The sequence below is a fragment of the Heptranchias perlo genome, unplaced genomic scaffold (assembly GCF_035084215.1).
Source record: "Heptranchias perlo isolate sHepPer1 unplaced genomic scaffold, sHepPer1.hap1 HAP1_SCAFFOLD_134, whole genome shotgun sequence".
NCBI classification, from domain to species: Eukaryota; Metazoa; Chordata; class Chondrichthyes; order Hexanchiformes; family Hexanchidae; genus Heptranchias; species Heptranchias perlo.
In genome coordinates, this window is record NW_027138580.1 from 1,074,840 (window position 1) to 1,363,197 (window position 288,358).

Below are 288,358 nucleotides of genomic sequence, written 5' to 3' on the forward strand. Positions count from 1 at the left end.
TGGCCGTGGCGTTCGTGGGGGCCTTCTCGGGACGCTGGCTGGTGGGGGTTTTCTGGCTGGTGAGTCTTTAACTCGAGCCACTGTCCCCTCTTGTGCGGTCTGTGGAATCTCCACTGCCGCTGGCTGGGGATTTCTATCCTCAGGCTGTACCTCTTCTAAACCTATGTCAGGGGCAGGTAACTCTCTGCCCTCAGGTCCCACCTCGTCTGAGTCCCAGATAAGCGGGGGAGTGTCCCAAACGGTGGGTGGGATGGCCCTTCCCTTAAAACAAGCCACTGCACCCGCTTGTGCAGTCTGGGAGTTTGCTCCTGCTGCAGGCTGAGGATTTTTATCCTCAGACCTTGCCCCAACTGGCTGTTCCCTTCTCTCGGATTTAAACAACTTCCATTGGTTAATGTGGAACCATTTGGTGCGCCTCGGCAGCTTTATGGCGTATCCCATGGGGCTTGCCTTATCTGCAATGCTGTCGGGCCCCATGTTTCATGGTTCTTGACTGCCGACCCGAGCAAAATTCCTAACCATAACCTGATCCCCTATCTCCCACTCGTGGTGCGTCCGGGGTTCTAGCAGCAGTCGGTTACTCCGATGCTGTTTTCCCATGTTGCTAGCAGCCTGCCAGTGAACCTGTTTAAGGTGTTCAAACAGATTCCTGACGAAGCTGTCCCGGTTCACCTCTCTGAGCTGACCCTCCGTGAGCACCGGGGCTAGCACATGGGTGGGGGTCCGCATAACCCTACCAGTCATGAGCTCGTGTGGGGAATACCCCGTGCTTTTTGACTGGCTGGCTCGGATCCCCATTAGGACCAACGGTGAGACTTCTACCCACTTTCTAGGTGAGTCTACCGTCTCTTTCCTCAGCCTTTCTTTCAAGGTTCTGTTCATCCTCTCTACAATCCCTGAGGACTGTGGGTTGTGTGCAACGTGCCATTTCCCCTCTATGCCAAGTACCATAAGGGTATTCTGCATGACCTGCCCAGTAAAGTGGCTCCCTTGGTCGGACTCCACGTACTGTGGTAGCCCCCATCGTGAAAACACCTCCCTGACCAGGATCCTGGCTGTGCTCATAGCCGTGGCTGTTCGACAGGGGAAGGCTTCTACCCACTTTGTGAACACATCCACCAGGACTAGGCAGTACTTATAGCCTCCCTGGGCGGTGGGTAGGGGCCCGATGTAGTCGACCTGGATCGACTGCCATGGTCCCTCTACCCTCCTGATGTGTCCCATAGGTACTTTCCTTTTGTGGGGGTTAGGGTTGTTAGCAGCACACACCAGACAGCTGGCACAGAACTCGCGGACATCTTCCCTGAGTCCTGGCCACCATCCTGCCTGTTCCACCCGCTGCCAGGTGGTCTCAGGCCCGGGATGCCCCGCTCCTGGACCCTCATGGGCCAGTTGAAGGAATTCCCTCCTGTGCTGCTGCGGTACTACCCATTGCTCTCCCTTAAACAGCATGCCCTCCTTTACAGAGAGGGCTGCTGTGCTGTAAGGGCCCTCCACCCTTTTCCCTTCTGCCACTGCACTGAGGACTGCCTTGAGGACGGGGTCTTGGGTTTGGACCGTCTTAAGGTCCGGGGTTAAAGCTACCCCTGCACTCCCCTGTGTCCCATTCCGACCCGTGACTGCTGCGATAGGACGGGACCCAAATGGGTCCCAGAAAGTGCCTGTGCGGGCACCCTCCTTAGCTAGCACGTCGGCCTGCCGGTTGCCCTCACTCCGGGGTTCTGCGGAGGAATGGGCTTTCACCTTATGGATGAAAACCTCCCCTTCCTCCCCCACTGCTGCTAAGATTTTCTCCAGCAAGGGTTTCACTGTGAGGGGTCTCCCGTCAGCGGAGGTGTATCCGCGGTGGGACCAGATGGCCAGGTACTCCGTACACGAATTGCATGTGAACATGCTGTCCGAGCAAATCGTGAATGGGGTGGGGAAGATCTCGGGGTGTGTAACCACGTACACTGCCGCGGACAGTTCAGCCTGCTGGGCGCTCATGGTGCTGGGGAGCTTAATTGCCAGGGCAAGGTCTGCCGCTGGGTCATAAACTCCACACCCCGTGGGTCGCTCACCAGCAGATACTGTGCTGGAGCCATCCACATAGATTTCACGGCCTGTGGGGTGTATCCCGGCCCGTAAACCCATGTTTACTTCCCAAACCCCTTCTATGGAACACCGGTGGGCTGTTCCAGGATATACCAGGTTAGCTGCGAGCTTTGGCTCGCAGAGTCCTTTTACTTTCAGGTCCATCTGTGAGAGAAGCAGGGTCCAGCGAGCAATGCGGGCACTGCTCACTGTCCCATCCTTGATTCTCCCGTCCAGGAGCATCTGAGTGGGCGTGTGATGGGTGAGGAGGGTGATGGGAGAGGTGCCTGTGAAGATCAGCGATCTTTTCACAGCCCAATATGTGGCCAAGAGGTGCCTTTCACAATTGGAGTAGCTCTTCTCCACATCTGTGAGTATCCTGGAGGAGTAGACCACCGGTCTCAGCTTGCCATGCCGCTCTTGGAGCAGCACAGCACTCAGGCTGTCCCCGCTGGCTGCTCCCTCCAGGAAGAACTCTTTCCCTCCATCTCTGGCCCCTCGAGCTGGTGCGGTCTGCAGATCTTTCTTGAGCCTGACAAATGCTGCCTGGCAACCCTCATCCCAAACCCACTCCACTCCCTTATGCAGGAGTCGGAGCAGAGGGGCTGCTGTGGCCGCATAGTCCTCAATGAAGTCTCTGCAGTACCCGGTTAGCCCGAGAAACGATCTCACTCCCATGACTGTGTTGGGGACTGGTAACTCCTGTACTGCTTCCCTTCTAGCTTTATCTCTGGCCCTTTCCCCAGCGCGTATTGTCAGGCCCAGGAATTTCACCTCCTGCTGGCCAATCTGTGCTTTCTTTGGGTTCACTTCAAAACCTTCCTGCCCGAGCAGTTCCAGCAGTTCGGCCAGAAGTGGGCCATGCTCCTCTCTCGAATCGGTGAATAGGAGCAGGTCATCCACGTATTGTACCAGCTGCCTGGGCTGGCTGAAGCCCTTTAAACTGTTTGCCATGCATTGGTGGAAAATGCTGGGGCTATTGTGGAAGCCCTGAGGCAGACAGTTCCAGGTGTACTGTTGCCCTTTAAAGGTAAAGGCAAACTTGTATTGATCCTCTCTCCTTAAAGGGATGGACCAAAACCCGTTGGAGATACCCAGCACCGTGAAAGTGGTCGCGGATGCTGGGATACTTCCTATCAGGTCGGCAACTGCTGCTACCGTGGGTGCACAGGCTGGGATGTTACTGTTGAGCACCCGATAGTCCACTGTGGCCCTCCAGGAGTTGTCCGGTTTTCTAACCGGCCACAGTGGAGAGTTCACGTGGGTGGCTATCGGTCTCAGGACGCCCTGTTGCACTAAAGAGGACATGGCTGCTTCCATGTCTGGCTCCGCTTCCCTGGGGAAGTTATATTGCTTTTGTGGTCGGGCCATAGGGTCCCCATCTGCACTGACCTCGAACCCGTTGACCCTCCCACAGTCGTGTTTGTGTGTGGCAAATGTGGCGAGGTGGGCTCGCACAAATGCCTGGAACTCCCTTGGGGTATTGCTGACCATGAGTTTGAGGTTATAACCCTCTTTAGGATTCATGGTGCACAGGGTCCCCTTCCCCTGTTTCCCTGGGATGACGACTACTCCGCCTTCCTTTCCTGTATTTGCCCCCCACAGGCAGTGATTCCTCAAATCCACTAGGATCCCGTGGCCTACAATAAAGTCGGCTCCCAGGATCCCTTTTCCACCCTCCACTTCCCACTTCATTAGGACACAGGTCCACTTACAGCGGAGTGTTCCTAAACGAATGTTCAGCGGGATGGAAAATGAGCCAGCCTGTTCTTTACCTGTGAATCCCGACAGACTGTATGGGACCCCGTTAGATAGAGGTGAGGTGGTGGGGTGAGCTGAATGGATCACGGTACATGATGCTCCCGTGTCCAACAGATAGGTCCCCTTTACCTCTTCTACCTCCATCTCAACGAGGGGTCTCTTCCATAAGTCGTAGGTAAGGGAACACAGGTAAACAGGCTGTGCTGGCTCCAGTCAGGGTTGTGGGTTCGATGGGGCTGATGGGGTCAGAGTGCCGGTGGTGGCTGCTACCTTCCCTGGGCCAGTCAATAGGGTTCTCACGGCGTCCAAAAATGACTCGACCGTGGCGGGAGGGATTCCTGTCTCTGCCTTTTGGGCTGGGGTTGAGGAATTCTTTCCCTTGTTATCTTTCCAAGGATTCTTACACTCCTTCCTCCAGTGTCCATCCTTCCCACACCCATAACAGTTGAGCTTTGTGCTGGAAGGGTTATTCCCTTCCTGATGCCACTCCTTCCTACCCTGGCCGGGTTTCATTTCATGCACTTTCCCTTTTGGTGGGTGTGCATCGGTTCCTTTACCATTACGGTAAGCTATGGTCAATTGTCTGACCACTGTGAGTTCGGTAGTCAGGGGATTCTTTGGGTCAAACCACATTCCTGCCGCGGCCCTGACCTGTGGCAAGCTGTTTGCCACCAGGCAACGGAGCCAGTGGGCCCGCTGATCCTGGTCCAGGTTAGCTCGGTTAGGCGTCCCACTGCATGCGCTCCTATACATCGGCCACAACCTGTCTGCAAAAGCCTGCAGGGTTTCTCCTACGAGCTGCACTGTTTTTTCCACCCGGGAGAAAGGACTTCCCTCATTCATCCCCATGGCCTCAAGAACTTCCTCCTTGAGCTCCCCATAATCACACTGTCCCATCTTACATTGGTCAGAGAGGGACTGGAAGAGTTTACTCTCCAGGGAGAATAGCAGCATTTTGGCCTGTTCAGCATCATTGCACTCGTTGATGCTTGCTGCTTGTTCCACTTCCCTGAAGTGGACCGAGGGGTCCCCATTTGCAGCAAGTTTAGTTAAATGGCTTACCATGGCCCTAAGCTGTTGGGTGCCGTGGGGAACTACGAACTGGTTTTGGAGGGGTCCCTCATCCCCGTTATCAGCGGGCGGGCCGAACCTTTGCTGCCGGGCCGGGCACATCGGCCCCGGTCCCAGCCTCTCTTGCTGGGGGTTTTCCTCCTCAGCTTCTGCCCCTAATTCCACCTCCCTCTCCTGCCAGATTTTGCTAAAGCTTGGCGCTACGGGTGGTGGTCGTGGGCCCTCCTGCTCCTCAACCGGGTCGTCCCTTGGCACTACCTGTGGTGTCTGAACCGTTCTCCCCAGGTTCCCTGTGAAGTCGACCTGGGCTGCACTCGGGCTTATGAGGCATACCATGCCTTTTGCCGTCCTTCGAGCAAGGTTCAGACTCTCTTTCTGCTTCTGGCAGGGGCCATGGCCTGCATCCTCAAACCTCTGTGCGCTCACTATCTTATAGGCTGCCTGTAAGCCTTTTACTTTCTCCTCCTGCTCTCTTACTTGACTTGCCAGGCGGGCATTCTTTTCCCGCAACCTCAGCTCGTTGTTCTTGGCCTCGGTGACCTGACACTGTAAATATTCCTGTTGGGTCTTATGCTCCCCCACTAACTGCACCCTTTCCTGGTTCAGAGTCTGCAATGCTAACAGTAACTTCTCCCCTGCTCGGGCCTTTGTTTGGACTTCAAGGGCTGACTGCCGAATCTCAGCTGCCTGTGCTTCAACGAGCCTGTCCAAAAGCTGGATCTGTTTCTTGAAGCACATCAGCCAGACTGCCTTTTCGATGGATTTCTTATGATCCTTCCCTTCTGTCCATTTAGCTGCAGCATCTACCGGGCGCCCAGCCTTTAACAGATCAGTGACCCATTTTTTTTCCATATTCACCTTACTGAACACAAAATCTGAGATCCTCTCTTCCATTACAGTTCTCTCTTCCAAATCAGTGTCCACTGTGTCACATCCCTTTTGCCAAGGTCCCTTCTGGGTCGCCATTTTGTAGGGGGTGGTGGTGTGTGTCAGCTTCACCTCTGACTACTGAGCGGTCTGAATCGCTCCCACTCCCTGGGTTCGAGACCTTGGACTTATTTGGGGGTTGTGACAAAAAATACAGCAGACAACTGGTTTTGGTACAAGAAAAGAAACTGGGTTTATTGAAGTCACAAATGAACTTATAACGTTCGGATAACACTGAGATACAAAGTACACTTAGTTAAGAATGGGGAACACACGGCATAACGAGGGAAAATCACCCTACTAATCCCCTTACCCTTGTCCCACCCCCAAAACCGAACTCAATTGAACTAGGAGAGGTCAGGAATCATGCTCACCAAACCAGGGTTCCTTGACAGTTCGAAATCCAGCCAGATAAGCCAGTTGCAGTTTTGGGGTACGCTCTTTGTGTCCTCTGGGCCCTGCCGTCCCCACGTGGTCCTGGGTCTGTGGAATCTGCGAAGGTTCTTCAGTTGGATAGAGTCTGTTGGTGCGGTAAGGCGCAGTTGTGGGTGGGCGATCTTCGTGGAGGACTGCGGTTGCCTTGTTGCTGCTCCAAAACTGCTGTTTAAAGCTGAACTGCTTAGAACCTGCTCCAAAACCAATATCCTGTGCTTCGTAACTGGTCGCCCAGTTATACTGTTTTTCGAATTTCTTATCTGATTCCAAAACAAGGTTAGTTCTTTGTCTGATTATGGTGGGCTTCTTCCGGTGATTGTTGGTTTCCTGTCCCCAGAACGAGGCTTGAACTGAAAGCCATTGTATTGATGGGTTTGCATAATTGCATTGATTGCTAAGCGATAATTTATGCAAGGTTTTGATGGGCTTTCGTTTCGTGTAAGCTGAAGTCTTTCTCTGGGTTGATTGTTTGAAAGGGAAGAATGCGGATTCTGTCTCCTCTCATTGTCTGGTTTTCAGGAACAATCCACACTGTCCCAACAAGCCCGGGCATGTCCAGTCTCATGGGCCGAATCTCCTGTCTGCAAGGATCCATATTTAACCCAGCAGTCGGGTCCTCTGCCATAAAGGTCCAAAAGTCATATCCTCGTTGGTGATATGAAAAATGTGGGAATTTTGAGAACCCTTCAAAGGAGAAACACTATTTACTATCCAGGAACCAGTAAAAACACGGACCTCACCGTCTCTCACTTTGCCAATTATTTCCGTGGAAATGTTCACTCCGACCCTCAAAGAGCGTCACCTCACCGCAAGCAAAGTCGTGAGACCCGCCAGTCAGCAGAAACAAAGCACCTGGAAGGAAACCTCTTCAACTCAATTAAATGATTCCCTGTGGGTCAGGATCGAGCGTATTGTCCCAATGCAACTTTATTACACCGACACCAATAGTACAAGAACTATTGCGGTGAGACAATAAACTCACACACACTGGTTTCCTGCAGGCCCAAGGTGATCCGGCCTGGCTTCTGTAGATTGGACTTCTGACCGTCCTGTCAGTTTAACAAACCAAAAGCCTTGCTGTTTGTTCTTAAATCATCCCCTTTAATGTGAGTCATCTCACATGATGCCCAGAATATATATTGAAGTGAGATTCCTCCAGACCTCGACATAATGGCCGTGTTAATAGTTTAATTGCTTAAAGTTTAACTTGATGTCTCCTGCCTGGCAATACAAAGGGACAGTCCATGTCCTGGGCATCCCAGATAGGTAATGTGATGACTGGCGGGCCTCTGTTGTTCTTGCGAGCCTCTGATATTAACACATATCGAGATGTGATTAACTTTGATTGAGAACAAAGCAAATTCTAACATTGTAAATTCTAACAACTGCCAGAATGAACATGGTTCAGTCCTGGATGTGATTAACAGCAGCAATAACAGCAGAATCCAACCGCCTGCAGTCACTGGTGAACTCGCTGGTGTGTCAACAGGTTGGACGACCGAGGGAATCCCTTCCCGCACACGGAGCAGGTGAACGGCCTCTCCCCGGTGTGAACTCGCTGGTGTGTCAGCAGGTGGGAGTGCTGAGCGAATCCCTTCCCGCACACGGAGCAGGTGAACGGCCTCTCCCCGGTGTGAACTCGCTGGTGTCCCAGCAGGGTGGAGCCCAGAGTGAATCTCTCCCCACACACAGAGCAGGTGAACGGCCTCTCCCCAGTGTGAACTCGCTGGTGTCTCAGCAGGTGGGATGAACAGGTGAATCCCTGCCCGCACACGGAGCAGGTGAACGGCCTCTCCCCGGTGTGAACTCGCTGGTGTGCCAGCAGGTGGGACGACCGAGTGAATCCCTTCCCGCACACGGAGCAGGTGAACGGCCTCTCCCCGGTGTGAACTCGCTGGTGTGTCAGCAGGGTGGAGCGCTGAGTGAATCCCTTCCCACACACTGAGCAGGTGAACGGCCTCTCCCCGGTGTGACTGCGTCGGTGAGTTTCCAGCTGGGATGGGGAATTGCATCCCATCCCACAGTCCCCACATTTCCACGGTTTCTCCATGGTCCGGGTGTCCTTGTGTCTCTCCAGGTTCGACGATCAGTTGAAGCCTCGTCCACACACAGAACACGTGGACGGTTTCTCCCCGCTGTGAACGGTGCGATGTTTTTTTCAGGCTGTGTAACTGGTTAAAGCTCTTTCCACACTCAGTGCACTGGAACACTCTCACTCGGGTGTGTGTGTCTCGGTGATTATCCACTCGCACTGATGTTTGAAATCTTTTCCCACAGACACAACAGACAAACATTTCTCCTTCCACATTCAAAAAAATGAAGCCTTGAATCTGTGTTGGGAAATACAATGACACAAACATGATTCAATTTGTAAATTAAACCATTTAAAATCAAATAAAATGAATTTTATTCCTTTCTCTCTGTGATGTCTGGGCTGAGAATGAATGTTTGCGCCCGGTTACGCAGTGTGTCACTGGTTCTCCGCTCCAAATGCACCTCTTTCGGCTCACGGTATCATTTACACCTTGCGTTTCCAAACCCCATCTCAGAAATATCAGCAATTGGTGATTACAATGGCGGGCAATCATACCCAGGATGCTCCACACACTAGAATATGGCCTATGTCAGCTGTGGCTCAGTGGGTATCACTCTCGCCTGAGTCAGAAGCACAAAATCTGGGCTGACACTTCAGTGCAGTACTGAGGGAGGGTCACACTGTCGGAGGGTCAGTACTGAGGGAGGGTCACACTGTCGGAGGGTCAGTACTGAGGGAGGGTCACACTGTCGGAGGGTCAGTACTGAGGGAGGGTCACACTTTCGGAGGGTCAGTACTGAGGGAGGGTCACACTGTCGGAGGGTCAGTACTGAGGGAGGGTCAGTACTGAGGGAGGGTCAGTACTGAGGGAGGGTCAGTACTGAGGGAGGGTCAGTACTGAGGGAGGGTCAGTACTGAGGGAGGGTCAGTACTGAGGGAGGGTCAGTACTGAGGGAGGGTCAGTACTGAGGGAGGGTCAGTACTGAGGGAGGGTCAGTACTGAGGGAGGGTCAGTACTGAGGGAGGGTCAGTACTGAGGGAGGGTCAGTACTGAGGGAGGGTCAGTACTGAGGGAGGGTCAGTACTGAGGGAGGGTCAGTACTGAGGGAGGGTCAGTACTGAGGGAGGGTCAGTACTGAGGGAGGGTCAGTACTGAGGGAGGGTCAGTACTGAGGGAGGGTCAGTACTGAGGGAGGGTCAGTACTGAGGGAGGGTCAGTACTGAGGGAGGGTCAGTACTGAGGGAGGGTCAGTACTGAGGGAGGGTCACACTGTCGGAGGGTCAGTACTGAGGGAGGGTCACACTTTCGGAGGGTCAGTACTGAGGGAGGGTCACACTGTCGGAGGGTCAGTACTGAGGGAGGGTCACACTGTCGGAGGGTCAGTACTGAGGGAGGGTCACACTGTCGGAGGGTCAGTACTGAGGGAGGGTCACACTGTCGGAGGGTCAGTACTGAGGGAGCGTCGCACTGTCGGAGGGTCGGTACTGAGGGAGCGTCACACTGTCGGAGGGTCGGTACTGAGGGAGGGTCGGTACTGAGGGAGGGTCAAACTGTCGGAGGGTCAGCACTGAGGGAGCGTCACACTGTCGGAGGGTCAGCACTGAGGGAGCGTCACACTGTCGGAGGGTCAGCACTGAGGGAGCGTCACACTGTCGGAGGGTCAGTACTGAGGGAGCGTCGCACTGTCGGAGGGGCGGTACTGAGGGAGCGCCGCACTGTCGGAGGGTCAGTACTGAGGGAGCGTCGCACTGTCGGAGGGTCAGTACTGAGGGAGCGTCGCACTGTCGGAGGGTCGGTACTGAGGGAGCGTCGCACTGTCGGAGGGTCGGTACTGAGGGAGCGTCCCACTGTCGGAGGGTCGGTACTGAGGGAGCGTCACACTGTCGGAGGGTCGGTACTGAGGGAGCGTCGCACTGTCGGAGGGTCGGTACTGAGGGAGCGCCGCACTGTCGGAGGGTCGGTACTGAGGGAGCGCCGCACTGTCGGAGGGTCGGTACCGAGGGAGCGTCGCACTGTCGGAGGGTCGGTACCGAGGGAGCGTCGCACTGTCAGAGGGTCGGTACCGAGGGAGCGCCGCACTGTCGGAGGGTCGGTACCGAGGGAGCGCCGCACTGTCGGAGGGTCGGTCCCGAGGGAGCGTCGCGCTGTCGGAGGGTCGGTACTGAGGGAGCGCCGCGCTGTCGGAGGGTCGGTACTGAGGGAGCGCCGCGCTGTCGGAGGGTCAGTACTGAGGGAGCGTCGCGCTGTCGGAGGGTCGGTACTGAGGGAGCGTCGCACTGTCGGAGGGTCGGTACTGAGGGAGCGTCGCACTGTCGGAGGGTCGGTACTGAGGGAGCGTCGCACTGTCGGAGGGTCGGTACTGAGGGAGCGTCGCACTGTCGGAGGGTCGGTACTGAGGGAGCGTCACACTGTCGGAGGGTCGGTACTGAGGGAGGGTCGGTACTGAGGGAGGGTCAGTACTGAGGGAGGGTCAGTACTGAGGGAGGGTCAGTACTGAGGGAGGGTCGGTACTGAGGGAGGGTCAGTACTGAGGGAGGGTCAGTACTGAGGGAGGGTCAGTACTGAGGGAGGGTCAGTACTGTGGGAGGGTCAGTACTGTGGGAGGGTCAGTACTGAGGGAGGGTCAGTACTGAGGGAGGGTCAGTACTGAGGGAGGGTCAGTACTGAGGGAGGGTCAGTACTGAGGGAGGGTCAGTACTGAGGGAGGGTCAGTACTGTCGGAGGGTCGGTACTGAGGGAGGGTCGGTACTGAGGGAGGGTCAAACTGTCGGAGGGTCAGCACTGAGGGAGCGTCACACTGTCGGAGGGTCAGCACTGAGGGAGCGTCACACTGTCGGAGGGTCAGTACTGAGGGAGCGTCGCACTGTCGGAGGGGCGGTACTGAGGGAGCGCCGCACTGTCGGAGGGTCAGTACTGAGGGAGCGTCGCACTGTCGGAGGGTCAGTACTGAGGGAGCGTCGCACTGTCGGAGGGTCAGTACTGAGGGAGCGTCGCACTGTCGGAGGGTCAGTACTGAGGGAGCGTCGCACTGTCGGAGGGTCAGTACTGAGGGAGCGTCGCACTGTCGGAGGGTCGGTACTGAGGGAGCGTCGCACTGTCGGAGGGTCGGTACTGAGGGAGCGTCGCACTGTCGGAGGGTCGGTACTGAGGGAGCGTCGCACTGTCGGAGGGTCGGTACTGAGGGAGCGTCGCACTGTCGGAGGGTCGGTACTGAGGGAGCGCCGCACTGTCGGAGGGTCGGTACTGAGGGAGCGCCGCACTGTCGGAGGGTCGGTACCGAGGGAGCGTCGCACTGTCGGAGGGTCGGTACCGAGGGAGCGTCGCACTGTCAGAGGGTCGGTACCGAGGGAGCGCCGCACTGTCGGAGGGTCAGTACCGAGGGAGCGTCGCACTGTCGGAGGGTCGGTCCCGAGGGAGCGTCGCGCTGTCGGAGGGTCGGTACTGAGGGAGCGCCGCGCTGTCGGAGGGTCGGTACTGAGGGAGTGCCGCGCTGTCGGAGGGTCAGTACTGAGGGAGCGTCGCGCTGTCGGAGGGTCGGTACTGAGGGAGCGTCGCACTGTCGGAGGGTCGGTACTGAGGGAGCGTCGCACTGTCGGAGGGTCGGTACTGAGGGAGCGTCGCACTGTCGGAGGGTCGGTACTGAGGGAGCGTCGCACTGTCGGAGGGTCGGTACTGAGGGAGCGTCACACTGTCGGAGGGTCGGTACTGAGGGAGGGTCGGTACTGAGGGAGGGTCAGTACTGAGGGAGGGTCAGTACTGAGGGAGGGTCGGTACTGAGGGAGGGTCAGTACTGAGGGAGGGTCAGTACTGAGGGAGGGTCAGTACTGAGGGAGGGTCAGTACTGTGGGAGGGTCAGTACTGTGGGAGGGTCAGTACTGAGGGAGGGTCAGTACTGAGGGAGGGTCAGTACTGAGGGAGGGTCAGTACTGAGGGAGGGTCAGTACTGTCGGAGGGTCGGTACTGAGGGAGGGTCGGTACTGAGGGAGGGTCAAACTGTCGGAGGGTCAGCACTGAGGGAGCGTCACACTGTCGGAGGGTCAGCACTGAGGGAGCGTCACACTGTCGGAGGGTCAGTACTGAGGGAGCGTCGCACTGTCGGAGGGGCGGTACTGAGGGAGCGCCGCACTGTCGGAGGGTCAGTACTGAGGGAGCGTCGCACTGTCGGAGGGTCAGTACTGAGGGAGCGTCGCACTGTCGGAGGGTCAGTACTGAGGGAGCGTCGCACTGTCGGAGGGTCAGTACTGAGGGAGCGTCGCACTGTCGGAGGGTCGGTACTGAGGGAGCGTCGCACTGTCGGAGGGTCGGTACTGAGGGAGCGTCGCACTGTCGGAGGGTCGGTACTGAGGGAGCGTCGCACTGTCGGAGGGTCGGTACTGAGGGAGCGTCGCACTGTCGGAGGGTCGGTACTGAGGGAGCGTCGCACTGTCGGAGGGTCGGTACTGAGGGAGCGTCGCACTGTCGGAGGGTCGGTACTGAGGGAGCGTCGCACTGTCGGAGGGTCGGTACTGAGGGAGCGTCGCACTGTCGGAGGGTCGGTACTGAGGGAGCGTCGCACTGTCGGAGGGACGGTACTGAGGGAGCGCCGCACTGTCGGAGGGTCGGTACTGAGGGAGCGTCACACTGTCGGAGGGTCAGCACTGAGGGAGCGTCACACTGTCGGAGGGTCGGTACTGAGGGAGCGCCACACTGTCGGAGGGTCGGTACTGAGGGAGCGTCACACTGTCGGAGGGTCGGTACTGAGGGAGCGTCACACTGTCGGAGGGTCGGTACTGAGGGAGCGTCGCACTGTCGGAGGGTCGGTACCGAGGGAGCGCCGCACTGTCAGAGGGTCAGTACCGAGGGAGCGTCGCACTCTCGGAGGGTCGGTCCTGAGGGAGCGCCGCGCTGTCGGAGGGTCGGTACTGAGGGAGTGCTGCGCTGTCGGAGGCTCGGTACTGAGGGAGCGTCGCACTGTCGGAGGGTCGGTACTGAGGGAGCGCCGCACTGTCGGAGGGTCGGTACTGAGGGAGCGCCGCACTGTCGGAGGGTCGGTACTGAGGGAGCGTCACACTGTCGGAGGGTCAGCACTGAGGGAGCGTCACACTGTCGGAGGGTCAGTACTGAGGGAGCGCCACACTGTCGGAGGGTCGGTACTGAGGGAGCGTCGCACTGTCGGAGGGTCGGTACTGAGGGAGCGTCACACTGTCGGAGGGTCGGTACTGAGGGAGCGTCGCACTGTCAGAGGGTCGGTACCGAGGGAGCGCCGCACTGTCGGAGGGTCAGTACCGAGGGAGCGTCGCACTGTCGGAGGGTCGGTCCTGAGGGAGCGTCGCGCTGTCGGAGGGTCGGTACTGAGGGAGTGCTGCGCTGTCGGAGGGTCGGTACTGAGGGAGCGTCGCGCTGTCGGAGGGTCGGTACTGAGGGAGCGTCGCACTGTCGGAGGGTCGGTACTGAGGGAGCGTCGCACTGTCGGAGGGTCGGTACTGAGGGAGCGTCACACTGTCGGAGGGTCGGTACTGAGGGAGCGCCACACTGTCGGAGGGTCGGTACTGAGGGAGCGTCACACTGTCGGAGGGTCAGCACTGAGGGAGCGTCACACTGTCGGAGGGTCAGTACCGAGGGAGCGTCGCACTGTCGGAGGGTCGGTCCTGAGGGAGCGCTGCGCTGTCGGAGGGTCGGTCCTGAGGGAGCGCTGCGCTGTCGGAGGGTCGGTACTGAGGGAGTGCTGCGCTGTCGGAGGGTCGGTCCTGAGGGAGCGCCGCGCTGTCGGAGGGTCGGTCCTGAGGGAGCACCGCGCTGTCGGAGGGTCGGTCCTGAGGGAGCGTCGCGCTGTCGGAGGGTCGGTACTGAGGGTGCGTCGCGCTGTCGGAGGGTCGGTACTGAGGGAGTGCTGCGCTGTCGGAGGGTCGATACTGAGGGAGCGCGGCGCTGTCGGAGGGTCGATACTGAGGGAGCGCGGCGCTGTCGGAGGGTCGATACTGAGGGAGCGCGGCGCTGTCGGAGGGTCGATACTGAGGGAGCGCTGCCCTGTCGGTGGGGCGGTATCGAGGGAGCGCCGCGCTGTCGGAGGAGCCGTCCATCAGATGAGACGTTAAACCGAAGCCCCTGCCTGCCCCTCTCGGGGTGGACGCAAAAGATCCCGCGGCCACCACCGCAAAGGAGAGCAGGAGAGTTTCTCCCTCAACCGACCACCTCAAAAAACCAGATCACCTGCTCGGTGCAGCTTGTGGAATCATTATCCCAACTAAAAGTCCTTGCAACACTCCTATTTTGCCTGTTCAAAAGAGGCATACAGGCAAATGGCGGCTCGTACAAGATTTACGGGAAGTGAATGCCTCTGTTCTCCCTGTTTCCCCTGTTGTGCCCAACCCTGCTGTAATTCTCACCAGTGTACCTTGCGGCTCCACCCATTACACAGTGATTGACTTATGTTCAGCGTTTTTCAGTCTCCCAATTCATCACCACTCCCAATTTCTTTTCACTTTCACGTTTAAGGGAAGACAATATCCATGGACACGATTGCCTCAAGGCTGCACTGAAAGCCCAACCATATTTTCACAGTGTTTAAAGGCAGACTTGCAGGACATTGTCTTAGAAGCAGGTTCCACTCTGGTCCAGTATGTAGACGATCTGTTAAGAGCCTCACCTCATTCTCCTGCCTGTCAGGCTGACTCTATTACCATGTTATGTGTCCTCACTAAAAAAGGGACACAAGCGGCTCGATGTTACCAGGGCTGCGGGTTCGCGGCGAGGGGGCTATTGGGCGCGTGGGTAACACGCCCGGTGAAATCAGTCTGCCCCCCGCGCGATCGCAGCCTAATTGGATCCACTTACCTGGTCTTCCGGGTTCCCCACTGCTGATCTGCGCGTCAGGCGGACTGCGCATGCACAGGAAGCTCTGTCAGCTGGAGGAGCTCTATTTAAAGGGGCAGTCCTCCACTGACAGATGCTGCAAGAAATAGGAAAAATTACAGCATGGAGCAGCCCAGGGGGAAGGCTGCTCCCAGTTTAATGATGCCTCACTCCAGGTATCATTAGATGGGGTGAGGAGGAGGGGGAGGACAGAGATCTTCCCCCCGGCGGGCGGGAGGAAGCGGCCTGCCTCTGCCACCAGGAAGGCCTGGCTCGAGGTGGCAGAGGAGGTCACCTGCACCACCAACATATCGCCCACCTGCATACAGTGCAGGAGGAGCTGCAATGACCTCAGTCGGTCAGCCAAAGTGAGTACACTTCCTCGTTCCCCTACACTCCATCTGCCACATCACCGCCCCCACCCCACATCTCCTTCTGCACTGCCAACACTACTCTGTCACATCACCCCTCACACCCACTCAAACCTCATCCTCATCTTACCTGCACTTACTCACCTCGCCAGTACTCATCCCACCACTACCACTCAACCCAATCCTCATACAATCTCATGGCTCTATCTCATACTCACCCTCTGATGCATCTCTTTCACGGTGAGCCTCACTCAACCTGCCACTACCTGTGCTGCAGCCACAGGGCATGCATCACATATGTGCAGTAGGAAGCGTAAGGCAAACGTGTTGTGAGCATGAAGGGGATGCACAAGGGTGTTTGAGGGTTTGTCATGGTTTTTACTGCTATTTAATTTCTGACCAACTCACATCACATATTATATTGGCACCACTACTGCCACGTCTTTGCGAATCTTGTCTGGTTTGTGCAATAATGCCCTTTCCTGAGGATCACAATGAAGACCCACACCTGATGCCACCCATTGTGTCACTGCAGAGTGGGTGTGGGTGTATTTGCGGGGCTCTTTTGTGCAGACGACTGAGAGACGTCGGCGATGTCCCCGGTGGCACCCTGGAAGGATGCGGAGGAGAAGTTGTTGAGGGCAGTGGTGATGTTGACAGCGACAGGTAAGAAGATGGTGCTCGGGCCAGCCGGGAGCAGCTCGGCATGAAGGAGGCTGCAGATGTCCACGACTACATGTCGAGTGACTCTGAGCCTCCGTGTGCACTGCTGCTCAGAGAGGTCCAGGAAGCTGAGCATCGGTCTGTGGACCCTGTGGCGAGGGTAGTGCCCCCTGCGACGCATCTCTCTCTGCGGTTGCCCTCCCTCCTGCTGTGCAGGGGGATGTGTCACAGCACTGTGTTGTGGAGCTCCACGTATCAGAGGTGGACGGCAAGGCCGGTGATGGTGTTCGCCCTCCGAGTAGGTCATGACTGCAGCTACGGCGGCCCCCATCTGGAAGATGTACATCTGAGGGGGTCCGCAAGGTTGGTACATGTCTCTGGACCCCGGGGTTAAGTGTGCAAGTTGGTGAATTTGATTGTCAGGAGGAGGGTGGTGGAGGCCAAACTTTGTCCCAAGTGACAGAGTGGCCTCCTGCAATGAGTGAGGGTCTCCCCCCGCCACCTGACAAATGGACCTTTCCAGCTGAGACAGGCTGATGGCTGCAACACGTCCATTTCAACTGGGAGTGTTTCCCCCAGTATGGGAAACAGTCCCAGTTGTTTCTAAAATCCCACCCCTCCTGACATATTCCCTTAATCAGGTCTGTTAATGACCTGAAATACCTCGGTAAATACTCTCAAGTGGCCCCCCGCTGGCTTTAATTGCCTGCGGGAGTCCCACATGCGGGGGCTGCGCGCGCACGTCGGCGCGTCTGTGGGGAACCCGGAAGTGGGCGGGTTGGAGCCGGGCTCCCGACCCGCTCCGGGATTCCCCGATTTTCGGAGCCCCCCCACCAGGAACGCACCCGATAGCGGGTGCTAAAATGGAGGCCGACAGGTCACAGGAGCACCACTTGCTCCGCCCTCCAACTACTTTTCCCTATACCGATTGGTCCATTGCATCCGTCAATCAAGTCACGCCTGCCATTAGGTTGATCAGTACAAAAGAGGAGGGTCTCCAACTGAAACGTTAACTGTTCTCTCCACAGATGCTGAATGTTTCCAGCAGGATCTGTCTTTGTTTCACTAAAAGACACGTGATGAATGTATACCTCAGAATCACAGGCCTCAATCTGCTTGGGAAAGAATTAGAAAATAGGAACAGAGGAATTGATGGACCAAAAAGGACCAAGGTTCATCGAGTTCGTCTTCTACCATCCTGGTAGTCGCAAGATACAAAGCAGCCCGCTTGATTGGCACCCTATCCACCACCCTAAAACATTCACTCCCTTCACCACCGGCGCACTGTGGCTGCAGTGTGGACCATCCACAGGATGCACTGCAGCAACTTGCCAAGGCTTCTTCGACAGCACCTCCCAAAACCACGACCTCGACAACCAAGAAGTACAAGTGCAGCAGGTACATGGGAACAACACCATCTGCACGTTCCCCTCCAAGTCACACACCATCCCGACTTGGAAATATATCGGCCGTTCCTTCATCGTCGCTGGGTCAAAATCCTGGAACTCCCTTCCTAACAGCACTGTGGGAGAACCTTCACCACACGGACTGCAGCGGTTCAAGAAGGCGACTCAACACCACCTTCTCAAGGGGCAATTAGGGATGGGCAATAAATGCCGGCCTCACCAGCAACGCCCACACCCCATGAATGAATAAAAAAGAATTGATAATGGAGTTGTTGACTAATCATAACAATCAATCTCTTATCAATTTGTCTCCAACAGACCCAGACATGAGGTGAGGAAAACCCCCAGTGGTGGAGAGCATTGGGAACCACAGGCCCAAAGTCACCAGTTCCTCAGAAGCAATGCTGCACTCACCACAGGTCAAGTCTTAAATTACTCACACACTGTATCCTAAGTTATTTTTTTTTATTCGTCCATGGGAAGTGGGCGTCGCTGGCAAGGCCGGCATTTGTTGCCCATCCCTAATTGTCCTTTACTGAAAGAAATTTTATCTAATTTGATTTGAATGCTTTATATACTAACTGCTCCCACCGTCTCCCTCGGCAGCCTGTGCCCATAGATTGAGCACTCGCTCCCTGAAATATAATCAGAATATGAAAGTACAACCAGTACCTGCTTCAATTCAATAACCTGTATTGGAGATTTCCCGCTGCGACGGTGAAAAAGGACAGACTTTGCTCCCATCCCGGGCGTGCGGCGCTTCAATTCGTTTCCATGGCGGTCATCCTTACCCAGAAACCCCCGCGCCGTAGAAAACGCCCTATCGGTCTGACGGGAGGCGAGTGCGCAGGCGCAGTCTGGAGGAGGGGTCTCCGTCCCGAGCATGCGCGGTGCGGGCCGTGGGAAGAGAAGCTTCGAGAGGTCGGAGCGGCGCGGCGGCCGAGTGCGGGCCTAAGGCCCGGAATGGCCGTGCCCGGGAATGGGGAGAGAGCGCGGATCGGTGCAGGCTTCATAAACAACTGAGGGCCGGAACACATCAAACAGTCTCGGGCCCTCGCTCCTCCTCCGCCCGCACCCCGGGGCCCCGGTGATTCTCCTCACTCGCTCCGGCCGCCGGACTCTCCACAAGCGGCTGGAGCCCAGCCCAGGATGCACTGCGGGTCCCCGCCCACGTGGTATGTGTGGTGGGGGAGGGGGAATAGGCGCATGCGCGCTGAAACTATCGCGGCGGATAGAGCGGTTTCTGGCGCGCTGGGCATTGTGGGTACTGAGGCAGCCATTGATGCGGACCGCGGTCAGCGGAATATTTTTTTTCTCGCACCGGTCGGCTGGAAACGCAGGCGGACGGATTGGGAGCCGGCGGGCGATCCAGACGGGTATCCAAATCAAACCGGGTGGGGCTGGAGAGAAGGGATTGGGTTAAATACATAGCAACCTATCCTGGGCGACGTGGGGCTATCTGAGTCCTGTGGGGTCCAATAGTTTTCATCTGAAGCTATCTTATGATTGATACGAATTATTCAGGGTGTATTTGAACTGGTTCGGCCACAGCTGGAGTACTGTGTGCAGTTCTGGTCGCCACACGACAGGAAGGATGTGATCGCTTTGGAGAGGGTGCAGAGGAGATTCACCAGGATGTTACCAAGGCTGGAGCGCTTCAGCTGTGAAGAGAGACTGGGAAGATTGGGTTTGTTTTCCTTGGAGCAGAGGAGGCTGAGGGGGGACGTGATTGAGGTGTACAAAATTATGAGGGGCACAGATAGGATGGATACGAAGGAGCTTTTTCCCTTCGTTGAGGTTTCTATAACAAGGGGGCATAGATTCAAGGTAAAAGGCGGGAGATTTAGAGGGGATTTGAGAAAGAACTTTTTCACCCAGAGGGTGGTTGGAGTCTGGAACTCACTGCCTGAAAGGGTTGTGGAGGCAGGAACCCTCACAACATTCAAGAAGCATTTGGATGAGCACTTGAAATGCCATAGCAAACAAGGCTACGGACCAAATGCTGGAATATGGGATTAGATTCGACAGGGCTTGATGGCCGGCGCGGACACGATGGGCCGAAGGGCCTCTTTCCGTGCTGTATAACTCTATGATGGCTAGTTACCATCACCGTGTATATCGGTATAACCTCCTTCAGTGCAACAGCCAGCCTCAAGAGATTCCTGCACCTCTGACTCCCGCTTCTTTTTCATCCCCTTTCGTCCAAGCTATTGGCTGCCATGCTTGCAGTCACCTGCTCTCACTCTCTGGAACAGCCCCCAAACCCCTCCTTTAAGACCCTCTTTATAATTCCAACATCACTAATTATCTGGTCATTATCACATTGCTGTTTACGTACAATTTCCTGCAACATTGATTACGGATTTACAGCTCAGAAGGGACAAGAAAGCAAAGAATGTTCCACGGGAATTGTATGTTTTTGAATTTCTATCCTGTACTTACAGCGCTGACTTTTGTAAACTCCTTTTGACAGGGTATTAGAAGGGGAGGGTTTGCAGACGGGAAACTCACCTCGGGATCCGACAGAGCCGCTCGATTCATCGGGACCTGTCGTGGAAGAACAAGGCGCCGATCACAGCAGCGACAGACCGTACCCGTGCTCTGTGTGCGGACGAGCCTTCAGCCGATCGTCCAACCTGGCGAGACACGAGCGCAGCCACGCCGAGGGGCAACCGTGTGACTGTGCCGACGCCGAGCAGGGATTTCCGTGCCAATCCCGGCCGGGAAAACGTTGCCACAGCCGCGCCGGGGAGAGGCCCTACATCTGCTCCGTGTGTGGGAAGGGATTCAATTCTTCCTTTCACCTGCTGAGACACCAACTGGTTCACACTGACGAGAGACCTTTCGGATGCTCTGACTGCGGGAGCAGCTTTAAAAGCCGCGAGTTTTTGTCGCAGCACCAGCGCATTCATAGCGAGGAGAGACCGTTCGGTTGCTTGCGATGCACCAAGAGGTTCAGACGACCGTCCAGCCAGCTGACGCACCGGTGCACTCACGCTGGAGACAGGCTGTTGACCTGCTCCGTGTGTGGGAAGGGATTCACTCGTTCATCCAACCTGCTCAGACACCAGCGGTTCCATACCGGGGAGAGGCCGTTCACCTGCTCCGTGTGCGGGAAGGGATTCACTCAGTCCTCCAACCTGCTGAGACACGAGTGGGTCCACACCGGGGAGAGGCCGTTCACCTGCTCCGTGTGTGGGAAGGGATTCACTCGTTCATCCCACCTGCTGATGCACCAGCGTACTCACGTTTGACTGCAGGGGTTGGATTCTGCTGTTATTGCTGCTGTTAATCACATCCAGGACTGAACCATGTTCATTCTGGTAGATTCTGCTGATGTTAATTCCCCCTATCACTGGATTTTATCCTTCTCAATATGTGGCAAATCAGTCAGCTTTCTTTCAGACTCTGTGTCGAGTCCTTGATGTCTCTAAGAGCTGACTGGTGACTTGTTCTGGACATTCCCAGTCCCTCTGTCGCTGTGACTGGGTGAGAAGATAGTGGGTTTATCTCACCTTTTGGGTGAATGGATGTCAGTGCTGGGGAATGGGACATTTTATCATTCAGAGCGCCGAGTCTCAGTGTGATGAAAACAGGTCTTTTTTCTGTCTGTGATGAATTTTTTAAACTTATATTTTGTGTTGCTAGAATCAGCACATAAGGTATTTCTCCAAGGAAAACCCATCAGTTCAGTTCCAGACAAGCTGCCTGCGGTGTCCTTCATCAATGCAAATTGAGAAAGCGAAGGACTTTAGTAAGTTCCCCGTATCGATTGGCTGCTGTTCACGTCTTCAATGACCCCAGTCGAAGATTGAGGAATGACTGTTTGTTCCAATGTGTTCCCTCGAGTATAGAAGATCAAGGGGTGATCTGATCGAGGTGTTTAAGATGATTAAAGGATTTGACCGGGTCGATAGAGAGAAACTATTTCCTCTGGTTGGGGGGAGTCCAGAACAAGGTGGGCAGAACCTTAAAATTCGAGCCAGGCCGTTGAGGGGGTGATGTCGGGAATCACTTCTTCACACAAAGGGGAGTGGGAATCTGGAACTCTCTCCCCCAGAAAAGCTGTTGAGGCCGGGGGACAACTGGAAATTTCAAAACTAAGATTGTTGATTTTTGTGAGGCGAGGGTATTAAGGGTTATGGTACCAAGGCGGGGAGATGGAGTTAAGATACAGGTCAGCCATGATCTAAGTGAATGGCGGAACAGGCTCGAGGGGCCGAATGGCCTCCTCCTGTTCATGGGAGATGGAGTCACCTCTTGCTTTTCTTTCAGGGTCAACCTGGGCCCGTTTACAAGCTGCCTGGTCACAGAGCAAAGCCTCAGCCTGGGCAGTGCCTTTGACTGACCCGCTGTGTCTCAGAGGTCAGGGACACTGATCGGCTGGAGCCCTCTGTGATGGACAGATGATTGGGTGGGGAATTTGCTCTTGCAGGAATTGAATTGGCAGTCCAATGTCGGTCTTTTCAGTCACAGTCAGGGCGTCAGTCTCGCAGCCAGGGGGCTGAATGTGTTTCACAGTACGTGTCGTCCTGGCAAAGGTAAACGGATCAAGAGTGTGGCTGGAGCAAGTGAACGGTTGTCTTTGGAGAGAACAACCCTTTGTTATTGTCGTGTGGAGGAACGGAGGGAAATCCATGTGTTACACTGCACACTGTTCGTTACTGCCCACATAATACAAATAAACCTACTGGTTGGTTCAAAGCTTGTGCCTCTAGTTAGTATCAGTGTGAGATATATTCCAGGAACCAGTACACAGAGTATGGGCTTCCTGTTATGATCACTAGAAATGGGTGCACACCAGATCCAAGGGGCCGTGAGGTGCACATATAAAGTGACCAGTGATGCTGTATCTGATAAAATATCATAGGTAGTAACCCAACAACAATGACAGTTAGCATCAAACACTCCCAGGGCAGGTACAGCATGGGTTAGATACAGAGTAAAGCTCCCTCTACACCGTCCCATCAAACACTCCCAGGGCAGGTACAGCACGGGTTAGATACAGAGTAAAGCTCCCTCTACACCGTCCCATCAAACACTCCCAGGGCAGGTACAGCACGGGTTAGATACAGAGTAAAGCTCCCTCTACACCGTCCCATCAAACACTCCCAGGGCAGGTACAGCACGGGTTAGATACAGAGTAAAGCTCCCTCTACACCGTCCCATCAAACACTCCCAGGGCAGGTACAGCACGGGTTAGATACAGAGTAAAGCTCCCTCTACACCGTCCCATCAAACACTCCCAGGGCAGGTACAGCACGGGTTAGATACAGAGTAAAGCTCCCTCTACACCGTCCCATCAAACACTCCCAGGGCAGGTACAGCACGGGTTAGATACAGAGTAAAGCTCCCTCTACACCGTCCCATCAAACACTCCCAGGGCAGGTACAGCACGGGTTAGATACAGAGTAAAGCTCCCTCTACACCGTCCCATCAAACACTCCCAGGGCAGGTACAGCACGGGTTAGATACAGAGTAAATCTCCCTCTACACCGTCCCATCAAACACTCCCAGGGCAGGTACAGGGTTAGATACAGAGTAAAGCTCCCTCTACGAAGGGTGCTCATTACCACAGGTCTGTGACTTTACTGTTTCCGCTCCAGTCCTCCTCGCAGCCTCTCTGAAACCGATCAGTTTCCTGCGAGTTATTATCAATTGATTTGCTGTTGTGTCAGGCCGAGCAGGAGAAGAGAGGTCGGCCACCTTGTCGAGTCTTTGTTCGTGTCCCTCCCCCCTCCTCCTCCCTCTTTTCTCCCCCCCCCATTGGGGTTCAGCCGTCTCCGAGCCTCGATGACACACTGTAGAATCCGGGGTTTGGGCCACGCCCTCACTGACATTGGTGATGTCATGGCATCGTGATGACAACACGTTAGGGGTGTGGCCACCACGTCAGCTCCCATTCCCGTCACCGGTAAATAACCCGGGACTCGCGGTAACCTGACTAAAAGAAGCTCATGGGAGGAAAAGGAGATCCAGACATCGACTGGTGGATATTTTGAAGATGGGCGGTGGAAGCAGATTCAATCGTGGCTTTCAAAAAGGAATTGGATAAATACTCGAAGGGAAAAGATTTGCAGGGCGACGGGGAAAGAGCGCGGGAGTGGGACTGATTGGATTGCTCTGACAAAGAGCTGGCACGGGCTCGATGGGCTGAATGGCCTCCTCCTGTGCTGTAACCATTCAAAGAGCAAGAGAGTTCTCCCTGCTGTCCTGGCCCAATATTTATCCCTCAACCAACATCAGATAGGCTTCAGGAGCTGGGTCTACTCACAGTGTCAGCCGTGGCTCAGTCGGTCTCACTCTCCCCTCTGAGTCTGAAGGCCGTGGGTCCAAGTCCCCACTCCAGAGACTTGAGCCCCGTAATCCAGGGCCGACACTCCCCAGTACCAGTACTGAGGGAGCGCTGCACTGTCGGAGGGTCAGTACTGAGGGAGCGCTGCACTGTCGGAGGGTCAGTACTGAGGGAGCGCTGCACTGTCTGAGGGGCAGTACTGAGGGAACGCTGCACTGTCTGAGGGGCAGTACTGAGGGAACGCTGCACTGTCTGAGGGGCAGTACTGAGGGAGCGCTGCACTGTCGGAGGGTCAGTACTGAGGGAGCGCTGCACTGTCGAAGGGTCAGTACTGAGGGAGCGCTGCACTGTCGGAGGGTCAGAACTGAGGGAGCGCTGCACTGTCGGAGGGTCAGTACTGAAGGAGCGCTGCACTGTCCGAGGGTCAGTACTGAGGGAGCGCTACACTGTCTGAGGGTCAGTCCTGAGGGAGCGCTGCACTGTCGGAGGGTCAGTACTGAGGGAGCGCTACACTGTCTGAGGGTCAGTCCTGAGGGAGCGCTGCACTGTCGGAGGGTCAGTACTGAGGGAGTGCTGCACTGTCTGAGGGTCGGTACTGAGGGAGCACTGCACTGTCGGAGGGTCAGTACTGAGGGAGCGCTGCACTGTCAGAGCGTCAGTGCTGAGGGAGCGCTGCACTGTGGGATGGTCAGTACTGAGGGAGCGCTGCACTGTCGGAGGGTCAGTACTGAGGGAGCGCTGCACTGTCTGAGGGTCAGTACTGAGGGAGCGCTGCACTGTCGGAGGGTCGGTACTGAGGGAGCACCGTACTGTCGGAGGGTCGGTACTGAGGGAGCGCTGCACTGTCGGAGGGTCAGTACTGAGGGAGCGCCGCACTGTCGGAGGGTCAGTACTGAGGGAGCGCCGCACTGTCGGAGGGTCAGTACTGAGGGAGCGCCGCACTGTCGGAGGGTCAGCACTGAGGGAGCGCCGCACTGTCGGAGGGTCAGTACTGAGGGAGCGCCGCACTGTCGGAGGGTCAGTTCTGAGGGAGCGCCGCACTGTCGGAGGGTCAGTACTGAGGGAGCGTCGCACTGTCGGAGGGTCGGTACAGAGGGAGCATCGCACTGTCGGAGGGTCGGTACTGAGGGAGCGCCGCACTGTCGGAGGGTCGGTACTGAGGGAGCGCCGCACTGTCGGAGGGGCAGTACTGAGGGAGCGCCGCACTGTCGGAGGGTCAGGACTGAGGGAGCGCCGCACTGTCGCAGGGTCAGGACTGAGGGAGCGCCGCACTGTCGCAGGGTCAGTACTGAGGGAGCGCCGCACTGTCGGAGGGGCAGGACTGAGGGAGCGCCGCACTGTCGGAGGGTCAGTACTGAGGGAGCGCCGCACTGTCGGAGGGTCAGTACTGAGGGAGCGCTGCACTGTCGCAGGGTCAGTCCTGAGGGAATGCTGCACTGTCGGAGGGTCAGTGCTGAGGGAGCGCTGCACTGTGGAAGGTGCCGTCTTTCGGATGAGATTTTAAACCGAGGCCCCGTCTGCCCCTCTTAGGTGGATGTCAAAGATCCCACGGCCACTATTTCGAAGAAGAGCAGGGGGGAGTTCTCCCCGGTGTCCTGGGGCCAATATTTATCCCTCAACTAACATCACTAAAAAAATGATGTGGTCATTTGTCACTTTGCTGTTTGTGGGATCTTGCTGTGCGCAAATTGGCTGCTGTGTTTCCGACATTACAACAGTGACTACACTTCAAGAGCGCCTCATTGGCTGTAAAGCACTTTCTGACGTCCTGAGGTTGTGAAAGGCTCGATATAAACGAGAGTTCTTTCTTTCGTTAACAGCTGGTTTCATCTCAATTAAATCTCCCCTCAGCCTCCTCTGTTCCAAAGAGAACAACCCCAGCCGATCCAATCTTTCCTCATAGCTAAAATTCTCCACTCCTGGCAACATCCTCGTAGATCTCCTCTGTCCCCTCTCCAGTGCAATCATATCTCTCCTGTAATGTGGTGACCAGAACTGTACGCAGTACTCAAGCTGTGGCCTAACGAGTGTTTTATACAGTTCTGGCATGACCTCCCTGCTCTTATATTCTATGCCTCAGCTAATAAAGGAAAGTATCCCGTATGCCTTTTTAACCACCTTATCTACCTGTCCTGCTACCTTCAGGGATCTGTGGACATGCACTCCAAGGTCCCACTGCTCCTCTCCATCTCTCAGTATCCTCCCATTTATTGTGTACTCTCTTGCCTTGTTTGCCCTCTCCAAATGCATTACCTCACACTTCTCCGGATTGAATTCCATTTGCCCCTTTTCTGCCCACCTGACCAGTCAATTGATATCTTCCTGCAGTCTCCAGCTTTCCTCTTCACTATCAACCACACGGCCAATTTTTGTACCATTTGCAAACTTTTCAATCTTGGCCCCTACTTTTAAGTCTAACTCATTGATATTTACCACAAAAAGCAAGGGACCGAGTACTGAGCCTTGCAGAACCCCACTACAAACAGCCTTCCAGTCACAAAAACACCGGTGAACCATGACACTTTGCTTCCTGCCACTGAGCCAATTCTGGATCCAACTTGCCACTTTCCCTTGAATCCAATGGGCTTTTACTTTTCTGACCAGTCTGCCATGTGGGACCTTGTCAAAAGCCTTGTTAAAATCCATGTAGACTACATCAATCGCACTACCCTCATCGACCCTCCTTGTTTCCTCTTCAAGAAATTCAATCAGGTTAGTCAGACATGACCTTCCCTTAACAAATCCATGCTGACTGTCCTTGATTAATCCGTGTCTTTCTAAATGACGATTTATGCTGTCCCTCAGAATTAATTCCAATAATTTGCCCACCATCAAGGTGAGGCTGACTGGCCTGTAATTACTCGGTCTGTCCCTTTCTCCCTTTTTAAACAACGGTACAATGTTAGCAGTCCTCCAGTCCTCAGGCACCACGCCTGTAGCCAGGGAGGATTGGAAAATGATGGTCAGAGCCTCTGCTATTTCCTCCCTTGCTTCTCTGAACAGCCTGGGATACATTTCATCCGGGCCTGGCGATTTATCCACTTTCAAAGATGCTAAGCCCGTAATACTTCCTCTCTCACTATGTTTATCCCATCCAATATTTCACACTCCTCCTCCTTAACTACAATCTCTGCATCGTCCCCCTCTTTTGTGAAGACAGACGCAAAGTATTCATTAAGAACCATACCCACATCTTCCGCCTCCACACACAGGTTACCTTTTTGGTCTCTAATAGGCCCTACTCTTTCCTTAGTTATCCTCTTGCTCTTTATGTATTTATAAAACATTTGGAGTTTTCCTTAATTTTACTTGCCAGTATTTTTTCATGCCCTCTCTTTGCTTTCCTAATTTCCTTTTTAATTTCACCCCTGCACTTTCTATACTCCTCTGGGCTTTCTGCAGTATTGAGCTCTCAGTATCTGACATAAGATTCCCTTTTTCTGCCTTATCTTACCCTGTGTGCTCCTTGTCATCCAGGGGACTCGAGATTTGGCAGTCCCACCCTTTTTCTTTGTGGGAACATGTTTATTCTGAACCCCTTGAATGCCTCTCACTGCTCTGACACTGATTTACCTTCAAGTAGCTGTTTCCAGTCCACTTTTGCTAAATCACTTCTCAGCTCAGTGAAATTGGCCTTTCCCCAATTGAGAACTTTTACTCCTGTTCTATCTTTGTCCTTTTCCACAACTACACTAAATCTAATTGAATTATGATCACGACCACAAAATGCTCTCCCACTGATACTCCTTCCACCCGCCCAGCCTCATTCCCTAAAACTAAATCCAGAACTGCCCCCTCTCCCACCTCTTGTTGGGCTTGCTACGTACTGGCTAAAAATGTTCTCCTGAATGCATTTTAAGAATTCTGCCCCCTCTCTCCCCTTCACACTGTTTCTATCCCAGTTAATATTCGGGGAGTTGAAATCCCCGATTATTACTGCCCTACTGTTTTTGCACTTTTCAGAAATTTGCCGACATATTTGCTCTTCTATCTCCCTCTGACTGTTTGGGGGTCTATAGTACACTCCCAGCAGTGGGACTGCCCCTTTTTTGTTCTTCAGTTCAACCCATATGGCTTCATTTGATGATCCTTCTAACATATCATCCATCCTCACAGCTGTAATTGTTTCTTTAACCAATATTCCACCTCCCCCTTCTCTTTTATTCCCCCTCCCCCTTCTTTTTTATTCCCCCTCCCCCTTCTTTTTTATTCCCCTATCTTATCTGAAAACCCTGTAATCAGGAACGTTGAGCTGCCAGTCCTGCCCCTGTTTAAGCCATGTTTCAGTAATAGCTAAGATATCGTACTGCCATGTGTCCATCTGTGCCCTTAACTCATCTGCCTTATTCACGATACTCCTTGCCTTGAGGTATATACCATTAAGCACTGCCAAACTCCTTTATTGTTTATTTTCTAATCTTTGTTTCCTCTGCCTTCAAAACTCACTTACTAATTTTCTGCCTTCCATTTCCAGCTCTGATTCTCTCCCTTCTGAATCTACGCTCTGGTTCCCATCCCCCTGCCAAGTTAGTTTAAACCTTCCCCAACAGCACGAGCGAACCTCCCCGCGAGGATATTGGTCCCGGCCCTGTTGAGGTGCAACCCGTCCGGCTTGTCCAGGTCCCACCTCCCCCAGAACCGGTCCCAATGCCCCAGGAATCTAAAGCCCTCCCTCCTGCACCATCTCTCCAGCCACGCGTTCATCTTCTCTATCCTCCTATTTCTATACTCACTCGTGCGTGACACCGGGAGTAAGCCGGAGATTACTACCTTTTGAGGTTCTGTTTATTAATCTCCTTCCGAGCTCCTTCAAATCTACCTGCAGGACCTCATTCCTCATTCCACCTCTGTCATTGGTACCAATGTGGACCACGACCTCTGGCTGTTCACCCTCCCCCCTCAGAGCATTCTACAGCCGCTCAGTGGCATCCTGGACCCTGGCACCAGGGAGGCAACATACCATCCTGGAATCTCGTCTGTGGCCGCAGAAACACCTGTCTGTTCCCCTAACTATAGAATCCCCGATCACCATTGCTCTCCTGACCTTTCTCCACCCCCGCCCCCCGTACAGCTGAGTCCCCCGAGGTGCCGTGGACTTAGCTCTGGCCGTACTCCCCAGAGGAACCATCCCCCTCACCAGTATTCACCGGTTAGAGAGCGAGATGTAATCAGGGGAATCCTGCACTACCTGCCTGGTCCTCCATGTCCGTCTGGCGGTCACCCATTCCCTCGCTGCCTGCACTCTCTAAAGCTGCGGGGTGACCACCTCCTGGAACGTGCTATCCACGTAGCTCTCGGCCTCGCGGATACACTGCAGTGACACCAGCCGCTGCTCATGCTCCGAAACCCGGAGCTCGAGCTCCCCCAGCTGACGACACTTCCTGCACATGTGGCCGTCCAGGACACGGGAAGCGTCCTGGAGTTCCCACATGGCGTAGGATGTGCATTCGATGGGACTGAGGAGACCTGCATGCCTTGCTTTATTAGACTACTAACTAAACTTACCATCAGTAAACTTAAGACTGGTCCCTGATCTGGGCAAAAAAATCCCACTCACCAATCAGCTCCTTCCCTTGTGCAGACCTCACTTTGGGTGTTTTTTCTCCCTCGCTCCCTTTCCCCCTCCGCTGGTCTCGGGCGTCCGACTCCCGCCTCTTATAGGCCGCTCCCTAACCTCCACTGCCGCTGGTGGTGGACGGTTTCTCCCCGCTGTGAACGGTGCGATGTTTTTTCAGGCTGTGTAACTGGTTAAAGCTCTTTCCACACTCAGTGCACTGGAACACTCTCACTCGGGTGTGTGTGTCTCAGTGATTTTCCACTCACACTGATGTTTGATCTTTTCCCACAGACACAACAGACAAACATTTCTCCTTCCACATGCAAAGGCCGATGATATTCAGGTCCTGATGAATCGAGGGACTCTGTCAGATCTTGACGTGAGGTTTGGTTTGAGTTTCCCGTCTGCAAATCCTCCCCTTCTAATACCCTGTAAAAGGAGTTTACAAAAGTCATCGCTGTCAATACAGGATAGAAATTCAGAACAGACAATTCTAGTTTCTGTGGAACATTCTTTCCCCTCTCGTTCCCCTCAAGCTGTAAATCCCCGTCCCACACTCTCTCCCTCCTCCCTCACTCTGCTGCACCTCATGTTCACTCTCCCGATTTTCGCTGCTCTGCAGATCCACACTTACTGGTTCCTGTTCAGGACACAGACACCTGCGATTCCTCATGCAGGCTGCTCGGCCGAATATATATGGACTATGTTACTGGACTAAAAACAGCATGGACTTTACTGTATTACTGGACAAAAAATATATAATGTATGTACAATACTATATTATGGGATGAAAATATATATAGTGTTTGTAAAATACTATATTACTGGACCAAGATGTATAATGTATGTACTGTACTGTATTACTGGAATAAAAATAATATATGTACAGTACTATATTACTGGACTAAAATATATAATGTGGAGCACAAGACTAAATAGATATATTATACACAGGATTGTATCACTAGACTAATAATATATAATGTGCACTGTATTACTAGACTAATATATAATGTGTACAGTACTGTATTAGACTAATATATAATGTGTACAATACTGTATTACTACACTAATGTGTGTACAGTGCTGTATTACTAGACTAATAATATATAATGGGTACAGTACTGTATTGCTAGACTAATAATATATAATGTGTACAGTACTGTATTACTAGACTAATAATATATAATGTGTCCAATACTGTATTACTAGATTAATATAATGTGTACAGTACTGTATTACGAGACTAATAATGTGTACAGTACTATATTATTGGACTAATAATATATAATGTATACAGTACTGTATTACTACACTAATGTGTACAGTACTGTATTACTAGACTAATAATATATAATGTGTACAGTACTGTATTACTAGACTAATAATATATAATGTGTACAGTACTGTATTACTGGACTAATAATGTGTACAGAACTGTATTACTACACTAATAATATATAATGTCTACAGTACTGTATTACTAGACTAATATATAATGTGTCCAGTACTGTATTACTGGACTAATATATAATGTGTACAGTACCGTATTACTTGATTAATGTGTACAGTACTGTATTACTGGATTAATAATGTGTACAGTACTGTATTACTGGACTAATAATGTGTACAGTACTGTATTACTAGACTAATAATATATGTGTACAGTACTGTATTACTAGACTAATATATAATGTGTACAGTACTGTATTACTAGACTAATATATAATGTGTACAGTACTGTATTACTAGACTAATATATAATGTGTACAGTACTGTATTACTGGACTAATATATAATGTGTACAGTACTGTATTACTGGACTAATATATAATGTGTACAGTACTGTATTACTAGACTAATAATATATAATATGTACAGTACTGTATTACTAAACTAATATATAATGTGTACAGTACTGTATTACTAAACTAATATATAATGTGTACAGTACTGTACTAAACTAATATATAATGTGTACAGTACTGTATTACTAGACTAATAATATATAATGTGTACAGTACTGTATTACTAAACTAATATATAATGTGTACAGTACTGTACTAAACTAATATATATTGTGCACAGTACTGTATTACTCGACTAATATATGTGTGCATTACTATATTACTGGACTAATATGTACAGTACTGTATTATGAGACTAAAATATACTGTGTACAGTAATGTATTACTAGACTAATGTACTGTGTACAGTAATGTATTACTAGACTAATATATAATGTGTACAGTGTTGTTTTACTGGACTAATATAATGTGTACAGTACTGTATTACTTGACTAATATATAATGTGTAACGTACTGTATTACTAGACTAATATATAATGTGTACAGTATTGTATTACTAGACTAATATATAATGTGTACAGTACTGTATTACTAGACTAATATATAATGTGTACAGTACTGTATTACTGGACTAATATATAATGTGTACAGTACTGTATTACTGGACTAATATATAATGTGTACAGTACTGTATTACTAGACTAATAATATATAATATGTACAGTACTGTATTACTAAACTAATATATAATGTGTACAGTACTGTATTACTAAACTAATATATAATGTGTACAGTACTGTACTAAACTAATATATAATGTGTACAGTACTGTATTACTAGACTAATAATATATAATGTGTACAGTACTGTATTACTAAACTAATATATAATGTGTACAGTACTGTACTAAACTAATATATATTGTGCACAGTACTGTATTACTCGACTAATATATGTGTGCATTACTATATTACTGGACTAATATGTACAGTACTGTATTATGAGACTAAAATATACTGTGTACAGTAATGTATTACTAGACTAATGTACTGTGTACAGTAATGTATTACTAGACTAATATATAATGTGTACAGTGTTGTTTTACTGGACTAATATAATGTGCACAGTAATGTATTACTTGACTAATAATGTGTGCAGTACTGTATTACCAGACTAATATATAATGTGTACAGTGCTGTTTTACTGGACTAATATAATGTGTACAGTAATGTATTACTGGACTAATATATAATGTGTACAGTACTGTATTACTGGACTAATATACTGTGCACAGTACTGTATTACTGGACTAATATACTGTGCACAGTAATGTATTACTGGACTAATATATAATGTGCACAGGACTGTATTACACGACTAATAATTTATTGTGTAGAGTACTGTATTACTCGACTAATATGTGTACAGTACTATATTAGACTAATATATGTACAGTACTGTATTACTAGATTAATATATAATGTGTACAGTAATGTATTACTCGACTAATATGTGTACTGTACTATTATTAGACTAATCTATGTGTATAGTACTTTATTTCTAAACTAATATATAATGTGTACAGTACCATATTACTAGACTAATATATACTGTGTACAGTTATGTATTACTAGACTAATATACTGTGTGCAGTGATGTATTACGAGACTAATACATAATGTGTACAGTGCTGTATTACTAGACTAATATAATGTGTACAGTACTGTTACTAGACTAATCTGTGTATAGTACTTTATTTCTAAACTAATAATATTTAACGTGTTCAGTACTTTATTTCTGGGCTAATTACATTACTGTACACAGTATATATTTTATTAGACTAATAATATAATGTGCACAGTGCTGTATTACCAGATTAATTATATACTGTGTACTGTAATGTATTACTAGACCAATATGTGTACAGAACTGTATTACGAGACTGATATATGTACAGTAATGTATTACCAGACTAATAATATATAATGTGTACAGTATTTTATTTCTAGACTAATATATACTGTATGCAGTAATGTATTACTAGACTAATATATAATGTGCATAGTACTGTATTACTAGACTAATATACTGTGTACAGTAATGTATTACGAGATTAATAATTTGTATCGCACTTATTACGAGACTAATAATATACTGTGCACAGTAATGTATTACGAGATATTAAAATATATACAGTACTGTATGACTAAACATGTGTACAGTACTGTATTACTACACTAATAATATATCATGTGTACAGTACTGTATTAATGGAGTAATAATATCATGTGTACAGTACTGTATTACTGGAGTAACGTGTACAGTACTGTATTACCAGACCAATAATATGTAATCTGTACAGTACTGTATTACTAGACTAATATATAATGTGTACAGTACTGTATATATTTTTGTAAATCTGCAGATGTAAAATGGATTAAAAGCCTCCACGGAAATACTCGTTCCTAAAACAAGACTCTTTTACATTGTACAGTACGGACAGGGTCAGATTAGCAGCCGAATGTCCCCGAGAATCGACCTCCCCTGACAGACCCACATCTGGGCCCGACTGGGCTCAGACAGGCTGTCGCGGCTGGAATGAAGTCCTCGGGGTGAAACCCAGCAGCTTCTCCTCCGGCTCGAACTGATGCCACAAAATGGACCGACACAGGAGGCGAGGGGCCGACTTCCGCATCCAGCGCCCACCCTGATGGATCCCGGCTCTGAATTCCTCAGTCTGCAATTTCTGGACTCGGTTCCGTGCGCGGAAAAAAAACGCGAGTAATGGCGGCGGTGGGCCCCCACAATCCCCCGCGCCCCAGAAACCCCTCTATCTCTTCCCTCTGCTCAGACTGCGCATGCTCCCCCAGGCCGCGCCCTGCATTCTGGGAGCAGCCTCGGGCCTGTCGTTTTGTCGCTCAGTCGGACTCGGTGGAAACGGGAGAAGAAAACCGGGAATAAAAAGGCGGCGGGTAGGACCGGGGGCGGGGCGGGGGGACGGGAGCCGCCGGACCATCGAGTGCGCGCCTCACCTCCCCGGCGGGCGGGCGGTCAGTCGCGGCCGCCATTAAAATCGATCCGCTCGGTGAGGCTCCGGGACCCGCACCGCGCATGCTCCGCCCGCCAGACCCGCGCCTGCGCACTGCGCCCCATTCCCCAGAGCTGCCAAAGCAAGAGTTGCATTCGAGCAGCGCCTGTCCCATCCTCAGGGCCCCTCCCCCTCCCACACACAGCCCAGCAGCTGCTGGTGAAGTTGCAGCCACTGTTGCAATGCAGCCAGTGCATGAGAACATAATGCACAGCAGGATCCCACAAGCAGCACCGAGCAGGTGATCTGGTTTTTTGAGGTGGTCGGTTGAGGGAGAAACTCTCCTGCTCTCCTTTGCGGTGGTGGCCGCGGGATCTTTTGCGTCCACCCCGAGAGGGGCAGGCAGGGGCTTCGGTTTAACGTCTCATCCGATGGACGGCTCCTCCGACAGCGCGGAGCTCCCTCGGTACTGACCCTCTGACAGTGCGGCGCTCCCTCGGTACCGACCCTCCGACAGTGCGGCGCTCCCTCAGTACTGACCCTCCGACAGTGCGGCGCTCCCTCAGTACTGACCCTCCGACAGTGCGACGCTCCCTCAGTACTGACCCTCCGACAGTGTGACCCTCCCTCAGTACTGACCCTCCGAAAGTGTGACCCTCCCTCAGTACTGACCCTCCGACAGTGTGACCCTCCCTCAGTACTGACCCTCCGACAGTGTGACCCTCCCTCAGTACTGACCCTCCGACAGTGCGACGCTCCCTCAGTACTGACCCTCCGACAGTGTGACCCTCCCTCAGTACTGACCCTCCGAAAGTGTGACCCTCCCTCAGTACTGACCCTCCGACAGTGTGACCCTCCCTCAGTACTGACCCTCCGACAGTGTGACCCTCCCTCAGTACTGCACTGAAGTGTCAGCCCAGATTTTGTGCTTCTGACTCAGGCGAGAGTGATACCCACTGAGCCACAGCTGACATAGGCCATATTCTAGTGTGTGGAGCATTCTGGGTATGATTGCCCGCCATTGTTCGCACCAATTGCTGATATTTCTGAGATGGGGTTTAGAAACGCAAGGTGCAAATGAGACCGTGAGCCGAAAGAGGTGCATTTGGAGCGGAGAACCAGTGACACACTGCGTAACCGGGCGCAAACATTCATTCTCAGCCCAGACATCACTGAGAGAAAGGAATAAAATTCATTTTATTTGATTTTAAATGGTTTAATTTACAAATTGTATCATGTTTGTGTCATTGTATTTCCCAACACAGATTCAAGGCTTCATTTTTTTGAACGTGGAAGGAGAAATGTTTGTCTGTTGTGTCTGTGGGAAAAGATTTCAAACATCAGTGTGAGTGGAAAATCACCGAGACACACACACCCGAGTGAGAGTGTTCCAGTGCACTGAGTGTGGAAAGAGCTTTAACCAGTTACACAGCCTGAAAAAACATCGCACCGTTCACAGCTGGGAGAAACCGTCCACGTGTTCTGTGTGTGGACGAGGCTTCAACTGATCGTCCAACCTGGAGAGACACAAGGACACCCGGACCATGGAGAAACCGTGGAAATGTGGGGACTGTGGGAAGGGATTCAATTACCCATCCAGGCTGGAAACTCATCGACGCAGTCACACTGGGGAGAGGCCGTTCACCTGCTCCGTGTGTGGGAAGGGATTCACTGAGTCATTCCGCCTGCTGGTACACCATCGAGTTCACACCGGGGAGAGGCCGTTCACCTGCTCCGTGTGTGAGGAGGGATTCACTGAGTCATTCCGCCTGCTGACACACCAGCGAGTTCACACCGGGGAGAGGCCGTTCACCTGCTCCGTGTGTGGGAAGGGATTCACTCAGTCATTCCGCCTGCTGGCACACCAGCGAGTTCACACCGGGGAGAGGCCCTTCACCTGCTCCGTGTGTGGGGAGGGATTCACTCGTTCATCCACCCTGCTGGTACACCAGCGAGTTCACACCGGGGAGAGGCCATTCACCTGCTCCGTGTGCGGGAAGGGATTTGCTCGGTCGTCCCGCCTGCTGCAACACCAGCGAGTTCACACCGGGGAGAGGCCGTTCACCTGCTCCGTGTGCGGGAAGGGATTCACTCGGTCGTCCTACCTGTTGACACACCAGCGAGTTCACCAGTGACTGCAGGCGGTTGGATTCTGCTGTTATTGCTGCTGTTAATCACATCCAGGACTGAACCATGTTCATTCTGGCAGTTGTTAGAATTTACAATGTGAGAATTTGCTTTGTTCTCAATCAAAGTTCATTACATCTCGATATGCGTGAATATCAGAGGCTCGCAAGAACAACAGAGGCCCGCCAGTCATCACATTATCTATCTGGGATGCCCAGGACATAGACTGTCCCTTTGTATTGCCAGGCAGGAGACATCAAGTTAAACTTGAAGCAATTAAACTATTAACACGGCCATTATGTCGAGGTCTGGAGGAATCTCACTTCAATATATATTCTGGGCATCATGTGAGATGACTCACATTCAAGGGGATGATTTAAGAACAAACAGCAAGGCTTTTGGTTTGTTAAGCTGACAGGACGGTCAGAAGTCCAATCGACAGAAGCCAGGCCGGATCACCTTGGGCCTGCAGGAAACCAGTGTGTTTGAGTTTATTGTCTCACCGTAATAGTTCTTATACTATTGGTGTCGGTGTAATAAAGTTGCATTCGGACAATACGCTCGATCCTGACCCACGGGGAATCATTGAATTGAGTTTAAGAGGTTTCCTTCCAGGTGCTTTGTTTCTGCTGACTGGCGGGTCTCACGACTTTGCTTGCGGTGAGGTGACGCTCTTTGAGGGTCGGAGTGAACATTTCCACGGAAATAATTGGCAAAGGAGTTTGTGAGAGACGGTGAGGTCCGTGTTTTTACTGGTTCCTGGATAGTAAATAGTGTTTCTCCTTCCCACTACAGGCAGATGGAAAATAAATAAATTTGTTCCTGTTACATATTACATCGAATGTACAGCACAGAAACAGGCCATTCGGCCCACCTGGTCCATGCCGGTGTTTATGCTCCACACGAGCCTCCTCCCTTCATCTCACCCTATCAGCATATCTTTCTATTCCTTTCTCCCTCATGTGTTTATCGAGCTTCCCCTTAACAAGTGGAAACATCTTCTCTCCGTCTACCCTTTCGAATCCCTTCATAATTTTAAAGACCTCGATCAGGTCTCTGTTCTGGAGAAAAGAGCCCCAGCCTGTTCAATCTTTCCTGATAGGTATAACCTCTCAGTTCTGGTGTCATCCTTGTGAATCTTTTTTGCACCTTCTCCAGAGCCTCTATATCCTTTTTGTAATATGGAGACCAGAACTGTGCCCCGTACTCCAAGTGTGGTCTAACCAAGGTTCTATACAAGTTTAACATAACTTCTCTGCTGTTCAATTCTCTCCCTCCTGAAATGAGCCCCAGCGCTCGGTTTGCCCTTTTTTTCCGGCCTTATTAACCTGTGTCGCTACTTTTAGTGATTTGTGTGTCTGAACCCTCTTCTGCCCCATTTTGAACCCCTCCCCTCCCCTCCCCCGATCCACAGGGCGGTCCCGGCCGGGGAACCCGCTCAGAGACTTCGCTCAAAATCAACCCCCGCCCCCGAATCCCGGACAGTGACCGGGGGAATCCCCGCCCCCTGGACCAATGGGACACCGAGACATCCACTGTGACGTGTACAAGGGGGAATCCCCGCCCCCTGGACCAATGGGACACCGAGACATCCACTGTGACGTCTACAAGGGGGAATCCCCGCCCCCTGGACCAATGGGACACCGAGACATCCACTGTGACGTGAACAAGGGTCGGTCCCTGACGCCTGGACCAATGGGACACCGAGACATCCACTGTGACGTGTACAAAGGGCGGTCCCTGACGCCTGGACCAATGAGCCTGTCAATGGGAAACCGCGCGGCCTGGGGAGCATGCGCAGTCTGAGCAGAGGGAAGAGATAGAGGGGTTTCTGGGGCGCGGGGGATTGTGGGGGCCCGCGGCCGCCATTACTCACCGGGTGCGGCTCAGTGTCACTCGGTTCACCGGGACCTGAACATCATCGGCCTTTGAACAGGGCAGCAGTGAGAGACCGCGCACGTGTTGTGTGTGTGGAGGAGGCTTCAGCCGATCATCAGGTCTGTCGAGAGACAATCGCAGTCACACCGGGGAGAAACCGTGGAAATGTGGGGACTGTGGGAAGGGATTCAGTTCCCCGTCAGAGCTGGAAACTCATCGACGCGCTCACACCGGGGAGAGGCCGTTCACCTGCTCCGTGTGTGGGAAGGGATTCACTCAGTCATCCCACCTTCTGACTCACCAGCGAGTTCACCTGTGACTGCAGGGCTTGGATTCTGCTGTTAATCACATCCAGGACTGAACGACGTTCATTCTGACAGTTGGCGTTTGTTTCTGATGTTAATAATCCCTATAACTGGGCTGGAGTTTAATATTCTGGATAAAAGCCAAAGAAATCAGCTTTGCGTTAAACACACAGTGTGCTGCCTCTTTTTAATGTCGCTAAAGATAAGACAAGTCCTTTTGAAGTGCAGTCCCTGTTGTTACGGGGCAGCCAGCTTGATCCCACAAACAGCAATGAGACGAGTGGCCGTTCAATCAAGTGTTTTTTTTGCTGGTGTTGTTTGAAGCACGAATGTTGGTCCCAGGGCACCGGGAGAACTCCCCTGTGGACAGTATGTTGAGTGGTTGAGATCTCCTGAGATGAGATTGGAGCTAATTGATCTGTCGAAAGCAGTCCAGCAGATCACACGGACCAAGTGTTATCCAGAAAGACACTGACCTTCTATATGATGGACCAGTCAGGAACCGGTCCAGCTCCCTCTTGAAGGCAGAGAGCCAGCACCCACCCCACCAGCTGGGAACGTATTCTAGAGGCTCGGTACTCTCTGGGAAAAGAGGAACCGCCTCACATCCAGTCTATTCCTACTCTTCCATCGTTTAAACTCGTGTTCCCTGGTCCTCCCCAATCTGTTAAACTGGAATAATCGGATGCTATCCAGCCCTGTAATTATTTTATCGGCCTCTATCCGGTCACCTCTCAGTCTACGCTGCTCGAAAGTAAAGAACAAAGGAAGAAAGACTTGCATTTATATAGCCTCAGGACGGCCCAAAGCCCTTTACAGCCAATGAAGTACTTTTTTGAAGTGTCGACACTGTTGTAATGTTGGAAACGCAGAACTCAATTTGCGCACAGCAAGATCCCACAAACAGCAATGTGATGAATGACCAGATCATCTGTTTTTTTTAGTGATGATGTGGAGATGCCGGTGATGGACTGGGGTGGACAAATGTATGAAGTCTTCCAACACCGGGTTATAGTCCAACAGCTTTATTTGGAATCACAAGCTTTCGGAGCTTTCCTCCTTCGTCAGGTGAGTGTGGGATTCCGTAAATGCACAGCATAAATAGTCAGAGAACAATGCCTGGTGATCACAGATAATCTTTCTCTGTAAGGTTTCTCTGTCTGAACCCCATCCACTCCTTTGATTGCTTTGATTATCTCTGGCCTGAGATTATTTTATAATAAAATATTACACTGTTTACTCCAATCCCAAATGAATCTTTGGTGCAAAATCAATCTTTCCCTGTCTCAAAGGTTCCACTTTTTAAAATCTCCAATTAAAAAACGCCGACAATTCCGACTGACCTGCATTTCACACAGAGTGGGACGCCCACAATCCACCAGAAAAAAACAGAGTCTGGTGGGCAATGTGGAATGTTGCCTGTCCCTGAAACAAGGGGAGAGAGAGAGAGAGACACCAGTCAGTGTACTGACAGTAACAAGGGGAGAGTGAGAGACACCAGTCAGTGTACTGACAGTAACAAGGGGAGAGAGAGAGAGAGAGAGACACCAGTCAGTGTACTGACAGTAACAAGGGGAGAGAGAGAGAGAGAGAGACACCAGTCAGTGTACTGACAGTAACAAGGGGTGAGAGAGAGAGAGAGAGACACCATTCAGTGTACTGACAGGAACAAGGGCAGAGTGAGAGACACCAGTCAGTGTACTGACAGAAACAAGGGAAGAGTGAGAGACACCAGTCAGTGCACTGACAGTAACAAGGGTAGAGTGAGACACCAGTCAGTGTACGAACAGTAACAAGGGGAGAGAGAGACACCAGTCAGTGTACTAAGAGCAACAGGGTGACGGGAGAGCAGGGCAGTTGGATGAGTTTGGGATTGATACAGGGCTATGGGGAGAGAGTGGGGCAGTGGGATTAGTTTGGGGATTGATACAGGGCTATGGGGAGAGAGCGGGGCAGTGGGATTAGTTTGGGATTGATACAGGGCTATGGGGAGAGTGTGGGGCAGTGGGATTAGTTTGGGGATTGATACAGGGCTATGGGGAGAGAGTGGGGTATTGGGATTAGTTTGTGGATTGATTCAGGTTTATGGGGAGAGAGTGGGGCAGTGGGATTTGTTTGGGGATTGATACAGGGCTTCGGGGAGAGAGTGCGGCATTGGGATTAATTTGGGGATTGATACAGGGCTATGGGGAGAGAGCGGGGCAGTGGGATTAGTTTGCGATTGATGCAGGGCTATGGGGAGAGAGTGGGGCAGTGGGATTAGTTTGGGGATTGATACAGGGCTGTGGGGGGAGTTGTCAGGTTTATGTCGGTGAACCTGCCACCAATTGGTTACAGTGATGATCTTTTATTTGAACAAAAGCAAGGACCAATACATTCAAGTATTTAAGGAATAATAACCGGAAAACAAGGCATTAATTTACTCCGCTATCCTCTGGGCGGAGATCGTAACTTTTGGTCCTGTCTGTTTATCCTCTTTTCCCTCTCCACCTTGTCTTCTCTGTAACTCCTTCTCTCCCTCTTTTCACTCCCTGACTCTCGAAAGGGGGGTCTCTCTCCTTCCTGTTCCTTTTGGGGGATGGCCCCGGGGCTGTCACTCACACAGTGGGATCTCCCCTGTCGGGCTCACTCTCAAGGGCGCGGTGGCCAACGAGGCCTCGTGTATCTCTCCAGACAAAGGAAGAGCGGTCAGCCCAATTCTCATCTCCACGTTTCACGGGCTGATTGAGTGGCCCTCAAAATGTCGTTGCCTCTGGTTGGCCAATCTTGGGCCTCCAACACTCGAGGGGCCTGCCCCTCAAACCTCCCTTCACTTCAAGGCCGAGGCTGGCGGCCTGGACTTGTTCTCTTCCTCCCTGCCTGTTCCCAGGCCATTAACCCTGAGGCCTCCTTGTTATGTGAGAGACTTCGAGAGCTGTCTCCTCCTGTGGCTGCAACTGTTTCCGTTCGCAGTCTCCACCAGTCGGGCAACTCCCTGAGATGCAAAAGGCCCTGATAAAACTGACAGAAACTCATCAGCTCCCATATATTCCATGTCCTGTTTGATTAATACAGACAGCTGATCATAGAAAGACAGGAAAAGTTACACATCAAAAGTGAGATGTGGACTCAGAGATGGTTCCCTTATCAGTACGAGAGGCCCAGCTATCGTCCTTCCTTGGTTCTGGAATGTGGTTGCCTCGCGACGTGTTCGAACCTACAGGCCCATTTCACTGATCTTGCCTCAGGAAGTGTGTTTTTAACCAGGAGTACTGAATTTGTGTGGAAACTATATTCCCTCACAGAGTGGGGCAGTGGGATTAGTTTGGGATTGATACAGGGATATGGGGAGAGAGTGGGGCAGTGGGTTTCGTTTGGGATTGATACAGGGCTATGGGGAGAGACCGGGACAGTGGGATTAGTTTGGGATTGATACAGGGCTATGGGGAGAGAATGGGGCAGTGGGATTAGTTTGGGAATGATACACGGCTATGGGGAGAGAATGGGGCAGTGGGATTAGTTTGGGATTGATACAGGGCGATGGGCAGAGAGCGGGGCAGTGGGATTAGTTTGGGATTGATACAGGGCGATGGGGAGAGAATGGGGCAGTGGGATTAGTTTGGGATTGATACAGAGCTGTGGGGAGAGACCGGGGCAGTGGGATTAGTTTGGGATTGATCCAGGGCGATGGGCAGAAAGCGGGGCAGTGGGCTTAGTTTGGGATTGATACAGGGCGATGGGGAGAGAATGGGGCAGTGGGATTAATTTGGGATTGATACAGAGCTGTGGGGAGAGACCGGGGCAGTGGGATTAGTTTGGGATTGATCCAGGGCTGTGGGGAGACAGCGGGGCAGTGGGATTAGTTTGGGATTGATACAGGGCTATGGGGAGAGAGCGGGGCAGTGGGATTAGTTTGGGATTGATACAGAGCTATGGGGAGAGACCTGGGCAGTGGGATTAGTTTGGGATTGATCCAGGGCTGTGGGGAGAGAGTGGGGCAGTGGGATTAGTTTGGGATTGATACAGGGCTATGGGGAGATTTGTTTGGGATTGATACATGGCTATGGGGAGAGAATGGGGCAGTGGGATTAGTTTGGGATTGATCCAGGGCGATGGGCAGAGAGCGGGGCAGTGGGATTAGTTTGGGATTGATACAGGGCTATGGGGAGAGAATGGAGCAGTGGGATTAGTTTGGGATTGATACAGGGCTATGGGGAGAGAATGGGGCAGTGGGATTAGTTTGGGATTGATCCAGGGCTGTGGGGAGAGAGTGGGGCAGTGGGATTAGTTTGGGATTGATCCAGGGCTGTGGGGAGACAGCGGGGCAGTGGGATTAGTTTGGGATTGATACAGGGCTATGGGGAGACAGCGGGGCAGTGGGATTAGTTTGGGATTGATACAGAGCTATGGGGAGAGACCTGGGCAGTGGGATTAGTTTGGGATTGATCCAGGGCTGTGGGGAGAGAGTGGGGCACTGGGATTAGTTTGGAATTGATACAGGGCTATGGGGAGATTTGTTTGGGATTGATACATGGCTATGGGGAGAGAATGGGGCAGTGGGATTAGTTTGGGATTGATCCAGGGCGATGGGCAGAGAGCGGGGCAGTGGGATTAGTTTGGGATTGATACAGGGCTATGGGGAGAGAATGGGGCAGTGGGATTAGTTTGGGATTGATACAGGGCTATGGGGAGATTAGTTTGGGATTGATACAGGGCTGTGGGGAGAGACTGGGGCAGTGGGATTAGTTTGGGATTGATACAGGGCTATGGGGAGATTAGTTTGGGATTGATACAGGGCTGTGGGGAGAGACTGGGGCAGTGGGATTAGTTTGGGATTGATACATGGCTATGGGGAGAGAACGGGGCAGTGGGATTAGTTTGGGATTGATACAGGGCAATGGGGAGATTTGTTTGGGATTGATACAGGGCTCTGGGGAGAGAGTGGGGCAGTGGGATTAGTTTGGGAATGATACACGGCTTTGGGGAGAGAATGGGGCAGTGGGATTAGTTTGGGATTGATACAGGGCGATGGGCAGAGAGCGGGGCAGTGGGATTAGTTTGGGATTGATGCAGGGCTATGGGGAGAGAATGGGGCAGTGGGATTAGTTTGGGGAGAGACCGGGGCAGTGGGATTAGTTTGGGATTGATACAGGGCTATGGGGAGAGAGCGGGGCAGTGGGATTAGTTTGGGATTGATACAGGGCTATGGGGAGAGAATGGGGCAGTGGGATTAGTTTGGGATTGATACAGAGCTGTGGGGAGAGACCGGGGCAGTGGGATTAGTTTGGGATTGATACAGGGCTGTGGGGAGACAGCGGGGCAGTGTGATTAGTTTGGGATTGATTCAGAGCTGTGGGGAGAGACCTGGGCAGTGGGATTAGTTTTGGATTGATACAGGGCTATGGGGAGAGAATGGGGCAGTGGGATTAGTTTGGGATTGATACATGGCTATGGGGAGAGAATGGGGCAGTGGGATTAGTTTGGGATTGATACATGGCTATGGGGAGAGAGCGGGGCAGTGGGATTAGTTTGGGTTTGATGCAGGGCTATGGGGAGATTAGTTTGGGATTGATACATGGCTGTGGGGAGAGAACGGGGCATTGGGATTAGTTTGGGATTGATACAGGGCTATGGGGAGAGAGTGGGGCAGTGGGATTAGTTTGGGATTGATACATGGCTCTGGGGAGAGAGCGGGGCAGTGGGATTAGTTTGGGATTGATACATGGCTGTGGGGAGAGAACGGGGCATTGGGATTAGTTTGGGATTGATACAGGGCTATGGGGAGAGAGTGGGGCAGTGGGATTAGTTTGGGATTGATACTGGGCTATGGGGGGAGAGTGGGGCAGACCCCTGGGGAACACCACTGTACACCTTCCTCCAGTCCGAAAAACAACCGTTCACCACTACTCTCTGTTTCCTGTCACTTCGCCAATTTCCTATCCATGCTGCCACTGCCCCTTTTATTCCATGGGCTTCAACTTTGCTGACACTTTATCAAAGGCCTTTTGGAAGTCCATATCCACATGGACCGCATTGCCCTCATCAACCCTCTCTGTTACCTCAACAAAAAACTCAATCAGGTTAGTTAAACATGACTTTCCTTTGTTAATCCACAATTGTCCAAGTGACTACTAATTCTGTCCCGGATTATCGTTTCTAAAAGTTTCCCCACCACCGAGGTTAAACTGACTGGCCTGTAGTTGCTGGGTTTATCCTTACACCCATTTTTGAACAAGGGTGTAACATTTGCAATTCTCCAGTCCTCTGGCACCATCCCCATATCTGAAGATGATTGGAGGATTATGGCCAGCACCTCCGCAATTTCCACCCTTACTTCCCTCAGCAACCTCGGATGCATCCCATCCGGACTGAGTGACTGATCTACTTTAAGTGCAGTCAGCCTTTCTGGTACCTCCTCTTTATCAATTTTTAGCCCACCCAGTATCTCAACTACATCCTCTTTTACTGTGACTTTGGCAGCATCTTGCTGCAATTGTACAGGGCTTTGGTGAGACCACACCTGGAGTACTGTGTACAGTTTTGGTCTCCTTATCTCAGGAAGGATACACTTGCCTTAGAGGCGGTGCAGTGAAGGTTCACTGGATTGATTCCTGGGATGAGAGGGTTATCCTCTGAGGAGATGTTGAGTAGAATGGGCCGATACTCTCTGGAGTTTAGAAGAATGAGAGGTGATCTCATTGAAACATTAGATTCTGAGGGGGCTTCACAGGGTAGATGCTGAGAGGCTGTTTCCCCTGGCTGGAGAGTCTAGAACGAGGGGACATCGTCTCAGGGTGAGGGGTTGGACCTCTCTTCATGAATAGATCTCCTTATGGTCTCTAATCACCCCCACCCCTCCTCTTACTACCTGTTTACTATTTATATGCCGATAGAAGAGTTTTGGATTCCCTTTTATTTTGGCCACCAGTCGATTCTCATACTCTCCATTTGCCCCTCTTATTTCCTTTCTCACTTCCCCTCCGAATTTTCTATATTCAGCCTGGTTCTCACTTGTATTATCAACCTGACATCTGTCATACGCCCCCTTTTTCTGTTTCATCTTACTCTCTATCTCTTTTGTCATCTAGTGAGCCCTGGCTTTGGTTGCCCTACCTTTCCCCCTCGTGGGAATGTACCTGGACTGTACCTGAACCATCTCCTCCTTAAAGGCCCACCGTTGTTCGATTACAGTTTTGCCTGACAATCTTTGATTCCAATTTACCCGGGCCAGATCCGTTCTCAACCCACTGAAATTGGCCCTCCTCCAATCAAATATTTTTACTCCAGATTGCTCCTTGACCTTTTCCATAACTAATCTAAACCTTATGATATTATGATCACTGTTCCCTAAATGTTCCCTCACTCACACTTGCTCCTCTTGACCCACCTCATTCCCCAGGATTAGATCCAGCAATGCCTCCTTCCTCATTGGGCCAGAAACATACTGATCAAGAAAGTTCTCCTGAACACACTTCAGAAATTCCTCCCCCTCTTTGCCCTTTACACTATTACAATCCCAGTCTGTATTAGGATAGTTGAAGTCCACCATTATCACTGCTCTATAGTTCTTGCACCTCTCTGTAATTTCCATGCAAATTTGCTCCTCTATCTCCTTCCCACTAGTTGGTGGCCTATAGAATACACCCAGTAGTGTAACGGCACCTCTATTGTTTCTTAACTTTAACCAAATAGATTCTGTCCTTGACCCCTCCAGGACACCCTCTCTCTCCAACACTGCAATATTCTCCTTTATCAATACTGCCACCCCCCACCCCCTTCATTTCTTCCCGATCTTTCCTGAACACCTTGTCTCCAGGAATATTTAGTTGCCAATCCTGCCCTTTTCTCAGCCAGGTCTCCGTTATTGCCACTACGTCATATTCCCACGTGGCTATTCGCGCCTGCAGCTCACCAACCTCATTTACCAGGCTTCGTGGGTGGTTGCGGCAGATTTATTGAATCTGTTTCCTCCTCCCTTTCAGGCAGTGCAGTTTAGTTTGTGGAGGGTCGGTAAGGAGAGTGTTACAGAAATCCAGCCCCAGGGCTATGAAGGCCTGGGTTAGGGTTTAGATGCACAGGGGTCAGAGGTGACCCAAAGTAGGGTCACCAACAGGTCAGATGTGGAAGTCGGGGGAGGAGCTGAGCTGAACAATGGGCCCATTGTGACGTTTCAGGGACCAATCAGCAGTCCTGGAGGCGGGTGGAAGAGATGGAGACCCGGGAACGGGGGGGGGGGTTTGCAGGGGGGACATTGGGCCCCCGAGCTTTGGGCACCCCCTTTTTGCTGGGGTTGCTTTTGCTTCTCCAGTAATATTTTTTTTAAACCATGTTCTGTTTCTCCCATCAGTTGTTTAATTGTCCACCGCCATTCAAGGCTGGATGTGGCAGGACTGCAGAGCTTTGATCTTTAATTTGCCTTTTGTTAAAGGCAAATCATGTTGAACTAACTTGGAGTTTTTTGATGAGGTAACAGAGAGGGTCGATGAGGGCAATGCGGTGGCTGTGGTGTATATGGACTCCCAAAAGGCGTTTGATAAAGGGCCGCAGAATAGTCTTGTCAGCAAAGTTGAAGCCCATGGAATAAAAGGGGCAGTGGCAGCATGGATAGGAAATTGTCTAAGTGACAGGAAACAGAGAGTAGTGGTGAACGGTTGTTTTTCGGACTGGAGGAAGGTGTACAGTGGTGTTCCCCAGGGGTCGGTACTAGGACCACTGCTTTTTAAAAAAATATATTAATGACTTGGACTTGGGTGTACAGGGCACCATTTCAAAATCTGCAGATGACACAAAAAGTGGAAATGTGGTAAACAGTGAGGAGGATAGTGATAGACTACAAGAGGATATAGGCAGGCTGGTGGAATGGGCGGACACGTGGCAGATGAAATTTAACGCAGAGAAGTGCAAAGTGATACATTTTGGTAGGCAGAACGAGGAGAGGCAATATATAAACTAGAGGGCACAATTCTAAAGGTAGTGCAGGAACAGAGAGATCTGGGGGTATTTGTGCACAAATTGTTGAAGGTGGCAGGGAAGGTTGAGAAAGTGGTTAAAAAAGCATACGGGATCCTGGGCTTAAAAAATAGAGGCATAGAGTACAAAAGTATGGAAGTTATGATGAACCTTTATAAAACACTGGTTCGGCCACAACTGGAGTATTGTGTCCAATTCTGGGCACCGCACTTTAGGAAGGATGTGAAGGCCTTAGAGAGGGTGCAGAAGAGATTTACTGGAATGATTCCAGGGATGAGGGACTTCAGTTATGTGGATAGACTGGAGAAGCTGGGGTTGTTCTCCTGAGAGCAGAGAAGGTTGAGAGGAGATTTGATCGAGGTATTCAAAATCATGAAGGGTTCAGATAAAGTAAATAAAGAGAAACTGTTCCCATTGGTGGAAGGGTCAAGAACCAGAGGACACAGATTTACGGTGATTGGCTAAAGAACCAAAGGTGACATGAGGAAAAACTTTTTCACACAGCGAGTGGTTATGATCTGGAATGCACTGCCCGAGGGGGTGGTGGAGGCAGATTCAATCATGGCCTTCAAAGGAGAACTGGATAAATACTTGAAGGGGAAAGCGTGAGGGAATGGGACTAACTGGATTGTTCTTGCAAAGAGCCGACAGGGGCTTGATGGGCCGAATGGCCGCCTTCTGTGCTGTAACCTTTCTACGTCTCTATATTAAAAAGACTTGATGCACTGTGTGTTTAACACAAAGCCGAATTATTTGACATTTATCCAGAATATTAAACTCCAGCCCAGTTCTTGGGGTTATTAACGTCAGCAGAAACAAACCTCAACTGTCAGAATGAACATGGTTCAGTCGTGGATGTGATTAACAGCAGAATCCAAGCCCTGCAGTAATTTGTGAACTCGCTGGTGAGTCAGTAGGTTGGATGACTGAGTGAATCCCTTCCCGGACTCTGAGCAGGTGAACGGCCTCTCCCCGGTGTGAGCGCGTCGATGAGTTTCCAGCTCCGACGGGGAACTGAATCCCTTCCCACAGTCCCCACATTTCCACGGTTTCTCCCCGGTGTGACTGCGATTGTCTCTCGACAGACCTGATGATCGGCTGAAGCCTCCTCCACACACACAACACGTGCGCGGTCTCTCACTGCTGCCCTGTTCAAAGGCCGATGATGTTCAGGTCCCGGTGAACCGAGTGACACTGAGCCGCACCCGGTGAGTAATGGCGACCGCGGGCCCCCACAAGCCCCCGCGCCCCAGAAATCCCTCTATCTCTTCCCTCTGCTCAGACTGCGCATGCTCCCCAGGCCGCGCGGTTTCCCATTGACAGTCTCATTGGTCCAGGCGTCAGGGACCGCCCCTTGTACACGTCACAGTGGATGTCTCGGTGTCCCATTGGTCCAGGGATTACCCCTTGTACACGTCACAGTGGATGTCTCGGTGTCCCATTGGTCTTGGGGGTGGGGATTCCCCCTTGTACACGTCACAGTGGATGTCTCGGTGTCCCATTGGTCCTGGGGGTGGGGATTCCCCCTTGTACACGTCACAGTGGATGTCCCGGTGTCCCATTGGTCCAGGGGGCGGGGATTCCCCCCCCGTCACTGTCCGGGATTCGGGGGCGGGGGTGATTTTGAGCGAAGTCTCTGAGCGGGTTCCCCGGCCGGGACCGCCCTGTGGATCGGGGGAGGGGAGGGGTTCAAAATGGGGCAGAAGAGGGTTCAGACACACAAATCACTAAAAGTAGCGACACAGGTTAATAAGGCCGGAAAAAAAGGGCAAACCGAGCGCTGGGGCTCATTTCAGGAGGGAGAGAATTGAACAGCAGAGAAGTTATGTTAAACTTGTACAGAACCTTGGTCAGACCACACTTGGAGTACGGGGCACAGTTCTGGTCTCCATATTACAAAAAGGATCTCGAGGCTCTGGAGAAGGTGCAAAAAAGATTCACAAGGATGACACCAGAACTGAGAGGTTATACCTATCAGGAAAGATTGAACAGGCTGGGGCTCTTTTCTCCAGAACAGAGACCTGATCGAGGTCTTTAAAATTATGAAGGGATTCGAAAGGGGAGACGGAGAGAACATGTTTCCACTTGTTAAGGGGAAGCTCGATAAACACATGAGGAAGAAAGGAACAGAAAGATATGCTGATAGGGTGAGATGAAGGGAGGAGGCTCGTGTGGAGCATAAACACCGGCATGGACCAGGTGGGCCGAATGGCCTGTTTCTGTGCTGTACATTCTATGTAATATGTAACAGGAACAAATGTATTAATTTTCCATCTACCTGTAGCGGGAAGGAGAAACACTATTTACTATCCAGGAACCAGTAAAAACACGGACCTCACCGTCTCTCACAAACTCCTTTGCCAATTATTTCTGTGGAAATGTTCACTCCAACCCTCAAAGAGCGTCACCTCACCGCAAGCAAAGTCGTGAGACCCGCCAGTCAGCAGAAACAAAGCACCTGGAAGGAAACCTCTTGAACTCAATTAAATGATTCCCCGTGGGTCAGGATCGAGCGTATTGTCCGAATGCAACTTTATTACACCGACACCAATCGTATAAGAACTATTACGGTGAGACAATAAACTCATACACACTGGTTTCCTGCAGGCCCAAGGTGATCCGGCCTGGCTTCTGGAGATTGGACTTCTGACCGTCCTGTCAGCTTAACAAACCAAAAGCCTTGCTGTTTGTTCTTAAATCATCCCCTTTAATGTGAGTCATCTCACATGATGCCCAGAATATATATTGAAGTGAGATTCCTCCAGACCTCGACATAATGGCCGTGTTAATAGTTTAATTGTTTAAAGTTTAACTTGATGTCTCCTGCCTGGCAATACAAAGGGACAGTCTATGTCCTGGGCATCCCAGATAGATAATGTGATGACTGGCGGGCCTCTGTTGTTCTTGCGAGCCTCTGATATTAACACATATCGAGATGTGATTAACTTTGATTGAGAACAAAGCAAATTCTAACATTGTAAATTCTAACAACTGCCAGAATGAACACGGTTCAGTCCTGGATGTGATTAACAGCAGCAATAACAGCAGAATCCAACCGCCTGCAGTCACTGGTGAACTCGCTGGTGTGTCAACAGGTAGGACGACCGAGTGAATCCCTTCCCACACACGGAGCAGGTGAACGGCCTCTCCCCGGTGTGAACTCGCTGGTGTGTCAACAGGTGGGAGCGCTGAGTGAATCCCTTCCCGCACACGGTGCAGGTGAACGGCCTCTCCCCGGTGTGAACTCGCTGGTGTCTCACCAGGTAAGACGACCGAGTGAATCCCTTCCCACACACGGAGCAGGTGAACGGCCTCTCCCCGGTGTGAACTCGCTGGTGTGTCAGCAGGTGGGATGAACAAGTGAATCCCTCTCCACACACGGAGCAGATGAACGGCCTCTCCCCGGTGTGAACTCGCTGGTGTCTCAGCAGGATGGATAACTGAGTGAATCCCTTCCCACACACGGAGCAGGTGAATGGCCTCTCCCCGGTGTGAACTCGCTGGTGTGCCAGCAGGCGGGACGACCGATTGAATCCTTTCCCGCACACGGAGCAGGTGAACGGCCTCTCCCCAGAGTGAACTCGCTCGTGTGTCAGCAGGATGCAGCGCAGAGTGAATCTCTCCCCACACACGGAGCAGGTGAACGGCCTCTCCCCGGTGTGAACTCGCTGGTGTGTCAGCAGGTGGGATGAACGAGTGAATCCCTTCCCACACACGGAGCAGGTGAACGGCCTCTCCCCGGTGTGAACTCGCTGGTGCGTCAGCAGGTTGGATGAAGAAGTGAATCCCTTCCCACACACGGAGCAGGTGAACGGCCTCTCCCCGGTGTGACTGCGTCGATGAGTTTCCAGCTGGGATGGGGAAATGAATCCATTCCCACAGTCCCCACATTTCCACGGTTTCTCCGTGGTCCGGGTGTCCTTGTGTCTCTCCAGGTTGGATGATCAGTTGAAGCCTCGTTCACACACAGAACACGTGGACGGTTTCTCCCCGCTGTGAACGGTGCGATGTTTTTTCAGGCTGTGTGACTGGTTAAAGCTCTTTCCACACTCAGTGCACTGGAACACTCTCACTCGGGTGTGTGTGTCTCGGTGATTTTCCACTCACACTGATGTTTGAAATCTTTTCCCACAGACACAACAGACAAACATTTCTCCTTCCACATTCAAAAAAATGAAGCCTTGAATCTGTGTTGGGAAACAGAATGACACAAACATGATTCAATTTGGAAATTAAACCATTTAAAATCAAATAAAATGAAGTTTATTCCTTTCTCTCAGTGATGTCTGGGCTGAGAATGAATGTTTGCGCCCGGTTACGCAGTGTGTCACTGGTTCTCCACTCCAAATGCACCTCTTTCGGCTCACGGTATCATTTACACCTTGCGTTTCTAAACCCCATCTCAGAAATATCAGCAATTGGTGATTACAATGGCGGGCAATCATACCCAGAATGCTCCACACACTCGAATATGGCCTATGTCAGTTGTGGCTCAGTGGGTATCACTCTCGCCTGAGTCAGAAGCACAAAATCAAGGCTGACACTTCAGTGCAGCACTGAGGGAGCGTCACACTGTCGGAGGGTCAGTACCGAGGGAGCGCCGTGCTGCCGGAGGGTCAGTACCGAGGGAGCTCCGTGCCGTCGGAGGGTCGGTACTGAGGGAGCGCCGCGCCGTCGGAGGGTCGGTACTGAGGGAGCGCCGCACCGTCGGAGGGTCGGTACTGAGGGAGCGTCGCACTGTCGGAGGGTCGGTACTGAGGGACCGCCGCACTGTCGGAGGGTCGGTACTGAGGGAGCGTCGCACTGTCGGAGGGTCGGTACTGAGGGACCGCCGCACTGTCGGAGGGTCAGTACTGAGGGAGCTCCGCGCCGTCGGAGGGTCGGTACTGAGGGAGGGTCACACTGTCGGAGGGTCAGTACTGAGGGAGCGTCACACTGTCGGAGGGTCGGTACCGAGGGAGGGTCACACTGTCGGAGGGTCAGTACTGAGGGAGCGCCGCACTGTCGGAGGAGCCGTCCATCGGATGAGACGTTAAACCGAAGCCCCTGCCTGCCCCTCTCGGGGTGGACGCAAAAGATCCCGCGGCCACCACCGCAAAGGAGAGCAGGAGAGTTTCTCCCTCAACCGACCACCTCAAAAAACCAGATCACCTGCTCGGTGCTGCTTGTGGGATCCTGCTGTGCATTATGTTCTCATGCACTGGCTGCATTGCAACAGTGGCTGCAACTTCACCAGCAGCTGCTGGGCTGTGTGGGGGAGGGGGAGGGGGAGGGGCCCTGAGGATGGGACAGGCGCTGCTCGAATGCAACTCTTGCTTTGGCAGCTCTGGGGAATGGGGCGCAGTGCGCAGGCGCGGGGCTGGCGGGCGGAGCATGCGCGGTGCGGGTCCCGGAGCCTCACCGAGCGGATCGATTTTAATGGCGGCCGCGACCGACCGACCGCCCGCCGGGGAGGTGAGGCGCGCACTCGATGGTCCGGCGGCTCCCGTCCCCCCGCCCCGCCCCCCGGTCCTACCCGCCGCCTTTTTATTCCCGGTTTTCTTCTCCCGTTTCCACCGAGTCCGACTGAGCGACAAAACGACAGGCCCGAGGCTGCTCCCAGAATGCAGGGCGCGGCCTGGGGGAGCATGCGCAGTCTGAGCAGAGGGAAGAGATAGAGGGGTTTCTGGGGCGCGGGGGATTGTGGGGGCCCACCGCCGCCATTACTCGCGTTTTTTTTTCATGTGTCGGCCCAGACCCCATGGCAGGTTCGCTTCTCTGAAGGACATCAGTGAACCAGTTGGGTTTTTACCACAATCGGCAGTTTCATGGTCACTTTTCTCTGGTGCCGGCCCCACAAGTTACCAGGTTAATGAGGCTCAATTTCACAACCTGCCTTTGTTTATTTGTGGGTTCTCTCTCACACTCCCCTTTTCCTGTTTTAAATTCATTTTACAGGGTATTAGAAGGGGAGGATTTGCAGACGGGAAACTCAAACCAAACCTCACGTCAAGATCTGACCGAGTCCCTCGATTCATCTGGACCTGAATATCATCGGCCTTTGAATGTGGAAAGAAAAAGCACCAATCCCAGCAGTGAGAGACCGCACACGTGTTGTGTGTGTGGAGGAGGCTTCAGCCGATCATCAGGTCTGTCGAGAGACAATCGCAGTCACACCGGGGAGAAACCGTGGAAATGTGGGGACTGTGGGAAGGGATTCAGTTCCCCGTCAGAGCTGGAAACTCATCGACGCGCTCACACCGGGGAGAGGCCGTTCACCTGCTCCGTGTGTGGGAAGGGATTCACTCAGTCATCCCACCTTCTGACTCACCAGCGAGTTCACCTGTGACTGCAGGGCTTGGATTCTTCTGTTAATCACATCCAGGACTGAACCATGTTCATTCTGACAGTTGGCGTTTGTTTCTGATGTTAATAATCCCTATAACTGGCCTGGAGTTTAATATTCTGGATAAAAGCCAAAGAAATCAGCTTTGCGTTAAACACACAGTGTGCTGCCTCTTTTTAATGTCGCTTAAGATAAGACAAGTCCTTTTGAAGTGCAGTCCCTGTTGTGACGGGGCAGCCAGCTTGATCCCACAAACAGCAATGAGACGAGTGGCTGTTCAATCAAGTGTTTTTTTGCTGGTGTTGTTTGAAGCACGAATGTTGGTCCCAGGGCACCGGGAGAACTCCCCTGTGGACAGTATGTTGAGTGGTTGAGATCTCCTGAGATGAGATTGGAGCTAATTGATCTGTCGAAAGCAGTCCAGCAGATCACACGGACCAAGTGTTATCCAGAAAGACACTGACCTTCTATATGATGGACCAGTCAGGAACCAGTCCAGCTCCCTCTTGAAGGCAGAGAGCCAGCACCCACCCCACCAGCTGGTAACGTATTCCAGAGGCTCGGTACTCTCTGGGAAAAGAGGAACCGCCTCACATCCAGTCTATTCCTACTCTTCCATAGTTTAAACTCGTGTTCCCTGGTCCTCCCCAATCTGTTAAACTGGAATAATCGGATGCTATCCAGCCCTGTAATTATTTTCTCGGCCTCTATCCGGTCACCTCTCAGTCTACGCTGCTCGAAAGTAAAGAACAAAGGAAGAAAGACTTGCATTTATATAGCCTCAGGACGGCCCAAAGCCCTTTACAGCCAATGAAGTACTTTTTTGAAGTGTCGACACTGTTGTAATGTTGGAAACGCAGAAGTCAATTTGCGCACAGCAAGATCCCACAAACAGCAATGTGATAATGACCAGATCATCTGTTTTTTTAGTGATGATGTGGAGATGCCGGTGATGGACTGGGGTGGACAAATGTATGAAGTCTTCCAACACCAGGTTATAGTCCAACAGCTTTATTTGGAATCACAAGCTTTCGGAGCTTTCCTCCTTCGTCAGGTGAGTGTGGGATTCCGTAAATGCACAGCATAAATAGTCAGAGAACAATGCCTGGTGATTACAGATAATCTTTCTCTGTAAGGTTTCTCTGTCTGAACCCCATCCACTCCTTTGATTGCTTTGATTATCTCTGGCCTGAGATTATTTTATAATCAAATATTACACTGTTTACTCCAATCCCAAATGAATCTTTGGTGCAAAATCAATCTTTCCGTGTCTCAAAGGTTCCACTTTTTAAAATCTCCAATTAAAAAACGCTGACAATTCCGACTGACCTGCATTTCACACAGAGTGGGACGCCCACAATCCACCAGAAAAAAACAGAGTCTGGTGGGCAATGTGGAATGTTGCCTGTCCCTGAAACAAGGGGAGAGAGAGAGAGAGACACCAGTCAGTGTACTGACATTAACAAGGGGAGAGAGAGAGAGACACCAGTCAGTGTACTGACAGTAACAAGGGGTGAGAGAGAGAGAGAGAGAGTGAGAGACACCAGTCAGTGTACTGACAGTAACAAGGGGTGAGAGAGAGACACCAGTCAGTGTGCTGACAGTAACAAGGGGAGAGAGAGAGAGAGAGAGAGACACCAGTCTGTCCTGACAGTAACAAGGGGAGAGTGAGAGACACCAGTCAGTGTACTGACAGTAACAAGGGGAGAGAGAGAGAGAGACACCAGTCAGTGTACTGACAGTAACAAGGGGAGAGAGAGAGAGAGACACCAGTCAGTGTACTGACAGTAACAAGGGGAGAGTGAGAGACACCAGTCAGTGTACTGACAGTAACAAGGGGAGAGAGAGAGAGAGACACCAGTCAGTGTACTGACAGTAACAAGGGGAGAGAGAGAGAGACACCAGTCAGTGTACTGACAGTAACAAGGGGAGAGAGAGAGTGAGAAACACCAGTCAGTGCACTGACTGTAACAAGGGGAGAGAGAGAGAGTGAGAGACACCAGTCAGTGTACTGTCAGTAACAAGGGGAGAGAGAGAGAGTGAGAGACACCAGTCAGTGTACTGACAGTAACAAGGGGAGAGTGAGAGATACACCAGTCAGTGTACTGACAGTAACAAGGGGAGAGAGAGAGAGAGACACCAGTCAGCTATGGGGAGAGAGTGGGGCAGTGGGATTAGTTTGGGGATTGATCCAGGGCTATGGGGAGAGAGTGGGGCAGTGGGATTAGTTTGGGGATTGATACAGGGTTATGGGGAGAGTGCGGGGCAGTGGGATTAATTTGGGATTGATACAGGGTGATGGGGAGAGAGCGGGGCAGTGGGATTAATTTGGGATTGATACAGGGCTATGAGGAGAGAGCGGGGCAGTGGGATTAAATTGGGATTGATACAGGGCTATGGGGAGAGAGCGGGGCAGTGGGATTAAATTGGGATTGATACACGGCTATGGGGAGAGAGCGGGGCAGTGGGATTAGTTTGGGGATTGATACAGGGCTATGGTGAGAAAGCGGGGCAGTGGGATTAGTTTGGGATTGAGACAGGGCTATGGGGGGAGAATGGGGCAGTGGGATTAGTTTGGGATTGATACAGGGCTATGGGTCGAGAGCGGGGTAGTGGGATTAATTTGGGATTGATACAGGGCTATGGGTCGAGAGCGGGGTAGTGGGATTAATTTGGGATTGATACAGGGCTATGGGGAGAGAATGGGGCAGTGGGATTAGTTTGGGATTGATACAGGGCTGTGGGGGGAGAGCAGGGCAGTGGCATAAGTTTGGGATTGAGAGAGGGCTGTGGGGAGAGAGCAGGGCAGTGGGATTAATTTGGGATTGATGCAGGGCTATGGGGAGAGAATGGGGCAGTGGGATTAGTTTGGGATTGATACAGGGCTATGGGGAAATTAGTTTGGGATTGATACAGGGCTATGGGGAGAGAGTGGGGCAGTGGGATTAGTTTGGGATTGATACAGGGCTATGGGGAGAGAGTGGGGCAGAGGGATTAGTTTGGGATTGATACAGGGCTGTGGGGGGAGAGTGGGGCAGACCCCTGGGGAACACCACTGTACACCTTCCTCCAGTCCAAAAAACAACCGTTCACCACTACTCTCTGTTTCCTGTCACTTCGCCAATTTCCTATCCATGCTGCCACTGCCCCTTTTATTCCATGGGCTTCAACTTTGCTGACACTTTATCAAAGGCCTTGTGGAAGTCCATATCCACATGGACCGAATTGCCCTCATCAACCCTCTCTGTTACCTCAACAAAAAACTCAATCAGGGTAGTTAAACATGACTTTCCTTTATTAATCCACACTTGTCCAAGTGACTATTAATTCTGTCCCGGATTGTGGTTTCTAAAAGTTTCCCCACCACCGAGGTTAAACTGACTGGCCTGTAGTTGCTGGGTTTATCCTTGCACCCATTTTTGAACAAGGGTGTAACATTTGCAATTCTCCAGTCCTCTGGCACCATCCCCATATCTGAAGATGATTGGAGGATTATGGCCAGCACCTCCGCAATTTCCACCCTTACTTCCCTCAGCAACCTCGGATGCATCCCATCCGGACTGAGTGACTGATCTACTTCAAGTACAGTCAGCCTTTCTGGTACCTCCTCTTTATCAATTTTTAGCCCATCCAGTATCTCAACGACATCCTCTTTTACTGTGACTTTGGCAGCATCTTGCTGCAATTGTACAGGGCTTTGGTGAGACCACACCTGGAGTACTGTCTAATAAAATGGGGAACACTTCAGTACACGCGAGGGAAATTACAGTCGGAAGGATACCTCACCCCTCCCAATCCCACTGTACGAGCTAGGTTGGACTCTAAAGGACCAGAGATAATGCTCACCAAACGAAACCTTGACAGTAATTCACCCAGAGGTAAGTCAGAAATAGATTGTAGAGTGGAAACTTTGCGGATCTTCGGTTTTCTCCCGAGTTGGTTTTCTTTGGTCGCGGTGGCTCAATATTACCCGGTTGGTTGGTGGTAATATTCGGTTGGTTGTTTCGTAAGGCCCTTGTTGCCGCGAGGTGTCTGACGGTCACTGGGACTGTTGCTCTGGTTTCTTGTGTGTCGGCCTGCTTCTAGAGCTGCTGACCTTCCCTGTCCAACTGCTTTCCTTGTTGTCTGCTGGAAACTGCTTTCCTTTCAGAGCAGGCAGAACAAAAACAAGCAGCCCACCAGAGCCAGCAAGACAGAGAGAGAGGGAGAGAGAGAGAGAGCTTTCGCCTTGTGGATGTCTCTCTGACAATGGTCTGTTTAAAACAGTTCTTACAAAGTTCTTTGATGGTTTTTTGATGGTCCCAATCAGATTGCAAATTGCTTCTCCCAATGGGTCATTGTTTTAATTCTGATTTAGAGCTGGTCACATGAGGCTTCTTTTTGTATCCAACGTCCGAGGTGTTGATGGTTTTGCTTTAAAACAAAAGCATGGCCCCACCATGTCTGGAAAAGTTGCCTCTTTCAATGGGAGTGATTGTCGACCCCCTGCTGTCCGTTTTGCATTAATGATGTGGAGATGCCGGTGATGGACTGGGGTTGACAATTGTAAACAATTTTACAACACCAAGTTATAGTCCAGCAATTTTATTTTAAATTCACAAGCTTTCAGAGGCTACCTCCTTCACATCGTTCACCTGAGGAAGGAGGCAGCCTCCGAAAGCTTGTGAATTTAAAATAAAATTGCTGGACTATAACTTGGCGTTGTAAAATTGTTTACAGTTTTGCATTAAAACAGAGACATGTCTGAAGCAGTAATTCTCCCACCTTCCACGTGTGGGTTGTGGATTCGTCTGGTGACCTCTCACCTATCCTTCCATCTTAGGATTTTAGTCAGGGGCCAAAGTTTTCCATACTCAGGGAAAAGGTGAATTTCTTTAGGGTTTTTCTCTGAGTTTTTTGGGGGATCTGTGAATTTTGAGAATCTTACACTCCCCCCTGTGATACTTTAACCTTGCTTCAAATATCATACTGGTAAAAGGTGAGCAAAATTCTCGATCCTCGAGAGCCAACCTTCCCCTGTAGTTTACCTATCTCAGACCCAAAACATACATTCCCCTTTAGGTGTAGTGTTCAGATGCAGACACAGGTAAGAATTCAGTTACATTCATATCCAAGCACGGAGGGGGTCCAACACCCCTGCACCACTTGGAAAATACGGTCCATACATAGAAAAATAATACACGGTAAACAATAATACTTAAACTACCAACCACCTGATATAAAATTTAACTAAAACACCCAAACTTAACAATCTCAAAATTAAATGACAGAAGCTATGCACATCCGCCGCCCGTCCCCGGGCGGCCAGGCTAATCCCTGTTCGGGCTACAGTACACTACTCCCTTCGGTGTGGCCGCCCTGTCCTGGACCTTTGGTCCCTCGCAGCCTGCGGCTGCTGGCTGGGGACCTCTGTCCTCAGATCGATCCCTGACTTGAGGGGCTGCCCTTTTAAACTGGGGAGCCGGTGACCACGGTTTCTTTGGCCGTGGCGTTCGTGGGGGCCTTCTCGGGACGCTGGCTGGTGGGGGTTTTCTGGCTGGTGAGTCTTTAACTCGAGCCACTGTCCCCTCTTGTGCGGTCTGTGGAATCTCCACTGCCGCTGGCTGGGGATTTCTGCCCTCAGGCTGTACCTCTTCTAAACCTATGTCAGGGGCAGGTAACTCTCTGCCCTCAGGTCCCACCTCGTCTGAGTCCCAGATGAGCGGGGGAGTGTCCCAAACGGTGGGTGGGATGGCCCTTCCCTTAAAACAAGCCACTGCACCTGCTTGTGCAGTCTGGGAGTTTGCTCCTGCTGCAGGCTGAGGATTTTTATCCTCAGACCTTGCCCCAACTGGCTGTTCCCTTCTCTCGGATTTAAACAACTTCCATTGGTTAATGTGGAACCATTTGGTGCGCCTCGGCAGCTTTATGGCGTATCCCATGGGGCTTGCCTTATCTACAATGCTGTAGGGCCCCATGTATAATGGTTCTAGACTGCCGACCCGAGCAAAATTCCTAACCATAACCTGATCCCCTATCTCCCACTCGTGGTGCGTACGGGGTTCTAGCAGCAGTCGGTTACTCCGATGCTGTTTTCCCATGTTGCTAGCAGCCTGCCAGTGAACCTGTTTAAGGTGTTCAAACAGATTCCTGACGAAGCTGTCCCGGTTCACCTCTCTGAGCTGACCCTCCGTGAGCACCGGGGCTAGCACATGGGTGGGGGTCCGCATAACCCTACCAGTCATGAGCTCGTGTGGGGAATACCCCGTGCTTTTTGACTGGCTGGCTCGGATCCCCATTAGGACCAACGGTGAGACTTCTACCCACTTTCGAGGTGAGTCTACCGTCTCTTTCCTCAGCCTTTCTTTCAAGGTTCTGTTCATCCTCTCTACAATCCCTGAGGACTGTGGGTTGTGTGCAACGTGCCATTTCCCCTCTATGCCAAGTACCATAAGGGTATTCTGCATGACCTGCCCAGTAAAGTGGCTCCCTTGGTCGGACTCCACGTACTGTGGTAGCCCCCATCGTGAAAACACCTCCCTGACCAGGATCCTGGCTGTGCTCATAGCCGTGGCTGTTCGACAGGGGAAGGCTTCGACCCACTTTGTGAACACATCCACCAGGACCAGGCAGTACTTATAGCCTCCCTGGGCGGTGGGTAGGGGCCCGATGTCGTCGACCTGGATCGACTGCCATGGTCCCTCTACCCTCCTGATGTGTCCCATAGGTACTTTCCTTTTGTGGGGGTCAGGGTTGTTAGCAGCACACACCAGACAGCTGGCACAGAACTCGCGGACATCTTCCCTGAGTCCTGGCCACCATCCTGCCTGTTCCACCCGCTGCCAGGTGGTCTCAGGCCCGGGATGCCCCGCTCCTGGACCCTCATGGGCCAGTTGAAGGAATTCCCTCCTGTGCTGCTGCGGTACTACCCATTGCTCTCCCTTAAACAGCATGCCCTCCTTTACAGAGAGGGCTGCTGTGCTGTAAGGGCCCTCCACCCTTTTCCCTTCTGCCACTGCACTGAGGACTGCCTTGAGGACGGGGTCTTGGGTTTGGACCGTCTTAAGGTCTGGGGTTAAAGCTACCCCTGCACTCCCCTGTGTCCCATTCCTACCCGTGACTGCTGCGATAGGACGGGACCCAAATGGGTCCCAGAAAGTGCCTGTGCGGGCACCCTCCTTAGCTCGCACGTCGGCCTGCCGGTTGCCCTCACTCCGGGGTTCTGCGGAGGAATGGGCTTTCACCTTATGGATGAAAACCTCCCCTTCCTCCCCCACTGCTGCTAAGATTTTCTCCATGTTATAGTCCAGCAATTTTATTTTAAATTCACAAGCTTTCGGAGATTTTCTCCTTCCTCAGGCAAATGTTTCAAGATCTCCTTGAAGCCTACGCATTTATACATATTGAACAATAAAACATGGTGTTTACAGACTGCCCCTGCAACTGCCCGTTGCCAAGGCAATCACCGTGTTCAGACAGAGAGGTGTTACCTGCAGAACCTCCGAATACACATTCAACAAAAAAACAAACAGGGAAAAAAAACAGAGAAAAAAAAACACAGAGAGAGGCAGAAACATCCGGAAGGCAGAGAGAGCCAGCAAATGACCCGTGGCATTTACCGTTACCAGACAAACACCTCGCTATGGCCATCCCCACACCTCCACTACTCGCCTTTAAACAGCCACCCAACCTCAAACAGACCATCGTTCGCAGCAAACTACCTAGCTTTCAAGAGAACAGCGTCCACGACGCCACACAACCCTGCCACGGTAACCTCTGCAAGACATGCCAGATCATCGACACAGATACCACCATCACACGAGATGACACCACCCACCAGGTGCATGGTTCATACTCCTGTGACTCAGCCAACGTTGTCTACCTCATACGTTGCAGGAAAGGATGCCCCAGAGCATGGTACATTGGCGAGACCATGCAGACGCTGCGACAACGGATGAACGGACACCGCGCAACAATCGCCAAACAGGAGGGTTCCCTCCCAGTCGGGGAACACTTCAGCAGTCATGGACATTCATCCACCGACCTTCGGGTAAGCGTACTCCAAGGCGGCCTTCGAGACACACGACAACGCAAAATTATCGAGCAGAAATTGATAGCCAAGTTCCGCACCCATGAGGACGGCCTCAACCGGGATCTTGGGTTCATGTCACGCTACACGTTACCCCACCAGCGAACAAATGTTATCTGTTTTTAATATAATGGGTCATTTGCTGGCTCTCTCTGCCTTCCGGATGTTTCTGCCTCTCTCTGTGTTTTTTTTTCTCTGTTTTTTTTCCCTGTTTGTTTTTTTGTTGAATGTGTATTCGGAGGTTCTGCAGGTAACACCTCTCTGTCTGAACACGGTGATTGCCTTGGCAACGGGCAGTTGCAGGGGCAGTCTGTAAACACCATGTTTTATTGTTCAATATGTATAAATGCGTAGGCTTCAAGGAGATCTTGAAACATTTGCCTGAGGAAGGAGAAAATCTCCGAAAGCTTGTGAATTTAAAATAAAATTGCTGGACTATAACTTGGTGTTGTAAAATTGTTTACAATTGTGAACCCCAGTCCATCACCGGCATCTCCACATCATGACTACCATCGACACCACAAACTGCCGGCTCACAGTGGAAAGGATATCCAAGAAGATCGCGCATTTAGACACAGACATCAAGTTTTTACAGAGCTGCAAGAAAGCAGACAAGATCCCGAAAGGACTCCAGATCACGAACCCACTCAAGTCCACATACAACTCGGATTACGCTGAGAGACTCTGCCGCCGTACCTCTCGCACACTCCGCAACCATCTCATACACCAACTCTACAGCAGACGCCACAACCTCGAAACCAAGATAGAGTCCATACTCTCAACCTGTACTCAGGACACAGCAGACCAGCTACGTTATACCGCCAAACAGACGAGGCAACGGAACTACGCTGCCTACATGAAAACCAAGAGCAGGAAGCTTGAGAAACTCGGCATCACCACCAGCAACGACCAAGCTTCCCCTGGTACCACGGTTGCAACCACAGGGAAGTCTATTGTCAATTTATCCGACCACACCCTTCAACCAGACGAAATCGAAGTTCTCAGCCGAGGGCTCAATTTCTGCCCCACTACCAAAATGGACCCCACTAGTCTCGCGGCGGACACAGAGGAATTCATCAGGAGAATGAGGCTCCGGGAATTCTACCACAAACCCCAAGATTTCAGCAGCGAACCCAATGAGACAATCGACGATCCGGAACAGCAGACAGAGGGATCCGCGGTACAGCAACCGAAGAGGAAAGAGTCAAACTGGACTCCTCCGGAGGGTCGCTGCCCTCAGCTGGACATGTATGCTCAAGCTGTCAGGAAATGCGTCAATGCCAGATTCATCAGCCGCACTCAGAAGACAGTCCAGAATGTCACCCGAGCACAACGCAACGCCATCAACGCTCTCAAGACCAACCGCAACATCGTCATCAAACCAGCGGACAAAGGAGGAGCCATAGTCATACAGAACAGAACAGACTATTGCAAAGAAGCATACCGACAACTGGACAACCAGGAACACTACAGACGGTTACCCGCAGATCCGACCAAAGAACACACCCACCAGCTCAACAAACTGATCAAGACCTTCGATCCAGACCTTCAAAGCATCCTACGCATTCTCATCCCACGTAATCCCCGCGTGGGAGACTTCTACTGCCTCCCAAAGATACACAAAGCCAACACACCCGGACGTCCCATCGTATCAGGCAACGGAACCCTGTGTGAGAACCTCTCTGGATACATCGAGGGCATCCTGAAACCCATCGTACAGGGAACCCCCAGCTTCTGTCGTGACACTACAGACTTCCTACAAAAACTCAGTACCCACGGACCAGTTGAACCAGGAACACTTCTCACCACGATGGACGTCTCGGCACTATACACCAGTATCCCCCACGATGACGGCATCGCTGCGACAGCATCAATACTCAACACCAACAACAGCCAATCTCCGGAAGCCATCCTACAACTCATCCGCTTCATCCTGGATCACAATGTCTTCACCTTCGATAACCAGTTCTTTACCCAAACACACGGAACAGCCATGGGGACCAAATTCGCACCCCAATACGCCAACATTTTCATGCACAAGTTCGAGCAGGACTTCTTCACTGCACAAGACCTCCAACCAACACTATACACCAGATACATCGACGACATTTTCTTTCTATGGACCCACGGTGAGGAATCACTAAAGAGACTACACGATAACATCAACAAGTTCCATCCCACCATCAAGCTCACCATGGACTACTCCTCAGAATCAGTTTCTTTCTTGGACACACGAATCTCCATCAAAGACGGGCACCTCAGCACCTCACTCTACCGCAAGCCCACGGACAACCTCACGATGCTCCACTTTTCCAGCTTCCACCCTAACCACGTCAAAGAGGCCATCCCCTATGGACAGGCCCTGCGAATACACAGGGTCTGCTCAGACGAGGAGGAATGCGATGGACACCTACAGACGCTGAAAGACGCCCTAGTAAGAACGGGATATGACGCTCGACTCATCGATCGACAGTTCCGACGGGCCACAGCAAAAAATCGCATAGACCTCCTCAGGAGACTAACACGGGACGCAACCAACAGAGTACCCTTTGTCGTCCAGTACTTCCCCGGAGCGGAGAAACTACGCCATGTTCTCCGCAGCCTTCAACATGTCATCAATGAGGACAAACACCTCGCTATGGCCATCCCCACACCTCCACTACTCGCCTTTAAACAGCCACCCAACCTCAAACAGACCATCGTTCGCAGCAAACTACCTAGCTTTCAAGAGAACAGCGTCCACGACGCCACACAACCCTGCCACGGTAACCTCTGCAAGACATGCCAGATCATCGACACAGATACCACCATCACACGAGATGACACCACCCACCAGGTGCATGGTTCATACTCCTGTGACTCAGCCAACGTTGTCTACCTCATACGTTGCAGGAAAGGATGCCCCAGAGCATGGTACATTGGCGAGACCATGCAGACGCTGCGACAACGGATGAACGGACACCGCGCAACAATCGCCAAACAGGAGGGTTCCCTCCCAGTCGGGGAACACTTCAGCAGTCATGGACATTCATCCACCGACCTTCGGGTAAGCGTACTCCAAGGCGGCCTTCGAGACACACGACAACGCAAAATCGTCGAGCAGAAATTGATAGCCAAGTTCCGCACCCATGAGGACGGCCTCAACTGGGATCTTGGGTTCATGTCACGCTACACGTTACCCCACCAGCGAACAAATGTTATCTGTTTTTAATATAATGGGTCATTTGCTGGCTCTCTCTGCCTTCCGGATGTTTCTGCCTCTCTCTGTGTTTTTTTTTTCTCTGTTTTTTTTCCCTGTTTGTTTTTTTGTTGAATGTGTATTCGGAGGTTCTGCTGGTAACACCTCTCTGTCTGAACACGGTGATTGCCTTGGCAACGGGCAGTTGCAGGGGCAGTCTGTAAACACCATGTATTATTGTTCAATATGTATAAATGCGTAGGCTTCAAGGAGATCTTGAAACATTTGCCTGAGGAAGGAGAAAATCTCCGAAAGCTTGTGAATTTAAAATAAAATTGCTGGACTATAACTTGGTGTTGTAAAATTGTTTACAATTGTTTTAAACAGACCATTGTAAGAGAGACATCACAAGGCGAAAGCTCTCTCTCTCTCTCTCTCTCTCTCTGTCTTGCTGGCTCTGGTGGGCTGCTTGTCTTTGTTCTGCCTGCTCTGAAAGGAAAGCAGTTTCCAGCAGACAACAAGGAAAGCAGTTGGACAGGGAAGGTCAGCAGCTCTAGAAGCAGGCCGACACACAAGAAGAAACCAGAGCAACAGTCCCAGTGACCGTCAGACACCTCGCGGCAACAAGGGCCTTACGAAACAACCAACCGAATATTACCACCAACCAACCGGGTAATATTGAGCCACCGCGACCAAAGAAAACCAACTCGGGAGAAAACCGAAGATCCGCAAAGTTTCCACTCTACAATCTATTTCTGACTTACCTCTGGGTGAATTACTGTCAAGGTTTCGTTTGGTGAGCATTATCTCTGGCCCTTCAGAGTCCAACCTAGCTCGTACAGTGGGATTGGGAGGGGTGAGGTATCCTTCCGACTGTAATTTCCCTCGCGTGCACTGAAGTGTTCCCCATTTTATTAGAGCGTTAAGATTGTTGTGTTGTATTTCCTCTCTTGAATAAAGGTCAAAGTTTCTTGCACCAAAACCAGTTGTCTGCTGCACTTTGTCACAACCCCCAAATAAGTCCAAGGTCTAGAACCCAGGGAGTGGGAGCGATTCAGACCGCTCAGTAGTCAGGTGAAGCTGACACACACCACCACCCCCTACAGCCTCCAACAACCACTACCATCTTCCTTTGTGCTCGGTATGATTTGAGGCCCCTGGAGAGTTTTCCCCCTGATTCCCATTGACTTCAATTTTACTGGGGCTCCTTGGTGCCACACTCGGTCAAATGCTGCCTCAATGTCAAGGGCAGTCACTCTCACCTCACCTCTGGAATTCAGCTCTTTTGTCCATGTTTGGACCGAGGCTGTAATGAGGTCTGGAGCCGAGTGGTCCTGGCGGAACCCAAACTGAGCATCGGTGAGCAGGTTATTGGTGAGTAAGTGCCGCTTGATAGCACTGTCGACGACACCTTCCATCACTTTGCTGATGATTGAGAGTAGACTGATGGGGCGGTAATTGGCCGATTGGATTTGTCCTGCTTTTTGTGGACAGGACATACCTGAGCAATTTTCCACCTCTCATTCCTCTGAACTCCAGAGAATATAGGCCCATTCTACTCAATCTCTCCTCATAGGACAACCCTCTCATCCCAGGAATCAATCCAGTGAACCTTCACTGCACCGCCTCCAAGGCAAGTGTATCCTTCCTTAGGTAAGGAGACCAAAACTGCACACAGTACTCCAGGTGTGGTCTCACCAAAGCCCTGTACAATTGCAGCAAGATGCTGCCAAAGTCACAGTAAAAGAGGATGTCGTTGAGATACTGGATGGGCTAAAAATTGATAAAGAGGAGGTACCAGAAAGGCTGACTGTACTTGAAGTAGATCAGTCACTCAGTCCGGATGGGATGCATCCGAGGTTGCTGAGGGAAGTAAGGGTGGAAATTGCGGAGGTGCTGGCCATAATCCTCCAATCATCTTCAGATATGGGGATGGTGCCAGAGGACTGGAGAATTGCAAATGTTACACCCTTGTTCAAAAATGGGTGTAAGGATAAACCCAGCAACGACAGGCCAGTCAGTTTAACCTCGGTGGTGGGGAAACTTTTAGAAACGATAATCCGGGACAGAATTAATAGTCACTTGGACAAGTGTGGGTTAACAAAGGAAAGTCATGTTTAACTAACCTGATTGAGTTTTTTGTTGAGGTAACAGAGAGGGTTGATGAGGGCAATGCGGTCCATGTGGATATGGACTTCCAAAAGGCCTTTGATAAAGTGTCAGCAAAGTTGAAGCCCATGGAATAAAAGGGGCAGTGGCAGCATGGATAGGAAATTGGCCAAGTGACAGGAAACAGAGAGCAGTGGTGAACGGTTGTTTTTCGGACTGCAGGAAGGTGTACAGTGGTGTTCCCCAGGGGTCTGCCCCACTCTCTCCCCATAGCCCTGTATCAATCCCAAACTAATCCCACTGCCCCACTCTCTCCCCATAGTCCTGTATCAATCCCAAACTAATCCCACTGCCCCACTCTCCCCCCACAGCCCTGTCTCAATCCCAAACTAATCCCACTGCCCCATTCTCCCCCCATAGCCCTGTCTCAATCCCAAACTAATCCCACTGCCCCGCTTTCTCACCATAGCCCTGTATCAATCCCCAAACTAATCCCACTGCCCCTCTCTCTCCCCATAGCCGTGTATCAATCCCAAATTAATCCCACTGCCCCGCTCTCTCCTCATAGCCCTGTATCAATCCCAAATTAATCCCACTGCCCCGCTCTCTCCCCATTGCCCTGTATCAATCCCAAATTAATCCCACTGCCTCACTCTCTCCCCATAACCCTGTATCAATCCCCAAACGAATCCCACTGCCCCGCTCTCTCCCCAAAGCCCTGTATCAATCCCCAAACTAATCCCACTGCCCCACTCTCCCCATAGCCCTGTATCAATCCCCAAACTAATCCCACTGCCCCACTCTCTCCCCATAGCCCTGGATCAATTCCCAAACTAATCCCACTGCCACACTCTCTCCCCAGAGCTGACTGGTGTCTCTCTCTCTCTCTCCCCTTGATACTGTCAGTACACTGACTGGTGTCTCTCTCACTCTCCCCTTGTTACTGTCAGTACACTGACTGGTGTCTCTCACTCTCCCCTTGTTACTGTCAGCACACTGACTGGTGTCTCTCGCTCTCTCTCCCCTTGTTACTGTCAGTGCACTGACTGTTGTTTCTCACTCTCTCTCTCCCCTTGTTGCTGTCAGTACACTGACTGGTGTCTCTCTCTCTCTCTCTCCCCTTGTTGCTGTCAGGACACTGACTGGTGTCTCTCTCACTCTCCCCTTGTTACTGTCAGTGCAGACTGGTGTCTCTCTCTCTCTCCCCTTGTTACTGTCAGTACACTGACTGGTGTCTCTCACTCTCCCCTTGTTCCTGTCAGTGCACTGACTGGTGTCTCTCACTCTCCCCTTGTTACTGTCAGTACAGACTGGTGTCTCTCTCTCTCTCCCCTTGTTACTGTCAGTGCACTGACTGGTGTCTCTCTCTCACCCCTTGTTACTGTCAGTACACTGACTGGTGTCTCTCTCTCACCCCTTGTTACTGTCATTGCACTGACTGGTGTCTCTCTCGCTCTCTCCCCTTGTTTCAGGGACAGGCAACATTCCACATTGCCCACCAGACTCTGTTTTTTTCTGGTGGATTGTGGGCGTCCCACTCTGTGTGAAATGCAGGTCAGTCGGAATTGTCAGCGTTTTTTAATTGGAGATTTTAAAAAGTGGAACCTTTGAGACACGGAAAGATTGATTTTGCACCAAAGATTCATTTGGGATTGGAGTAAACAGTGTAATATTTTATTGCAAAATAATCTCAGGCCAGAGAAAATCAAAGGAGTGGATGAGGTTCAGACAGAGAAACCTTACAGAGAAAGATTATCTGGAATCACCAGGCATTGTTCACTCACCTGACGAAGGAGGAAAGCTCCGAAAGCTTGTGATTCCAAATAAAGCTGTTGGACTATAACCTGGTGTTGGAAGACTTCATACATTTGTCCACCCCAGTCCATCACCGGCATCTCCACATCATCACTAAAGAAACAGATGATCTGGTCATTTATCACATTGCTGTTTGTGGGATCTTGCTGTGCACAAATTGACTTCTGCGTTTCCAACATTACAACAGTGTCCACACTTCAAAAAAGTACTTCATTGGCTGTAAAGGGCTTTGGGCCGTCCTGAGGCAATATAAATGCAAGTCTTTCTTCCTTTGTTCTTCACTTTCGAGCAGCGTAGACTGAGAGGTGACCGGATAGAGGCCGAGAAAATAATTACAGGGCTGGATAGCATCCGATTATTCCAGTTTAACAGATTGGGGAGGACCAGGGAACACGAGTTTAAACTATGGAAGAGTAGGAATAGACTGGATGTGAGGCGGTTCCTCTTTTCCCAGAGAGTACCGAGCCTCGAGAATACGTTACCAGCTGGTGGGGTGGGTGTTGGCTCTCTGCCTTCAAGAGGGAGCTGGACCAGTTCCTGACTGGTCCATCATACAGAAGGTCAGTGTCTTTCTGGATAACACTTGGTCCGTGTGATCTGCTGGACTGCTTTCGACAGATCAATTAGCTCCAATCTCATCTCAGGAGATCTCAACCACTCAACATACTGTCCACAGGGGAGTTCTCCCGGTGCCCTGGGACCAACATTCGTGCTTCAAACAACACCAGCAAAAAAACACTTGATTGAACGGCCACTCGTCTCATTGCTGTTTGTGGGATCAAGCTGGCTGCCCCGTAACAACAGGGACTGCACTTCAAAAGGACTTGTGGTATCTTAAGCGACATTAAAAAGAGGCAGCACACTGTGTGTTCAACGCAAAGCTGATTTCTTTGCCTTTTATCCAGAATATGAAACTCCAGCCCAGTTATAGGGATTATTAACATCAGAAACAAACCCCAACTGTCAGAATGAACATGGTTCAGTCCTGGATGTGATTAACAGCAGAATCCAACCCCTGCATCACAGGTGAACTCGCTGGTGAGTCAGAAGGTGGGATGACTGAGTGAATCCCTTCCCACACACGGAGCAGGTGAACGGCCTCTCCCCGGTGTGAGCGCGTCGATGAATTTCCAGCTCCGACGGGGAACTGAATCCCTTCCCACAGTCCCCACATTTCCACGGTTTCTCCCCGGTGTGACTGCGATTGTCTCTCGACAGACCTGATGATCGGCTGAAGCCTCCTCCACACACACAACACGTGTGCGGTCTCTCACTGCTGGGATTGGTGCTTTTTCTTTCCACATTCAATGGCCGATGATATTCAGGTCCTGATGAATCGAGGGACTCGGTCAGATCTTGACGTGAGGTTTGGTTTGAGTTTCCCGTCTGCAAATCCTCCCCTTCTAATACCCTGTAAAATGAATTTAAAACAGGAAAAGGGGAGTGTGAGAGAGAACCCACAAATAAACAAAGGCAGGTTGTGAAATTGAGCCTCATTAACCTGGTAACTTGTGGGGCCGGCACCAGAGAAAAGTGACCATGAAACTGCCGATTGTCGAAAAAACCCAACTGGTTCACTGATGTCCTTCAGAGAAGCGAACCTGCCATGGGGTCTGGGCCGACGCATGAAAAAAAACGCGAGTAATGGCGGCGGTGGGCCCCACAATCCCCCGCGCCCCAGAAACCCCTCTATCTCTTCCCTCTGCTCAGACTGCGCATGCTCCCCCAGGCCGCGCCCTGCATTCTGGGAGCAGCCTCGGGCCTGTCGTTTTGTCGCTCAGTCGGACGCGCTGGAAACGGGAGAAGAAAACCGGGAATAAAAAGGCGGCGGGTAGGACCGGGGGGCGGGGCGGGGGGACGGGAGCCGCCGGACCATCGAGTGCGCGCCTCACCTCCCCGGCGGGCGGGCGGTCGGTCGCGGCCGCCATTAAAATCGATCCGCTCGGTGAGGCTCCGGCACCCGCACCGCGCATGCTCCGGCCGCCAGCCCCGCGCCTGCGCACTGCGCCCCATTCCCCAGAGCTGCCAAAGCAAGAGTTGCATTCGAGCAGCGCCTGTCCCATCCTCAGGGCCCCTCCCCCTCCCCCTCCCCCTCCCCCTCCCACACACAGCCCAGCAGCTGCTGGTGAAGTTGCAGCCACTGTTGCAATGCAGCCAGTGCATGAGAACATAATGCACAGCAGGATCCCACAAGCAGCACCGAGCAGGTGATCTGGTTTTTTGAGGTGGTCGGTTGAGGGAGAAACTCTCCTGCTCTCCTTTGCGGTGGTGGCCGCGGGATCTTTTGCGTCCACCCCGAGAGGGGCAGGCAGGGGCTTCGGTTTAACGTCTCATCCGATGGACGGCTCCTCCGACAGCGCGGACCTCCCTCAGTACTGACCCTCCGACAGTGCGACGCTCCCTCAGTACTGACCCTCCGACAGCGCGGACCTCCCTCAGTACTGACCCTCCGACGGCTCGGAGCTCCCTCGGTACCGACCCTCCGATGGCGCGGAGCTCCCTCAGTACTGACCCTCCGACGGCGAGGAGCTCCCTCGGTACTGACCCTCCGACAGTGTGACCCTCCCTCCGTACCGACCCTCCGACAGTGCGGCGCTCCCTCAGTACCGACCCTTCGACGGCGCGGCGCTCCCTCAGTACCGACCCTCCGACGGCACGGAGCTCCCTCAGTACCGACCCTCCGACAGTGCGGTGCTCCCTCAGTACTGACCCTCCGACAGTGTGACCCTCCCTCAGTACTGCACTGAAGTGTCAGCCCAGATTTTGTGCTTCTGACTCAGGCCAGAGTGATACCCACTGAGCCACAGCTGACATAGGCCATATTCTAGTGTGTGGAGCATTCTGGGTATGATTGCCCGCCATTGTTCGCACCAATTGCTGATATTTCTGAGATGGGGTTCAGAAACGCAAGGTGTAAATGATACCGTGAGCCGAAAGAGGTGCATTTGGAGCGGAGAACCAGTGACACACTGCGTAACCGGGCGCAAACATTCATTCTCAGCCCAGACATCACTGAGAGAAAGGAATTAAATTCATTTTATTTGATTTTAAATGGTTGAATTTACAAATTGAATCATGTTTGTGTCATTGTATTTCCAAACACAGATTCAAGGCTTCATTTTTTTGAATGTGGAAGGAGAAATGTTTGTCTGTTGTGTCTGTGGGAAAAGATTTCAAACATCAGTGTGAGTGGAAAATCACCGAGACACACACACCCGAGTGAGAGTGTTCCAGTGCACTGAGTGTGGAAAGAGCTTTAACCAGTTACACAGCCTGAAAAAAACATCGCACCGTTCACAACGGGGAGAAACCATCCACGTGTTCTGTGTGTGGACGAGGCTTCAACTGATCGTCCAACCTGGAGAGACACAAGGACACCCGGACCATGGAGAAACCGTGGAAATGTGGGGACTGTGGGAAGAGATTCAATTACCCATCCCAGCTGGAAACTCATCGACGCAGTCACACCGGGGAGAGGCCGTTCACCTGCTCCGTGTGCGGGGAGGGATTCACTCAGTCATTCCGCCTGCTGGTACACCAGCGAGTTCACACCGGGGAGAGGCCGTTCACCTGCTCCGTGTGCGGGAAGGGATTCACTCGGTCGTCCCACCTGCTGAGACACCAGCGAGTTCACCAGTGACTGCAGGCGGTTGGATTCTGCTGTTATTGCTGCTGTTAATCACATCCAGGACTGAACCATGTTCATTCTGGCAGTTGTTAGAATTTACAATGTTAGAATTTGCTTTGTTCTCAATCAAAGTTAATCACATCTCGATATGTGTTAATATCAGAGGCTCGCGAGAACAACAGAGGCCCGCCAGTCATCACATTATCTGTCTGGGATGCCCAGGACATGGACTGACCCTTTGTATTGCCAGGCAGGAGACATCAAGTTAAACTTTAAGCAATTAAACTATTAACACGGCCATTATGTCGAGGTCTGGAGGAATCTCACTTCAATATACATTCTGGGCATCATGTGAGATGACTCACATTAAAGGGGATGATTTAAGAACAAGCAGCAAGGCTTTTGGTTTGTTAAGCTGACAGGACGGTCAGAAGTCCAATCTCCAGAAGCCAGGCCGGATCACCTTGGGCCTGCAGGAAACCAGTGTGTATGAGTTTATTGTCTCACCGTAATAGTTCTTATACGATTGGTGTCGGTGTAATAAAGTTGCATTCGGACAATACGCTCGATCCTGACCCACGGGGAATCATTTAATTGAGTTCAAGAGGTTTCCTTCCAGGTGCTTTGTTTCTGCTGACTGGCGGGTCTCACGACTTTGCTTGCGGTGAGGTGACGCTCTTTGAGGGTTGGAGTGAACATTTCCACGGAAATAATTGGCAAAGGAGTTTGTGAGAGACGGTGAGGTCCGTGTTTTTACTGGTTCCTGGATAGTAAATAGTGTTTCTCCTTCCCGCTGCAGGTAGATGGAAAATTAATACATTTGTTCCTGTTACATATTACATAGAATGTACAGCACAGAAACAGGCCATTCGGCCCACCTGGTCCATGCCGGTGTTTATGCTCCACACGAGCCTCCTCCCTTCATCTCACCCTATCAGCATATCTTTCTATTCCTTTCTTCCTCATGTGTTTATCGAGCTTCCCCTTAACAAGTGGAAACATCTTCTCTCCGTCTCCCCTTTCGAATCCCTTCAGAATTTTAAAGACCTCGATCAGGTCTCTTCTCGAGAGAAAAGAGCCCCAGCCTGTTCAATCTTTCCTGATAGGTTTAACCTCTCAGTTCTGGTGTCATCCTTGTGAATCTTTTTTGCACCTTCTCCAGAGCCTCTATATCCTTTTTGTAATATGGAGACCAGAACTGTGCCCCGTACTCCAAGTGTGGTCTGACCAAGGTTCTATACAAGTTTAACATAACTTCTCTGCTTTTCAATTCTATCCCTCCAGAAATGAACCCAATATATGGGAGCCAGACTTTAGGAAAGATGTCACGGCCTTGGCGAGGGTGCAGAGGAGATTTACTAGAATGGTGCCAGGGATGAGGGACTTCAGTTATGTGGAGAGACTGGAGAAGCTGGGGTTGTTGTCTTTAGAGCAGGGAAGGTTAAGGGGAGATTTAAGTGTTTAACTCAACATGAAGAGGAGGGGGCACTGCTTTCCTTAATACGTCACCCGCAACTGAAGAGCAACCTGTCCCTTTAACTACCTGTCCCTTTAAATACACGTGTACTGAAGGGGCTGAAACTGTGCCTGTCCCTTTAAGCGTAACCCACACAAAAACAGGAACCTCATGGAATCGGAGGCCATTCGGCCCATCGTGCCTGTGCCGGCTCTTTGAAAGAACGATCCAATTAATCCCACTGCCCTGCTCTTTCCCTGTTGCCTTGCAAATGGTTTCGTTTGGAAGCACCACTGTTAACACCTGTGATGTTTTTGTATATTTGTAATATTTAATGTAAGATGTTTGAATCTGCTCCCACCGCCCTTTCAGGCAGCGCGTTCCAGATCATCACAACTCGCTGCGTAAAAAAAAATCCTCCTCCTCTCCCCCCTCTGGCTCCTTTGTCAATTATCTTAAAGGGCCCCACTGTCCCTCTAATGCCTCAATCGAACAATCAAAACCCCCAGCATTTTACTGCCAAAGCTTAAAATGCCGGTCCAGAACCACAAGTTCCAGCTTCCTCCAGGAACCTCAAGGGTTTATCAATGAAACAGAAGATGGTTTAAAACAAAATATTACTGGAGGTGCAAAAGCAGCCCCAGGATAAAGGGGGGGGCCCAATGTCCCCCCTGCAACTTCCCGATTCCCGCGGCTCTGGCTCCTCCCCCCCCCCCATCTGACCTGTCGGCGACCCTACTTTTGGTCACCTCTGGCCCCTGTGCATCTAAACCCGAACCCAGGCCTTCATAGTGTGGAAGTGCATGAAGGGATACTTGACCATATTAACTCTCTATTAATTCACTTCACTCACATCATGGACAAGTACACATAGAAGCACAATTGTGTAATTTTGAGTTTCTCACGTTGATAATTAATTTAGAAAGAGCAAGTCGCCTCGCACAGACGATACAGCCTGTCCTCCCCCCGAGATAAGGGATGGAGCGAGCTTCAGGAATAAATGACCATATGGCCTTGAGACTAACTACATCCCACTGATAATGAGAGACAGGAATGTGGGAAGAAAGCAGATGACTGATACTTTCTCATGCCTCCGTGGAAGGTAACAAGCTGGCTCTGGATGCTCGAGGGCGGGCTCACTATTTGATTGACCAACTACCTGATCCAATGGAGAGTGTCCGTGTACGTCCATATTCTGTAACAGGTGGGCGTTGTTTACCAAATTGTATAAACGTGAGCTGTTTCTTTAACTCGGCGAAGTTGTCCCCTCAACCATTGTCTTGAGGTGCTCTTCCACTTGTGTACAAGTCGGGGTTCAATAAAGTTTCTCTTTGTACTGCTTGTTTGGGTGTTAATGCATTGTATATTGATAAGTAATATTAAGTTTCTACAGGGTTCAGGTACACAGATCATTGAAGTGTCATGAACAGGTGCAGAAAATAATCAAGAAGGCGAATGGAATGCTGGCCTTTATATCGAGAGAACTGGAGTACAAGTGGGCAGAAGTTATGCTGCAGCGACACAAAACCCTGGTCAGACCGCACCTGGAGTACTGTGAGCAGTTCTGGGCACCGCACCTTCGGAAGGACATGTTGGCCATGGAGCAAGTGCAGCGTAGGTTTACTGGAATGATACCCGGATTTCAAGGGTTAAGTTATCAGGAGAGATTACACAAATTGGCGTTGTATTCTCTGGAGTTTAGAAGGTTAAGGGGTGATCTGATCGAAGTTTATAAGATATTAAGGGGAACAGATAGGGTGGATAGAGAGAAACTATTTCTGTTGGTTGGGGATTCTAGGAGTCGGGGGCACAGTCTAAAAATTAGAGCCAGACCTTTCAGGAGTGAGATTAGAAAACATTTCTACACACAAACGGTGGTGGAAGTTTGGAACTCTCTTCCGCAAATGGCAATTGATACTAGCTCAATTGCTAAATTTAAATCTGAGATAGATAGCTTTTTGGCAATCAAAGGTATTAAGGGATATGGGCCAAAGGCAGGTTTTGGAGTTCGATCACAGATCAGCCATGATCTTAACAAATGGTGGAGCAGGCTCGAGGGGCTGAATGGCCTCCTCCTGTTCCTGTGTTCCTAAAAATGGAAAATTAGAAGCCTCCACGGAAATACTCGTTCCGAAAACAAGACTCTTTTACATTGTACAGTACGGACAGGGTCAGATTAGCAGCCGAATGTCCCCGAGAATCGACCTCCCCTGACAGACCCACATCTGGGCCCGACTGGGCTCAGACAGGCTGTCGCGGCTGGAATGAAGTCCTCGGGGTGAAACCCAGCAGCTTCTCCTCCGGCTCGAACTGATGCCACAAAATGGACCGACACAGGAGGCGAGGGGCCGACTTCCGCATCCAGCGCCCACCCTGATGGATCCCGGCTCTGAATTCCTCAGTCTGTAATTTCTGGACTCCGTTCCGCGCGCGATAAAAAAAACGCGAGTAATGGCGGCGGTGGGCCCCCACAATCCCCCGCGCCCCAGAAACCCCTCTATCTCTTCCCACTGCTCAGACTGCGCATGCTCCCCCAGGCCGCGCCCTGCATTCTGGGAGCAGCCTCGGGCCTGTCGTTTTGTCGCTCAGTCGGACTCGGTGGAAACGGGAGAAGAAAACCGGGAATAAAAAGGCGGCGGGTAGGACCGGGGGGCGGGGCGGGGGGACGGGAGCCGCCGGACCATCGAGTGCGCGCCTCACCTCCCCGGCGGGCGGGCGGTCGGTCGCGGCCGCCATTAAAATCGATCCGCTCGGTGAGGCTCCGGGACCCGCACCGCGCATGCTCCGGCCGCCAGCCCCGCGCCTGCGCACTGCGCCCCATTCCCCAGAGCTGCCAAAGCAAGAGTTGCATTCGAGCAGCGCCTGTCCCATCCTCAGGGCCCCTCCCCCTCCCCCTCCCACACACAGCCCAGCAGCTCCTGGTGAAGTTGCAGCCACTGTTGCAATGCAGCCAGTGCATGAGAACATAATGCACAGCAGGATCCCACAAGCAGCACCGAGCAGGTGATCTGGTTTTTTGAGGTGGTCGGTTGAGGGAGAAACTCTCCTGCTCTCCTTTGCGGTGGTGGCCGCGGGATCTTTTGCGTCCACCCCGAGAGGGGAAGGCAGGGGCTTCGGTTTAACGTCTCATCCGATGGACGGCTCATCCGATGGACGGCTCCTCCGACAGTGCGACGCTCCCTCAGTACTGAACCTCCGACAGTGCGACGCTCCCTCAGCACTGACCCTCCGACAGTGTGACCCTCCCTCAGTACTGACCCTCCGACAGTGTGACCCTCCCTCAGTACTGACCCTCCGACAGTGTGACCCTCCCTCAGTACTGACCCTCCGACAGTGTGACCCTCCCTCAGTACTGACCCTCCGACAGTGTGACCCTCCCTCAGTACTGACCCTCTGACAGTGTGACCCTCCCTCAGTACTGACCCTCCGACAGTGTGACCCTCCCTCAGTACTGACCCTCCGACAGTGTGACCCTCCCTCAGTACTGCACTGAAGTGTCAGCCCAGATTTTGTGCTTCTGACTCAGGCGAGAGTGATACCCACTGAGGCACAGCTGACATCGGCCATATTCTAGTGTGTGGAGCATTCTGGGTATGATTGCCCACCATTGGAAGCACCAATTGCTGATATTTCTGAGATGGGGTTTAGAAACGCAAGGTGTAAATGATACCGTGAGCCGAAAGAGGTGCATTTGGAGCGGAGAACCAGTGACACACTGCGTAACCGGGCGCAAACATTCATTCTCAGCCCAGACATCACTTCGAGAAAGGAATTAAATTCATTTTATTTGATTTTAAATGGTTCAATTTACAAATTGAATCATGTTTGTGTCATTGTATTTCCCAACACAGATTCAAGGCTTCATTTTTTTGAATGTGGAAGGAGAAATGTTTGTCTGTTGTGTCTGTGGGAAAAGATTTCAAACATCAGTGTGAGTGGAAAATCACCGAGACACACACACCCGAGTGAGAGTGTTCCAGTGCACTGAGTGTGGAAAGAGCTTTAACCAGTTACACAGCCTGAAAAAAACATCGCACCGTTCACAGCGGGGAGAAACCGTCCACGTGTTGTGTGTGTGGACGAGGCTTCAACTGATCGTCCAACCTGGAGAGACACAAGGACACCCGGACCATGGAGAAACCGTGGAAATGTGGGGACTGTGGGAAGGGATTCAATTACCCGTCCCAGCTGGAAACTCATCGACGCAGTCACACTGGGGAGAGGCCGTTCACCTGCTCCGTGTGCGGGGAGGGATTCACTCAGTCATTCCGCCTGCTGGTACACCAGCGAGTTCACACTGGGGAGAGGCCGTTCACCTGCTCCGTGTGTGGGAAGGGATTCACTCGTTCATCCACCCTGCTGACACACCAGCGAGTTCACACCGGGGAGAGGCCGTTCACCTGCTCCGTGTGCGGGAAGGGATTCCCTCGGTCGTCCTACCTGTTGACACACCAGCGAGTTCACCAGTGACTGCAGGCGGTTGGATTCTACTGTTATTGCTGCTGTTAATCACATCCAGGACTGAACCATGTTCATTCTGGCAGTTGTTAGAATTTACAATGTTAGAATTTGCTTTGTTCTCAATCAAAGTTAATCACATCTCGATATGTGTTAATATCAGAGGCTCGCGAGAACAACAGAGGCCCGCCAGTCATCACATTATCTATCTGGGATGCCCAGGACATAGACTGACCCTTTGTATTGCCAGGCAGGAGACATCAAGTTAAACTTTAAGCAATTAAACTATTAACACGGCCATTATGTCGAGGTCTGGAGGAATCTCACTTCAATCTATATTCTGGGCATCATGTGAGATGACTCACATTAAAGGGGATGATTTAAGAACAGACAGCAAGGCTTTTGGTTTGTGAAGCTGACAGGACGGTCAGAAGTCCAATCTGCAGAAGCCAGGCCGGATCACATTGGGCCTGCAGGAAACCAGTGTGTGTGAGTTTATTGTCTCACCGTAATAGTTCTTATACTATTGGTGTCGGTGTAATAAAGTTGCATTCGGACAATACGCTCGATCCTGACCCACGGGGAATCATTTAATTGAGTTTAAGAGGTTTCCTTCCAGGTGCTTTGTTTCTGCTGACTGGCGGGTCTCACGACTTTGCTTGCGGTGAGGTGACGCTCTTTGAGGGTCGGAGTGAACATTTCCACGGAAATAACTGGCAAAGGAGTTTGTGAGAGACGGTGAGGTCCGTGTTTTTACTGGTTCCTGGATAGTAAATAGTGTTTCTCCTTCCCACTACAGGCAGATGGAAAATAAATAAATGTGTCCCTGTTCCATATTACATAGAATGTGCAGCACAGAAACAGGCCATTCGGCCCACCTGGTCCATGCCGGTGTTGGGTGAAAATAAATTCACATCTAATCTGTGGGAAAGTAAAAGGTGCAGTTTATTAAAACCGAGCTGTGGGAGAAGGGTCTCTGACCCCACGGTCTGTGCGATCACCTTCTCCCCGATCAACAAAATTCACAAGCTTGTATACAGTCCAAGACTGGAGCACACCGATCGCAGTTACTGCATTACTTGTTCCTCAGCCAATCCGGCTCTGTGACAACATTCAAAAACAATCTAATTATAACTTTCCATCGTTCGCTCAGCCCCTTCTTTTAGTTCGGTCTTTTATCTCAGTTTGTCCAGTTATCTGGACAGGAGGGTCCATTTCTGCTGTCTCGGGGCTCTTGGCCGATCTGAGTCAGTGACTCGTGATTGGACACGGCTCAAAGGTTAATCAAATATCCCCTGCACACACCCACCGGACAGTTGCTGCTTCGTAACCCGATTGTGCTGCAAATTTTAACCTTCTCTCCACAGGCTCAATCACTTTGTCCATTTGTGTTTTGAAAACTAGTCTCAACTGAAACTCGGTTGTCATGCTGTGTCGCCTGACTGCAACACTCAGCTGCTTCAAATCCCAACCCTTCAGTCCCTCCTGTTGGTCCCGGTACAAGTTTAGGATTTGCCCCGGGATCAACTTCCGTCCGATGCCGTTTCTGGCCCTCCCCCGGGGAGTCACCCTGTGTTGAGGGTCGGGCTCAATTGTCCTGAGCTCGTCCTTCGTTGATCATCATGTGACTCTTTCCATGTGAGACTCGTCCTCTTCTCCCGTTGCCTGTCGTTCGTCTGTCGTTGATCGCAGGGGTTTTATCGGAACTCCAGATGCTGCTGGAATGCCAGCGAGCGCCAATTTACAACATCCTTTCAAAACTGTTATCATAACACAACATGTTGTCATCACTCCAACAATTATAAATCCAGGCATCAAATACGATCCCCATGATCCTCCAAAGAGCCAGTCCAACCAACCTTCCCCTGAGGTTTGGTGTCATTTCTTTCCCTCCTTCTGTATATGTTCGGCCAAATTGGTTCTATTCTCTGAGCTCTCCGGTATGTCGGTGCAGCACTCAGCACCGATCATTGTGCATGTGCCACCTTCTTTAGCTGGGAGATTATCAAGGGCCATCCTATTCTGGAGAGCTGTTGTTCTCATCGCCACCATTTCTGCACTGATTTCAGACAGGGCTTCAGCTGTGTCATGAGCTACTTTCTCCAATACCGATGCTCCGAGTCGAATTTCTTTTATTGCCCATACCCGGGGAATTAAATAGCGAAGAACCGCCCTGTTGCTGTGATTGCCCTTTTGCATCGATAATGGTGATGATCTGCTCGGGAGGGCAAGTGATGGGTGTCTGACACCACATATCCCAAATAGCAGGACCCAGTCCAATTTCCTGGAAGCCAGGGGTCTGCCTTATGTCCACAAATAAAATAGGTCCCGCTGTAGGCAGTTAGGTTTGGGAATGTGGAAAGGCCGGACTCACCGTTCCTCCCTGTGATTCCGTTCCATTTCCCCCCACTAGTGAGGTTTGTTAAACCAGTTGTGTTAAACCACCAAACTTCTCAGGGTGAACCTTGTTTGAGTGTTGTCCAATTATGTTCACATCTACTGTTTCCTGCTTCCAGATTCCTCTCTTCCCCTCTGCTTCCATTCCTTCTCCAACATCTCGCCCCATCGGGTCTTCCTCCCCCAGTTGTGTTTGTGAGGATGAGATACGGTGGCTTTTCGCTTCTGTTATCCACGGGTTTGGACCATCCTTTGAACATGTTTCAGGGATATCCTGCACTCCTGAACTGTGCTCTTTGTTCCTCCCGTTCTCTGCTCTGGGTGTCATTCCCATCAGTACGACTGCTCGGATTGTTTCTACTGACTAACCATTCAGCCCTTTGAATGACGTTCAATGGGATTGGTCTAAAGGGGATTGGGATATGACGATATACCCAACACGCACTGTCTCCCTTGTCCCTCACATACACATAACTCAGATACAAAAAAAGGATTAACAGGGAACTCTCGCTTTTCCCATGCCGGCCGGCGTGTCACTCCGGTCAACGCCACACACATTCCACAAAACAATCCGAGAGTCAAATACATTTTAAAGACGGATTAACAACTTTCCAAAGGATTATTGAGATTGATTGCAGGGATCACCTGTTAAATAGACAAAGATGCATTTTAGTCCTTGTGGACCTTCAGTTGAGTTCAGTGTTCCCACCGCCCCATCCCCTTTATATCGAAACATGCGCAAGTATCTCCACTAACAAGGACTTGATGCGGTCCTCACCATTTTGGGGCAAAGCCTGGTTTTTCTGGTCATTCTTTAACCATTACCTTAGTTCCCGCTGGAGGAACAGGCGGAACTGCAGTCAATCCCAAATCTTTATCTCTTTCCTCCTGTCTCTCCCTCGTTTGTTGTCTCATTCCCTTTAACTGGTTACTTCGTTCCAAGACGTACCTCCGGACTCTATCTCTCAGAGGGCCCTGTATCCTCTCCTCCTGTTATTATTCCATGGGGGAGTTACATGGCTCTCCCCGTCATTAATCCGGAAGGGGACAAACCCATGGTTCGGTTTGGGCTCGCCCTTAACTTCATTCCCTTACCCCACCAGCGAACAAATGTTATCCGTTTTTAATATAACGTGTCAGTTGCTGTCTTTTCTATGTTTCTACCTCTCTATCTCTGTTTTTTTTTGTTTTTTTTTGGTGATTTGTATATTCGGAGACCTTGCAGGTAACACCTGTCTGTCTGCACACTGATTGCCTTGGCAACGGGCAGTTGAAAAAACTGTCTGTAATCACCAAGCATTGTTCTGTGAATTATAAATGCGACTTCATTTCGAGGATTTCATTTCCACATCGTTCACCTGAGGAAGGAGGAAGCCTCCGAAAGCTTGTGAATTTAAAATAAAATTGCTGGACTGTAACTTGGTGTTGTAAAATTGTTTACAATTATCTTTTCCCAAGGACCTCTAGGTCTCGGCCGGTGGGCCATTCGTATTTTTACTGGCCGTCCTGGGTTATGCTGGGCGCATGTCAGACAATTTAGACAATACTTTGCTCCATCCCTTCCTCCACCTGGCCACCACCATTCTTGTCCTACCTGATGGGTCATCGCCCCTCTGCCCGCATGATCTCTGCCATGGTGTAACTCCAAGAGCGTTTGTCGAATACAAGCGGGGGTGGGGGGGCTATTACCTTCCCGTTCTTTCACCAAACCCCCCTGATCATCTGCTCCACCTCCTGCCCGATACCATTCCTGCTTTTCTCCCGGCGCGGTATCCCAGTGTGACCTTCCGATGTCTATCTGGTCTACCTGTGCACTTGCTACCGGTAGTTCCTGTTCTAATGCCCGATGCGCTGCCAAATCCGCGGCCCGATTGCCCTCCTGCTGGCGGGTTTCTACCTTCTGATGGGCTTTAATTTTTACTACTGCTGCCTGCTTTGGTGCTTTTGCAGCTTCCAGGAGGGCCCCTATTCGCTGTTGATGCCTGATGAGATCTCCTCCTGCGGTGACACATCCCCTTCTTCCCCAAGCTATCATATAATCGTGGAGCTCTCCAAACGCATATCTACTATCTGTGTCAATATTTACTGATTATCCTTCTGCCAGGGTCAGGGCCTCAGTGAGTGCTACTAATTCTGTCACTTGGGCTGATAATGCCCCGTCCGATCTGCCGGTCAATACTGTTTCTAACTTTTCATTTACGACTGCCCGCCCAGTTCGGGGAGAGCCGTCAACATATTTTCTGGAGCCGTCCACACATCGGGTAATGTGTGGGTCTCCCAGAGGATCTTCCTCCAAAGGGTCTGCGTCAACTTCCTCATCGACTTCTGCACATCCCTGGGGATCCCCTGATCCCAGGATCCCTTCAGCGGGATTCTCCCCCCCCCCCCCCGTATCCCGAACAATTCCCACTGATTGGTCCTTAGGTATTAGGACCGTCTCCCAAGGTGCCCTCCGCATGTTCGCTCCTGACCGGAGCTTGTTATTATTGATCATTTCTCCGATCGTCTGTCTGGTATGGAGGATAATGTCCCCTGGTCATTACTGTGGGCTCGCTAACCTTTACCGCCCACGCTGCTCAGTCCAGTGCTGCTCCACATTGTGATAATCCAGCGGCTCCGGATGACTGTTTAGTGGGGTGATATGGTACTGGCCGTCGCCTGTCCCCATGGTGTTGGGTTATCACGGCGGTGTAGAACCCCCCTTCATTCTCACAATGAATGTGGACTGGTTTCCTCATGTCGGGCAGACCGAGGCCAGGGGCTGATATCAGCGCTTGTTTTAAACTCCCATCTGCCTGCTCCTGTTCTAGTCTCCACTCTACCCGGGGTATTACCGGGAATTCCCCCTTTCACCAATTTCTGGACCGGTTCCGCTGTCGCTGCAAAGTTCGGTCTAAAATTCCTCCGATAATTAAAGAGACCTAAAACCTTCCTGATTCCTCGTACTGAGACCGGTCGGGGCATCTCTTGTATGGCCTTCCGTCGGTCACCTGGCATGGCTCGGGTCCCCTGGGACAATTGTTGTCCCGGGTAAATAACTGTGCTCTGCCCGATTTGAGCTTTTTTAGGGTTTATCTTGAACCCTCCTGTTTCCAGGGCTTGTAGGACTTCAATTAAAGCAGCTGCATGTCCATGCTCATCTCCCGAGGCGATGAACAGATCGTCCACGGATTGCAACGCAGTTCTGCGATACGGGTTGAGGCTCAGTGTTTCTAACAGTGAGCTCATTGCCCGGTGGAACACCCCCGGGCTGTTATTGAACCCCTGAGGTAGCCTAGTCCATGGATACTGTCTTTTCCCAACCGTAAAGGCAAACTTATTCTGGGATTCCTGGTCTCAGGGTAAAGACCAGAATCCACGAGCGAGATCCAAAACTGTAAAAATCTTGTGCTCCGAGTTCAAGACATTTCAGATTGTGGATGGGCTGGCCGCTATTGGGTGCAATTTGGGCGTGACCTTGTTTAATTCAGTAGAATCAATAGTCAGTCGGAATGATTTCTCCGGTTTGGTGACTGGCCATACGGGCGAGTTGGTCGTGCTTTCGGTAATCCTAATTATGTCCCTTTCTTCCAGATCACCCACTATTTCTTGTCCCGCTTCCCGTGCTTCTGGTTTAATAGGGTGTTGCTTATGGGGCTTGTGTTCCGGACCTGGGACCCTGATTGGCTCCGTCTTTACCCGTCCGGTATCCTGTTTTTGTCTCAGCCCAAACCCCTCTCATCATTTGGCGTCTGGTTTTCGTTCTAGTTCCCAATCCCTGCTCGAGGATGCTGTACTCCCTCCCCGAGCCAAATTGGTGCATGGTTTATCTATACTGACCTTGGACCATCTCCTTTGGACCAAACAATTTTATTTTGCGCTGAGTCCACCAAGATATTAAATTCCTTTAGCAGCTCTATTCCTGATATGGTCCCTTCGTTATTTGGACACACATAAAATTGGGCGGGGAGGAGTTTTCCTGTTATCTCTAAAACTTGTACTTCACTTTTATAAGCCTTAATTTTTATACCCCCTAATCCTACTGTATATATAAATATTCCCTGGTTGTCGGAAGGGGAAAATCAGTCAAGGATACCGATGCTCCTGTGTCAACGAACATTCCACCCGGTTGGCCCCCTAATAATGCTGCTCCATAGACTCGGTTATCCGAGCCTCCTTTTACGGGGGCCGCCTCCCCTCATTGACTCTTCCCTTTCGACTTGAGGTGCTCCAGAAAGTCCCTTCTATCCTCCGGACTGAGATAAGTGCCCTGTGTCCGGTCCACCTTTCCTTTCTTCTGCCAACAGCTGCGACTCTGGTGTCCTGGCTCACCGCAACAGTCACATCTCCCTTTCTCTCCACTCCTGCAATCCCTTGCCATGTGTCCCATCTTCCCACAATTACAACAGTTCCCCTGAATCCTCTTGTTTGATTGCGATGCCTCTCCCTGCTGCTACCCTTTCCTGTTTCATTTTTACACCTCCCTTTTCGGTGTGTTCAGATTCCCTCGCATCTATCTGAGGTGCCCATTGAACTGCGAGATCATACGGAGGGGCGGCTACTCCCCCCATTTTTCGGATGGCCTGGTGTGCCGATGAGAGTCCATCCTTAAACATCTGGATGAAGGGCTGGTCCTGTCCGTTGTGGGTTTGCTTGCCCTGACGATTCGCAATAGGCGTCAAACAATCGTTCTCCGTAATCACGACTAGATTCTGCCTTTCTTTGCTTTACTGATTGGATTTCCCCCCCAGTTTATAGTCGGGCCCCAAGTGCTGTTTCTCCTGCGATCTTAAAGGGCCCGTAGGCCGCCCGCTGTGTCCCCCAGTGAAGCACCCGCAGGTATTGCACCCGCCCACGCTCAGTCTTGCATGCCCGCAGCGGGGTTTACATTTCTCCATTTGCCGGCTGGGCGTTTCGCCCCAAACTAACTGGTGGACGTGTCGAGGATGGAAATCATGGACTCCCCACATTCCCTGCAGATTCCTCCAGAACTCCGAGTTCTGACCACGGGGTTTCAGGGTTCCGAAATCTTTAAGGATGGCTTGTTTTTCAAGAGGTGAGAAAGCCCGAGATCGACTTTGAGCTGGCACTGGGTGTCGTATTACGGGGGCCATCGGCACGGCCGGAATATTATTCTCCTCTCTCGGTGGAGCCGAGGCAGACAGCGGGGGGTTTCTTTATCCCATTTGTCTCCTCTTCCCTCGCCTCTCAATTCCATCCTTTCGATTAAAGTCTCGAATTCTGCTCTTATTTTCTGTTCTTCCATCTCACTGGTTCGTGTATTAACCCCTTTTTGTTAACGTTACTAACTGATGGATTAAAATTACTCCTGCTTTCTTAGTTGTCTTTTGTTTCTGCTTTTCCCTCCACTCCCGTTGTGTTGTTGGTTTTTTGAGGGGGTCCCAACCATCTCTCCTCATTTTATCCATCAAGCCCTTTTGGTCGTCAGCATGGAGCCGACTCATTGATCCAGGCCGACCCCAGTCTGGGCCTCCGCCTTCCGCCAGAATGTATTCAATGTTATCAGTTTACCGCGTTCCGGTCCCCCCTAATCTTTTCCCAAAGGTAGGGGAGTCTATAACGAGGGGGCATAGATTTAAGGTGAGAGGGGAGAGATACAAAAGGGTCCAGAGGGGCAATTTTTTCACTCAAAGGGTGGTGAGTGTCTGGAACGAGCTGCCAGAGGCAGTAGTAGAGGCGGGTACAATTTTGTCTTTTAAAAAGCATTTGGACAGTGACATGGGTAAGATGGGTATAGAGGGATATGGGCCAAGTGCAGGCAATTGGGACTCGCTTAGTGGTATAAACTGGGCGACATGGACATGTTGGGCCGAAGGGCCTGTTTCCATGATGACGGTCCTGACTTGTAACTATCGCTGTCAGAGGTGATTATTTCACCTGCAGCTGTTAATACACAACATCACGGAATGCAACACAACAGATCCCGCAACGCAACACAGCAGAGAGACTTTCAGTCTGTCTCGGATTCCCAACTGACTCTGCCCTTCACATGGGGCCCAGTCGCCCTCTTAATTCCGGCTCAGGATGGGTCCTCCAGACACGTACATTCCGAAATAACACATCAGGTTTCAATCAGCTGAACCACTATTTAAACTGCATCTCTCACCCCTCACAGATACCAGGTTCTTTGGACACTGCCTCGCTCTCACACCGCCCTTCCGACTGATCCAGTTTCTGGACGGTCAAAAATCTGACTGCTCGCCCCGCTCCCTGGTGCGGGCGGTCTTCCAGCTCCGAAGTATCCCGCCGACTCCGCCAATTTGTTGGGTGAGAATAAATTCACATCTAATCTGTGGGAAAGTAAAAGGTGCAGTTTATTAAAACCGAGCTGTGGGAGAAGGGTCTCTGACCCCACGGTCTGTGCGATCACCTTCTCCCCGATCAACAAAATTCACAAGCTTATATACAGTCCAAGACTGGAGCACACCGATCGCAGTTACTGCATTACTTATTCCTCAGCCAATCCGGCTCTGTGACAACATTCAAAAACAATCTAATTATAACTTTCCATCGTTCGCTCAGCCCCTTCTTTTAGTTCGGTCTTTTATCTCAGTTTGTCCAGTTATCTGGACAGGAGGGTCCATTTCTGCTGTCTCGGGGCTCTTGGCCGATCTGAGTCAGTGACTCGTGATTGGACACGGCTCAAAGGTTAATCAAATATCCCCTGCACACACCCACCGGACAGTTGCTGCTTCGTAACCCGATTGTGCTGCAAATTTTAACCTTCTCTCCACAGGCTTAATCACTTTGTCCATTTGTGTTTTTAAAACTAGTCTCAACTGAAACGAGGTTGTCATGCTGTGTCGCCTGACTGCAACACTCAGCTGCTTCAAATCCCAACCCTTCAGCTTTAACCAGTTACACAGCCTGAAAAAACATCGCACCGTTCACAACGGGGAGAAACCGTCCACGTGTTCTGTGTGTGGACGAGGCTTCAACTGATCGTCCAACCTGGAGAGACACAAGGATACCCGGACCATGGAGAAACCGTGGAAATGTGGGGACTGTGGGAAGGGATTCAATTTCCCCATCCAGGCTGGAAACTCATCGACGCAGTCACACCGGGGAGAGGCCGTTCACCTGCTCCGTGTGTGGGAAGGGATTCACTCGGTCGTCCCACCTGTTGACACACCAGCGAGTTCACCAGTGACTGCAGGCGGTTGGATTCTGCTGTTATTGCTGCTGTTAATCACATCCAGGACTGAACCGTGTTCATTCTGGCAGTTGTTCGAATTTACAATGTTAGAATTTGCTTTGTTCTCGATCAAAGTTAATCACATCTCGATCTGTGTTAATATCGGAGGCTCGCAAGAACAACAGAGGCCCGCCAGTCATCACATTATCTATCTGGGATGCCCAGGACATAGACTGTCCCTTTGTATTGCCAGGCAGGAGACATCAAGTTAAACTTCAAGCAATTAAACTATTAACACGGCCCAATGTCCCCCCTGCAACTTCCCGATTCCCGCGGCTCTGGCTCCTCCCCCCCCCCCATCTGACCTGTCGGCGACCCTACTTTTGATCACCTCTGGACCCTGTGCATCTAAACCCTAACCCAGGCCTTTATAGCCCTGGGGCTGGATTTCTGCAACACTCTCCTGACCGACCCTCCACAAACTAAACTGCACTGCCCGAAAGGGAGGTGGAAACAGATTCAATAAATCTGCCAGCACCATATTAAAAAGACTTGATGCACTGTGTGCTTAACGCAAGGCTGATTTATTCGACATTTATCCAGAATATTAAACTCCAGCCCAGTTCTAGGGGTTATTAACATCAGCAGAAACAAACCCCAATTGTCAGAATGAACATGGTTCAGTCGTGGATGTGATTAACAGCAGAATCCAAGCCCTGCAGTTATTTGTGAACTCGCTGGTGTGTCAGCAGGGCAGAGACTGAGTGAATCCCTTCCCGCACACGGAGCAGGTGAACGGCCTCTCCCCGGTGTGACTGCGTCGATGAGTTTCCAGCCGGGATGGGGAATTGAATCCCTTCCCACAGTCCCCACATTTCCACGGTTTCTCCCCGGTGTGACTGCGATTGTCTCTCGACAGACCTGACGATCGGCTGAAGCCTCCTCCACACACACAACACGTGTGCGGTCTCTCACTGCTGCCCTGTTCAAAGGCCGATGATGTTCAGGTCCCGGTGAACCGAGTGATTCTGAGCCGCACCCGGCGAGTAATGGCGGCGGTGGGCCCCCACAATCCCCCGCGCCCCAGAAACCCCTCTATCTCTTCCCTCTGCTCAGACTGCGCATGCTCCCCAGGCCCCGCGCCCTGCATTCTGGGAGCAGCCTCGGGCCTGTCGTTTTGTCGCTCCCGTCGGACTCGCTGGAAACGGGAGAAGAAAACCGGGAATAAAAAGGCGGCGGGTAGGCGCTGGGTGATGGGTTTAATGGAGCCCCGGGGTTCCCCTCCGCCCGCCGCTCCCCCACCCCCCGGGGCTCTGATTCGGGGCCTGAGCCGCACTCGGTGTCGCCGAGACTCCGCTCGGCCCCGCTCCGTCTCCGGGACCCGCACCGCGCATGCTCCGCCCGCCAGCCCTGCCCGCGCCTGCGCGCTGCGCCTCCTGCTGATGGAGATAGACCGTATTCCACCGCGCGGGGCATTCTGGGTGGATGCGCCTCAGCGGGAACTCCTGGAATCACAGACTGGGGACAGAGAGAGGCCGTTCGGCCCATCGTGGCAGTGCCAGCTCTCTGAAAGAGCGATCCAATTCATACAGTACTCGACATACTTCATATATTTTTAGTCCAGTAATATAGTACTGAACACAGATTAGATATTTTAGCCCAGTAATATAGTGCTGTACATACATTATACATATATTCAGCTTAGCTGCCTGCATGAGAAATCAAAGGTGTCTGTGTCCTGAACAGGAACCAGCAAGTGTGGATCTGCAGAGCAGCGAGAATTGGGAGAGTGAACATGAGGTGGAGCAGAGGGAGGGAAGAGGGAGAGATTGTGGGACGGGGATTTACAGCTTGAGGGGAACGAGAGGGGAAAGAATGTTCCACAGAAACTAGAATTGTCTGTTCAAAATGACTTTTGTAAACTCCTTTTACAGGGGATTAGAAGGGGAGGATTTGCAGACGGGAAACTCAAACCAAACCTCACGTCAAGATCTGACAGAGTCACTCGATTCATCAGGACCTGAATATCATCGGCCTTTGAATGTGGAAGGAGAAATGTTTGTCTGTTGTGTCTGTGGGAAAAGATCAAACATCAGTGTGAGTGGAAAATCACCGAGACACACACACCCGAGTGAGAGTGTTCCAGTGCACTGAGTGTGGAAAGAGCTTTAACCAGTTACACAGCCTGAAAAAAGATCGCACCATTCACAGCGGGGAGAAACCGTCCACGTGTTCTGTGTGTGGACGAGGCTTCATCTGATCGTCCAACCTGGAGAGGCACAAGGACACCCGGACCACGGAGAAACCGTGGAAATGTGGGGACTGTGGGAAGGGATTCAATTCCCCATCCCGGCTGGAAACTCATCGACGCAGTCACACCGGGGAGAGGCCGTTCACCTGCTCCGTGTGTGGGAAGGGATTCACTCAGTCATGCAACCTCCAGAAACACCAGCGAGTTCACAATGGGGACAGACCGTTCACCTGCTCCGTGTGTGGGAAGGGGTTTACTGCTTCAACCAGCCTACTGACACACCAGCACATTCACACCGGGGAGAGGCCGTTCACCTGCTCCGTGTGCGGGAAGGGGTTCGCTCAGTTCTCTGTTCTACAGAATCACCAGCGAGTCCACACTGATCAGAGACCGTTTCAATGTTCTGACTGCACTGGGACTTTTAAAACCTCGTGGGAGCTACTAATGCACCAATCTGTTCACTCCGAGGAGAGGCCGTTCAGTTGCTCTCACTGTGGGAGGAGGTTCAGGCGCTCGTCCAACCTGCTGACACACCAGAGTGTTCACACCGGGGAGAGGCCGTTCACCTGCTCTGTGTGCGGGAAGGGATTCACTCAGTCATCCCACCTGCTGACACATCAGCGAGTTCACACTGGGGAGAGGCCGTTCACCTGCTCCGTCTGCGGGAAGGGATTCACTCAGTCATCCGACCTGCTGAAACACCAGCGAGTTCACACTGGGGAGAGGCCGTTCACTTGCTCGGTGTGTGGGAAGGGATTCACTCGGTCGTCCCACCTGCTGAGACACCAGAGCGTTCACACCGGGGAGAGGCCGTTCACCTGCTCCGAGTGTGGGAAGGGATTCACTCAGTCATCCGACCTGCCGACACACCAGCGAGTTCACACCGGGGAGAGGCCGTTCACCTGCTCCGAGTGTGGGAAGGGATTCACTCAGCGCACCACCCTGCTGAGACACCAGCGAGTTCACAAGTAACTGCAGGGGTTTGGATTCTGCTGTTAACCACATCCAGGACTGCACCATGTTCCTTCGGGCAGTTGTGGGGGGGTTTGTTTCTGCTGACTGGCGGGTCTCACGACTTTGCCTGCGGTGAGGTGACGCTCTTTGAGGGTCGGAGTGAACATTTCCACAGAAATAATTGGCAAAGGAGTTTGTGAGAGACGGTGAGGTCCGTGTTTTTCCTGGTTCCTGGATAGTAAATAGTGTTTCTCCTTCCCACTACAGGGAGATGGAAAATAAATACATTTGTTCCTGTTCCATATTACATAGAATTCTATGACATAGAATAGGGGGGAGTGGGACTAATTGGATGGTTTTCAAAGAGCCAGCAAAGGCACAATGGGCCGAATGGCCTCCCGTCTGTGCTGTAAGATTGTACGATCACAGATAAGTAAATATGTGCATGCAATGTGTGTCGTTACATCAATAAATAAATAATGCCTTCAATAGCTTAAAAAAAGTTCAAACATTCGTGCTTTTCCTTCCTATTTGGTTTTAGACACAAAATAAAATCACAGCAAATGTCTGTCAATCTGTTCCCATTGCTGTCCATTCTAAGCCATCAATGCACAAGGGGAAAAGGGGAGGATTCTCAAACAGCAAGTTCAGGCACATTCTTTGAATGGCCAGTCTTGCGAATGCGTCAACAAGACTCCAGTTCCAAAATGGGGTTGCATTCACTAATCAGTAGGAATTTTCAGGGCTTTTTAATTAGAGAGTTTAAAAAGTGCAACCTGCTACCTGAGTGAACACTGACTGGTGTCTCTCTCTCTCTCTCTCACCCCTTATTAACTGAGAGAGACACCAGTCAGTGTACTGACAGTAACAAGGGGAGAGTGAGAGACACCAGTCAGTGTACTGACAGTAACAAGGGGAGAGTGAGAGAGACACCAGTCAGTGTACTGACAGTAACAAGGGGTGAGAGAGAGACACCAGTCAGTGTACTGACAGTAACAAGGGGTGAGAGAGAGACACCAGTCAGCGTACTGACAGTAACAAGGGGTGAGAGAGAGACACCAGTCAGTGCACTCACAGTAACAAGGGGAGAGTGAGAGACGATATTCTGGGACAGAATGAACAGTCATTTGGACGAGGATGGATTGATTAGGGAAAGCCAGCACAGATTTGTTAAAGGCAAATCGTGTTTAACTAACCTGATAGAGTTTTTTGATGAGGTAACAGAGAGGGTCGATGAGGGCAATGCAGCTGATGTGTGTATGGATTTTCAAAAGGGTTTGATAAAGTACCACTTGGTCGGCTTATCATCAAGATTGTGGCCCGCGGAATAAAGGGGGCAGCAGCAAAACCCGTGGTCCGGATGGATTACATCTGTGAATATTAAAAGAGGTTAGGGAGGAGATAGCAGAGACACTATTACATATGTATATGCATGGTGTATAAGGAATAAATTAAATGAACTACAGGTTCAAATTCAAATTGGAGGGTATGACATGATAGCTATTACTGAGACATGGCTGCAGGATGGTCAGGATTGGGAACTAAATATACCGGGTTATCAGGTCTACAGGAGAGATAGGGAAAATGGAAGAGGGGGAGGAGTAGCCTTAATGATTAGAGATGAAATCACTTCAATGATAAAGGGGGATAGAACGAGAGGTAAGCAGCTAACAGAGACCTTATGGGTTGAATTGAGAAATGGGAAAGGATCTAAGACTATAGTGGGAGTTGTATATAGGAGCCCTGGCAGCAGCTCTGAAGTGCTAGATTGTATAAATGCAGAGATTAGACAAGCGTGTCAGAAAGGCATAGTGGTCTTAATGGGGGTCTTTAACCTTCACATAGATTGGGAAAAGCAGACTAGCAACTGTCAGAAAGGTAGTGAATTTCTTGAATGTGTCCGGGATAGTTTTCTACAGCAGTATGTCCTGGAGGCAACAAGGGGGAAAGCCATACTAGATTTAGTAATGAGTAATGAACCAGATTTAGTTAACGGCTTAACTGTGCATGAACATCTATCCAATAGCGATCATAACATGATCGAGTTCAAGGTAATGTTTGAAAGGGAAAAAAGTGAATCAGCTGCTAAGATTCTAGACTTGGGCAAGGCCGACTTCAATGGGATGAGACAGAGACTGTCCACAGTAAACTGGGCAAATCTGTTAATGGGTAAAACGACTGATGATCAGTGGGAAATGTTTAAAGAAACATTTAACGTGATACAGAATCGGTTTATACCCCTGAGGGGCAAGAACTCTACTTGCCAAAAAAAACAGCCATGGACAACTAAAGAGGTAAGGGACAGTATAAGACAGAAGGAAAGGGCAAACAAAAAGGCAAAAAATGGCACAGATCCTGGCGAATGGGAAAGATACAAAGATCAACAAAGGGTCACAAAACAGATAGTAAGGGCTACAAAAAGAGAGTATGAAAAGAAACTTGCAAGGGATATCAAAACCAATACAAAGAACTTTGATAGTTATATTAGGAAAAAGAGGGTGGTCAGGAGCAGTGTTGGCCCCTTAAAAACTGAAAGTGGGGATATTGTCATTGACAATGGGGAAATGGCGGACATGTTGAACAATTACTTTGCGTCAGTATTTACAGTAGAAAAAGAGGATAGCATGCCGGAAATCCCAAGAAAACTAATATTGAATCGGGGACAGGGACTCGATAAAATTAACATAAGTAAAGCAACAGTAATGAAGAAAATAATAGCACTAAAGAGTGACAAATCCCCAGGACCAGATAGTTTCCATCCCAGGGTTTTAAAGGAAGGAGGTGAGCACATTGCGGATGCCCTAACTATAATCTTTCAAAGTTCTCCAGATTCAGGAACTGTCCCTCTAGATTGGAAAATTGCACATGTCACTCCGCTTTTTAAGAAAGGAGAGAGAAGGAAACCGGGGAATTATAGACCAGTTAGCCTAACATCTGTTGTGGGGAAAATGCTGGAGTCTATAATTAAGGATAGGGTGACTGAACACCTCGAGAATTTTCAGTTAATCAGAGACAGCCAGCATGGATTTGTGAAAGGTAGGTCGTGCCTGACAAACCTGATTGAATTTTTTGAAGAGGTGACTAAAGTAGTGGAAAGGGGACTGTCAATGGATGTTATTTATATGGACTTCCAGAAGGCATTTGATAAGGTTCCACATAAGAGACTGTTAGCTAAGATAGAAGCCCATGGAATCGAGGGAAAAGTACGGACTTGGTTAGGAAGTTGGCTGAGCGAAAGACAACAGAGAGTAGGGATAATGGGTCGGTACTCATATTGGCAGGATGTGACTAGTGGAGTCCGGTAGGGATCTGTCTTGGGGCCTCAATTATTCACAATATTTATTAATGACTTCGATGAAGGCATAGAAAGTCTCATACCTAAGTTTGCCGATGACACAAAGATTGGTGGCATTGTAAGCAGTGTAGATGAAAACATAAAATTACAAAGCGACATTGATAGATTAGGTGAATGGGCAAAACTGTGGCAAATGGAATTCAATGTAGACAAATTTGAGGTCATCCACTTTGGATCAAAAAAGGATAGAACAGGGTACTTTCTAAATGGTAAAAAGTTAAAAACAGTGGATGTCCAAAGGGACTTAGGGGTACAGGTACATAGATCATTGAAGTGTCATGAACAGGTGCAGAAAATAATCAAGAAGGCAAAAGGAATGCTGGCCTTTATATCGAGAGGACTGGAGTACAAGGGAGCAGAAGTTATGCTGCAGCTATACAAAACCCTGGTTAGACCGCACCTGGAGTACTGTGAGCAGTTCTGGGCACCGCACCTTCGGAAGGACATATTGGCCTTGGAGGGAGTGCAGCGTAGATCATAATATCATAAGGTTTAGATTAGTTATGGAAAAGGTCAAGGAGCAATCTAGAGTAAAAATACTTGATTGGAGGTGGGCCAATTTCAGTGGGTTGAGAACGGATCTGGCCCGGGTAAATTGGAATCAAAGATTGTCAGGCAAAACTGTAATCGAACAACGAGCGGCCTTTAACGAGGAGATGGTTCAGGTACAGTCCAGGTACATTCCCACGAGGGGGAAAGGTAGGGCAACCAAAGCCAGGGCTCACTGGATGACAAAAGAGATAGAGAGTAAGATGAACCAGAAAAAGGGGGCGTATGACAGATGTCAGGTTGATAATACAAGTGAGAACCAGGCTGAATATAGAAAGTTCGGAGGGGAAGTGAAAAAGGAAATAAGAGGGGCAAAGAGAGAGAATGAGAATAGACTGGTGGCCAAAATAAAAGGGAATCCAAAACTCTTCTATCGGCATATAAATAGTAAACAGGTAGTAAGAGGAGGGGTGGGGCCGATTAGAGACCAGAAGGAGATCTAATCATGAAGAGAGGTCCAACCCCTCACCCTGAGACTATGCCCCCTCGTTCTAGACTCTCCAGCCAGGGGAAACAGCCTCTCAGCATCTACCCTGTGAAGCCCCCTCAGAATCTAATGTTTCAATGAGATCACCTCTCATTCTTCTAAACTCCAGAGAGTATCGGCCCATTCCACTCAACATCTCCTCATAGGATAACCCTCTCATCCCAAGAATCAATCTCGTGAACCTTCACTGCACCGCCTCTAAGGCAAGTATATCCTTCCTGAGATAAGGAGACCAAAACTGCACACAGTACTCCAGGTGTGGTCTCACCAAAGCCCTGTACAATTGCAGCAAGATGCTGCCAAAGTCACAGTAAAAGAGGATGTCGTTGAGATACTGGATGGGCTAAAAATTGATAAAGAGGAGGTACCAGAAAGGCTGACTGTACTTGAAGTAGATCAGTCACTCAGTCCGGATGGGATGCATCCGAGGTTGCTGAGGGAAGTAAGGGTGGAAATTGCGGAGGTGCTGGCCATAATCCTCCAATCATCTTCAGATATGGGGATGGTGCCAGAGGACTGGAGAATTGCAAATGTTACACCCTTGTTCAAAAATGGGTGTAAGGATAAACCCAGCAACTACAGGCCAGTCAGTTTAACCTCGGTGGTGGGGAAACTTTTAGAAACCATAATCCGGGACAGAATTAATAGTCACTTGGACAAGTGTGGATGAACAAAGGAAAGTCATGTTTAACTAACCTGATTGAGTTTTTTGTTGAGGTAACAGAGAGGGTTGATGAGGGCAATGCGGTCCATGTGGATATGGACTTCCAAAAGGCGTTTGATAAAGTGTCAGCAAAGTTGAAGCCCATGGAATAAAAGGGGCAGTGGCAGCATGGATAGGAAATTGGCGAAGTGACAGGAAACAGAGAGCAGTGGTAAACGGTTGTTTTCTGGACTGGAGGAAGGTGGACAGTGGTGTTCCCCAGGGGTCTGCCCCACTCTCCCCCCATCGCCCTGTATCAATCCCAAACTTAGCCCACTGCCCCATTCTCTCCACACAGCCCTGTATCAATCCCAAACTAATCCCAGTGCCCCGCTCTCTCCCCATAGCCCTGTATCAATCCCAAACTAATCTCCCCATAGCCCTGTATCAATCCCAAACCAATCTCCCCATAGCCCTGTATCAATCCCAAACTAATCCCACTGCCCCGCTCTCTCCCCATAGCCCTGTATCAATCCCAAACTAATCCCACTGCCCCGGTCTCTCCCCATAGCTCTGTATCAATCCCAAACAAATCCCACTGCCCCATTCTCTCCCCATAGCTGTGTATCATTCCCAACTAATCCCACTGCCCCATTCTCTCCCCATAGCCCTGCATCAATCCCAAACTGATCCCACTGCCCCGCTCTCTCCCCATAGCCCTGTATCAATCCCAAATTAATCCCACTGCCCTGCTCTCTCCCCATAGCCCTCTCTCAATCCCAAACTAATCCCACTGCCCCACTCTCCCCCCACAGCCCTGTCTCAATCCCAAACTAATCCCACTGCCCCGCTTTCTCACCACAGCCCTGCATCAATCCCCAAACTAATCCCCCTTTCCCCGCTCTCTCCCCATTGCCCTGTCTCAATCCCAAACGAATCCCACTGCCCCATTCTCTCCCATTAGCCCTGCATCAATCCCCAAACTAATCCCCCTTTCCCCGCTCTCTCCCCATTGCCCTGTATCAATCCCAAACTAATCCCACTGCCCCGCTCTCTCCCAATAGTCCTGTATCAATCCCAAATTAATCCCACTGCCCCGCTCTCTCCCCATAGCCCTGTATCAATCCCCAAACTAATCCCACTGCCCCATTCTCTCCCCATAGCCCTGTAACAATCCCCAAACTAATCCCACTGCCCCACTCTCTCCCCATAGCCCTGTATCAATCCCAAACTAATCCCACTGCCCCGCTCTCTCCCCATCGCCCTCTCTCAATCCCAAACTAATCCCACTGCCCCACTCTCTCCCCATAGCCCTGTATCAATCCCAAACTAATCCCACTGCCCCACTCTCTCCCCATAGTCCTGTATCAATCCCAAACTAATCCCACTGCCCCGCTCTCTCCCCATCGCCCTCTCTCAATCCCAAACTAATCCCACTGCCCCACTCTCTCCCCACAGCCCTGTATCAATCCCAAACTAATCCCACTGCCCCACTCTGTAAGGGAATATAGTTTCCACACAAATTCAGTCCTCGTGGTTAAAAACACACTTCCTGAGGCAAGATCAGTGAAATGGGCCTGTAGGTTCGAACACGTCGCTAGGCAACCACATTCCAGAACCAAGGAAGGACGATAGCTGGGCCTCTCGTACTGATAAGGGAACCATCTGAGTCCACATCTCACTTTTGATGTGTAACTTTTCCTGTCTTTCTATGATCAGCTGTCTGTATTAATCAAACAGGACATGGAATATATGGGAACTGATGAGTTTCTGTCAGTTTTATCAGGGCCTTTTGCATCTCAGGGAGTTGCCCGACTGGTGGAGACTGCGAACGGAAACAGTTGCAGCCACAGGAGGAGACAGCTCTCGAAGCCTCTCACATAACAAGGAGGCCTCAGGGTTAATGGCCTGGGAACAGGCAGGGAGGAAGAGAACAAGTTCAGGCCGCCAGCCTCGGCCTTGAAGTGAAGGGAGGTTTGAGGGGCAGGCCCCTCGAGTGTTGGAGGCCCAAGATTGGCCAACCAGAGGCAACGACATTTTGAGGGCCACTCAATCAGCCCGTGAAACGTAGAGATGAGAATTGGGCTGACCGCTCTTCCTTTGTCTGGAGAGATACACGAGGCCTCGTTGGCCACCGCGCCCTTGAGAGTGAGCCCGATAGGGGAGATCCCACTGTGTGAGTGACAGCCCCGGGGCCATCCCCCAAAAGGAACAGGAAAGAGAGAGACCCCCCTTTCGAGAGTCAGGGAGTGAAAAGAGGGAGAGAAGGAGTTATAGAGAAGACAAGGTGTAGAGGGAAAAGAGGTTAAACAGACAGGACCAAAAGTTACGATCTCCGCCCAGAGGATAGCGGAGTAAATTAATGCCTTGTTTTCCGGTTATTATTCCTTAAATACTTGAATGTATTGGTCCTTGCTTTTGTTCAAATAAAAGATCATCACTGTAACCAATTGGTGGCAGGTTCACCGACATAAACCTGACAACTCTCCCCACAGCCCTGCATCAATCCCCAAACTAATCCCACTGCCCCACTCTCTCCCCATCGCACTATATCAATCCCAATCGAATCCCACTGCCCCACTCTCTTCCCCCATCGCCCTGTATCAATCCCAAACTAATCCCACTGCCCCACTCTCTCCCCATAGCCCTGTATCAATCCCAAACTAATCCCACTGGCCCACTGTCTCCCCATAGCCCTGTATCAATCCCAAACTAATCCCACTGCCCCAATCTCTCCCCATAGCCCTGTATCAATCCCAAACTAATCCCACTGCCCTGATCTCTCCCCCGAGCCCTGTATCAATCCCAAACTAATCCAACTGCCGTGCTCTCCTGTCACTCTGTTGCTCTTCGTACACTGACTGGTGTCTCTCACTCTCCCCTTATCACTGTCAGGACACTGACTGGTGTCTCTCTCTCTCTCTCTCTCTCTCCCCTTGTTAATGTCAGTACATTGACTGGTGTCTCTCTCTTCCCCCCCTTGTTACTGTCAGTACACTGACTGGTGTCTCTCTCTCACTCCCCTTGTTACTGTGAGTACACCGACTGGTGTCTCTCTCTCTCCCCTTGTTACTGTCAGTACACTGACTGGTGTCTCTCTCTCTCTCTCTCCCCTTGTTACTGTCACGACACTGACTGGTGTCTCTCTCTCTCTCTCCCCTTGTTTCAGGGACAGGCAACATTCCACATTGCCCACCAGACTCTGTTTTTTTCTGGTGGATTGTGGGCGTCCCACTCTGTGTGAAATGCAGGTCAGTCGGAACTGTCAGCGTTTTTTAATTGGAGATTTTAAAAAGTGGAACCTTTGAGACACGGAAATATTGATTTTGTACCAAAGATTCATTTGGGATTGGAGTAAACAGTGTAATATTTTATTGCAAAATAATCTCAGGCCAGAGAAAATCAAAGGAGTGGATGGGGTTCAGACAGAGAAACCTTACAGAGAAAGATTATTTGTGATCACCAGGCATTGTTCTCTGACTATTTATGCTGTGCATTTATGGAATCCGACACTCACCTGACGAAGGAGGAAAGCTCCGAAAGCTTGTGATTCCAAATAAAGCTGTTGGACTATAACCTGGTGTTGGAAGACTTCAAACATTTGTCCACCCCAGTCCATCACCGGCATCTCCACATCATCACTAAAAAAAACAGATGATCTGGTCATTATCACATTGCTGTTTGTGGGATCTTGCTGTGCGCAAATTGACTTCTGCGTTTCCAACATTACAACAGTGTCTACACTTCAAAAAAGTACTTCATTGGCTGTAAAGGGCTTTGGGATGTCCTGAGGCTATATAAATGCAAGTCTTTCTTCCTTTGTTCTAAGAGGTGTCCGGATAGAGGCCTATAAAATAATTACAGGGCTGGATAGCATCCGATTATTCCAGTTTAACAGATTGGGGAGGACCAGGGAACACGAGTTTAAACTATGGAAGAGTAGGAATAGACTGGATGTGAGGCGGTTCCTCTTTTCCCAGAGAGTACCGAGCCTCTAGAATACGTTCCCAGCTGGTGGGGTGGGTGCTGGCTCTCTGCCTTCAAGAGGGAGCTGGACCAGTTCCTGACTGGTCCATCATATAGAAGGTCAGTGTCTTTCTGGACAACACTTGGTCCGTGTGATCTGCTGGACTGCTTTTGACAGATCAATTAGCTCCAATCTCATCTCAGGAGATCTCAACCACTCAACATACTGTCCACGGGGGAGTTCTCCCAGTGCCCTGGGACCAACATTCGTGCTTCAAACAACACCAGCAAAAAAACACTTGATTGAACGGCCACTCGTCTCATTGCTGTTTGTGGGATCAAGCTGGCTGCCCCGTAACAACAGGGACTGCACTTCAAAAGGACTTGTGGTATCTTAAGCGACATTAAAAAGAGGCAGCACACTGTGTGTTTAACGCAAAGCTGATTTCTTTCGCTTTTATCCAGAATATGAAACTCCAGCCCAGTTATAGGGATTATTAACATCAGAAACAAACCCCAACTGTCAGAATGAACATGGTTCAGTCCTGGATGTGATTAACAGCAGAATCCAACCCCTGCATCACAGGTGAACTCGCTGGTGAGTCAGAAGGTGGGATGACTGAGTGAATCCCTTCCCACACACGGAGCAGGTGAACGGCCTCTCCCCGGTGTGAGCACGTCGATGAGTTTCCAGCTCCGACGGGGAACTGAATCCCTTCCCACAGTCCCCACATTTCCACGGTTTCTCCCCGGTGTGACTGCGATTGTCTCTCGACAGACCTGATGATCGGCTGAAGCCTCCTCCACACACAGAACACGTGTGCGGTCTCTCACTGCCGGGATTGGTGCTTTTTCTTTCCACATTCAAAGGCCGATGATATTCAGGTCCTGATGAATCGAGGGACTCGGTCAGATCTTGACGTGAGGTTTGGTTTGAGTTTCCCGTCTGCAAATCCTCCCCTTCTAATACCCTGTAAAATGAATTTAAAACAGGAAAAGGGGAGTGTGAGAGAGAACCCACAAATAAACAAAGGCAGGTTGTGAAATTGAGCCTCATTAACCTGGTAACTTGTGGGGCCGGCACCAGAGAAAAGTGACCATGAAACTGCCGATTGTCGAAAAAACCCAACTGGTTCACTGATGTCCTTCAGAGAAGCGAACCTGCCATGGGGTCTGGGCCGACACATGAAAAAAAACGCGGGTAATGGCGGCGGGGGGCCCCCACAATCCCCCGCGCCCCAGAAACCCCTCTATCTCTTCCCTCTGCTCAGACTGCGCATGCTCCCCCAGGCCACGCCCTGCATTCTGGGAGCAGCCTCGGGCCTGTCGTTTTGTCGCTCAGTCGGACTCGGTGGAAACGGGAGAAGAAAACCGGGAATAAAAAGGCGGCGGGTCGGACCGGGGGGCGGGGCGGGGGGACGGGAGCCGCCGGACCATCGAGTGCGCGCCTCACCTCCCCGGCGGGCGGGCGGTCGGTCGCGGCCGCCATTAAAATCGATCCGCTCGGTGAGGCTCCGGGACCCGCACCGCGCATGCTCCGCCCGCCAGCCCCGCGCCTGCGCACTGCGCCCCATTCCCCAGAGCTGCCAAAGCAAGAGTTGCATTCGAGCAGCGCCTGTCCCATCCTCAGGGCCCCTCCCCCTCCCCCTCACAGCCCAGCAGCTGCTGGTGAAGTTGCAGCTACTGTTGCAATGCAGCCAGTGCATGAGAACATAATGCACAGCAGGATCCCACAAGCTGCACCGAGCAGGTGATCTGGTTTTTTGAGGTGGTCGGTTGAGGGAGAAACTCTCCTGCTCTCCTTTGCGGTGGTGGCCGCGGGATCTTTTGCGTCCACCCCGAGAGGGGCAGGCAGGGGCTTCGGTTTAACGTCTCATCCGATGGACGGCTCCTCCGACAGCGCGGAGCTCCCTCGGTACCGACCCTCCGACAGTGCGGAGCTCCCTCAGTACTGACCCTCCGACAGCGCGGAGCTCCCTCGGTACCGACCCTCCGACAGTGCGACGCTCCCTCAGTACTGACCCTCCGACAGTGTGACCCTCCCTCAGTACTGACCCTCCGACAGCGCGGAGCTCCCTCAGTCCTGACCCTCCGACAACGCGGCGCTCCCTCAGTCCTGACCCTCCGACAGCGCGGCGCTCCCTCCGTACCGACCCTCCGACAGCGCGGCGCTCCCTCAGTCCTGACCCTCCGACAGCGCGGCGCTCCCTCAGTCCTGACCCTCCGACAGTGTGACGCTCCCTCAGTACTGACCCTCCGACAGTGTGACCCTCCCTCAGTACTGACCCTCCGACAGTGTGACGCTCCCTCAGTACTGACCCTCCGACAGTGTGACCCTCCCTCAGTACTGACCCTCCGACAGTGTGACGCTCCCTCAGTACTGACCCTCCGACAGTGTGACCCTCCCTCAGTACTGACCCTCCGACAGTGTGACGCTCCCTCAGTACTGACCCTCCGACAGTGTGACCCTCCCTCAGTACCGACCCTCCGACAGTGCGACGCTCCCTCAGTACCGACCCTCCGACAGTGCGACCCTCCCTCAGTACTGACCCTCCGACAGTGTGACCCTCCCTCAGTACTGACCCTCCGACAGTGTGACCCTCCCTCAGTACTGCACTGAAGTGTCAGCCGAGATTTTGTGCTTCTGACTCAGGCGAGAGTGATACCCACTGAGCCACAGCTGACATAGGCCATATTCTAGTGTGTGGAGCATTCTGGGTATGATTGCCCGCCATTGTTCGCACCAATTGCTGATATTTCTGAGATGGGGTTTAGAAACGCAAGGTGTAAATGATACCGTGAGCCGAAAGAGGTGCATTTGGAGCGGAGAACCAGTGACACACTGCGTAACCGGGCGCAAACATTCATTCTCAGTCCAGACATCACTGAGAGAAAGGAATAAAATTCATTTTATTTGATTTTAAATGGTTTAATTTACAAATTGAATCATGTTTGTGTCATTGTATTTCCCAACACAGATTCAAGGCTTCATTTTTTTGAATGTGGAAGGAGAAATGTTTGTCTGTTGTGTCTGTGGGAAAAGATTTCAAACATCAGTGTGAGTGGAAAATCAACGAGACACACACACCCGAGTGAGAGTGTTCCAGTGCACTGAGTGTGGAAAGAGCTTCAACCAGTTACACAGCCTGAAAAAACATCGCACCGTTCACAGCGGGGAGAAACCGTCCACGTGTTCTGTGTGTGGACGAGGCTTCAACTGATCGACGAACCTGGAGAGACACAAGGACACCCGGACCATGGAGAAACCGTGGAAATGTGGGGACTGTGGGAAGGGATTCAATTCCCCGTCTGAGGTGGAAACTCATCGACGCAGTCACACCGGGGAGAGGCCGTTCACCTGCTCCGTGTGTGGGAAGGGATTCATTCGTTCATCCACCCTGCTGAGACACCAGCGAGTTCACACCGGGGAGAGGCCGTTCACCTGCTCCGTGTGCGGGAAGGGATTCGCTCGGTCGTCCCGCCTGCTGGAACACCAGCATATTCACACTGGGGAGAGGCCGTTCACCTGCTCCTTGTGTGGGAATGGATTCACTCGTTCATTCCACCTGCTGAGACACCAGCGAGTTCACGCCGGGGAGAGGCCGTTCACCTGCTCCGTGTGCGGGAAGGGATTCACTCAGTCATCCAACTTGCTGACACACCAGCGAGTTCACACCGGGGAGAGGCCGTTCACCTGCTCAGTGTGTGGGGAGGGATTCACTCAGCGCTCGACCCTGCTGACACACCAGCGAGTTCACACCAGGGAAAGGCCGTTCACCTGCTCCGTGTGCGGGAAGGCATTCACTTGTTCATCCAACCTGCTGAAACACCAGCGAGCTCACACCGGGGAGAGGCCGTTCACCTGCTCCGTGTGCGGGAAGGGATTCACTCGGTCGTCCCACCTGCTGAGACACCAGCGAGTTCACCAGTGACTGCAGGCGGTTGGATTCTGCTGTTATTGCTGCTGTTAATCACATCCAGGACTGAACCATGTTCATTCTGGCAGTTGTTAGAATTTACAATGTTAGAATTTGCTTTGTTCTCAATCAAAGTTCATCACATCTCGATCTGTGTTAATATCAGAGGCTCGCAAGAACAACAGAGGCCCGCCAGTCATCACATTATCTATCTGGGATGCCCAGGACATAGACTGTTCCTTTGTATTGCCAGGCAGGAGACATCAAGTTAAATTTTAAGCAATTAAACTATTAACACGGCCATTATGTCGAGGTCTGGAGGAATCTCACTTCAATATATATTCTGGGCATCATGTGAGATGACTGACATTAAAGGGGATGATTTAAGAACAAACAGCAAGGCTTTTGGTTTGTGAAGCTGACAGGACGGTCAGAAGTCCAATCTACAGAAGCCAGGCCGGATCACCTTGGGCCTGCAGGAAACCAGTGTGTTTGAGTTTATTGTCTCACCGTAATAGTTCTTATACTGTTGGTGTCGGTGTAATAAAGTTGCATTCGGACAATACGCTCGATCCTGACCCACGGGGAATCATTTAATTGAGTTTAAGAGGTTTCCTTCCAGGTGCTTTGTTTCTGCTGACTGGCGGGTCTCACGACTTTGCTTGCGGTGAGGTGACGCTCTTTGAGGGTTGGAGTGAACATTTCCACGGAAATAATTGGCAAAGTGAGAGACGGTGAGATCCGTGTTTTTACTGGTTCCTGGATAGTAAATAGTGTTTCTCCTTTGAAGGGTTCTCAAAATTCCCACATTTTTCATATCACCAACGAGGATATGACTTTTGGACCTTTATGGCAGAGGACCCGACTGCTGGGTTAAATATGGATCCTTGCAGACAGGAGATTCGGCCCATGAGACTGGACATGCCCGGGCTTGTTGGGACAGTGTGGATTGTTCCTGAAAACCAGACAATGAGAGGAGACAGAATCCGCATTCTTCCCTTTCAAACAATCAACCCAGAGAAAGACTTCAGCTTGCAAGAAAATAAAGCCCATCAAAACCTTCCATAAATTATCGCTCAGCAATCAATGCAATTATGCAAACCCATCAATACAATGGCTTTCAGTTCAAGCCTAGTTCTGGGGACAGGAAACCAACAATCACCGGAAGAAGCCCACCATCATCAGACAAAGAACTAACCTTGTTTTGGAATCAGATAAGAAATTCGAAAAACAGTATAACTGGGCGACCAGTTACGAAGCACAGGAAATTGGTTTTGGAGCAGGTTCTCAGCAGTTCAGCTTTAAACAGCAGTTTTGGAGCAGCAACAAGGCAACCGCAGCCCTACACGAAGATCGCCCACCCACAACTGCGCCTTACCGCACCAACAGACTCGATCCAACTGAAGAACCTTTGCAGATTCCACAGACCCAGGACCACGTGGGGACGGCAGGGCCCAGAGGACACAAAGAGCGTACCCCAAAACTGCAACCGGCTTACCTGGCTGGATTTCGAACTGTCAACGATCCCTGGTTTGGTGAGCATGATCCCTGACCTCTCCTAGTTCAATTGAGTTCGGTTTTGGGGGTGGGACAAGGGTAAGGGGATTAGTAGGGTGATTTTCCCTCGTTATGCCGTGTGTTCCCCATTCTTAACTAAGTGTACTTTGTATCTCAGTGTTATCCTAATGTTATAAGTTCATTTGTGACTTCAATAAACCCAGTTTCTTTTCTTGTACCAAAACCAGTATTTTTTGTCACAACCCCCAAATAAGTCCAAGGTCTCGAACCCAGGGAGTGAGAGCGATTCGGACCGCTCAGTGGTCAGAGGTGAAGCTGACACACACCACCACCCCCTACAAAATGGCGACCCAGAAGGGACCTTGGCAAAAGGGATGTGACACAGTGGACACTGATTTGGAAGAGAGAACTGTAATGGAAGAGAGGATCTCAGATTATGTGTTCAGTAAGGTGAATATGGAAAAAAAATGGGTCACTGATCTGTTAAAAGCTGGGCGCCCGGTAGATGCTGCAGCGAAATGGACAGAAGGGAAGGATCATAAGAAATCCATAGAAAAGGCAGTCTGGCTGATGTGCTTCAAGAAACAGATCCAGCTTTTGGACAGGCTCGTTGAAGCACAGGCAGCTGAGATTCGGCAGTCAGCCCTTGAAGTCCAAACAAAGGCCCGAGCAGGGGAGAAGTTACTGTTAGCATTGCAGACTCTGAACCAGGAAAGGGTGCAGTTAGTGGGGGAGCATAAGACCCAACAGGGATATTTACAGTGTCAGGTCACCGAGGCCAAGAACAACGAGCTGAGGTTGCGGGAAAAGAATGCCCGCCTGGCAAGTCAAGTAAGAGAGCAGGAGGAGAAAGTAAAAGGCTGACAGGCAGCCTATAAAATAGTGAGCACACAGGGGTCTGAGGATGCAGACCATGGCCCCTGCCAGAAGCAGATAGAGAGTCTGAACCTTGCTCTAAGGACGGCAAAAGGCATGGTATACCTCATCAGCCCGAGTGCAGCCCAGGTCGACTTCACAGGGAACCTGGGGAGAACGGTTCAGACACCACAGGTCGTGCCCAGGGACGACCCGGTTGAGGAGCAGGAGGGCCCACGACCACCACCCGTAGCGCCAAGCTTTAGCGAAATCTGGCAGGAGAGGGGGGTGGAATTCGGGGCAGAAGCTGAGGAGGAAAACCCCCAACAAGAGAGGCTGGGACCGGGGCCGATGTGCCCGGCCCGGCAGCAAAGGTTCGGCCCGCCCGCTGATAACGGGGATGAGGGACCCCTCCAAAACCAGTTCGTAGTTCCCCACGGCACCCAACAGCTTCGGGCCATGGTAAGCCATTTAACTAAACTTGCTGCAAATGGGGACCCCTCGGTCCACTTCAGGGAAGTGGAACAAGCAGCAAGCATCAACGAGTGCAATGATGCTGAACAGGCCAAAATGCTGCTATTCTCCCTGGAGAGTAAACTCTTCCAGTCCCTCTCTGACCAATGTAAGATGGGACAGTGTGATTATGGGGAGCTCAAGGAGGAAGTTCTTGAGGCCATGTGGATGAATGAGGGAAGTCCTTTCTCCCGGGTGGAAAAAACAGTGCAGCTCATAGGAGAAACCCCGCAGGCTTTTGCAGACAGGTTGTGGCCGGTGTATAGGAGCGCATGCAGTGGGACGCCTAACCGAGCTCACCTGGACCAGGATCAGCGGGCCCACTGGCTCCGTTGCCTGGTGGCAAACAGCTTGCCACAGGTCAGGGCCGCGGCAGGAATGTGGTTTGACCCAAAGAATCCCCTGACTACCGAACTCACAGTGGTCAGACAATTGACCATAGCTTACCGTAATGGTAAAGGAACCGATGCACACCCACCAAAAGGGAAAGTGCATGAAATGAAACCCGGCCAGGGTAGGAAGGAGTGGCATCAGGAAGGGAATAACCCTTCCAGCACAAAGCTCAACTGTTATGGGTGTGGGATGGATGGACACTGGAGGAAGGAGTGTAAGAATCCTTGGAAAGATAACAAGGGAAAGAATTCCTCAACCCCAGCCCAAAGGGCAGAGACAGGAATCCCTCCCGCCACGGTCGAGTCATTTTTGGACGCCATGAGAACCCTATTGACTGGCCCAGGGAAGGTAGCAGCCACCACCGGCACTCTGACCCCATCAGCCCCATCTAACCCACAACCCTGACTAGAGCCAGCACAGCCTGTTTACCTGTGTTCCCTTACCTACGACTTATGGAAGAGACCCCTCGTTGAGATGGAGGTAGAAGAGGTGAAGGGGACCTATCTGTTGGACACGGGAGCATCATGTACCGTGATCCATTCAGCTAACCCCACCACCTCACCTCTATCTAACGGGGTCCCATACAGTCTGTCAGGATTCACAGGTAAAGAACAGGCTGGCTCATTTTCCATCCCGCTGAACATTCGTTTAGGAACACTCCGCTGTAAGTGGACCTGTGTCCGAATGAAGTGGGAAGTGGAGGGTGGAAAAGGGATCCTGGGAGCCGACTTTATTGTAGGCCACGGGATCCCAGTGGATTTGAGGAATCACTGCCTGTGGGGGGCAAATACAGGAAAGGAAGGCGGAGTAGTCGTCATCCCAGGGAAACAGGGGAAGGGGACCCTGTGCACCATGAAGCCTAAAGAGGGTTATAACCTCGAACTCATGGTCAGCAATAACCCAAGGGAGTTCCAGGCATTTGTGCGAGCCCACCTCGCCACATTTGACACACACAAACACGACTGTGGGAGGGTCAACGGGTTCGAGGTCAGTGTAGATGGGGACCCTATGGCCCGACCACAAAAGCAATATAACTTCCCCAGGGAAGCGGAGCCAGACATGGAAGCAGCCATGTCCTCTTTAGTGCAACAGGGCGTCCTGAGACCGATAGCCACCCACGTGAACTCTCCACTGTGGCCGGTTCGAAAACCGGACAACTCCTGGAGGGCCACAGTGGACTATCGGGTGCTCAACAGTAACATCCCAGCCTGTGCACCCACGGTAGCAGCAGTTGCCGACCTGATAGGAAGTATCCCAGCATCCGCGACCACTTTCACGGTGCTGGATATCTCCAACGGGTTTTGGTCCATCCCTTTAAGGAGAGAGGATCAGTACAAGTTTGCCTTTACCTTTAAAGGGCAACAAGTACACCTGGAACTGTCTGCCTCAGGGCTTCCACAATAGCCCCAGCATTTTCCACCAATGCATGGCAAACAGTTTAAAGGGCTTCAGCCAGCCCAGGCAGCTGGTACAATACGTGGATGACCTGCTCCTATTCACCGATTCGAGAGAGGAGCATGGCCCACTTCTGGCCGAACTGCTGGAACTGCTCGGGCAGGAAGGTTTTAAAGTGAACCCAAAGGAAGCCCAGATTGGCCAGCAGGAGGTGAAATTCCTGGGCCTGACAATACGCGCTGGGGAAAGGGCCATAGATAAAGCTAGAAGGGAAGCAGTACAGGAGTTACCAGTCCCCAACACAGTCATGGGAGTGAGATCGTTTCTCGGGCTAACCGGGTACTGCAGAGACTTCATTGAGGACTATGCGGCCACAGCAGCCCCTCTGCTCCGACTCCTGCATAAGGGAGTGGAGTGGGTTTGGGATGAGGGTTGCCAGGCAGCATTTGTCAGGCTCAAGAAAGATCTGCAGACTGCACCAGCTCCAGGGGCCATAGATGGAGGGAAAGAGTTCTTCCTGGAGGTCGCAGCCAGCGGGGACAGCCTGAGTGCTGTGCTGCTCCAAGAGCGGCATGGCAAGCTGAGACCGGTGGTCTACTCCTCCAGGATACTCACAGATGTGGAGAAGAGCTACTCCAATTGTGAAAGGCACCTCTTGGCCACATATTGGGCTGTGAAAAGATCGCTGATCTTCACAGGCACCTCTCCCATCACCCTCCTCACCCATCACACGCCCACCCAGATGCTCCTGGACGGGAGAATCAAGGATGGGACAGTGAGCAGTGCCCGCATTGCTCGCTGGACCCTGCTTCTCTCACAGATGGACCTGAAAGTAAAAGGGCTCTGCGAGCCAAAGCTCGCAGCTAACCTGGTATATCCTGGAACAGCCCACCGGTGTTCCATAGAAGGGGTTTGGGAAGTAAACATAGGTTTACGGGCCGGGATACACCCCACAGGCCGTGAAATCTATGTGGATGGCTCCAGCACAGTATCTGCTGGTGAGCGACTCACGGGGTGTGGAGTTTATGACCCAGCGGCAAACCTTGCCCTGGCAATTAAGCTCCCCAGCACCATGAGCGCCCAGCAGGCTGAACTGTCCGCGGCAGTGTACGTGGTTACACACCCCGAGATCTTCCCCACCCCATACACGATTTGCTCGGACAGCATGTTCACATGCAATTCGTGTACGGAGTACCTGGCCATCTGGTCCCGCCGCGGATACACCTCCGCTGACGGGAGACCCCTCACAGTGAAGCCCTTGCTGGAGAAAATCTTAGCAGCAGTGGGGGAGGAAGGGGAGGTTTTCATCCATAAGGTGAAAGCCCATTCCTCCGCAGAACCCCGGAGTGAGGGCCGAGCCAGGCCGATGTGCTAGCTCAGGAGTGTGCCCGCACAGGCACTTTCTGGGACCCATTTGGGTCCCGTCCTATCGCAGCAGTCACTGGTAGGAATGGGACACAGGGGAGTGCAGGGGTAGCTTTAACCCCGGACCTTAAGACGGTCCAAACCCAAGACCCCGTCCTCAAGGCAGTCCTCAGTGCAGTGGCAGAAGGGAAAAGGGTAGAGGGCCCTTCCAGCACAGCAGCCCTCTCTGTAAAGGAGGGCATGCTGTTTAAGGGAGAGCAATGGGTCGTACCGCAGCAGCACAGGAGGGAATTCCTTCAACTGGCCCATGAGGGTCCAGGAGCGGGGCATCCCGGGCCTGAGACCACCTGGCAGCGGGTGGAACAGGCAGGATGGTGGCCAGGACTCAGGGAAGATGTCCGCGAGTTCTGTGCCAGCTGTCTGGTGTGTGCTGCTAACAACCCTGACCCCCACAAAAGGAAAGTACCTATGGGACACATCAGGAGGGAAGAGGGACCATGGCAGTCGATCCAGGTCGACTACATCGGGCCCCTACCCACCGCCCAGGGAGGCTATAAGTACTGCCTAGTCCTGGTGGATGTGTTCACAAAGTGGGTAGAAGCCTTCCCCTGTCGAACAGCCACGGCTATGAGTACAGCCAGGATCCTGGTCAGGGAGGTGTTCTCACGATGGGGGCTACCACAGTATGTGGAGTCCGACCAAGGGAGCCACTTTACCGGACAGGTCATGCAGGATACCCTTATGGTACTTGGCATAGAGGGGAAATGGCACGTTGCACACAACCCACAGTCCTCAGGGATTGTAGAGAGGATGAACAGAACCTTGAAAGAAAGGCTGAGGAAAGAGACGGTAGACTCACCTCGAAAGTGGGTAGAAGTCTCACCGTTGGTCCTAATGGGGATCCGAGCCAGCCAGTCAAAAAGCACGGGGTATTCCCCACACGAGCTCATGACTGGTAGGGTTATGCGGACCCCCACCCATGTGCTAGCCCCGGTGCTCACGGAGGGTCAGCTCAGAGAGGTGAACCGGGACAGCTTCGTCAGGAATCTGTTTGAACACCTTAAACAGGTTTACTGTCAGGCTGCTCGCAACATGGGAAAACAGCATCGGAGTAACCGACTGCTGCTAGAACCCCGTACGCACCACGAGTGGGAGATTGGGGATCAGGTTATGGTTAGGAATTTTGCTCGGGTCGGCAGTCTAGAACCATTATACATGGGGCCCTACAGCATTGTAGATAAGGCAAGCCCCATGGGATACGCCATAAAGCTGCCGAGGCGCACCAAATGGTTCCACATTAACCAATGTAAGTTGTTTAAATCCGAGAGAAGGGAACAGCCAGTTGGGGCAAGGTCTGAGGATAAAAATCCTCAGCCTGCAGCAGGAGCAAACTCCCAGACTGCACAAGCGGGTGCAGTGGCTTGTTTTAAGGGAAGGGCCATCCCACCCACCGTTTGGGACACTCCCCCGCTCATCTGGGACTCAGACGAGGTGGGACCTGAGGGCAGAGAGTTACCTGCCCCTGACATAGGTTTAGAAGAGGTGCAGCCTGAGGATAGAAATCCCCAGCCAGCGGCAGTGGAGATTCCACAGACCGCACAAGAGGGGACAGTGGCTCGAGTTAAAGACTCACCAGCCAGAAAACCCCCACCAGCCAGAGTCCCTCGAAGGCCCCCACGAACGCCACGGCCAAAGAAACCGTGGTCACCGGCTCCCCAGTTTAAAAGGGCAGCCCCTCAAGTCAGGGATCGATCTGAGGACAGAGGTCCCCAGCCAGCAGCCGCAGGCTGCGAGGGACCAAAGGTACAGGACAGGGCGGCCACACCGAAGGGAGTAGTGCACTGTAGCCCGAACAGGGATTAGCCTGGCCGCCCGGGGACGGGCGGCGGATGTGCATAGCTTCTGTCATTTAATTTTGAGATTGTTAAGTTTGGGTGTTTTAGTTAAATTTTATATCAGGTGGTTGGTAGTTTAAGTATTATTGTTTACCGTGTATTATTTTTCTATGTATGTACCGTATTTTCCAAGTGGTGCAGGGGTGTTGGACCCCCTCCGTGCTTGGATATGAATGTAACTGAATTCTTACCTGTGTCTGCATCTGAACACTGCACCTAAAGGGGAATGTATGTTTTGGGTCTTAGATAGGTAAACTACAGGGGAAGGTTGGCTCTCGAGGATCGAGAATTTTGCTCACCTTTTACCAGTATGATATTTGAAGCAAGGTTAAAGTATCACAGGGGGGAGTGTAAGATTCTCAAAATTCACAGATCCCCCAAAAAACTCAGAGAAAAACCCTAAAGAAATTCACCTTTTCCCTGAGTGTGGAAAACTTTGGCCCCTGACTAAAATCCTAAGATGGAAGGATAGGTGAGAGGTCACCAGACGAATCCACAACCCACACGTGGAAGGTGGGAGAATTACTGCTTCAGACATGTCTCTGTTTTAATGCAAAACGGACAGCAGGGGGTCGACAATCACTCCCATTGAAAGAGGCAACTTTTCCAGACTTGGTGGGGCCATGCTTTTGTTTTAAAGCAAAACCATCAACACCTCGGACGTTGGATACAAAAGGAAGCCTTATGTGACCAGCTCTAAATCAGAATTAAAACAATGACCCATTGGGAGAAGCAATTTGCAATCTGATTGGGACCATCAAAAACCATCAAAGGACTTTGTAAGAACTGTTTTAAACAGACCATTGTAAGAGAGACATCACAAGGCGAAAGCTCTCTCTCTCTCTCTCTCTCTCTCTGTCTTGCTGGCTCTGGTGGGCTGCTTGTTTTGGTTCTGCCTGCTCTGAAAGGAAAGCAGTTTCCAGCAGACAACAAGGAAAGCAGTTGGACAGGGAAGGTCAGTAGCTCTAGAAGCAGGCCGACACACAAGAAGAAACCAGAGCCACAGTCCCAGTGACCGTCAGACACCTGGCGGCAACAAGGGCCTTACGAAACAACCAACCGAATATTACCACCAACCAACCGGGTAATATTGAGCCACCGCGACCAAAGAAAACCAACTCGGGAGAAAACCGAAGATCCGCAAAGTTTCCACTCGACAATCTATTTCTGACTTACCTCTGGGTGAATTACTGTCAAGGTTTCGTTTGGTGAGCATTATCTCTGGCCCTTTAGAGTCCAACCTAGCTCGTACAGTGGGATTGGGAGGGGTGAGGTATCCTTCCGACTGTAATTTCCCTCGCGTGTACTGAAGTGTTCCCCATTTTATTAGAGCGTTAAGATTGTTGTGTTGTATTTCCTCTCTTGAATAAAGGTCAAAGTTTCTTGCACCAAAACCAGTTGTCTGCTGCACTTTGTCACAACCCCCAAATAAGTCCAAGGTCTGGAACCCAGGGAGTGGGAGCGATTCAGAAGTCAGAGGTGAAGCTGACACACACCACCACCCCCTACATAACGTACAGGGTGGATAAAGGGGAACCAGTGGACGTAGTGTATTTAGACTTCCAGAAGGCATTCGACCAGGTGCCACATAAAAGATTATTGCTCAAGATCAAGAATCACTGGATTGGGGGTAATATTCTGCAATGGGTGGAGGATTGGTTATCGAACAGGAAGCAGAGAGTTGGGATAAATGGTTCATTCTCGGACTGGCAACCAGTAGCCAGTGGTGTTCCGCAGGGGTCGGTGCTGGGTCCCCAACTCTTTACAATCTGTATTAACGATTTGGAGGAGGGGGCCGAGTGCAACATATCAAAGTTTGCAGATGATACAAAGGTGGGAGGGAAAGTAGAGAGTGAGGAGGACATAAAAAACCGACAAGGAGACATTGACAGGCTGGGTGAGTGAGCGGAGATTTGGCAGATGCAATACAATATTGGAAAATGTGAGGTTATGCACTTTGGCAGGAAAAATCAGAGAGCAAGTTATTATCTTAATTGCAAGAAACTGGAAAGTACTGCAGTACAAAGGGATCTGGGGGTCCTAGTGTAAGAAAATCAAAAAGTTAGTATGCAGGTGCAGCAGGTGATCAAGAAGGCCAACGGAATGTTGGCTTTTATTGCTAGGGGGATAGAATATAAAAACAAGGAGGTATTGCTGCAGTTATATGAGGTATCGGTGAGACCGCACCTGGAATACTGCATACAGTTTTGGTGTCCATACTTAAGAAAAGACATACTTGCTCTCGAGGCAGTGCAAAGAAGGTTCACTCGGTTAATCCCGGGGATGAGGGGGTGGACATATGAGGAGAGGTTGAGTGGATTGGGACTCGACTCATTGGAGTTCAGAAGAATGAGAGGCGATCTTATTGAAACATATAAGATTGTGAAGGGGCTTGATCGGGTGGATGCGGTAAGGATGTTCCCAAGGATGGGTGAAACTAGAACTCGGGGGCATAATCTTAGAATAAGGGGCTGCTCTTTCAAAACTGAGATGAGGAGAAACTTCTTCACTCAAAGGGTGGTAGGTCTGTGGAATTTGCTGCCCCAGGAAGCTGTGGAAGCTACATCATTAAATAAATTTAAAACAGAAATAGACAGTTTCCTCGAAGTAAAGGGAATTAGGGGTTACGGGGAGCGGGCAGAAAATTGGACATGAATTTAGATTGAGGTGAGGATCAGATCAGCCATGATCTTATTGAATGGTGGAGCAGGCTCGAGGGGCCGATTGGCCGACTCCTGCTCCTATTTCTTATGTTCTTATGCAGTATTGGTTTTACTGGCTGCCTTACTTTGTTCGTGTCTTGATTCGGCTTCCTTTTTCCAATCTGAGAATGCCGCCCACTTAACTCCTTTGTCACCTCTCTTTCTCGGGTCTCTGTCCTCCAAACATTCCTCTAAACACTTAATTCTGTCCATATTAAATGGACCGTCTTCGGGAAAGGGATATTTCCCAGTCTTGGTCCATTTTGACCAAACTATCAACTCGTCAGTTGTTTCTTTCCCAAAGTTTCTGTCCATGTGAGCAGCAGGTGTTCCCTTTGGAGGGATTTTGCTGGTGCTGGCGCCCATGGCTTATAGTTTATACAATCCTTCACACTGTAATTACACAACAATCAAGGCCGATCTTAACTATCGCAATTCTATACTTGATAATTCAGCTGATCGGACAAGACGTCATGTGTTCTCTACACCTACTTTAGGGTCCTGGTCTTCACGTGGGGTTAAAACCCTCTTAATAACCAGCTCAGGCTCGGTGCGTGAGAGAAACGTCTGCAATTGGTTGGATCAGCTGACTTACACAAGATTCCTGTATACTTTAACTCTACGCGACATTAACACCAGTCTGCGTTTGTCGCCACTACAGACTTGTTCAAATTACAATTTCACTCAGTTCCGAATATTAATTTACTCTAAAAGTCTGTAACTTTGTTCCCTTTTCTCTGGCGCCTCTCCCGTAGTGCCCGTCTGTTGGCTCGATACAGCAGCCTCAACGTCACTCGAGTTACTTTACCGGTTTCACAGATCTACTCCGTTATTTTTCTCTCTCAGCCCGTTACTACAACACCGCAGCTGACAATATCGAGCAATCTGACAAGGTCCTTTTCTTTTCTCCTTATCGACACGAAACACATTTCCAATGATCGCCTTTCGATTCCTAAAGGCAAACAGAAGAATTAGTCACGTCGGTTAATGCATACACTTACTAATCGCAGTGCGACCGCGGCTTGCACAGAACACCGAGTTGCAATAACAACCTGTGTCCGTACTTACCGGGGATCACAAGCGATCTCAGTGGGACCTCCGAGAAACTGTCGAAACTTAATATTACTTATCAATATACAATGCATTAACACCCAAACAAGTAGTACAAAGAGAAACTTTATTGAACCCCGACTTGTATACAAGTGGAAGAGCACCTCAAGACAATGGTTGAGGGGACAACTTCGCCGAGTTAAAGAAACAGCTCACGTTTATACAATTTGGTGAACAACGCCCACCTGTTACAGAATATGGGCGTACACGGACACTCTCCATTGGATCAGGTAGTTGGTCAATCAAATAGTGAGCCCGCCCTCGAGCATCCATAGCCAGCTTGTTACATTCCACGTTGGCATGAGAAAGTATAAGTCATCTGCTTTCTTCCCACATTCCTGTCTCTCATTATCAGTGGGATGTAGTTAGTCTCAAGGCCATATGGCCATTTATTCCTGAAGCTAGCTACATCCCTCATCTCGGGGGAGGACAGGCTGTATAGTCTGTGCTGGGCGACTTGCTCTTTCTAAATTAATTATCAACATGAGAAACTCAAAATTACACAATTGTGCTTCTATGTGTACTTGTCTATGATGTGAGTGAAGTGAATTAATAGAGAGTTAATATGGTCAAGTATCCCTTCATGCACTTCCACACTATGAAGGCCTGGGTTCGGGTTTAGATGCACAGGGGCCAGAGGTGACCAAAAGTAGGGTCGCCGACAGGTCAGATGTGGGGGGGGGGGGGGGGGGAGGAGCCAGAGCCGCGGGAATCGGGAAGTTGCAGGGGGGACATTGGGCCCCCCCCCTTTTTCCTGGGGCTGCTTTTGCACCTCCAGTAATATTTTGTTTTAAACCATCTTCTGTTTCATTGATAAACCCTTGAGGTTCCTGGAGGAAGCTGGAACTTGTGGTTCTGGACCGACATTTTAACCTTTGGCAGTAAAATGCTGGGGGTTTTGATTGTTCGATTCAGGCATTAGAGGGACAGCGGGGCCCTTTAAGATAATTGACAAAGGAGCCAGAGGGGGGAGAGGAGGAGGATTTTTTTTACGCAGCGAGTTGTGATGATCTGGAACGCGCTGCCTGAAAGGGCGGTGGGAGCAGATTCAAACATCTTACATTAAATATTACAAATATACAAAAACATCACAGGTGTTAACAGTAGTGCTTCCAAACAAAACCATTTGCAAGGCAACGGGGAAAGAGCAGGGCAGTGGGATTAATTGGATCGTTCTTTCAAAGAGCCGGCACAGGCACGATGGGCCGAATGGCCTCCGATTCTATGAGGTTCCTGTTTTTGTGTGGGTTACGCTTAAAGGGACAGGCACAGTTTCAGCCCCTTCAGTACACGTGTATTTAAAGGGACAGGTAGTTAAAGGGACAGGTTCCCCTTCAGTTGCGGGTGACGTATTGAGGAAAGCAGTGCCCCCTCCTCTTCATCTTGAGTTAAACACTTAAATCTCCCCTTAACTTTCCCTGCTCTCAAGACAACAACCCCAGCTTCTCCAGTCTCTCCACATAACTGAAGTCCCTCATCCCTGGCACCATTCTAGTAAATCACCTCGCCAAGGCCGTGACATCTTTCCTAAAGTCTGGCTCCCATATATTGGGTTCATTTCTGGAGGGAGAGAATTGAAAAGCAGAGAAGTTATGTTAAACTTGTATAGAACCTTGGTTAGACCACACTTGGAGTACGGGGCACAGTTCTGGTCTCCATATTACAAAAAGGATATAGAGGCTCTGGAGAAGGTGCAAAAAAGATTCACAAGGATGACACCAGAACTGAGAGGTTATACCTATCAGGAAAGATTGAACAGGCTGGGGCTCTTTTCTCCTGAAAAGAGACCTGATCGAGGTCTTTAAAATTATGAAGGGATTCGAAAGGGGAGACGGAGAGAAGATGTTTCCACTTGTTAAGGGGAAGCTCGATAAACACATGAGGGAGAAAGGAATAGAAAGATATGCTGATAGGGTGAGATGAAGGGAGGAGGCTCGTGTGGAGCATAAACACCGGCATGGACCAGGTGGGCCGAATGGCCTGTTTCTGTGCTGTACATTCCATGTAATATGTAACAGGAACAAATTCATTTATTTTCCATCTGCCTGTCGTGGGAAGGAGAAACACTATTAACTATCCAGGAACCAGTAAAAACACAGACCTCACCGTCTCTCACAAACTCCTTTGCCAATTATTTCGGTGGAAATGTTCACTCCAACCCTCAAAGAGCGTCACCTCACCACAAGCAAAGTCGTGAGACCCGCCAGTCAGCAGAAACATAGCACCTGGAAGGAAACCTCTTAAACTCAATTAAATGATTCCCCGTGGGTCAGGATCGAGCGTATTGTCCGAATGCAACTCTATCACACCGACACCAATAGTATAAGAACTATTACGGTGAGACAATAAACTCATACACACTGGTTTCCTGCAGGGCATTACAGAAACATGGCTGCAGGGTGACAACGACTGGGAATTAAATATGCCAGGGTATTTAACAATCAGGAAGGACAGGCAGGAAGGAAGGGGAGGTGGGGTGGCTATGTTAATAAAGGAAGGAATCACTGTAATACAGAGAAATGATTTTGGGACAAAGGATGAGGATAATGAAACAGTTTGGGTAGAGATAAGGAATAATAAGGGGAAAAAACACTAGTGGGCTTAGTATATCGGCCTCCAAATCGTTGCAACTCTGCTGGAAGAAGTATTAATCAGGAAATAGTCGGGCATGTAATAAGAGAACAGCTATAATTATGGGGGATTTTAACTATCATATTAACTGGACAAATCAAATTGGGCAGGGCAGCCTTGAGGAAGAGTTTATTGAGTGTATTAGGGATGGATTTCTTCAGCAGTATGTAACTGATCCGACAAGGGGGCAAGCAACCTTGGACCTGGTCCTGTGTAATGAGCCAGGATTAATTAATAATGTCCTCGTTAAGGATCCCCTTGGAATGAGTGACCATAACATGGTTAAATTCCATATCCAATTAGAGGGTGAGAAGGTTGGTTCTCAAACAAGCGTACTGAGCTTGAATAAAGGAGACTATGATGGTATGAGAGCAGAATTGATTAAAGTGGACTGGGAAAATAGATTAAAGGGTAAGATGGTACATGAGCAGTGGTGTTCATTCAAGGAGTTATTTTACAACTTTCAAAAAAAAAATTCCACTGAGGAAAAAAGGGTGTAAAAGAAATGACAGCCATCCGTGGCCAAGTAAAGAAATTAAGGATAGTATCCGACTAAAAACAAGGACATATAAGGTAGCCAAACTTAGTGGGAGGATAGAAGATTGGGAAGTCTTCAAAAGACAGCAAAAAGATTAAGAGAGGGAAGATAGATTATGAAAATAAATTAGCAAAAAATATAAAAACAGATAGCAAGAGTTTCTACAGTTATATAAAAAGAAAAAGGGTGGCTAAGGCAAACGTAGGTCCTTTAGAGGATGAGACCGGGAAATTAATGGTGGGAAACATGGAGATGGCAAAAATGCTGAACAAATATTTTGTTTGTCTTTGCAGCAGAGGACACTAAGAATATCCTAACACTGGACAAACAGGGGGCGAGGAGCTAAATACGATTATAATCACGAAGGAATTGGTACTCAGTAAAATAATGGGACTCAAGGCGGATAAATCCCCTGGACCTGATGGCTTACATCCTAGGGTCTTGAGGGAAGTGGCAGTAGGGATTGTGGATGCTTTGGTAATAATTTTCCAAAATTCTCTGGACTCAGCAAAGGTCCCGGCAGATTGGAAAACTGCTAATGTAACACCCTTATTTAAAAAGGGTAGTAGGCAGAAGGCTGGAAATTATAGACCAGTTAGCCTAACATCTGTGGTGGGTAAAATTTTGGAGTCTATTATTAAGGAGACAGTAATGGAACATTTAGATAAACATAATTTAATAGGACAAAGTCAGCATGGCTTTATGAAGGAGAAGTCATGTCTGACAAATTTGCTTGAGTTCTTTGAGGACATAACGTACAGGGTGGATAAAGGGGAACCAGTGGACGTAGTGTATTTAGACTTCCAGAAGGCATGCGACAAGGTGCCACATAAAAGATTATTGCTCAAGATAAAGAATCAATGGATTGGGGGTAATATTCTGGCATGGGCGGAGGATTGGTTATCTAACAGGAAGCAGAGAGTTGGGATAAATGGTTCATTCTCGGACTGGCAACCAGTAGCCAGTGGTGTTCCGCAGGGGTCGGTGCTGGGTCCCCAACTCTTTACAATCTATATTAACGATTTGGAGGAGGGGGCCGAGTGCAACATATCAAAGTTTGCAGATGATACAAAGATGGGAGGGAAAGTAGAGAGTGAGGAGGATATAAAAAACCTACAAGGGGATATAGACAGGCTGGGTGAGTGGGCGGAGATTTGGCAGATGCAATACAATAATGGAAAATGTGAGGTTATGCATTTGGCAGGAAAAATCAGAGAGCAAGTTATTATCTTAATGGCAAGAAACTGGAAAGTACTGCAGTACAAAGGGATCTGGGGGTCCTAGTGCAAGAAAATCAAAAAGTTAGTATGTAGGTGCAGCAGGTGATCAAGAAGGCCAACGGAATGTTGGCTTTTATTGCTAGGGGGACAGAATATAAAAACAGGGAGGTATTGCTGCAGTTATATAAGGTATTGGTGAGACCGCACCTGGAATACTGCATACAGTTTTGGTGTCCATACTTAAGAAAAGACATAGTTGCTCTCGAGGCAGTACAAAGAAGGTTCACTCAGTTAATCCCGGGGATAAGGGGGTGGACATATGAGGAGAGGTTGAGGTGATGGGGACTGTACTCATTGGAGTTCAGAAGAATGAGAGGCGATCTTATTGAAACATATAAGATTGTGAAGGGGCTTGATCGGGTGGATGCGGTAAGGATGTTCCCAAGGATGGGTGAAACTGGAACGAGGGGGCATAATCTTAGAATAAGGGGCTGCTCTTTCAAAACTGAGATGAGGAGAAACTTCTTCACTCAAAGGGTGGTAGGTCTGTGGAATTTGCTGCCCCAGGAAGCTGTGGAAGCTACATCATTAAATAAATTTAAAACAGAAATAGACAGTTTCCGAGAAGTAAAGGGAATTCGGGGTTACGGGGAGCGGGCAGGAAATTGGACATGAAGCTGAGTTCGGATCAGTCAAGCTCCAGTGGGTGGCGGAGCAGGCCCAGGGGCTGAGTGGCCGGGTCCTGCTCCGACATCTTGTGTTCTTTAGATTTGAGGTTAGGATCAGATCAGCCATGATCTTATTGAATGGCGGAGCAGGCTCAAGGGGCCGATTGGCCGACTCCTGCTCCTATTTCTTATGTTCTCTTATGTTCTGAAAGGCCCAAGGTGATCCAACCTGGCTTCTGTAGATTGGACTTCTGACCGTCCTGTCAGCTTAACAAACCAAAAGCCTTGCTGTTTGTTCTTAAATCATCCCCTTTAACGTGAGTCATCTCACATGATGCCCAGAATATATATGAAAGTGAGATTCCGCCAGACCTCGACATAATGGCCGTGTTAATAGTTTAATTGCTCAAGGTTTAACTTGATGTCTCCTGCCTGGCAATACAAAGGGACAGTCTATGTCCTGGGCATCCCAGATAGATAATGTGATGACTGGCGGGCCTCTGTTGTTCTTGCGAGCCTCTGATATCAACACATATCGAGATGTGATTAACTTTGATTAAGAACAAAGCAAATTCTAACATTGTAAATTCGAACAACTGCCAGAATGAACATGGTTCAGTCCTGGATGTGATTAACAGCAGCAATAACAGCAGAATCCAACCGCCTGCAGTCACTGGTGAACTCGCTGGTGTGTCAACAGGTTGGACGACCGAGGGAATCCCTTCCCACACACGGAGCAGGTGAACGGCCTCTCCCCGGTGTGAACTCGCTGGTGTGCCAGCAGGGAGGAGCGATGAGCAAATCCCTTCCCACACACGGAGCAGGTGAACGGCCTCTCCCCGGTGTGAACTCGCTGGTGTGCCAGCAGGGTGGAGCGCACAGCGAATCCCTTCGCACACACGGAGCAGGTGAACGGCTTCTCCCCGGTGTGAACTCGCTGGTGTCTCAGCAGGTGGGATGACTGAGTGAATCCCTCCCCACACACGGGGCAGGTGAACGGCCTCTCCCCGGTGTGAACTCGCTGGTGTCTCAGCAGATGGGATGAACGAGTGAATTCCTCCCCGCACACGGAGCAGGTGGACGGCATCTCCCCGGTGTGAACTCGCTGGTGTCTCAGCAGGGTGGATGAAAGAGTGAATCCCTTCCCACACACGGAGCAGGTGAACGGCCTCTCCCCGGTGTGAAGTCGCTGGTGTGTCAGCAGGGTGGAGCGCAGAGTGAATCTCTCACCACACACGGAGCAGGTGAACGGCCTCTCCCCGGTGTGAACTCGCTGGTGTGCCAGCAGGGTGGAACGCACAGCGAATCCCTTCCCACACACGGAGCAGGTGAACGGCCTCTCCCCGGTGTGAACTCGCTGGTGTGTCAGCAGGTTGGATGAACAAGCGAATCCCTTCGCACACACGGAGCAGGTGAACGGCCTCTCCCCGGTGTGAACTCGCTGGTGTGTCAGCAGGTGGGATGAAAAAGTGAATCCCTTCCCGCACACGGAGCAGGTGAACGGCCTCTCCCCGGTGTGAACTCGATGGTGTCTCAGCAGGGTGGATTTACGAGTGAATCCCTTCCCACACATGGAGCAGGTGAACGGCCTCTCCCCAGTGTGAACTCGCTGGTGTGTCAGCAGGGTGGATGAACGAGTGAATCCCTTCCCGCACACGGAGCAGGTGAATGGCCTCTCCCCGGTGTGACTGCGTCGATGAGTTTCCACCTCAGACGGACAATTGAATCCCTTCCCACAGTCCCCACATTTCCACGGTTTCTCCATGGTCCGGGTGTCCTTGTGTCTCTCCAGGTTGGACGATCAGTTGAAGCCTCGTCCACACACAGAACACGTGGACGGTTTTTCCCCGCTGTGAACGGTGCGATGTTTTTTTCAGGCTGTGTAACTGGTTAAAGCTCTTTCCACACTCAGTGCACTGGAACACTCTCACTCGGGTGTGTGTGTCTCGGTGATTTTCCACTCACACTGATGTTTGAAATCTTTTCCCACAGACACAACAGACAAACATTTCTCCTTCCACATTCAAAAAAATGAAGCCTTGAATCTGTGTTGGGAAATACAATGACACAAACATGATTCAATTTGTAAATTAAACCATTTAAAATCAAATAAAATGAATTTTATTCCTTTCTCTCAGTGATGTCTGGGCTGAGAATGAATGTTTGCGCCCGGTTACGCAGTGTGTCACTGGTTCTCCGCTCCAAATGCACCTCTTTCGGCTCACGGTATCATTTACACCTTGCGTTTCTAAACCCCATCTCAGAAATATCAGCAATTGGTGCTTACAATGGTGGGCAATCATACCCAGAATGCTCCACACACTAGAATATGGCCGATGTCAGCTGTGGCTCAGTGGGTATCACTCTCGCCTGAGTCAGAAGCACAAAATCTCGGCTGACACTTCAGTGCAGTACTGAGGGAGGGTCACACTGTCGGAGGGTCAGTACTGAGGGAGCGTCACACTGTCGGAGGGTCAGTACTGAGGGAGCGTCACACTGTCGGAGGGTCAGTACTGAGGGAGCGTCACACTGTCGGAGGGTCGGTACCGAGGGAGGGTCACACTGTCGGAGGGTCAGTACCGAGGGAGGGTCACACTGTCGGAGGGTCGGTACTGAGGGAGCGTCACACTGTCGGAGGGTCGGTACTGAGTGAGGGTCACACTGTTGGAGGGTCAGTACTGAGGGAGCGTCACACTGTCGGAGGGTCAGTACTGAGGGAGCGTCACACTGTCGGAGGGTCAGTACTGAGGGAGCGTCACACTGTCGGAGGGTCAGTACTGAGGGAGCGCCGCACTGTCGGAGGGTCAGTACTGAGGGAGCGTCCCACTGTCGGAGGGTCGGTACTGAGGGAGCGTCGCACTGTCGGAGGGTCGGTACTGAGGGAGCGCCGCACTGTCGGAGGGTCAGGACTGAGGGAGCGTCGCACTGTCGGAGGGTCAGTACTGAGGGAGCGTCGCACTGTCGGAGGGTCAGTCATGAGGGAGCGTCGCACTGTCGGAGGGTCAGTACTGAGGGAGCGTCACACTGTCGGAGGGTCAGTCATGAGGGAGGGTCACACTGTCGGAGGGTCAGTACTGAGGGAGCGTCACACTGTCGGAGGGTCAGTACTGAGGGAGCGTCACACTGTCGGAGGGTCAGTACTGAGGGAGCGTCACACTGTCGGAGGGTCGGTACCGAGGGAGGGTCACACTGTCGGAGGGTCAGTACCGAGGGAGGGTCACACTGTCGGAGGGTCGGTACTGAGGGAGCGTCACACTGTCGGAGGGTCGGTACTGAGTGAGGGTCACACTGTTGGAGGGTCAGTACTGAGGGAGCGTCACACTGTCGGAGGGTCAGTACTGAGGGAGCGTCACACTGTCGGAGGGTCAGTACTGAGGGAGCGTCACACTGTCGGAGGGTCAGTACTGAGGGAGCGCCGCACTGTCGGAGGGTCAGTACTGAGGGAGCGTCCCACTGTCGGAGGGTCGGTACTGAGGGAGCGTCGCACTGTCGGAGGGTCGGTACTGAGGGAGCGCCGCACTGTCGGAGGGTCAGTACTGAGGGAGCGTCGCACTGTCGGAGGGTCAGTACTGAGGGAGCGTCGCACTGTCGGAGGGTCAGTCATGAGGGAGCGTCGCACTGTCGGAGGGTCAGTCATGAGGGAGCGTCGCACTGTCGGAGGGTCAGTACTGAGGGAGCGTCGCACTGTCGGAGGGTCAGTACTGAGGGAGCGTCGCACTGTCGGAGGGTCAGTACTGAGGGAGGGTCGCACTGTCGGAGGGTCGGTACCGAGGGAGCTCCGCGCTGTCGGAGGGTCAGTACTGAGGGAGCGTCGCACTGTCGGAGGGTCAGTACTGAGGGAGCGTCGCACTGTCGGAGGGTCAGTCATGAGGGAGCGTCGCACTGTCGGAGGGTCAGTCATGAGGGAGCGTCGCACTGTCGGAGGGTCGGTACTGAGGGAGCGTCACACTGTCGGAGGGTCAGTACCGAGGGAGCGTCACACTGTCGGAGGGTCGGTACCGAGGGAGGGTCACACTGTCGGAGGGTCGGTACCGAGGGAGGGTCACACTGTCGGAGGGTCGGTACTGAGGGAGCGTCACACTGTCGGAGGGTCGGTACTGAGGGAGCGTCACACTGTCGGAGGGTCGGTACTGAGTGAGGGTCACACTGTTGGAGGGTCAGTACTGAGGGAGCGTCACACTATCGGAGGGTCGGTACTGAGGGAGCGCCGCGCTGTCGGAGGGTCGGTCCTGAGGGAGCGCCGCACTGTCGGAGGGTCGGTCCTGAGGGAGCGTCGCGCTGTCGGAGGGTCAGTACTGAGGGAGGGTCACACTGTCGGAGGGTCAGTACTGAGGGAGCGTCACACTGTCGGTGGGGCGGTATCGAGGGAGCGCCGCGCTGTTGGAGGAGCCGTCCATCGGATGAGACGTTGAACCGAAGCCCCTGCCTGCCCCTCTCGGGGTGGACGCAAAAGATCCCGCGGCCACCACCGCAAAGGAGAGCAGGAGAGTTTCTCCCTCAACCGACCACCTCAAAAAACCAGATCACCTGCTCGGTGCAGCTTGTGGAATCATTATCCCAACTAAAAGTCCTTGCAACACTCCTATTTTGCCTGTTCAAAAGAGGCATACAGGCAAATGGCGGCTCGTACAAGATTTACGGGAAGTGAATGCCTCTGTTCTCCCTGTTTCCCCTGTTGTGCCCAACCCTGCTGTAATTCTCACCAGTGTACCTTGCGGCTCCACCCATTACACAGTGATTGACTTATGTTCAGCGTTTTTCAGTCTCCCAATTCATCACCACTCCCAATTTCTTTTCACTTTCACGTTTAAGGGAAGACAATATCCATGGACACGATTGCCTCAAGGCTGCACTGAAAGCCCAACCATATTTTCACAGTGTTTAAAGGCAGACTTGCAGGACATTGTCTTAGAAGCAGGTTCCACTCTGGTCCAGTATGTAGACGATCTGTTAATAGCCTCACCTCATTCTCCTGCCTGTCAGGCTGACTCTATTACCATGTTATGTGTCCTCGCAAAAAAGGGTCACAAGGGGCTCGATGTTACCAGGGCTGCGGGTTCGCGGCGGGGGGGCTATTGGGCGCGTGGGTAACACGCCCGGTGAAATCAGTCTGACCCCCGCGCGATCGCAGCCTAATTGGATCCACTTACCTGGTCTTCCGGGTTCCCCACTGCTGATCTGCGCGTCAGGCGGACTGCGCATGCACAGGAAGCTCTGTCAGCTGGAGGAGCTCTATTTAAAGGGGCAGTCCTCCACTGACAGATGCTGCAAGAAATAGGAAAAATTACAGCATGGAGCAGCCCAGGGGGAAGGCTGCTCCCAGTTTAATGATGCCTCACTCCAGGTATCATTAGATGGGGTGAGGAGGAGGGAGAGGACAGAGATCTTCCCCCCGGCGGGCGGGAGGAAGCGGCCTGCCTCTGCCACCAGGAAGGCCTGGCTCGAGGTGGCAGAGGAGGTCACCTGCACCACCAACATATCGCCCACCTGCATACAGTGCAGGAGGAGCTGCAATGACCTCAGTCGGTCAGCCAAAGTGAGTACACTTACTCGTTCCCCTACACTCCATCTGCCACATCACCGCCCCCACCCCACATCTCCTTCTGCACTGCCAACACTACTCTGTCACATCACCCCTCACACCCACTCAAACCTCATCCTCATCTTACCTGCACTTACTCACCTCGCCAGTACTCATCCCACCACTACCACTCAACCTAATCCTCATACAATCTCATACTCACCCTCTGATGCATCTCTTTCACGGTCAGCCTCACTCAACCTGCCACTGCCTGTGCTGCAGCCACAGGGCATGCATCATATATGTGCAGTAGGCAGCGTAAGGCAAACGTGTCGTGAGCATGAAGGGGATGCAAAAGGGTGTTTGAGGGTTTGTCATGGTTTTTACTGCTATTTAATTTCTGACCAACTCACATCACATATTATATTGGCACCACTACTGCCACGTCTTTGCGAATCTTGTCTGGTTTGTGCAATAATGCCCTTTCCTGAGGATCACAATGAAGACCCACACCTGATGCCACCCATTGTGTCACTGCAGAGTGGGTGTGGGTGTATTTGCAGGGCTCTTTTGTGCAGACGACTGAGAGACATCGGCGATGTCCCCGGTGGCACCCTGGAAGGATGTGGAGGAGAAGTTGTTGAGGGCAGTGGTGATGTTGACAGCGACAGGTAAGAAGATGGTGCTCGGGCCAGCCGGGAGCAGCTCGGCATGAAGGAGGCTGCAGATGTCCACGACTACATGTCGAGTGACTCTGAGCCTCCGTGTGCACTGTTGCTCAGAGAGGTCCAGGAAGCTGAGCATCGGTCTGTGGACCCTGTGGCGAGGGTAGTGCCCCATGCGACGCATCTCTCTCTGCGGTTGCCCTCCCTCCTGCTGTGCAGGGGGATGTGTCACAGCACTGTGTTGTGGAGCTCCACGTATCAGAGGTGGACGGCAAGGCCGGTGATGGTGTTCGCCCTCCGAGTAGGTCATGACTGCAGCTACGGCGGCCCCCATCTGGAAGATGTACATCTGAGGGGGTCCGCAAGGTTGGTACATGTGTCTGGACCCTGGGGTTAATTGTGCAAGTTGGTGAATTTGATTGTCAGGAGGAGGGTGGTGGAGGCCAAACTTTGTCCCAAGTGACAGAGTGGCCTCCTGCAATGAGTGAGGGTCTCCCCCCGCCACCTGATAAATGGACCTTTCCAGCTGCGACAGGCTGATGGCTGCAACACGTCCATTTCAACTGGGAGTGTTTCCCCCAGTATGGGAAACAGTCCCAGTTGTTTCTAAAATCCCACCCCTCCTGACATATTCCCTTAATCAGGTCTGTTAATGACCTGAAATACCTCGGTAAATACTCTCAAGTGGCCCCCCGCTGGCTTTAATTGCCTGCGGGAGTCCCACATGCGGGGGCTGTGCGCGCACGTCGCCGCGTCTGTGGGGAACCCGGAAGTGGGCGGGTTGGAGCCGGGCTCCCGACCCGCTCCGGGATTCCCTGATTTTCGGAGCCCCCCCCCCCAGGAACGCACCCGATAGCGGGTGCTAAAATGGAGGCCGACAGGTCACAGGAGCACCACTTGCTCCGCCCTCCAACTACTTTTCCCTATACCGATTGGTCCATTGCATCCATCAATCAAGTCACGCCTGCCATTCGGTTGATCAGTACAAAAGAGGAGGGTCTCCAACTGAAACGTCAACTGTTCTCTCCACAGATGCTGAATGTTTCCAGCAGGATCTGTCTTTGTTTCACTAAAAGACACGTGATGAATGTATACCTCAGAATCACAGGCCTCAATCTGCTTGGGAAAGAATTAGAAAATAGGAACAGAGGAATTGATGGACCAAAAAGGACCAAGGTTCATCTAGTTCGTCTTCTACCATCCTGGTAGTCGCAAGATACAAAGCAGCCCGCTTGATTGGCACCCCATCCACCACCCTAAACATTCACTCCCTTCACCACCGGCACACCGTGGCTGCAGTGTGGACCATCCACAGGATGCACTGCAGCAACTCGCCAAGGCTTCTTCGACAGCACCTCCCAAACCCGCCACCTCTACCACCTAGAAGGCCAAGGGCAGCAGGTACATGGGAACACCACCTGCACGTTCCCCTCCAAGTCACACACCATCCCGACTTGGAAATATATCGGCCGTTCCTTCATCGTCGCTGGGTCAAAATCCGGGAACTCCCTTCCTAACAGCACTGTGGGAGAACCTTCATCACACTGACTGCAGCGGTTCAAGAAGGCGGCTCACCACCACCTTCTCAAGGGGCAATTAGGGATGGGCAATAAATGCCGGCCTCACCAGCAATGCCCACACCCCATGAATGAATAAAAAAGAATTGATAATGGAGTTGTTGACTAATCATAACAATCAATCTCTTATCAATTTGTCTCCAACAGACCCAGACATGAGGTGAGGAAAACCCCCAGTGGTGGAGAGCATTGGGAACCACAGGCCCAAAGTCACCTGTTCCTCAGAAGCAATGCTGCACTCACCACAGGTCAAGTCTTAAATTACTCACACACTGTATCCTCAGTTATTTTTTTTTATTCGTTCATGGGAAGTGGGCGTCACTGTCAAGGCCGGCATTTGTTACCCATCCCTAATTGCCCATTACTGAAAGAAATTTTATCTAATTTGATTTGAATGCTTTATATACTAACTGCTCCCACCGTCTCCCTCGGCAGCCTGTGCCCATAGATTGAGCACTCGCTCCCTGAAATATAATCAGAATATGAAAGTACAACCAGTACCTGCTTCAATTCGATAACCTGTAGTGGAGATTTCCCGCTGCGACGGTGAAAAAGGACAGACTTTGCTCCCATCCCGGGCGTGCGGCGCTTCAATTCGTTTCCATGGCGGTCATCCTTACCCAGAAACCCTCGCGCCGTAGAAAGCGCCCTATCGGTCTGACGGGAGGCGAGCGCGCAGGCGCAGGGTTGGGGGGGAGGGTCTCCGTCCCGAGCATGCGCGGTGCGGGCCGTGGGAAGAGAAGCTTCGAGAGGTCGGAGCGGCGCGGCGGCCGAGTGCGGGCCTAAGGCCCGGAATGGCCGTGCCCGGGAATGGGGAGAGAGCGCGGATCGGTGCAGGCTTCATCAACAACCGAGGGCCGGAACACATCAAACAGTCTCGGGCCCTCGCTCCTCCTCCGCCCGCACCCCGGGGCCCCGGTGATTCTCCTCACTCGCTCCGGCCGCCGGACTCTCCACAAGCGGCTGGAGCCCAGCCCAGGATGCACTGCGGGTCCCCGCCCACGTGGTATGTGTGGTGGGGGAATAGGCGCATGCGCGCTGAAACTATCGCGGCGGATAGAGCGGTTTCTGGCGCGCTGGGCATTGTGGGTACTGAGGCAGCCATTGATGCGGACCGCTGTCAGCGGAATATTTTTTTTCTCGCACCGGTCGGCTGGAAACGCAGGCAGGCGGATTGGGAGCCGGCGGGCGATCCAGACGGGTATCCAAATCAAACCGGGTGGGGCTGGAGAGAAGGGATTGGGTTAAATACATAGCAACCAATCCTGGGCGACGTGGGGCCATCTGAGTCCAGTGGGGTCCAATAGTTTTCATCTGAAGCTATCTTATGATTGATACGAATTATTCAGGGTGTATTTGAACTGGTTCGGCCACAGCTGGAGTACTGTGTGCAGTTCTGGTCGCCACACTACAGGAAGGATGTGATCGCTTTGGAGAGGGTGCAGAGGAGATTCACCAGGATGTTACCAAGGCTGGAGTGCTTCAGCTATGATGAGAGACTGGGAAGATTGGGTTTGTTTTCCTTGGAGCAGAGGAGGCTGAGGGGGGACATGATTGAGGTGTACAAAATTATGAGGGGCACAGATAGGATGGATACTAAGGAGCTTTTTCCCTTCGTTGAGGTTTCTATAACAAGGGGGCATAGATTCAAGGTAAAAGGCGGGAGATTTAGAGGGGATTTGAGAAAGAACTTTTTCACCCAGAGGGTGGTTGGAGTCTGGAACTCACTGCCTGAAAGGGTTGTGGAGGCAGGAACCCTCACAACATTCAAGAAGCATTTGGATGAGCACTTGAAATGCCATAGCATACAAGGCTACGGACCAAATGCTGGAATATGGGATTAGATTAGACAGGGCTTGATGGCCGGCGCGGACACGATGGGCCGAAGGGCCTCTATCCGTGCTGTACAACTCTATGATGGCTAGTTACCATCACCATGTATATCGGTATAACCTCCTTCAGTGCAACAGCCAGCCTCAAGAGATTCCTGCACCTCTGACTCCCGCTTCTTTTTCATCCCCTTTCGTCCAAGCTGTTGGCTGCCATGCTTGCAGTCACCTGCTCCCACTCTCTGGAACAGCCCCCAAACCCCTCCTTTAAGACCCTCTTTATAATTCCAACATCACTAATTATCTGGTCATTATCACATTGCTGTTTACGTACAATTTCCTGCAACATTGATTACGGATTTACAGCTCAGAAGGGACAAGAAAGCAAAGAATGTTCCACGGGAATTGTATGTTTTTGAATTTCTATCCTGTACTTACAGCGCTGACTTTTGTAAACTCCTTTTGACAGGGTATTAGAAGGGGAGGGTTTGCAGACGGGAAACTCACCTCGGGATCCGACAGAGCCGCTCGATTCATCGGGACCTGTCATGGAAGAACAAGGCGCCGATCACAGCAGCGACAGACCGTACCCGTGCTCCGTGTGCGGACGAGCCTTCAGCCGATCGTCCAACCTGGCGAGGCACGAGCGCAGCCAGGCCGGGGGGCAACCGTGTGACTGTGCCGACGCCGAGCAGGGATTTCCGTGCCAATCCCGGCCGGGAAAACATTGCCACAGCCGCACCGGGGAGAGGCCCTACATCTGCTCCGTGTGTGGGAAGGGATTCAATTCTTCCTTTCACCTGCTGAGACACCAACTGGTTCACACTGACGAGAGACCTTTCGGATGCTCTGACTGCGGGAGCAGCTTTAAAAGCCCCGAGTTTTTGTCGCAGCACCAGCGCATTCATAGCGAGGAGAGACCGTTCGGTTGCTCGCGATGCACCAAGAGGTTCAGACGACCGTCCAGCCAGCTGACGCACTGGTGCACTCACGCTGGAGACAGGCTGTTGACCTGCCCCGTGTGCGGGAAGGGATTCACCCGTTCATCCAACCTGCTCAGACACCAGCGGTTCCATACCGGGGAGAGGCCGTTCACCTGCCCCGTGTGCGGGAAGGGATTCACTCAGTCCTCCAACCTGCTGAGACATCAGTGGGTCCACACCGGGGAGAGGCCGTTCACCTGCTCCGTGTGTGGGAAGGGATTCACTCGTTCATCCCACCTGCTGATGCACCAGCGTACTCACGTTTGACTGCAGGGGTTGGATTCTGCTGTTATTGCTGCTGTTAATCACATCCAGGACTGAACCATGTTCATTCTGGTAGTTTCTGCTGATGTTAATTCCCCCTATCACTGGATTTTATCTTTCTCAATATGTGGCAAATCAGTCAGCTTTCTTTCAGACTCTGTGTCGAGTCCTTGATGTCTCGAAGAGCTGACTGGTGACTTGTTCTGGACATTCCCAGTCCCTCTGTAGCTGTGACTGGGTGAGAAGATAGTGGGTTTATCTCACCTTTTGGGTGAATGGATGTCAGTGCTGGGGAATGGGACATTTTATCATTCAGAGCGCCGAGTCTCAGTGTGATGAAAACAGGTCTTTTTCTGTCTGTGATGAATTTTTTAAACTTTTATATTTTGTGTTGCTAGAATCAGCACATAAGGTATTTCTCCAAGGAAAACCCATCAGTTCAGTTCCAGACAAGCTGCCTGCGGTGTCCTTCATCAATGCAAATTGAGAAAGCGAAGGACTTTAGTAAGTTCCCCGTATCGATTGGCTGCTGTTCACGTCTTCAATGACCCCAGTCGAAGATTGAGGAATGACTGTTTGTTCCAATGTGTTCCCTCGAGTATAGAAGATCAAGGGGTGATCTGATCGAGGTGTTTAAGATGATTAAAGGATTTGACCGGGTAGACAGAGAGAAACTATTTCCTCTGGTTGGGGGGAGTCCAGAACAAGGTGGGCAGAACCTTAAAATTCGAGCCAGGCCGTTGAGGGGGTGATGTCGGGAATCACTTCTTCACACAAAGGGGAGTGGGAATCTGGAACTCTCTCCCCCAGAAAAGCTGTTGAGGCCGGGGGACAACTGGAAATTTCAAAACTAAGATTGTTGATTTTTGTTAGGCGAGGGTATTAAGGGTTATGGTACCAAGGCGGGGAGATGGAGTTAAGATACAGGTCAGCCATGATCGAAGTGAATGGCGGAACAGGCTCAAGGGGCCGAATGGCCTCCTCCTGTTCATGGGAGATGGAGTCACCTCTTGCTTTTCTTTCAGGGTCAACCTGGGCCCGTTTACAAGCTGCCTGGTCACAGAGCAAAGCCTCAGCCTGGGCAGTGCCTTTGACTGACCCGCTGTGTCTCAGAGGTCAGGGACACTGATCGGCTGGAGCCCTCTGTGATGGACAGTTGATTGGGTGGGGAATTTGCTCTTGCAGGAATTGAATTGGCAGTCCAATGTCGGTCTTTTCAGTCACAGTCAGGGCGTCAGTCTCGCAGCCAGGGGGCTGAATGTGTTTCACAATACGTGTCGTCCTGGCAAAGGTAAACGGATCAAGAGTGTGGCTGGAGCAAGTGAACGGTTGTCTTCAGAGAGAACAACCCTTTGTTATTGTCGTGTGGAGGAACGGAGGGAAATCCATGTGTTACACTGCACACTGTTCGTTACTGCCCACATAATACAAATAAACCTACTGGTTGGTTCAAAGCTTGTGCCTCCAGTTAGTATCAGTGTGAGATATATTCCAGGAACCAGTACACAGAGTATGGGCTTCCTGTTATGATCACTAGAAATGGGTGCACTCCAGATCCTAGGGGCCGTGAGGTGCACTTATAAAGTGACAGTGATGCTGAATCTGAGAAAATATCATGGGTATTAACCCAACAACAATAACAGTTAGCGTCAAACACTGTCCCATCAAACACTCCGGGGGCAGGTACAGGATTAGATACAGAGTAAAGCTCCCTCTGGACTGTCCCATCAAACACTCCCAGGGCAGGTACAGCAGGGGTTAGATACAGAGTAAAGCTCCCTCTACACTGTCCCATCAAACACTCCCGGGGCAGGTACAGCACGGGTTAGATACAGAGTAAAGCTCCCTCTACGAAGGGTGCTCATTACCACAGGTCTGTGACTTTACTGTTTCCGCTCCAGTCCTCCTCGCGGCCTCTCTGAAACCGATCAGTTTCCTACGAGTTATTATCAATTGATTTGTTGTTGTGTCAGGCCGAGCAGGAGAAGAGAGGTCGGCCACCTTGTGGAGTCTTTGTTCGTGTCCCTCCCCCCTCCTCCCTCTTTTCTCCCCCCCCATTGGGGTTCAGCCGTCTCCGAGCCTCGATTACACACTGTAGAATCCGGGGTTTGGGCCACGCCCTCACTGACATTGGTGATGTCATGGCATCGTGATGACAACACGTTAGGGGTGTGGCCACACGTCAGCTCCCATTCCCGTCACCGGTAAATAACCCGGGACTCGCGGTAACCTGACTAAAAGAAGCTCATGGGAGGAAAAGGAGATCCAGACATCGACTGGTGGATATTTTGAAGATGGGCGGTGGAAGCAGATTCAATCGTGGCTTTCAAAAAGGAATTGGATAAATACTCGAAGGGAAAAGATTTGCAGGGCGACGGGGAAAGAGCGGGGGAATGGGACTGATTGGATTGCTCTTACAAAGAGCTGGCACAGGCTCGATGGGCTGAATGGCCTCCTCCTGTGCTGTAACCATTCAAAGAGCAAGAGAGTTCTCCCTGCTGTCCTGGCCCAATATTTATCCCTCAACCAACATCAGATAGGCTTCAGGAGCTGGGTCGACTCAGTGTCAGCCGTGGCTCAGTCGGTCTCACTCTCCCCTCTGAGTCTGAAGGCCGTGGGTCCAAGTCCCCACTCCAGAGACTTGAGCCCCGTAATCCAGGGCCGACACTCCCCAGTACCAGTACTGAGGGTCAGTACTGAGGGAGCGCTGCACTGTCGGAGGGTCAGTACTGAGGGAGCGCCGCACTGTCGGAGGGTCGGTACTGAGGGAGCGCTGCACTGTCGGAGGGTCAGTACTGAGGGAGCGCTGCACTGTCGGAGGGTCAGTACTGAGGGAGCGCTGCACTGTCGGAGGGTCAGTACTGAGGGAGTGCTGCACTGTCGGAGGGTCAGTACTGAAGGAGCGCTGCACTGTCGGAGGGTCAGTACTGAGGGAGCGCTGCACTGTCGCAGGGTCAGTACTGAGGGAGCGCCGCACTGTCGGAGGGTCAGTACTGAGGGAGTGCTGCACTGTCGGAGGGGCAGTACTGAGGGAGCGCCGCACTGTCGGAGGGTCAGTACTGAGGGAGCGCTGCACTGTCGCAGGGTCAGTACTGAGGGAGCGCCGCACTGTCGGAGGGTCAGTACTGAGGGAGTGCTGCACTGTCGGAGGGGCAGTACTGAGGGAGCGCCGCACTGTCGGAGGGTCAGTGCTGAGGGAGCGCTGAACTGTCTGAGGGTCAGCACTGAGGGAGTGGCGCACTGTCGGAGGGTCAGTTCTGAAGGAGCGCTGCACTGTCGCAGGGTCAGTACTGAGGGAGCGCTGCACTGTCGCAGGGTCAGTACTGAGGGAGCGCTGCACTGTCGCAGGGTCAGTACTGAGGGAGCGCTGCACTGTCGCAGGGTCAGTACTGAGGGAGCGCTGCACTGTCGCAGGGTCAGTACTGAGGGAGCGCCGCACTGTCGGAGGGTCAGTACTGAGGGAGCGCCGCACTGTCGGAGGGTCAGGACTGAGGGAGCGCCGCACTGTCGGAGGGGCAGGACTGAGGGAGCGCTGCACTGTCGCAGGGTCAGTACTGAGGGAGCTCCGCACTGTCGGAGGGTCAGTACTGAGGGAGCGCTGCACTGTGGATGTGCCGTCTTTCGGATGAGATTTTAAACCGAGGCCCCGTCTGCCCCTCTTAGGTGGATGTAAAAGATCCCACGGCCACTATTTCGAAGAAGAGCAGGGGGGACTTCTCCCCGGTGTCCTGGGGCCAATATTTATCCCTCAACTAACATCACTAAAAAAATGATGTGGTCATTTATCACTTTGCTGTTTGTGGGATGTTGCTGTGCGCAAATTGGCTGCTGTGTTTCCTACATTACAACAGTGACTACACTTCAAGAGCGCCTCATTGGCTGTAAAGCACTTTGTGACGTCCCGAGGTTGTGAAAGGCTCGATATAAACGAGAGTTCTTTCTTTCGTTAACAGCTGGTTTCATCTCAATTAAATCTCCCCTCAGCCTCCTCTGTTCCAAAGAGAACAACCCCAGCCGATCCAATCTTTCCTCATAGCTAAAATTCTCCAGTCCTGGCAACATCCTCGTAAATCTCCTCTGTACCCTCTCTAGTGCAATCATATCTCTCCTGTAATGTGGTGACCAGAACTGTACGCAGTACTCAAGCTGTGGCCTAACTAGTGTTTTATACAGTTCCAGCATGACCTCCCTGCTCTTATATTCTCTGCCTCAGCTAATAAAGGAAAGTATCCCGTATGCCTTTTTAACCACCTTATCTCCCTGTCCTGCTACCTTCAGGGATCTGTGGACATGCACTCCAAGGTCCCACTGCTCCTCTCCATCTCTCAGTATCCTCCCATTTATTGTGTACTCCCTTGCCTTGTTTGCCCTCTCCAAATGCATTACCTCACACTTCTCCGGATTGAATTCCATTTGCCCCTTTTCTGCCCACCTGACCAGTCAATTGATATCTTCCTGCAGTCTACAGCTTTCCTCCTCACTATCAACCACACGGCCAATTTTTGTACCATTTGCAAACTTTTTAATCTTGGCCCCTACATTTAAGTCTAAATCATTGATATTTACCACAAAAAGCAAGGGACCGAGTACTGAGCCTTGCAGAACCCCACTACAAACAGCCTTCCAGTCACAAAAACACCCGTCAACCATTACCCTTTGCTTCCTGCCACTGAGCCAATTCTGGATCCAACTTGCCACTTTCCCTTGAATCCAATGGGCTTTTACTTTTCTGACCAATCTGCCATGTGGGACCTTGTCAAAAGCCTTGTTAAAATCCATGTAGACTACATCAATCACACTACCCTCATCGACCCTCCTTGTTACCTCTTCAAGAAATTCAATCAGGTTAGTCAGACATGACCTTCCCTTAACAAATCCATGCTGACTGTCCTTGATTAATCCGTGTCTTTCTAAATGACGATTTATGCTGTCCCTCAGAATTAATTCCAATAATTTGCCCACCATCAAGGTTAGGCTGACTGGCCTGTAATTACTCGGTCTGTCCCTTTCTCCCTTTTTAAACAACGGTACAATGTTAGCAGTCCTCCAGTCCTCAGGCACCACGCCTGCAGCCAGGGAGGATTGGAAAATGATGGTCAGAGCCTCTGCTATTTCCTCCCTTGCTTCTCTGAACAGCCTGGGATACATTTCATCCGGGCCTGGCGATTTATCCACTTTCAAAGATGCTAAGCCCGTAATACTTCCTCTCTCACTATGTTTATCCCATCCAATATCTCACACTCCTCCTCCTTAACTACAATCTCTGCATCGTCCCCCTCTTTTGTGAAGACAGACGCAAAGTATTCATTAAGAACCATACCCACATCTTCCGCCTCCACACACAGGTTACCTTTTTGGTCTCTAATAGGCCCTACTCTTTCCTCAGTTATCCTCTTACTCTTTATGTATTTATAAAACATTTGGAGTTTTCCTTAATTTTACTTGCCAGTATTTTTTCATGCCCTCTCTTTGCTTTCCGAATTTCCTTTTTAATTTCACCCCTGCACTTTCTATACTCCTCTGGGCTTTCTGCAGTATTGAGCTCTCAGTATCTGACATAAGATTCCCTTTTTCTGCCTTATCTTACCCTGTGTGCTCCTTGTCATCCAGGGGACTCTAGATTTGGCAGTCCCACCCTTTTTCTTTGTGGGAACATGTTTACTCTGAACCCCTTGAATGCCTCTCACTGCTCTGACACTGATTTATCTTCAAGTAGCTGTTTCCAGTCCACTTTTGCTAAATCACTTCTCAGCTCAGTGAAATTGGCCTTTCCCCAATTGAGAACTTTTACTCCTGTTCTATCTTTATCCTTTTCCATAACTACACTAAATCTAATTGAATTATGATCACGACCACAAAATGCTCTCCCACTGATGCTCCTTCCACCTGCCCAGCCTCATTCCCTAAAACTAAATCCAGAACTGCCCCCTCTCCCACCTCTTGTTGGGCTTGCTACGTACTGGCTAAAAATGTTCTCCTGAATGCATTTTAAGAATTCTGCCCCCTCTCTCCCCTTCACACTGTTTCTATCCCAGTTAATATTCGGGGAGTTGAAATCCCCTATTATTACTGCCCTACTGTTTTTGCACTTTTCAAAAATTTGCCGACATATTTGCTCTTCTATCTCCCTCTGACTGTTTGGGGGTCTATAGTACACTCCCAGCAGTGGGACTGCCCCTTTTTTGTTCTTCAGTTCAACCCATATGGCTTCATTTGATGATCCTTCTAACATATCATCCCTCCTCACAGCTGGAATTGTTTCTTTAACCAATATTCCACCTCCCCCTTCTCTTTTATTCCCCTATCTTGTCTGAAAACCCTGTAACCAGGAACGTTGAGCTGCCAGTCCTGCCCCTGTTTAAGCCATGTTTCAGTAATAGCTAAGATATCGTACTGCCATGTGTCTATCTGTGCCCTTAACTCATCTGCCTTATTCACTATACTCCTTGCCTTGAGGTATATCCCATTAAGCACTGCCAAACTCCTTTATTGTTTATTTTCTAATCTTTGTTTCCTCTGCCTTCAAAACTCACTTACTAATTTTCTGCCTTCCATTTCCAGCTCTGATTCTCTCCCTTCTGAATCTCCGCTCTGGTTCCCATCCCCCTGCCAAGTTAGTTTAAACCTTCCCCAACAGCACGAGCGAACCTCCCCGCGAGGATATTGGTCCCGGCCCTGTTGAGGTGCAACCCGTCCGGCTTGTCCAGGTCCCACCTCCCCCAGAACCGGTCCCAATGCCCCAGGAATCTAAAGCCCTCCCTCCTGCACCATCTCTCCAGCCACGCGTTCATCTTCTCTATCCTCCTATTTCTATACTCACTAGTGCGTGACACCGGGAGTAAGCCGGAGATTACTACCTTTTGAGGTTCTGTTTATTAATCTCCTTCCTAACTCCTTAAAATCTACCTGCAGGACCTCACTCCTCATTCCACCTATGTCATTGGTACCAATGTGGACCACGACCTCTGGCTGTTCACCCTCCCCCCTCAGAGCATTCTACAGCCGCTCAGTGGCATCCTGGACCCTGGCACCAGGGAGGCAACATACCATCCTGGAATCTCGTCTGTGGCCGCAGAAACACCTGTCTGTTCCCCTAACTATCGAGTCCCCGATCACCATTGCTCTCCTGACCTTTCTCCACCCCCGCCCCCCGTACAGCTGAGTCCCCCGTGGTGCCGTGGACTTGGCTCTGGCCGTACTCCCCAGAGGAACCATCCCCCTCACCAGTATTCACCGGTTAGAGAGCGAGATGTAATCAGGGGAATCCTGCACTACCTGCCTGGTCCTCCATGTCCGTCTGGCGGTCACCCATTCCCTCGCTGCCTGCACACTCTAAAGCTGCGGGGTGACCACCTCCTGGAACGTGCTATCCACGTAGCTCTCGGCCTCGCGGATACACTGCAGTGACACCAGCCGCTGCTCATGCTCCGAAACCCGGAGCTCGAGCTCCCCCAGCTGACGACACTTCCTGCACATGTGGCCGTCCAGGACACGGGAAGCGTCCTGGAGTTCCCACATGGCGTAGGATGTGGATTCAACGGGACTGAGGAGACCTGCATGCCTTGCTTTATTAGACTACTAACTAAACTTACCATCAGTAAACTTAAGACTGGTCCCTGATCTGGGCAAAAAAAAACCAATCACCAATCAGCTCCTTCCTTTGTGCAGACCTCACTTTGGGTGTTTTTTCTCCCTCGCTCCCTTTCCCCCTCCGCTGGTCTCGGGCGTCCGACTCCCGCCTCTTATAGGCCGCTCCCTAACCTCCACTGCCGCTGGTGGTGGACGGTTTCTCCCCGCTGTGAACGGTGCGATGTTTTTTCAGGCTGTGTAACTGGTTGAAGCTCTTTCCACACTCAGTGCACTGGAACACTCTCACTCGGGTGTGTGTGTCTCGGTGATTTTCCACTCACACTGATGTTTGATCTTTTCCCACAGACACAACAGACAAACATTTCTCCTTCCACATTCAAAGGCCGATGATATTCAGGTCCTGATGAATCGAGGGACTCTGTCAGATCTTGACGTGAGGTTTGGTTTGAGTTTCCCGTCTGCAAATCCTCCCCTTCTAATACCCTGTAAAAGGAGTTTACAAAAGTCATCGCTGTCAATACAGGATGGAAATTCAGAACAGACAATTCTAGTTTCTGTCGAACATTCTTTCCCCTCTCGTTCCCCTCAAGCTGTAAATCCCCGTCCCACACTCTCTCCCTCCTCCCTCACTCTGCTGCACCTCATGTTCACTCTCCCGATTTTCGCTGCTCTGCAGATCCACACTTACTGGTTCCTGTTCAGGACACAGACACCTGCGATTCCTCATGCAGGCTGCTCGGCCTAATATATATGGACTATGTTACTGGACTAAAAACAGCATGGACTTTACTGTATTACTGGACAAAAAATATATAATGTATGTGCAATACTATATTATGGGATGAAAATATATATAGTGTTTGTAAAATACTATATTACTGGACTAAGATGTATAATGTATGTACTGTACTGTATTACTGGAATAAAAATAATATATGTACAGTACTATATTACTGGACTAAAATATATAATGTGGAGCACGAGACTAAATAGATATATTATACAAAGGATTGTATCACTAGACTAATAATATATAATGTGCACTGTATTACTGGACTAATATATAATGTGTACAGTACTGTATTACGAGACTAATATATAATGTGTACAATACTGTATTATTAGACGAATATATAATGTGTACAATACTGTATTACTACACTAATGTGTGTACAGTGCTGTATTACTAGACTAATAATATATAATGGGTACAGTACTGTATTACTAGAGTAATAATATACAATGTGTACAATACTGTATTACTAGACTAATAATATATAATGTGTACAATACTGTATTACTACACTAATGTGTGTACAGTACTGTATTGCTAGACTTATAATATATAATGTGTGCAGTACCGTATTACGAGACTAATAATATATAATGTGTACAATACTGTATTACTAGATTAATATAATGTGTACAGTACTGTATTACTAGACTAATAATGTGTACAGTACTATATTATTAGACTAATAATATATAATGTATACAGTACTGTATTACTACACTAATGTGTACAGTACTGCATTACTAGACTAATAATATATAATGTGTACAGTACTGTATTACTAGACTAATAATATATAATGTGTACAGTACTGTATTACTGGACTAATAATGTGTACAGAACTGTATTACTAGACTAATAATATATAATGTCTACAGTACTGTATTACGAGACTAATAATATATAATGCGTCCAGTACTGTATTACTGGACTAATATGTAATGTGTACAGTACCGTATTACTAGATTAATGTGTACAGTACTGTATTACTGGATTAATAATGTGTACAGTACTGTATTACTGGACTAATAATGTGTACAGTACTGTATTACTAGACTAATAATATGTGTACAGTACTGTATTACTGGACTAATATATAATGTGTACAGTACTGCATTACAGGACTAATATATAATGTGTACAGTACTGTATTACTAGACTAATAATATATAATGTGTACAGTACTGTATTACTGGACAAATAATGTGTACAGTACTGATTACTAGACTAATGTGTACAGTACAGCACTGTACACGTTATTAGTCAAGTAATACATTACTGTACACAGTATATTAGTCTAGTAATACATTACTGTACACAGTATATTAGTCTAGTAGTACTGTGCACATTATATTAGTCCAATAAAACAACACTGTACATGTTATATATTAGTCTAGTAATACATTACTGTACACAGTATATTTTAGTCTCGTAATACAGTACTGTATATATTGTGCACAGTACTGTATTACTCGACTAATATATGTGTGCATTACTATATTACTGGACTAATATCCGGGATTCGGGGGCGGGGGTTGATTTTGAGCGAAGTCTCTGAGCGGGTTCCCCGGCCGGGACCGCCCTGTGGATCGGGGGAGGGGAGGGGTTCAAAATGGGGCAGAAGAGGGTTCAGACACACAAATCACTAAAAGTAGCGACACAGGTTAATAAGGCCGGAAAAAAAGGGCAAACCGAGCGCTGGGGCTCATTTCAGGAGGGAGAGAATTGAACAGCAGAGAAGTTATGTTAAACTTGTACAGAACCTTGGTTAGACCACACTTGGAGTACGGGGCACAGTTCTGGTCTCCATATTACAAAAAGGATACAGAGGCTCTGGAGAAGGTGCAAAAAAGATTCACAAGGATGACACCAGAACTGAGGGGTTATACCTATCAGGAAAGATTGAACAGGCTGGGGCTCTTTTCTCCAGAACAGAGACCTGATCGAGGTCTTTAAAATTATGAAGGGATTCGAAAGGGGAGACGGAGAGAAGATGTTTCCACTTGTTGAGGGGAAGCTCGATAAACACATGAGGGAGGAAGGAAGAGAAAGATATGCTGATAGGGTGAGATGAAGGGAGGAGACTCGTGTGGAGCATAAACACCAGCATGGACCAGGTGGGCCGAATGGCCTGTTTCTGTGCTGTACATTCTATGTAATATGTAACAGGAACAAATTTATTTATTTTCCATCTGCCTGTAGTGGGAAGGAGAAACACTATTTACTATCCAGGAACCAGTAAAAACACGGACCTCACCGTCTCTCACAAACTCCTTTGCCAATTATTTCCGTGGAAATGTTCACTCCGACCCTCAAAGAGCGTCACCTCACCGCAAGCAAAGTCGTGAGACCCGCCCGTCAGCAGAAACAAAGCACCTGGAAGGAAACCTCTTCAACTCAATTAAATGATTCCCCGTGGGTCAGGATCGAGCGTTTTGTCCGAATGCAACTTTATTACACCGACACCAATAGTATAAGAACTATTACGGTGAGACAATAAACTCAGACACACTGGTTTCCTGCAGGCCCAAGGTGATCCGGCCTGGCTTCTGCAGATTGGACTTCTGACCGTCCTGTCAGCTTAACAAACCAAAAGCCTTGCTGTTTGTTCTTAAATCATCCCCTTTAATGTGAGTCATCTCACATGATGCCCAGAATATATATTGAAGTGAGATTCCTCCAGACCTCAACATAAAGGCCGTGTTAATAGTTTAATTGCTTAAAGTTTAACTTGATGTCTCCTGCCTGGCAATACAAAGGGACAGTCTATGTCCTGGGCATCCCAGATAGATAATGTGATGACTGGCGGGTCTCTGTTGTTCTTGCGAGCCTCTGATATTAACACAGATCGAGATGTGATTAACTTTGATTGAGAACAAAGCAAATTCTAACATTGTAAATTCGAACAACTGCCAGAATGAACATGGTTCAGTCCTGGATGTGATTAACAGCAGCAATAACAGCAGAATCCAACCGCCTGCAGTCACTGGTGAACTCGCTGGTGTGTCAACAGGTAGGACGACCGAGTGAATCCCTTCCCGCACACGGAGCAGATGAACGGCCTCTCCCCGGTGTGAACTCGCTGGTGTGTCAGCAGGGTGGAGCGCTGAGTGAATCCCTTCCCGCACACGGAGCAGGTGAACGGCCTCTCCCCGGTGTGAACTCGCTGGTGTAGCAGCAGGTGGGACGACCGAGCAAATCCCTTCCCGCACACGGAGCAGGTGAACGGCCTCTCCCCGGTGTGAACTCGCTGGTGTACCAGCAGGGTGGATGAACGAGTGAATTCCTCCCCGCACACGGAGCAGGTGAACGGCCTCTCCCCGGTGTGAACTCGCTGGTGTGTCAGCAGGTGGGATGAACGAGTGAATCCCTTCCCACACACGGAGCAGGTGAACGGCCTCTCCCCGGTGTGAACTCGCTGGTGTACCAGCAGGCGGAATGACTGAGTGAATCCCTTCCCACACACGGAGCAGGTGAACGGCCTCTCCCCGGTGTGACTGCGTCGATGAGTTTCCAGCCTGGATGGGTAATTGAATCCCTTCCCACAGTCCCCACATTTCCACGGTTTCTCCATGGTCCGGGTGTCCTTGTGTCTCTCCAGGTTGGATGATCAGTTGAAGCCTCGTCCACACACAGAACACGTGGACGGTTTCTCCCCGCTGTGAACGGTGCGATGTTTTTTTCAGGCTGTGTAACTGGTTAAAGCTCTTTCCACACTCAGTGCACTGGAACACTCTCACTCGGGGTGTGTGTCTCGGTGATTTTCCACTCACACTGAAGTTTGAAATCTTTTCCCACAGACACAACAGACAAACATTTCTCCTTCCACGTTCCAAAAAATGAAGCCTTGAATCTGTGTTGGGAAATACAATGACACAAACATGATTCAATTTGTAAATTAAACCATTCAAAATGAAATAAAATAAATTTTATTCCTTTCTCTAAGTGATGTCTGGGCTGAGAATGAATGTTTGCGCCCGGTTACGCAGTGTGTCACTGGTTCTCCGCTCCAAATGCACCTCTTTCGGCTCACGGTATCATTTACACCTTGCGTTTCTAAACCCCATCTCAGAAATATCAGCAATTGGTGCTTACAATGGCGGGCAATCACACCCAGAATGCTCCACACACTAGAATATGGCCGATGTCAGCTGTGGCTCAGTGGGTATCACTCTCGCCTGAGTCAGAAGCACAAAATCTGGGCTGACACTTCAGTGCAGTACTGAGGGAGGGTCACACTGTCGGAGGGTCAGTACTGAGGGAGCGCCGCACTGTCGGAGGGTCAGTACTGAGGGAGTGTCGCACTGTCGGAGGGTCAGTACTGAGGGAGCGCCGCACTGTCAGAGGGTCAGTAATGAGGGAGCGTCGCACTGTCGGAGGGTCAGTAATGAGGGAGCGTCGCACTGTCAGAGGGTCAGTACTGAGGGAGGGTCACACTGTCAGAGGGTCAGTAATGAGGGAGCGTCGCACTGTCGGAGGGTCGGTACTGAGGGAGCTCCGCACTGTCGGAGGGTCGGTATTGACGGAGCTCCGCACTGTCGGAGGGTCGGTATTGACGGAGCTCCGCGCTGTCGGAGGAGCCGTCCATCGGATGAGACGTTAAACCGAAGCCGCTGCCTGCCCCTCTCGGGGTGGACGCAAAAGATCCCGCGGCCACCACCGCAAAGGAGAGCAGGAGAGTTTCTCCCTCAACCGACCACCTCAAAAAACCAGATCACCTGCTCGGTGCTGCTTGTGGGATCCTGCTGTGCATTATGTTCTCATGCACTGGCTGCATTGCAACAGTGGCTGCAACTTCACCAGCAGCTGCTGGGCTGTGTGTGGGAGGGGGAGGGGCCCTGAGGATGGGACAGGCGCTGCTCGAATGCAACTCTTGCTTTGGCAGCTCTGGGGAATGGGGCGCAGTGCGCAGGCGCGGGGCTGGCGGCCGGAGCATGCGCGGTGCGGGTCCCGGAGCCTCACCGAGCGGATCGATTTTAATGGCGGCCGCGACCGACCGCCCGCCCGCCGGGGAGGTGAGGCGCGCACTCGATGGTCCGGCGGCTCCCGTCCCCCCGCCCCGCCCCCCGGTCCTACCCGCCGCCTTTTTATTCCCGGTTTTCTTCTCCCGTTTCCAGCGCGTCCGACTGAGCGACAAAACGACAGGCCCGAGGCTGCTCCCAGAATGCAGGGCGCGGCCTGGGGGAGCATGCGCAGTCTGAGCAGAGGGAAGAGATAGAGGGGTTTCTGGGGCGCGGGGGATTGTGGGGGCCCACCGCCGCCATTACTCGTGTTTTTTTTTCTTGTGTCGGCCCAGACCCCATGGCAGGTTCGCTTCTCTGAAGGACATCAGTGAACCAGTTGGGTTTTTGCGACAATCAGCAGTTTCATGGTCACTTTTCTCTGGTGCCGGCCCCACAAGTTACCAGGTTAATGAGGCTCATTTTCACAACCTGCCTTTGTTTATTTGTGGGTTCTCTCTCACACTCCCCTTTTCCTGTTTTAAATTCATTTTACAGGGTATTGGAAGGGGAGGATTTGCAGACGGGAAACTCAAACCAAACCTAACGTCAAGATCTGACCGAGTCCCTCGATTCATCAGGACCTGAATATCATCGGCCTTTGAATGTGGAAAGAAAAAGCACCAATCCCAGCAGTGAGAGACCGCACACGTGTTGTGTGTGTGGAGGAGGCTTCAGCCGATCGTCAGGTCTGTCGAGAGACAATCGCAGTCACACCGGGGAGAAACCGTGGAAATGTGGGGACTGTGGGAAGGGATTCAGTTCCCCGTCAGAGCTGGAAACTCATCGACGCGCTCACACCGGGGAGAGGCCGTTCACCTGCTCCGTGTGTGGGAAGGGATTCACTCAGTCATCCCACCTTCTGACTCACCAGCGAGTTCACCTGTGACTGCAGGGGTTGGATTCTGCTGTGAATCACATCCAGGACTGAACCATGTTCATTCTGACAGTTGGGGTTTGTTTTTACTGATGTTAAATGACCTCGACAACTGGGCTGGAGTTTAATATTCTGGATAAATGTCGAGTAAATCGGCTTTGCGTTAAACACGCAGTGCATCAAGTCTTTTTAATATGGAGACGTGGAAAGGTTGCAGCACAGAAGGTGGCCATTCGGCCCATCGAGCTCGTGCCGGCTCTTTATAAGTGTAATCCAGTCAGTCGCATTCCCCCACTCTTTCCCCGTAGCCCTGCAAATTTTTTCCCTTCAAGTATTTATCCAGTTCCCTTTTGAAGGCCATGATTGAATCTGCCTCCACCACCCCCTCGGGCAGTGCATTCCAGATCCTAACCACTCGCTGCGTTAAAAGGTTTTTCCTCATGTCACCTTTGGTTCTTTGGCCAATCACCTTAAATCTGTGTCCTCTGGTTCTCGACCCTTCCGCCAATGGGAACAGTTTCTCTTTATTTACTTTATCCAAACCCTTCAATCAAATCGCCTCTTAACCTTCTCTGCTCGAAGGAGAACAACCCCAGCTTCTCCAGCCTATCCCCACGTAGATAGATGGAGAAGGACTTCATCCCTGGAACCATTCTAGTAAATCTTTTCTGCACCCTCTCAGTTCTGGGATCATCCTTGTGAATCTTTTTTTGCACCTTCTCCAGAGCCTCTCTATCCTTTTTATAATATGGAGACCAGAACTGTGCACCGTACTCCAAGTGTGGTCTCACCAAGGTTCTATACAAGTTTAACATAACTTCTCTGCTTTTCAATTCTTTCCCTCTAGAAATGAACCCCAGAGCTTGGTTTGCTTTTTATGGCCTTATTCACCTGCAATGCGACTTTCAGTGATTTGTGTATCTGTACCCCCAGATCCCTCTGCTTCTCTGCTCTATTCAGACTCTTATTATCCAAGCAGTATGAGGCCTCCTTCTTCTTCCTACCAAATGTACCACCTCACACTTCTCTATATTGAAATTCATTTCCCAATTACACGCCCATTCTGCAGGTTTATTAATGTCTTCCTGTATTTTCTCACATTCCTCATCAGTATTAACTATACCCCCAATTTGGAGTCATCCGCAATTTTTGAAATTGTACTTCTGATTCCCAAGTCCAAATCGTTGATGTAAAAGGTGAACAACAGTGATCCCAGCACCGATCCCTGTGGACAACTAAAGAGGTAAGGGACAGTATAAGACATAAGGAAAGAGCATACAAAAAGGCAAAAAATGGCACAGATCCTGGCGAATGGGAAAGATACAAAGATCAACAAAGGGTCACAAAACAAAAAGTAAGGGCTACAAAAAGAGAGTATGAAAAGAAACTCGCAAGGGATATCAAAACCAATACGAAGAACTTTGATAGTTATATTAGGAAAAAGAGGGTGGTCAGGAGCAGTGTTGGCCCCTTAAAAACTGAAAGTGGGGATATTGTCATTGACAATGGGGAAATGGCGGACATGTTGAACAATTACTTTGCGTCAGTATTTACAGTCGAAAAAGAGGATAGCATGCCGGAAATCCCAAGAAAACTTACATTGAATCGGGGACAGGGACTCGATAAAATTAACATAAGTAAAACAACAGTAATGAAGAAAATAATAGCACTAAAGAGTGACAAATCCCCAGGACCAGATGGTTTCCATCCCAGGGTTTTAAAGGAAGGAGGTGAGCACATTGCAGATGCCCTAACTATAATCTTTCAAAGTTCTCTAGATTCAGGAACTATCCCTCTAGATTGGAAAATTGCACGTCACTCCGCTTTTTAAGAAAGGAGAGAGAAGGAAACCGGGAAATTATAGACCAGTTAGCCTAACATCTGTTGTGGGGAAAATGCTGGAGTCTATAATTAAGGATAGGGTGACTGAACACCTCGAGAATTTTCAGTTAATCAGAGACAGCCAGCATGGATTTGTGAAAGGTAGGTTGTGCCTGACAAACCTGATTGAATTTTTTGAAGAGGTGACTAAAGTAGTGGACAGGGGACTGTCAATGGATGTTATTTATATGGACTTCCAGAAGGCATTTGATAAGGTCCCACATAAGAGACTGTTGGCTAAGATAGAAGCCCATGGAATCGAGGGAAAAGTACGGACTTGGTTAGGAAGTTGGCTGAGCGAAAGACAACAGAGAGTAGGGATAATGGGTAGGTACTCACATTGGCAGGATATGACTAGTGGAGTCCCGCAGGGATCTGTCTTGGGGCCTCAATTATTCACAATATTTATTAATGACTGAGATGAAGGCATAGAAAGTCTCATACCTAAGTTTGCCGATGACACAAAGATTGGTCAAATGTAAGGAATCTTACAACACCAGGTTATAGTCCAACAAATTTATTTTAAAATCACAAGCTTTCGGAGATTATCTCCTTCGTCAGATGAATGAATGAAAAGGTTCTCAAATCGCATATCTTATACGATGTTGGGACAGCATCACACCAATCAAAAGGTGTCGTTGTTATTCAAACAGGCCAGTCACGGAGAACAGCACGTCCCAGTACACTCGATATACATTGTGTCTTTTACACAGGCAGGCAGAAAGAAACTCAAAATGGCAGAGAGAGAGAGAGAGAGAGAATTTTAAAAAACATATAAATTTTTTCCCCCTTTTTGCTGGTGGGGTTACGTGTAGCGTGACATGAACCCAAGATCCCGGTTGAGGCCGTCCTCATGGGTGCGGAACTTGGCTATCAACTTCTGCTCGACGATTTTGCGTTGTCGTGTGTCTCGAAGGCCGCCTTGGAGAACGCTTACCCGAAGATCGGTGGCTGAATGTCCTTGACTGCTAAAGTGTTCCCCGACTGGGAGGAAACCCTCCTGTTTGGCGATTGTTGCGCGGTGTCCGTTCATCCGTTGTCGCAGCGTCTGCATGGTCTCGCCAATGTACCATGCTCCGGGGCATCCTTTCCTGCAACGTATGAGGTAAACAACGTTGGCCGAGTCACAGGAGTATGAACCATGTACCTGGTGGGTGGTGTCCTCTCGTGTGATGGTGGTATCCGTGTCGATGATCTGGCAAGTCTTGCAGAGGTTGCCGTGGCAGGGTTGTGTGGTGTCGTGGACGCTGTTCTCCTGAAAACTGGGTAACTTGCTGCGAACGATGGTCTGTTTGAGGTTGGGTGGCTGTTTAAAGGCGAGCAGTGGAGGCGTGGGGATGGCCCTAGCGAGGTGTTCGTCGTCATCGATGACATGTTGAAGGCTGCGGAGAACATGGTGTAGTTTCTCCGCTCCAGGGAAGTACTGGACGACGAAGGGTACTCTGTTGGTTGCGTCCCGTGTTTGTCTTCTGAGGAGGTCTATGCGATTCTTCGCTGTGGCCCGTCGGAACTGTCGATCGACAGTTCCGACGGGCCACAGAGGACTGGAGAATTGCAAATGTTACACCCTTGTTCAAAAATGGGTGCAAGGAGAAACCGAGAAACTACAGGCCAGTCAGTTTAACCTCGGTGGTGGGGAAACTTTGAGAAACCATAATCCGGGACAGAATTAACAGTCACTTGGACAAGTGTGGATCAATAAAGGAAAGTCACGTTTAACGAACCTGATTGAGTTTTTTGTTGAGGTAACAGAGAGGGTTGATGAGGGCAATGTGGTCCATGTGGATATGGACTTCCAAAAGGCCTTTGATAAAGTGTCAGCAAAGTTGAAGCCCATGGAATAAAAGGGGCAGTGGCAGCATGGATAGGAAATTAGCAAAGTGACAGGAAACAGAGAGTAATGGTGAACGGTTGTTTTTCGGACTGGAGGAAGGTGTACAGTGGTGTTCCCCAGGGGTCTGCCCCACTCTCTCCCCACAGCCCTGAATCAATCCCAAACTAATCCCACTGCCCCGCTCTCTCCCCACAGCCCTGCATCAATCCCAAACTGATCCCACTGCCCCATTCTCTGCCCACAGCCCTGTATCAATCCCAAACTAATCCCACTGCCCGCTCTCTCCCCATAGCCCTGGATCAATCCCAAACTAATCCCACTGCCCGCTCTCTCCCCATAGCCCTGGATCAATCCCAAACTAATCCCACTGCCCGCTCTCTCCCCATAGCCCTGGATCAATCCCAAACTAATCCCACTGCCCCATTCTCCCACCACAGCCCTGTCTCAATCCCAAACTAATCCCACTGCCCCACTCTCTCCCCACAGCCCTGTATCAATCCCAAACTAATCCGACTGCCCTGCTCTCTCCCCATTGCCCTGAATCAATCCCCAAACTAATCACACTGCCCTGCTCTCTCCCCATTGCCCTGCATCAATCCCAAACTAATCCCACTGCCCCACTCTCTCCCCATAGCCCTGGAACAATCCCAAACTAATCCCACTGCCCCACTATCTCCCCGGAGCCCTGTATCAATCTCAAACTAATCCCACTGCCCCATTGTCCCCCCATAGCCCTGTCTCAATCCCAAATTAATCCCACTGCCCCGCTCTCTCCCCATAGCCCTGTATCAATCCCAAACTAATGCCACTGCCCCACTCTCTCCCCATAGCCCTGTATCAATCCCCAAACTAATCCCATTGCCCCGCTCTCCCCATCGCCCTGTATCAATCCAAAACTAATCCCACTGCCCCACTCTCTCCCCATAGCCCTGTATCAATCCCCAAACCAATCCCACTGCCCCACTCACTCCCCATAGCCCTGTATCAATCCCCAAACTAATCCCATTGCCCCGCTCTCCCCATCGCCCTGTATCAATCCGAAACTAATCCCACTGCCCCACTCACTCCCCATAGCCCTGTATCAATCCCCAAACTAATCCCATTGCCCCGCTCTCCCCATCGCCCTGTATCAATCCGAAACGAATCCCACTGCCCCACTCTCTCCCCATAGCCCTGTATCAATCCCCAAACTAATCCCACTGCCCCACTCTCTCCCCAAAGCCCTGCATCAATCCCCAAACTAATCCCACTGCCCCACTCTCTCCCCATTGCCCTGTCTCAATCCCCAAACTAATCCCAATGCCCCGCTCTCTCCCCAGAGCCTTGTATCAATCCCCAAACTAATCTCACTGCCCCACTCTCCCCCCATAGCCCTCTATCAATCCCAAACGAACCCCACTGCCCCATTCTCTCCCCAAAGCCCAGTATCAATCCCCAAACTAATCCCACTGCCCCATTCCCTCCCCATAGCCTTGTATCAATCCCCAAACTAATCCCACTGCCCCACTCTCCCGCATAGCCCTGTATCAATCCCAAACTAACCCCACTGGACCATCCTCTCCCCATGGCCCTGTATCTATCCCAAACTAATCCCACTGCCCCATTCTCTCCCCAGAGCCCTGTATCACTCCCAAACTAACCCCACTGCCCCAATCTCTCCCCACAGCCCTGTCTCAATCCCAAATTAATCCCACTGCCCCATTCTCTCCCCATTGCCCTGTCTCAATCCCAAACTAATCCCACTGCCCCACTCTATCCCCATAGCCCTGTATCAATCCCAAACTAATCCCACTGCCCCATTCTCTCCCCATAGCCCGGTATCAATCCCAAACTAATCCCACTGCCCCACTCTCCCGCATAGCCCTGTATCAATCGCAAACTAATCCCACTGCCCCACTCTCCCCCCATAGCCCTCTATCAATCCCAAACTAATCCCACTGCCCCACTCTCTCCCCACAGCCCTGTATCAATCCCAAACTAATCCCAATGCCCCATTCTCTCCACATTGCCCTGTATCATTTCCAAACTAATCCCACTGCCCCACTCTCTCCCCACAGCCCTGTATCAATCCCAAACTAATCCCACTGCCCCACTCTCCCCCCATAGCCCTGTATCAATCCCAAACTAATCCCACTGCCCCACTCTCTCCCCACAGCCCTGTATCAATCACAAACTAATCCCAATGCCCCATTTTCTCCCCATAGCCCTGCATCGATCCCAAACTAATCCAACACCCCCACTATCCCCCATAGCCCTGTCTCAATGCCAAACTAATCCCAATGCCCCGCTCTCTCGCCATCGCCCTGTATCAATCCCCAAACTAATCCCACTGCCCCGCTCTCTCCCCATAGCCCTGTATCAATCCCCAAACTAATCCCACTGCCCCACTCTCTCCCCATAGCCCTGTATCAATCCCCAAACTAATCCCACTGCCCCACTCTCTCCACATAGCCCTGTATCAATCCCCAAACTAATCCCACTGCCCCACTCTCTCCCCATCGCCCTGTATCAATCCCAATCTAATCCCACTGCCCCGCTCTCTCCCCACAGCCCTGTACCAATCCCAAACGAATCCCACTGCCCTGCTCTCTCCCCATAGCCCTGCATCAATCCCAAACTAATCCCACTGCCCCACTCTATCCACATCGCCCTGTATCAATCTCACACTAATCCCACTGCCCCGCTCTCTCCCCACAACCCTGTGTCAATCCCAAACTAATCCCACCGCCCCACTCTCCCCCCATAGCCCTGTATCAATCCCAAACGAATCCCACTGCCCCAGTCTCTCCCCATAGCCCTGTATCAATCCCCAAACTAATCTCACTGCCCCATTCTCTCCCCATAGCCTTGTATCAATCCCCAAACTAATCCCACTGCCCCACTCTCTCCCCACAGCCCTGTATCAATCCGAAACTAACCCCACTGCCCCATTCTCTCCCCATAGCCCGGTATCAATCCCCAAACTAATCCCACTGCCCCACTCTCCCGCATAGCCCTGTCTCAATCCCAAACTAATCCCACTGCCCCGCTCTCTCCCCACAGCCCTGCATCAATCCCAAACTGATCCCACTGCCCCATTCTCTGCCCACAGCCCTGTATCAATCCCAAACTAATCCCACTGCCCGCTCTCTCCCCATAGCCCTGGATCAATCCCAAACTAATCCCACTGCCCGCTCTCTCCCCATAGCCCTGGATCAATCCCAAACTAATCCCACTGCCCGCTCTCTCCCCATAGCCCTGGATCAATCCCAAACTAATCCCACTGCCCCATTCTCCCACCACAGCCCTGTCTCAATCCCAAACTAATCCCACTGCCCCACTCTCTCCCCACAGCCCTGTATCAATCCCAAACTAATCCGACTGCCCTGCTCTCTCCCCATTGCCCTGAATCAATCCCCAAACTAATCACACTGCCCTGCTCTCTCCCCATTGCCCTGCATCAATCCCAAACTAATCCCACTGCCCCACTCTCTCCCCATAGCCCTGGAACAATCCCAAACTAATCCCACTGCCCCACTATCTCCCCGGAGCCCTGTATCAATCTCAAACTAATCCCACTGCCCCATTGTCCCCCCATAGCCCTGTCTCAATCCCAAATTAATCCCACTGCCCCGCTCTCTCCCCATAGCCCTGTATCAATCCCAAACTAATGCCACTGCCCCACTCTCTCCCCATAGCCCTGTATCAATCCCCAAACTAATCCCATTGCCCCGCTCTCCCCATCGCCCTGTATCAATCCAAAACTAATCCCACTGCCCCACTCTCTCCCCATAGCCCTGTATCAATCCCCAAACCAATCCCACTGCCCCACTCACTCCCCATAGCCCTGTATCAATCCCCAAACGAATCCCATTGCCCCGCTCTTCCCATCGCCCTGTATCAATCCGAAACTAATCCCACTGCCCCACTCACTCCCCATAGCCCTGTATCAATCCCCAAACTAATCCCATTGCCCCGCTCTCCCCATCGCCCTGTATCAATCCGAAACGAATCCCACTGCCCCACTCTCTCCCCATAGCCCTGTATCAATCCCCAAACTAATCCCACTGCCCCACTCTCTCCCCAAAGCCCTGCATCAATCCCCAAACTAATCCCACTGCCCCACTCTCTCCCCATTGCCCTGTCTCAATCCCCAAACTAATCCCAATGCCCCGCTCTCTCCCCAGAGCCTTGTATCAATCCCCAAACTAATCTCACTGCCCCACTCTCCCCCCATAGCCCTCTATCAATCCCAAACTAACCCCACTGCCCCATTCTCTCCCCAAAGCCCAGTATCAATCCCCAAACTAATCCCACTGCCCCATTCCCTCCCCATAGCCTTGTATCAATCCCCAAACTAATCCCACTGCCCCACTCTCCCGCATAGCCCTGTATCAATCCCAAACTAACCCCACTGGACCATTCTCTCCCCATGGCCCTGTATCACTCCCAAACTAACCCCACTGCCCCAATCTCTCCCCACAGCCCTGTCTCAATCCCAAACTAATCCCACTGCCCCATTCTCTCCCCATTGCCCTGTCTCAATCCCAAACTAATCCCACTGCCCCACTCTCTCCCCATAGCCCTGTATCAATCCCAAACTAATCCCACTGCCCCATTCTCTCCCCATAGCCCGGTATCAATCCCAAACTAATCCCACTGCCCCACTCTCCCGCATAGCCCTGTATCAATCGCAAACTAATCCCACTGCCCCACTCTCCCCCCATAGCCCTCTATCAATCCCAAACTAATCCCACTGCCCCACTCTCTCCCCACAGCCCTGTATCAATCCCAAACTAATCCCAATGCCCCATTCTCTCCACATTGCCCTGTATCATTTCCAAACTAATCCCACTGCCCCACTCTCTCCCCACAGCCCTGTATCAATCCCAAACTAATCCCACTGCCCCACTCTCCCCCCATAGCCCTGTATCAATCCCAAACTAATCCCACTGCCCCACTCTCTCCCCACAGCCCTGTATCAATCACAAACTAATCCCAATGCCCCATTTTCTCCCCATAGCCCTGCATCGATCCCAAACTAATCCAACACCCCCACTATCCCCCATAGCCCTGTCTCAATGCCAAACTAATCCCAATGCCCCGCTCTCTCGCCATCGCCCTGTATCAATCCCCAAACTAATCCCACTGCCCCGCTCTCTCCCCATAGCCCTGTATCAATCCCCAAACTAATCCCACTGCCCCACTCTCTCCCCATAGCCCTGTATCAATCCCCAAACTAATCCCACTGCCCCACTCTCTCCCCATCGCCCTGGATCAATCCCAAACTAATCCCACTGCCCGCTCTCTCCCCATAGCCCTGGATCAATCCCAAACTAATCCCACTGCCCGCTCTCTCCCCATAGCCCTGGATCAATCCCAAACTAATCCCACTGCCCCATTCTCCCACCACAGCCCTGTCTCAATCCCAAACTAATCCCACTGCCCCACTCTCTCCCCACAGCCCTGTATCAATCCCAAACTAATCCGACTGCCCTGCTCTCTCCCCATTGCCCTGAATCAATCCCCAAACTAATCACACTGCCCTGCTCTCTCCCCATTGCCCTGCATCAATCCCAAACTAATCCCACTGCCCCACTATCTCCCCGGAGCCCTGTATCAATCTCAAACTAATCCCACTGCCCCATTGTCCCCCCATAGCCCTGTCTCAATCCCAAATTAATCCCACTGCCCCGCTCTCTCCCCATAGCCCTGTATCAATCCCAAACTAATGCCACTGCCCCACTCTCTCCCCATAGCCCTGTATCAATCCCCAAACTAATCCCATTGCCCCGCTCTCCCCATCGCCCTGTATCAATCCAAAACTAATCCCACTGCCCCACTCTCTCCCCATAGCCCTGTATCAATCCCCAAACCAATCCCACTGCCCCACTCACTCCCCATAGCCCTGTATCAATCCCCAAACTAATCCCATTGCCCCGCTCTCCCCATCGCCCTGTATCAATCCGAAACTAATCCCACTGCCCCACTCACTCCCCATAGCCCTGTATCAATCCCCAAACTAATCCCATTGCCCCGCTCTCCCCATCGCCCTGTATCAATCCGAAACGAATCCCACTGCCCCACTCTCTCCCCATAGCCCTGTATCAATCCCCAAACTAATCCCACTGCCCCACTCTCTCCCCAAAGCCCTGCATCAATCCCCAAACTAATCCCACTGCCCCACTCTCTCCCCATTGCCCTGTCTCAATCCCCAAACTAATCCCAATGCCCCGCTCTCTCCCCAGAGCCTTGTATCAATCCCCAAACTAATCTCACTGCCCCACTCTCCCCCCATAGCCCTCTATCAATCCCAAACTAACCCCACTGCCCCATTCTCTCCCCAAAGCCCAGTATCAATCCCCAAACTAATCCCACTGCCCCATTCCCTCCCCATAGCCTTGTATCAATCCCCAAACTAATCCCACTGCCCCACTCTCCCGCATAGCCCTGTATCAATCCCAAACTAACCCCACTGGACCATTCTCTCCCCATGGCCCTGTATCAATCCCAAACTAATCCCACTGCCCCATTCTCTCCCCAGAGCCCTGTATCACTCCCAAACTAACCCCACTGCCCCAATCTCTCCCCACAGCCCTGTCTCAATCCCAAACTAATCCCACTGCCCCATTCTCTCCCCATTGCCCTGTCTCAATCCCAAACTAATCCCACTGCCCCACTCTCTCCCCATAGCCCTGTATCAATCCCAAACTAATCCCACTGCCCCATTCTCTCCCCATAGCCCGGTATCAATCCCAAACTAATCCCACTGCCCCACTCTCCCGCATAGCCCTGTATCAATCGCAAACTAATCCCACTGCCCCACTCTCCCCCCATAGCCCTCTATCAATCCCAAACTAATCCCACTGCCCCACTCTCTCCCCACAGCCCTGTATCAATCCCAAACTAATCCCAATGCCCCATTCTCTCCACATTGCCCTGTATCATTTCCAAACTAATCCCACTGCCCCACTCTCTCCCCACAGCCCTGTATCAATCCCAAACTAATCCCACTGCCCCACTCTCCCCCCATAGCCCTGTATCAATCCCAAACTAATCCCACTGCCCCACTCTCTCCCCACAGCCCTGTATCAATCACAAACTAATCCCAATGCCCCATTTTCTCCCCATAGCCCTGCATCGATCCCAAACTAATCCAACACCCCCACTATCCCCCATAGCCCTGTCTCAATGCCAAACTAATCCCAATGCCCCGCTCTCTCGCCATCGCCCTGTATCAATCCCCAAACTAATCCCACTGCTCCGCTCTCTCCCCATAGCCCTGTATCAATCCCCAAACTAATCCCACTGCCCCACTCTCTCCCCATAGCCCTGTATCAATCCCCAAACTAATCCCACTGCCCCACTCTCTCCCCATCGCCCTGTATCAATCCCAATCTAATCCCACTGCCCCGCTCTCTCCCCACAGCCCTGTACCAATCCCAAACGAATCCCACTGCCCTGCTCTCTCCCCATAGCCCTGCATCAATCCCAAACTAATCCCACTGCCCCACTCTATCCACATCGCCCTGTATCAATCTCACACTAATCCCACTGCCCCGCTCTCTCCCCACAACCCTGTGTCAATCCCAAACTAATCCCACCGCCCCACTCTCCCCCCATAGCCCTGTATCAATCCCAAACGAATCCCACTGCCCCAGTCTCTCCCCATAGCCCTGTATCAATCCCCAAACTAATCTCACTGCCCCATTCTCTCCCCATAGCCTTGTATCAATCCCCAAACTAATCCCACTGCCCCACTCTCTCACCACAGCCCTGTATCAATCCGAAACTAACCCCACTGCCCCATTCTCTCCCCATAGCCCGGTATCAATCCCCAAACTAATCCCACTGCCCCACTCTCCCGCATAGCCCTGTCTCAATCCCAAACTCATCCCACTGCCCCGCTCTCTCCCCACAGCCCTGTATCAATCCCAAACTAATCCCACTGCTCCACTCTCTCCTCACAGCCCTGCATCAATCCCAAACTCATCCCACTGCCCCATTCTCTCCCCATAGCCTTGTATCAATCCCCAAAGTAATCCCACTGCCCCACACTCTCCCCATAGCCCTGTATCAATCCCCAAACTAATCCCACTGCCCCATTCTCTCCCCATAGCCCTGTATCAATCCCAAACGAATCCCACTGCCCCGCTCTCTCCCCATAGCCCTGTATCAATCCCCAAACTAATCCCACTGCCCCACTCTCTCCACCTAGCCCTGTATCAATCCCCAAACTAATCCCACTGCCCCACTCTCTCCCCATCGCCCTGTATCAATCCCAATCTAATCCCACTGCCCCACTCTCTCCACATACCCCTGTATCAATCCCCAAACTAATCCCACTGCCCCACTCTCTCCCCATAGCCCTGTATCAATCCCCAAACTAATCCCACTGCCCCACTCTCTCCCCATAGCCCTGTATCAATCCCAAACTAATCCCACTGCCCCACTCTCTCCCCATAGCCCTGTATCAATCCCCAAACTAATCCCACTGCCCCGCTCTCTCCCCATAGCCCTGTATCAATCCCAAACTAATCCCACTGCCCCACTCTCTCCCCATCGCCCTGCATCAATCCCCAAACTAATCCCACTGCCCCACTCTCTCCCCATAGCCCTGTATCAATCCCAAACGAATCCCACTGCCCCACTCTCTCCCCACAGCCCTGTATCAATCCCAAACTAATCCCACTGCCCCACTCTCTCCCCATAGCCCTGTATCAATCCCAAACTAATCCCACTGCCCCACTCTTCCCCCAGAGCCCTGTATCAATCCCCAAACTAATCCCACTGCCCCACTCTCTCCCCACAGCCCTGTATCAATCCCAAACTAATCCCACTGCCCCACTCTGTAAGGGAATATAGTTTCCACACAAATTCAGTCCTCGTGGTTAAAAACACACTTCCTGAGGCAAGATCAGTGAAATGGGCCTGTGGGTTCGAACACGTCGCGAGGCAACCACATTCCAGAACCAAGGAAGGACGATAGCTGGGCCTCTCGTACTGATAAGGGAACCATCTCTGAGTCCACATCTCACTTTTGATGTGTAACTTTTCCTGTCTTTCTATGATCAGCTGTCTGTATTAATCAAACAGGACATGGAATATATGGGAACTGATGAGTTTCTGTCAGTTTTATCAGGGCCTTTTGCATCTCAGGGAGTTGCCCGACTGGTGGAGACTGCGAACGGAAACAGTTGCAGCCACAGGAGGAGACAGCTCTCGAAGCCTCTCACATAACAAGGAGGCCTCAGGGTTAATGGCCTGGGAACAGGCAGGGAGGAAGAGAACAAGTCCAGGCCGCCAGCCTCGGCCTTGAAGTGAAGGGAGGTTTGAGGGGCAGGCCCCTCGAGTGTTGGAGGCCCAAGATTGGCCAACCAGAGGCAACGACATTTTGAGGGCCACTCAATCAGCCCGTGAAACGTAGAGATGAGAATTGGGCTGACCGCTCTTCCTTTGTCTGGAGAGATACACGAGGCCTCGTTGGCCACCGCGCCCTTGAGAGTGAGCCCGATAGGGGAGATCCCACTGTGTGAGTGACAGCCCCGGGGCCATCCCCCAAAAGGAACAGGAAGGAGAGAGACCCCCCTTTCGAGAGTCAGGGAGTGAAAAGAGGGAGAGAAGGAGTTATAGAGAAGACAAGGTGTAGAGGGAAAAGAGGTTAAACAGACAGGACCAAAAGTTACGATCTCCGCCCAGAGGATAGCGGAGTAAATTAATGCCTTGTTTTCCGGTTATTATTCCTTAAATACTTGAATGTATTGGTCCTTGCTTTTGTTCAAATAAAAGATCATCACTGTAACCAATTGGTGGCAGGTTCACCGACATAAACCTGACAACTCTCCCCACAGCCCTGCATCAATCCCCAAACTAATCCCACTGCCCCACTCTCTCCCCATAGCCCTGTATCAATCCCCAAACTAATCCCACTGCCCCACTCTCTCCCCATAGCCCTGTATCAATCCCAAACTAATCCCACTGCCCCACTCTCTCCCCATCGCACTATATCAATCCCAATCGAATCCCACTGCCCCACTCTCTTCCCCCATCGCCCTGTATCAATCCCAAACTAATCCCACTGCCCCACTCTCTCCCCATAGCCCTGTATCAATTCCAAACTAATCCCACTGGCCCACTGTCTCCCCATAGCCCTGTATCAATCCCAAACTAATCCCACTGCCCTGATCTCTCCCCCGAGCCCTGTATCAATCCCAAACTAATCCAACTGCCGTGCTCTCCTGTCACTCTGTTGCTCTTCGTACACTGACTGGTGTCTCTCACTCTCCCCTTATCACTGTCAGGACACTGACTGGTGTCTCTCTCTCTCTCTCTCCCCTTGTTAATGTCAGTACATTGACTGGTGTCTCTCTCTTCCCCCCCTTGTTACTGTCAGTACACTGACTGGTGTCTCTCTCTCACTCCCCTTGTTACTGTGAGTACACCGACTGGTGTCTCTCTCTCTCCCCTTGTTACTGTCAGTACACTGACTGGTGTGTCTCTCTCTCTCTCTCTCCCCTTGTTACTGTCACGACACTGACTGGTGTCTCTCACTCTCCCCTTGTTACTGTCAGTACACTGACTGGTGTCTCTCTCTCTCTCTCTCCCCTTGTTTCAGGGACAGGCAACATTCCACATTGCCCACCAGACTCTGTTTTTTTCTGGTGGATTGTGGGCGTCCCACTCTGTGTGAAATGCAGGTCAGTCGGAACTGTCAGCGTTTTTTAATTGGAGATTTTAAAAAGTGGAACCTTTGAGACACGGAAATATTGATTTTGTACCAAAGATTCATTTGGGATTGGAGTAAACAGTGTAATATTTTATTGCAAAATAATCTCAGGCCAGAGAAAATCAAAGGAGTGGATGGGGTTCAGACAGAGAAACCTTACAGAGAAAGATTATCTGTGATCACCAGGCATTGTTCTCTGACTATTTATGCTGTGCATTTATGGAATCCGACACTCACCTGACGAAGGAGGAAAGCTCCGAAAGCTTGTGATTCCAAATAAAGCTGTTGGACTATAACCTGGTGTTGGAAGACTTCACACATTTGTCCACCCCAGTCCATCACCGGCATCTCCACATCATCACTAAAAAAACAGATGATCTGGTCATTATCATATTGCTGTTTGTGGGATCTTGCTGTGCGCAAATTGACTTCTGCGTTTCCAACATTACAACAGTGTCTACACTTCAAAAAAGTACTTCATTGGCTGTAAAGGGCTTTGGGCCGTCCTGAGGCTATATAAATGCAAGTCTTTCTTCCTTTGTTCTTTACTTTCGAGCAGCGTAGACTGAGAGGTGACCGGATAGAGGCCGAGAAAATAATTACAGGGCTGGATAGCATCCGATTATTCCAGTTTAACAGATTGGGGAGGACCAGGGAACACGAGTTTAAACGATGGAAGAGTAGGAATAGACTGGATGTGAGGCGGTTCCTCTTTTCCCGGAGAGTACCGAGCCTCTAGAATACGTTCCCAGCTGGTGGGGTGGGTGCTGGCTCTCTGCCTTCAAGAGGGAGCTGGACCGGTTCCTGACTGGTCCATCATATCGAAGGTCAGTGTCTTTCTGGATAACACTTGGTCCGTGTGATCTGCTGGACTGCTTTCGACAGATCAATTAGCTCCAATCTCATCTCAGGAGATCTCAACCACTCAACATACTGTCCACAGGGGAGTTCTCCCGGTGCCCTGGGACCAACATTCGTGTTTCAAACAACACCAGCAAAAAAACACTTGATTGAACGGCCACTCGTCTCATTGCTGTTTGTGGGATCAAGCTGGCTGCCCCGTAACAACAGGGACTGCACTTCAAAAGGACTTGTGGTATCTTAAGCGACATTAAAAAGAGGCAGCACACTGTGTGTTTAACGCAAAGCTGATTTCTTTGGCTTTTATCCAGAATATGAAACTCCAGCCCAGTTATAGGGATTATTAACATCAGAAACAAACCCCAACTGTCAGAATGAACATGGTTCAGTCCTGGATGTGATTAACAGCAGAATCCAACCCCTGCATCACAGGTGAACTCGCTGGTGAGTCAGAAGGTGGGATGACTGAGTGAATCCCTTCCCACACACGAAGCAGGTGAACGGCCTCTCCCCGGTGTGAGCGCGTCGATGAGTTTCGAGCTCCGACGGGGAACTGAATCCCTTCCCACAGTCCCCACATTTCCACGGTTTCTCCCCGGTGTGACTGCGATTGTCTCTCGACAGACCTGATGATCGGCTGAAGCCTCCTCCACACACAGAACACGTGTGCGGTCTCTCACTGCTGGGATTGGTGCTTTTTCTTTCCACATTCAAAGGCCGATGATATTCAGGTCCTGATGAATCGAGGGACTCGGTCAGATCTTGACGTGAGGTTTGGTTTGAGTTTCCCGTCTGCAAATCCTCCCCTTCTAATACCCTGTAAAATGAATTAAAAACAGGAAAAGGGGAGTGTGAGAGAGAACCCACAAATAAACAAAGGCAGGTTGTGAAATTGAGCCTCATTAACCTGGTAACTTGTGGGGCCGGCACCAGAGAAAAGTGACCATGAAACTGCCGATTGTCGAAAAAACCCAACTGGTTCACTGATGTCCTTCAGAGAAGCGAACCTGCCATGGGGTCCGGGCCGACACATGAAAAAAAACGCGAGTAATGGCGGCGGTGGGCCCCCACAATCCCCCGCGCCCCAGAAACCCCTCTATCTAGTCCCTCTGCTCAGACTGCGCATGCTCCACCAGGCCACGCCCTGCATTCTGGGAGCAGCCTCGGGCCTGTCGTTTTGTCGCTCAGTCGGACGCGCTGGAAACGGGAGAAGAAAACCGGGAATAAAAAGGCGGCGGGTAGGACCGGGGGGCGGGGCGGGGGGACGGGAGCCGCCGGACCATCGAGTGCGCGCCTCACTTCCCCGGCGGGCGGGCGGTCGGTCGCGGCCGCCATTAAAATCGATCCGCTCGGTGAGGCTCCGGGACCCGCACCGCGCATGCTCCGGCCGCCAGCCCCGCGCCTGCGCACTGCGCCCCATTCCCCAGAGCTGCCAAAGCAAGAGTTGCATTCGAGCAGCGCCTGTCCCATCCTCAGGGCCCCTCCCCCTCCCCCTCCCCCTCCCCCACACAGCCCAGCAGCTGCTGGTGAAGTTGCAGCCACTGTTGCAATGCAGCCAGTGCATGAGAACATAATGCACAGCAGGATCCCACAAGCAGCACCGAGCAGGTGATCTGGTTTTTTGAGGTGGTCGGTTGAGGGAGAAACTCTCCTGCTCTCCTTTGCGGTGGTGGCCGCGGGATCTTTTGCATCCACCCCGAGAGGGGCAGGCAGGGGCTTCGGTTTAACGTCTCATCCGATGGACGGCCCCTCCGACAGCGCGGAGCTCCCTCGGTACCGCCCCTCCGACAGTGCGACGCTCCCTCAGTACTGACCCTCCGACAGCGCGGCGCTCCCTCAGTACCGACCCTCCGACAGCGCGGCGCTCCCTCAGTACCGACCCTCCGACAGCGCGGCGCTCCCTCAGTACCGACCCTCCGACAGCGCGGCGCTCCCTCAGTACCGACCCTCCTACAGCGCGGCGCTCCCTCAGTACCGACCCTCCGACAGCGCGGCGCTCCCTCAGTACCGACCCTCCGACAGCGCGGCGCTCCCTCAGTACCGACCCTCCGACAGTGTGACGCTCCCTCAGTACTGCACTGAAGTGTCAGCCCAGATTTTGTGCTTCTGACTCAGGCGAGAGTGATACCCACTGAGCCACAGCTGACATAGGCCATATTCTAGTGTGTGGAGCATTCTGGGTGTGATTGCCCACCATTGTAAGCACCAATTGCTGATATTTCTGAGATGGGGTTGAGAAACGCAAGGTGTAAATGATACCGTGAGCCGAAAGAGGTGCATTTGGAGCGGAGAACCAGTGACACACTGCGTAACCGGGCGCAAACATTCATTCTCAGCCCAGACATCACTTCGAGAAAGGAATAAAATTCATTTTATTTGATTTTAAATGGTTTAATTAACAAATTGAGTCATGTTTGTGTCATTGTATTTCCCAACACAGATTCAAGGCTTCATTTTTTTGAATGTGGAAGGAGAAATGTTTGTCTGTTGTGTCTGTGGGAAAAGATTTCAAACATCAGTGTGAGTGGAAAATCACCGAGACACACACACCCGAGTGAGAGTGTTCCAGTGCACTGAGTGTGGAAAGAGCTTGAACCAGTGACACAGCCTGAAAAAACATCGCACCATTCACAGCGGGGAGAAACCGTCCACGTGTTCTGTGTGTGGACGAGGCTTCAACTGATCGTCGAACCTGGAGAGACACAAGGACACCCGGACCATGGAGAAACCGTGGAAATGTGGGGACTGTGGGAAGGGATTCAATTACCCATCCCGGCTGGAAACTCATCGACGCAGTCACACCGGGGAGAGGCCGTTCACCTGCTCCGTGTGCGGGGAGGGATTCACTCAGTCGTTCAGTCTGCTGGTGCACCAGCGAGTTCACACTGGGGAGAGGCCGTTCACCTGCTCCGTGTGTGGGGAGGGATTCACTCAGTCGTTCAGTCTGCTGGTGCACCAGCGAGTTCACACCGGGGAGAGGCCGTTCACCTGCTCCGTGTGCGGGAAGGGATTCACTCGGTCGTCCCACCTGTTGACACACCAGCGAGTTCACCAGTGACTGCAGGCGGTTGGATTCTGCTGTTATTGCTGCTGTTAATCACATCCAGGACTGAACCATGTTCATTCTGGCAGTTGTTCGAATTTACAATGTTAGAATTTGCTTTGTTCTCAATTAAAGTTAATCACATCTCGATATGTGTTAATATCAGAGGCTCGCAAGAACAACAGAGGCCCGCCAGTCATCACATTATCTATCTGGGATGCCCAGGACATAGTCTGTCCCTTTGTATTGCCAGGCAGGAGACATCAAGTTAAACTTTAAGCAATTAAACTATTAACACGGCCATTATGTCGAGGTCTGGAGGAATCTCACTTCAATATATATTCTGGGCATCATGTGAGATGACTCACATTAAAGGGGATGATTTAAGAACAAACAGCAAGGCTTTTGGTTTGTTCACCTGACAGGACGGTCAGAAGTCCAATCTACAGAAGCCAGGCCGGATCACCTTGGGCCTGCAGGAAACCAGTGTGTGTGAGTTTATTGTCTCACCGTAATAGTTCTTATACTATTGGTGTCGGTGTAATAAAGTTGCATTCGGACAAAACGCTCGATCCTGACCCACGGGGAATCATTGAATTGAGTTGAAGAGGTTTCCTTCCAGGTGCTTTGTTTCTGCTGACTGGCGGGTCTCACGACTTTGCTTGCGGTGAGGTGACGCTCTTTGAGGGTCGGAGTGAACATTTCCACGGAAATAATTGGCAAAGGAGTTTGTGAGAGACGGTGAGGTCCGTGTTTTTACTGGTTCCTGGATAGTTAATAGTGTTTCTCCTTCCCACTACAGGGAGATGGAAAATAAATACATTTGTTCCTGTTACATATTACATAGAATGTACAGCACAGAAACAGGCCATTCGGCCCACCTGGTCCATGCCGGTGTTTATGCTCCACACGAGCCTCCTCCCTTCATCTCACCCTATCAGCATATCTTTCTATTCCTTTCTCCCTCATGTGTTTATCGAGCTTCCCCTTAACAAGTGGAAACATCTTCTCTCCGTCTCCCCTTTCGAATCCCTTCATAATTTTAAAGACCTCGATCAGGTCTCTTTTCTGGAGAAAAGAGCCCCAGCCTGTTCAATCTTTCCTGATAGGTATAACCTCTCAGTTCTGGTGTCATCCTTGTGAATCTTTTTTGCACCTTCTCCAGAGCCTCTATATCCTTTTTATAATATGGAGACCAGAACTGTGCCCCGTACTCCAAGTGTGGTCTGACCAAGGTTCTATACAAGTTTAACATAACTTCTCTGCTGTTCAATTCTCTCCCTCCAGAAATGAACCCAATATATGGGAACCAGACTTTAGGAAAGATGTCACGGCCTTGGCGAGGGTGCAGAGGAGATTTACTAGAATGGTGCCAGGGATGAGGGACTTCAGTTATGTGGAGAGACTGGAGAAGCTGGGGTTGTTGTCTTTGGAGCAGGGAAGGTTAAGGGGAGATTTCAGTGTTTAACTCAACATGAAGAGGAGGGGGCACTGCTTTCCTTAATACGTCACCCGCAACTGAACAGGAACCTGTCCCTTTAACTACCTGTCCCTTTAAATACACGTGTACTGAAGGGGCTGAAACTGTGCCTGTCCCTTTAAGCGTAACCCACACAAAAACAGTAACCTCACAGAATCGGAGGCCATTCGGCCCATCGTGCCTGTGCCAGCTCTTTGAAAGAATGATCCAATTAATCCCACTGCCCTGCTCGTTCCCCGTTGCCTTGCAAATGGTTTCATTTGGAAGCTCTACTGTTAACACCTGTGATGTTTTTGTATATTTGTAATATTTAATGTAAGATGTTTGAATCTGCTCCCACCGCCCTTTCAGGCAGCGCGTTCCAGATCATCACAACTCGCTGCGTAAAAAAAATCCTCCTCCTCTCCCCCCTCTGGCTCCTTTGTCAATTATCTTAAAGGGCCCCGCTGTCCCTCTAATGCCTGAATCGAACAATCAAAACCCCCAGCATTTTACTGCCAAAGGTTAAAATGCCGGTCCAGAACCACAAGTTCCAGCTTCCTCCAGGAACCTCAAGGGTTTATCAATGAAACAGAAGATGGTTTCAAACAAAATATTACTGGAGGTGCAAAAGCAGCCCCAGGATAAAGGGGGGGGGGGGCCCAATGTCCCCCCTGCAACTTCCCGATTCCCGGGGCTCTGGCTCCTCCCCCCCCCCCACATCTGACCTGTCGGCGACCCTACTTTTGGTCACCTCTGGCCCCTGTGCATCTAAACCCTAACCCTTGAACTTGAGAAGTCCCATTAGAACTCAGACATGCTTCATCAATACGCCTTTGTACTCTTATCTCTTCTCAGGAACAGACTCCTTCTGAACATTTCTCAAGTAAGCTGGGAATGTCCTTGGTCAGCTAAACCTATTCATGTTGGTTTGAAAAGGGCTAACATTGTCAAATATCCCATTGTGCTTAATATTTTGTTTCCAGCCTAACTAGACTGAATGGTACCTTTCAGACCGTTTTATACCGGTGAATTGGGGCCCTCCCCTTTATATCCCTTAATCCAAATTTTATCCCTACAATATCCCCTTGGCTAAGTCCAAGATAGCCAACCTTTATCCGTCACCCATGGTTGCCCAGAGGTATGCCCTGCTCAGTGTTGCCCTCTTACAAGCACCTAGGCACCCCCTGAATTTTACATATGCAAGATGCTGCACCTAATCTTAACCAGGTTCCCTTCGTGTTGGCCACCAGTCCGGGTGGAAGAGAGGCAGAGCATCTGATAATCCTATCAAACTATGATTGTCTCCCCTTTTACATGCACCTTACCCCAGCGGGTGCTACTCCCGGTACCATTAAGATGTTTTCTTAGTTGAAATCACAGAGACAATGGGGACATTCTCACCCAGGCTCTGTTTTACTATCTTTGCCAAACCCTTCATCCTCTGCTTACATTTATTACATGCCATGAAAATCAAGAAGCACATTACAACAAACTGCACTACGACTAATACATGTGACATTAATCTAATCCAAGGATGGATCTGTATATTCAGTCCCAAATTCCAGAGGTCATCCCACCAAGTGGTGACTTTAATTTGGTCAATGTCATGCTTAATGTTGTTATTGTTCTGCTGTAGGTTATAATAAACCTTCTGGGAGAGGCGTATCTCCATTCGCAATGCTTTCAAGTATTTAGGCAACAGGGGTGTCAGATACCCAAATGTGTCCTGATATTCTTTTAAGTCCTTTTTGACATCCTCAGAAACTTGTAAGGTGGTGAGGTTATGCCGGTGTATCTCTACCAGTTCCTCGGGTCCAATCCGAACCAGGACTTCAGGAATGGAGCAGAATTCTGGACTTAAAATATCACAAGTTAGATTGGCATATTTAAACGTTTTCAAATTAGTTGTAACACAGTATTCACCCTCTCCGGCATATGCCACTTGAGTGGGTTTTAGATCCGCCTCTAGGGCCTCCATGGTACAGTTAATATCCTGATTGGTACCGGTATTGTTAAACCCACACTGTGCTTCTGGGCTGTGTCCAACACTATGTGGACACACAGTGACAGCATGTCTAGTAACACATCCCTTTAATTTTGTTCCAGCCAATCAGCTTAAATCTACGTCCTCTAGTTCTTGAACCCTCTGCTCGGGGAAACAGGTACTTCCTGTCTACTTTATCTGGGCTCCTCATAATTTTATAATTTTGTATCCATCGTGCGGTTATCTTCTAAATATTGTTTCTCTCAATTTTATTGTTAACTGATGGGAACCTAACCCTGAATTTTGGAAATCCAAATTACTGTGTCCCTCTTTACTTTAATTTCAGTCCTTTTGATTGGTACCAGTGTTTCCTGACTGTTGCATTAATTAGTTGGTTTCTCTATGGACCATGTGTCAGTGCCTTGTTTAAAAGGATTTCTCACTCGCCTGGACCACATTAACCATTTCATGTTGTGCTGTTGTCAAGTAACTGAGCCTGTCTGAGACTCATTCTTCAGTGTATCTTCTTCATGTATCTCCGCATACTAGCAGCATCTCATAGGAATGAGCTTAGTGTTCTTGGATATTAACTTTCTGCTGGCCAGTCTCTTCTTCCTCATGGTATTTCCGAACATTTTCCATGGCACACATCATATGTCCAGTAGGATTCAGTCCTGTAAAAGCAACTGGTTTGTTTAAAGAGTGGTTTCACTCGCTCACCAGGCCATAGGCCTTTGTAATCATGTTCTTCATCCTGGTCTCCGTTTCAGATGATGGCAACATACATTTGTATCTTTTATGTCCACTGTAGCCATTCTTAGGTTTTCAGGTTATCTCATCAAAAAGATCAGGGGTGTCTGGAGTGCTTATCTCCCCCTGCATGGTCCCGATGTCAGGGTAGTGGCCAGGCTATTGAGTGTAGCTTTCTCATTGTTCATTATAGGTAAGGACACAAATATCTCCACGAGAAAGCTATCAATTTACTATTCTCAACTACACTTTCCTGACTTTCACTAGATTGTATATTTATGCCAGATTGATTTTTTTAAAATCATGCCCAATTCAATGACCTTAGAGAAATTCCCATTTGGTGTAATTTCTTTGTTTCTTTACTTTAATTCTCAATCACTCCCTCTCATCCAATTTTACATAACCCATTATTTTACCTATCATGAGCCCTGGAGGAACGTTACTGTCCGATACAATATTTACAGTCAGCTCCAATATCCCAAAATTTATTTATTTTACGTAATTTCTTCTTGAACCGCTTTTCATTTCCCAAAATATCCCACTACATTGTGCCCGAGTCCCTTCTATCATTTCACAATTATCCCAACTTGAGAGCAGTATTGTTGGACTGACAGGACTTGTCAATGTAAAATTTTCTTCCCTCTCGAAAAGAATTCTTCCTTGATACACAGCATTCAATAGGAACCATTTTAAAATATCTTCTCGAGTGCTTGAATAGCAACTCATATAAATTTTTCTTATCAATTCCAATTTCAGAAACAAATTATGTCCAGGCTTTGTGGTTTTATAGTAGAGATGAAGTGCTCGTAATTACTTTTGGATGTAACTCCCATATCTTCCCACCTCGTGCACTCTGTCCCGGAAGACAATAAATGGGTTAAAACAAAACAAATCAAAATGTTTTCAAAAGAAAAGAATCAGGTTGATATCACCACGCTGTGACATTTGGTATCTGCTGATGTCTGCAGTTAAAGTCTTAAATTTTTAACACCACTGGATCGTTTCCTGCACCAAATTTCTCCAGCAAAGGTTGCACCGTAACTTTGTGAAGCCATTTTATGTCAAAGAACTACTCTTGGTAATCCTGCACCATCAACACTCACGTGGTCCCAAAAACCAGGGTCACCTGTTTTAAAAGAAACACAGAAAATCCATTGCGGCTCTTCTTGAGAGCACAAGGGGTTAATTTGTCAAATCATCATTTATTATTTATTTTGTCCAAAGGAATAATCCCTTTACCCAAAACAAATCCAGAAAATAAAACAGGAGAGAGAAATTGCCTAGTCCCCCTCTCTCTCTCTCTGGACCACGCAGCCTGTCTGAAATAAACACTGTCTCTCCCACATACAGATGTACGCAGGGCTGCAGACTGGAATTTCTAACTCCAAGTCCTAATCTCTGTGTTTTCAAGATGTCCAAATCAATGGTGTTAACAACTGAGGCACCCGTATTAAAGCCAGTTGCTTTATCATTTATCACAGATCTTTACGTCTCCATATTTGTCCATCTCTTTTACGATGTCCACCTCCATTCCATGTCGTGCTTTGTTTTAACACTTGAGTTAGGAGGTGTTGATCTAATTGTTGAGTTTTCTTAGCATTCTCAATGCGAGTTATATAATTTGTCAGGGAAGGTCTCCCCTCTTTGGTCAGATCTTGTATTGGAGCTATTATTCGTGAATAGTTTCAAATAAAATTGAATAGCCCCAGAACTTGTCGAACTTCCTTATCATTACTGTGGCGGGGTAAAACTGATAGGCGTTTAGTACCCTGTGTCAGTACATAGCTCAAGTAATGGACTTCCAATTGTCCAACCTATGCTTTCTCTTCATACGATTTGTTTTACATTCACCTTTCTTATCAATTTTTTTTCTCACTGTAGCATTGTCTGTGTGGAAACTTATATCTCAGTCAATTGTAGCCTTTGGCATTTCCGAGTAATTGGGTCAATTTTAATTGCATAACCTATACCAATTGTTACCTCATGTTCACCTGTGTTCTGGGCAAGCCCCAGACAGTTCTCAACCGACTGGGTCATTTCTATCTGTTTGAACTGCTCTTGGCATGACAGTCTGGCTTCTTGGGATGGAAGGGGTTAACATTAACTGGCTCTCGTGGTAGCAGTAATGTGATACTTCTCCCTCTGAGATTAAGTTTCCACATACCACCTTGCTAGACCTCAGCAAATTAACTTTTTTGGCGATTTTTGGCTTCAAATTTTCTCCTCACACAGGTTTGACTGATATTTTTTCACTTCTCACATTTGTGGATTGCTTTACACTATATATTTTGCACACTATTTTTGAGATTTATTTTAATCATAGTGTTTTCTCCAATGTTTCTTATTAACCAACTTGTTTGCTTGCAGCTTATTTACTTTCTTTTCAGACTCTGCTTTAGCTTTGCAAACAGCCTGTTCCCTAATCTTATCCTTCAGACGACAATTAAAATCCAATATGATCATTATCACCGTCTTTTTTTTCAATCTATTCGCTCAGGGGAGGAGGGTTCAAGGATCCTCACCATACACCCTGAAGAAAGAGGGTGTCTCCCTTCAAAATTCACAAAAATCATTGTTTTTATCAAGAGACAATAAAACTGTTTAAACAGTACCTGCTCTTTCCACTTTCAGAATGCTGTGACTCCAAAGGTGTCAGACCAACATCTTAAAAAAAACTAGTGCAGTCCAAATACTTAACTTCAGCAATACGGAAATAAGGGTTAGTTATTTCTTGCTTGTAAAAACCTTAAGGGGTGGGGGGAGGAATCAATCACAATAGCGCAAAATGCTTCGAAGATCAAATTAATTTATAACCAGAGATCATCCTGCAACTGTAACTTGTAATTCTTTAAAGCTGCACTTTATCTTTTCCTTTACAATTAAACCTCATTTTGTCAATTATTTTATATAAATGCAAAGGTTGTTGCTCGGTGAATTGAAAACAGATGTCAGTGTCCTTGGAAGGGGTTAACTTTTTTTTTCAGTAACAAAACGACGGAGCCAGATATCAGATTCACGCAGCGTTCTCAGCATACGTCAATGTCATTTTCACATTAATTCTATTTTTAAAAAATTCATACCGGGAAATAACATCTCCCATCGTACATTTTAGTTTATAGTTAGTCTAGTATTTCCAGATTGTTGTGATCAACTTTTGTTTAGGTCCCCTTCAATTTATACTTGCTTCGTAAGTTTTATAATTTGCTGTCCAATTTATTTTTTTTCACATACTTTTAGTGGGTGTGATTATAACCAACTCTCCGAGCTGTTCCAGTTTTCTGACTTTTCCTATCACGGTGATACCAGATAGCTTTTTTTTTTATCTGTCCCGTTATTTATTTTGGCACCTTTTTTTTTTTAACCACAGCCAATCACAAGATAAAAATTTAAAATGCCAATTTTTTTTTTTGAAGATCCCATGTCTGGAATTTGTCATGCTCACATTTTATAAGAACCAGAATTTAATAGGTCACTTAACCTCAATAACTCCAATTTTAATTCAGCAATATCAGAATTAAACACAAGACAAAACAGATACATTACACAAAAGAGGAAAACACGTAAGACGCAGTAAGAAGGGGGCGTGGCCCACAACACCGACAGAAAACACTCACAATAAGGACAGGCTTTTTAAAGAGACGGTACACTGAAAACAAAAGAACCTTTCTTTCTCGGGTCTCTGTCTTTTAAACATTTTTCTAAACACTTAATTCTATCCATATTAAATGTACCGTCTTCGGGAAAAGGATTTTTTTTAGTCCTGGTCCATTTGGACCAAACTATCAACTCGTCCGTTGTTTCTTTCCCAAAGTTTCTGTACATGTGAGCAGCAGGTGTTCCCTTTGGAGGGATTCGATTTACAATCGGTACAAAATACTACACAACGATATCACGGTCTCCTATCCGCACTTGACAACTCAGCTGATCAGACAAGACGTCATGTGTTCTCTACACCTACTGTAGGGTCCTGGCCTTAATAACCAGCTCAGGCTCGGTGCGTGAAAGAAACGTCTGCACTTAGTTGAATCAGCTGACTTATGCAAGATTTTTTTCAAAAGTGCTTCTCCCCTTGAGCAGGGGGAACACTGATTCCTATCAGTGCTTCTCCCCTTGAGCAGGGGGAACACTGTTTCCTATCAGTGCTTCTCCCCTTGAGCAGGGGGAACACTGATTCCTATCAGTGCTTCTCCCCTTGAGCAGGGGGAACACTGTTTCCTTTAAGTGCTTCTCCCCTTGAGCAGGGGGAACACTGATTCCTATCAGTGCTTCTCCCCTTGAGCAGGGGGAACACTGTTTCCTTTAAGTGCTTCTCCCCTTGAGCAGGGGGAACACTGATTCCTATCAGTGCTTCTCCCCTTGAGCAGGGGGAACACTGTTTCCTTTAAGTGCTTCTCCCCTTGAGCAGGGGGAACATTGATTCCTATCAGTGCTTCTCCCCTTGAGCAGGGGGAACACTGATTCCTATCAGTGCTTCTCCCCTTGAGCAGGGGGAACACTGTTTCCTATCAGTGCTTCTCCTTTTGAGAAGGGGGAACACTATTAGTGTTTCTATCCAAACACTTAATTTAGGTAAACCAGAATTTCACACTTTTCCGAATCAGCGACATCCACACCAGTCTGCGTTTGTCGCCACTAGACTTGTAATTTCACACTTTTCCGAATTACGCAACATCTAGTCTGCACTTGTCCAAATTACAACTTCACACTTAAAAATTTTTTTGAAACAAGTCTGGAAACTGGTTACCTTTTCTCTTTTCCTGGCGCCTCTTTTTTTTCCACCAGCAGCTGACCGTCTGTTGGTCCTCACAGCAACCTCAATGTCACTCGAGTAATCACCGGTATCACAGATCGACTCCGTTATTGCTCTCTCTCAGCCCTTTACTACAACACCACAGCTGACAATATCGAGTAATCTGTCGCGCATCTCTCTCTTTTTTTTTCCCTTTTTTTTTCTTTCCTTGTCCATACGAAACACATTTCCTATGATTGCCTTCCAATTCCTAAAGGCAAACAGAAGAATTAGTCACGTCAGCTAATGCATACACTTACTAATCGCTGTGTGTCTGGGCTTGTACAGACAACCTGTATCCGTACTTACCGGGGATCACAAGCGATCTCGGTGGGACCTCCAAGAACTGTCGAAAACTTATTCCCTATTATATCCAATGCATTAACTCCAAACACTTATTTTCAGACAAGTAAGAATTTATTAAAAGAAACTTGTATACAAGGGAAGCTGTGCTCTGAACAATGGTCAGAACAACCTCTTCACTGAACAAAGGAAACAGTTCACATTTAGACAGTTTAATCAATAACGCCTACCTGTGTAGAATATGGGCGTACATGTACATTCTTTATTGGTTCAGGTAGTTAGTCAATTAAATTGGGAACCCACCCTCTGGTTCCTCATGACTGCCTCGTGATGTTACACACAGGCCTGGGAAAGTACTTTTCCTGAATAAACAGTCTTTTTTATCAGTAGGTCCGTACCTAGTCTCAAAGCTATATGGTCATTCATTTCTGTTAGTCAGACAGTTATCAACATAAGCGAACAAGAGCGCTTCGGTATGTCTTTGGTGAGAAACTAAAATATAAGCTTTCTATTATATTCAGCTGGTCAGTTAATATGGTCAACTATCCATCATGCATTTCTTCTTTTTATGGTTTAAGGGTATTCGAAAATTAATCTGCTCAGGTATCTCTTTATGCATTTCCACAATGCCCAGAATATATATTGAAGTGAGATTCCTCCAGACCTCGACATAATGGCCGTGTTAATAGTTTAATTGCTTAAAGTTTAACTTGATGTCTCCTGCCTGGCAATACAAAGGGACAGTCCATGTCCTGGGCATCCCAGATAGATAATGTGATGACTGGCGGGCCTCTGTTGTTCTTGCGAGCCTCTGATATTAACACATATCGAGATGTGATTAACTTTGATTGAGAACAAAGCAAATTCTAACATTGTAAATTCGAACAACTGCCAGAATGAACATGGTTCAGTCCTGGATGTGATTAACAGCAGCAATAACAGCAGAATCCAACCGCCTGCAGTCACTGGTGAACTCGCTGGTGTGTCAACAGGCGTGACGACCGAGTGAATCCCTTCCCGCACACGGAGCAGGTGAACGGCCTCTCCCCGGTGTGAACTCGCTGGTGTGTCAGCAGGGTGGAACGCTGAGTGAATCCCTTCCCACACACGGAGCAGGTGAACGGCTTCTCCCCGGTGTGAACTCGCTGGTGTGTCAGCAGATGAGATGACTGAGTGAATCCCTCCCCGCACACGGAGCAGGTGAATGGCCTCTCCCCGGTGTGAACTCGCTGGTGTGTCAGCAGGTGGGATGGACAAGTGAATCCCTTCCCGCACACGGAGCAGGTGAACGGCCTCTCCCCGGTGTGAACTCGCTGGTGTGCCAGCAGGATGGAGCGCTGAGTGAATCCTTCCCCACACATGGAGCAGGTGAACGGCCTCTCCCCGGTGTGAACTCGCTGGTGTGTCAGCAGGCGGGACGACCGAGGGAATCCCTTCCCACACACGGAGCAGGTGAACGGCCTCTCCCCAGTGTGAACTCGCTGGTGTGTCAGCAGGCGGGACGACCGAGTGAATCCCTTCCCACACACGGAGCAGGTGAACTGCCTCTCCCCGGTGTGAATATGCTGGTGTCTCAGCAGATTGAATGACTGAGTGAATCCCTTCCCACACACGGAGCAGGTGAACGGCCTCTCCCCGGTGTGACTGCGTCGATGAGTTTCCAGCTGGGATGGGGAAGTGAATCCCTTCCCACAGTCCCCACATTTCCACGGTTTCTCCATGGTCCGGGTGTCCTTGTGTCTCTCCAGGTTGGACGATCAGTTGAAGCCTCGTCCACACACAGAACACGTGGACGGTTTCTCCCCGCTGTGAACGGTGCGATGTTTTTTCAGGCTGTGTAACTGGTTAAAGCTCTTTCCACACTCAGTGCACTGGAACACTCTCACTCGGGTGTGTGTGTCTCGGTGATTTTCCACTCACACTGATGTTTGAAATCTTTTCCCACAGACACAACAGACAAACATTTCTCCTTCCACGTTCAAAAAAATGAAGCCTTGAATCTGTGTTGGGAAATACAATGACACAAACATAAGAACATAAGAAATAGGAGCAGGAGTAGGCCAATCGGCCCCTCGAGCCTGCTCCGCCATTCAATAAGATCATGGCTGATCTGATCCTAACCTCAAATCTAAATTCATGTCCAATTTCCTGCCCGCTCCCCGTAACCCCTAATTCCCTTTACTTCTAGGAAACTGTCTATTTCTGTTTTCAATTTATTTAATGATGTAGCTTCCACAGCTTCCTGGGGCAGCAAATTCCACAGACCTACCACCCTCTGAGTGAAGAAGTTTCTCCTCATCTCAGTTTTGAAAGAGCAGCCCCTTATTCTAAGATTATGCCCCCTCGTTCTAGTTTCACCCATCGCTGGGAACATCCTTACCGCATCCACCCGATCAAGCCCCTTCACAATCTTATATGTTTCAATAAGATCGCCTCTCATTCTTCTGAACTCCAATGAGTAGAGTCCCAATCTACTCAACCTCTCCTCATATGTCCACCCCCTCATCCCCCGAGTGAACCTTCTTTGTACTGCCTCGAGAGCAAGTATGTCTTTTCTTAAGTATGGACACCAAAACTGTATGCAGTATTCCAGGTGCGGTCTCACCAATACCTGAGAAAACTGCAGCAATACCTCCCTGTTTTTATATTCTATCCCCCTAGCAATAAACGCCAACATTCCGTTGGCCTTCTTGATCACCTGCTGCACCTGCATACTAACTTCTTGATTTTCTTGCACTAGGACCCCCAGATCCCTTTGTACTGCAGTACTTTCCAGTTTCTCGCAATTAAGATAATAACTTGCTCTCTGATTCTTCCTGCCAAAGTGCATAACCTCACATTTTCCAATATCGTATTGCATCTGCCAAATCTCCACCCACTCACCCAGCCTGTCTATATCCCCCTGTAGGTTTTTTATGTCCTCCTCACTCTCTACTTTCCATCCCATCTTTGTATCATCTGCAAACTTTGATGTATTACACTCGGTCCCCTCCTCCAAATCGTTAATATAGATTGTAAAGAGGTGGGGACCCAGCACCGACCCCTGCGGAACACCACTGGCTACTGGTTGCCAGTCCGAGAATGAACCGTTTATCCCAACTCTCTGCTTCCTGTTCGATAACCAATCCTCCACCCATGCCAGAATATTACCCCCAATCCAGTGATTCTTTATCTTGAGCAATAATCTTTTATGTGGCACCTTGTCGATTCAATTTGTAAATTAAACCATTTAAAATCAAATAAAATGAATTTTATTCCTTTCTCGAAGTGATGTCTGGGCTGAGAATGAATGTTTGCACCCGGTTACGCAGTGTGTCACTGGTTCTCCGCTCCAAATGCACATCTTTCGGCTCACGGTACTGTCGGAGGGTCGGGACTGAGGGAGCGCCGCTCTGTCGGAGGGTCAGTACCGAGGGAGCGCCGCGCTGTCGGAGGGTCGGTACCGAGGGAGCGCCGCGCTGTCGGAGGGTCGGTACCGAGGGACCGCCGCGCTGTCGGAGGGTCGGTACCGAGGGACCGCCGCGCTGTCGGAGGGTCGGTACCGAGGGAGCGCCGCGCTGTCGGAGGGTCGGTACCGAGGGAGCGCCGCGCTGTCGGAGGGTCGGTACCGAGGGAGCGCCGCGCTGTCGGAGGGTCGGTACCGAGGGAGCGCCGCGCTGTCGGAGGGTCGGTACCGAGGGAGCGCCGCGCTGTTGGAGTGTCGGTACCGAGGGAGCTCCGCGCTGTCGGAGGGTCAGTACTGAGGGAGCGTCACACTGTCGGAGGGTCGACACCGAGGGAGCGCCGCGCTGTCGGAGGGTCAGTACTGAGGGAGCGCCGCGCTGTCGGAGGGTCGGTACTGAGGGAGCGCCGCGCTGTCGGAGGGTCAGTACTGAGGGAGCGCCGCGCTGTCGGAGGGTCGGTACCGAGGGAGCGCCGCGCTGTCGGAGGGTCAGTACTGAGGGAGGGTCACACTGTCGGAGGGTCGGTACCGAGGGATCTCCGCGCTGTCGGAGGGTCGGTACCGAGGGAGTGTCGCACGGTCGGAGGGGCCGTCCATCGGATGAGACGTTAAACCGAAGCCCCTGCCTGCCCCTCTCGGGGTGGACGCAAAAGATCCCGCGGCCACCACCGCAAAGGAGAGCAGGAGAGTTTCTCCCTCAACCGACCACCTCAAAAAACCAGATCACCTGCTCGGTGCTGCTTGTGGGATCCTGCTGTGCATTATGTTCTCATGCACTGACTGCATTGCAACAGTGGCTGCAACTTCACCAGCAGCTGCTGGGCTGTGTGTGGGAGGGGGAGGGGGAGGGGGAGGGGCCCTGAGGATGGGACAGGCGCTGCTCGAATGCAACTCTTGCTTTGGCAGCTCTGGGGAATGGGGCGCAGTGCGCAGGCGCGGGGCTAGCGGCCGGAGCATGCGCGGTGCGGGTCCCGGAGCCTCACCGAGCGGATCGATTTTAATGGCGGCCGCGACCGACCGACCGCCCGCCGGGGAGGTGAGGCGCGCACTCGATGGTCCGGCGGCTCCCGTCCCCCCGCCCCGCCCCCCGGTCCTACCCGCCGCCTTTTTATTCCCGGTTTTCTTCTCCCGTTTCCACCGAGTCCGACTGAGCGACAAAACGACAGGCCCGAGGCTGCTCCCAGAATGCAGGGCGCGGCCTGGGGGAGCATGCGCAGTCTGAGCAGGGGAAGAGATAGAGGGGTTTCTGGGGCGCGGGGGATTGTGGGGGCCCACCGCCGCCATTACTCGCCTTTATTTTTCATGTGTTGGCCCAGACGCCATGGCAGGTTCCCTTCTCTGAAGGACGTGATGCGGAGATGCCGGTGATGGACTGGGGTGGACAAATGTGAGGAATCTTCCAACACCAGGTTATAGTCCAACAGTTTTATTTGAAAATCACAAGCTTTCGGAAGCTTCCTCCTTCATCAGGTGAGTGTGGGATTCCATGGAAGGTACCGCATTTATAGTCAGAGAACAATACGTGGTGATTGTGGATTATCTTTCCAACTGCCCGTTGTCAAGGCAATCAAAGTGTCGTGAGAGTAACAAGGGGCGAGAGAGACACACCAGTCAGTGTGCTGACCGCAACAAGGGGAGAGAGAGAGACACCAGTCAGTGTAGTGACAGTAACAAGGGGAGAGTGAGTGACATCAGTCAATGCACGGAGAGTAACAAGGGGAGAGAGAGAGACACCAGTCAGTGCACTGACTGTAACAAGGGGAGAGTGAGAGACACCAGTCAGTGGACTGACAGTAACAAGGGGAGAGTGAGAGACACCAGTCAGTGCACTGACAGCAACAAGGGGAGAGTGAGAGACACCAGTCAGTGCACTGACTGCAACAAGGGGAGAGTGAGAGACACCAGTCAGTGGACTGACAGCAACAAGGGGAGAGTGAGAGACACCAGTCAGTGTGCTGACAGCAACAAGGGGAGAGTGAGAGACACCAGTCAGTGTACTGACTGCAACAAGGGGAGAGTGAGAGACATCAGTCAGTGTACGGAGAGTAACAAGGGGAGAGAGAGAGACACCAGTCAGTGTACTGACAGCAACAAGGGGAGAGTGAGAGACATCAGTCAGTGTACGGAGAGTAACAAGGGGAGAGAGAGAGACACCAGTCAGTGTACTGACAGGAACTAGGAGAGAGTGAGAGACACCAGTCAGTGTACTGACAGTAATAGGGGGAGAGTGAGACACACCAGTCAGTGCACTGACAGGAACAAGGGGAGAGTGAGAGACACCAGTCAGTGCACTGACTGTAACAAGGGGAGAGTGAGAGACACCAGTCAGTGCACTGACAGCAACAAGGGGAGAGTGAGAGACACCAGTCAGTGTGCTGACAGCAACAAGGGGAGAGTGAGAGACACCAGTCAGTGTACTGACAGTAACAAGGGGAGAGAGAGAGACACCAGTCAGTGGACTGACAGCAACAAGGGGAGAGTGAGAGACACCAGTCAGTGTACTGACTGCAACAAGGGGAGAGTGAGAGACATCAGTCAGTGTCCTGAGAGTATCAAGGGGAGAGTGAGAGACACCAGTCAGTGTACTGACAGTAACAAGGGGAGAGTGAGAGACACCAGTCAGTGTACTGACAGTAACAAGGGGAGAGTGAGAGACACCAGTCAGTGCACTGACAGCAACAAGGGGAGAGTGAGAGACACCAGTCAGTGCACTGACAGTAACAAGGGGAGAGTGAGATACACCAGTCAGTGTGCTGACATTAACAAGGGGAGAGTGAGAGACACCAGTCAGTGTACTGACAGGAACTAGGAGAGAGTGAGAGACACCAGTCAGTGAACTGACAGTAACAAGGGGAGAGTGAGAGACACCAGTCAGTGGACTGACAGTAACAAGGGGAGAGTGAGAGACACCAGTCAGTGTACTGACAGCAACAAGGGGAGAGTGAGAGACACCAGTCAGTGTGCTGACTGCAACAAGGGGAGAGTGAGAGACACCAGTCAGTGTACTGTCAGTAACAAGGGGAGAGTGAGAGACACCAGTCAGTGTACTGACTGCAACAAGGGGAGAGTGAGAGACATCAGTCAGTGTCCTGAGAGTATCAAGGGGAGAGTGAGAGACACCAGTCAGTGTACTGACAGTAACAAGGGGAGAGTGAGAGACACCAGTCAGTGTACTGACAGTAACAAGGGGAGAGTGAGAGACACCAGTCAGTGCACTGACAGCAACAAGGGGAGAGTGAGAGACACCAGTCAGTGCACTGACAGTAACAAGGGGAGAGTGAGATACACCAGTCAGTGTGCTGACATTAACAAGGGGAGAGTGAGAGACACCAGTCAGTGCACTGACAGGAACTAGGGGAGAGTGAGAGACATCAGTCAGTGTACGGAGAGCAACAAGGGGAGAGTTAGAGACACCAGTCAGTGCACTGACAGGAACTAGGAGAGAGTGAGAGACACCAGTCAGTGAACTGACAGTAACAAGGGGAGAGTGTGAGACACCAGTCAGTGTACTGACACTAACAAGGGGAAAGAGAGAGACACCAGTCAGTGTACTGACAGTAATAGGGGGAGAGTGAGAGACACCAGTCAGTGGACTGACAGTAACAAGGGGAGAGTGAGAGACACCAGTCAGTGGACTGACAGTAACAAGGGGAGAGTGAGAGACACCAGTCAGTGTACTGACAGCAACAAGGGGAGAGTGAGAGACACCAGTCAGTGTGCTGACTGCAACAAGGGGAGAGTGAGAGACACCAGTCAGTGTACTGTCAGTAACAAGGGGAGAGTGAGAGACACCAGTCAGTGCACTGACTGCAACAAGGGGAGAGTGAGAGATACCAGTCAGTGTACTGACAGTAACAAGGGGAGAGAGAGAGAGACACCAGTCAGTGCACTGACAGCAACAAGGGGAGAGTGAGAGACACCAGTCAGTGAGCTGACAGCAACAAGGGGAGAGTGAGAGACACGAGTCAGTGCACTGACTGCAACAAGGGGAGAGTGAGAGACACCAGTCAGTGCACTGACTGCAACAAGGGGAGAGTGAGAGACACCAGTCTGTGCACTGACAGCAACAAGGGGAGAGTGAGAGACACCAGTCAGTGCACTGACTGCAACAAGGGGAGAGTGAGAGACACCAGTCAGTGTACTGTCAGTAACAAGGGGAGAGTGAGAGACACCAGTCAGTGTGCTGACTGCAACAAGGGGAGAGTGAGAGATACCAGTCAGTGTACTGACAGTAACAAGGGGAGAGAGAGAGACACCAGTCAGTGCACTGACAGCAACAAGGGGAGAGGGAGAGACACCAGTCAGTGTACTGACAGTAACAAGGGGAGAGTGAGAGACACCAGTCAGTGCACTGACAGTAACAAGGGGAGAGTGAGAGACACCAGTCAGTGTACTGACAGCAACAAGGGGAGAGTGAGAGAGACACCAGTCAGTGCACTGACAGCAACAAGGGGAGAGTGAGAGACACCAGTCAGTGCACTTACAATAACAAGGGGTTCGTGAGAGACACCAGTCAGTGTACTGACTGCAACAAGGGGAGAGTGAGAGACATCAGTCAGTGTCCTGAGAGTATCAAGGGGAGAGTGAGAGACACCAGTCAGTGTACTGACAGTAACAAGGGGAGAGTGAGAGACACCAGTCAGTGTACTGACAGTAACAAGGGGAGAGTGAGAGACACCAGTCAGTGCACTGACAGCAACAAGGGGAGAGTGAGAGACACCAGTCAGTGCACTGACAGTAACAAGGGGAGAGTGAGATACACCAGTCAGTGTGCTGACATTAACAAGGGGAGAGTGAGAGACACCAGTCAGTGGACTGACAGTAACAAGGGGAGAGTGAGAGACATCAGTCAGTGTACGGAGAGCAACAAGGGGAGAGTTAGAGACACCAGTCAGTGCACTGACAGGAACTAGGAGAGAGTGAGAGACACCAGTCAGTGAACTGACAGTAACAAGGGGAGAGTGTGAGACACCAGTCAGTGTACTGACACTAACAAGGGGAAAGAGAGAGACACCAGTCAGTGTACTGACAGTAATAGGGGGAGAGTGAGAGACACCAGTCAGTGGACTGACAGTAACAAGGGGAGAGTGAGAGACACCAGTCAGTGGACTGACAGTAACAAGGGGAGAGTGAGAGACACCAGTCAGTGTACTGACAGCAACAAGGGGAGAGTGAGAGACACCAGTCAGTGTGCTGACTGCAACAAGGGGAGAGTGAGAGACACCAGTCAGTGTACTGTCAGTAACAAGGGGAGAGTGAGAGACACCAGTCAGTGCACTGACTGCAACAAGGGGAGAGTGAGAGATACCAGTCAGTGTACTGACAGTAACAAGGGGAGAGAGAGAGAGACACCAGTCAGTGCACTGACAGCAACAAGGGGAGAGTGAGAGACACCAGTCAGTGAGCTGACAGCAACAAGGGGAGAGTGAGAGACACGAGTCAGTGCACTGACTGCAACAAGGGGAGAGTGAGAGACACCAGTCAGTGCACTGACTGCAACAAGGGGAGAGTGAGAGACACCAGTCTGTGCACTGACAGCAACAAGGGGAGAGTGAGAGACACCAGTCAGTGCACTGACTGCAACAAGGGGAGAGTGAGAGACACCAGTCAGTGTACTGTCAGTAACAAGGGGAGAGTGAGAGACACCAGTCAGTGTGCTGACTGCAACAAGGGGAGAGTGAGAGATACCAGTCAGTGTACTGACAGTAACAAGGGGAGAGAGAGAGACACCAGTCAGTGCACTGACAGCAACAAGGGGAGAGGGAGAGACACCAGTCAGTGTACTGACAGTAACAAGGGGAGAGTGAGAGACACCAGTCAGTGCACTGACAGTAACAAGGGGAGAGTGAGAGACACCAGTCAGTGTACTGACAGCAACAAGGGGAGAGTGAGAGAGACACCAGTCAGTGCACTGACAGCAACAAGGGGTTTGTGAGAGACACCAGTCAGTGTACTGACAGTAACAAGGGGAGAGTGAGAGAGACACCAGTCAGTGCACGGAGAGTAACAAGGGGAGCGTGAGAGACACCAGTCAGTGGACTGACAGTAACAAGGGGAGAGTGAGAGACACCAGTCAGTGCACTGACTGCAACAAGGGGAGAGTGAGAGACACCAGTCAGTGGACTGACAGCAACAAGGGGAGAGTGAGAGACACCAGTCAGTGTACTGACTGCAACAAGGGGAGAGTGAGAGACACCAGTCAGTGTACTGACAGTAACAAGGGGAGAGTGAGAGACACCAGTCAGAGTACTGACAGCAACAAGGGGAGAGTGAGATACACGAGTCAGTGTGCTGACAGTAACAAGGGGAGAGTGAGAGACACCAGTCAGTGTACTGACAGCAACAAGGGGAGAGAGGGAGACACCAGTCAGTGTACTGAGAGTAACAAGGGGAGAGTGAGAGACACCAGTCAGTGCACTGAGAGTAACAAGGGGAGAGAAGGAGACACCAGTCAGTGTACTGAGAGTAACAAGGGGAGAGAGGGAGACACCAGTCAGTGTACTGAGAGTAACAAGGAGAGAGAGGGAGACACCAGTCAGTGTACTGACAGTCACAAGGGGAGAGTGAGAGACACCAGTCAGTGTACTGACAGCAAAATGGGGTGAGTGAGAGACACCAGTCAGTGTACTGACAGTAACAAGGGGGAGAGTGAGATGCATGAGTCAGTGCACTTACAGTAAAAAGGGGAGAGAGTGAGACAACAGTCGGTGTGCTGACTGTAACAAGCGGAGAGTGAGACACACCAGTCAGTGTACTGACAGCAACAAGGGGAGAGTGAGAGACACCAGTCAGTGCACTGACAGCAACAAGGGGAGAGTGAGAGACACCAGTCAGTGCACTGACAGTCACAAGGGGAGAGTGAGAGACACCAGTCAGTGTACTGACAGCAACAAGGGGAGAGTGAGAGACATCAGTCAGTGTCCGGAGAGCAACAAGGGGAGAGTGAGAGACACCAGTCAGTGCACTGACAGGAACTAGGAGAGAGTGAGAGACACCAGTCAGTGAACTGACAGTAACAAGGGGAGAGTGTGAGACACCAGTCAGTGTACTGACACTAACAAGGGGAAAGAGAGAGACACCAGTCAGTGTACTGACAGTAATAGGGGGAGAGTGAGAGACACCAGTCAGTGGACTGACAGTAACAAGGGGAGAGTGAGAGACACCAGTCAGTGGACTGACAGTAACAAGGGGAGAGTGAGAGACACCAGTCAGTGCACTGACAGCAACAAGGGGAGAGTGAGAGACACCAGTCAGTGTGCTGACTGCAACAAGGGGAGAGTGAGAGATACCAGTCAGTGCACTGACTGCAACAAGGGGAGAGTGAGAGACACCAGTCAGTGTGCTGACTGCAACAAGGGGAGAGTGAGAGATACCAGTCAGTGCACTGACTGCAACAAGGGGAGAGTGAGAGACACCAGTCAGTGTACTGTCAGTAACAAGGGGAGAGTGAGAGACACCAGTCAGTGCACTGACTGCAACAAGGGGAGAGTGAGAGATACCAGTCAGTGTACTGACAGTAACAAGGGGAGAGAGAGAGACACCAGTCAGTGCACTGACAGCAACAAGGGGAGAGTGAGAGACACCAGTCAGTGTGCTGACTGCATCAAGGGGAGAGTGAGAGACACCAGTCAGTGCACTGACTGCAACAAGGGGAGAGTGAGAGACACCAGTCAGTGTACTGTCAGTAACAAGGGGAGAGTGAGAGACACCAGTCAGTGTGCTGACTGCAACAAGGGGAGAGTGAGAGATACCAGTCAGTGTACTGAGAGAAACAAGGGGAGAGAGAGAGACACCAGTCAGTGTACTGACAGCAACAAGGGGAGAGTGAGAGACACCAGTCAGTGTACTGACAGTAACAAGGGGAGAGTGAGAGACACCAGTCAGTGCACTGACAGTAACAAGGGGAGAGTGAGAGACACCAGTCAGTGTACTGACAGCAACAAGGGGAGAGTGAGAGACACCAGTCAGTGTACTGACAGTATCAAGGGGAGAGAGAGAGACACCAGTCAGTGTACTGACAGCAACAAGGGGAGAGTGAGAGACACCAGTCAGTGCACTGACAGTAACAAGGGGAGAGTGAGAGATACCAGTCAGTGTACAGAGAGTAACAAGGGGAGAGAGAGAGACACCAGTCAGTGTACTGACAGCAACAAGGGGAGAGTGAGAGACACCAGTCAGTGTACTGACAGTAACAAGGGGAGAGTGAGAGACACCAGTCAGTGCACTGACAGTAACAAGGGGAGAGTGAGAGACACCAGTCAGTGTACTGACAGCAACAAGGGGAGAGTGAGAGACACCAGTCAGTGTACTGACAGTAACAAGGGGAGAGAGAGAGACACCAGTCAGTGCACTGACAGTAACAAGGGGAGAGTGAGAGACACCAGTCAGTGCACTGACAGTAACAAGGGGAGAGTGAGAGACACCAGTCAGTGTACTGACAGCAACAAGGGGAGAGTGAGAGACACCAGTCAGTGTACTGACTGCAACAAGGGGAGAGTGAGAGACACCAGTCAGTGTACTGACAGTAACAAGGGGAGAGTGAGAGACACCAGTCAGAGTACTGACAGCAACAAGGGGAGAGTGAGATACACCAGTCAGTGTGCTGACATTAACAAGGGGAGAGTGAGATACACGAGTCAGTGTACTGACAGTAACAAGGGGAGAGTGAGAGACACCAGTCAGTGCACTGACAGTAACAAGGGGAGAGTGAGTGACACCAGTCAGTGTACTGACAGCAACAAGGGGAGAGAGGGAGACACCAGTCAGTGTACTGAGAGTAACAAGGGGAGAGTGAGAGACACCAGTCAGTGTACTGAGAGTAACAAGGGGAGAGAAGGAGACACCAGTCAGTGTACTGAGAGTAACAAGGGGAGAGAGGGAGACACCAGTCAGTGTACTGAGAGTAACAAGGAGAGAGAGGGAGACACCAGTCAGTGTACTGACAGTCACAAGGGGAGAGTGAGAGACACCAGTCAGTGTACTGACAGCAAAATGGGGTGAGTGAGAGACACCAGTCAGTGTCCTGAGAATATCAAGGGGAGAGTGAGAGACACCAGTCAGTGCACTGACAGTAACAAGGGGGAGAGTGAGATGCATGAGTCAGTGCACTTAGAGTAAAAAGGGGAGAGAGTGAGACAACAGTCGGTGTACTGACTGTAACAAGCGGAGAGTGAGAGACACCAGTCAGTGTACTGACAGCAACAAGGGGAGAGTGAGAGACACCAGTCAGTGCACTGACAGCAACAAGGGGTGAGTGAGAGACAACAGTCAGTGCACTGACAGTAACAAGGGGAGAGTGAGATACACCAGTCAGTGTGCTGACTGCAACAAGGGGAGAGTGAGAGACACCAGTCAGTGTACTGACAGCAACAAGGGGAGAGTGAGAGACATCAGTCAGTGTACGGAGAGCAACAAGGGGAGAGTGAGAGACACCAGTCAGTGCACTGACAGGAACGAGGAGAGAGTGAGAGACACCAGTCAGTGAACTGACAGTAACAAGGGGAGAGTGTGAGACACCAGTCAGTGTACTGACAGTAATAGGGGGAGAGTGAGAGACACCAGTCAGTGGACTGACAGTAACAAGGGGAGAGTGAGAGACACCAGTCAGTGGACTGACAGTAACAAGGGGAGAGTGAGAGACACCAGTCAGTGTGCTGACTGCAACAAGGGGAGAGTGAGAGATAACTGTCAGTGCACTGACTGCAACAAGGGGAGAGTGAGAGACACCAGTCAGTGTGCTGACTGCAACAAGGGGAGAGTGAGAGACACCAGTCAGTGTGCTGACTGCAACAAGGGGAGAGTGAGAGACACCAGTCAGTGCACTGACTGCAACAAGGGGAGAGTGAGAGACACCAGTCAGTGTACTGACAGTAACAAGGGGAGAGAGAGAGACACCAGTCAGTGTACTGACAGTAACAAGGGGAGAGTGAGAGACACCAGTCAGTGCACTGACAGTAACAAGGGGAGAGTGAGAGACACCAGTCAGTGTACTGACAGCAACAAGGGGAGAGTGAGAGACACCAGTCAGTGTACTGACTGCAACAAGGGGAGAGTGAGAGACACCAGTCAGTGCACTTACAATAACAAGGGGTTCGTGAGAGACACCAGTCAGTGTACTGACAGTAACAAGGGGAGAGTGAGAGAGACACCAGTCAGTGCACTGACTGCAACAAGGGGAGAGTGAGAGACACCAGTCAGTGGACTGACTGCAACAAGGGGAGAGTGAGAGACATCAGTCAGTGCACGGAGAGTAACAAGGGGAGAGTGAGAGACACCAGTCAGTGGTCTGACAGTAACAAGGGGAGAGTGAGAGACAACAGTCAGTGCACTGACTGCAACAAGGGGAGAGTGAGAGACACCAGTCAGTGGACTGACAGCAACAAGGGGAGAGTGAGAGACACCAGTCAGTGTGCTGACATTAACAAGCGGAGAGTGAGATACACGAGTCAGTGTACTGACAGTAACAAGGGGAGAGTGAGAGACACCAGTCAGTGCACTGACAGTAACAAGGGGAGAGAGGGAGACACCAGTCAGTGTACTGAGAGTAACAAGGAGAGAGAGGGAGACACCAGTCAGTGTACTGAGAGTAACAAGGGGAGAGAGGGAGACACCAGTCAGTGTACTGAGAGTAACAAGGGGAGAGTGAGAGACACCAGTCAGTGTACTGACAGCAACAAGGGGAGAGTGAGAGACACCAGTCAGTGTACTGACAGTAACAAGGGGAGAGTGAGAGACACCAGTCAGTGCACTGACAGTAACAAGGGGAGAGTGAGAGACACCAGTCAGTGCACTGACAGCAACAAGGGGAGAGTGAGAGACACCAGTCAGTGTACTGACAGTAACAAGGGGAGAGAGAGAGACACCAGTCAGTGCACTGACAGTAACAAGGGGAGAGTGAGAGACACCAGTCAGTGCACTGACAGTAACAAGGGGAGAGTGAGAGACACCAGTCAGTGTACTGACAGCAACAAGGGGAGAGTGAGAGACACCAGTCAGTGTACTGACTGCAACAAGGGGAGAGTGAGAGACACCAGTCAGTGTACTGACAGTAACAAGGGGAGAGTGAGAGACACCAGTCAGAGTACTGACAGCAACAAGGGGAGAGTGAGATACACCAGTCAGTGTGCTGACATTAACAAGGGGAGAGTGAGATACACGAGTCAGTGTACTGACAGTAACAAGGGGAGAGTGAGAGACACCAGTCAGTGCACTGACAGTAACAAGGGGAGAGAGGGAGACACCAGTCAGTGTACTGACAGCAACAAGGGGAGAGAGGGAGACACCAGTCAGTGTACTGAGAGTAACAAGGGGAGAGTGAGAGACACCAGTCAGTGTACTGAGAGTAACAAGGGGAGAGAAGGAGACACCAGTCAGTGTACTGAGAGTAACAAGGGGAGAGAGGGAGACACCAGTCAGTGTACTGAGAGTAACAAGGAGAGAAAGGGAGACACCAGTCAGTGTACTGACAGTCACAAGGGGAGAGTGAGAGACACCAGTCAGTGTACTGACAGCAAAATGGGGTGAGTGAGAGACACCAGTCAGTGTCCTGAGAATATCAAGGGGAGAGTGAGAGACACCAGTCAGTGCACTGACAGTAACAAGGGGGAGAGTGAGATGCATGAGTCAGTGCACTTACAGTAAAAAGGGGAGAGAGTGAGACAACAGTCGGTGTACTGACTGGAACAAGCGGAGAGTGAGAGACACCAGTCAGTGTACTGACAGCAACAAGGGGAGAGTGAGAGACACCAGTCAGTGCACTGACAGCAACAAGGGGTGAGTGAGAGACAACAGTCAGTGCACTGACAGTAACAAGGGGAGAGTGAGATACACCAGTCAGTGTGCTGACTGCAACAAGGGGAGAGTGAGAGACACCAGTCAGTGTACTGACAGCAACAAGGGGAGAGTGAGAGACATCAGTCAGTGTACGGAGAGCAACAAGGGGAGAGTGAGAGACACCAGTCAGTGCACTGACAGGAACTAGGAGAGAGTGAGAGACACCAGTCAGTGAACTGACAGTAACAAGGGGAGAGTGTGAGACACCAGTCAGTGTACTGACAGTAATAGGGGGAGAGTGAGAGACACCAGTCAGTGGACTGACAGTAACAAGGGGAGAGTGAGAGACACCAGTCAGTGGACTGACAGTAACAAGGGGAGAGTGAGAGACACCAGTCAGTGTGCTGACTGCAACAAGGGGAGAGTGAGAGACACCAGTCAGTGCACTGACTGCAACAAGGGGAGAGTGAGAGACACCAGTCAGTGTGCTGACTGCAACAAGGGGAGAGTGAGAGACACCAGTCAGTGTGCTGACTGCAACAAGGGGAGAGTGAGAGACACCAGTCAGTGCACTGACTGCAACAAGGGGAGAGTGAGAGACACCAGTCAGTGTACTGACAGTAACAAGGGGAGAGAGAGAGACACCAGTCAGTGTACTGACAGTAACAAGGGGAGAGTGAGAGACACCAGTCAGTGCACTGACAGTAACAAGGGGAGAGTGAGAGACACCAGTCAGTGTACTGACAGCAACAAGGGGAGAGTGAGAGACACCAGTCAGTGTACTGACTGCAACAAGGGGAGAGTGAGAGACACCAGTCAGTGCACTTACAATAACAAGGGGTTCGTGAGAGACACCAGTCAGTGTACTGACAGTAACAAGGGGAGAGTGAGAGACATCAGTCAGTGCACGGAGAGTAACAAGGGGAGAGTGAGAGACACCAGTCAGTGTGCTGACAGTAACAAGGGGAGAGTGAGAGACACCAGTCAGTGCACTGACAGTAACAAGGGGAGAGTGAGAGACACCAGTCAGTGTACTGACAGCAACAAGGGGAGAGTGAGAGACACCAGTCAGTGTACTGACTGCAACAAGGGGAGAGTGAGAGACACCAGTCAGTGCACTTACAATAACAAGGGGTTCGTGAGAGACACCAGTCAGTGTACTGACAGTAACAAGGGGAGAGTGAGAGAGACACCAGTCAGTGCACTGACTGCAACAAGGGGAGAGTGAGAGACACCAGTCAGTGGACTGACTGCAACAAGGGGAGAGTGAGAGACATCAGTCAGTGCACGGAGAGTAACAAGGGGAGAGTGAGAGACACCAGTCAGTGGTCTGACAGTAACAAGGGGAGAGTGAGAGACAACAGTCAGTGCACTGACTGCAACAAGGGGAGAGTGAGAGACACCAGTCAGTGGACTGACAGCAACAAGGGGAGAGTGAGAGACACCAGTCAGTGGACTGACAGTAACAAGGGGAGAGTGAGATACACCAGTCAGTGTGCTGACATTAACAAGCGGAGAGTGAGATACACGAGTCAGTGTACTGACAGTAACAAGGGGAGAGTGAGAGACACCAGTCAGTGCACTGACAGTAACAAGGGGAGAGTGAGTGACACCAGTCAGTGTCCTGACAGCAACAAGGGGAGAGAGGGAGACACCAGTCAGTGTACTGAGAGTAACAAGGGGAGAGAGGGAGACACCAGTCAGTGTACTGAGAGTAACAAGGAGAGAGAGGGAGACACCAGTCAGTGTACTGACAGTCACAAGGGGAGAGTGAGAGACACCAGTCAGTGTCCTGACAGCAAAATAGGGTGAGTGAGAGACACCAGTCAGTGTCCTGAGAGTATCAAGGGGAGAGTGAGAGACACCAGTCACTGCACTGACAGTAACAAGGGGGAGAGTGAGATGCATGAGTCAGTGCACTTACAGTAAAAAGGGGAGAGAGTGAGACAACAGTCGGTGTACTGACTGTAACAAGGGGAGAGTGAGAGACACCAGTCAGTGTACTGACAGCAACAAGGGGAGAGTGAGAGACACCAGTCAGTGTACTGACAGCAACAAGGGGAGAGTGAGAGACACCAGTCAGTGTGCTGACAGTAACAAGGGGAGAGAGAGACACCACTGTACTGAGAGTAACAAGGTGAGAGAGAGACACACCAGTCAGTGTACTGACAGCAATAAGGGGAGAGAGAGAGACACCAGTCAGTACACTGACAGTAACAAGGGGAGAGTGAGAGATACCAGTCAGTGCACTGACTGCAACAAGGGGAGAGTGAGAGACACCAGTCAGTGTACTGTCAGTAACAAGTAGAGAGTGAGAGACACCAGTCAGTGTGCTGACTGCAACAAGGGGAGAGTGAGAGATACCAGTCAGTGTACTGAGAGTAACAAGGGGAGAGAGAGAGACACCAGTCAGTGTACTGACAGCAACAAGGGGAGAGTGAGAGACACCAGTCAGTGTACTGACAGTAACAAGGGGAGAGTGAGAGACACCAGTCAGTGCACTGACAGTAACAAGGGGAGAGTGAGAGACACCAGTCAGTGTGCTGACAGCAACAAGGGGAGAGTGAGAGACACCAGTCAGTGTACTGACAGTAACAAGGGGAGAGAGAGAGACACCAGTCAGTGTACTGACAGCAACAAGGGGAGAGTGAGAGACACCAGTCAGTGTACTGACAGTAACAAGGGGAGAGAGAGAGACACCAGTCAGTGCACTGACAGTAACAAGGGGAGAGTGAGAGACACCAGTCAGTGCACTGACAGTAACAAGGGGAGAGTGAGAGACACCAGTCAGTGTACTGACATCAACAAGAGGAGAGTGAGAGACACCAGTCAGTGTACTGACTGCAACAAGGGGAGAGTGAGAGACACCAGTCAGTGTACTGAGAGTAACAAGGGGAGAGTGAGAGACACCAGTCAGAGTACTGACAGCAACAAGGGGAGAGTGAGATACACCAGTCAGTGTGCTGACAGCAACAAGGGGAGAGTGAGAGACACCAGTCAGTGTACTGACAGTAACAAGGGGAGAGTGAGAGACACCAGTCAGTGTACTGACAGCAACAAGGGGAGAGTGAGAGACACCAGTCAGTGTACTGACAGTAACAAGGGGAGAGAGAGAGACACCAGTCAGTGCACTGACAGTAACAAGGGGAGAGTGAGAGACACCAGTCAGTGCACTGACAGTAACAAGGGGAGAGTGAGAGACACCAGTCAGTGTACTGACAGCAACAAGGGGAGAGTGAGAGACACCAGTCAGTGTACTGACTGCAACAAGGGGAGAGTGAGAGACACCAGTCAGTGTACTGACAGTAACAAGGGGAGAGTGAGAGACACCAGTCAGAGTACTGACAGCAACAAGGGGAGAGTGAGATACACCAGTCAGTGTGCTGACATTAACAAGGGGAGAGTGAGATACACGAGTCAGTGTACTGACAGTAACAAGGGGAGAGTGAGAGACACCAGTCAGTGCACTGACAGTAACAAGGGGAGAGTGAGTGACACCAGTCAGTGTACTGACAGCAACAAGGGGAGAGAGGGAGACACCAGTCAGTGTACTGAGAGTAACAAGGGGAGAGTGAGAGACACCAGTCAGTGTCCTGAGAGTAACAAGGGGAGAGAAGGAGACACCAGTCAGTGTACTGAGAGTAACAAGGGGAGAGAGGGAGACACCAGTCAGTGTACTGAGAGTAACAAGGGGAGAGTGAGAGACACCAGTCAGTGCACTGACAGTAACAAGGGGAGAGTGAGAGACACCAGTCAGTGTGCTGACAGCAACAAGGGGAGAGTGAGAGACACCAGTCAGTGTACTGACAGTAACAAGGGGAGAGAGAGAGACACCAGTCAGTGTACTGACAGCAACAAGGGGAGAGTGAGAGACACCAGTCAGTGTACTGACAGTAACAAGGGGAGAGAGAGAGACACCAGTCAGTGCACTGACAGTAACAAGGGGAGAGTGAGAGACACCAGTCAGTGCACTGACAGTAACAAGGGGAGAGTGAGAGACACCAGTCAGTGTACTGACAGCAACAAGAGGAGAGTGAGAGACACCAGTCAGTGTACTGACTGCAACAAGGGGAGAGTGAGAGACACCAGTCAGTGTACTGAGAGTAACAAGGGGAGAGTGAGAGACACCAGTCAGAGTACTGACAGCAACAAGGGGAGAGTGAGATACACCAGTCAGTGTGCTGACAGCAACAAGGGGAGAGTGAGAGACACCAGTCAGTGTACTGACCGTAACAAGGGGAGAGTGAGAGACACCAGTCAGTGTACTGACAGCAACAAGGGGAGAGTGAGAGACACCAGTCAGTGTACTGACAGTAACAAGGGGAGAGAGAGAGACACCAGTCAGTGCACTGACAGTAACAAGGGGAGAGTGAGAGACACCAGTCAGTGCACTGACAGTAACAAGGGGAGAGTGAGAGACACCAGTCAGTGTACTGACAGCAACAAGGGGAGAGTGAGAGACACCAGTCAGTGTACTGACTGCAACAAGGGGAGAGTGAGAGACACCAGTCAGTGTACTGACAGTAACAAGGGGAGAGTGAGAGACACCAGTCAGAGTACTGACAGCAACAAGGGGAGAGTGAGATACACCAGTCAGTGTGCTGACATTAACAAGGGGAGAGTGAGATACACGAGTCAGTGTACTGACAGTAACAAGGGGAGAGTGAGAGACACCAGTCAGTGCACTGACAGTAACAAGGGGAGAGTGAGTGACACCAGTCAGTGTACTGACAGCAACAAGGGGAGAGAGGGAGACACCAGTCAGTGTACTGAGAGTAACAAGGGGAGAGTGAGAGACACCAGTCAGTGTCCTGAGAGTAACAAGGGGAGAGAAGGAGACACCAGTCAGTGTACTGAGAGTAACAAGGGGAGAGAGGGAGACACCAGTCAGTGTACTGAGAGTAACAAGGAGAGAGAGGGAGACACCAGTCAGTGTACTGACAGTCACAAGGGGAGAGTGAGAGACACCAGTCAGTGTACTGACAGCAAAATGGGGTGAGTGAGAGACACCAGTCAGTGTCCTGAGAGTATCAAGGGGAGAGTGAGAGACACCAGTCAGTGCACTGACAGTAACAAGGGGGAGAGTGAGATGCATGAGTCAGTGCACTTACAGTAAAAAGGGGAGAGAGTGAGACAACAGTCGGTGTACTGACTGTAACAAGCGGAGAGTGAGAGACACCAGTCAGTGTACTGACAGCAACAAGGGGAGAGTGAGAGACACCAGTCAGTGCACTGACAGCAACAATGGGAGAGTGAGAGACACCAGTCAGTGCACTGACAGGAACTAGGAGAGAGTGAGAGACACCAGTCAGTGAACTGACAGTAACAAGGGGAGAGTGTGAGACACCAGTCAGTGTACTGACACTAACAAGGGGAAAGAGAGAGACACCAGTCAGTGTACTGACAGCAACAAGGGGAGAGTGAGAGACACCAGTCAGTGTGCTGACTGCAACAAGGGGAGAGTGAGAGACACCAGTCAGTGGACTGACAGTAACAAGGGGAGAGTGAGAGACACCAGTCAGTGTACTGACAGCAACAAGGGGAGAGTGAGAGACACCAGTCAGTGTGCTGACTGCAACAAGGGGAGAGTGAGAGATACCAGTCAGTGCACTGACTGCAACAAGGGGAGAGTGAGAGACACCAGTCAGTGCACTGACTGCAACAAGGGGAGAGTGAGAGACACCAGTCAGTGTACTGTCAGTAACAAGGGGAGAGTGAGAGACACCAGTCAGTCTGCTGACTGCAACAAGGGGAGAGTGAGAGACACCAGTCAGTGCACTGACTGCAACAAGGGGAGAGTGAGAGACACCAGTCAGTGTACTGTCAGTAACAAGTAGAGAGTGAGAGACACCAGTCAGTGTGCTGACTGCAACAAGGGGAGAGTGAGAGATACCAGTCAGTGTACTGAGAGTAACAAGGGGAGAGAGAGAGACACCAGTCAGTGTACTGACAGCAACAAGGGGAGAGTGAGAGACACCAGTCAGTGTACTGACAGTAACAAGGGGAGAGTGAGAGACACCAGTCAGTGCACTGACAGTAACAAGGGGAGAGTGAGAGACACCAGTCAGTGTGCTGACAGCAACAAGGGGAGAGTGAGAGACACCAGTCAGTGTACTGACAGTAACAAGGGGAGAGAGAGAGACACCAGTCAGTGTACTGACAGTAACAAGGGGAGAGGGAGAGACACCAGTCAGTGTACTGACAGTAACATGGGGAGAGTGAGAGACACCAGGCAGTGCACTGACAGTAACAAGGGGAGAGTGAGAGACACCAGTCAGTGTACTGACAGCAACAAGGGGAGAGTGAGAGACACCAGTCAGTGCACTGACTGCAACAAGGGGAGAGTGAGAGACACCAGTCAGTGCACTGACAGTAACAAGGGGAGAGTGAGAGACACCAGTCAGTGTACTGACAGCAACAAGGGGAGAGTGAGAGACACCAGTCAGTGTACTGACTGCAACAAGGGGAGAGTGAGAGACACCAGTCAGAGTACTGACAGCAACAAGGGGAGAGTGAGATCCACCAGTCAGTGTGCTGACATTAACAAGGGGAGAGTGAGATACACGAGTCAGTGTACTGACAGTAACAAGGGGAGAGTGAGAGACACCAGTCAGTACACTGACAGTAACAAGGGGAGAGTGAGTGACACCAGTCAGTGTCCTGACAGCAACAAGGGGAGAGAGGGAGACACCAGTCAGTGTACTGAGAGTAACAAGGGGAGAGAGGGAGACACCAGTCAGTGTACTGAGAGTAACAAGGAGAGAGAGGGAGACACCAGTCAGTGTACTGACAGTCACAAGGGGAGAGTGAGAGACACCAGTCAGTGTACTGATGGTAACAAGTGGTGAGAGTGAGAGACACCAGTCAGTGCACTGAGAGTAACGAGGGGAGAGTGAGAGACACCAGTCTGTGTACTGAGAGTAATGAGGGGAGAGTGAGATACACCAGTCAGTGTACTGAGAGTAACAAGGGGAGAGTGAGAGACACCAGTCAATGTACTGAGAGTAACAAGGGGAGAGTGAGAGACACCAGTCAGTGCACTGACAGTAACAAGGAGAGAGTGAGAGACACCAGTCAGTGTACTGACACTAATGAGGGGAGAGTGAGATGCACCAGTCAGTGTACTGAGAGTAACAAGGGGAGAGTGAGAGACACCAGTCAGTGTCCTGAGAGCAACAAGTCGAGAGTGAGAGACACCAGTCAGTGCACTGACAGCAACAAGTGGAAAGTGAGATACACGAGTCAGTGTCCTGACGGTAACAAGGGGTGAGAGTGAGAGACACCAGTCAGTGTACTGACAGCAACGAGGGGATAGAGAGAGACACCAGTCAGTGCACTGACAGTAACAAGGAGAGTGAGGGAGACACCAGTCAGTGTACTGACAGTAACAAGGGGAGAGTGAGAGACACCAGTCAGTGCACTGACAGTGAGAAGGACAGAGTGAGAGACACCAGTCAGTGTACTGACAGCAAAATGGGGAGAGTGAGAGACACCAGTCAGTGTACTGACAGCAAAATGGGGAGAGTGAGAGACACCAGTCAGTGTACTGACAGCAAAATGGGGAGAGTGAGAGACACCAGTCAGTGTCCTGAGAGTATCAAGGGGAGAGTGAGAGACACCAGTCAGTGTACTGACCGCAACATGGGGAGAGAGAGACACCAGTGTCCTGAGAGTATCAAGGGGAGAGTGAGAGAGACCAGTTAGTGTACAGACAGTAACAAGGGGAGTGTGAGAGACACCAGTCAGTGTGCAGACAGGAACAAGGGGAGAGTGAGAGACACCAGTCAGTGTCCTGAGAGTAACAAGGGGAGAGAAGGAGACACCAGTCAGTGTACTGAGAGTAACAAGGGGAGAGAGGGAGACACCAGTCAGTGTACTGAGAGTAACAAGGGGAGAGTGAGAGACACCAGTCAGTGCACTGACAGTAACAAGGGGAGAGTGAGAGACACCAGTCAGTGTGCTGACAGCAACAAGGGGAGAGTGAGAGACACCAGTCAGTGTACTGACAGTAACAAGGGGAGAGAGAGAGACACCAGTCAGTGTACTGACAGCAACAAGGGGAGAGTGAGAGACACCAGTCAGTGTACTGACAGTAACAAGGGGAGAGAGAGAGACACCAGTCAGTGCACTGACAGTAACAAGGGGAGAGTGAGAGACACCAGTCAGTGCACTGACAGTAACAAGGGGAGAGTGAGAGACACCAGTCAGTGTACTGACAGCAACAAGAGGAGAGTGAGAGACACCAGTCAGTGTACTGACTGCAACAAGGGGAGAGTGAGAGACACCAGTCAGTGTACTGAGAGTAACAAGGGGAGAGTGAGAGACACCAGTCAGAGTACTGACAGCAACAAGGGGAGAGTGAGATACACCAGTCAGTGTGCTGACAGCAACAAGGGGAGAGTGAGAGACACCAGTCAGTGTACTGACCGTAACAAGGGGAGAGTGAGAGACACCAGTCAGTGTACTGACAGCAACAAGGGGAGAGTGAGAGACACCAGTCAGTGTACTGACAGTAACAAGGGGAGAGAGAGAGACACCAGTCAGTGCACTGACAGTAACAAGGGGAGAGTGAGAGACACCAGTCAGTGCACTGACAGTAACAAGGGGAGAGTGAGAGACACCAGTCAGTGTACTGACAGCAACAAGGGGAGAGTGAGAGACACCAGTCAGTGTACTGACTGCAACAAGGGGAGAGTGAGAGACACCAGTCAGTGTACTGACAGTAACAAGGGGAGAGTGAGAGACACCAGTCAGAGTACTGACAGCAACAAGGGGAGAGTGAGATACACCAGTCAGTGTGCTGACATTAACAAGGGGAGAGTGAGATACACGAGTCAGTGTACTGACAGTAACAAGGGGAGAGTGAGAGACACCAGTCAGTGCACTGACAGTAACAAGGGGAGAGTGAGTGACACCAGTCAGTGTACTGACAGCAACAAGGGGAGAGAGGGAGACACCAGTCAGTGTACTGAGAGTAACAAGGGGAGAGTGAGAGACACCAGTCAGTGTCCTGAGAGTAACAAGGGGAGAGAAGGAGACACCAGTCAGTGTACTGAGAGTAACAAGGGGAGAGAGGGAGACACCAGTCAGTGTACTGAGAGTAACAAGGAGAGAGAGGGAGACACCAGTCAGTGTACTGACAGTCACAAGGGGAGAGTGAGAGACACCAGTCAGTGTACTGACAGCAAAATGGGGTGAGTGAGAGACACCAGTCAGTGTCCTGAGAGTATCAAGGGGAGAGTGAGAGACACCAGTCAGTGCACTGACAGTAACAAGGGGGAGAGTGAGATGCATGAGTCAGTGCACTTACAGTAAAAAGGGGAGAGAGTGAGACAACAGTCGGTGTACTGACTGTAACAAGCGGAGAGTGAGAGACACCAGTCAGTGTACTGACAGCAACAAGGGGAGAGTGAGAGACACCAGTCAGTGCACTGACAGCAACAATGGGAGAGTGAGAGACACCAGTCAGTGTCCTGACAGTCACAAGGGGAGAGTGAGAGACACCAGTCAGTGTGCTGACATTAACAAGGGGAGAGTGAGAGACACCAGTCAGTGTACTGACATCAACAAGGGGAGAGTGAGAGACATCAGTCAGTGTCCGGAGAGCAACAAGGGGAGAGTGAGAGACACCAGTCAGTGCACTGACAGGAACTAGGAGAGAGTGAGAGACACCAGTCAGTGAACTGACAGTAACAAGGGGAGAGTGTGAGACACCAGTCAGTGTACTGACACTAACAAGGGGAAAGAGAGAGACACCAGTCAGTGTACTGACAGCAACAAGGGGAGAGTGAGAGACACCAGTCAGTGTGCTGACTGCAACAAGGGGAGAGTGAGAGACACCAGTCAGTGGACTGACAGTAACAAGGGGAGAGTGAGAGACACCAGTCAGTGTACTGACAGCAACAAGGGGAGAGTGAGAGACACCAGTCAGTGTGCTGACTGCAACAAGGGGAGAGTGAGAGATACCAGTCAGTGCACTGACTGCAACAAGGGGAGAGTGAGAGACACCAGTCAGTGCACTGACTGCAACAAGGGGAGAGTGAGAGACACCAGTCAGTGTACTGTCAGTAACAAGGGGAGAGTGAGAGACACCAGTCAGTCTGCTGACTGCAACAAGGGGAGAGTGAGAGACACCAGTCAGTGCACTGACTGCAACAAGGGGAGAGTGAGAGACACCAGTCAGTGTACTGTCAGTAACAAGTAGAGAGTGAGAGACACCAGTCAGTGTGCTGACTGCAACAAGGGGAGAGTGAGAGATACCAGTCAGTGTACTGAGAGTAACAAGGGGAGAGAGAGAGACACCAGTCAGTGTACTGACAGCAACAAGGGGAGAGTGAGAGACACCAGTCAGTGTACTGACAGTAACAAGGGGAGAGTGAGAGACACCAGTCAGTGCACTGACAGTAACAAGGGGAGAGTGAGAGACACCAGTCAGTGTGCTGACAGCAACAAGGGGAGAGTGAGAGACACCAGTCAGTGTACTGACAGTAACAAGGGGAGAGAGAGAGACACCAGTCAGTGTACTGACAGTAACAAGGGGAGAGGGAGAGACACCAGTCAGTGTACTGACAGTAACATGGGGAGAGTGAGAGACACCAGGCAGTGCACTGACAGTAACAAGGGGAGAGTGAGAGACACCAGTCAGTGTACTGACAGCAACAAGGGGAGAGTGAGAGACACCAGTCAGTGCACTGACTGCAACAAGGGGAGAGTGAGAGACACCAGTCAGTGCACTGACAGTAACAAGGGGAGAGTGAGAGACACCAGTCAGTGTACTGACAGCAACAAGGGGAGAGTGAGAGACACCAGTCAGTGTACTGACTGCAACAAGGGGAGAGTGAGAGACACCAGTCAGAGTACTGACAGCAACAAGGGGAGAGTGAGATCCACCAGTCAGTGTGCTGACATTAACAAGGGGAGAGTGAGATACACGAGTCAGTGTACTGACAGTAACAAGGGGAGAGTGAGAGACACCAGTCAGTGCACTGACAGTAACAAGGGGAGAGTGAGTGACACCAGTCAGTGTCCTGACAGCAACAAGGGGAGAGAGGGAGACACCAGTCAGTGTACTGAGAGTAACAAGGGGAGAGAGGGAGACACCAGTCAGTGTACTGAGAGTAACAAGGAGAGAGAGGGAGACACCAGTCAGTGTACTGACAGTCACAAGGGGAGAGTGAGAGACACCAGTCAGTGTACTGATGGTAACAAGTGGTGAGAGTGAGAGACACCAGTCAGTGCACTGAGAGTAACGAGGGGAGAGTGAGAGACACCAGTCTGTGTACTGAGAGTAATGAGGGGAGAGTGAGATACACCAGTCAGTGTACTGAGAGTAACAAGGGGAGAGTGAGAGACACCAGTCAATGTACTGAGAGTAACAAGGGGAGAGTGAGAGACACCAGTCAGTGCACTGACAGTAACAAGGAGAGAGTGAGAGACACCAGTCAGTGTACTGACACTAATGAGGGGAGAGTGAGATGCACCAGTCAGTGTACTGAGAGTAACAAGGGGAGAGTGAGAGACACCAGTCAGTGTCCTGAGAGCAACAAGTCGAGAGTGAGAGACACCAGTCAGTGCACTGACAGCAACAAGTGGAAAGTGAGATACACGAGTCAGTGTCCTGACGGTAACAAGGGGTGAGAGTGAGAGACACCAGTCAGTGTACTGACAGCAACGAGGGGATAGAGAGAGACACCAGTCAGTGCACTGACAGTAACAAGGAGAGTGAGGGAGACACCAGTCAGTGTACTGACAGTAACAAGGGGAGAGTGAGAGACACCAGTCAGTGCACTGACAGTGAGAAGGACAGAGTGAGAGACACCAGTCAGTGTACTGACAGCAAAATGGGGAGAGTGAGAGACACCAGTCAGTGTACTGACAGCAAAATGGGGAGAGTGAGAGACACCAGTCAGTGTACTGACAGCAAAATGGGGAGAGTGAGAGACACCAGTCAGTGTCCTGAGAGTATCAAGGGGAGAGTGAGAGACACCAGTCAGTGTACTGACCGCAACATGGGGAGAGAGAGACACCAGTGTCCTGAGAGTATCAAGGGGAGAGTGAGAGAGACCAGTTAGTGTACAGACAGTAACAAGGGGAGTGTGAGAGACACCAGTCAGTGTGCAGACAGGAACAAGGGGAGAGTGAGAGACACCAGTCAGTGTCCAGACAGTAAGAAGGGGAGAGTGAGACACCAGTCAATGGACTGACAGTAACAAGGGGGGAGATTGAGACACCAGTCAATGGACTGACAGTAACAAGGGGAGAGTGAGATACACCAGTCAGTGTCCTGACAGTAACAAGGGGGGAGAGTGAGACACCAGTCAATGGACTGACAGTAACAAGGCGGGAGAGTGAGACACCAGTCAATGGACTGACAGTAACAAGGGGAGAGTGAGATACACCAGTCAGTGTCCTGATGGCCATAAGAACATAAGAACATAAGAAATAGGAGCAGGAGTAGGCCAATCGGCCCCTCGAGCCTGCTCCGCCATTCAATAAGATCATGGCTGATCTGATCCCAACCACAAATCTAAAGGACACAAGAAGTAGGAGCAGGACCCGGCCACTCAGCCCCTGGGCCCTCTCCGCCACCCACAGGGCATTGACCGATCCGAACTCAGCTTCATGTCCAATTTCCTGCCCGCTCCCCATAACCCCTAATTCCCTTTACTTCTAGGAAACTGTCTATTTCTATTTTAAATTTATCTAATGATGTAGCTTCCACAGCTTCCTGGGGCAGCAAATTCCACAGACCCACCACCCTCTGAGTGAAGAAGTTTCTCCTCATCTCAGTTTTGAAAGAGCAGCCCCTTATTCTAAGATTATGCCCCCTTGTTCGAGTTTCACCCATCCTTGGGAACATCCTTACCGCATCCACCCGATCAAGCCCCTTCCGAATCTTATATGTTTCAATAAGATCGCCTCTCATTCTTCTGAACTCCAATGAGTAGAGTCCCAATCTACTCAACCTCTCCTCATATGTCCGCCCCCTCATCCCCGGGATTAACCGAGTGAACCTTCTTTGTACTGCCTCGAGAGCAAGTATGTCTTTTCTTAAGTATGGAGACCAAAACTGTATGCAGTATTCCAGGTGCGGTCTCACCAATACCTTATATAACTGCAGCAATACCTCCCTGTTTTTATATTCTATCCCCCTAGCAATAAAAGCCAACATTCCGTTGGCTTTCTTGATCACCTGCTGCACCTGCATACCAACTTTTTGATTTTCTTGCACTAGGACCCCCAGATCCCTTTGTGCTGCAGTACTTTCCAGTCTCTCGCCATTAAGAAAATAACTTGCTCTCTGATTTTTCCTGCCAAAGTGCATAACCTCACATTTTCCAATATTATATTGCATCTGCCAAATCTCCGCCCACTCACCCAGCTTGTCTATATCCCCCTGCAGGTTTTTTATGTCCTCCTCACTCTCTACTTTCCCTCCCATCTTTGTATCATCTGCAAATTTTGATATGTTGCACTCGGTCCCCTCCTCCAAATCGTTAATATAGATTGTAAAGAGTTGGGGACCCAGCACCGACCCCTGCGGAACACCACTGGCTACAGGTTGCCAGTCCGAGAATGTACCATTTATCCCAACTCTCTGCTTCCTGTTAGATAACCAATCCTCCACCCATGCCAGAATGTTACCCCCAATCCCGTGATTTTTTATCTTAAGTAATAATCTTTTATGTGGCACCTTGTCGAATGCCTTCTGGAAGTCCAAATACACTACGTCCACTGGTTCCCCTTTATCCACCCTGTACGTTATATCCTCAAAGAACTCAAGCAAATTTGTCAGACATGACTTCCCCTTCATAAAGCCATGCTGACTTTGTCCTATTAAATTATGCTTATCTAAATGTTCCGTTACTGTCTCCTTAATAATAGACTCCAAAATTTTACCCACCACAGATGTTAAGCTAACTGGCCTATAATTTCCAGCCTTCTGCCTACTACCCTTTTTAAATAACAGTGTTACATTAGCAGTTTTCCAATCTGCCGGGACCTCTCCTGAGTCCAGGGAATTTTGGAAAACTATCACCAAAGCAACCACAATCCCTCCTGCCACTTCCCTCAAGACCCTAGGATGGAAGCCATCAGGTCCAGGGGATTTATCCGCTTTGAGTCCCATTATTTTACTGAGTACCATCTCCTGATTGATTTTAATCGTATTTAGCTCCTCCCCCCCCGAGAGTCCCCTGTTTGTCCAGTGTTGGGATATTCTTAGTGTCCTCTACTGTAAAGACTGAAACAAAATATTTGTTCAGCATTTTTGCCATCTCCATGTTTCCCACCATTAATTTCCCGGTCTCATCCTCTAAGGGACCTACGTTTGCCTCAGCCACCCTTTATCTTTTTATTTCTCGATAGAAACTCTTGCTATCTGTTTTTATATTTTTTGCTAATTTCTTTTCATAATCTAACTTCCCTTTCTTAATCAATCCTTTCGTTACTTTTTGCTGTCTTTTGAAGAATTCCCAATCTTCTATCCTCCCACTAAGTTTGGCTACCTCATATGCCCTTGTTTTCAGTCGGATACTATCCTTGATTTATTTACTTCGCCACGGATGGCTGTCATTTCTTTTACACCCTTTTTTCCTCAGTGGAATATATTTATTTTGAAAGTTGTAAAATAACTCCCTAAATGAACACCACTGCTCAGGTACCGTCTTACCCTTTAATCTATTTTCCCAGTCCACTTTAATCAATTCCGCTCTCATACCATCATAGTCTCCTTTATTCAAGCTCAGGGGTGAGAGTGAGAGACACCAGTCAGTATACTGAGAGTAACAAGGGGAGAGTGAGAGACACCAGTCAATGTACTGACAGTAACAAGGGGAGAGTGAGAGACACCAGTCAGTGTACTGACAGTAACAAGGCGAGAGAGAGAGACACCAGTCAGTGTACTGACAGTAACAAGGGGAGAGTGAGAGACACCAGTCAGTGCACTGAGAGTAACAAGGGGAGAGTGAGAGACACCAGTCAGTGTACTGACAGTAACAAGGGGAGAGTGAGAGACACCATTCAGTGTACTGACAGTAACAAGGGGAGAGTGAGAGACACCAGTCAGTGTACTGACAGTAACAAGTTGAGAAAGAGAGACACCAGTGTACTGACAGTAACAAGGGGAGAGTGAGAGACACCAGTCAGTGTACTTACAGCAACACGGGGAGAATGAGAGACACCAGTCAATGTGCTGAGAGTCACAAGGGGAGAATGAGAGACACCAGTCAGTGTGCTGACAGCAACAAGGGGAGAGTGGCAGGGGGATGGGAACCTGAGCGGGGAGTCAGACGGGAATAAAATTGAGAGCAGCAAGAGAGGGGAGGACCCAGGGGAAATCTACAATACAAATAGTACAAACAGTTGTTGAAGAACAAGTGAGAGGGAAAAGCGTAGAGCAGCGGAAAGAAAGTGTACTTTCGGCACGACAGATAATATTAAAACTAGAAGGCGTAAGGCGATTAACCCAGCATCAAAGCTGTGGCAGGGGGTTGGGAACCTGAGCAGTGAGACAGAGGAAAGTGTGTCAGGAAGGGACAGAAGGTGTGGAGTAAAAGGTAAAGTGTTAAAAAAGGAAAAAGCAGGAACTTAGTGTCACAAAACAGATTTGAAAGTTCTTTATCTGAATGCACGTAGCATTCGTAACAAAATGGACGAGTTAACGGCACAAATAACTACGTCTGGGTATGATCTTGTGGCCATTACAGAAACATGGCTGCAGGGTGACAACGACTGTTAAATACCCTGGCATATTTAATTCCCAATCAGGAAGGACAGGCAGGAAGGAAGGGGAGGTGGGGTGGCTATGTTAATAAAGGAAGGAATCACTGTAATACAGAGAAATGATATTGGGACAAACGATCAGGATCATGAAACAGTTTGGGTAGAGATAAGGAATAATAAGGGGAAAAAAACACTCGTGGGCGTAGTATATAGGTCTCCTAATAGTTGCAACTCTGCTGGAAGAAGTATTAATCAGGAAATAGTCGGGGCATGTAATAAGGGAACAGCTATAATTATGGGGGATTTTAACTATCATATTAACTGGACAAATCAAATTGGGCAGGGCAGCCTTGAGGAAGAGTTTATTGAGTGCATCAGGGATGGATTTCTTGAGCAGTATGTAACTGATCTTACAAGGGGGCAAGCAACCTTGGACCTGGTCCTGTGTAATGAGCCAGGATTAATTAATAATGTCCTAGTTGAGGATCCCCTTGGAATGAGTGACCATAACATGGTTAAATTCCATATCCAATTAGAGGGTGAGAAGGTTGGTTCTCAAACAAGCGTACTGAGCTTGAATAAAGGAGACTATGATGGTATGAGAGCGGAATTGATTAAAGTGGACTGGGAAAATAGATTAAAGGGTAAGACGGTACATGAGCAGTGGTGTTCATTTAAAGAGTTATTTTACAACTTTCAAAAAATATATATTCCACTGAGGAAAAAAGGGTGTAAAAGAAATGACAGCCATCCGTGGCTCAGTAAAGAAATTAAGGATAGTATCCGACTAAAAACAAGGACATATAAGGTAGCCAAACTTAGTGGGAGGATAGAAGATTGGGAAGTCTTCAAAAGACAGCAAAAAGTAACTAAAGGATTGATTCAGAAAGGGAAGATAGATTATGAAAATAAATTAGCAAAAAATATAAAAACAGATAGCAAGAGTTTCTATAGTTATATAAAAAGAAAAAGGGTGGCTGAGGCAAATGTAGGTCCCTTCGAGGATGAGACCGGGAAATTAATGGTGTGAAACATGGAGATGGCAAAAATGCTGAACAAATATTTTGTTTCAGTCTTTACGGTAGAGGACACTAAGAATATCCCAACACTGGACAAACAGGGGGCTCTCGCGGGGGAGGAGCTAAATACGATTAAAATCACTAAGGAATTGGTACTCAGTAAATTAATGGGACTCAAGGCAGATAAATCCCCTGGACCTGATGGCTTCCATCCTAGGGTCTTGAGGGAAGTGGCAGTAGGGATTGTGGATGCTTTGGTAATAATTTTCCAAAATTCTCTGGACTCGGCAAAGGTCCCGGCAGATTGGAAAACTGCTAATGTAACACCGTTATTTAAAAAGGGTAGTAGGCAGAAGGCTGGAAATTATATACCAGTTAGCCTAACATCTGTGGTGGGTAAAATTTTGGAGTCTATTATTAAGGAGACAGTAGCAGAACATTTGGATAAACATAATTTAATAGGACAAAGTCAGCATGGCTTTACGAAGGGGGAAGTCATGTCTGACAAATTTGCTTGAGTTCTTTGAGGACATAACGTACAGGGTGGATAAAGGGGAACCAGTGGACGTAGTGTATTTAGACTTCCAGAAGGCTTTCAACAAGGTGCCACATAAAAGATTATTGCTCAAGATAAAGAAACACTGGATTGGGGGTAATATTCTGGCATGGGTGGAGGATTGGTTATCTAACAGGAAGCAGAGAGTTGGGATAAATGGTACATTCTCGGACTGGCAACCAGTAACCAGTGGTGTTCCGCAGGGGTCGGTGCTGGGTCCCCAACTCTTTACAATCTATATTAACGATTTGGAGGAGGGGGCCGAGTGCAACATATCAAAGTTTGCAGATGATACAAAGATGGGAGGGAAAGTGGAGAGTGAGGAGGACATAAAAAACCTACAAGGGGATATAGACAGGCTGGGTGAGTGGGCGGAGATTTGGCAGATGCAATACAATATTGGAAAATGTGAGGTTATGCACTTTGGCAGGAAAAATCAGAGAGCAAGTTATTATCTTAATGGCGAGAAACTGGAAAGTACTGCAGTACAAAGGGATCTGGGGGTCCTAGTGCAAGAAAATCAAAAAGTTAGTATGCAGGTGCAGCAGGTGATCAAGAAGGCCAACGGAATGTTGGCTTTTATTGCTAGGGGATAGAATATAAAAACAGGGAGGTATTGCTGCAGTTATATAAGGTATTGGTGAGACCGCACCTGGAATACTGCATACAGTTTTGGTGTCCATACTTAAGGAAAGTAATACTTGCACTCGAGGCAGTACAAAGAAGGTTCACTCGGCTAATCCCGGGGATGAGTGGGTGGACATATGAGGAGAGGTTGAGTAGATTGGGACTCTACTCATTGGAGTTCAGAAGAATGAGAGGCGATCTTATTGAAACATATAAGATTGTGAAGGGGCTTGATCAGGTGGATGCGGTAAGGATGTTCCCAAGGATGGGAGAAACTAGAACTCGGGGGCATAATCTGAGAATAAGGGGCTGCTCTTTCAAAACTGAGATGAGGAGAAACTTCTTCACTCAGAGGGTGGTAGGTCTGTGGAATTTGCTGCCCCAGGAAGCTGTGGAAGCTACATCATTAAATAAATTTAAAACAGAAATAGACAGTTTCCTAGAAGTAAAGGGAATTAGGGGTTACGGGGAGCGGGCAGGAAATTGGACATGAATTTAGATTTGAGGTTAGGATCAGATCAGCCATGATCTTATTGAATGGCGGAGCAGGCTCGAGGGGCCGATTGGCCTACTCCTGCTCCTATTTCTTATGTTCTTATGAGAGTGAGAGACACCAGTCAGTGCACTGACAGTGACAAGGGGAGAGAGAGTGACACCAGTCAGTGTACTGACAGCAACAAGGGGAGAGAGAGAGACACCAGTCAGTGTACTGACAGTAACAAGGGGAGAGAGAGAGACACCAGTCAGTGTACTGACAGCAACAAGGGGAGAGAGAGAGACACCAGTCAGTGTACTGACAGTAACAAGGGGAGAGAGAGAGACACCAGTCAGTGTACTGACAGCAACAAGGGGAGAGAGAGAGACACCAGTCAGTGTACTGACAGTAACAAGGGGAGAGAGAGAGACACCAGTCAGTGTACTGACAGCAACAAGGGGAAAGAGAGAGACACCAGTCAGTGTACTGACAGTAATGGGGAGAGAGAGAGACACCAGTCAGTGTACTGACAGCAACAAGGGGAGAGAGAGAGACACCAGTCAGTGTACTGACAGCAACAAGGGGAAAGAGAGAGACACCAGTCAGTGTACTGACAGTAATGGGGAGAGTGAGAGACACCAGTCAGTGTACTGACAGTAACAAAGGGAGAGAGAGAGAGACACCAGTCAGTGTACTGACAGTAATGGGGATTCCTCTTGTTACTCTCAGTACACTGACTGGTGTCTCTCTCACTGAGATGAGCTTCTGACCCCCTCTCCGCTCCATCACCGAGACCGTCTCCTTCCACCTCCGTAACATCGCCCGTCTCCGCCCCCCTGCCTCAGCTCATCTGCTGCTGAAACCCTCGTCCGTGCCTTTGTTACCTCCAGACTCGACTATCCCAACGCTCTCCTGTCCGGCCTCCCGTCTCCCACCCTCCGCAAACTCCAGCTCATCCAAAACTCTGCTGCCCCCCCCCCCCGTATCCTAACTCGCACCGAGTCCCGTTCACCCATCACCCCCACCGAGTGACATTGGCTCCCAGTTCCCTGAAGCCGCAAATTTAAAATTCTCGTGTTTGAATCCCTTCACGGCCCCGCACAGATTAACCAGAATGATACCGGGGCTAAAAGGGTTAAATGACGAGGACAGGTTACACAGACTGGGCTCGTCTTCCCGCGATTATCGAAGATTGAGGGGTGATGTAAATCGGGGTGATTAAAATGATGAAAGGATTCGATGGGGTGGATGGAGAGAAACTATTTCCTCTGGTGGGGGGAGTCCAGAACAAGGGGGCAGAACCTTAAAATTAGAGCCAGGCCGTTCAGGGGTGATGTCGGGAATCACTTCTTCACACAAAGGGGAGTGGGAATCTGGAACTCTCTTCCCCCCCAAAAAAAGGTGTAGATTCTGGGGGTCAGTTGGAGCTTTCCAGACTGAGACCGATAGTTTTTTTATTGGGTATCGAGGGAAATGGAACCAAGCCGGGGAAATGGAGTTGAGATACAGATCGGCCATGATCTAAATTGAACGATGGGACAGGCTCGAGGGCCGAATGGCCTCCTCCTCCTGTCAGTGAATGGAGTTGAGGTACAGATCGGCCATCTCACATTCACATCCCATAATTTACAGGTGAGATCCGCCCTGTTCCGGCAGATTCCATCCCCCCCCCCCCGCCCCGATACGAGCTGGGTGTCTGATGTCCCTGTCCCCGATACCCAGGGCTGGCTCCCCCCCCCATCTCTGTACACATCCCCTGGCCCCCCCCCCCCATCTCTGTACACATCCCCTGGCCCCCCCCCCCCATCTCTGGACACATCCCCTGGCCCCCCCCCCCCAATCTCTGTACACATCCCCTGGCTCCCCCCCCCATCTCTGTACACATCCCCTGGCTCCCCCCCCCATCTCTGTACACATCCCCTGGCCCCCCCCCCCCAATCTCTGTACACATCCCCTGGCTCCCCCCCCCATCTCTGTACACATCCCCTGGCTCCCCCCCCCATCTCTGTACACATCCCCTGGCTCCCCCCCCCATCTCTGTACACATCCCCTGGCCCCCCCCCCCCCCATCCTGTGCTGATTCCCTCCCCTCGTGTACAGAGCCCCCTCCCCTCGTGTACACAGCCCCCTCCCCTCGTGTACACAGCCCCCTCCCCTCGTGTACACAGCCCCCTCCCCCTCGTGTACACATCCCCCTCCCCCCTCGTGTACACATCCCCCTCCCCCCTCGTGTACACATCCCCCTCCCCCCTCGTGTACACATCCCCCTCCCCCCTCGTGTACACATCCCCCTCCCCCCTCGTGTACACATCCCCCTCCCCCCTCGTGTACACATCCCCCTCCCCCCTCGTGTACACATCCCCCTCCCCCCTCGTGTACACATCCCCCTCCCCCCTCGTGTACACATCCCCCTCCCCCCTCGTGTACACATCCCCCTCCCCCCTTGTGTACACAGCCCCCTCCCCTCGTGTACAGCCCCCTCCCCTCGTGTACAGCCCCCTCCCCTCGTGTACACAGCCCCCTCCCCTCGTGTACACAGCCCCCTCCCCTCGTGTACACAGCCCCCTCCCCTCGTGTACACAGCCCCCTCCCCTCGTGTACACAGCCCCCTCCCCCCTCCAATACACAGCCCCCTCCAATACACAGCCCCCTCCCCCCTCAAATACACATCCCCCTCCCCCCTCAAATACACATCCCCCTCCCCCTCAAATACACATCCCCCTCCCCCTCAAATACACATCCCCCTCCCCCCTCAAATACACATCCCCCTCCCCCCTCAAATACCTGCCCCCCCACAACTGCTGTTCCCATTCCCTCTCTGTGCAGATCCCCTGTCCCCATCCTGTGCTGACTCCCTCCTCTCGTGTACACAGCCCCCCCCCTCATATACACAGCCCATGCCCCCTTCAAATACACATCTCATACCCCCTCCTCAATGCAGCCCCTGCTCCCTCATATACACAGCCCATGCCCCCTCACATACACATCCCCTGCCCCCCCATATACACAGCCCAGGCCCCCCCTCAAATACATTGCCCCTCCCCCCTAAACTATACCCCCACTGCTTCCCTCTTATACACAGACCCTGCCCCTGCCCCCCTGTTATACACAGCCCCTGCCCCCCCACTCATATATACAGTCCCTGTCCCCTCTCATATACACAGCCCAGGTCCCCCCTCATACACACAGCCCTGCCCCACCCCTCATATATACAGTCCCTGTCCCCTCTCATATACACAGCCCAGGTCCCCCCTCATACACACAGCCCTGCCCCACCCCTCATATATACAGTCCCTGTCCCCTCTCATATACACAGCCCAGGTCTCCCGACAGATCAGAATCCCCCTCGGAGGCCGTGTGAATACCGTAGCCTGGGGTCTCACAGCAGCGAGCACACGGGAATCTCCAATCTCGGGTAAGTCTGACACGAGCCGATCGGTAACAGTCGAGTACTTTATTTGGGATAAGAACAGCGTCAAGTACAGGCCGTACACCAGACAGCGATTCATCCTGAGCAACAAAGGCAAAGGCGACCCGGGTGTTGTCCAGGGCAGAGTTGTCGTCTGTCGCTCAGCTCAGCTTGTTCTGGACCAGTCGCCCCCTCGGAGTCCGTGCGGTCTCTCCACACCCGACAGGAGCAGAAAAGGACGGCCGAGGATCGACGGGCGTTCACCCATTCAGGTTACTTTCCCCAATCTCTCGTTGGGGTGGGCCAGCGGGCCCTGGCTCCGGTGATGGTCACAGGCCCCGGTTCCCGCCTTCGCCTAGTCTGGAGACCGCGAACCCTTCTTTGTTCGACTCTCTTGCAGACCCCGCGGTTTCCGAGGCCAGACCGGGCCGGGCCGGGCGGGGCGGGGGGCCTCCGTGAGTTCCGATATCGGTCAAGGTCGCTCTGGGCTGCTGCTCGCCCCTCTCTCTGTCGGGGAGGGCGGCCTGGCCCTCCCCAGGGCTGACGAGACGCCGTTAGGCTCCAGAGACTTGCAAAGAAATACGATGCATCACAGAGGTATCCGCGATCGAATACAGCTCCGTTAATGACTCGAGGATCCTTCGACAGGCCGGCACGATTGAGTCTAAATCATACGCTGTTTGTTTGACCACACCACAAGATGCAATTGCCTTAACGTGCTAACGAAATCAGAAATACTGTGGTTACACATCGAGTGCTGAATAAACGAAGGTAACAGTGATTAAACACAAGAAAAAGGAAATTGTAAACAGAGTAACAGAGGGTCTCGTTTCCCTTCATCCCTGCCCCCCCCCGCCGTCATATACGCAGCCCCCGCGCCCCCTCATATACGCAGCCCCCGAACCTACGCAGCCACTCCCCCCTCATATACATAGCCCCCGCCCCCTCATATACGCAGCCCCCGAACCCCTAACCTACGCAGCCCCTGCCACCATATAGACGCAGCCACTCCCCCCTCATATATGCAGCCCCCGAACCCCTAACCTACGCAGCCCCTGCCACCATATAGACGCAGCCACTCCCCCCTCATATATGCAGCCCCCGAACCCCTAACCTACGCAGCCCCTGCCACCATATAGACGCAGCCACTCCCCCCTCATATACGCAGCCCCTGCCCCCTCATATATACAGCCCTCGTCCGCTCATATACGCAGCCCCCGCCCCCCCCCCCCCTTAGATATACAGCCCTCCCCCTCACTGTCGCCTCCCCTGGTTTCTGACCCCCCCCTGCCCCATGTCGGCCCCTCACTCTGCTCTCGGGTTTCACATCAATCAGACCAGGTTTCCCCCCCCCCCCCCCTTCTCAAGATTCCGATCTTGCAGCAACCCTCCTGCGTGTGTCACCCAGCCCTTCGCAGGTCACCCTTTGTCTGCATGAATCTTCGAAAAAAGGCATAAAGAGAACAGTTTTTAAGAAATCAGCCATCAACGTCGACCAGCCCCGACTGTCAGAAGGAACACGCTTCAGTCCTGGACGTGACAACACCACAGTCCGATCCCTGCCGTCACAGGTGGCCTCGCTGGTGCGCCAGGAGATGGGACGACCGAGTGAATCCCCTCCCCGCACACGGAGCAGGTGAACGGCCTCTCCCCGGTGTGACTGCGTCGATGAGTTTCCACCTCAGACGGACGATTGAATCCCTTCCCACAGTCCCCACATCTCCACGGTTTCTCCATGGTCCGGGTGTCCTTGTGTCTCTCCAGGTTGGACGATCAGTTGAAGCCTCGTCCACACACAGAACACGTGGACGGTTTCTCCCCGCTGTGAACGGTGCGATGTTTTTTCAGGCTGTGTAACTGGTTAAAGCTCTTTCCACACTCAGTGCACTGGAACACTCTCACTCGGGTGTGTGTGTCTCGGTGATTTTCCAGTCAGGAGCGGCAAGGATGAAAAAAATCGGAAAACAGCGCGGTCAGTGCGGGCGAGGAGCAGAGCCCGGGATTTAAAAGGATTTGGGGGAACCTCCTGGCTCCCTCCCCGCCTCAGGCTCTACTTCGGGGCAGGAGGCCGCCATCGGAGGTTTGTTATCGCGCCCGCTGCGACCAGCACCGAGCGCGACTCCCGAACTCGGCATCGGGCCCACTGCGGATGGTCAGCGAGTCTCTCCCGCGCCAGTGGGCTGGGGCACAACAAGGACAACTTGAGCGGGAGGAGAGTCCGAGAGGTGAGCGCGGTGCAAAAGGAGAGTCCGAGAGGTGAGCGCGGTGTAAAAGGAGAGTCCGAGAGGTGAGCGCTGTGTAAAAGGAGAGTCCGAGAGGAGAGCGCGGTGTAAAAGGAGAGTCCGAGAGGCGAGCGCGGTGTAAAAGGAGAGTCCGAGAGGTGAGCGCGGTGTAAAAGGAGAGTCCGAGAGGGGAGCGCGGTGTAAAAGGAGAGTCCGAGAGGAGAGCGCGGTGTAAAAGGAGAGTCCGAGAGAGGAGCGCGGTGTAAAAGGAGAGTCCGAGAGGCGAGCGCGGTGTAAAAGGAGAGTCCGAGAGGTGAGCGCGGTGTAAAAGGAGAGTCCGAGAGGCGAGCGCGGTGTAAAAGGAGATTCCGAGAGGTGAGCGCTGTGTAAAAGGAGAGTCCGAGAGGTGAGCGCGGTGTAAAAGGAGAGTCCGAGAGGCGAGCGCGGTGTAAGAGGAGAGTCCGAGAGGAGAGCGCGGTGCAAAAGGAGAGTCCGAGAGGCGAGCGCGGTGTAAAAGGAGAGTCCGAGAGGTGAGCGCGGTGCAAAAGGAGAGTCCGAGAGGTGAGCGCGGTGTAAAAGGAGAGTCCGAGAGGAGAGCGCGGTGTAAAAGGAGAGTCCGAGAGGCGAGCGCGGTGTAAAAGGAGAGGCCGAGAGGCGAGCGCGGTGTAAAAGGAGAGTCCGAGAGGTGAGCGCGGTGCAAAAGGAGAGTCCGAGAGGTGAGCGCGGTGCAAAAGGAGAGTCCGAGAGGCGAGCGCGGTGTAAAAGGAGAGTCCGAGAGGTGAGCGCGGTGTAAAAGGAGAGTCCGAGAGGTGAGCGCGGTGTAAAAGGAGAGTCCGAGAGGAGAGCGCGGTGTAAAAGGAGAGTCCGAGAGGTGAGCGCGGTGCAAAAGGAGAGTCCGAGAGGAGAGCGCGGTGTAAAAGGAGAGTCCGAGAGGAGAGCGCGGTGTAAAAGGAGAGTCCGAGAGGAGAGCGCGGTGTAAAAGGAGAGTCCGAGAGGAGAGCGCGGTGTAAAAGGAGAGTCCGAGAGGAGAGCGCGGTGTAAAAGGAGAGTCCGAGAGGTGAGCGCGGTGTAAAAGGAGAGTCCGAGAGGCGAGCGCGGTGTAAAAGGAGAGTCCGAGAGGCGAGCGCGGTGTAAAAGGAGAGTCCGAGAGGAGAGCGCGGTGTAAAAGGAGAGTCCGAGAGGGGAGCGCGGTGTAAAAGGAGAGTCCGAGAGGCGAGCTCTGTGTAAAAGGAGAGTCCGAGAGGAGAGCGCGGTGTAAAAGGAGAGTCCGAGAGGTGAGCGCGGTGTAAAAGGAGAGTCCGAGAGGAGAGCGCGGTGTAAAAGGAGAGTCCGAGAGGAGAGCGCGGTGTAAAAGGAGAGTCCGAGAGGCGAGCGCGGTGTAAAAGGAGAGTCCGAGAGGGGAGCGCGGTGTAAAAGGAGAGTCCGAGAGGCGAGCGCGGTGTAAAAGGAGAGTCCGAGAGGCGAGCGCGGTGTAAAAGGAGAGTCCGAGAGGCGAGCGCGGTGTAAAAGGAGAGTCCGAGAGGCGAGCGCGGTGTAAAAGGAGAGTCCGAGAGGAGAGCGCGGTGTAAAAGGAGAGTCCGAGAGGCGAGCGCGGTGTAAAAGGAGAGTCCGAGAGGCGAGCGCGGTGTAAAAGGAGAGTCCGAGAGGAGAGCGCGGTGTAAAAGGAGAGTCCGAGAGGTGAGCGCTGTGTAAAAGGAGAGTCCGAGAGGAGAGCGCGGTGTAAAAGGAGAGTCCGAGAGGAGAGCGCGGTGTAAAAGGAGAGTCCGAGAGGAGAGCTCTGTGTAAAAGGAGAGTCCGAGAGGGGAGTGCGGTGTAAAAGGAGAGTCCGAGAGAGGAGCGCGGTGTAAAAGGAGAGTCCGAGAGGCGAGCGCGGTGTAAAAGGAGAGTCCGAGAGGAGAGCGCGGTGTAAAAGGAGAGTCCGAGAGGCGAGCGCGGTGTAAAAGGAGAGTCCGAGAGGAGAGCGCGGTGTAAAAGGAGAGTCCGAGAGGCGAGCGCGGTGTAAAAGGAGAGTCCGAGAGGAGAGCGCGGTGTAAAAGGAGAGTCCGAGAGGGGAGCGCGGTGTAAAAGGAGAGTCCGAGAGGGGAGCGCGGTGTAAAAGGAGAGTCCGAGAGGGGAGCGCGGTGTAAAAGGAGAATCCGAGAGGTGAGCGCGGTGTAAAAGGAGAGTCCGAGAGGTGAGCGCGGTGTAAAAGGAGAGTCCGAGAGGTGAGCGCGGTATAAAAGGAGAGTCCGAGAGGAGAGCGCTGTGTACAAGGAGAGTTTGCAGACGACACAAAGCTGGGGTGGAATGTGAGCTGTGAGGAGGATGCAAAGAGGCTCCAATGTGATTTAGACAAGTTGAGTGAGTGGGCAAGAACATGGCAGATGCAGTATAATGTGGATAAATGTGAGGTTATCCACTTTGGTTGTAAAAACAGAAAGGCAGATTATTATCTGAATGGTGATAGATTGGGAAAAGGGGAGGTGCAACGAGACCTGAGCGTCCTTGTACACCAGTCGCTGAAAGTGAGCATTCAGGTGCAGCAAGCAGTTCGGAAGGCGAATGGTATGTTGGCCTTCATTGCAAGAGGATTTGAGTACAGGAGCAGGGATGTCTTACTGCAGTTATACAGGGCCTCAGTGAGACCACATCTGGAGTATTGTGTGCAGTTTTGGTCTCCTTATCTGAGGAAGGATGCCCTTGCCATGGAGGGAGTGCAACGAAGGTTTACCAGACCGATTCCTGGGATGGCAGGACTGACGTATGAGGAGAGATTGGGTCGACGAGGCCTGTATTCACTCGAGTTTAGAAGAATGAGAGGTGATCTCATCGAAACATATAAAATTCTAACAGGACGAGACAGAGTAGATGCAGGGAGGATGTTCCCGATGGCTGGGGAGTCCAGAACCAGGGGTCACAGTCTCAGGATACGGGGTATGCCATTTCGAACCGAGATAGGAGACATTTCTTCACTCGGAGGGTGGTGAACCTGTGGAATTCTCTCCCACAGAAGGCAGCAGAGGCCAAGTCATTAAATATATTCAAGAAGGAGATAGATATATTTCTTAATGCTAAAGGGATCAAGGGAAATGGTGTAAAAGGAGAGTCCGAGAGGCGAGCGCGGTGTAAAAGGAGAGTGCGAGAGGCGAACGCGGTGTAAAAGGAGAGTCCGAGAGGCGAGCGCGGTGTAAAAGGAGAGTCCGAGAGGCGAGCGCGGTGTAAAAGGAGAGTCCGAGAGGCGAGCGCGGTGTAAAAGGAGAGTCCGAGAGGAGAGCGCGGTGTAAAAGGAGAGTCCGAGAGGCGAGCGCGGTGTAAAAGGAGAGTCCGAGAGGCGAGCGCGGTGTAAAAGGAGAGTCCGAGAGGCGAGCGCGGTGTAAAAGGAGAGTCCGAGAGGAGAGCGCGGTGTAAAAGGAGAGTCCGAGAGGCGAGCGCGGTGTAAAAGGAGAGTCCGAGAGGCGAGCGCGGTGTAAAAGGAGAGTCCGAGAGGCGAGCGCGGTGTAAAAGGAGAGTCCAAGAGGCGAGCTCTGTGTAAAAGGAGAGTCCGAGAGGAGAGCGCGGTGCAAAAGGAGAGTCCGAGAGGAGAGCGCGGTGTAAAAGGAGAGTCCGAGAGGCGAGCGCGGTGTAAAAGGAGAGTCCGAGAGGCGAGCGCGGTGTAAAAGGAGAGTCCGAGAGGCGAGCTCGGTGTAAAAGGAGAGTCCGAGAGGAGAGCGCGGTGTAAAAGGAGAGTCCGAGAGAGGAGCGCGGTGTAAAAGGAGAGTCCGAGAGGAGAGCGCGGTGTAAAAGGAGAGTCCGAGAGGAGAGCGCGGTGTAAAAGGAGAGTCCGAGAGGAGAGCGCGGTGTAAAAGGAGAGTCCGAGAGGCGAGCGCGGTGTAAAAGGAGAGTCCGAGAGGCGAGCGCGGTGTAAAAGGAGAGTCCGAGAGGAGAGCGCGGTGTAAAAGGAGAGTCCGAGAGGAGAGCGCGGTGTAAAAGGAGAGTCCGAGAGGTGAGCGCTGTGTAAAAGGAGAGTCCGAGAGGAGAGCGCGGTGTAAAAGGAGAGTCCGAGAGGAGAGCGCGGTGTAAAAGGAGAGTCCGAGAGGAGAGCGCGGTGTAAAAGGAGAGTCCGAGAGGAGAGCGCGGTGTAAAAGGAGAGTCCGAGAGGCGAGCTCTGTGTAAAAGGAGAGTCCGAGAGGGGAGCGCGGTGTAAAAGGAGAGTCCGAGAGGAGAGCGCGGTGTAAAAGGAGAGTCCGAGAGGAGAGCGCTGTGTAAAAGGAGAGTCCGAGAGGAGAGCGCTGTGTAAAAGGAGAGTCCGAGAGGCGAGCGCGGTGTAAAAGGAGAGTCCGAGAGGGGAGCGCGGTGTAAAAGGAGAGTCCGAGAGGGGAGCGCGGTGTAAAAGGAGAGTCCGAGAGGTGAGCGCGGTGTAAAAGGAGAGTCCGAGAGGAGAGCGCGGTGTAAAAGGAGAGTCCGAGAGGAGAGCGCGGTGTAAAAGGAGAGTCCGAGAGGCGAGCGCGGTGTAAAAGGAGAGTCCGAGAGGCGAGCGCGGTGTAAAAGGAGAGTCCGAGAGGCGAGCGCGGTGTAAAAGGAGAGTCCGAGAGGCGAGCGCGGTGTAAAAGGAGAGTCCGAGAGGAGAGCGCGGTGTAAAAGGAGAGTCCGAGAGGCGAGCGCGGTGTAAAAGGAGAGTCCGAGAGGCGAGCGCGGTGTAAAAGGAGAGTCCGAGAGGAGAGCGCGGTGTAAAAGGAGAGTCCGAGAGGTGAGCGCTGTGTAAAAGGAGAGTCCGAGAGGAGAGCGCGGTGTAAAAGGAGAGTCCGAGAGGAGAGCGCGGTGTAAAAGGAGAGTCCGAGAGGAGAGCGCGGTGTAAAAGGAGAGTCCGAGAGGAGAGCGCGGTGTAAAAGGAGAGTCCGAGAGGCGAGCTCTGTGTAAAAGGAGAGTCCGAGAGGAGAGCGCGGTGTAAAAGGAGAGTCCGAGAGGAGAGCGCTGTGTAAAAGGAGAGTCCGAGAGGAGAGCGCTGTGTAAAAGGAGAGTCCGAGAGGCGAGCGCGGTGTAAAAGGAGAGTCCGAGAGGGGAGCGCGGTGTAAAAGGAGAGTCCGAGAGGGGAGCGCGGTGTAAAAGGAGAGTCCGAGAGGTGAGCGCGGTGTAAAAGGAGAGTCCGAGAGGAGAGCGCGGTGTAAAAGGAGAGTCCGAGAGGAGAGCGCGGTGTAAAAGGAGAGTCCGAGAGGCGAGCGCGGTGTAAAAGGAGAGTCCGAGAGGGGAGCGCGGTGTAAAAGGAGAGTCCGAGAGGCGAGCGCGGTGTAAAAGGAGAGTCCGAGAGGCGAGCGCGGTGTAAAAGGAGAGTCCGAGAGGAGAGCGCGGTGTAAAAGGAGAGTCCGAGAGGCGAGCGCGGTGTAAAAGGAGAGTCCGAGAGGCGAGCGCGGTGTAAAAGGAGAGTCCGAGAGGAGAGCGCGGTGTAAAAGGAGAGTCCGAGAGGCGAGCGCGGTGTAAAAGGAGAGTCCAAGAGGAGAGCTCTGTGTAAAAGGAGAGTCCGAGAGGGGAGTGCGGTGTAAAAGGAGAGTCCGAGAGAGGAGCGCGGTGTAAAAGGAGAGTCCGAGAGGCGAGCGCGGTGTAAAAGGAGAGTCCGAGAGGAGAGCGCGGTGTAAAAGGAGAGTCCGAGAGGCGAGCGCGGTGTAAAAGGAGAGTCCGAGAGGAGAGCGCGGTGTAAAAGGAGAGTCCGAGAGGCGAGCGCGGTGTAAAAGGAGAGTCCGAGAGGAGAGCGCGGTGTAAAAGGAGAGTCCGAGAGGGGAGCGCGGTGTAAAAGGAGAGTCCGAGAGGAGAGCGCGGTGTAAAAGGAGAGTCCGAGAGGGGAGCGCGGTGTAAAAGGAGAGTCCGAGAGGGGAGCGCGGTGTAAAAGGAGAATCCGAGAGGTGAGCGCGGTGTAAAAGGAGAGTCCGAGAGGTGAGCGCGGTGTAAAAGGAGAGTCCGAGAGGTGAGCGCGGTATAAAAGGAGAGTCCGAGAGGAGAGCGCTGTGTACAAGGAGAGTTTGCAGACGACACAAAGCTGGGGTGGAATGTGAGCTGTGAGGAGGATGCAAAGAGGCTCCAATGTGATTTAGACAAGTTGAGTGAGTGGGCAAGAACATGGCAGATGCAGTATAATGTGGATAAATGTGAGGTTATCCACTTTGGTTGTAAAAACAGAAAGGCAGATTATTATCTGAATGGTGATAGATTGGGAAAAGGGGAGGTGCAACGAGACCTGAGCGTCCTTGTACACCAGTCGCTGAAAGTGAGCATTCAGGTGCAGCAAGCAGTTCGGAAGGCGAATGGTATGTTGGCCTTCATTGCAAGAGGATTTGAGTACAGGAGCAGGGATGTCTTACTGCAGTTATACAGGGCCTCAGTGAGACCACATCTGGAGTATTGTGTGCAGTTTTGGTCTCCTTATCTGAGGAAGGATGCCCTTGCCATGGAGGGAGTGCAACGAAGGTTTACCAGACCGATTCCTGGGATGGCAGGACTGACGTATGAGGAGAGATTGGGTCGACGAGGCCTGTATTCACTCGAGTTTAGAAGAATGAGAGGTGATCTCATCGAAACATATAAAATTCTAACAGGACGAGACAGAGTAGATGCAGGGAGGATGTTCCCGATGGCTGGGGAGTCCAGAACCAGGGGTCACAGTCTCAGGATACGGGGTATGCCATTTCGAACCGAGATAGGAGACATTTCTTCACTCGGAGGGTGGTGAACCTGTGGAATTCTCTCCCACAGAAGGCAGCAGAGGCCAAGTCATTAAATATATTCAAGAAGGAGATAGATATATTTCTTAATGCTAAAGGGATCAAGGGAAATGGGGAAAAAGCAGGAACAGGGCACTGAGTTAGACGATCAGCCATGATCATTTTGAATGGCGGAGCAGGCCCGAAGGGCCAAATGGCCTATTCTTGCTCCTATTTTCTATGCTTCTATGTTTCATTTAGAATCATAGAAAGGTTACAGCACGGAAGGAGGCCATTCGGCCCATCGAGTCCGTGCTGGCTCTATGCAAGAGCAATCCAGCTAGTCCCACTCCCCCGCCCTTTCCCCGTAGCCCTGCAAATTTTTTTTCCTTTCAAGTACTTATCCAGTTCCCTTTTGAAGGCCATGATTGAATCTGCCTCCACCACCCCCTCGGGCAGCGCATTCCAGATCATAATCACTCGCTGGGTTAAGAATGTTTTTCCTCATGTCGCCTTTGATTCTTTTGCCAATCACCTTAAATCTGTGTCCTCTGGTTCTTGACCTTTCCGCCAATGGGAACAGTTTCTCTCGATCTGCTCTGTCCGGACCCTTCATGATTTTGAAAACCTCGATCAAATCTCCTCTCAACCTTCTCTGCTCTAAGGAGAACAACCCCAGCTTCTCCAGTCTATCCACGTAACTAAAGTCCCTCATCCCTGGAATCATTCCAGTAAATCTCCTCTGCACCCTCTCTAAGGCCTTCACATCTTTCCTAAAGTGCGGTGCCCAGAACTGGACACAATACTCCAGTTGTGGCCGAACCAGTGTTTTATATAAAGGTTCATCATAACTTCCATACTTTTGTACTCTGTGCCTCTATTTATAAAGCCCAGGATCCCGTATGCTTTTTTAACCACTTTCTCAACCTGCCCTGCCACCTTCAATGATTTGTGCCCATAAACCCCCAGATCTCTCTGTTCCTGTACCCCTTTTAGAATTTTGCCCTCCAGTTTATTTTGCCTCTCCTCGTTCTTCCTACCGAAATGTATCACTTCGCACTTCTCTGCGTTAAATTTCATCTGCCACGTGTCCGCCCATTCCACCAGCCTGTCGATACCCTCTTGAAGTCTATCACTATCCTCCTCACTGTTCACTACACTTCCAACTTTTGTGTCATCTGCAGATTTTGAAACTGTGCCCTGTACACCCGAGTCCAAGTCATCAATGAGTATCAAGAAAAGCAGTGGTCCCAGCACCGACACCTGGTACTGATTTATATTACAACTTGCATTCATATAGCGCCTTTATCATAGGTGCAACGTAGTACAGTGCAGGAGGAGGCCATTCGGCCCATCGTGCCTGTGCTGGCTCTTCGAAATCGCTATCCAATTAGTCCCATAACAACAACCACCTGCATTTATATAGCGCCTTTAACATGGTAAAACGTCCCCAAGGCCCTTCGCAGGAGAGATTATCAAACAAAAATTGACACCGAGCCACAAAAGGAGATATTAGGACAGGTGACCAAAGATTTTATTTATTAAGGAGCATCTTAAAAGGAGGAGGGCGAGGCAGAGAGGTTTCGGGAGGGAATTCCAGAACTGGTGTATCTCACTCTCCCCTTGTTACTGTCAGTACACTGACTGGTGTCTCTCACTCTCCCCTTGTTACTGTCAGTACACTGACTGGTGTCTCCCACTCTCCCCTTGTTGCTGTCAGTACACTGACTGGTGTCTCTCACTCTCCCCTTGTTACTGTCAGTACACTGACTGGTGTCTCCCACTCTCCCCTTGTTGCTGTCAGTACACTGACTGGTGTCTCCCACTCTCCCCTTGTTACTGTCAGTACACTGACTGGTGTCTCTCACTCTCCCCTTGTTACTGTCAGTACACTGACTGGTGTCTCTCACTCTCCCCTTGTTACTGTCAGTACACTGACTGGTGTCTCTCACTCTCCCCTTGTTACTGTCAGTACACTGACTGGTGTCTCTCACTCTCCCCTTGTTACTGTCAGTACATTGACTGGTGTCTCTCTCACACTCCCCTTGTTACTGTCAGTACACTGACTGGTGTCTCTCTCACTCTCCCCTTGTTACTGTCAGGACACTGACTGGTGTCTCTCACTCTCCCCTTGTTACTGTCAGTACACTGACTGGTGTCTCTCACTCTCCCCTTGTTACTGTCAGTACACTGACTGGTGTCTCTCACTCTCCCCTTGTTACTCTCAGTACACTGACTGGTGTCACTCTCTCTCCCCTTGTTACTGTCAGTGCACTGACTGGTGTCTCTCATTCACCCCTTGTTACTGTCAGTACACTGACTGGTGTCACTCTCTCTCCCCTTGTTACTGTCAGTACACTGACTGGTGTCTCTCACTCTCCCCTTGTTACTGTCAGTACACTGACTGGTGTCTCTCACTCTCCCCTTGTTACTGTCAGTGCACTGACTGGTGTCTCTCATTCACCCCTTGTTACTGTCAGTACACTGACTGGTGTCTCTCATTCACCCCTTGTTACTGTCAGTACACTGACTGGTGTCACTCTCTCTCCCCTTGTTACTGTCAGTACACTGACTGGTGTCTCTCTCACACTCCCCTTGTTACTGTCAGTACACTGACTGGTGTCTCTCTCACTCTCCCCTTGTTACTGTCAGTACACTGACTGGTGTCTCTCACTCTCCCCTATAGATAAGGTCGATAGTCAAAATCTTTTCCCAAAGGTAGGGGAGTCTAAAACGAGGGGACATAGATTTAAGGTGAGAGGGGAGAGATACAAAAGGGTCCAGAGGGGCAATTTTTTCACTCAAAGGGTGGTGAGTGTCTGGAACGAGCTACCAGAGGCAGTAGTAGAGGCGGGTACAATTTTGTCTTTTAAAAAGCATTTGGACAGTTACATGGGTAAGATGGGTATGGAGGGATATGGGCCAAGTGCAGGCAATTGGGACTAGCTTAGTGGTATAAACTGGGCGACATGGACATGTTGGGCCGAAGGGCCTGTTTCCATGTTGTAACTTCTATGATTCTATGATTCGAGTACACTGACTGGTGTCTCTCTCACACTCCCCTTGTTACTGTCAGTACACTGACTGGTGTCTCACACTCCCCTTGTTACTGTCAGTGCACTGACTGGTGTCTCTCATTCACCCCTTGTTACTGTCAGTACACTGACTGGTGTCTCTCTCTCTCCCCTTGTTACTGTCAGTACACTGACTGGTGTCTCTCACTCTCCCCTTGTTACTGTCAGTACACTGACTGGTGTCTCTCACTCTCGCCTTGTTACTGTCAGTACACTGACTGGTGTCTCTCACTCTCCCCTTGTTACTGTCAGTACACTGACTGGTGTCACTCTCTCTCCCCTTGTTACTGTCAGTACACTGACTGGTGTCTCTCACTCTCCCCTTGTTACTGTCAGTACACTGACTGGTGTCTCTCACTCTCGCCTTGTTACTGTCAGTACACTGACTGGTGTCTCTCACTCTCTCCTTGTTACTGTCAGTACACTGACTGGTGTCTCTCACTCTCCCCTTGTTACTGTCAGTACACTGACTGGTGTCTCTCACTCTCTCCTTGTTACTGTCAGTACACTGACTGGTGTCTCTCACTCTCCCCTTGTTACTGTCAGTACACTGACTGGTGTCTCTCTCTCTCCCCTTGTTACTCTCAGTACACTGACTGGTGTCTCTCTCTCTCCCCTTGTTACTGTCAGTACACTGACTGGTGTCTCTCACTCTCCCCTTGTTACGGGAGGGGCAACTTTTGGGTACTCTCGATCCTGCTCCAATCCCCATTCCCCATGTGGACCCCTTCTTTCTGGTGGATAATGGAGGTCCCACTGTGTGTCATCTGGAAGTGAGCAGGAATTGTTAGCAAGGATTCGTCAGCAATTTATAACTGGCGATTTTAATGGCGGAACCTTTCAGATTCTGAATTGTAGATTTTGCACCAATGATTCATTTGGGATTGAATTCAAAATGTTAATCATTTTACTGTAACCCTAACTATAGTCTTCCAAAATTCTCTCCATTCAGGAAACAATCCTTTAGATTGGAAAATTGCACATGATACTCCGCTATTTAAGAAAGGTGAGAAAGGGAAACCAGGGAATTATAGACCAGTTAGCCTAACATCTGTTGTCGGGAAATTACTAGAGTCTATAATTAAACACAGAGTGACTGAACACCTTGAAAATTGTCAGCTGATCAGAGAGAGCCAGCGTGGATTTGTAAAGGGTAGCTCATGTCTGATGAACCTGATTGAATTTTTTGAAGAGGTGACTAAAGTAGTGGACAGGGGAATGTCTATGGATGTTGTTTATATGGACTTCCAGAAGGCATTCGATAAAGTTCCTCATAAGAGACTGTTAGCTAAAGTTGAGGCTCATGGAATTGAGGGCAAATTATTGACCTGGTTGGGAAATTGGCTGAGCGGCAGGAGACAGGGAGTAGGGATAATGGGCAGATACTCAAATTGGCAGGATGTGACTAGTGGTGTCCCACAGGGATCGGTGTTGGGGCCTCAACTGTTCACTGTATTTATTAACGACTTCGATGACGGGACAGAGAGCCACATATCCAAGTTTGCCGATGACACAAAGATAGACAGCATTGTAAACAGTGTAGATGGAAGCATAAAATTACAGAGAGATATTAATAGATTAAGCGAATGGGCAAAACTGTGGCAAATGGATTTCAGTGTAGGCAAGTGTGAGGTCATCCACTTGGACCTAAAAAGGAGAGATCAGAGTACTTTCTAAATGGTAAAAAGCTCGAAACAGTGGAGGTCCAAAGAGACTTGGGGGGGGTCCATGTACATAGATCATTAAAATGTCATTGACAGGTGCAGAGAATAATCAAAAAGCCTAATGGAATGCTGGCCTTTATTTCCAGAGGATTAGAATACAAGGGAGTAGAAGTTATGCTACAGGGATACAAAGCCCTGGTTAGACCACACCTGGAGTTCTGGGCACTGGACCTCAGGAAGGATATATTGGCCTTGGAGGGAGTGCAGCGTAGATTTACTAGTATATCAGGACTCCAAAGGTTAAATTATGAGGTGATATTACACAAACTAGGGTTGTATTCCCTGGAATTTAGAACATTAAGGGGTGATTTGATCGAAGTTTTCAAGATATTAAGGGGAACTGATAGGGTAGATAGAGAGAGACTATTTCCGCTGGTTGGGGAGTTTAGGACTAGGGGACATAGTCTAAAAATTAGAGCCAGGACTTTCAGGAGTGAAGTTAAGAAACATTTCTACACACAAAGGGTGGTAGGAGTTTGGAACTCTCTTCCACAAACGGCAGTCGATGCGAGCTCAATCGTTAATTTTAAATCTGAGATTGATCGATTTCTGCGAACCAAAGGTATTAAGGGATATGGGGCTAAGGCGGGTTTATGGAGTTAGGTCACAGGTCAGCCATGATCTCATTGAATGGCGGAACAGGCTCGAGGGGCTGAATGGCCTCCTCCTGTTCCTACGTTCAATAATTTCCAGCCGAGAGTCGCAGAATTAAGGGGTAAGATCACAGACTTGGTTTCGAGTTAAGGAAACGGGGGCAGCAGAGTTTTGGATGAGCTCAGGCTTATGGAGGGTGGAAGATGGGAGGCCGGCCAGGAGAGCATTGGAATAGTCTCTCACGTGGCTCGGTGTCAAATTTTGCCTGGTAATCGCTCCCGTGAAGCGCCTCGGGGGACGTTTCACTACGTTTAAGGCCGCTGTATCAATGCAAATCGTTCTTGCGGGGACATTTCCAATTGCTTTCACGTTCCCCTCGCCTGTTAACGGGCGACCTAGAGATTTCCCTCCCCCCCCTCTCACCGACTGTTGTGTGGGTGCCACATCCCGGGGCTCTCCTGCACCTTCTTGTTGTCGATCTAGCGCCCCAATCCGCCTGTACTGCCAGGCCGTGGCCAACGGCCCGGCCTGAGAGAATCGCGCGTTCTCAGGGGCCCCCTTTTGAGTGTTTGCGCCACTGCAGCTCAGGCGCAAACGAGCATTTACACCCTCGCGCTCATCCTGGTACTGCCCCCTTTAATTCTGTCGCGGGTTTTTTAAAAAAAAAACCACAGCTGCACATTAACAGAAGAATGTTTCAGCTCATTTTTGAATCAATGGTTGTTATCAGTCAGGGTGTAGGGAGCAAAGCACTCAATTCAAATACAAACGTCTTGTGTGATTTGTTCAAATATACTTTTGATTAGCAGATCTTTTTCAAGTGAACAGAAGCTATTTAAATTCACCGAGTCCCAGTCATTATCTCTTTAAAAATTATCAGCCTATCTTTTTCAAATCAGAGTCTGTCTTATATATAGCCTCCCGAGAGATAGTAAAGCCAGCTAGTCTGTGCAATCACAGAGAAGATCCCTATATGAGAATAATAATTTTATTACACTTCAGCACAGCAGCTGCAAACTATATTATTTTTACCACAATTCACAACTACTGAAAAAATACTACAAGTTACTGCTAATGTTTACTGGATTATTTTTTTTTGTTTAACAAATATATTTGGCCTTTAAAGCCTGGTGTCGTTTTATTCCACTGGTTTCCAAAGACAAGGGGAATCACATGGGGGGGGGTCACATGATGCCCCTTGGTGACATCGTCCACAGATATGGGGGTGTTTCCAAGGGTACAGTGACGACACTTAGCTCTACCTCTACACCAGCTCTCTCTGTCTCTCTCGCCCTCCAGTCCAACATCCAGTCTTCGACTGGCATCAGTTCCCTCCTAAACGTTGGGAAAACCGAAGCCGCAAACTCCGTTCCCTCGCCTCCGAGGCTGAACCCGACCGTTCGCCTCCCGTTTGACCCCGAGCTGAGCCTCCGACCCCATCTCCTCTCCGCTCCGTCACCAAGTCCGCCCACTTCCACCTCCGTAACGTCGCCAGTCTCCCGCCCCCCTGCCTCAGCTCATCCGCTGCTGAAACCCTCGTCCGCGCCTTTGTTACCTCCAGACTCGACTGTACCAATGCTCTCCTGGCCGACCTCCCACCCTCTAAACTTCAGCTCATCCAAATCTCTGCTGCCCCCGTATTCCTAACTCACACCAAATAAACAATTATAGCACTGGAAAGGGATGATGTGGTTGAGGGGTCAAAGACAGAATCTATTTGGTTAGAATTAAGGTACAGTAGAGGAGCTAATACACTACTGGGTGTATACTATAGGCCACCAAATAGTGGTAAGCAGATAGAGGTGAACATTTGTAGGCAAATTACAGAAAGTTGCAAGAACAATAGACTAGTGGTAATGGGGGACTTCAATTATCCAAATCTAGACTGGGATAGTAACAGCATGAAGGGCAAAGAGGGGGAGGAATTCCTGAAATTTGTACAAGAGAACTTTCTGGAACAGTGTGTTCCCAGCCTAACCAGGAAGGAAGCAGTGCTGGATCGAGTCATGGGGAACGAAGTGGGGCAGGTTTCAGTGGGGGGGGGGGAGCATTCGGGGAACAGCGATTACAATATTATTAGGTTTAGAATAGTTATGGAAAGGGACAAGGAACAATCAAATGTGAAAATGCTTAACTGGAGGAGGGCTAATTTCAGTGAGTTAAAAAGGGATCTTGCCCAGGTGGATTAGAATCAAAAATTGGTTGGGAAAAACAGTAACTGAACAATGGGAGGCCTTTGAGGAGGAGATGGTTCGGGTACAGAGTAGACATGTCCCTACGAGGGGGAAAGGAAGGGCATCCAGAGCTAGAGCTCCCTGGATGACTAAAGATACCGAGATTAAAATGAAACAGAAAAAGGAGTCTTATTACGAATGTAAGGTTCATAATACTTCGTGTCGGTCCTCACTAAAGAGGATGCTGTCAGTGTAGCAGTAAAGGAGGAGGTGGTAGTGATATTGGAGAGGGTAAAAATAGATAAAGAGGAGGTACTTAAAAGATTGGCAGTACTCAAAGTATAAAAGTCACCCGGTCCGGATGGGATGCATCCTAGATTACTGAGGGAAGCAAGGGTGGAAATTGCGGAGGCTCTGGCCACAATCTTCCAATCCTCCTTAGATGTGGGGACGGTGCCGGAGGACTGGAGGATTGCAAATGTTACATCCCTGTTCAAAAAAGGGGAGAGGGATAAACCCGACAATTACAGGCCAGTCAGCCTAACATCGGTGGCGGGGAAACTTTTAGAGACAATAATTCAGGACAAAATTAACGGGCATTTGGAAAAGTCTGGGCTAATAAATGAAAGTCAGCACGGATTTGTTAAAGGATTTGATTAACTTGATTGAGTTCTTTGATGGAGTAACGGAGAGGGTTGATGAGGGGAGTGCGGTTGATGTTGTGTATATGGACTTTCAAAAGGCATTTGATAAAGTACCACATAATAGACTTGTCAGCAAAATTGAAGCCTATGGGATTAAAGGGACAGTGGCAGTGCGGATACAAAATTGGCTAAGGGACAGAAAGCAGAGAGTAGTGGTGAACGGTTGTTTTTCAGACTGGAGGGAAGTATACAGTGGTGTTCCCCAGGGGTCAATATTAGGACCACTGCTCTTTTTGATACATATTAATGACCTGGACTTGGGTATAGAGGGTATAATTTCAAAGTTTGCAGATGACACAAAACTCGGAAATGTAGTAAACAATGAGGAGGATAGTAACAGACTTCAGAAGGACAGAGACAGACTGGTGAAATGGGCAGACACATGGCAGATGGAATTTAACGCAGAGAAATGTGAAGTGATACATTTTGGTAGGAAGAATGAGGAGAGGCAATATAAACTAAATGGTACAATTTTAAAGGGGGTGCAGGAACAGAGAGACCTGGGGGTGTGTGTACACAAATCTTTGAAGGTGGCAGGACAAGTTGAGAAGGTTGTTAAAAAAGCATATGGGATCCTGGGCTTTATTAATAGAGGCACAGAGTACAAAAACAGGGAAGTTATTCTAAACCTTTATAAAACACTGCTTAGGCCTCAGCTGGAGTATTGTGTTCAGTTCTGGGCACCACACTTTAGGAAGGATGTCAAGGCCTTAGAGAGGGTGCAGAGGAGATTTACAAGAATGGTCCCAAGGATGAGGGACTTCAGTTATGTGGAGAGACTGGAGACGCTGGGATTGTTCTCCTCAGAGCAGAGAAGGTTAAGGGGAGATTTGATCGAGGTGTTCAAAATCATGAGGGGTTTTGAGAGAGTAAATAAGGAGAAACTGTTTCCAGTGGCAGAAGGGTCGGTAACCAGAGGACACGGATTTAAGGCGATCGGCAAAAGAGCCAGAGGGGGAGATGAGGAAACATTTTTTTACGCAGCGAGTTGTGATGATCTGGAATTCACTGCCTGAAAGGGCGGTGGAAGCAGATTCAATAATAACTTTCAAAAAGGGAATTGGATAAATAATTGAAAGGGGAAAATTTACAGGGTGATGGGGAAAGAGCAAAGGGGAATGGGACTAATTGGATAGCTGTTTCAAAGAGCCAGCACAGACACGATGGGCCAAATGGCCTCCTTCTGTACCTACAATGATACTATGAAGTCCCGTTCACCCATCACCCCCACCCCGAGCTGCATTGGCTCCCAGTTCCCTAAAGCCACAAATTTAAAATTCTCGTGTTTGAATCCCTTCACGGCCCCGCACAGATTAACCAGAATGATACCGGGGCTAAAAGGGTTAAATGACGAGGACAGGTTACACAGACTGGGCTCGTCTTCCCGCGATTATCGAAGATTGAGGGATAATGTCAATCGGGGTGATTAAAATGATGAAAGGATTCGATGGGGTGGATGGAGAGAAACTATTTCCTCTGGTGGGGGGAGTCCAGAACAAGGGGGAAGAACCTTAAAATTAGAGCCAGGCCGTTCAGGGGTGATGTCGGGAATCACTTCTTCACACAAAGGGGAGTGGGAATCTGGAACTCTCTCTTTTCCCCCCCCCCCCCCCCAAAAAAAAGGTGTAGATTCTGGGGGTCAGTTGGAGCTTTCCAGACTGAGACCGATAGATTTTTTATTGGGTATCGAGGGAAATGGAACCAAGCCGGGGAAATGGAGTTGAGATACAGATCGGCCATGATCTAAATTGAACGATGGGACAGGCTCGAGGGGCCGAATGGCCTCCTCCTCCTGTCAGTGAATGGAGTTGAGGTACAGATCGGCCATCTCACATTCACATCCCATAATTTACAGGTGAGAACCGCCCTGTTCCGACAGATTCCATCCCCCCCACCCACCCCGATACGAGCTGGGTGTCTGATGTCCCTGTCCCCGATACCCAGGGCTGGCTCCCCCCCCCCCCCCCCCCCCCCATCTCTGTACACATCCCCTGGCCCCCCCCTCCATCCTGTGCTGATTCCCTCCCCTCATATACACAGCCGCCGCCCCCATATACAGCCCCCAGCCGCCTTATCCCCTCCCCCTCCTGTACAGAGTCCTCCCGCGTTGATCCCCTCTCTGGTCTCTAACCCTGCCGGACCCTCACTCTGCTCTCAGACGTCACACAAATCCGAGCAGCTTTTTGCCCCCCGCTTTTCAAGATTCCTACGTTGCACTAAAGCCTCCTGCGTGTGCCACCCAGCCCCTTTACGGGTCTCTCGGTTCTGTCTTGCGAGCGTTCAAAAGAGCCGGCAATAAAGGCTTTAAAAAAAAACGCGGACACGCCCTGGCGTACCATCCTGCCGTCCGGCGGAGACGGGGGGGTCCCCAGTGGGGGGGGGGGCTCTCTACACAGGGGTCCTCCCTTGTTACTTCGGGGATCTGGGCTGGAGAGCGTTGCACGGAGCAGTCGGCGGTCACGCCATTTCACGGACACCCAGGCCGCTTGCGATTTCTGCGGCCTGGAGGAGTCCGTGTTTCACAAGTTCACCGGGGTGTGAGAGACTGCAGCCCCTGTTTCGTTTTTTTTTGTGGAGGGGGCTGCTCCTCAGGTTCTGGCTGCACTTCAGTCCCACGCTCCTGATCTTTGGCCGCCCGGTGAGGAGGAGGAGGGGGAGGGCGGGCAGGTCTGCGGACGTCCTCGTGGGCCCGCCCAAGGTCCGGGTTGCTCGCGGGCCCGCGCGGTCGCTCGGAACCGTCCGCCTCTCTTGCGCGGAATGCTCCGCGCCCGGGTGGAGACGGAGCACGCGGTGTCCGCCGGTGCGCTCGAGGCTTTCCGCGACCGGTGGGCGCCGCAGGGGCTGGAGCGCATCCTGAACCGAGGGACATAAAATTTTAATTTGAAACTTGGTTTTGGTTCTTTTTTGGTTTTTAGTAAAAAAGAAAACGAACTATTAACACCAGCAGAAACAAACCCCAGAACGAACATGGTTTAAGTCCTGGATGTGATTAACAGCAGAATCCAACCCCCTGCAGTCACAGGTGAACTCAGCGGAAGGGGTGTTCAATTATCCGCAGGCTGGATGACTCCTTCACCCCCTTTTAACGGGGGCTCTCCCCCGGCGCAAATGCCCTGATCGGGCCCCGGCTCCTCCGAGCCCTTAAAGCTCCTCTCGCAGTCAGGGCCGTCCTCGGCGTGAGCGAACTGGTGGGCCAGCATGTGGGACAGCTGGATGAAGCCGCGGCCGCAGACCGAGCAGCGGAAGGGCCTCTCGCCGGTGTGGATGTGCTGGTGGGTCAGCAGGTGGGAGGACTGGGTGAACTTGCGGCCGCACTGGGAGCAGGCGAAGGGCCGCTCGCCGGTGTGGACCCGCTGGTGGGTCAGCAGGTGGGAGGAGCGGGTGAAGCCCTTGCCGCAGACCGAGCAGGCGAAGGGCCGCTCGCCGGTGTGGAGGCGCTGGTGCCGCAGCAGGGTGGACGAGTCGGTGAAGCCGTCCCCGCACTGCGGGCAGGCGAAGAGCCGCTCCCCGGTGTGGACCCGCTGGTGGCGCAGCCGGTTGGACGACTGGTTGAAGCCCTTGCCGCAGACGGAGCAGCTGTAGGGCCGCTCCCCGGTGTGGACCCGCCGGTGGGTCAGCAGGTGGGAGGCGCGGGTGAAGCGCTTCCCGCAGACGGGGCAGGAGAACGGCCTCTCCCCGCTGTGGCTCGGGCGGTGGGCCTCCAGCTCCGACGCCTTCTGGAACCCCGTCCCGCAGTCCTCGCACCGGTGCGGCTGCTCCCCGCTCCGGTTGCACTTGTGCCTCGCCAGGTTCGACGGCCGGCTGAAGGCGCGCCCGCAGGCGGAGCACGTGTACGGACGCTCGCCGCCGCCGCGTCGGGCGCTGTCTCCGTCCGCGTTCAAAGGCCGAGGAGATTCGGGTCCTGGGGAATTGAGCGACTCGGTCAGATCCTCAGGCGATGTTTGGTTTGAGCTTCCCATCGGTGAAATCCTCCCCTTCGAATACCCTGCAAAAAAAGGTGTTTACAAAAGTCATGGCTGTAAGTACAGGGTCGAAACCAAGAGAGCAGACAATTCTAGTCTCTGCAAGAACCTTCGTTCCATATTGTTCCCCAAAAAAGCTGTAAATCCCCCCATCCCTCCCTCCTCCCTGTGTGAAATTAAGATTCATTGCCTTGCTCCTCATTTTCCTCCTCTCTAAATTGCCCCCCTCCTCTCTCAAAGGGTTATAGAATCATAGAAGTTTACAACATGGAAACAGGCCCTTCGGCCCAATATTAATGATTTGGATGAGGCATGGTTAGTAAGTTTGCCGATGACACCAAGGTTGGTGGCATTGTGGACAGTGAAGAAGGTTATCTAGGATTGCAACGGGATCTTGATAAATTGGGCCGATGAATGGCAGATGGAGTTTAATTTAGATAAATGTGAGGTGATGCATTTTGGTAGATCGAATCGGGCCAGGACCTACTCCGTTAATGGTAGGGCGTTGGGGAGAGTTATAGAACAAAGAGATCTAGGAGTACAGGTTCATAGCTCCTTGAAAGTGGAGTCACAGGTGGATAGGGTGGTGAAGAAGGCATTCGGCATGCTTGGTTTCATTGGTCAGAACATTGAATGCAGGAGTTGGGATGTCTTGTTGAAGTTGTACAAGACATTAGTTAGGCCACACTTGGAATACTGTGTACAGTTCTGGTCACCCTATTATAGAAAGGATATTATTAAACTAGAAAGAGTGCAGAAAAGATTTACTAGGATGCTACCGGGACTTGATGGTTTGACTTATAGGGAGAGGTTGGATAGACTGAGACTTTTTTCCCTGGAGAGTAGGAGGTTTAGGGGTGATCTTATAGAAGTCTATAAAATAATGAGGGGCATAGATAAGGTAGATAGTCAAAATCTTTTCCCAAAAGGTAGGGGAGTCTATAATGAGGGGGCATAGATTTAAGGTGAGAGGGGAGAGATACAAAAGGGTCCAGAGGGGCAATTTTTTCACTCAAAGGGTGGTAAGTGTCTGGAACGAGCTGCCAGAGGCAGTAGTAGAGGCGGGTACAATTTTGTCTTTTAAAAAGCATTTGGACAGTTACATGGGTAAGATGGGTATAGAGGGATATGGACCAAGTGCAGGCAATTGGGACTAGCTTAGTGGTATAAACTGGGCGACATGGACATGTTGGGCCGAAGGGCCTGTTTCCATGTTGTAAACTTCTATGATTCTATGTCCATGTCGCCCAGTTTATACCACTAAGCTAGTCCCAATTGCCTGCACTTGGCCCATATCCCTCTATACCCATCTTACCCATGTAACTGTCCAAATGCTTTTTAAACAACAAAATTGTACCCGCCTCTACGACTGCCTCTGGCAGCTCGTTCCAGATACTCAACACCCTTTGAGTGAAAAAATTGCCCCTCTGGACCCTTTTGTATCTCTCCCCTCTCACCTTAAATCTATGCCCCCTCGTTATAGACTCCCCTACCTTTGGGAAAAGATTTTGACTATCGACCTTATCTATGCCCCTCATTATTTTATAGACTCCTTGCTGGGTACGGTTCCACAATCTCCGTTGGAGGAGTCCAGAACTAGGGAGCGCAATCTTAAAATTTAGAGCCAGGCCGTTCAGGAGTGAAATCAGGAAGCACTTCTTCACGCAAAGGGTAGTGGAAATCTGGAACTCTCTTCTCCCCCCCTCCCCTCCAAAGGCTGAGGAGGCCAGGAGGACAATCGGAGCTTTCAAGACTGAGATGGATAGAATTTTTTGTTAGGTATCAAGGGATATGGAGCAAAGGAGGGTAAATGGAGTTAGGGTACAGATCGGCCATGGTCTTAAAGCCGATCAATCCCCTGGACCCGACGGCCTACGTCCTAGGTTTCTAAAAGAGGCGGCTGCAGAGATAGTGGATGCATTGGCTGTGATCTTCCAGAATTCCCTAGATTCTAGAACGGTCCCAGTGGATTGGAAGGCAGCAAATGTAACCCCGCTATTCAAGAAAGGAGGGAGAGAGAAAACAGGGAACTACAGGCCAGTTAGCCTGACATCAGTCGGGAAAATGCAGGAATCCATTATTAAGGAAGTGGTAACAGGGCACTTAGAAAATCATAATATGATTAGGCAGAGTCAACACGGTTTTATGAAAGGGAAATCGTGTTTGACAAGTTTATTAGAGTTTTTTGAGGATGTAACTAGCAGGGTAGATAAAGGGGAACCAGTGGGTTTTGTATATTTGGATTCAATAAGGTGCCACATAAAAGGTTGTTACACAAGATAAGGGCTCATGGGGTTTGAGGTAATATATTAGCATGGATAGAGGATTGGTTAACGGACAGAAAACAGAGAGTGGGGATAAATGGGTCATTCTCAGGTTGGCAGGCTGTAACTAGTGGGGTGCCGCAAGGATCAGTGCTTGGGCCTCAGCTATTTACAATCTATATTAATGACTTAGATGAAGGGACTGAGTGTAATGTATCCAAGTTTGCTGATGACACAAAGCTAGGTGGGAAAGTAAGCTGTGAGGAGGACACAAAGAGTCTGTAAAGGGATAGAGACAGGTTAAGTGAGTGGGCAAGAAGGTGGCAGATGGAGTATAATGTGGGGAAATGTGAGGTTATTCACTTTGGTAGGAAGAATAGAAAAACATTTTTTAAATGGTGAGAAACTATTAAATGTTGGTGTTCAGAGGGATTTGGGTGTCCTCGTACAAGAAACACAAAAAGTTAACAAGCAGGTACAGCAAGCAATTAGGAAGGCAAATGGTGTGTTGGCCTTTATTGTAAGGGGGTTGGAGTACAAGAGTAAGGAAGTCTTACTACAATTGTACAGGGCTTTGGTGAGACCTCACCTGGAGTACTGTGTACAGTTTTGGTCTCCTTATCTAAGGAAGGATATACTCGCCTTAGAGGCGGTGCAGTGAAGGTTCACTAAATTAATTCCTGGGATGAGAGGGTTGTCCTATGAGGAGAGATTGAGTAGAATGGGCCGATACTCTCTGGAGTTTAGAAGAATGAGAGGTGATCTCATTGAAACATTAGATTCTGAGGGGGCTTGACAGGGTCGATGCTGAGGGACTGTTTCCCCTGGCTGGAGAGTCTAGAACGAGGGGGCATAGTCTCAGGATAAGGGGTCGGCCATTTAGGACTGAGATGAGGAGGAATTTCTTCACTCAGAGGGTTGTGAATCTTTGGAATTCTCTACCCCAGAGGGCTGTGGATGCTCAGTCATTGAGTATATTCAAGACTGAGATCGATAGATTTTTGGACTCGAGGGGAATCAAGGGATATGGGGATCAGGCAGGAAAGCGGAGTTGAGGTCGAAGATCAGCCATGAGCTCATCGTATGGCAGAGCAGGCTCGAGGGGCTGTGCGGCCTACTCCTGCTCCTATTTCTGATGTTCTTAATTGAGCAGGCTCGAGGGACTGAATGGCCTACTCTTGTTCCTCGCACTGATTACTTCATATTCCCTCACCAAATGAGCATGTTCCAAACGGCTCCTCACCAGAGTTCCACACAGACGCATAATCTCTCCCAGCAGGATCGATGGGCAGCAATCAGGGGGGAGAAAACCTTAGGCTGCAGCCAACTGCTGCCCTCGTTACAGTCAGCAGAGACTGAACAGATAAGCTGGGATTGTTCTGGTCTCTAATCCAGTGTTATTAAGAGTGTGTGTGTGAGAGAGAGAGAGAGAGAGAGAGAGAATAGGGACGATTTGCAAAATAAATGTCAACTGAGGCTTCTCTCGCTCATAAATTTTGAAATTATTAAAAAAAGGCAGTCAGATGGATTATTTAAAGATATATATATTTTGGGAAGGCATTAAAACAGACAGGTCAGCAGCTATTGCACAGAGAATGGGAGAGATATACTGCTAACATGAGGGATATTGGCTCCTGTCTTGCAAACACAGTAAAGATCACCATCAGTTTCTCTTTAAATACAAACACCCCTTCCCCCCACTCCCCCCCTCCAAAGCTGCATACACTGTCCCTTTAAATACAAACACCCCTTCCCTCCCCCCAAAGCTGCATACACTGTCCCTTTAAATACAAAGGCCCCTTCCCTCCCCCCAAAGCTGCATACACTGTCCCTTTAAATACAAACACCCCTTCCCTCCCCCCAAAGCTGCATACACTGTCCCTTTAAATACAAACACCCTTTCCCTCCCCCCAAAGCTGCATACACTGTCCCTTTAAATACAAACACCCTTTCCCTCCCCCCAAAGCTGCATACACTGTCCCTTTAAATACAAACACCCCTTCCCTCCCCCCAAAGCTGCATACACTGTCCCTTTAAATACAAACACCCTTTCCCTCCCCCCAAAGCTGCATACACTGTCCCTTTAAATACAAACACCCTTTCCCTCCCCCCAAAGCTGCATACACTGTCCCTTTAAATACAAACACCCCTTCTCTCCCCCTCCAAACCTGCATACTGTCCCTTTAAATACAAACACCCCTTCTCTCCCCCTCCAAACCTGCATACTGTCCCTTTAAATACAAACACCCCCTTCTCTCCCACCCCCCAAAAAAGCTGCATACACTGTCCCTTTAAATATCTGTCACTCACTAGCTTTTGCCTGCGTGCTTCTAAATAAAAGGGCCAGTGCTCTGAAACTAAGAATAAATCCCCCTGCCAGAGAGGGGGGAAAAAAAAAATCAAATCACAATGAGGCATTTTCACTTACAAAACGTTGAAATCTTTCCTCCACACTCAAGAAACCCTCTTCAATCAGAAACTTTCCATCGCCAGCCTCCCTCTCTGGATTTAATTAAAATGTTTTATTTATTTTTTTTAAAAAAATATATATATAATCTAAAATTTTAAAAAAAGAAACACACTTTGAGGGAGAGCTGCAAATAACCTCACAGCCCAGCCTGCAGCTCCAGGGCCCCTGTGAACAATGAGACACAGGCTGCCGGGTCCACCTACCTCGCTGGGCGGCATGTCCCGCCCTCCTTGCGCCGCGATTGGCGGCTCGCCCGCCGCCTCTTCACTGCTATTGGTGGACGCTCACGTCAATCAGGCCGGAGGGGAGGAGTTGCGTCAAGTTGGGTTGCGTCGACAGGCGGCGCACGCGCACACGCGCCGCCTATTAAAGCGAGTTGCAAGGGTCGGTGGGGGGGCAGGGCGTTTTTTTATTTTAATTTAATATTTTATTATTATTTCCTCCTCCTCCATATGCACAAACAAAGGGAAATTTTAAAAAAAGATAATTTTAAATTGAACAAAGGCTGAGGTGGGAAGGGGGGGGGCGGGGCTAGTCGCGCCTGCGCGGTGAGTGCCTCAAGGTCTCATGGCGGCAGCGACCTTCCTCAGCGTCGTCCCTCGCTCTCAGCGGCGGCTGGGCCTTGGGTGGTGGTGGTCGCTCTGATTTTTATTTATTACCGCCCCTCTCTCTCTCCCCCCACCCCCCCTGCCCGCTGCTGTAATAGCTTCCCCAATCTCGGCCCTGGACCCGCTTCGTCCGAGTCGTTCCCCCACTCGCCAGCGGCGGGCCTCCAATGGCGGATTGGCCGACCCAGACTGCACCGCGCGTCAGAAACCGCCCTATACAGCAACCGGGATGGGTGGGTGGGGGGGGGTAGGAAGCCCAGTGCGCAGGCGCGTCGCAGGGCCATTGTTGGAGAGTGTTCATGCACAGAGCCTGTTACGCAGAATTTTACAGCACAGGAGCAGGCCATTCGGCCCACCTGGTCCATGCTGGTGCTTACGCTCCACACGAGCCTCCTCCCTTCATCTCGCCCTATCAGCATCTCCTTCTATTCCTTTCTCCCTCATGTGTTTATCGAGCTTCCCCTTAAATCCATCTCCACTATTCGCCTGGACCACTCCTTGTGGGAGCGAGTTCCACATTCTCACCACTCTCTGGGTAAAGAAGTTTCTCCTGAATTCCCGATTGGATTTATTAGTGACTATCTTATATTGATGGGCCCCTCGTTCTGGTCTCCCCCCACAAGGGGAAACATCTTCTCCACGTCGACCCTATCAAACCCCGTTCATAATTTTAAAGACCTCCTAGGATGAGAGGGTTGTCCTATGAGGAGAGATTGAGTAGAATGGGCCGATACTCTCTTGAGTTTAGAAGAATGAGAGGTGATCTCATTGAAACATATAAGATTCTGAGGGGGCTTCACAGGGTAGATGCTGAGAGGCTGTTTCCCCTGGCTGGAGAGTCTGGAACTGTGGGGGGGCATAGTCTCAGGGTGAGGGGTCGGCCATTTGAGAATGAGATGAGGAGGAATTTCTTCACTCAGAGGGTTGTGAATCTTTGGAATTCTCTACCCCAGAGGGCTGTGGATGCTCAGTCATTGAGTATATTCAAGACTGAGATCGATGGATTTCTGGACTCTAGGCAAATCAAGGGATATGGGGATCGGGCAGGAAAGTGGAGTTGAGGTCAAAGATCAGCCATGATCTGATTGAATGGCGGAGCAGGCTCGAGGGGCCGAATGGCCTCCTCCTGCTCCTATTTCTTATGTTCTATCAGGTCACCCCCTCAGTCTTCTCTTTTCTACAGAAAAGAGCCCCAACCTGTTCAGTCTTTCCTGATAGGTGTAACCTCTCAGAGTGGATGGTACCAGAACTATCAGCCCAAGACTCATATAGTATAAACCAGTAAATATATTGAACGGACTGTAATCAGTACAAAAATTATGTATTTACAGTTGATACAAACTGTATTCTCCTCAAAATGTCAAAACAACAAAGAGACTTCCCTTGCACTTATCTTATGAGGAAAGATTGAACAGGTTGGGTCTATACTCATTGGAGTTTAGAAGAATGAGAGGAGATCTTATTGAAACATACGAGATTCTGAGGGGACTCAATAGGGTAGATGCTGAGAGGATGTTACCCCTCATGGGGGAATCTAAAACTGGGGGGGGCATAGTCTCAGAATAAGGGGTCGCCCGTTTAAGACGGAAATGAGGAGGAATTTCTTCTCCTCTTTGGAATTCTTTACCCCAGAAAGCTGTGGAGGCCGAGTCATTGAATACATTCAAGGCTGAGTTGGACAAATTTTTGATCAGCGAGGGAGTCAAAGGATATGGGGAAAAGGGTGGGAAAGTGGAATTGAGGTAAAAATCAGATCAGCCATGATCTCGCTAAATGGCGGAGCAGGCTTGAGTGGCCGAGTGGCCTACTCCTGCTCCTATCTCTTATGGTCTTCCCTTGCACTAACCCTCAACATTAGACTGACCCTTGAAATGCAGCCGGTCATTTGTTACTGGCTCAGCATCACTGCGTGCTTCAACTAACTAGAGAGCAGAGCACAGACAATGGAAGCTCACAGCGACGCTGCCGACACTAATTCATTGGGTGTGAAGCACTTTGGAGTGACTCGAGACATGATAATGCACAACATAAACGCAATTTACTTTTTTCCTTCTTTCGTTCGTGGGTTCAAAAGCTACGAATCGAGTTCCCTAAGCTTTCCCAGCAGCCAGATTCAAACAGCAGATTTAGCTAGAGTACAATACTGCGTGTAAGGCAGAGCGCGTCTCTCCCCAAACGATAAAGGCAAGAACCTTTTCGCAGTTCTCCGAACAAGTTGCAAAGCTTGTCTGTAAAGAAGTGAGAAGCAGCCTGGGTCACACACACTTCCCTTCCCCATTGAAATTAAACTGATGGAAAAGAACATAAGAATATAAGAAGTAGGAGCAGGAGTAGGCCATCCGGCCCCTCGAGCCTGCTCCCCCATTCAATCAGATCATGGCTGATCTTCCACCTCAACTCCCCATATCCCTTGATCCCTTAGTGTCCAAAAATCTATCGCTCTCAGCCTTGAATATACTCAATGACTGAGCATCCACAGCCCTCTGGGGTAGAGAATTCCAAAGATTCACAACCCTCTGAGTGAAGAAATTCCTCCTCATCTCAGTCTTGAATGGCCGACCCCTTATCCTGAGACTATGCCCCCTCGTTCTAGACTCTCCAGCCAGGGGAAACAGCCCCTCAGCATCTACCCTGTCAAGCCCCCTTAGAATGTTATGTTTCACCACCACCTTCTCGAGGGCAATTAGGGATGGGCAATAAATGCTGGCCTTGCCAGCGACGCCCACATCCCGTGAACAAAAAAAAAATTAGATCACCTCTCATTCTTCTAAACTCCAGAGAGTATAGGCCCATTCTACTGAATCTCTCCTCTTAGGACAACCCTCTCATCCCAGGAATCAATCTAGAGAAATCTAGGAAAGAAACTATTTTAGATCTTGTATTATGAAATGAGACAGGGTTAATTAGTAATCTCACAGTAAAGGATCCTCTGGGGAAGAGTGATCATAATATGATAGAATTACACATTGAGTTTGAGAGTGACGTATGTAAGTCAGAAACTAGAGTCTTAAACTTAAATAAAGCCAATTATGTAGATATGAGGGCCGAGTTGCCAAAGTAGATTGGGAAATTAGACTAAATGGTGTGACGGTTGATAAGCAATGGCGAACATTTAAAGAAATAATTCAATATTCTCAACAAATATACATTCCATTGAGAAATAAAAACTCCACGGGAAAAGTGATCCGCCCATGACTAACTAAAGAAGTTAAGGATAGTATTAGATTAAAAGAAGAGGCTTCTAATGTTGCCAAGATGAGTAGTAAGCCTGAGGATTGGGAGAGTTTTAGAAACCAGCAAAAGATGACCAAGAAATTGATAAAAAGAGAGAAAATAGAATGAGAGCATGGATAGAGGATTGGTTAACAGACAGAAAACAGAGAGTAGGGATAAACGGGTCATTTTCAGGCTGGCAGGCTGTAACTAGTGGGGTACCACAAGGATCAGTGCTTGGGCCTCAGCTATTTACTATCTATATTAATAACTTAGATGAAGGGACTGAGTGTAATGTATCCAAGTTTGCTGACGGTACAAAGCTAGGTGGGAAAGTAAGCTGTGAGGAGGACACAAAGAGTCTGTAAAGGGATAGAGACAGGTTAAGTGAGTGGGCAAGAAGGTGGCAGATGGAGTATAATGTGAGGTTATTCACTTTGGTAGGAAGAATAGAAAAACAGAATATTTTTTAAATGGTGAGAAACTATTAAATGTTGGTGTTCAGAGGGATTTGGGTGTCCTCGTACAAGAAACACAGAAAGTTAACTTGCAGATACAGCAAGGAATTCGGAAGCAAATGGTATGTTGGCCTTTATTGCAAAGGGGTTGGAGTACAAGAGTAAGGAACTCTTACTACAATTGTACAAGGCTTTGGTGAGACCTCACCTGGAGTACTGTGTACAGTTTTGGTCTCCTTATCTAAGGAAGGATATACTCGCCTTAGAGGCGGTGCAGTGAAGGTTCACTAGATTAATTCCTGGGATGAGAGGGTTGTCCTATGAGGAGAGATTGAGTGGAATGGGCCGATACTCTCTCGAGTTTAGAAGAATGAGAGGTGATCTCATTGAAACATATAAGATTCTGAGGGGGCTTCACAGGGTCGATGCTGAGAGGCTGTTTCCCCTGGCTGGAGAGTCTAGAACTAGGGGGCATAGTCTCAGGATAAGGGGTCGGCCATTTAGGACTGAGATGAGGAGGAATTTCTTCACTCAGAGGGTTGTGAATCTTTGGAATTCTCTAGCCCAGAGGGCTGTGGATGCTCAGTCATTGAGTATATTCAAGACTGAGATGGATAGATTTTTGGACTCTAGGAGAATCAGGGGATATGGGGATCGGGCGGGAAAGTGGAGTTGAGGTCGAAGATCAGCCATGATCTTATTGAATGGCGGAGCAGGCTCGAGGGGCCGATTTCTTATGTTCTTCTGATCGAGATATTCTTCCCAATTGGTGAAAACTGTCAATCAAGATTGGGTTTAACTGCCGAGAGCCTTTATCCGGTGGAATGGCCAATAAGGACTCGGGCTTGTCCGAAATCTACGTTCAGCTCCCCTTTGAAACGGTTCCTCCATACGAGCCAGGGATGGGAATCAGCTCCAGTCGACGGCACTGCGCACACCGGGTAACGGAGAGAGCAGTTTCCCCTGGAATTCACCAGCAATCCCTTCAATATCCAGGCAATGGACCAGATAAAAATTAATTCGCAATATACGGCAAGGAGATCCTCAAACTCAAACTGCCCAAAGCTCTGACTTGTCCAGGGTTTTGAAATAATTCAATCAGAAAAAATGAAAGAAAAATGAAATGAACAGGCTGGGGCTCTTTTCTCTAGAAAAGAGACGACTGAGGGGGTGACCTGATCGAGGTCTTTAAGATAATGAAGGGGTTTGAAAGAGTAGACGTAGAGAAGATGTTTCCACTTGTGGAAAAGACAATAACTAGGGGCCATAAATATAAGATAGTCCCTAATAAATCCAATAGGGAATTCAGGAGAAACTTCTTTATATATTTAAGTAGGAGCTAGATAGATTTCTAGACCCAAAAGGCATCAAGGGGCATGGGGAGAGAGCGGGAATATGGTATTGAGATAGAGGATCAACCATGATCATATTGAATGGCGGAGCAGGCTCGAAGGGCCGAATGGCCTACTCCTGCTCCTATTTTCTATGTTTCTTTACCCAGAGAGCGGTGAGAATGTGGAACTCGCTCCCACAAGGAGTAGTCGAGGCGAATAGTGTAGATGGGGAAACTCGATCAACACATGAGGGAGAAAGGAATAGAAGGATATGCTGATAGGGTGAGATGAAGTAGGGAGGGAGGAGGCTCGTGTGGAGCATAAACACCGGCACGGACCTGTTGGGCCGAATGGCCCATTTCTGTGCTGTACATTCCATGTATTTCTGGTTGGGGGGAAATCAGAGAAATGCCACAAAGAAACAAATTTAGTTGAAAACTGGGTTCCTCCAGCTTCTGCGTGTCTGTTGTGTTTTCAAACTCTCGGTTCAGAGCCTCCCTGAAGACATGTGGGCGACGCTGGCGAGGCCGGCATTTATTGCCCCCGTCCCTCGTTGCCCTTGAGGTGGTGGTGGTGGTGAGCCCTCAGCTTGAACCGCTGCAGTCCGTGTGGCGATGGGTGTTCCCACCACGGCGATCGGCGGGGAGTTCCAGGAACAGCGACCCAGCGGCGGTGAAGGAACGGCCGATGTATGCCCGAGTTAGGATGGAGAGCGCGAAGGTGACCGGGGATTGCTGCTCTGGTCCGTCTTGGTGGGAGATGTGGTAAGGAAGGGAGGTGCAGCTGGGTGGGGTCGGAACATAGCATCAGGAGGAGGCCATTCAGCCCCTCGAGCCTGTTCCGCCATTCAATCAGATCACGGCTGATCAGTATCTTAACTCCATCTACCCGCCTTGGTTCTGTAACCCTTAATACCCTCGCCTAACAAAATTCTATCAATCTCAGTTTCGAAATTTTCAATTGACCCCCAGCCTCAACAGCTTTTTGGGGGAAGAGAGTTCCAGATTCCCACTGCCCTTTGTGTGAAGAAGTGCTTCCTGACATCACCCCTGAACGGCCTGGCTCTAATTTTAAGGTTCTGACCCCTTGTTCTGGACTCCCCCCACCAGGGGAAATAGTTTCTCTCTAAATACCCGGTCAAATCCGTTTGGCTCTCACTGGTCAGTTCATATTTGTCCAAATGCTCAGTCACCTCGTCGCTAATAACAGAATCTAGTAACTTCCCCACAACTGAGGGCAGACCAATTGGTCTATAACTTCCTGGTTTCTCTCTCCCTCCTCTCATAAATAATGGAGTGACAATGGCAGTTTTCCAATCCAAGGGGACAATTCCTGAATCAAGACTTTTGGAAGATCATGGCTAAAGCATTAACGATTTCCTCACTGACTTCTTTTAATACCCTGGGGTGAAAACCATCAGGTCCTGGAGATTTGTCAATCTTCAGTCTTAAATCGTTGAAGGTGGCAGGGCAGGTTGAGAAGGTGGTTAAAAAAGCATACGGGATCCTGGGCTTTATAAATAGAGGCACAGAGTACAAAAGTATGGAAGTCATGATGAACCTTTATATAAAACACTGGGTTCGGCCACAACTGGAGTATTGTGTCCAGTTCTGGGCACCGCACTTTAGGAAAGATGTGAAGGCCTTAGAGAGGGTGCAGAGGAGATTTACTGGAATGATTCCAGGGATGAGGGACTTTAGTTACGTGGATAGACTGGAGAAGCCGGGGTTGTTCTCCTCAGAGCAGAGAAGGTTAAGAGGAGATTTGATCGAGGTTTTCAAAATCATGAACGGTCCAGACAGAGTAGATAGAGAGAAACTGTTCCCATTGGTGGAAGGGTCAAGAACCAGAGGACACAGATTTAAGGTGATTGGCAAAAGAACCAAAGGCGACATGAGGAAAAACATTCTTTACACAGCGAGTGGTTATGATCTGGAATGCACTGCCCGAGGGGGTGGTGGAGGCAGATTCAATCATGGCCTTCAAAAGGGAACTGGATAAATACTTGAAAGGAAAAAATTTGCAGGGCTACGGGGATAGGGCGGAGGAGAGGGACTAGCTGGATTGCTCTTGCATAGAGCCGGCACGGACTCGATGGGCCGAATGGCCTCCTCCCCTGCTGTAACCTACGATTCATTATTTTCTCCATCACCATTTTTAAAAAAAACTTATATTAAATCCAGTAAATTCCTCCCGCTAATATAGTTCCTTTGTATCTCTGGCACTTTATCCTCATCCTCTACTGTCATAGAATGGTTACAGCACAGAAGGAGGCCATTCGGCCCATCGAGCCTCTGCCAGCTCTCTTGTAAGAGCCATCCAGTTAGTCCCGTTCCCCCGCTCTTTCCCTCCGTAGCCCTGCAAATTTCTTTCCCTTCAGGTATTTCTCCAGTTCCTTTTCGAGAGCCACGATTGAATCTGCTTCCACCGCCCTTTCAGGCAGCGCGTTCCAAAGCAACGTGAAATTAATGCTTTAGCGACTCTGCCATTCCCTTAATTTCAATTACAGTATCACCTGCGTCTGTCATTAAGGGGCCCACCTTAGCTTATCCTTAGCCAGCCTCTGTCTCTTAATATAAACTTTTCGCGTCGTCCTTGATGTCCCTCACAAGTTTTATCTCGTGTTCCCTTCTCGCGACTCTTTCTTTGTAGCCCTTTGCTGTCCTTTATATCTCTCCTCCTACAAGAAGCACAGAAAGTTAACGTGCAGGTACAGCAAGCAAGTAGGAAGGCAAATGGCACCTTGGCCTTTATTGCAAGGGGGTTGGAGTACAAGAGTAAGGAAGTCTTGCTGCAATTGTACAGGGCTCTGGTGAGACCACAACTGGAGTACTGCGTACAGTTTTGGTCTCCTTACCCAAGGAAGGATATACTTGCCTTCGAGGCGGTGCAACGAAGAATCACTGGATTGATTCCTGGGATGAGAGGGTTGTCCTATGAGGAGAGGTTGAGTAGAATGGGCCTATACTCTCTGGAGTTTAGAAGAATGAGAGGTGATCTCATTGAGTCGGTGAGCGGTGGCAAAGAGCGAGACCAGAGCGGGGATATAAACAGCGTGGAGAGAGCGAGAGTTCAGTCGGTGAGCAGCGGGAGAGAGCGAGACCAGAGCGGGGATAAAAACAGCGCGGAGAGAGCGGGAGTTCAGTCGGTGAGCGGCGGGAGAGAGCGAGACCAGAGCGGGGATAAAAACAGCGCGGAGAGAGCGAGAGTTCAGTCGGTGAGCAGCGGGAGAGAGCGAGACCAGAGCGGGGATATAAACAGCGCGGAGAGAGCGAGAGTTCAGTCGGTGAACGGCGGGAGAGAGCGAGACCAGAGCGGGGATAAAAACAGCGCGGAGAGAGCGAGAGTTCAGTCGGTGAGCGGCGGGAGAGAGCGAGACCAGAGCGGGGATATAAACAGCGCGGAGAGAGCGAGAGTTCAGTCGGTGAACGGCGGGAGAGAGCGAGACCAGAGCGGGGATAAAAACAGCGCGGAGAGAGCGAGACCAGAGCTAACTCTGAGAGCGAGACTCTGAGACCAGCGGCAGTTCGAGGTGACGTCACCAGTCAGAAAGTGACGCGGCACAGGGGAGGCAGCTAATTGGTGAGTAGGTTCAGGTGAGTATTTCTACCGTTTTACTGTAAGTAAAGTAATAAGAAAGGGAAGGTCTGCAGGTTTTATAGCAGATAGTGGTTTTTTTTTGTGAACCTAGGTCCCGAGTATAGTTAACATTTTCTAATTTCAACGTAATTTAAAAGGGGTAACTAAGCTAAGGCAAGTCATGGCAGCAGACCTCGCACCCGTGATATGCCCCTCCTGCAAGATGTGGGAAGTCATGGACACTACCAGTGTCCCTGCCGACCATGTGTGCAGGAAGTGTGTCCACCTGCAGCTACTGACCGATCGTATCTTGGAGCTGGAGCTGCGGGTGGATTCACTGTGGAGAATCCGCGATGCAGAGAAACTCGTGGATAGCACGTTTAATGAGTTGGTCACACCGCAGGTAAAGGGTGTACAGGCAGGAAGTGAATGGGTGACCACCAGGAAGAGTAAGAGGTGCAGGCAGGTAGTGCAGGGGTCCCCTGTGGCCATCCCCCTCTCAAACAGATATGCCACTTTGGATGCTGTTGAGGGGGATGACTTATCAGGGGAAGGCAGCAGCAGCCAACTTCCTGGCACCACGGGTGGCTCTGTTGCACAGGCTGGGAGGAAAAAGAGTGGAAGAGCTATAGTGATAGGGGACTCAATTGTAAGGGGAATAGACAGGCGTTTCTGCGGCCGCAACCGAGACTCCAGGATGGTGTGTTGCCTCCCTGGTGCAAGGGTCAAGGACGTCTCGGAGCGGCTACAGAACATTTTGGAGGGGGAGGGCGAACAGCCAGCTGTTGTGGTGCACATAGGCACCAACGATATAGGTAAAAAAGGGGATGAGGTCCTAAAAGCAGAATATAGGGAGTTAGGAGGTAAATTAAAAAATAGGACCTCAAAGGTAGTAATCTCAGGATTGCTGCCAGTGCCACGTGCTAGTCAGAGTAGAAATAGGAGGATATTTCAAATGAATACATGGCTAGAGGAATGGTGCAAGGGGGAGGGATTCAAATTCCTGGGACACTGGAAACGGTTCTGGGGGAGGTGGGACCAGTACAAACCGGACGGTCTGCACCTGGGCAGGGCAGGGACCGCTGTCCTAGGAGGAGTGTTTGCTAGTGCTGTTGGGGAGGGTTTAAACTAAAGTGGCAGGGCGTTGGGAACCTGAGCAGGGAGACAGAGGAAAGCGTATCAGGAAGGGACAGAAGGTATGGAGTAATAGGTAAAGTGTTAAAAAAGGAAAAAGCAGGAACTAAGTGTCACAAAACAGATTTGAAAGTTCTTTATCTGAATGCACGTAGCATTCGTAACAAAATGGACGAGTTAACGGCACAAATAATTACGTATGGGTATGATCTTGTGGCCATTACAGAAACATGGCTGCAGGGTGACAACGACTGGGAATTAAATATGCCCGGGTATTTAACAATCAGGAAGGACAGGCAGGAAGGAAGGGGAGGTGGGGCGGCTATGTTAATAAAGGAAGGAATCACTGTAATACAGAGAAATGATATTGGGACAAAGCATCAAGATAATGAAACAGTTTGGGTAGAGATAACGAATAATAAGGGGAAAAAAACACTAGTGGGCGTAGTATATAGGCCTCCTAATAGTTGCAACTCTGCTGGAAGAAGTATTAATCAGGAAATAGTCGGGGCATGTAATAAGGGAACAGCTATAATTATGGGGGATTTTAACTATCATATTAACTGGACAAATCAAATTGGGCAGAGCAGCCTTGAGGAAGAGTTCATTGAGTGCATCAGGGATGGATTTCTTGAGCAGTATGTAACTGATCCTACAAGGGGGCAAGCAACCTTGGACCTGGTCCTGTGTAATGAGACAGGATTAATTATGTCCTAGTTAAGGATCCCCTTGGAATGAGTGACCACAACATGGTTGAATTCCATATCCAATTAGAGGGTGAGAAGGTCGATTCACAAACTAGCGTACTGAGCTTGAATAAAGGAGACTATGATGGTATGAGAGCGGAATTGATTAAAGTGGACTGGGAAAATAGATTAAAGGGTAAGACGGTACATGAGCAGTGGTGTTCATTTAAGGAGTTATTTTACAACTTTCAAAATAAATATATTCCACTGAAGAAAAAAGGGTGTAAAAGAAATGACAGCCATCCGTGGCTAAGTAAAGAAATCAAGGATAGTATCCGACTAAAAACAAGGACAGATAAGGTAGCCAAACTTAGTGGGAGGATAGAAGATTGGGAAGTCTTCAAAAGACAGCAAAAAGTAACTAAAGGATTGATTAAGAAAGGGAAGATAGATTATGAAAATAAATTAGCAAAAAATAAAAAACAGATAGCAAGAGTTTCTATCGTTATATAAAAAGTAAAAGAGTGGCTAAGGCAAACGTAGGTCCCTTAGAGGATGAGACCAGGAAATTAATGGTGGGAAACATGGAGATGGCAAAAATGCTGAACAAATATTTTGTTTGTCTTTACGGTAGAGGACACTAAGAATATCCCAACACTGGACAAACAGGGGGCTCTACGGGGGGGAGGAGCTAAATATGATTAAAATCACTCAGGAGATGGTACTCAGTAAAATAATGGGACTCAAAGCGGATAAATCCCCTGGACCTGATGGCTTCCATCCTAGGGTCTTGAGGGAAGTGGCAGTAGGGATTGTGGATGCTTTGGTGATAGTTTTCCAAAATTCCCGGGACTCAGGAGAGGTTCCGGCAGATTGGAAAACTGCTAATGTAACACTGTTATTTAAAAAGGGTAGTAGGCAGAAGGCTGGAAATTATAGGCCAGTTAGCCTAACATCTGTGGTGGGTAAAATTTTGGAGTCTATTATTAAGGAGACAGTAACGGAACATTTAGATAAGCATAATTTAATAGGACAAAGTCAGCATGGCTTTATGAAGGGGAAGTCATGTCTGACAAATTTGCTTGAGTTCTTTGAGGATATAACGTTCAGGGTGGATAAAGGGGAACCAGTGGACATAGTGTATTTAGACTTCCAGAAGGCATTCGACAAGGTGCCACATAAAAGATTATTGCTCAAGATAAAAAATCACTGGATTGGGGGTAATATTCTGGCATGGGTGGAGGATTGGTTATCGAACAGGAGGCAGAGAGTTGGGATAAATGGTTCATTCTCGGACTGGCAACCAGTAACCAGTGGTGTTCCACAGGGGTCGGTGCTGGGTCCCCAACTCTTTACAATCTATATTAACGATTTGGAGGAGGGGACCGAGTGCAACATATCAAAATTTGCAGATGATACAAAGATGGGAGGGAGAGTAGAGAGTGAGGAGGACATAAAAAACCTGCAAGGGGATATAGACAGGCTGGGTGAGTGGGCGGAGATTTGGCAGATGCAATATAATATTGGAAAATGTGAGGTTATGCACTTTGGCAGGAAAAATCAGAGAGCAAGTTATTATCTTAATGGCGAGAAACTGGAAAGTACTGCAGTACAAAGGGATCTGGGGGTCCTCGTGCAAGAAAATCAAAAAGTTAGTATGCAGGTGCAGCAGGTGATCAAGAAAGCCAACGGAATGTTGGCTTTTATTGCTGGGGGACAGAATATAAAAACAGGGAGGTATTGCTGCAGTTATATAAGGTATTGGTGAGACCGCACCTGGAATACTGCATACAGTTTTGGTGTCCACACTTAAGAAAAGACATACTTGCTCTCGAGGCAGTACAAAGAAGGTTCACTGGGTTAATCCCGGGGATGAGGGGGTGGACATATGAGGAGAGGTTGAGTAGATTGGGACTCTACTCATTGGAGTTCAGAAGAATGAGAGGCGATCTTATTGAAACATATAAGATTGTGAAGGGGCTTGATCGGGTGGATGTGGTAAGGATGTTCCCAAGGATGGGTGAAACTAGAACTTGGGGGCATAATCTTAGAATAAGGGGCTGCTCTTTCAAAACTGAGATGAGGAGAAACTTCTTCACTCAGAGGGTGGTAGGTCTGTGGAATTTGCTGCCCCAGGAAGCTGTGGAAGCTACATCATTAAATAAATTTAAAACAGAAATAGACAGTTTCCTAGAAGTAAAGGGAATTAGGGGTTACGGGGAGCGGGCAGGAAATTGGACATGAAGCTGAGTTCGGATCGGTCAATGCCCTGTGGGTGGCGGAGAGGGCCCAGGGGCTGAGTGGCCGGGTCCTGCTCCTACTTCTACTTTAGATTTGTGGTTGGGATCAGATCAGCCATGATCTTATTGAATGGCGGAGCAGGCTCGAGGGGCCGATTGGCCTACTCCTGCTCCTATTTCTTATGTTCTTATGAAACATATAAGATTCTGAGGGGGCTCGACAGGGTCGATGCTGAGAGGCCGTTTCCCCTGGCTGGAGAGTCTAGAACTAGGGGGCATAGTCTCAGGATAAGGGGTTGGCCATTTAGGACTGAGATGAGGAGGAATCTCTTCACTCAGAGGGTTGTGAATCTTTGGAATTCCCTACCCCAGAGGGCTGCGGATGCTCAGTCGTTGAGTATATTCAAAACTGAGATCGATAGATTTTTGGACTCGAGGGGAATCGAGGGATACGGGGATCGGGCGGGAAAGTGGAGTTGAGGTCGAAGATCGGCCATGATCTGATTGAATGGCGCAGCAGGCTCGAGGGACCGAATGGCCTCCTCCTGCCCCTATTTCTGATGTTCTTATGTTCTCATGTTCTCCCAGTCCGCGGGATCTCCACTATCCCATGCATTGGTGTGAGCTCTTTCATTTAATTTTGTACCATCTCTCACCTCTTTTGCTGACCAAGGTTGCTTAATTTCACAAGTGGACCTCCTGCCCTTTAGGGGTAGGTCCTTAAAGGGGCACTGCAGCCCCGAGAGGTAATCAGCCGGCTCTCCTCCTTTCTTGGGAGACATCTGGGACTCGACACAGTGTGCGTTTGAAACAGAACTGATTTATTTGACACGTCTCCGGGATATTAAATTCCAGCCCAGTTATAGGGGTTGTTAACATCAGAAACACTCCCCGACTGCCCAGAATGAACATGGTTGCGACCTGGATGTGGTTAACAGCAGAATCCAACCCCCTAGAGTCACGTGTGAACGCAGCGGTGATTCAACAGGTAGGAAGACCGAGTGAAGGCCTTGCCGCAGGCGGAGCATTTGAACGGCCTCTCGCCGGTGTGGACCCGCTGGTGGGTCAGCAGGTTGGACGAGCGGGTGAACCCCTTCCCGCACACGGAGCAGGTGAACGGCCTCTCCCCGGTGTGAATGCGCTGGTGGGTCAGGAGGCTGGAGGACTGGATGAACCCCTTCCCGCACACGGAGCAGGTGAAGGGCCTCTCGTCGGCGTGAATGCGCTGGTGGGTCAGCAGGTGGGACGAGCGGGTGAACCCCTTCCCGCACATGGAGCAGGTGAAGGGCCTCTCGCCGGTGTGAACGTACTGGTGCGTCTGCAGGTTGGAGGACTGGGTGAAGCCCTTCCCGCAGGTGGGGCAGCTGAAGGGCCTCTCCCCGGTGTGAATGCGCTGGTGTCTCAGTAGATGGGACGAGCGGGTGAACTCCTTTCCGCACGTGGAGCAGCTGAAGGGCCTCTCGCCGGTGTGAACCCGCTGGTGGGCCTGCAGGCTGGAGGAGCGGGTGAACTCCTCCCCGCACGTGGGGCAGCTGAAGGGCCTCTCGCCGGTGTGAACCCGCTGGTGGGCCTGCAGGCTGGAGGAGCGGGTGAACTCCTCTCCGCACGTGGAGCAGCTGAACGGCCTCTCGCCGCCGTGAGCGTGCAGGCTGGACGAGCGGGTGAGTCCCTTCCCGCACATGGAGCAGGTGAACGGACTCTCCCCGGGGTGAACTCGCTGCAGAGCCTGGAGGTTGAGGTGCTCCCGAAATCTCTCCCTGCAGTCCGTGCACATAAATGGCTCCTGGTCAGCGCAGTGGAGCTGGTTCACCATCAGTGAGTGCGACCGTCTGCACACACAACACGTGGACGGTTTCTCCCCGCTGTGAACGGTGCGATGTTTTTTCAGGCTGTGTAACTGGTTGAAGCTCTTTCCACACTCAGTGCACTGGAACACTCTCACTCGGGTCTGTGTGTCTCGGTGATTTTCCACTCACACTGATGTTTGAAATCTTTTCCCACAGACACAACAGACAAACATTTCTCCTTCCACATTCAAAGGCCGATGATATTCAGGTCCTGATGAATCGAGGGACTCGGTCAGATGTTGACGTGATGTTTGGTTTGAGTTTCCCGTCTGCAAATCCTCCCCTTCTAATCCCCTGTAAGAGGAGTTTACAAAAGTCATCGCTGTAAATACAGGATGGAAATTCAGAACAATTCTAGTTTCTAACGAACATTTTGTCCCCACCTCTCTCTCCCAAGCTGTAAATCCCACGTCCCACACACTCTCCTCCCTCTGTCAAATCGAGATCCACCCACAGTTTCTCGGTTCTCCCCCGAGTTGTTTGATCACTCACCTCCCTGGAATCCGCTGACTGTCCCTGGGGTTCAGTTCCTCCGTCGCCGCCTCCCTCCGAGCTCCCCATCTTCTTGCAGAGACCGAGCGTCGGCTGACAGTGCCAGGGCGTTGCGGCAGGGCAGGGGGAGGGGGAGGGGTGGGGAGCGGCGGGGCGGGTGGGTGCTGCCACCACCCGTGCAGCCTCCAGCGGGCACCCCGCCCCTCGCCCTGCTCGCACTCAGCTGGCCATCCGGCAGCTCTGGATCAGGTGCGACTGAGCCGTGACAGACCAGGACCTGGACCTGGGATTGATTCTTGGACTGTGCCAAATTCACTGACCTCACCCAGGGCAACTTCTGCAACACTGTGGTTGGCCTCAGTGCCAACCCGCCACCCCCAACGCAAGATACGGATAAAAAAAAAAACAAGCCGGGCGGCAGGAAAGTGTACGGATGTCAGCAGGACTGGGCTCAGAGGTGATGCCACCTGCAGTTAAATATCCCGCCAACATTCAACCTCTGGGGTCACCAGGGGAATAAAATGCACTGTTGGGTAAGGCGGGCACGCAGCACCTGAGGGGACCGCACCCCCAGCACCTTTGGGAACGGGACCCTCAATCCAGAGACTCGAGCTCCATAATTCAGGGCCGACACTCCCAGCGCCAGTACTGAGGGAGCGCCGCACTGTCGGAGGGGCGGTACTGAGGGAGCGCCGCACTGTCGGAGGGTCGGTACTGAGGTAGCGCCGCACTGTCGGAGGGGCGGTACTGAGGGAGCGCCGCACTGTCGGAGGGGCGGTACTGAGGGAGCGCCGCACTGTCGGAGGGTCGGTACTGAGGGAGCGCCGCACTGTCGGAGGGTCGGTACTGAGGGAGCGCCGCACTGTCGGAGGGTCGGTACTGAGGGAGCGCCGCACTGTCGGAGGGTCGGTACTGAGGGAGCGCCGCACTGTCGGAGGCGCGGTACTGAGGGAGCGCCGCACTGTCGGAGGGGCGGTACTGAGGGAGCGCTGCACTGTCGGAGGGGCGGTACTGAGGGAGCGCCGCACTGTCGGAGGGGCGGTACTGAGGGAGCGCCGCACTGTCGGAGGGGCGGTACTGAGGGAGCGCCGCACTGTCGGAGGGGCGGTACTGAGGGAGCGCCGCACTGTCGGAGAGTCGGTACTGAGGGAGCGCCGCACTGTCGGAGGGGCAGTACTGAGGGAGCGCCGCACTGTCGGAGGGGCAGTACTGAGGGAGCGCGACACTGGCCCCGTCTACCCTCTCAGATGGACATAAAAGATCCCATGGTCACTACTGGGAGAAGAGCAGGGGGGAGTTCTCCCCGGTGTCCTGGGGCCGATATTTACCCTTCAACCAACATCGTTAAAAAAACAGATGATCTGACCATTTATCACATTGCTGTTTGTGGGATCTTGCTGTGCGCAAATTGCCTGCTGCGTTTCCTACATTACAACAGTGACTACACTTCAGTGAAGTTCTTCATTGACTGTAAAGTGGTTTGGGACGTCCTGAGGCCGTGAAAGGCGCTGCATGTTTACAAGCCTTCCTTTTTTTTGATACTTGTGGGAATTAGACCCCCACGGAGATGAGAAATTGCAAAAAATATATATTTATAAGCTGCGATGGTGAAATGTTGGAGGGGGGATACTCAGCATTTCCCACACTGTGTAAGATTACGTGGTGTCCCCCTGCGATCTGTACTGGGGCCTCAGCTTTTCACTATATTGAGAAATGAATTAGATGAGGGAATGGAGAGCCCTGTGTCTCAGTTTGCTGACCACACTAAGTTAGGAGGCACGGTAAATAGTGTAGATGGGAGCAGAAAGTTACAAAGGGACTTTGAGAGATTAAGTGGGGCAGATGGAGTTCAGTGTGGGAAAGTGTGAGGTCATCCACTTTGGACCTAAGAAAGATAGACCAGAGTATATCCTAAATGGCCAGAACGGTGGAGGAGCAGCGAGATTTAGGGGTCCAAGTACAGAAATCAGTGAAAGTCAGTGGACAGGGACAAAAAATAATTCAAAAGGCGAATGAAATGTTGGCCTTTATCTCAGAGGGCTGGAATACAAAGGGGTGGAAATTATGGACAGAGCTCTGGTTAGACCCCATCTGGAGCACGGTGTTCAGTTCTGGGCACCGCACCTCAGGAAGGAGATATTGGCCTTGGAGGGGGTGCAGGGCAGATTCACCGGGGCTAAAAGGGTTAAATTACAAGGACAGGTTGCATGGACTGGGCTCGTAATCCCTCGAATATAGAAGATTAAGGGGTGATCTGATCGAGGTGTTTGAGATGATTAAAGGATTTGATGGGGTTGATATTTCCTCTGGTGTGGGGGGAGTCCAGAACGAGGGGGGGGGGTAGAACCTTAAAATTAGAGCCAGGCCATTCAGGGGTGATGTCAGGAATCATTTCTTCACACAAAGGGGAGTGGGAATCTGGAACTCTCTCCACCAAAAAAGGCTGTTGGGGCTGGGGGTCAGTTAAAAATGTCAAAACTGAGATTGATAGATTTTTGTTGGGCGAGGGGATTAAGAGTTATGGAACCAAGGAGGGTAAATGGAGTTAAGATACAGATGGTTGAATTGAATGGCGGAACAGGCTCGAGGGGCTGAATGGCCTGATCCTATTAACGGTCAACGTGTCCGAAGCTGTTGATTACAGCCCTGATTTGGGATGGCTTAAGCTGGCACTTCTCATCCCATTGTACCCGGTTGGTGTGACAGGAGAGCCATGGATCAGGGGACAGGAAGGCCAGCACGGACATTACACGACAGGTGGGATGGGTGAGAGTTACAGTGAGGGACTCGAGCACTTTCTCAAACACACACGCATAGCAGAAGCACATTAATCTGACAGGAGATCACTTACACACGAGCAGTATGGAGCTTCCGGAGAGTCCAGCCAGACAGTATTTACAGGAGCTGGGAGGGGGAGAAGAGTCTCATTAAAATCAGCGATGTGCTTTGTTCACAGAAACAAACTCCCCAAAAGGATGGATTACCCACAGGCTACTGACTGTATCTCCACTGATGTTAATCCAGCTCCCTCACACTGTCACTCAGTAACCCCTCTCCCCCCAGCGCCCTGTGTTACTGACTGTATCCCTACTGATGTTAATCCCTCTCCCTCACACTGTCACTCAGTAACCCCTCTCCCCCAGCGCCCTGTGTTACTGACTGTATCTCCACTGATGTTAATCCAGCTCCCTCACACTGTCACTCAGTAACCCCTCTCCCCCCAGCGCCCTGTGTTACTGACTGTATCCCTACTGATGTTAATCCCTCTCCCTCACACTGTCACTCAGTAACCCCTCTCCCCCAGCGCCCTGTGTTACTGACTGTATCTCCACTGATGTTAATCCAGCTCCCTCACACTGTCACTCAGTAACCCCTCTCCCCCAGCGCCCTGTGTTACTGACTGTATCTCCACTGATGTTAATCCAGCTCCCTCACACTGTCACTCAGTAACCCCTCTCCCGCAGCGCCCTGTGTTACTGACTGTATCTCTACTGGTGTTAATCCCTCTCCCTCACACTGTCACTCAGTAACCCCTCTTCCCCCAGCGTCCTGTGTTACTGACTGTATCCCTACTGATGTTAATCCCTCTCCCTCACACTGTCACTCAGTAACCCCTCTCCCCCCAGCGCCCTGTGTTACTGAGTGTATCTCTACTGATGTTAATCCAGCTCCCTGATGGGGCTTGGGGTTTGGATAGTGCGGGCAGGGTGCGGAGGCGGGTGAGAGTGTGGGAGTGAGGGTGGTGGGAGTGAGCTGTGAGGGAGTTGGGAGTGAGCGGTGAGGGAGGTGGGAGTGAGCGGTATTTGGGGGTGGGAGTGAGTGGTATTTGGGGGTGGGAGCGAGCTGGGTGTGGGAGTGAGCGGGGTGGGAGTGGGAGTGAGCGGGGTGGGAGTGGGAGTGAGCGGGGTGGGAGTGGGAGTGAGCGGGGTGGGAGTGGGAGTGAGCGGTGAAGGAGGTGGGAGTGAGCGGTGAAGGAGGTGGGAGTGAGCGGGGGGTTGGGAGTGAGTGGTGAGGGAGGTGGGAGTGAGCGGGGTGGGAGTGAGCCGGGGGGGTTGGGAATGAGCATTGAGGGAGGTGGGAGTGAGCAGGGGGGTTGGGAGCGAGTGGTGAGGGAGGTGGGAGTGAGCGGGGTGGGAGTGAGCCGGGGGGGTTGGGAGTGAGCGTTGAGGGAGGTGGGAGTGAGCAGTGGGGTTGGGAGCGAGTGGTGAGGGAGGTGGGAGTGAGCGGGGTGGGAGTGAGCCGGGGGGGGGGGGGGGGGGGGTTGGGAGTGAGCCGGGGGGGGGTTGGGAGTGAGCGTTGAGGGAGGTGGGAGTGAGCAGGGGGGTTGGGAGCGAGTGGTGAGGGAGGTGGGAGTGAGCGGTGAGAGTGAGCAGGGGAGGGGAGGGAGGTGGGAGTGAGCGGGGGGAGGGAGGTGGGAGTGAGCGGGGTGGGGGGGGGGGAGAGGTGGGAGTGAGCGGGGTGGGGGGGGGGAGAGGTGGGAGTGAGCGGGGGGAGGGGGTGTGATTGAGAGGGTTATGGGGGCAGAGTGAGGATGTGGGGAGTGAGAGCCGGCTCCCGCGGCGTGTGTAAACACCAGCCTGAACCAGGCGGACCACTTTCTGTGCAATGGCCGCCGGAACACCCACAATCCCCCGCGCTCCAGAAAGCCCTCTATCGGCCTCGCTTGACAGTCTGCGCAGGTGCGGCGCGGCCGCAATGCGGCCTGGGAGCTCGGCCATTGATGCTTCGTCGGTCGGGCCGGAGCCAAACGGGGAGAAGATGAGGCGTTTGCTCCCTCCTCACCCCGCCCATCCCGGGCCGCGACCGGCGGTCAGTGCAGTGCGCGGCCAGCTTCTAAAGTATTGGCGGGGTGCGGGGGGGGTCTCGGCCGGACTCTCGGCCGCTCTCGGGTGATTGCGGTTCCTTACCTGACCCCGATGGCGCCTCTCCCTCTCCAACCGCCAACCACCCGCACCGCGCATGCTCGGGCCGCGCAGCGAGGCGGGCGCTCGTGCGCCTGCGCGCCAATATGGATAGGGCATATTCACTCCGCGGGGGCATTATGGGCCGGGATGGCCGCCATTGTAGGTCGAATCCTTGTGGCCACACTCTCAGACACACACACACACACATTGCTGCAGCGAATGTGATACTTCTAATTCATGGTTGAAAATTTTAATAATCTTAAAAGAATTTCAAAACTTTTGTCCAAACTTTACAGTAACTTAAGAAGGTGCAGCCAAGACCAATTTTAAAATAGTTTTCTTTGATTAAACATTACTGTTTAGTAATTCTTCCTTTTATGTATTTTGCATATCTTTTAAAATAAACATCTTACATTAAATATACAAATACGACACAGGTGTTAATATTTCTCAAGCTCAAAATGAATAGCAGGTAACCAAAGCCACTCAGCAACATTAGTCAAACAGCGTGTACCTGTCCTTTTCTTCTTCAAGTAGGTTGGCTGGTGCATCCAACTGGCGTATCCTACGACCTGCCTGTTCTTTACTCATGTTTCTACGCACTCGCATTTATACAGCGCCTTTTAAGGCGCTTCATAGGAGCGATTATCCAAACAAAATTTGGCACCGAGCCGCATAAGGAGATATTAGGACAGGTGACCAAAAGCTCGGTCAAAGAGGGAGGTTTTAAGGAGCGTCTTAAAGGAGAGAAAAGCAGAGAGGTTTGGGGAGGGAATTGCAGAGCTCGGGGCCCCGGCAGCTGAAGGCACGGCCGCCAACGGTGGAGCGATTAAAATCGGGGATGGGCAAGAGGCCAGGATTGGAGGAACGCAGAGATCTGGGAGGGTTGTAGGGCTGGACGAGGGTTACAGAGATGTAGGAAACGTGGCAGTCAACTTACGCACAGCAAGATCCCACAAACAGAAAGGTGATAACGACCAGATAATCTGTTAGTGATAGTGTTAGGGACACCGGGGAGAACTCCCCCGCTCCTCTTCCAGTATTGGCCGTGGGACCTTTGACATCCACCTGAGAGGGGCAGACAGGGCAAATGAGGTTCAAAGTCTCATCTGAAAGATGGCAGCTCCGACGGTGCGGCGCTCCCTCGGTACTGCACTGGGCGCGTCGGCCTGGACTATGGGCTCAAGTCTCCAGAGCGGGACTTGAACCCACGACCATCTGACTCAGAGGCGAGACTGCTACCCACTGAGCCGCGGCTGACACCAAGTTTATGCAACCTGTCCTCATAATTTAACACCGGTATGGTGCAGTGGTCGTGGGACAGAAAATAATAAATCATTTGCAACTGTGGGGCTGTGCTCTGAATACGGGGGGGGGGGGGGGGGGGAGCTCCTATCCTTTCCTCATCACCTACGGAAGGTATTTGGTCAGATTGTCTCTCTTGGAAGCCTTCAAATAGACAGATTGAAAAAATAGACAGGCTGGTAAATACTTCCTAAGAATGGCTCGGGAGCCAACAAAGTTCAGTAACTGTTGAGTTTAAAATGAGCTGTCAATCAAAAATATATTTGAACAAATCACACAGGATGTTTGTATTTGAATTGAGTGCCTCGGCCCCCTCCCCCTCCCTCAGGCACCTGACTGACAACGAGCACCGATTCAACAATGAGCTGAAACATTCTTCTGTTGATGAAGCTGGTGTTTTTTTTAAACCCGGTATGGACCGCGACAGAACTAAAGAAGGCAGTACCGGGATAAATCTTCATTCACACCGAAAGCTGTCTGAGCTGAGCGCAGCGGAGTTGCAGGGGCACGGACAGAGTCACGAGCACACACACACTCAAAAGGCGACCCCTGAGAACACGCGATTCTCTCAGAGTGGGCTGTTGGCCACAGCCTGGCAGATTGGGAAGACGGATCGGCCGGACAGCAGAGAGCTGGGAAGGGTCAGTGCCGTGCTGCGTGAAGGGGCTTTTGGTCACCTGTCCTAATATCTCCTTACGTGGCTGGGTGTGAAATGTTCTCTGATAATCGCCCCCGTAAAGTGCCTTGGGGGTCGTTTTACTTCGTTAAAGGCTGCTGTATAAATGCGAGTCGTTGTTGTTGAAAGACGTAAGTCGACCGTATCCGTCTCATCGAATGGAGGGCAGCTCACCGTGTCCATAAATTGAACAGTGAAATCAGTTCCCATTCTCCACCGGGGATAATGGAGGTCCCACAGTGTGTGATAAGCAAGTCCATAAGGATTAGCTGGCACTTTTTCATTGTAGATTTTAATAAGTAGCACCTTTCAGACACTAAACTGTAGATTATGGGCCAAAGATTAACTTGGGATTTATGGTAACTTTATTGTAAATAGGATCAGCTGCCAGTCCCTGAACTTAGCGGTTCTTAAAGGGGATACTGCAGACCCGATATCAACAATCGGCTCTCGTCTTATCTTGGTATCATAGTAGGTACGGCACAGGAAGAGGCCATTCGGCCCATCGTGCCTGTGCCGGCTCTTTGAAAGAGCTATCCAATCAGTCCCACTCGCCCTGCTCTTTCCCCATTGCTCTGCAAATTTTTCCCCTTCAAATATTTATCTAATTCCCCTTTTGAAAGTTATTATTGAATCTGCTTCCACCGCCCTTTCAGGCAGTGAATTCCAGATCATCACAACTCGCTGCGTAAAAAAATGTTTCCTCATGTCGCCTCTGGCTGTTTTGCCGATCGCCTTAAATCTGTGTCCTCTGGTTACCGAGCCGCCAGCCACTGGAAACAGTTTCTCCTTATTTACTCCATCAAACCCCTCATGATTTTGAACACCTCGATCAAATCTCCCCTTAACCTTCTCTGTTCTAAGGAGAACAACCCCAGCTTCTCCAGTCTCTCCACATAGCTGAAGTCCCTCATCCCTGGTACCATTCTTGTAAATCTCCTCTGCACCCTCTCTAAGGCCTTGACATCCTTCCTAAAGTGCGGTGCCCAGAATTGAACACAATACTCCAGCTGAGGCCTAACCAGTGTTTTATAAAGGTTTAGCATAACTTCCTTGCTTTTGTACTCTGTGCCTCTATTAATAAAGCCCAGGATCCCATGTGCTTTTTTAACAGCCTTCTCAACTTGTCCTGCCATCTTCAAAGATTTGTGTACACACACCCCCAGGTCTCTCTGTTCCTGCACCCCTTTAAAATTGTACCATTTAGTTTATATTGCCTCTCCTCATTCTTCCTACCAAAATGAATCACTTCACACTTCTCTGCATTAAATTCCATCTGCCATGTGTCTGCCCATTTCACCAGTCTGTCTCTGTCCTCCTGAAGTCTGTTACTATCCTCCACATTGTTTACTACATTTCCCAGTTTCGTGTCATCTGCAAACTTTGAAATTATATCCTCTATACCCAAGTCCAGGTCGTTAATATATATCAAAAAGAGCAGTGGTCCTAATACTGACCCCTGGGGAACACCACTGTATACTTCCCTCCAGTCTGAAAAACAACCGTTCACCACTACTCTCTGCTTTCTGTCCCTGAGCCAATTTTGTATCCACGCTGCCACTGTCCCTTTAATCCCATGGGCTTTAATTTTGCTAACAAGTGTACTTTATCAAATGCCTTTTGAAAGTCCATATACACAACATCAACCGCACTCCCCTCATCAACCCTCTCCGTTACTTCATCAAAGAGACATCTAAACCCTAGCAGAAACAAGCCTGAACTACCAGAATGATCATGGTTCAGTCCTGGATGTGATTAACAGCAGCAATAACAGCAGAATCCAACCGCCTGAAGTCACTGGTAAACTCACTGGTGACTCTTCAGCTGGGATGAACAAGTGAATCCTTTCCCACACGCGGAGCAGGTGAACCGCCTCTCCCTGGTGTGAACTCGCTGATGCTTCGTCAGTGCCTTGGGGCTCTTAAGGCTCTTCCCACAGTCGGAGCATTTAAACTTTCTCTCGTCAGTGCGAATGCAACGGTGCTTCAGCAGGTTGGACGAACAAATGAACGACTTCCCACACACGGGGCAGGCGAAGGGCCTCTCTCCAGTGTGAACTCGCTGGTGCGTGTGCAAACTGGGTAATTGAGTGAATCCCTTCCCACACAGGTGAACGGCCTCTCCCCGGTGTGAACATACTTGTGTCTCAGCAAGTTGCACAATTGTCTGAACTGCTTCCCGCAGTGAGAGCACCCGAACGGTCTCTCTCCAGTGTGAGTCTGCTGATAGATCTTCAGGTCAGTGGGGCTTTTGAAGTTCTTCCCACAGTCAGGGCATTTGAAAGGTCTCTCGTCAGTGTGAACTTGCTGGTGTCTCAGCAGATGGAATGACTGAGCGAATCCCTTCCTGCACACGGAGCAGGTGAACGGCCTCTCCTTGGTGTGAACATACCGGTGTCTTATCAGGTGGGATGAACTAATGAATCCTATCCCGCACACGGAGCAGGTGAACGGCCTCTCCCCGGTGTGACTGCGTCGATGAGTTTCCAGCTGGGACGGGGAATTGAATCCCTTCCCACAGTCCCCACATTTCCACGGTTTCTCCATGGTCCGGGTGTCCTTGTGTCTCTCCAGGTTGGACGATCAGTTGAAGCCTCGTCCACACACAGAACACGTGGACGGTTTCTCCCCGCTGTGAACGGTGCGATGTTTTTTCAGGCTGTGTAACTGGTTAAAGCTCTTTCCACACTCAGTGCACTGGAACACTCTCACTCGGGTGTGTGTGTCTCGGTGATTTTCCACTCACACTGATGTTTGAAATCTTTTCCCACAGACACAACAGACAAACATTTCTCCTTCCACATTCAAAGGCCGATGATATTCAGGTCCTGATGAATCGAGGGACTCGGTCAGATCCTGACGTGATGTTTGGTTTGAGTTTCCCGTCTGCAAATCCTCCCCTTCCAATACCCTTTAAAATAAGTGCACCGACGTCAGCGCTGTAAGTCCAGGATAGAAACTCACAGCAGGTCATTCCCAGTATCTGTGGAACATTCTCTTCATTTACCCGCCTTGGTTCCGTAACCCTTCATACCCTTGCCGAACAAAAAGCTATGAATCTCATTATTGACATTTTTAATTGCCCCCGCCCCCGCCGACCAGCCTCGACAGCTTTTCTGGGGAGGAGAGAGAGTTCCAGATTTCCACTCCCCTTTGTGCGATTAAGGGATTCGATAGGGTAGGTACAGAGAAGCTATTTCCTCTGGTGGGGGAATCCAGAACAAGGGGGCACAATCTTAAAATTAGAACTAGGCCGTTCGGGAGTGAAATCGGGAAGCACTTCTTCACATAAAAGGTAGTGGAAAAATGGAACTCTCTTCCCCACCCCCCAAAAGGCTGTGGATGCTGGGGGATAACTGGAAATTTCAAGACCGAGAGCGATAGCTTTTTGTTGGGAAAGGCTATCGAGGGATATGGATCAAAGTGTGACTCACCTCCTGACTCCCCAAAGCCTTTCCACCATCCACAAGGCACAAGTCAGGAGTGTGATGGAATACTCTCCACTTGCCTGGATGAGTGCAGCTCCAACAACACTCAAGAAGCTCGACACCATCCAGGACAAAGCAGCCCGCTTGATTGGCACCCCATCCACCACCCTAAACATTCACTCCCTTCACCACCGGCGCACAGTGGCTGCAGTGTGTACCATCCACAGGATGCACTGCAGCAACTCGCCAAGGCTTCTTCGACAGCACCTCCCAAACCCGCGACCTCTACCACCTAGAAGGACAAGAGCAGCAGGCACATGGGAACAACACCACCTGCACGTTCCCCTCCAAGTCACACACCGTCCCGACTTGGAAATATATCGGCCGTTCCTTCATCGTCGCTGGGTCAAAATCCTGGAACTCCCTTCCTCACAGCACTGTGGGAGAACCTTCACCACACGGACTGCAGCGGTTCAAGAAGGTGGCTCACCACCACCTTCTCAAGGGCAATTAGGGATGGGCAATAAATGCCGGCCTCGCCAGCGATGCCCACATCCCGTGAACGAATAAAAAAAACTGATAAATGGAGTTGAGGAACAGATCAGCCATGACGTGATAGAATGGGGGAACAGGCTCGAGGGGCTGAACGGCCTCCTCCTGTTCCTATGATCCAAACTCTTCCTGTTATGTATAATCTGCAAGGGGATGCAAGATCGGTGTCCCTTTAACTGTAAATATGCACAGGACACACAAAAAAGGACACACTGTCCCTTTAAGACCTTCCCCCACACCCATCTTATTTTTAATAAGTATCTGAAGGCAATGATAAAACATCAGCAAGAAAAATACTCACTAATGTTAAAGTGTTTGCTCCAGGTTACACGGTCCAAAGTCATAAACAATTTTGGAAAAAAAACACTCCCTCTTTCGTTTTAAGAGGGAGTCCAGGATCTTTGTGATTATAATTGCTGGAAGGACCCGCAGGGGCTGGGAACACACAAGGAGAGAGTGCGGTGTTGGCTCAGGTCCCGCCTCCTCCCGCTGCAATTGGTTATAGCTCCACCGGGCCAGCTAGTCCCACTGGTCCAGAGTGCACATCAATCAAGCAGCACGGAGGGGGGGGGGGGGTCACAACAGCTGGGGTCTGGGGCACTTCCTGTCTCAGAGAACGAGCAGGCTCCAACTCAAGTGAGGAAATCATTCAATTCATCGACTGGAACACTGATTATAGTTAAACAGAATCATTCAATTCATCGACTGGAACACTGATTATAGTTAAACAGAATCATTCAATTCATCGACTGGAACACTGATTATAGTCAAACAGAATCATTCAATTCATCGACTGGAACACTGATTATAGTTAAACAGAATCATTCAATTCATCGACTGGAACACTGATTATAGTTAAACAGAATCATTCAATTCATCGACTGGAACACTGATTATAGTTAAACAGAATCATTCAATTCATCGACTGGAACTCTGATTATAGTTAAACAGAATCATTCAATTCATCGACTGGAACACTGATTATAGTTAAACAGAATCATTCAATTCATCGACTGGAACACTGATTATAGTTAAACAGAATCATTCAATTCATCGACTGGAACACTGATTATAGTTAAACAGAATCATTCAATTCATCGACTGGAACTCTGATTATAGTTAAACAGAATCATTCAATTCATCGACTGGAACACTGATTATAGTTAAACAAAATCATTCAATTCATCGACTGGAACACTGATTATAGTTAAACAAAATCATTCAATTCATCGACTGGAACACTGATTATAGTCAAACAGAATCATTCGTTCATCGACTGGAACACTGATTATAGTTAAACAGAATCATTCAATTCATCGACTGGAACACTGATTACAGTCAAACAAAATCATTCAATTCATCGACTGGAACACTGATTATAGTCAAACAGAATCATTCAATTCATCGACTGGAACACTGATTATAGTTAAACAGAATCATTCAATTCATCGACTGGAACACTGATTATAGTTAAACAGAATCATTCAATTCATCGACTGGAACACTGATTATAGTTAAACAAAATCATTCAATTCATCGACTGGAACACTGATTATAGTTAAACAAAATCATTCAATTCATCGACTGGAACACTGATTATAGTCAAACAGAATCATTCGTTCATCGACTGGAACACTGATTATAGTTAAACAGAATCATTCAATTCATCGACTGGAACACTGATTATAGTTAAACAAAATCATTCAATTCATCGACTGGAACACTGATTATAGTTAAACAAAATCATTCAATTCATCGACTGGAACACTGATTATAGTTAAACAAAATCATTCAATTCATCGACTGGAACACTGATTATAGTCAAACAGAATCATTCGTTCATCGACTGGAACACTGATTATAGTTAAACAGAATCATTCAATTCATCGACTGGAACACTGATTACAGTCAAACAAAATCATTCAATTCATCGACTGGAACACTGATTATAGTCAAACAGAATCATTCAATTCATCGACTGGAACACTGATTATAGTTAAACAGAATCATTCAATTCATCGACTGGAACACTGATTATAGTTAAACAGAATCATTCAATTCATCGACTGGAACACTGATTATAGTTAAACAAAATCATTCAATTCATCGACTGGAACACTGATTATAGTTAAACAAAATCATTCAATTCATCGACTGGAACACTGATTATAGTCAAACAGAATCATTCGTTCATCGACTGGAACACTGATTATAGTTAAACAGAATCATTCAATTCATCGACTGGAACACTGATTATAGTTAAACAAAATCATTCAATTCATCGACTGGAACACTGATTATAGTTAAACAAAATCATTCAATTCATCGACTGGAACACTGATTATAGTTAAACAAAATCATTCAATTCATCGACTGGAACACTGATTATAGTCAAACAGAATCATTCGTTCATCGACTGGAACACTGATTATAGTTAAACAGAATCATTCAATTCATCGACTGGAACACTGATTACAGTCAAACAAAATCATTCAATTCATCGACTGGAACACTGATTATAGTCAAACAGAATCATTCAATTCATCGACTGGAACACTGATTATAGTTAAACAGAATCATTCAATTCATCGACTGGAACACTGATTATAGTTAAACAGAATCATTCAATTCATCGACTGGAACACTGATTATAGTTAAACAAAATCATTCAATTCATCGACTGGAACACTGATTATAGTTAAACAAAATCATTCAATTCATCGACTGGAACACTGATTATAGTCAAACAGAATCATTCGTTCATCGACTGGAACACTGATTATAGTTAAACAGAATCATTCAATTCATCGACTGGAACACTGATTACAGTCAAACAAAATCATTCAATTCATCGACTGGAACACTGATTATAGTCAAACAGAATCATTCAATTCATCGACTGGAACACTGATTATAGTTAAACAGAATCATTCAATTCATCGACTGGAACACTGATTATAGTTAAACAGAATCATTCAATTCATCGACTGGAACACTGATTATAGTTAAACAGAATCATTCAATTCATCGACTGGAACACTGATTATAGTCAAACAGAATCATTCAATTCATCGACTGGAACACTGATTATAGTTAAACAGAATCATTCAATTCATCGACTGGAACACTGATTATAGTTAAACAGAATCATTCAATTCATCGACTGGAACACTGATTACAGTTAAACAAAATCATTCAATTCATCGACTGGAACACTGATTATAGTTAAACAAAATCATTCAATTCATCGACTGGAACACTGATTATAGTCAAACAGAATCATTCAATTCATCGACTGGAACACTGATTATAGTTAAACAGAATCATTCAATTCATCGACTGGAACACTGATTATAGTCAAACAGAATCATTCAATTCATCGACTGGAACACTGATTATAGTTAAACAGAATCATTCAATTCATCGACTGGAACACTGATTATAGTCAAACAGAATCATTCAATTCATCGACTGGAACACTGATTATAGTTAAACAAAATCATTCAATTCATCGACTGGAACACTGATTATAGTTAAACAAAATCATTCAATTCATCGACTGGAACACTGATTATAGTCAAACAGAATCATTCAATTCATCGACTGGAACACTGATTATAGTGAAACAGAATCATTCAATTCATCGACTGGAACACTGATTATAGTCAAACAAAATCATTCAATTCATCGACTGGAACACTGATTATAGTTAAACAAAATCATTCAATTCATCGACTGGAACACTGATTATAGTTAAACAGAATCATTCAATTCATCGACTGGAACACTGATTATAGTCAAACAGAATCATTCAATTCATCGACTGGAACACTGATTATAGTCAAACAGAATCATTCAATTCATCGACTGGAACACTGATTATAGTTAAACAGAATCATTCAATTCATCGACTGGAACACTGATTATAGTCAAACAGAATCATTCAATTCATCGACTGGAACACTGATTATAGTTAAACAGAATCATTCAATTCATCGACTGGAACACTGATTATAGTCAAACAGAATCATTCAATTCATCGACTGGAACACTGATTATAGTTAAACAGAATCATTCAATTCATCGACTGGAACACTGATTATAGTTAAACAAAATCATTCAATTCATCGACTGGAACACTGATTATAGTTAAACAAAATCATTCAATTCATCGACTGGAACACTGATTATAGTTAAACAAAATCATTCAATTCATCGACTGGAACACTGATTATAGTGAAACAGAATCATTCAATTCATCGACTGGAACACTGATTATAGTCAAACAGATTCATTCATTCATCGACTGGAACACTGATTATAGTTAAACAGAATCATTCAATTCATCGACTGGAACACTGATTACAGTCAAACAAAATCATTCAATTCATCGACTGGAACACTGATTACAGTCAAACAAAATCATTCAATTCATCGACTGGAACACTGATTATAGTCAAACAGAATCATTCAATTCATCGACTGGAACACTGATTATAGTCAAACAGAATCATTCAATTCATCGACTGGAACACTGATTATCGTCAAACAGAATCATTCAATTCATCGACTGGAACACTGATTATAGTTGAACAGAATCATTCAATTCATCGACTGGAACACTGATTATAGTCAAACAGAATCATTCAATTCATCGACTGGAACACTGATTATAGTTAAACAGAATCATTCAATTCATCGACTGGAACACTGATTATCGTCAAACAAAATCATTCAATTCATCGACTGGAACACTGATTATAGTTAAACAGAATCATTCAATTCATCGACTGGAACACTGATTATAGTTAAATAGAATCATTCAATTCATCGACTGGAACACTGATTATAGTTAAACAAAATCATTCAATTCATCGACTGGAACACTGATTATAGTTAAACAAAATCATTCAATTCATCGACTGGAACACTGATTATAGTCGAACAAAATCATTCAATTCATCGACTGGAACACTGATTATAGTCAAACAGAATCATTCAATTCATCGACTGGAACACTGATTATAGTCAAACAGAATCATTCAATTCATCGACTGGAACTCTGATTATAGTTAAACAAAATCATTCAATTCATCGACTGGAACACTGATTATAGTCGAACAAAATCATTCAATTCATCGACTGGAACACTGATTATAGTCAAACAGAATCATTCAATTCATCGACTGGAACACTGATTATAGTCAAACAGAATCATTCAATTCATCGACTGGAACACTGATTATAGTCAAACAGAATCATTCAATTCATCGACTGGAACACTGATTATAGTCAAACAGAATCATTCAATTCATCGACTGGAACACTGATTATAGTCAAACAAAATCATTCAATTCATCGACTGGAACACTGATTATAGTCAAACAAAATCATTCAATTCATCGACTGGAACACTGATTATAGTTAAACAGAATCATTCAATTCATCGACTGGAACACTGATTATAGTTAAACAGAATCATTCAATTCATCGACTGGAACACTGATTATAGTCAAACAGAATCATTCAATTCATCGACTGGAACACTGATTATAGTCAAACAGAATCATTCAATTCATCGACTGGAACACTGATTATAGTCAAACAAAATCATTCAATTCATCGACTGGAACACTGATTATAGTTAAACAGAATCATTCAATTCATCGACTGGAACACTGATTATAGTCAAACAGAATCGTTCAATTCATCGACTGGAACACTGATTATAGTTAAACAGAATCATTCAATTCATCGACTGGAACACTGATTATAGTCAAACAGAATCATTCAATTCATCGACTGGAACACTGATTATAGTTAAACAGAATCATTCAATTCATCGACTGGAACACTGATTATAGTTAAACAGAATCATTCAATTCATCGACTGGAACACTGATTATAGTTAAACAAAATCATTCAATTCTGAAGATTAATTTCCTAAAGAACGTTTACAGAGGGGAGGTCGGCCGCGCACTTGCACTGAGTGGAAATTTGACAAGCTGAATTTAGGAATTGGCTCCAATCCCGCAGCTAAAATGTTGTAGTTAACGGACGTGGGTCAGCCTGGAGACATGTTACTGGTGGTGTCCCCCAGGGATCGCTCCTGGGCCCGCCACTCTTCACGGTCTTTATTCATGACCTGGACAGTGGTGTCGGGAGCACGGTCAGTAAGTTTGCAGATGACACCAAAATCTGTGCAAGGGTTAAGATGGTAGAGGAGTGCAATCAAATCCATAAAGATTAGATGTGCTAGGGGAGTGGGCCACACATTGGCAAACAGCGTTTAATTTAAATAAATGTAGTGTCATGCATGTTGGCAGGGCCAACACAGAATACACGTGTCATTTGCAGGGAACAATACTGAAAGAGGTTGAGTGACAAATAGATCTTAGTGTTATTGTGCACAGATCACTGAAGGTTCATGACCAATGGCGAGAAACTGTAACTAAAGCTCACAAGGTGTTGGGTTGTATTAATAGAACCATTCAGTATAAATCAATGGACACCATTTTGACACTATTCAGGTCGCTGGTCAGACCGTACCTGGAGTACTGAGCCCAGTTTTGGTCCCCCCACATGGTGGGTGATATAGTAGCCTTGGAAAAGGTCCAGAGGAGAGCTACAAGAATGATTCCCAGCTTAAGGAACCGTAGCTACTCAGAGGCTCAAGGATCACGGTCTATTTACTTTCGAGCAGCGTAGACTTAGAGGTGACCGGATAGAGGCCTATAAAATAATTACAGGGCTGGATAGCATCCGATTATTCCAGTTTAACAGATTTGGGAGGACCAGGGAACACGAGTTTAAACTATGGAAGAGTAGGAATAGACTGGATGTGAGGCGGTTCCTCTTTTCCCAGAGAGTACCGAGCCTCCAGAATACGTTCCCAGCTGGTGGGGTGGGTGTTGGCTCTCTGCCTTCAAGAGGGAGCTGGACCGGTTCCTGACTGGTCCATCATACAGAAGGTCAGTGTCTTTCTGGATAACACTTGGTCCGTGTGATCTGCTGGACTGCTTTCGATTGCCTGAGGGGGCCGGAGAGGAATTTTCCAGAGTATTTTTTCCCCTATTGACCCGGGTTTTTTTCTTAATTTTTGCCTCTCCCGGGAGATTCTATGGGTGCGGGGGTGAGTGTGAGGAGGGGAGGGAAGAAGTGATTTGCCATGGTGGTCTGGCCATCATGATGTGGGGCAGGCTTGATGGACCAGTTGGTCTTTTCTTGCCTGTCAATTGCCTATGTGTCTTTGTTCGATGTCATTCATAATGGTGCTCGCCGTACCCAGTGCGCCCCGCGTGGCTGAAACTGCCCAGTCTCTGGTTTCCGTTTATTCATTAACGATTGACCTTCTCGGCACTTGCTGGTCCAGACACAGTGGGATTAGTCTGGGATTGATACAGGGCTATGGGGGGAGCGGGACAGTGGGATTAGTTTGGGGATTGATACAGGGCTATGCGGGAGAGCGGGGCAGTGGGATTAGTCTGGGATTGATACAGGGTTATGCAGGAGAGCGGGGCAGTGAGATTAGTTTGGGATTGATACAGGGCTATGCAGGAGAGCGGGGCAGTGAGATTAGTTTGGGATTGATACAGGGCTATGCAGGAGAGCGGGGCAGTGGGATTAGTCTGGGATTGATACAGGGCTATGGGGTGAGAGTGGGGCAGTGGGATTAGTCTGGGATTGATACAGGGCTATGGGGTGAGAGTGGGGCAGTGGGATTAGTCTGGGATTGATACAGGGCTATGGGGAGAGAGCAGGGCAGTGGGATTAGTTTGGGATTGATACAGGGCTATGGGGAGAGAGCAGGGCAGTGGGATTAGTTTGGGATTGATACAGGGCTATGCAGGAGAGCGGGGCAGTGGGATTAGTTTGGGATTGATACAGGGCTATGCAGGAGAGCGGGGCAGTGGGATTAGTCTGGGATTGATACAGGGCTATGGGGTGAGAGTGGGGCAGTGGGATTAGTCTGGGATTGATACAGGGCTATGGGGTGAGAGTGGGGCAGTGGGATTAGTCTGGGATTGATACAGGGCTATGGGGAGAGAGCAGGGCAGTGGGATTAGTTTGGGATTGATACAGGGCTATGGGGAGAGAGCGGGGCAGTGGGATTAGTCTGGGATTGATACAGGGCTATGGGGAGAGAATGGGGCAGTGGGATTAGTTTGGGATTGATACAGGGCTATGGGGAGAGAGTGGGACAGTGGGATTAGTTTGGGATTGATGCAGGGTTATGGGGAGAGAGCAGGGCAGTGGGATTAGTTTGTGAATGCTCATGTGTTTATCTCACTTCCCCTTAAATCCATCCACACTATTCACCTCAACTACTCCTTGTGGGAGCGAGTTCCACATTCTCACCGCTCTCTGGGTAAAGAAGTTTCTCCTGAATTCCCTATGGGATTTATTGGTGACTATCTTATATTTATGACCCCTAGTTCTGGATTGCCCCACAAGTGGAAACATCTTCTCTACGTCTACCCTATCGAACCCTTTCATTATCTTAAAGACCTCTATCAGGTCACCCCTCAGTCTTCTCTTTTCTAGAGAAAGTTGCCCCAGCCTGTTCAATCTTTCCTGATAGTTATAACCTCTCAGTTCTGGTATCAGCCTTGTTAATCTTTTTTGCACCTTCTCCAGTGCCTCTTGATCCTTTTTAGAATATGGAGACCAGAACTGTTCACAATACTCCAAGTGTGTCAGGTAGTTACCTGCACTGGTGGCAGAGCGGGCTGGATGTCCCAGTGCTTCGCCTGCCCTGCGGCCAAAGCCATGGGAACAGGAGGAGGCCATTCAGCCCCTTGGGCCTGTTACCATAGGAACAGGAGGAGGCCATTCAGCCCCTTGGGCCTGTTACCATAGGAATAGGAGGAGGCCATTCAGCCCCTTGGGCCTGTTACCATAGGAACAGGAGGAGGCCATTCAGCCCCTCGAGCTTGTAACATACAAACAATGAAGGACAGGAAAAGACTCTCTGGTCCATCCAGCCTGTCCCACACAATTATGATACCTTGTGCATCACAATATACACACCCACCCCACCCTGCCCAAAACCATGTGATTTCCTGGGAGACGTGAAAAAGCAGATTTTTTTTAAAAAACAGGTCAATTTGGGAGAAAAAAATTTGGGAAATTCCTCTCCAACTCCCCCCCCCCCCCCCTCAACCTCCAATGGCGCTTGAAACTAGTCCTGGAGATCACACAGGCCCTGATAATTCCACGCATCTCATTACCTACCTTTCGTAAGGGGTGATCTCCGCTCAGCCAGAAACAGGTCCAGCTCTCGACTGAAGGAATTCAGTGAGTCGGCGTCCACCGCACGAGCCGACAGCCTGTTCCACAGGCCCACTACTCTCTGGGAAAAGAACCACCTCCCCGACATCTAACCTCGACCTGGCCTTGTGCAACTGAAAACTGTGACCCCTGGTCCTCCCTAACTTATTTAACTGGAACAAACTGTCCACTCGAAGACAATCTATTCCCTTCATCATCTTCTAAACCTCGATCAGATCACCCTCTCAGTCTATGATTCTCTAAAGTGTAGAATCCCAGCCTATCTTGATAACTAAGATGCTTTAAGCTGGGAATTAGCCGAGTGGCCCTCCTCTGCAGCCTTTCCAATGTGGAAAACCATAAAGAGATGCCTGACCATATTAACTTTCTAATACACCTAAACCATAAATGTGGACTTGACCATATTAATACCCTTAAAACCAAAAAAAAGAAATGCATGATGGATAAGTTGACCATGTTAGCTGACCAGCTGAATATAATAGAAAGCTTATGTTTTAGTTTCTCACCAAAGACATACAGAAGCGCTATTGTTCGCTTATGTTGATAACTGTCTGACTAACAGAAATGAATGAGCATATAGCCTTGAGACTAGGTACAGACCCACTGATAAGAAAGACTGTTTATTAAGGAAAATTACTTTCCCAGGACGGTGTTCAAAAATCACGAGGCAGTCATGAGGAACCAGAGGGTGGGGTCCCTATTTTTGATTGACTAACCACTTGAACCAATAAAGAATGTACGTGTACGCCCATATTCTACGACAGGTGGGCGTAACTGAATTAACTGTATAAATGTTAACTGTTTCCTTTGTTCAGTGAAGAGGTTGTTCTGACCATTGTTCAGAACCCCCTTCCCTTGTATACAAGTTTCTTTTAATAAATTCTTACTTGTCTGAAAATAAGTGTTTGGAGTTAATGCATTGTATATAATAGGTAATTAAGTTTAAGTTTTCGACACCAAAGCCTCAATATCACCCACCATGTGAGGAGACCAAAACGGGACACAGTATTCCAACTGAGGCCTGACCTCAGTCTTGTCTTGCAATCAATTGTCCCATAAGTGCACCCCAACACTTTATTCGCTGTAGCTATCGCTTCACGGCATTGCCCATGAACCTTTAGAGATCGATGCACTAGAACGCCCAGATCTCTTTCTTCCTCCACCTGTTTTAATGGTGCTCCCTGAAGGGTGTACGTAGTTTGAGCATTTGCCCTCCCCATATGCACAACGCTGAGCACTTTTCCAAATTAAACATCATCTGCCAGTCACGAGACCCGTCCCCCGACGGATCAAGATCTGCCTGGAGCAGCCGAGCATCGTCTACAGTCCTGACACTCGCACAGATCTTGGTGTCATCTGCAAACTTGCAGATCGTGCCCCCCACCCCCGACACCTACATCTAGATCATTAATAAAAATAGTAAAGAGCAACGGTCCCAACACCACTGGTGACCGGTCTCCAAGCAGATCCAAGTCCAAGCCTTGCATCCAGTTCTCAATCCGGCTCAATATATTACCACTGATACTGGAAGCTTCGATCTTGGAGAGAAGCTTCTTCTGCGGCACCTTGTCGAAAGCTTTTTGGAAGTCTGAGTAGACAATGTCTAATGGGCTTCCCTCATCCACCATCTCGGTGACTGCTTCAAAAGATACAATGACATTTCTTAGACATGGCCTCCTTTTTTTTGAAGCCATGTTCAGTGTCCCTAATATGTCCTTCTCTATCCAAGTAATCATATCTTACAGCCCTAAGTACAGCCCTCAAGCATCTTTCCTATTACTGATGTCAAACTAACGGGCCTATAGTTACCAAGGGCCTATAGTTATAGTCTTACCTCCTTTTTTAAAGATGGGGACTACATTAGCCTCCTTCCAGTCCAGGGGAACCATCCCAGAGTGCAGTGAGTTATTAAAAATGCAGGCAAGGGGCTCGCACAGCATGTGTCCCATCTCCCTGAGGACACTTGGCTGCTCTATCTAAAGGAGGAGGCCATTCAGCCCCTCGAGCCTGTTACATATGAACAGGAGGAGGCCATTCAGCCCCTCGAGCCTGTTACATAGGAACAGGAGCTGGCCATTCAGCCCCTCGAGCCGGTTACATAGGAACAGAAGGAGGCCATTCAGCCCCTCGAGCCTGTTACACAGGAACAGGAGGAGGCCATTCAGCCCCTTGAGCCTGTTACGTAGGAACAGGAGGAGGCCATTCAGCCCCTCGAGCCTGTTAAATAGGAACAGGAGGAGGCCATTCAGCCCCTTGAGCCTGTTCCGCCATTCAATCAGATCATGGCTGATCTATACCTCGACTCCATTTACCCCCTCTTGCTCCGTAATATTTAATATGGATTAAAGACCATCCAGAAGCCGATACCCCTCCTCGGCTGTGGCTGAAGTTAGATGCTTCGAGGAGGTTGAAGCGCGTGGAGCCGCTCCATCTGGTCCCGCCCCCTGTTCGGACGGAGTTGCTCGTTGGTGCGAGGCCCCGAGGCCTCCCTCGGGATCCTCCGCCTCACGACTCCAGCCTTCGCCGGCAAATTCCCACCGTGTCCGTTCCACAGGGAATTGCCCCTGCGCGCGCTCCACTTCCTCGCCCTCGTCTTCGGTCCGGACGCGCCCTGGCGTGACGTCCTGCCGGCACAAGTGTCCCCAGTGGGCAGCCCTGTGTTTGGGGATTCTCCCCAGGAGGGTCCCGGGGGTGGAGAGTGGTGTACGGCACGATGGCCTCAAATCTTCTCTTGGTCCACTTGTCGGAAACCCAGCCCCATTCTGCGGCCTGGATGCAGATATATTTTTCATGTCTTTACGCAGTGCCAGAGATAACACTGAACGACATAGGATTTTACAGCACAGAAACAGGCCATTCGGCCCAACAGCTCCATGCCGGTGTCTATGCTCCACATGAGCCTCCTCCCACCCTACTTCATCTGACCCCATCAACATACCCCTCTATTCTTTTCTCCCTCGTGTACTTAAGACTCTTACGGCACAGAAGGAGGCCATTCGGCCCATCATGCCTGTGCCGGCTCTTTGAAAGAGCTGTCCAATTCAGTCCCACTCCCCAGCTTTCTCCCCATAACGCTACAAATTAGTCCTCTTCCAAGTCCATGTCCAATTGCCTTTTGAAAGTTCCTATGGAATCTGACTCTACCTCCCTTTCAGGAAGTGCGTCCCAGACCATATCGAGCTTCCCCTTAAATGCATCTGCGTTAGTCGCTTCAATCACTCCTTGTGGGGGCGAGTTCCAAATTCTCACCACTCTCTGGGTAAAGAAGTTTCTCCTGCATTCCCTACTGGATTTATCAGTGACTATCTTATATTGATGACCCCTAGTTCTGGTCTCCCCCCACAAGTGGAAACATCTTCTCTGCATCCACCCTATCGAACCCTTTCATTATCTTAAAGACCTCGATCAGGTCACCGCTCTGTCTTCTCTATTGTAGAGAAAAGAGCCCCAGCCTGTTCAGCCTTTCCTGATAGTAATAGCCTCTCAGTTCTGGTAGCATCCTTGTGAATCTTTTTTGCACCTTCTCCAATGTGCCTCTATATCCTTTTTATAATAAGGAGACCAGAACTGTTCACAGTGCTCCAAGTGCGGTCGAACCAAGGTTCTATACGAGTTTAACACAAGTTGTGTTGGCGGGGGGGGGGGGGGGGGGGCGGTGGGGAGCGAGCAGCAGATTGGTGGACCTCCTCGTGGGTCTGCTCCCCAGGCCTAACTAAGTCTGCTATCTACAGGTCCAGGAAGTGTCAGATCCGCCAGGGCCCTGTGTGCCCCCGGGTGACCCTGGAGAGGGATCACGTGGTGTGTGTGGGCCTGAAGCCTCTCACCGACGGTGGGCACCGCTGAACGTGGCAGGCAGGCATGCTAAAATTGCCATTTGATATATTCCGCTGCTGTTTGGGCCACGGTGCTAGTGGCGCCCTCCTCTCGAAGAGGGCATTTTCTCGAATGCAGGCACTGGGTTAACCCATACTGAGTCCAGATTCAGAAGCTTTAGTAATTTGTGTCCAAAGTGCCTTGTCAGATGGGCCCCTTGGCCTGGAGGCCCGACAACAAGTACTAGTGACCAATTTGAGGCCATTAGCTTGTTGTGACTGAATCCAGATAGCTTCACCTGATGCACCAAAATCATCTCTCTCTGGAACTGAGGTCGTGGCTCAATGGGTCTCACTTTCACCTCTGGGTCCAGGGTGTCGTGGGTTCGAGTCCCCACTCCAGGGACTCAAGCCCCGTAATCCAGGCCGACATTCCCGGTGCCAGTACTGAGAGGGTGCTGCACTGTCGGAGGGTCGGTACTGAGGGAGCGCTGCACTGTCGGAGGGCCAGCACTGAGGGAGCGCCGCACTGTCGGAGGGCCAGCACTGAGGGAGCGCTGCACTGTCGGAGGGTCGGTACTGAGGGAGCGCTGCACTGTCGGAGGGTGAGTGCTGCACTGTTGGAGGGTCAGTACTGAGGGAGCGCTGCACTGTCGGAGGGCCAGCACTGAGGGAGCGCTGCACTGTCGGAGGGTGAGTGCTGCACTGTTGGAGGGTCAGTACTGAGGGAGCACTGCACTGTCGGAGGGTCAGTACTGAGGGAGCGCTGCACTGTCGGAGGGTCGGTACTGAGGGAGCGAAGCGCTGTCGGAGGGTCAGTACTGAGGGAGCGCCGCGCTGTCGGAGGTTCGGTACTGAGCGAGCGCCGCACTATCGGAGGGTCGGTACTGAGGGAGCGCCGCACTGTCGGAGGGTCGGTACTGAGGAAGCGCCGCACTGTCAGAGGGTCAGCACCAAGGGAGCGCTGCACTGTCAGAGGGTCAGTACCGAGGGAGCGCCGCACTGTCGGAGGGGCAGTACTGAGGGAGCGCCGCACTGTCGGAGGGCCAGTATTGGGGGAGTGCTGCGCTGTCGGAGGTGCCGTCTATCAGATGAGATGTTAAACAGAGGGCCCCGTCTGCCCCTCTCAGGTGGATGTAAAAGATCCTGCGGCCACTATTGGAAGAAGAGCGGGCGGGGGGGAGAATTCTCCCCGGTGTCCTGGAGCCAATATTTATTCCTCAAACAACATCACGAAAAAACAGATTATCTGGTCATTTATCTCAGTGCTGTTTGTGGGACCTTGCTGCGCGCAAATTGGCTGCTGCGTTTCTTACATTACAACAGTGACTACACATCAAAAAGTACTTCATTGGCTGTAAAGTGCTTTGGGACGTCCTGAGGCAGCATATATAAATGTAAGCTCTTCCTTTCAAGAGCAAATACAGCTGCACCTCCTCCTTTCTGTCCTACTCTATCCCTATAACCCTTAACTTGGATTTCTGATGCATCATTAACATCCAGCCATATTACAGAAATACCTATAATACCTCATTTCTCCTGGGCTGCATCAGACTGTAGTTCTGGCACTTTGTTTCTGATTTGATTCGAGCAAAACATTTTAAGGGTCTCTCGACTTGCTGCTGAAGGGTTTTTTTACTCCATTAAACCTATGAACTTGGATTCCAGCTCCAGTAATTATGAGTGTTGTCCTCTGGCTGGCTGTTCTGAGCACACCCACGCATGGAGTTCGTTCACATACATCCCCAGCCTTAATTAGTTCCAATCCTCCCCAACAGCTACCTCGAAGAGCCTTGCTAATCTCGCCATCACCCAGCCTGTTCAAATGGAGCCCATCGCTCACGAAAACTCTTGCCTTCCAGTTCTCAATGGCTCTCCGTCTGACACAGGTCTTCCGCCCACCTGTTGAGTCCGAGGATTCGACTGTTTCTGTCGGGTCAGCCTGTCAGCAAAACAACTCGAGCACCTGTGTCCTGCAAGGCACCCAGAAGTTGTCTGCACTTTTCCTGCAAAACCACAGACTTATCATCCAAAATATCAGTGGTAGCAACAGTCCCAGCCCGCACACCAATGAATAACATGTTCACTCTGTCCCGCAACTATTGCACTCCAGCCACTGGCAATCACAAAACAGCTCCGTCCCCGGACTCAGACCCTGTTTCTCAGGTGATTGATCCCCAGACTCAGACCCTGTTTCTCAGGTGATTGATCCCCAGACTCAGACCCTGTTTCTCAGGTGATTGATCCCCAGACTCAGACCCTGTTTCTCAGGTGATTGATCCCCAGACTCAGACCCTGTTTCTCAGGTGATTGATCCCCAGACTCAGACCCAGTTTCTCAGGTGGTTTATCCCCAGACTCAGACCCTGTTTCTCAGGTGATTGATCCCCAGACTCAGACCCTGTTTCTCAGGTGATTTATCCCCAGACTCAGACCCTGTTTCTCAGGTGATTGATCCCCAGACTCAGACCCTGTTTCTCAGGTGATTGATCCCCAGACTCAGACCCTGTTTCTCAGGTGATTGATCCCCAGACTCAGACCCTGTTTCTCAGGTGATTGATCCCCAGACTCAGACCCTGTTTCTCAGGTGATTTACCCCCAGACTCAAACCCTGTTTCTCAGGTGATTGATCCCCAGACTCAGACCCTGTTTCTCAGGTGATTGATCCCCAGACTCAGACCCTGTTTCTCAGGTGATTGATCCCCAGACTCAGACCCAGTTTCTCAGGTGGTTTATCCCCAGACACAGACCCTGTTTCTCAGGTGATTGATCCCCAGACTCAGACCCTGTTTCTCAGGTGATTGATCCCCAGACTCAGACCCTGTTTCTCAGGTGATTGATCCCCAGACTCAGACCCTGTTTCTCAGGTGATTGATCCCCAGACTCAGACCCTGTTTCTCAGGTGATTGATCCCCAGACTCAGACCCTGTTTTTCAGGTGATTGATCCCCAGACTCAGACCCTGTTTCTCAGGTGATTGATCCCCAGACTCAGACCCTGTTTCTCAGGTGATTGATCCCCAGACTCAGACCCAGTTTCTCAGGTGATTGATCCCCAGACTCAGACCCTGTTTCTCAGGTGATTGATCCCCAGACTCAGATCCAGTTTCTCAGGTGATTTATCCCCAGACTCAGACCCTGTTTCTCAGGTGACTGATCCCCAGACTCAGACCCTGTTTCTCAGGTGATTGATCCCCAGACTCAGACCCTGTTTCTCAGGTGATTGATCCCCAGACTCAGACCCTGTTTCTCAGGTGATTGATCCCCAGACTCAGACCCTGTTTCTCAGGTGATTGATCCCCAGACTCAGACCCTGTTTCTCAGGTGATTTATCCCCAGACTCAGACCCTGTTTCTCAGGTGATTGATCCCCAGACTCAGACCCTGTTTCTCAGGTGATCGATCCCCAGACTCAGATCCTGTTTCTCAGGTGATTTATCCCCAGACTCAGACCCTGTTTCTCAGGTGATTGATCCCCAGACTCAGACCCTGTTTCTCAGGTGATTGATCCCCAGACTCAGACCCTGTTTCTCAGGTGATTTATCCCCAGACTCAGACCCTGTTTCTCAGGTGATTGATCCCCAGACTCAGACCCTGTTTCTCAGGTGATTGATCCCCAGACTCAGACCCTGTTCCTCAGGTGATTGATCCCCAGACTCAGACCCTGTTTCTCAGGTGATTGATCCCCAGACTCAGACCCTGTTTCTCAGGTGATTGATCCCCAGACTCAGACCCTGTTTCTCAGGTGATTGATCCCCAGACTCAGACCCTGTTTCTCAGGTGATTTATCCCCAGACTCAGACCCTCTTCCCGTTTCCATGGTGATGTATTTACCTCCGCCCCGCTGCTTTCAGGCGGGAAGCCGCTCTTCCCCCACCGACGGCCCTGAAGAAACTCGACGCCGGATTGGCCGAGGCCGCTGTCGCCGGGTCACGTGGTGCGGGCGGACTTGGTCTCCGTCCCCCCCCCCCCCCCGTGGTGTTGTCCGATTGGCCGTGGGTGTCTCCGTGCCACGTGGTGTGGGCGTGGTCTCTTCCCCGCGGGGTGTTTTCCGATTGGCCGTGGGTGTCTCCGTGCCACGTGGTGTGGGCGTGGTCTCTTCCCCGCGGGGTGTTTTCCGATTGGCCGACGGCGTCGCCTGGCCTCGCGGTGAGGGAGCGGTCCCTTCCCCTCAAACCGGGGTGTGATCCGATTGGCCGACGGTGTCGCCGGGCCACGTGGTCTGGGCGTCTTCTGCTCCCCCACTCCCGCGGTGTGTTCCGATTGGCCGACGATGTCGCCGGGTCACGTGGTGTGAGCTCGTCCACTTTTCCCCCACCCGGGGTGTGATCCGATTGGCCGACGGTGTGGCCGCCCCACGTGGTGTGGGCGGTCACTTCGATTGATTGACATCCTGGCCACCACACTGATTGGTCCGCATGGTGGGGATGGGCGGGACCGGCTGGGGCTGTGTCCAATCAGCGGCAGCGAGTGTCGCCGGTCCCTCAGCTGATTGGTGACAGCCGGGTATCCAATTGGGGCAGAAAGCAGCAACAAACAGAGGCTGGAGCCGAGGGATCAGAGTGAGAAATGAGCAAGAGAGAGAGTGAGAACAGAGTGTACCAGGGGGGAGAGAGAGTGAGAACAGAGTGTACCAGGGGGAGAGAGAGAGTGAGAACAGAGTGTACCAGGGGGAGAGAGAGAACAGAGTGTACCAGGGGGAGAGAGAGTGAGAACAGAGTGTACCAGGGGGAGAGAGAGTGAGAACAGAGTGTACCAGGGGGAGAGAGAGTGAGAACAGAGTGTACCAGGGGGAGAGAGAGTGAGAACAGAGTGTACCAGGGGGGAGAGAGAGTGAGAACAGAGTGTACCAGGGGGAGAGAGAGTGAGAACAGAGTGTACCAGGGGGAGAGAGAGAACAGAGTGTACCAGGGGGAGAGAGAGTGAGAACAGAGTGTACCAGGGGGAGAGAGAGAGTGAGAACAGAGTGTACCAGGGGGAGAGAGAGAACAGAGTGTACCAGGGGGAGAGAGAGTGAGAACAGAGTGTACCAGGGGGAGAGAGAGTGAGAACAGAGTGTACCAGGGGGAGAGAGAGTGAGAACAGAGTGTACCAGGGGGAGAGAGAGTGAGAACAGAGTGTACCAGGGGGAGAGAGAGTGAGAACAGAGTGTACCAGGGGGAGAGAGAGTGAGAACAGAGTGTACCAGGGGGGAGAGAGAGTGAGAACAGAGTGTACCAGGGGGAGAGAGAGTGAGAACAGAGTGTACCAGGGGGGAGAGAGAGTGAGAACAGAGTGTACCAGGGGGAGAGAGAGTGAGAACAGAGTGTACCAGGGGGAGAGAGAGTGAGAACAGAGTGTACCAGGGGGAGAGAGAGTGAGAACAGAGTGTACCAGGGGGGAGAGAGAGTGAGAACAGAGTGTACCAGGGGGAGAGAGAGTGAGAACAGAGTGTACCAGGGGGGAGAGAGAGTGAGAACAGAGTGTACCAGGGGGAGAGAGAGTGAGAACAGAGTGTACCAGGGGGGAGAGAGAGTGAGAAACAGAGTGTACCAGGGGGAGAGAGAGTGAGAACAGAGTGTACCAGGGGGGAGAGAGAGTGAGAACAGAGTGTACCAGGGGGAGAGAGAGTGAGAACAGAGTGTACCAGGGGGGAGAGAGAGTGAGAACAGAGTGTACCAGGGGGAGAGAGAGTGAGAACAGAGTGTACCAGGGGGGAGAGAGAGTGAGAACAGAGTGTACCAGGGGGAGAGAGAGTGAGAACAGAGTGTACCAGGGGGAGAGAGAGTGAGAACAGAGTGTACCAGGGGGAGAGAGAGTGAGAACAGAGTGTACCAGGGGGGAGAGAGAGTGAGAACAGAGTGTACCAGGGGGAGAGAGAGTGAGAACAGAGTGTACCCAGGGGGGGAGAGAGAGAGAACAGAGTGTACCAGGGGGGAGAGTGAGAACAGAGTGTACCAGGGGGAGAGAGAGTGAGAACAGAGTGTACCAGGGGGGAGAGAGAGTGAGAATAGAGTGTACCAGGGGGGAGAGAGAGAGTGAGAACAGAGTGTACCAGGGGGGAGAGAGAGTGAGAACAGAGTGTACCAGAGGGAGAGAGAGAGTGAGAACAGAGTGTACCAGGGGGGAGAGAGAGTGAGAACAGAGTGTACCGGGGGGGAGAGAGAGTGAGAACAGAGTGTACCAGGGGGGAGAGAGAGTGAGAACAGAGTGTACCAGGGGGAGAGAGAGAGTGAGAACAGAGTGTACCAGGGGGAGAGAGAGAGTGAGAACAGAGTGTACCAGGGGGGAGAGAGAGTGAGAACAGAGTGTACCAGGGGGAGAGAGAGTGAGAACAGAGTGTACCAGGGGGGAGAGAGAGTGAGAACAGAGTGTACCAGGGGGAGAGAGAGAGTGAGAACAGAGTGTACCAGGGGGGAGAGAGAGTGAGAACAGAGTGTACCAGAGGGAGAGAGAGAGTGAGAACAGAGTGTACCAGGGGGGAGAGAGAGTGAGAACAGAGTGTACCAGGGGGAGAGAGAGAGTGAGAACAGAGTGTACCAGGGGGGAGAGTGAGAACAGAGTGTACCAGGGGGAGAGAGTGAGAACAGAGTGTACCAGGGGGAGAGAGAGAACAGAGTGTACCAGGGGGAGAGAGAGTGAGAACAGAGTAGACCAGGGGGAGAGAGAGTGAGAACAGAGTGTACCAGGGGGGAGAGAGAGTGAGAACAGAGTGTACCAGAGGGAGAGAGAGAGTGAGAACAGAGTGTACCAGGGGGGAGAGAGAGTGAGAACAGAGTGTACCAGGGGGAGAGAGAGAGAGAGTGAGAACAGAGTGTACCAGGGGGGAGAGTGAGAACAGAGTGTACCAGGGGGGAGAGTGAGAACAGAGTGTACCAGGGGGAGAGAGAGTGAGAACAGAGTGTACCAGGGGGAGAGAGTGAGAACAGAGTGTACCAGGGGGAAGAGAGAGCGAGAACAGAGTAGACCAGGGGGAGAGAGAGTGAGAACAGAGTGTACCAGGGGGGAGAGAGAGTGAGAACAGAGTGTACCAGGGGGGAGAGAGAGTGAGAACAGAGTGTACCAGGGAGAGAGAGTGAGAACAGAGTGTACCAGGGGGAGAGAGAGAACAGAGTGTACCAGAGGGGAGAGAGAGAGTGAGAACAGAGTGTACCAGGGGGGAGAGAGAGTGAGAACAGAGTGTACCAGGGGGAGAGAGAGAGTGAGAACAGAGTGTACCAGGGGGGAGAGTGAGAACAGAGTGTACCAGGGGGAGAGAGAGTGAGAACAGAGTGTACCAGGGGGAGAGTGAGAACAGAGTGTACCAGGGGGAAGAGAGAGCGAGAACAGAGTAGACCAGGGGGAGAGAGAGTGAGAACAGAGTGTACCACGGGGGAGAGAGAGTGAGAACAGAGTGTACCAGGGGGGAGAGAGAGTGAGAACAGAGTGTACCAGGGAGAGAGAGTGAGAACAGAGTGTACCAGGGGGAGAGTGAGAACAGAGTGTACCAGGGGGAGAGAGAGTGAGAACAGAGTAGACCAGGGGGAGAGAGAGTGAGAACAGAGTGTACCAGGGGGGAGAGAGAGTGAGAACAGAGTGTACCAGGGGGGAGAGAGAGTGAGAACAGAGTGTACCAGGGGGGGAGAGAGAGTGAGAACAGAGTGTACCAGGGGGGGAGAGAGAGTGAGAACAGAGTGTACCAGGGGGGGAGAGAGAGTGAGAACAGAGTGTACCAGGGGGGGAGAGAGAGTGAGAACAGAGTGTACCAGGGGGGGAGAGAGAGTGAGAACAGAGTGTACCAGGGGGAGAGAGAGAGTGAGAACAGAGTGTACCAGGGGGGGAGAGAGAGTGAGAACAGAGTGTACCAGGGGGGAGAGAGAGTGAGAACAGAGTGTACCAGGGGGAGAGAGAGTGAGAACAGAGTGTACCAGGGGGGAGAGAGAGTGAGAACAGAGTGTACCAGGGGGGGAGAGAGTGAGAACAGAGTGTACCAGGGGGAGAGAGAGTGAGAACAGAGTGTACCAGGGGGAGAGAGAGTGAGAACAGAGTGTACCAGGGGAGAGAGAGAGAACAGAGTGTACCAGAGGGAGAGAGAGAGTGAGAACAGAGTGTACCAGGGGGGAGAGAGAGTGAGAACAGAGTGTACCAGGGGGAGAGAGAGAGTGAGAACAGAGTGTACCAGGGGGGAGAGAGAGTGAGAACAGAGTGTACCAGGGGGGAGAGTGAGAACAGAGTGTACCAGGGGGAGAGAGAGTGAGAACAGAGTGTACCAGGGGGAGAGAGAGTGAGAACAGAGTGTACCAGGGAGAGAGAGTGAGAACAGAGTGTACCAGGGGGAGAGTGAGAACAGAGTGTACCAGGGGGAGAGAGAGTGAGAACAGAGTAGACCAGGGGGAGAGAGAGTGAGAACAGAGTGTACCAGGGGGGAGAGAGAGTGAGAACAGAGTGTACCAGGGGGGAGAGAGAGTGAGAACAGAGTGTACCAGGGGGGAGAGAGAGTGAGAACAGAGTGTACCAGGGGGGGAGAGAGAGTGAGAACAGAGTGTACCAGGGGGGGAGAGAGAGTGAGAACAGAGTGTACCAGGGGGGGAGAGAGAGTGAGAACAGAGTGTACCAGGGGGGGAGAGAGTGTGAGAACAGAGTGTACCAGGGGGGGAGAGAGAGTGAGAACAGAGTGTACCAGGGGGGAGAGAGAGTGAGAACAGAGTGTACCAGGGGGAGAGTGAGAACAGAGTGTACCAGGGGGGGGGAGAGAGTGAGAACAGAGTGTACCAGGGGGAGAGAGAGTGAGAACAGAGTGTACCAGGGGGAGAGAGAGAACAGAGTGTACCAGGGGGGAGAGAGTGAGAACAGAGTGTACCAGTGGGAGAGAGAGTGAGAACAGAGTGTACCAGGGGGAGAGAGAGTGAGAACAGAGTGTACCAGGGGGGAGAGAGTGAGAACAGAGTGTACCAGGGGGAGAGAGAGTGAGAACAGAGTGTACCAGGGGGAGAGAGAGTGAGAACAGAGTGTACCAGGGGGAGAGAGAGTGAGAACAGAGTGTACCAGGGGGGAGAGAGAGAACAGAGTGTACCAGGGGGGAGAGAGAGTGAGAACAGAGTGTACCAGGGGGGAGAGAGAGAACAGAGTGTACCAGGGGGGAGAGAGAGTGAGAACAGAGTGTACCAGGGGGGAGAGTGGGAACAGAGTGTACCAGGGGGAGAGAGAGTGAGAACAGAGTGTACCAGGGGGGAGAGAGTGAGAACAGAGTGTACCAGGGGGAGAGAGTGAGAACAGAGTGTACCAGGGGAGAGAGAGTGAGAACAGAGTGTACCAGGGGGAGAGGGAGTGAGAACAGAGTGTACCAGGGGGAGAGGGAGTGAGAACAGAGTGTACCAGGGGGAGAGAGTGAGAACAGAGTGTACCAGAGGGAGAGTGAGTGAGAAATCAACGAGAGTGAGAACGGACTGGACCAGGGCGAGAGTGAAAGAGTGAGAAATAGAGAGAGTGAGATCTGACTGTATCAGGGGGAAAGAGATAGAGAGTGACAGACATACAGAGAGAGGGAGGCATCTGACAGTACTTCGGGAGAGAGAGAGAGGGGTAGAGGCGGAGAGAGACTGAGGGAGTGAAGTAGAAAGAGAGAGACAGAGGGAAGGAGACAGCGTTATAGGGAGGGAGAGAGGGGTAGAGGCGGAAAGACTGAGGGAGTGAAGTAGAGAGAGGGACAGAGGGAGGGAGACAGCGTTATAGGGAGAGAGAGAGAGAGGGGTAGAGCCGGAGAGAGACTGAGGGAGTGAAGTAGAGAGAGAGACAGAGGGAGGGAGACAGCGTTATAGGGAGAGAGAGAGAGAGGGGTAGAGCCGGAGAGACTGAGGGAGTGAAGTAGAGAGAGAGACAGAGGGAGGGAGACAGTGTTATAGGGAGAGAGAGAGGGGTAGAGGCGGAAAGACTGAGGGAGTGAAGTAGAGAGAGAGACAGAGGGAGGGAGACAGCGTTATAGGGAGAGAGAGAGGGGTAGAGGCGGAGAGAGTGAGGGAGTGAAGTAGAGAGAGAGACAGAGGGAGGGAGACAGCGTTATAGGGAGAGAGAGAGGGGTAGAGGCGGAGAGAGACTGAGGGAGTGAAGTAGAGAGAGGGACAGAGGGAGGGAGACAGCGTTATAGGGAGAGAGAGAGGGGTGGAGGCGGAGAGAGTGAGGGAGTGAAGTAGAGAGAGAGAGAGACAGAGGGAGGGAGACAGCGTTATAGGGAGAGAGAGGGGTAGAGGCGGAGAGACTGAGGGAGTGAAGTAGAGAGAGAGAGACAGAGGGAGGGAGACAGCGTTATAGGGAGAGAGAGAGAGGGGTAGAGCCGGAGAGACTGAGGGAGTGAAGTAGAGAGAGAGACAGAGGGAGGGAGACAGCGTTATAGGGAGAGAGAGAGGGGTAGAGGCGGAGAGAGACTGAGGGAGTGAAGTAGAGAGAGAGACAGAGGGAGGGAGACAGCGTTATAGGGAGAGAGAGAGGGGTAGAGGCGGAGAGAGACTGAGGGAGTGAAGTAGAGAGAGAGACAGAGGGAGGGAGACAGCGTTATAGGGAGAGAGAGAGGGGTAGAGGCGGAGAGACTGAGGGAGTGAAGTAGAGAGAGAGACAGAGGGAGGGAGACACCGTTATAGGGAGAGAGAGAGGGGTAGAGGCGGAGAGAGTGAGGGAGTGAAGTAGAGAGAGAGAGAGACAGAGGGAGGGAGACAGCGTTATAGGGAGAGAGAGAGGGGTAGAGGCGGAGAGAGACTGAGGGAGTGAAGTAGAGAGAGAGACAGAGGGAGGTATACAGCATTATAGGGAGAGAGAGAGGGGTAGAGGCGGAGAGAGTGAGGGAGTGAAGTAGAGAGAGAGACAGAGGGAGGGAGACAGCGTTATAGGGAGAGAGAGAGGGGTAGAGGCGGAGAGAGTGAGGGAGTGAAGTAGAGAGAGAGAGAGACAGAGGGAGGGAGACAGCGTTTTCGGGAGAGAGAGAGAGAGGTAGAGGCGGAGAGACTGAGGGAGTGAAGTAGAGAGAGAGAGACAGAGGGAGGGAGACAGCGTTATAGGGAGAGAGAGAGAGGGGTAGAGCCGGAGAGACTGAGGGAGTGAAGTAGAGAGAGAGAGAGACAGAGGGAGGGAGACAGCGTTATAGGGAGAGAGAGAGGGGTAGAGGCGGAGAGAGTGAGGGAGTGAAGTAGAGAGAGAGACAGAGGGAGGGAGACAGCGTTACGGGGAGAGAGAGAGAGGGGTAGAGGCGGAGAGAGTGAGGGAGTGAAGTAGAGAGAGAGACAGAGGGAGGGAGACAGCGTTATAGGGAGAGAGAGAGAGGGGTAGAGGCGGAGAGAGTGAGGGAGTGAAGTAGAGAGAGAGACAGAGGGAGGGAGACAGTGTTATAGGGAGAGAGAGAGAGGGGTAGAGGCGGAGAGAGTGAGGGAGTGAAGTAGAGAGAGAGAGAGACAGAGGGAGGGAGACAGCGTTTTCGGGAGAGAGAGAGAGAGGTAGAGGCGGAGAGACTGAGGGAGTGAAGTCGAGAGAGAGACAGAGGGAGGGAGACAGCGTTATAGGGAGGGAGAGAGAGGGGTAGAGCCGGAGAGACTGAGGGAGTGAAGTAGAAAGAGAGACAGAGGGAGGGAGACAGCGTTATAGGGAGAGAGAGGGGTAGAGGCGGAGAGACTGAGGGAGTGAAGTAGAGAGAGACGGAGGGAGGTATACAGCGTTATAGGGAGATAGAGAGAGAGGGGTAGAGGCGGAGAGAGACTGAGGGAGTGAAGTAGAGAGAGAGAGACAGAGGGAGGGAGACAGCGTTATAGGGAGAGAGAGAGAGAGAGGGGTAGAGGCGGAGAGAGTGAGGGAGTGAAGTAGAGAGAGAGAGACAGAGGGAGGGAGACAGCGTTATAGGGAGAGAGAGAGAGAGAGGGGTAGAGGCGGAGAGAGTGAGGGAGTGAAGTAGAGAGAGAGACAGAGGGAGGGAGACAGCGTTATAGGGAGAGAGAGAGAGAGAGAGGGGTAGAGGCGGAGAGACTGAGGGAGTGAAGTAGAGAGAGAGACAGACAGAGGGAGGGAGACAGCGTTATAGGGAGAGAGAGAGAGAGAGGGGTAGAGGCGGAGAGAGTGAGGGAGTGAAGTAGAGAGAGAGACAGAGGGAGGGAGACAGCGTTATAGGGAGAGAGAGAGGGGTAGAGGCGGAGAGAGACTGAGGGAGTGAAGTAGAGAGAGAGACAGAGGGAGGGAGACAGCGTTATAGGGAGAGAGAGAGGGGTAGAGGCGGAGAGAGACTGAG

At 50.5% G+C, this 288,358-nt stretch overlaps 5 protein-coding genes, 1 long non-coding RNA gene and 2 pseudogenes across 11 annotated transcripts; 3 read left to right on the forward strand and 5 right to left on the reverse strand.

The window, feature by feature from the left end:
* Positions 1–6,000: 6,000 nt before the first annotated feature.
* On the reverse strand, positions 6,001–29,760 carry LOC137308593 (zinc finger protein 239-like). Of its 2 annotated transcripts, none has more exons than XM_067977211.1 (2): positions 29,427–29,760; positions 6,001–8,597 (listed from the first exon to the last, which is right to left on the reverse strand). In XM_067977211.1, exon 2 carries the CDS (start codon positions 8,315–8,317, stop codon positions 7,727–7,729), a length of 591 nt encoding a protein of 196 aa, XP_067833312.1. In that variant the 5' UTR covers positions 8,318–8,597; positions 29,427–29,760; the 3' UTR covers positions 6,001–7,726. The 2 variants fall into 2 exon arrangements, with proteins under 2 accessions (XP_067833312.1, XP_067833311.1); XM_067977210.1 differs by lacking the exon at positions 29,427–29,760 and adding an exon at positions 18,247–18,743.
* On the forward strand, positions 18,459–22,278 carry LOC137308588 (zinc finger protein 436-like). The gene is made up of 2 exons (XM_067977206.1): positions 18,459–18,749; positions 20,048–22,278. Exons 1-2 carry the CDS (start codon positions 18,724–18,726, stop codon positions 20,826–20,828), a joined length of 807 nt encoding a protein of 268 aa, XP_067833307.1. The 5' UTR covers positions 18,459–18,723; the 3' UTR covers positions 20,829–22,278.
* A 3,971-nt stretch (positions 29,761–33,731) lies between the features above and the next one.
* On the forward strand, positions 33,732–113,540 carry LOC137308609 (zinc finger protein 850-like). Its single transcript, XM_067977228.1, has 7 exons — positions 33,732–34,206; positions 35,528–36,393; positions 72,479–72,652; positions 78,309–78,566; positions 90,464–90,676; positions 90,845–91,274; positions 103,853–113,540. The coding sequence occupies exons 2-7, from the start codon at positions 35,807–35,809 to the stop codon at positions 104,225–104,227; spliced, it is 2,037 nt and encodes a 678-aa protein (XP_067833329.1). The 5' UTR covers positions 33,732–34,206; positions 35,528–35,806; the 3' UTR covers positions 104,228–113,540.
* Positions 35,499–101,163, reverse strand: LOC137308612 (uncharacterized). Of its 5 annotated transcripts, none has more exons than XR_010959575.1 (6): positions 101,076–101,163; positions 99,847–99,970; positions 92,492–92,666; positions 89,012–90,162; positions 68,986–69,109; positions 35,499–35,580 (listed from the first exon to the last, which is right to left on the reverse strand). It is a non-coding gene; the product is annotated as an uncharacterized lncRNA (long non-coding RNA). The 5 variants fall into 5 exon arrangements; XR_010959574.1 differs by lacking the exon at positions 35,499–35,580 and adding an exon at positions 36,530–37,178; XR_010959576.1 differs by lacking the exons at positions 35,499–35,580; positions 68,986–69,109 and adding exons at positions 79,390–81,600; positions 87,062–87,245 and having other exon boundaries at positions 90,070–90,162.
* On the reverse strand, positions 50,037–53,216 carry LOC137308581 (zinc finger protein 16-like; annotated as a pseudogene).
* A 2,466-nt stretch (positions 113,541–116,006) lies between the features above and the next one.
* On the reverse strand, positions 116,007–178,354 carry LOC137308628 (zinc finger protein 850-like; annotated as a pseudogene).
* Positions 129,697–165,001, forward strand: LOC137308604 (zinc finger protein 239-like). The gene is made up of 2 exons (XM_067977225.1): positions 129,697–129,784; positions 163,836–165,001. Exon 2 carries the CDS (start codon positions 164,115–164,117, stop codon positions 164,451–164,453), a length of 339 nt encoding a protein of 112 aa, XP_067833326.1. The 5' UTR covers positions 129,697–129,784; positions 163,836–164,114; the 3' UTR covers positions 164,454–165,001.
* Positions 178,355–230,029: 51,675 nt separating the features above from the next.
* LOC137308629 (zinc finger protein 420-like) lies at positions 230,030–257,144 on the reverse strand. The gene is made up of 4 exons (XM_067977233.1): positions 257,083–257,144; positions 255,027–255,079; positions 250,799–251,977; positions 230,030–231,650 (listed from the first exon to the last, which is right to left on the reverse strand). The coding sequence occupies exons 3-4, from the start codon at positions 251,647–251,649 to the stop codon at positions 230,933–230,935; spliced, it is 1,569 nt and encodes a 522-aa protein (XP_067833334.1). The 5' UTR covers positions 251,650–251,977; positions 255,027–255,079; positions 257,083–257,144; the 3' UTR covers positions 230,030–230,932.
* Between the last annotated feature and the right edge of the window lie 31,214 nt (positions 257,145–288,358).

Coding starts and splice junctions, on each gene's coding strand:
- LOC137308593 (XM_067977211.1), bottom strand. CDS start 8,317: ATGGAGAAACCGTGGAAATGTGGGGACTGTGGGATGGGATGCAATTCC.
- LOC137308588 (XM_067977206.1), top strand. CDS start 18,724: ATGCACTGCGGGTCCCCGCCCACGTG. Junction 18,750..20,047: donor TGCGGGTCCCCGCCCACGTG/GTATGTGTGGTG, acceptor TCCTTTTGACAG/GGTATTAGAAGGGGAGGGTT.
- LOC137308609 (XM_067977228.1), top strand. CDS start 35,807: ATGGAGAAACCGTGGAAATGTGGGGACTGTGGGAAGGGATTCAATTAC. Junction 72,653..78,308: donor AGACACCAGCGAGTTCACCA/GTGACTGCAGGC, acceptor TCATCGACGCAG/TCACACTGGGGAGAGGCCGT. Junction 78,567..90,463: donor ACACACCAGCGAGTTCACCA/GTGACTGCAGGC, acceptor TCATCGACGCAG/TCACACCGGGGAGAGGCCGT.
- LOC137308604 (XM_067977225.1), top strand. CDS start 164,115: ATGGAGAAACCGTGGAAATGTGGGGACTGTGGGAAGGGATTCAATTAC.
- LOC137308629 (XM_067977233.1), bottom strand. CDS start 251,649: ATGGTGAACCAGCTCCACTGCGCTGACCAGGAGCCATTTATGTGCACG. Junction 231,651..250,798: donor AATCACCGCTGCGTTCACAC/GTGACTCTAGGG, acceptor GTGCAACCGGAG/CGGGGAGCAGCCGCACCGGT.